General features: G+C 48.7%; 1 protein-coding gene across 6 annotated transcripts; it reads left to right on the top strand.

Annotated features, from left to right (window-relative positions):
- Positions 1–86,311: 86,311 nt before the first annotated feature.
- Positions 86,312–272,144, top strand: LOC144821594 (uncharacterized). Of its 6 annotated transcripts, XM_078678813.1 has the most exons (8): positions 86,312–86,395; positions 100,829–101,708; positions 160,214–160,348; positions 194,393–194,503; positions 202,555–202,686; positions 226,020–226,139; positions 255,023–256,849; positions 269,773–272,144. In XM_078678813.1, the coding sequence occupies exons 2-8, from the start codon at positions 101,048–101,050 to the stop codon at positions 271,293–271,295; spliced, it is 4,509 nt and encodes a 1,502-aa protein (XP_078534939.1). In that variant the 5' UTR covers positions 86,312–86,395; positions 100,829–101,047; the 3' UTR covers positions 271,296–272,144. The 6 variants fall into 6 exon arrangements, with proteins under 6 accessions (XP_078534939.1, XP_078534940.1, XP_078534941.1 ...); XM_078678814.1 differs by lacking the exon at positions 194,393–194,503; XM_078678815.1 differs by lacking the exon at positions 226,020–226,139.
- The last annotated feature ends 16,214 nt before the right edge of the window (positions 272,145–288,358 follow it).

Raw genomic sequence — 288,358 nt, 5'->3', positions numbered from 1 at the left:
GTAAAGGAAAATACACAAAGATCTAATCCAAGTGGAGACAGTGTTTTGGAGGAGGTAAGAGGAACTGTACCCAGCTGAAAAGACAAAACGTACACCATTCAATGTCTGCGGATTAATGGGAACAGTAATTTCTGTTGTAGATCAAAAGGTACAATACACACACCATAAATAGTGCATCTTGTCAACTGGTATGGGTAAACCTCAATTCCCTTTCTCAATACCCCTCCTGTCTCCTGTAGTAATGAAAGAACGAAAGAACAATGAATTCTGCTCCTCACGGGACCTCCCAGAGAAGAACAGAGATATAGCTCCTTAAGAGGTGAACACAGTGTTGAAATCACACTACGTTGCTGTATCTCTTAAATATGCCTTGCACCTGAAGGATCAAGAGTTTACTCCTTCATGGATTAGTCGTAGCGAGGCTCAGTGGTCAGTTTCAAGTGAGTCCCATCGCATCTGAATCAATTATATACAAATATATACACTTTGAGATTGCGCTTGACACTGCACGTACACAAGGTCTCCGTACCTCACAAAACCCTGCAATGCCAAGCGACGTTCAGGAACAAAGACAAAAGGTTAGGAAACTTCGGGAAACACTCAGCCGAGTGAAGTTTCCTCTCGTAAGAAATGCCGGCCGGTGTGCTGTTGGGATCGATGGAACCAACGCCTCACACCGCCAACTGCCAGACTACTCACGGTTTCGGTGGACTTGGGACAACAAGTCGTCCTACCGCTAAAGATGCTGGGCTCCAGAAACGTCCCTGCCAAAATGGAATTATCGGCGTTTCACCGCCGTCGGTTTCTCTCCTTTATTTCCTGACATGCGCGCGCAACTCGCGTTGTACGCGACGTACGCTAGGCATGCCGGGAACTGTAGTCTTTTGTTCTTTTTGTCAGCCCGAGATCCGTAAATGCCGCGGAACATGACAGGCACTCTCATGTAACTAGTCCTGTTAACAAACAGCCTATTATAAGTTTCCCAACTCCCCCTGCAGGGCATTGGATCCCTTGCCCACGCGCCTTAACATGACAGCTATGCCCAATAGCCACCATAAAGCACTGGCGCCAAGTACCATCCAAGAGTGATTAATGAATATTCAAAAGGTCCCCCTCCCTAGTAGACTTCATCACGAATCTAGAAGGGAAGCCGAACTGCAATCAGCCCAACGACAAGAACATCAGCCAATGAGAGGTCTACCTGATATAAACACGTTGCACCCCCCACCAGAAGCAACCCCCTACACAATTGTGTTGGCCAATGGCTCCACGCTGCCATGTGGAGCTAGGGAGCATTGGACATCACTAAAACACAAATCACTACACATGATAAGTGCAAGGGCAGGATTATCCACCCCGCTCTTTTCAGAATTCAAAATGGTTAGACGTGTTGGCTGGATAGGAAGATAAAAAAAGACGCTAGAGGGTGACTGTGTGGTACTGTCCTTTTGGTCACCTGATCTTGTTTAAACAATACTGGATAGGGCGGGAAACTAGTTAATAGAGCATACAGGGATTCATCTACTCCCACTGGGGTTCTTTTATAAGCCATCTGACCCCATACAGCCTCTACTAGGGGTGGGCAGAGGAGGGGAGTGGAATCAACTCAGATATAACATACCAGTGAACAACCATTATGATGTCCTTGGTTCCCTGGAGGATAACGACTGACTAGAGCCATTAATTGGAGGTTTAGTTGATAGAAGGGATTTTCCAAGGGGCAACAGAACTAACTAACATCCAATTGGTTGAACAAGAGTCTGGCGTTTCAAAGTCTCTGCACCTGTCAAATATGAGGGTTCCCCCTCAGAGTTGTGCTGAGAATAGCCTCTCGATTAACTGACGAGGCACAAGTAATTCACTGATTATGGCCCAGGCACTTCCCCCTGCTGGTAACCACACGCCCCAAGATCCAGGGCCGGTAGAGGTTGGGGAGCAAGAAGTGCAGGAGTGAGGATCACCAAGGGGCCCTTACCTTCCGCCACAAAGAAGGGTCACTGCTGCAGATGTACAGTGGCAACCAGTTGGCCAACCCAAGAAATGGACCAGCCCTCAGCTAGGAACGGCTCAAGGCCCTTAGACAAGGAGACTGGAAGTCTTAGCAAGCTGTTAAAGGACTCACCGAAGCTGCAAATACTATCTTGGAACATTGCAGGCCTCCGCTCCAAATTAGATAACCCGGAGTGGGGTGCCCTTATCCAAGAAAACGACATCTGCAGGTTTCAGGAAACTTGGACCTGGGAGGATATTCAAAGACCTGGTTCTGCAGGTTTTAACTCACCAGCCTCATTCGGGGGAAAGGGAAGACTATCAGGGGGCCTCAGTATCTGGATTGCAACACATCTAGGATGCTCAGTGAAACAGATAGCGCAAAGAATGTCACTAGAAAATGTCTCTATCGTGAGTTTCTCGGCCAGGACCAGGATAGTATTGATCAATGTCTACACACGGCCAGTAGAGTATGGCCAAGAGTCCGCCACCCTTGAATTTTTATCCTAATTTTTGCCTACTCTCATTGATAATGATCTGGTGATCTTGGCTGGTGGCTCAGTATGAACCACTGAAGGACCTGGAGGCAGGCAACCCCAATGAGGAGGACCTGCACTGGGCTATCCCAGTGGCCAACACCCGCCAACCCGGGCTTGGACACCACAGGTCGTACAGATGAACATCCTTTCACTGAATCGTTTGCTCAGGGCATGTAATGGGCATTTTACCTATAATAGACCGTGTTGTCCCTCGATCATAGGCTATATCCTGGCGAATACTAAATCCTGGCACCGTATAATTGATCTTAAGATTATGCCCAGACACGACAGCGATCATAATGCCCTGATCCTAGGACTGGCTTCGCCACATACCGGGGACGCCTCCAAGGGTCAAATTCCAAACGCCTCAGGGCTCACCTTAACTAGCTGCAGGAGGAGAGTAAGATGGGGTGCATTTTGTCAATCCCAAGATAGGCTAGCCTCCCTCTATTGCTCTATCATCCCATATCTGGTGGTTGCAAAACAACTGAGTGAGCTTGTAGATTCCAATTGTCCACTTTCTGAAATTGCAGAAAACCATCAAGGCCTAGTGGTGGCTTTGGCTGGTAACTTCTCCCATGAATCTCGATCTAAGGAAGGCAGAGCACCCAGACACCCCGGGTATGATGGCAATTGCCACAAGGCCAAGAAAACCCTCGTCTCAACCATTAAATCAAATGATAAGATGGTAATAAATGCCAATAGGTCATTTTACAAAAACACAATTAAGCTAGCTAAAAGAATCTGGGAAGAAGAAAAATGGGAGAGCTTGAGAAATGCTCTAAGTAGTAGGGACAAGAGGACTTTCTGGAATCTAATAAATACAGACTCTAAAGAGAATAAACCTGCAATCGAACCGAACCTAGGGGCTGAAGTCTGGAAGACCCACTCCCAGTCCCTTTATTCCAGGGTGGAGGGCGAGTCAGGGCAAGCCGTAATTCAATGTCCCCAGCCAGAGCTTGCCTGCTTGGACACCCCTGAAATTTCTCTAAAAAAAATAACAGCCGCTATTGGTCGAGTAATCCCGGCAAAGGCCCCGGGCCTAGATAAGATCCCTGGTGATCCCTCTCGCACTGAACCTAGCATTTGAACCCCGTACCTATGGACAGTATTCAATACTATTCTCCAGGGAATGGAGATCCCCACAACATGGTTAGGGGCAGAAACTATCCCGACTTACAAAAAGTGATCACCCCGCCATCCTGCAAATTATCGGCCCATTAGTCTTATTGATGTCACTCAGAAAATCTTCGCCCAAGTGCTCCTGGATCAATTACAGAACTGGATGGAGGAATTTTCCATTCTTAGTCCCTACCAGGCCGGTTTCAGAGCAAAAATATCCACAGTCAACCAAGCTTTCAGGTTGCAATTATTGCACTGGAAAACAGTGATCTTGGAGCGTGGCAGCCTCTACACGATCTTTGTGGACTTAAAATCGTCATTCGATTTAGTTCCCAGCGTGAAATTATGGGCTATCCTATCAGATCTGGGAGCCCCTCCGTATTTATGCCATATTCTGAAAAGACTACACAAACACAACTTTGCCCAAATTAGATACGGGGAGAATGGAGAGCTTACTGACCGCATACCTATAGAGAGAGGCGTACGGCAAGGGAGTGTTTTGGACCCGACCCTCTTTTGTATTTTCATTAATGGCCTGGTGGGGGCATTGGCAGTGGGAGGGGATATAGAGGCTCCTAAGCTGGCGGGCCGCAAAGTACCTGCCTTGATGTTTGCAGACGATAGCCTCCTGCTGTCAAGGTCCCTTATGGGTATACAGAGGGCTTTGGATATCTTCCACTCATTTTGCAAGAACAGGGGCCTGGAGATTAACACCCAGAAAACATAATGTATGGCTTTTAATGCAGGGCACTCAAAACAACCTAATCCACAATTAGATGGGGAATTTCTAGAGAAAGTCCCTGTATGTGAATACCTGGGATTGTCTCTAAATGAGGAAATGCAATGGGGTATTCAAATCAAGAAGGCTTGCTTAAAACTGGCTCAAACATCGGGGGCTAGCAAAGTTGCAGAGGAAGTGCATACATAAAAAGATGGGTCCGGTGCTGGAAATATACAAGGCAGAAGCCAGAGGAGCTGCCTTGTATGGGTCGGAAATTTGGGGCCATCTGAACAACTTGCTAAGATTGAGAATTAATTTTCCAGACACCTTCTGGGACTTCCCAAAAGCACACCACTCACCCCGCTCCGAATGAACCTTGGAGTTATCCCAATTGCATTAGAGATCGCCCTTAGACCCTTGCTATATTTGCGCTGCCTTTTTAGCACCCCAGAGCTATCTATGTGCAGAGAGGAACTGAGGGAAGTGGCAAACCTTAATGGAGCAACCAAAATACCGTGGCTCGCTCACACCAAGAATTCTCTAATATCCATGCAAATGGGAAATTTATGGGCTAGTGACGAAGACAGCTGATCGTTAATACCCAGGAAGGTTCTGATAAAGAACTATAAGGATTATAATCTACCCTACTGCTGGGGAGTTCCAGGACTGGCACATTGACAACATCTTTTTTAAAAGTTAAACTGCAATATAGTTTAGAACTTGTCATAGACGATATACAGCTGTCTCTTGCTAAAAAACGAAATTTCGAATTAAAGGCATGGTACACTTCCCTTGCACGCCTTCATACATAAGTGGGGGGCAGTTCCACAAAAGACTATGCGACATGCAATAATTGTACGGAGAACGACGTACACGTACTGTTTTTATGCTTGGCATATAAGGGAGTAAGACATCGCTGGTTACGACAGCTGTGTAGGAACCTTGAAACTTCCCACTGCTCATAGGCTTTTAGGATCTTAAAATATGATAGTAGCATGCCTATTGCGTACTCCGTGTCCCGCTATCTGTTTTCAATGTCGTGCACACGCCGAGTAATTTTAAAGAAAGGTCAAGCCCAATTAATTGACCCTATTTCCCCACTGTGACTCGAGGTTCTTTTTTTCTAAAAAAATCAGATTTTATAAATTATGATTGAGATACTTGTACTTTTTAGAATATTTATTATATTATACAATTCTTATGTAATACTAATCAAATATTTGAATGTGTATGTTTTTTTTAATGTCGGATACGTTGCACTGATTGTATTGTAGTTTATATATTTCTACCTGTTTTATGGCCTTGTTAGGCCGAAATAAAGTATCTTTTGTCTTGACTTGACAACGACAACAGGACCAGGACTCAGGCACAGAACGAATGGGTCCAGTTTATTATATAAACTGCACCACGCCTCTGTTTAGACAGAGGAGCATCTCGATGGATTGTTAACCCCTTCGGTGCTCATGACTGAGTGGTTCCGTCATGAGCGCCGTTTGAGCTGTGCTAATGACGGAACCGCTCCGTCATGGCCCCGCCCGCTCAATAGAACCTTCAGCACAGCGCGAAAATTCACGCCGCGCTCAAGGGGTTAAAGGTCACCCCATGCCTTCATTTGAGCCCAGCTGAATTCCAACATCATCCTGAAGAGGACGGCCGCCTGTACTACACCAAGGCTGGCTGCCTGATGACACTCGCCCGCAGGTAAATGGGGAGTTAGACTGCTGTACGGTATTCTGGCAGAGTCTCACAGCCTATGCTTTATAGGGTATGCAGCGCACGGCAGGATTACACTTATATATATTCATATAATCCAGTGCAAATGAACAATCATTGAACTGTTCGTTCTGTTGATCATTTATGTAATGCTGTTAACATCGTTTTGCTCCATCCTATTAATGATTCCAGCGCACGTATTTTACACAAGAGTACAATTGCTTCAATAAATGTCTGAAATGTCAATGTGTGTTCTTCTTGTGTCTGCCTATGGGCATGCCTGAGCTACCAACGAAAAGGGTAAGATCTGTTTCCACAATTTGTTTGGAGGACTTAGGGTTGTCATGTTCTGAGGTTGCAGACACCATCCGGTGCCCGGTCAGTTCAGGGGTCCGGATGGCGCGCTGTAAGCTAACCAGGAATGATGGTGAGAGTGGACTCAGTCCTACATAGTTTTGAAGCTTATGTTGCCTCAACACGCAGTCTTACTGAGAAAGTAGGCACCTACAATGCTTCACGTTCCAGTCCAGAGTGCTGATCAGTGTGGCCACTAGATACTAATGGTTGCCATGCATGTTTTTTGAACAACACCTCGGGTTTAGATTAAACAGACCAATCCACTTTGCGTGCAGGCACAACATTCAGTAGTAACAGCATATAGCGTGGGAAAATGTGCCTTGAATGGCTATGTTAGATGAGATGAATGAACACTTCTCGCCTTTCTGATGACATGGATTTACAAGATTATTTGTTAGGTCCTAGAAAGCCACATCAAAAATGCTTTTTGTATGCAATATACAACGAATTGGGGAAGGTTTCACAGCAGGAAGCGGGCAGTGTGAATTTAGAACAAACTCTAGCAGCGGTAGATAACGGTTTGACTACTTTAACTGCTAGACATTATTCTGAGATTAACATTGTGTGATCATTTATTGACATAATACAGAGTGACGTTCTTCTTACATGGACAAGCTTAGATCCATCACGGTATTGAGCTGGACTTTACAGACTCTGCGCAATGGTCGCGTGCCCTTGAAACATTTAAACACAACAGAGCTACTCTTGTCATATAATTTAACAAGATAACAGAAAATTATGGTTAAGTAGGACACAACATACACAATGCAAAATATAGAACATCTAGAGAAATGACCATTCACTGGGGTAGAAACATTGTCAGCAGATTGGATATTTCTTGGGTTTCTATCTCTGCCACTTTCAACATTCCACTTTATGAACTGCTTACAACACTATTAAGTAGGCAGGTATGAAGTGTTAGGGGAGAGATCTGTACATGAGAAATGGGCCCCATCTTTCAAGTTCAGGTGTAGGAATGGAGGAACTGGAGTTTTTCTTAGCGGTGCAGACTGCCAGAACACGTCCGGCCATTCATTAGTTTGCAGGGTAGTTACACTTCACGGTGTAATGCATCCAAGACACACACATAGCCTGTTATCTGAAGAGTTCCCCAGCTGCTGTAATTTGTCCAGCATCTTGATTACTTTCGAATGGAAGTTATTTTATGTTGAATGACCAAGGTTGCTGAAGGATGAAACCAAGAGTACCCTATGTGGTTGTTTCCACGGTCGTGACACTTCGAGAAGTGACAATGTAGCCTTCAATTTCTAACTTAAATGTACATTTTGATAGTCAGAGCAGACTGAAAGCCTTATTGTTTCATGAGGTCTTCCCTATCTGAATTGCTCCTGCTTGAGTCTACGAGGGATCAGCTTGCTCTTCCAGCGGGACGCTCAAGGAAACGCCTGGATAGTGCCCTCCCGCCGCCGTAAGACACACGTGGCCGCCGAGTGGAGGAAGCGGGAAAACTACAATTCCCAAGGGGCATAGCTGAGCCCCACATCATCGCCCGACACCGGAGGCGCTTGAAATTGCGCGCTTTCCCCGCGTCGCGGAACGCGAGCGGGACGCCCGGACAAAGGCCGCGACTTGACTGGCCCTGGATCTCTGCCTGACATTCACTCCATGACGATCTGTGTTCAAACTCTGTGAGATTATTATTTATTTAATCTTTTCTTGTTTACCATCGTGGACCTAGAGTGTTATCCACTCATATGGTACTGTAATTTGTGGTTTCTTATATCAATCTCACTCAAGTCTTGTGTACGCAGAAATTGTGTGTTTAGCTAAGGGGTAGATATTATGTCGAAGCAAAAGATCCCCTCAGTGTCAAATACCATGGACAACTATTTAGTTCAAGTCGTGAATAACATCAATAGTAAGCGAAGGATGTCGCTGGGGTTAAGTGTTTCTCCTCCCAGCAGTTCGCAGAGTCTTCCACAAGAACCCCATAATTCAGCACCCCCAACGATGGATATTAGCCCTGTTATGCTGGATATAGCCACTCCTGCTAGTGACAGTATGACCGAAAATGCATTCCCTGTTGTGCACCTAGAGAATGACTCTAAGGATGGCTCAGAAATGATAGCAGATAAATCCCCATCACCTGTGGCTGCGCCTGCGCGTAGAGTAGTGAGAGCGTGTAGACTTAGCCAGATTAAGAGGGGTGGGTTATGTTCGAGCAGGAAAAAGATAGCTTCTCCTACCAAAAGAAAGGCTATAGACGAAGGGAATGGAGCTTACGCGGGGAATATGATGTTGGAAGACGAGATTATTAATAAATTAGCTAGTATGATCGACTCCAAGATCAAGTCCATTACTAAACCACTGATAGCCAAAATAGATAGGCTAACTGCTGAGGTCAACAGACTTGGGGGGGCTCCAAATTAAAACAGTGGAGGAGGTGGGTAACATCTCAAAATTAATTGTCAATAGAGCTTCCTCAGTAGTACCCCCCCAAGGAAGTATGGGGGGGCGGTGGGACGACAGCGATTTCCCCACCATACAAGAATAGACGACCAAGTGCCTGCAATACAAAATCTCCCACTCAGACTTATAGCACCATGTCTAGAGAAAGGCCCAGTTGAATTGGTTGTAGAAGCCTCTCCCCTTGTCCTTGTCCTGACTAATGTACCCCCTGTGAAAGCTGGCCAGATAGAATCCACACCCTCGCTGATGAGCAAAGCCCTACATTGGCTGTCTAATAACATGCTGATAACCGCTAGGGGTAAACAACAACTTGCTGAGGAAATAACTATGGCAAGAAGGGTAGGCTGGGTAGGGACGGGCCCGAAACAATTTGGAGGTGACTGTGTTGTTTTGACTTTTTCATGTCCAGAAGTACTCCCAGAAGTATTGGCAAATATACTCCCCCCCCCACAACGTAGGAGTACTGATATAATTCCGCTTACACTTGACTTCTTCTACGGTAAAGGGGGTACAGGAATTAATTCTAGTGTACTAAGGACTAAATGGAATTTGGTATCGAATAAAGGGAGTAGAGGGGCCCAAGAGAGCGATTGGGGGGTTAACTTAGAAAACAGGTTTGCTGCATTGTCCAACCTAAACGAATGCGATTGACTTGGAGGAGATGTTAGTACTACGCTTATAGAAATAAGGGAGTCTGATAGGAGCTCTGTTCCCCCGATTTGGGGATCTGTACTTCCCAATAGCACCCATGCACATATAGAAAAGAGGGTGGGGGTCCCAATTATTTCAGGGTCCTTATCAGAGTTCAGTAGCCTTGAGCGGCTGACTCATGGCAAGCACCCTGCGATCCACTCCAGGCTGAGGTCAGATTTCCCCTTTTTGGCTACAGTAGATTTTACGGTTGCAAACTTAGGATTTGAATCCGGAGAGGAGGCTACAATCCAAGATCCTGTAACATCTCAAGACCTGTCATGCCCCTCTACAGTGGGTGCTAGGCTGTTCATCCTCTCATGGAATTTAGCTGGAATTTCTAATAAGATAGTCTCTCCAGAATGGTGCACATTTATTGATCAGTATGACATTATTTTATTTCAAGAAACTTGGTCATTGATTCCAGTGCATCGAGTTGGGTTCCTTAGCTTTCATGTGCTGGCTAGGAAAAACCCCAAAGGGCGCCCGTCGGGTGGGCTAATAATTTGGGTTCGCCAGTCATTACCCTGCAAAATAAGGCTCAGGAATTCTCCATTAACCGATATCCTGTCTGTAAACATTACATGGCCCAATGGACAGGAAATGGTCATTTTCAACATCTATGCTAGGGGAGTTGTGGGTGGCCAAACTTCAGAAGTAATTGCCACCCTAGACCGTGAACTTGAGCTGCTTACGACCCCGGTATCAATAATGGTAGGGGGTGATGTTAATACCATCTTTGAACCGTTGGGACAGGAGGACCAACTTTTGGCTGCAGAAGAGGACAGTAAGTGGGGTGTGCCTCAATTGGAACTACTAGGGGTTCGAAGATGGACAGCAGCGGCCATTCAACTTACAAGCTTATGTCTGGTGAGAGGTCTAAGAGCAGTGAATGGACGCACGCCTTCCGATCGTCAGGGAGCTTATACTTTCGATAATGGGAGGTCTTCGAGCAGAATTGATTATTTCCTTGTGGATATCAGGGAATGGCACAGGCTGATTGACATGAGGATAATTAACAGGTTGGAAAGTGACCACAATCCACTCTGCATAGAATTCTTAGCCTGGGAGGGCTCAAGAGAACTAAGGCAAGGGGTAGAATGACTCCCCTGGATATTGTAGCCTCGAACAACCTAAGGCACATAAATTGGGAGAGAGTGATTGAGAACCCTGAGAGTTTGGAGGCCATTAAAAAGGTGGTTGCTGAAGAAGTAGCGAACATTAATCTACTTAGTAAAAATCCCCACGTTCCAATACTTATGCTAGAGGCCCATACAAACTTTTTCATTAAACTTCAAGGGTACTTTATGAAGCCTAAAAAATCTGCAAATGCCAACAAAAATCCCCCCCGTAATGGGGTGGTATAATCAGGCCTGTAGATCAGCTCGCAGAAATCTTAGTATTCAACTCAGTCGAGGAACAACCAAGCAGTAAAAGAGGCAAGAGACAAGTACAGGAAGGCCCAGAAAGCAGCCAAGAAGCAATGGGATGAGGACTATTGGCGGGATTTAAAGTCAGCTTGTATGGCAAAGAACCAAAAACGTGTTTGGTCCCTCGTCAAGTGGGATTGAGGAGGGAGAGCAGAAACCCCAAAAAACAATGTAGCAAAAGATCAATGGATCAATTTTTTCAAACCTCAATATGCTCGTGATCAATCTGTAGGCGATAGCATAGTACCCCCAACAGTACACTACCGCCATCAGCTATTTACGGCAAGGGAGGTAAATATAGCATTGGACTGTGTGACCGGTGGTAGGGCTCCAGGTATAGATGGGATACCTGCTGATATATTCTTGAGTGATCGGGCAACTTGGGGACAGTATCTTGAATGCCTAGCAAATTCAGTGGCCATGGGGGCACCCATACCCGGTTCTTGGCTGGGCGCGGAAATAATCCCGGTGTATAAAAAGGGGGACAAAGCTCTACCAGGTAATTACAGACCTATCAGTCTTATAGATTCTGTAAAAAAAGTGATAGGACGGTTAGTGCAAAACAAACTGCAATCTTGGGCAGAGGAAAACGAAATTTTGTCGCCATACCAAGCTGGCTTTCGTCCTTGCACGAGCTCAATTGATCAAGTTTTCTTTTTTATTGCTCTTTACTGGAGGAATGTGACCCTAACCAAGGGGACTCTTTACGCTGTTTTTGTCGATTTAAAATCAGCATTCGACTTGGTTCCTCGTAACAAACTTTGGAGGGTACTTGCTGATGCGGGGGTGCGCCCCGAACTGTTAACGTTGATCGTCCGTTTGCATGAGAACAATTACGCTAGAATTAGGTGGGGGGCTCAGGGTGAGGTGACCGACTCATTCCCCGTCGAGCGTGGTGTTCGGCAGGGGTGCGTCTTGGCACCCACTCTGTTTTCTATTTACATCAATGGCATAGTAGATCACCTGAGCCAGTCCCCCACCAATGCTCCTGTCTTGGCAGGCGCACGCGTTCCAGTTCTCATGTTTGCGGACGACACGCTCATAGTTTCTCGAACTCCAATTGGGCTACAGAAGGCAGTCAACGCTTTTGGCGAGTTTTGCCAGATGCGCGGCCTTGAATTAAACACCTCCAAAACTAAGTTTATGTGCCTCAATCATCGAAATACCTTCAAAGGGAAAATCAATTTCAATGGAACACTCCTAGAACAGGTTGAGGTTTTCACATACCTTGGAATTTTACTTCAGAGCAATTTGGGATGGAAAAACCATACTGATATGGCAGGTTTGAAATGTCATCAAAATGCGGGCGCAATACTAAACAAGCACAAAGCGTCAATGTCAAAATTAATTAGTCCCGCCCTTGCAATCTATAATATGAAAGCAGTGAGTGCCTCCTTGTACGGATCTGAACTTTGGGGATTCTCAAATTTAAAGCAATTAACACTGGCGAAGAACAGGTTTCTGCGTAGCTTAATCGGGGTTCTCCAAAGTACCCCAACCATTCCAATAGCCTATGATCTGGGGAGAAAGAAAATAGAGGATTTGGCACGGCTGCAACCATTGCTATATTGGAGGAGGGTAATGACGACCCCTGAATTGTCACATTACGCCACTGCCCTACGAGATGTTATTGGGGCAGATCGTTTTCATTGTATTCCCTGGCTGAAGGAATTAAGGGGTTTGTTAACTAAGTTGGATTTAGGTCATTTATGGAATGGACCCAATGATACAGGGTTCCCGTCAAAGGTAACTTTGAAAAAAATATACTGGGACATGATCTGGTCGCTTGGTTATAGAAATGGTTCAACTACTGGGCTGACTGAACGTTTTTTAGATATCAAGCCTTTACCATCTTATGAGCCGTTTTGGGATATTATTGAACGGCCGTTTGATAGGAAATTGTATTTCCAATTTAGAATTGGGACCCTCCCTCTAAATATATTTACTAACAAATGGTCTCCAACTAAAGGTGACAAATGCCATCATTGCAAAACCATGCTCGAGAACATTTCTCATGTGATGTTTGTATGTCTGTAACCGGGACGGGTGGCCCCCGCCCCCTGTGGCCCGGAGTGAGCACGTAACTTGTGACCCCCCCCCCTCTTGTTCCCACAGGTGTCCGAGGCCCCGACATGGAACCGAGTTGAAGAGAGGTATAGCTGCGACGAGGAGGAGGCGGACCACGGACCCTTTAACTGGTCAGGAGAGTGTAACGAGGAGGTGGAGCCAGCACTCTCCATAAAGGACGCCCATCTGCAGGACCAGGTGTGTCTGTACACCGGAGGAGCGGTCAGAGTGGATTGGAGCGGAGGAGAGGCATGGAGCGGAACAGAGGTGTGGAGGAGCAGAGAGAACAGCGGAGTGGCAAGGAACGAGAGCGTAGTAGTCGGGGAGCAGGAGGAGCGAGTCGAGTGGAGAGGGACAGAGGAGGCGAGAGCAACTGCGGAGGCAGGAGTAACATCGGAGGCGGGAGCGGCTTAAGAGGCTGGTGTTACGACGGGGGCGAGACCTACAACGGAGAAGGAGGAGGCGAGAGAATCACCTACCGAGAGGAAGACACCGGGAAGCGGCCATATCGGGTACCTGCGGAGAACAGCGGGACCTACAGAGCCAGGAGGCCAACGGACACACGCTTCGCCCAGCCACTCCCCTGGAGGGGCGTGGCTAACGGAGGTGCGTAACAGGTTGGCGGGTTGGGGGCGGTATAAAAGAAGAGGGGTCCCCTAACCCTAGTGTAACCCCCTTGATACACGCCCCTCACTATCCCGGTACTTCCCCGAGCACTAAGTTGGCCCTCACCCCCTTGACCCGAAACTGGTTGTTATTTAGTCATCTGAACTGATATTCCCTCTGTTTTGTCACCCCCTTCGGTGGAGCCTGGGTCAAGACGGATACCGAGGAGAGAGGAAGGCAGAGCCCCACCCGGCGTAGAGAGGAGGGAGTGATCCGCAAGAGTCGACGTGAGAGAAGCAGGTCGCCTCGACGAATCCATATCCGAAAAACTTGTACTGACCGGTTGTTCAGCTCAATAAAACCCAGTTTGACTCCAACTAAGACTCGTCTCCTGCCTTTCCCCACCCAGCCGGTCACAATGTCCCTTGTACGCAAACCCTCGTCGTAGGTGGTTAAAACCTGCGTGTTTAAATCTGGGCACACGTAGTGGCATGGAGGCGCTAAGAATCCTTGAAACAGACTGCACACCGTGCATTGCTGTCGCAGTTGCAAAATTTTTAGGGTGGGCGTGGATAATACGTGCCCGCGACATTCATCGTTTCGCTGATGCTTAATGAATTATTGTCATTGAATTTTGTATGGGTAAATTTTATTTGAATGTTAAATTGAATTGCATTAATTGATGTTCATGAATTGTTTTAAATTGAACAAGACAGCTTAGTTTAATAAGATTTTAATATGAAGATTTTTAAACAAAAAATGTAGTATTTATTCATTGTAGGTTGTAATGTTGTGTAATGCTTTTATGACTGCTGTCGAATAAAGCGTTGAAATTTGAATTTGTTTCATGAGGAAGTCTCTTTAACATCTGTATAGGAGACGTTCGATCTTCAAGTTGCAAGGTCTTCTGAAATCTAGTCGCTACTATGCACAAACCTCACGCAACACTTCAGAGAAATTGTGAACTGCATTTTCAACACATCAAACGATGCAGGAGTAGAACATTTTTTCAAAGTGATTGTGTCTGGATTTTTTAGCACTTTCCAGACTGTCTTCAGAGTAATTCCATCCTTCATACATGGCCTGGTCTCCAGCATTTTTGGAGGCATACCACTTGTCTTGTTTCTTATTGTCGGTATCTTGGTTCTATTTTTGCTGCTTCGCAATTGTTTATCCGCCACATGGCCAAATTGGAATAGAACTGCCACACGTGCTGCTGTGTCGTGAACGCATTATGCAGTATTTTGGCACACCTTCAGGAGCTGAAAGACAACTTGTCTTTGTCCTTTCGACCTATATGGTTACCTTACGTACAGCCCGTGTTCCGCTGTCGGCAGTGCACTTTCGAGTGTGCTTTGGATATGTGCCTTGGGATGCCAATGGTTCAATCTAGGGATATTGAACTGCTGATGGGTCTGTTAGGAACCCACCTGAAAATATGTCCTTGATAAGAAATGCATATTATGAGCTGGAAGCCTCAACTTCTGGATTTTTGGGTCCTGGCTTGTCTTCTTTGGAAGCACCACTGGCTGTCGCACCTTTATCAGCTGCTGATTGGGTTCGAAACAACCACGATTGTTCTTTGGATATAGGAAGGAATTATAGGAGGACGCACCGGTGACAGGGTGGGGGGAGGGTGGAGGTGGGTAGAGTTATGTGGTTAGTTAGTTAAGTATAAGACATGTGAATTTTGATGCTAACTGTTACAATGAAGAGCCGCAATAAGAAGTAGCATATTATTGTTATATCCCGTGAAAATGGAGGGGAACTTGACCCGGTGTACTGTAATTGTATATTGGTGCGTGAGGACTATTGAATGGATGGGGGGGAGGAATAACTGATAATTGTAATGAAGATTGAGTGTTTTTTTTGTGGAAAAATCAATAAAATTGTGTTTTAAAAAAAAAAAAGATTGTTCTTTGAATTTGTGACTCGGGTCCCGATGGAAACATCCTCTGCGGGAGCTGGAATCAACGTGGTTTCGCCTGCCTCTCTGAACATTTAATTATACATGCAGTTTTTAGAAGACTTTTTGGGGGCTTTGGCTATTTTTTACAAACAAAATAGCTTTTTATATGCAGATATTGATGCAGCATTTTTATGGTTTAAATCTTTTATTGGGTTTCCAAAACAAGAAAAACAATCAGACCACAATTCCCCCTCAGGTGCAACAGCGTTGGTTTGTGCGTTAAACCCCCCAGGGCGTAAGATAACAGGGATATTGACAGCGCCGTCGATGTAGGGGTCTGGCAACGGGGAAATCCAGTCCGCAATCCCCTCCCACCCCCCCACCCTCCTTGTCCACAAAGCAAAGGATTAAAGAAAAGAAAATCACCACTTCTCTAATGGGAGGCCACAGGTCGAACATCAGCCCTTAGTCTTACGTTTGTGCGGCTGAACTTTAGGTTCCTCGAGTGGCGTGTCTGCAAGGCGAAGTAGGCGTAAATAGCGTGGGCAGCTCAATTCCCTAAACTCCCCCCCCCAAGTAGAGTCAAAAATGGTCGCCAGAGTGCCGCAAATTCCTCTCCCCTCCCTTCTTTTGCTAGTGTTAACTTCTCCATCCCCAGTATCATCCACAGCCGGTGGAGCCAGCCAGTGTGTGGGGGAGGTTGAGTGCTCCTCCAGTGTGCTACAATGTTCTGAACTGCGGCCCCCAGCGCGATCGCTATGAGTCTCCCTCTCCTGGACTTCAAGGGGTACATCAATGCATTGGGGAGTCCGAGCAGAACATAAGCTGGGAATCTGGGAAGTTGGGTGCCCAAATGGGAGTCTATTTCATCTAGGATCGAGTTCCAATAGGGCTGCAAGTGATCACAGCTCCACAGTAGGTGCACAAGCGTGCCAAGTTCCCCACATCCCCTCCAACAGCGGTCACTAATGCGAGGGTCCCATCGATAAAGGCGGTCTGGTGTGTGGTACCAGTAGGTGGCCACTTTGGTCAGGGTTTCTGTGAGACCCATGTGATAGGCCGAGTGCCTGGCTCTATGGTATATGCCGCCCCATTCCTTGTGCGTGAGTTGTCTCCCCAGGTCTCTCTCCCACCTGACCCTCCCTGCGTTGTAGGTGTGAATGTTGGTGAGGAGGAGGTGTTGGTACAGGTCGGAAATCAGTTTTTTATCTGAGGTGCGCGTCATCAGCCACTTTTCATACGGGGTGAGGAAGCGTTGTGCGCCGGGCTTGATCGTATGCTGTAAGGCCCAGTGACGGACCTGCAGGTAGGGCAGGCGGTCCGCCTCTGGTATGCCATAGTCTTCTTTCACCTTCTGAAAGGGAAGGATGCCGTTTAGGTCGAACAAGTCTCCCAGGGCTCTACAGGGTGAGTGTCTCCAGGCAGCAAACGCCTCGGGGTCCAGACCCGGGGAGAAGTCGGGGTTATCGAAAAGTGGAGTCATCGGGGAGGGGAATGAAGTGAGATCCCGTTTGACCGCTACTTTGTCCCACACGTCCATCACGGCGCCTGTGATCTGTGAAGCATAGAGATTGTGAGGCCTATGACATCGCGGCAGAAACGGAATTCCCTGAAGGGGCCTGCCCGCCACCGCTTGGTCCTGCAAGAGCCAGTGTTTGCCTGACTCTAGTTGGTGCCACTCCACGAGGGTGCGGAGCTGTGTCACTTGATAGTATAAGGTGAGGTCCGGCACTCCCACCCCGCCGTGCGCGGGGGGGAGTATTGCGATTGCATGCTTAAAGCGCGGACGGCGACCGTTCCAGACAAAGCGAGCCAGGTCCGCCTGTGTCCGCTGAAGCCAACCCGCAGGGGGGCGCAACGGGAGGGTCTGAAACACGTAGAGGATCTGTGGCAGCAGAGTCATTTTGACGGCTGCTATCCGTCCAAGCCAGGAGAGCGAGTGTTGCTTCCACCTCCTAAGTTCATCACTGAGGCGTGAATGGAGTTTGGCATAGTTGGCCCCCACGGTGTCCTGCACGGTGGGGGCCAGCAAGACACCCATATAGGGGATAGTGGTGTCGGATCATTGCAGCTCAAACTCACTTTGGGCCTCTGCGAGCGTGTCTGGTGCCAAAGATATGTTCAGGGCCTCCGATTTCTCTACATTAATTTTGAAACCTGAGGCGAGCGCAAAGGTGTGGAGCTCAATAAAGAGCGCTCGAAGGGATTGCATCGGATCCATCAGGGATAGCAAGATGTCGTCCGCATATAGGCTGATCTTATGTACGTCACCGCCAAAAGGAATGCCTCTGATGAGGTTATGGTGCCTGATCCGCTGCGCTAACGGTTCCACATAGAGTGCGAACAGGATCGGAGAAAGCAGGCACCCCTGCCTGGTGCCCCTGCCAATTGGAAAGCGCGGGGAGGTATGCCTGGTGACCCGGACCGTGGCGTTAGGCTGGCGGTAGCAGTTCATTATATGGTTACGGAGAGTCTCCTCCATCCTGACCCGCTGCAGCACCAGCTCCAGGTAAAGCCAATGCACTCTATCGAATGCTTTTTAGGCATCGATAGTGAGCAACATGTAGCCAGGCCGCGTCCGTGACCCGGCCTCAGTGAGGTGGAGGACTCGTTTTGTGTTATCGCTTGTCTGTCTTTGGGGGATGAAACCGGCTTGGTCAGGGTCCACTAACTGCTGCATGTAGGGCGCCAGCCTACACGCGAGGATGCCTGTGTAGAGCTTGAGGTCAATGTTCAACAGGGAGATTGGTCTGTAGGAGCTACGCCAGGTTTGGGTATAACCGAGATCGCCGCCTCCAACAGATCCGCGGTGATGGCACCGGGCTGGTCAAAGGTATTGAAGAGGTCCCGCAATAATGGGGCCACCTGATGACAGAAGGTTTTATAGAAGGCCGCCGAGTCGCCATCAGGGCCCGGTGATTTCCCCAGTTTGAGGCGAGATATTGTCGAGATCACCTCCTCCAGACCAATGGGTCGATCCAGGAACTCCGCCTGTGCTTCGTACAAGGATGGCAGGGATGCTCCTCCTAGGTAGGCTTGGCCTATCTGTATGTCTAGCAAGTCCGCGGCATATAGGTCGCCGTAGAAGTCCCCAAAGGTCGTGGCAATGGCGGCGGCGTCCGTCACTAGGTTACCCTGACTAGATTGGATGGATCAGACGCCCTGTCTTTGGCGTTGTTCTCGCATTTTACTCGCCAGGAGTCTCCCGCAGCGGTCTCCCCCAGAATAATACGCGTGTCGCAGGCGTAAAGTTGCGTATTCCGCCACATCCTGGTCCAGTGCTGCCAGCATCTTTCTCTCCTTACATAGCTGGCGCCACGCCCGAGCCGCCCCGGTGCGTTGATGCATCTGCTCCAGCTCCGCCACTCGCTGGGTGATTTCTGCCCGTTTCGGAGCGCGTTCTCTATTGTTAGCTGTGGCGATAGAGATGAATTCTCCACGGAGGACTGCCTTGAGCGCGGCCCACTGGGTAGCCTTGGTAGTGTCTGCGTTAGCATTATGAGTGAGGAACTGGGTGATGGTGGCTTTGATCCGCTCCGCTATAGTAGGGCTCTGGAGCAGGGCGTCCCTCAGACGCCAATGTCGCTGCGGGCCAGGTGTGGTTGGGAAGGTAAAGGAGGCCAGCACCGGAGAGTGATCCGACAGAGAGGTCGGGAGGATGTCAACATCCTGTGCACGAAGCGCCAGCTGCGAGGAGCATAGAAAATAGTCTAGTCGTGCGTAAGACTTGTGGGCGGCTGAGTAGTAAGTGTATGCTGTGGTTTGAGGGTGGAGGTGCCTCCATAGGTCAACCAGGCCTAGGTCGGAGAGGTGGGCGTGACCTGTCTCGGAAAGAGCCCCGACTTGACCATAACGTTGGTTGGATCGATCTGCCGTGTTATGGAATACTATGTTAAGATCGCCTCCTAGCAGTAAGTGCGGTTGTGTGTTTGCTGTGGTTAATTCTAGCGCTGTGTGTAGGAATTTCTCTTGTCCCTCGTCGGGTGCATAGATGGTGCCCACTAAGAGTGTGTGCCCGGCGATGAGAAAGCGGTGGATCAGCAACCTGCCCTTGATCTCTGCTTCCTTCTGTATAACCGCCCCTCAAAGGATCTAGACACTAGTATCGCCACCCCTGCTACCTTCTTGGCTGCTGATGAGAAAAATTGCAAAGGGAAGGACCGGGACTTAAGTCGATGGTGATCTTTGGGCAGTAAATGTGTCTCCTGTAGGAGGCAGATATCAGCAGCTGAGTGCTCCAGGAGGGAGAGTATCGCTCGGCGTTTGATTGGGTTATTGAGTCACCTCACATTGAGAGAGAGGATAGTCAATGGGCGTGTCATCCTAGGTAGGTAGCCGTATCGGTTCTGCGCTGCTCTTAACATGTGGTGGCCAAAGAAAATCAAAAAAGAACCCCTGTGGACAAGGAGTACCCCCCTCCTCCCTGATCCCAACTTCCCAGCCCTCCTCTCCTCTCTCATTCGTCCCTCAACCACTCCCCTGTCCCGCTCCCCAGGTCCCACACGGATCCCTCCCTAACCCCAACCAGTAACTCCCTACGAAAGTCAAACCCCAAACTAGGAATCATTGTCCCGGGCCTGTGCAGACTCTCTTCAGGCCCCTGGTGAGGAAACATGTGTCCAAGCCAACCTCGGTGGCCCCCTGTCTGACTCCCCACCGCCCCATGCTGGGAAGATGCATTCATTCAGAACCCCCCATCAGTGTGACATCATGTTCCAGCGGAAGTGTCTTTGGCGACCTCCTGGATCGCTGCCACGTGTTCTTGAGCCACGGTGGCGGGGTCCGGCTTGAGAGTGCGTTTGGGGGAGCACCGCCGCCGCACACGCTGCCAGCCGTCACCCGCCTGTCTGAGAATTCGCCGGGGAAGACCGCAGGGCTCTCCTCTCCGTCGTCGGCCCCTAGGGTGATGCCCAGCAGCGCACAAGTGTCCCGGAGGGATCGGAGTTGATGGAGGGTCCCCTTCCACTTGAAGATAAGTCTGAAGGGGTGGCCCCAAGAGTATGGAACCCCTTTGTCCCTCAAGAAAGTCGTGACCAGCCTGAACGCTTTCCTTTTCTGTAATGTGCTAGCCGACAAGTCCTGAAAGAGCGCCACCGCATAGCCCCGGAATTGAAGAGGTTGTTTCTGCCTCGACATTTTCAGAATGTGTTTTTTTAGTGGTTAGTCGGGCAGAAAGGCCAGGATGTCAGGCGGCGGAGCAGGAGCCCGGCGAGCCAGGCCCACCCTGTGTGCTCGGTCTATCCGGACCTCGAAATCTTCTGGTTCCCCCAGTATGTCTCGGAACAGCTCTTGCAGGAAGGCCGTCATGTCGCTCCCCTCTGATTTAGGCGGCACCCCTCGGACCCGTATGTTGTTGCGACGAGAGCGGTTCTCAAGGTCCTCAGCGTGCGCCTGCAGGTCTGTTTGTTGGTCCTGTAGCCTGACGATCTCCTGTTGCAAGAGATCGATCTCCCCGCTCCTCAGGGGCGGCTGGTGACATTTTACAGTGGTGAGGCGCAAACTGATTTGCGAGTGCGGGCCCCAGGCCACTCTAAGAAATGTATTCACTTTGATAAAAAAAAGAAATGTATTCACACACGCATACACACAAACACATCCATTCACAACACTCTCCACCAAACATTCATGCATACACGCACGCTCGCACCAAACACTTTAAAATAAAAGAAAAACACACACTCTTACCTTGCTGCCGGTCCCGGTCCGCGCCACCTCTGGGCTCTGCTCCCCACACGTCAGAGGCTCACAGCGCCCCTGGCCAATCCTGGCGCCAGGGGCACAGGTACCTTCTCGCCCGCAACACCCCCATTATTTATTTATTTATTTATTACATTTCTAGAGCGCTCTGTTACCCGGAGGTGTCCTGGTGCTAATAGATTAAAAACTGGTGTGTGTGGAAAGGTGATTTAATGGGTAAAGAGCCATGTCTTCAGTGCCTTTTTAAAGGATAAAAGATCGGGCAATTGTCGGATGTGGAGGGGAAGCTTATTCCAGGCCACTGCCGCTCCTAAGGAAAAGCTCCTGCCTCCCCATCTAGCTCTCTTAACTCTGGGGACTGATACTAGTGCCTGCTGACCATATCTAAGAGATCTTGCCGGTTTGTACCAGAAGAATAGTTCCTTCATGCATCTAGGGCCCAGATCATGAAGTGCTTTGAAGACCACACAGAGTGACTTAAAGGTGATTTGTTTCCTCACTGGCAACCAGTGAAGTTTTGCCAGGTCTTGTGCCACAGAAGCGAACTTGGGTGTATCTGTTATCAGGCGTGCGGCCGCATTCTGTAATGTTCATTTAGTATGCCAGCTTGGGCATTCAGCAAAAGGCTATTACAGTAGTCTAGCCGGGATAGAACTAGACCGGTGACCACTGTTTTCCTATGTTCTTGCTCCAAAAATGGTAGCACTTTCCTAATTGTTTTGAGAGCAAAATGGGTGGATGATACCAGGGCATTAATCTGAGGCTTAAAAGATAGTAGATCATCTACCAGAATGCCAAGATTTTTCACTTTAGTCACAGGGGTGGGCAGGGTTCTCATTTCTTCAGGCCACCATCTCGGGGACCAGAAGTTGTCTTTGGCGCCAAAGAGTAGCACCTCTGTCTTCGAGCAATTTAATTTAAGACAGTTTTGGACCATCCAAGCACCCACTTCGCGCATGCAGCCTTTGAACCTATCCGCAGTGCTGTCTCTGTCCCCTGGCATCAGAGACACCACTATCTGTGTGTCATCCGCATAAGCTGTGAGGTTGAAGCCAAAGGTTCGGATTATCGGGGCTAGCGTGGAAACGTAAACATTAAAAAGGGTAGGACTCAAGGACGAGCCCTGGGGTACTCCACAAGGAAGTGTGAAGGGGCATGATTCGAAGTCTCCCAGTGCCACAACCTGAGTCCTGTTGGAGAGGAAGGCCTGTAAGATCTTCAGCGCCTTACCTTGGACTCCGCCGGCCCTCAACCGTTAGGGCTCCTAATGGGCATGCGCAATGCCGCAAAAACACAAGTGCGCATGCGTGGGCACGGGTAAAAATTCACCCTCCGTCCCCACGCATGCGCACTTGTGTTGCCGCCTGTACAATCATGTCAATCAATCAACATGATGCCCGCCCGGCGGTCTAACGTCATGTTGATTCATTGACATGATTGTCACAGTCTTAACTCAAAAACGCCGAGGGGAAGGAGGAGCCTAGCTCGCGGCCGTAATAGTCGCCCTTTAGCTCGGCTCCCGCAGCCCTCCGTCCTGATTGCCTATCCTGTCTTCTATCCTGTCCGGGGACGACACATTTTTGGGGCATTGGAAACATAACAGCTTGTTTGTACTTACCATCCGACCCCGGGGTCTCGGTGTGCAGTGGCTCCGGAGTTGTGGCCTCCGAGAGATCGGGGCCTCTGCGAGACTTGGACCGGGACCTGGCCGGTGGGATCCGACGGCTCTCGGCCCCGGCCGAGAGCGAGAACCAGTGTTGGGAGCCGATGTGCGAAGATCCCGGCGATCCTGACCCGGGCCTGCCCTGGTGGCCGCGCGGCCGACGTGGGTGAGTGGCCCCGGGACCTGATTCTGTGAAGGGGTCTCTCCCCGCCGCTGCTTTGTCCGGCGGCCCTGGTCCTCGGGGCCCGGACTCCGCTTGTTTGGGGCACCGGTGCTGGTGCTGGTGGAGACCCGTCTTGGGCGGACATCCTTTTGGCATCGAGGCCGCCCTTGCTGGGACCCCCGGAGCTTGTAAAGTCCTACATTTGCGAACTGTTCTTTCCGGGTGTCTAGGTGGGCGGCGATTGGGCTGATTCACGGAATGGCGGCCGACCCTCTGGAACGAGAATCACCCTGTGGCGGCGGGCCCGTGTTGCCTAATTGTGTGGGGAGCGGATCTGGTGGACGTGAGCCGACGCTCAGAGATATCCTGGAAGCCCTGAGATCCCTGCACGCTTCCCTGGCCCTGGGCGTCTCGGTGGGTCCGCCACGATCTGCCGCCATTTTGGGCGGCCATTTCTTCATGTCGCCCTCTTGTTTCGATGACTTCATTGCCTCGCCCCCCTCGATTGACTTGAGTGTCTCCGCCACTGATCGAAGATCGTGTAGTGTGCCGGTGACTTTGGGGCGCCCCGCTTTTCAAGGTTCGGACCCCGGGGACTCGGATGCTGTACTGCGACCCTGTTCGACATTGTTGCCTGAAACTATTGGTGGACTGCCTCCTGTGCCTGCTTCGATGACTTTGCCTGTGTCTGTAATTGGGGCCACCTCGCCCGCTCCAGTGGCGCAACTGAACTCCTGTTTTTCATTGCTCGTGCTGCGATTGTTGATGCATCTGTACTTTCTGTTCGGACTATTGCTCCCTTGTGGATCTATCTACCCCCCACGTAACTATGCTAGTCACCATTCCACTCGATTATATGCTGATTCCGTACTTAGTATGTGGGTTTACATTGCCATGTGGTGGGTGGGGTTTGTCGCTCGAAAGGGTTGGGGGTGAAATGTACGACTTCTGTATGATTCCCGGTATACGATTTAGTAGCATAATTGTTTTTAATCGTAGAAAGGTGGGAGGTCCCCTTCTCCTAATGTTTCGTGGCGCGTGATGGGGTGTCGTCCTGGTCTGTTTTTTGACTGTGCTTGTCTGGTTGGGCGGAGGGCTGCGGCCGCCCGTTCGGATTATAGTTATTCTGCTCCTCCCTCCTGTCTTCTTTTCTCCGCTTTTGTTGCTTTTTTGTCTCGTTCTTCTTTCTTACTTCTCGCTATATTTCGGGTTCTGGTTTAGGGCGACAGGCACGCTGTTTGGAGGGTAGACCATAGCCTTCTACAGGGGTGCAGGGTGGGACGGGTGGGTTGGGTTCTACTTTTTGTTTGTCCTCTGGTTCTATGGCCCTTTCCTATTTCTTTTTCGTGAGGCCGCGTCTGTCCCGACCTCCTATGGTGTGTTTCGGGTGGGGGGTGTGGCGTCGTTAATCCTCCTGCTATGTTTCGGCTGTCTTTCTCCCCGATCGCCATACCCCCACTTGGGCCGCTACTCCTTTTGTCTCCTGTCTTCCCGCCACGGGGGGCCTGTGTCGGCGTGTCTTCTTCCTTTCGTTTTTCATTTTCTTTATTTCCTTTTTATTGTTTTATTTTGTCTTCCCTCCATTTTCCTTTCCCTTCCCCTTTCCCCCCTCGTCCCCCCCCCTTTTTCCTTCCTGTGTCCTAGAGGTTACTATGACGGGCTGGTTCTGGTGCATTGTCTTTCCGATCCCTCTGTTCAGGCTTGGTAGTGTCTTGGGTGGCGGGCATGTTACGAGGATAATGCTCAGGGGCTGATTGTGTCTCACATATCCTGATTTTCTTGACTGCATTGTCTTGTCCCCCCCGATATTTTGGCTCCATGCCCCCTTATTAATGTTGAGGTTGGTTACGGGATATCGGATGCCTCCGTATTGAAAGTGAGCCTGTCATACGTCTTCTCCCCATATTATAAAATTAAGCCTTATTTACTCCTGTGTTTTAGCCCTTTGGTTCCTCTATCTCTTCTCCCCCTTTTATGATTGTACGGCCTCTGCTTTGTATTGATTGATTATGTAATATTTGCCTGGTACTCCTGATTGTTTTGCACATTGCGGCCGGCCGGCTTGGTTGTAGGCCTCGACTTGTCTCTCCTTTTTGATGTCAATAAAGGTTTTTAAAAAAAAAAAAAAAAAACGCCGAGGGAGCTGCGGGCGGCTTCGGGCAGGGGGGCTACGCCCCCACGCCCCAATGGACAAACCGCGCCTGCCGCTCCTATTGTTCACCGAGTCCTTCACCGCCGCCACACGTTCCCCAAGGCCGTCGACGTCGCGCCTGAGTTCCCTGTGCTCCCCGGCCATTTCCTGCTTAAGTGTCTGGAAATCTTCTCTGAGGGAGCTGAAGAGGGTCTCCATGAAGGCCCTCGTGATGGGGATCTCCCCTTCTGGCTGTATTTTGGGATGTTCCGCCAGCTGCCCCTGTTCCGGGCTCTTCTCCCCTTTGGGGGTGCCCCTGGCCAGCATGTCGGGGATTGTGCGTCCTCCCTTGCGGTTCGCCATGTCGTGACCCCTGCGCAATATGGCCGTAGCGCCAAGGGGGCAGATTAGTGTGTCGGTGTTGGGGGGCCCGACGTGTGTGAGGGGGAGGTCAGCAGAACCCCGCCCCGGCCTCTCTCCCGGACTGCGTCTAGGCTGGGCGAGAGGCGCGCGGGCCCGTGTAGGGTGCTCGCCAACCTTGTAATCTTTCAACTCCGCGGGCTCCGTCTGGTGCGTCCCGCTGCCCCTGGACTCCGCTCCTGTAGCTGATGTGGGGGCACCTCGCCCCCTGTCGCCGACTATATCAAAGGTCTGGGCTTTCCTGATGCTGCCGGGCCGGTCTCCGCAGCGTCCCCCCGGAGGGCTCGACAATCGCCACCCAAGTCCTTTCTCCTCTCCGTCAGGCCGCGGCTTGCACCCCTGGGCGTACCGCTCGGGATCCTGTGCCCTTGTGCTGGTAATTGGCCCCTCTGACTGCTCCTGGACTCTCGCCTTAGGTGTGTGGTGGGGCTCTGGTGATCGGGGCCGAGCAGGCCTGGCTAGGCCTCGCACCGGGGGTTCGAATTCCGCCCCCCGAATCTGTGCCACCCCCTGTGGGCAGATCTCCAAACCCTGCCCCGGGGCCCCGTGGAGACCCCATGTGGCCTCGGTCCTCAAATGTCTCTGGGCCCCCCCCTTGTTGGTGCCGCTGCAGCCGCCCGTTTCCGGCTCGTTGCGCCGCTCTAGGCCTGTGGTGGTCTGAGCCGGGCAGGCCCTGCTAGGCCTCGCGCCGGGGGCTCTATTTACGCCCCCGAGTCCGAGCTACTCCCGTGGGCAGGGCTCCAAACTTTGCCCCGGTGGTTCGCGGAGACCCAGTGCGGCCTCGTCTCTCACTGCTCTGGGACCCTTCCCCTGATGATGCGGACCTCCGCTGCTGCCAGCCGCCTGTTACCGACTCGCAGTCGCTCTAGGGCTGGCGCCGGTAGGGGCTCTCTACTTCTCCCGCTGGGGGCACAATCTCCAGGCCCCCCGAGCCTGCCCTACTCCTTGCTCCTCACCTCTGTGGTGGCCCCCCCTGGGTGGTCGACCCACTGTATCGTCCGCTGCTTGCTGGAGGGCTCGTTGGTGTAGGCCCGCGCCGGGGCCTCGATTAGTGCTCCGGGGCCGCTCTCCACCACACCTCAGCTGGGTCTGTGTCGGCGGGCTCCAGCTCAGTGCACCGTCCCAGCGGTCGTCCGCGGAGCGACACCGACCGGGCGGTCCGATCGTAGGCCCAGTGGGTCCAACCGCCTCCCGGGTGATTCTCCGGCCTGCTCCGACACACGTCGCCGGCGTGGGTCTCAGGCGCCTCGTTTGCCGCAATCTGCTCACCGCAGGTGGGGCCTCGTACTTGCGGCCCCAGGAAACGCCGCTTATCAGGGCAAGTGGGGGGCTCAGCTAACTGTAAGGGGCGCTAAGGGGGTTCGTGACGAGGAGCCACTCGTTTAGACGTCCGCTCTGGCCGCCATCTTGGCCACGCCCTCGATGCCACATTTTTAAAAGAAAATTGACTTTTATATGCAGTTAGCTTTCTTTCTGCTTTTATTATTAAAGTGTGTGACACTTTTAAAAGTTTTAGGGTTTCATGTGCAAGTTAAGCTTTGTTTTAAGTAAGTTATAGGTTTAATATGTAGCTTTTTAGTCAACTTACAGACAAAGAGTGGGTGTTGTAAGGTAGCATATGCCCTGGGCACCAAAACTTCCATTTTACCTGCTCATGTTTAAAATTCGATACAAACAACCGAAATGGTCCAGATAGATTAACTCAATTAACTTAGCAACTATTTGAATGAAAATAATGTATATATAGTAATCATTTTCAATACATTTTGAATGTCATTGCATCCTGTTTGCGTTTCTTGGTGTGTGATGTACTTTCGTGTTTCCTCTTCCTTGCGCAGGAGCCAGGGTTACATGCTTTTCATTTTGTTTTGTAATTGTATTGTGGTAGGGTTAGTTAATTGAGTTAACCTATACAGATTGTTTGTTTGGCCCATTTCTGTTGTTTGTCTCACACTGTACCCAAATCCTTTAACTTTAAGGGTAAACCCATTTTGTATGTTTTGGTACATTTAAAATGTACATCTTTTCAGTCAATGACTTTTGACATGTTTGCTTGCATGGCCTCATGAGATAATGTACTTAGAAATGGTTTGCTTATAGTTACTTGCCTTTGTAGGCATATTATCTGGCCTTAGAACATTCTGTACAAGGACTTAGTTCACTGTGCAAAATGTCGTTGTTTGTTGTTGTCCATTCGGAAACAGCTTTGGACGAATAGAATCAACAATGACAGCAGGACCAGGACTCGGGCACCAATGAATGGGTCCTGTGAGAAGTTGGATTAGTGTATGGTGACCACTTATGTAAGTGGAGCACCCCGCATTAATCCAGACAAACCTTTTTTTTTTGTATTGATTTATTTATTTATTTTTAGTCCAGTCTACAGCAACATACAGGGCTTATCATGTCATATCACATATTGTACATCACAGTATACTTCACATAATACATGTACCTTCTCAGCGATATAGCTGCTACCACACACTTTACCCAGAGGGCTCTCAGTCTAGACAGTCCTGTACATTACACGTCAACACTCTGTGGTTTGTAATTATCTGACATTCTGACATTACGAATTCCGCTGTACCATCTTACGCTGTGGACAGACATCGGTATTTAGTGCCTTCGGCTTGCTCGTCATTACATATCTTATATACAGCTGTCATTTCCAAATATTCAAGAATTACTCATCCGTCTGTGCGTTTTGAAAGATATTGCAGCAATGGTTCCCAATATTCCCTAGGCCTGGAGGAAAGCGGTAGCTCCTCCGAATAAACCTCCAAGGTGTCCCTACAATATGCCATATCTTTGAGCCAGTCCTTAAATCTAGGGGGGCGTTTACTGCCCCACCGGATAGCCACGCCGCGTTTAGCCAGTAGAAGGGCCACCGCCAAGAATTTCCTCCTCCTTACTGATTTTATCTTATACATACCCAATAGGCATACTCGGGACGCATTAGGTATCATCTCTGTCAGCATAGCCGTTAGCGCCCCTGGTACGTCCTCCCAGCAGGCCCATGCTATATGCAGAAAGTCAGCCCCAGGAGACTCACACCTATAGCATTTGTCAGTCGGCCGAAGGCCATATTTGTGTAATTGGGTCGGTGTGTAGTAAAATTGATGTAGGTATTTAATATGCACTATTCGTAAATTGCAGTTAGGTGTCATCAATTGCAGTTGAGTGCAGCTATAATCCCAGTCTTGTTCTCTTATAGTGTCCCCCAGCATCAATTCCCATTTACGTAATGATTTGTTAACTTTCCCTTTTTGCTCTGATTGTGACGTGGTATATAAACGGGTGACCAATCTCCTTCGGCTGGATGCAGTCAATAGTGCTTGTAAAGCTGACAGTGTGGGTGGTTCCGCCGGGAATGAGTCATATAGGTCCTTCATTGCCATCTGTAAGCGCATATGAGCGAACTGCTTCATTTGTGTGCCATGCGCGCTGAGCGATGGATCCTCCCTCCGTATAAAACTACCGCGTGGGAATACATCTGTCATAGTGAGCAATTTCATCTCAGCAACAAGACGTAACATCCTTTTTCTTGTGTGACTGAAAGTCTTGGATGATACGCGAGTGGAAGTGCCGGAGCATAAACGAGAGATATCCCGGCTCGACTCGCCAGCACATGCCCGGCTCTCGAGGTACAGCGTACTGTTTGAATTCTGTCACTGTGTGTGAAGGGCACAGGGTCCGAGATGGAAGCCGTCAGTGGTGTTGGATATACACTGTCTCTTTCCACCGTCACATGTGGAACACAAGCATGCGGCTGCAGCCAATACTAAGCATGCTGTGCCTGCGCACAATAGTAGCATCATTTTAGATCTGGTGCCCCAAACCCTCCTTTGTGGTACGGTTGTGTCAAAATATCCCAACGTATTCTGGCTTGTTTTACCGCCCATGTGAGCTTCTGCATTTCTGTCCTCAATTTCGCAAACAGCGCTTGTGTCAGCCAAATGGGGATATTACTAAATAAATATAAAAATTTCGGCAGGACGACCATCTTTTGTAAAGCTATGCGGTCCGCCAGCGAAAGGAGCATCCGCGTCCATTTATCTACCTGATCTTCCAGCTTTGACATGGCTCTACCATAGTTTTCCCTCACTACCAGGTCCGGATCTCTGTGCACCCATATGCCCAGGTACTTTACCGGGTCCGTCTGCCACTTCAGGGGATAATCTAGGGCTGGTGCCGTTGTAGCCGGTGTGAGAGGTATTACCCCCGATGTATCCCAATTTATTTTTAGGCCAGAAAAACTATCAAATCGTATGTACTCCCTAATTAGCGCATTCAAATGTTTGTCCAGGTGTCGGGTGAGTAGCACCATGTAAATGTCGGAATTTGTAAAGCGCACAGCTACCTCCACCGGAGGTGTCCCGGCGCTGTCCGTATACCGCTTAGGAACCCTTCCTGGCTTTCCTGGGAAATGTCCACTCCTGGGCACCCCCCAGGTGCAGCCAGGCATCCCAGCGCTTTTGGGGCCGTTGTGGAGACTAAGCAAGCTATTGCCCAGAGTTGCAGCGTGGGACCCATGATCAGAACAGGTACTGAGGCGAGAATATCCAGTCTGGGGAATTAATGAGCCGGAGACCCGCCGAGGCGGGAATCGAACCCTGGTCTCCGGCCAGAGCTCTGCATCAAGGTCTGCCTGCTCTAAACCTTGAGCCACACTTCTCCACTGTCGTCTGACTAAAGAGAGATTCCCAATGGCACGGAGGTGGAATTGTAATGCTGACTCTGAATGCAATTGTCGAATCTTGCACGCCAGCGGTTCTACTATCAACGTAAAGAGGACGGGGGAAAGCAAGCATCCCTGTCTTGTTCCGCGATTTATAGTTATGGCCTCTGACGTGTGTCCGTTTATTCTAATTCGGGTACTGGGGTCTGTATACAATATCTCTATCCATTTCAAAAATTGTATAGGAAAGCCCATTCTTCATAACACCGCATGCATGTATACCCACTCAAATCCAGACAAACCTTATAGTGATTTTAGTGGTCTTAGATAACCTTAGAAAGCTTTCTAAGTGGTAGCTGTGGAGAGCAGCCTTCAGGCTTAGTCCAGACGGAGTGAAAAGCAGCTTGTTTTACATACAACTATATCTTATTGGTATAGTTTAAGTGAAAAAGAACCACACAGAGTATTTATATAAATTGGTATTCTTTTTTAAGACACTCACTAACACATAATAATATCTCCTACCCGGAGATATAACACAATGCACATAATACTTTGCAAATAAAACAAGTAACACAAATACACATTGGTCTCTGAAGGAGACCAAACCATATACTAAAAGAGTGGGATGCGAACCATGGCTCAAGTCCAGACTATACCCAGAAGGCGTAGAAGTGCTGGGGACCAAAGGAACTACCAGGGGCACTTATCCAGGAACCCCACGGAGGCCGTGTGTGGAGTGGAAACACAACTGTCTGCTCAATTCAAGTCAAAGGGAAAGTCACGGTTGCAATTTTCAAGAAGAAGGACCCTTCCAAGTGGACCCTGAAGAAACCCTGTTGAAGACAGAAGGTTGGTGAGCCACCCCTCCAGTGGATACCTTAGGAACCAGGATACCTACACCAGGGAAGCCGGGTGCATAGGTGCAAAGTGGCGTTGGAAACAGCCGTCAAACTCAATGGAGGACTTCAGGAAGATGCCGGCAGAACCCAAAGGTGGATTCAGTATGAGAGGTACCTGCAAGCAGAGGGGACAGAGTCTATGCCACTCAGGAGTGACCAGGAGGCACGGAAGACGAATGCCCACCGATGTTGGGTGATGCTGGAGAGTTGATGCAGATCTTGGAGCTGCAGCTGTGTGGACAAGGCGCCATTGTGGAAGACCAGGAGCCATCCACGAGCTGTCTCATGTCGGATGTCGAGAGTTGAGAGGTCGTTGTCCGTCCGGAGCACCAACAAGCCGTGGCATTTGCAAACAATGTGGCAAGCGAAAAGGTACAGTGTCGGGGCCAGCAAGGTCCAAGTGACTCACCACAGGCAGGGGAGTCAGAGCAAGCCCCAAGCAATTAGGGGAGCCTACTGGAGTTGACAGAAACCCTCAAGTGGACCCACAGGCCGGAGGCATAGGAGTCGTAAGAAGACCTTGAGCAGCTCACCAAAGATGCAGGCCCACGTACAAGGGATGCAGTGAGGATGATGATCTTGGCTGCAGGAGATGCTTGAAGTTGGAGCTTCTTGGAGCCTGAAGTTCTCTGAGGAGGAGAGTCAACCAGCCTTGGCAACGGCAAGTTGACACGATGTACAGGGGTTCTGTCCCAGCAGTTCCGACGAGCGATACAGGCCTCAAAGACAGGGCAGGCCTCGAGGGAGTTGAAGAACCACCACTTGTGTTGCTGAGCCTTTCGGAGTACGTGGGAGTCCAGGATCAGCAGACCGGTCAGCTTCGTTGCGGTGCCTGCAGATGCAGGGAAGTGACTCCTTCACTTCCAGGGAGATTCCTTCTGGTGTCTTGGATGTCCACAGGCCTTGTGAGGATACTCTACGGGGCACAGGCACAGACGTTGCAGCAGAATTACAGGGCGATGAGAGCAGGAGCAGCAGAAGTTTTTGAGTTGCAGGTTTTTGTCCAGAACAAAGTCCAGGGAAGTCCAGAGTGCCCAGATGGTTAATGATGAAGTGGTATCTGATTTGAATCTTGTCCCACCACAAATCTAGGGATCTACCTACAGGTAAGCCCTTAAGTACCCTTAGGAAATGGTTGGGGCAATTAAAGAGTCCCTCCCAGAGGAGGGGTGGACAGTGGGGAGGATACTCCCATGTCTTTTGTCCAGTTTCGCACAAGAGCGGGAGCCAACGGTTCCCTGAACTGGTTTGAACTGGAGCATGCAAGGAGGGCACCAAATCAAGCAGTCTCAGTGGTTCTGGCAAGCACCCCCACCCTGCCCCAATACACTAGGCTTGTCTGGCAGGTGGTCACACCTCCCTGTGGCAGGATACCTATTGTTCTGCCTACCCCTGCTCGAGCTTGGCTCAACAGTAGGAGGGCAGAAACATGTCCCTGGTTTGCAGCAGCCCTAGCCTGCTGTCTGGTTCTGGAAGACTGGTACAGGGACGACTGAGGGCCTCCCCGAGGAGCTTTATAGTACATGGAATCATACCTTGTGTGAGGGTATGATTCCAACATGTTTGATACCAAACATGACTGGGTTCGTTACAGTAAGTTTAGAGATGGTCATCGCGTCATGACGCATGGCCACTCTATATATCGTAATGGCTGATGCACTTACAACCTGGGAGAATGGAATCCGAGGGTCGTAGGGGTGTCCTGCTCATGCAGGGGCCCGTCACACTTAGGAATCAGCACCCTGCCTTCAGGATTGGAAGGCCTGCCTCAGGGGTGACTTTTAGGTTTTCATTATAGTGACCTCAGATATAGGGAAACCTATATCTGTCATAAGTGGTGCTAGAACAAGCTTATGCAGGCTGTAATGGCAGGCCCACAGTCACAATTTGAGTGGGCTCTCATGGGTGGCATAATTCATGCTCCAGCCCATGGTAGCCCCCCTCCATGGTATACCTATGCCCTGGGTACCATATACTAGGGACTTACCAGGGTACACTAGTAGCCTATCTGGAATGTACCTGAGTACTCACCATGTCCAATTTTGGGAGGAAGCACAGAGACGGGGATCTTGGTTAGCAGGATTCCAGTCAGACTAGTCAGAAAAACATAATAACACCAGCAAAAGGTGAGGGGGGGCCATGAAAGCAGATCCTACCTTCCTACACAACATCTCCCCCCCCCCAAATGCAAGGCGAGGAGACTAACCTTGCCCAGTTGTCTTCATTTTCTAAGTGGAAATATCTGGAGAGTCCATCTGCATTGCCATGGTCACTCCCAGGTCTATGTTCCACTGTATAGTCCATCCCCTGTAGGGAAATGGACCACCTGAGCAGTTTGGGATTTTCACCCTTCATCTGTTTTAGCCATAAGAGGCTTATGGTCTGTCTGAACAGTGAAGTGAGTGCCAAACAGGTATGGCCTCAGCTTCTTCAGGGCCCAGACCACAGCAAAGGTCTCCCTCTCAAAAGCCGACCAACGTTTCTCGCAGGGGGGCAACCTTCTGCTTATGTAAGCTACTGAGTGGTCCTCGCCCTCTGCATTAAGTTGTGACAGCACAGCTCCTACCCCTATCCCAGATGCATTTGTCTTGGCAATGAAGGTTTTGGAATAGTTAGGACTCTGCAGAATGGGAGCAGTGCACATGGCCTGCTTCAGGTCATTAAATGCCTTTTGAGAGCTAACTGCCCACTGAACTTTCTTTGGTATTTTCTTGGATGTGAGATCATTAAGTGGAGTCACAATTGACCCATATCCCTTAACTAACCCTCTGTACTACACAGTCAGGCCCAAGAAAGCTTTGACCTGACTCTGGGTAGTGGGAGCAACCCAGTCCACGATGGTCTGTGTGAGAAGTTGGCCATGTATATGCTGTCCACTATTCTAGTGGGCACCTTGCACCAGTCCAATCGACCCTTATTGATGGTAGGTTTAAAGACAACCTATATAGATAGCTATCCTAGTGGTAGCTGTCGAGAGCAGCCTTCAGGCTAAGTCTTGAAGGAATGTAAAGTAGCTTGTTTTACCAGTCTATAATCTCATGAATGACCAAATGAAAGGAAAACCACACCAGGTATATATATAAAATATATGTATTTATTCTAAACACAACCCTCTAGTCTCTTTATGAGGCTAGAGGCAAAAGTACATTCAGTAAACGTATTTAGCACACAGTAAATTAACACAATATACGTTGAGCCCCAGGGGCGTACCAAACCATATATTAAGAAAGTGGTATGAAAACCATGGCTGACATAGATACGAGGCCTAGAGCCTTTTAGAACTGCTGGGGCCACCAGGAACCACCCAAGGTAGTGACACAGGGGACGCGTGCAGTGCATAAACACAGCCGGGAATCACCATTAACTTCTATAGGGAAAGTCGTGGTTGGAATTTTAAAGATAAAGGACACTTAGAAGAGGACTTGGAGCAAACCCCTTTAGAACTAGGCAGTTCTAGAGTCAATACCCACGGGAGCACCAGAGTACTCGAGTTACCTCACCCAGGAAAGCTGGGTGCATAGGTGTCTTTTGGTGTCGGGTTTCGTCGTCGATTTCAATGGCGATCTGCTGCAAAGTGCTGCTGGCGACCAAGTCGAAAGTGTCCGGAGGGATCCAAGCCTGGATCAAGGATGAGAAGAACCTGAAAGCAGAGGGGACAGAGTCTGGGTCACTTGCCAGTGACCAGGAAGGCAATGAGCGGATGCCCACCGATGTCGGGTGATTTCAGGTGAAGAAGGTGAAGCTTGACTGTTCAGCCACGAGGACCAGGAGGTGTCGACGATGACCAGGTTCTGTATTCGAGCTGTCCCATGAAGGATGTCGAGTGCTGCAGTGTTGGTTTCCGGATTGGACCCAACAAGCCTTGGCAACAGCATCCCACACAGAAAGCAAAGATTGGCTTCGGTGCAGATCAGCAAGGTCGGAGGGACTCACCACTCGGTGAGGAGTCAGGGCACATCTGGAGCAACAGGGAAAGCCCAAAGAAAAGAAGAGTTACCTTCGTGGACAACCACCAGTCGACGGACCAGGGATCGCGAAGGGGGCCTCAAGCGGAAATGCTAGAAGCAGGCTCACGGAACACTCGTGGAGTGTAGGCCCAATATCTTCAGTGCAGATGGTGCTCGAGGCTTGGACTACAAGTAGCCCAAAGCACAACTTTGGGAAAACTCAGGAAGTTGATGCACTTGCAAATGTGCATCGTGTCCAAGAATTCCGGTTCCACGTCACTCGTGAGGGCTGCGGGTCTCAACTTTGCTGGGATCTCGTGTCGGCCTCTGAGAAGTCTGGAAGTCCATGTCCTGAGTCACAAATACTTTAGAGTCCAGCGGGAGTTTCAGAAATGCAGACCGGCAAGATGCTTCTTTGGTGCCTGTTTGAACAGGGGAATCCTTCCTTGACCCCAAGGGAGATTCTTCCATCTTCTAGTCATGTAGAATGCCGAAGTTCCAGGATATATGTTGCAGAGTTTGGTTACAGGTGTTATCTGAGGTCCTAAGGACTGGTGTCCCATACTTATACTAAGAAAGGGGGTTAGACACACTCTGGGGACCCACCTATGGGAGGGTCAGGGAAGAGGGGTGGTTACACCCATTCCCTTTGTCCAGATTCGTGCCAGAGCAGGGGCTGAGTGCCCCTCCAAACGGTCTGAACTGGGGTATGCACAGGGACACCAAGTGTGCCCCAGCACTGTCTGAAAAGTATTCTCTGAATGCACCCAGCCAGCCCCAATACACTAAAGGCTGTCTGGGAGGTGGTTACACCTCCCTGTGACAGGAAACCTATTGTCCAGGCCTCCCCTGCTGGAGTTTCGTCCAGCAGCAGGAGGTCAGACCCGTGTCTGTGGCATCCATTTTGTGATGCCAGGGCTCTTATAACCCGTTCCGTGCTTATGACGGAACCACTCCGTCACGAGCCACGGGCGCACTGTGCTCATGACGGAGCGGTTCCGTCATGCCGCGGCTGCTCCGCCCATGCGGCACTGATTCTCCAACTGTGCGGGTGAATTAGTGAGTGGGCGGAGCCGTGACGGAACCACTCTGTCATAAGCACAGCGCGCCCGTGGGGGAGTGGTTCCGTCACAAGCATGGCGGTGCCATGCCTCCCCCTCCCCCCCCCCGAGCGCCGCAGCGGAATTACGGCCGCGGCCAAGGGGTTAAACGATTACCGGTTAGGTTAGTGTGTACATGTCTCTCCCTGTAGAAGGGTGGAATTCTACCCCTGCCGCCAGGACTAGAGGGGGTGGTAGGATTCCAAGGTGTTTGACACCAAACACAACATGTTTCCATGCAGCCATTCCAAAGATAGCATTTACCGTGAGGTTATAATGCACTTAAGAGTATATGGTCTGGCTGCATCACAGAACAGCCTCAGAGAATAGATTCCAAAAGCTGCAGAGGGGTCCTGCACATGCATGGGCACCCTTTCACACAAAACCAAGCACTCTGCCTTCAGGATTGATAAGGCCTGCCATAGGAGTGACTTATAGGTTTACATGTGTCAGTGATTTAAGGTAGATATAGGTAACCTATATCTTAGTAAGAGGTGTATGCACCACCTTACCCAGGCTGCAGTAGCAGACCTGTGGTACCATTTTGGAAGGCTTCCCAGGGTTGGCATAATACATGCTTCAGCCCCTGGTAGGCCTCTGGGGTACCTATGCCCTTAGTACCTAAGGTACCATATACTAGGGACTCACAAGGGTACACCAGTAGCCAATCTGGAGTGTACCTAATGTACATGCAATCATTTTAGAGAGGAAGCAGCTAGGCTGGGGTCCTGGATAGCAGGGCCCCAGCCAGACTAAAGTCGAGAAACAGTGAAACACCAGCAAAAAGTGGAGGTAACCATAGTAAGCAGATCCTACTCTCCTACAGTCTGGATTTTGCTCTCCAATGGTTGAACCTGGCTTCCACCTACTAGGTGGCCCAAGTATACAACCTTGCTCTGCCCTATCTGGCACTTGGTGACCTTAATAATGAGGCCTGCCTTTTGCAGGGCCTCCACAACATGTCTGATCTGGACCAGGTGATCCTCCCAGGTGGAGCTAAAGACACCAATATCATCTAGATATGCTGTACTATAGGCTTCTAGGCCTGTAAGGACTTTGTTCACCAACCTCTGAAATGTATCAGGTGCATTTTTCATAACAAAGGGCATTACAATAAATTGATAATGCCCACTGGAAGTTGAAAATGCTGTTCTTGGCTTGGCATCCTCAGCTAGTCTGATTTGCCCATAGCCAGCACTCAGGTCAAAGGTAATCAGAAACTTGTCTGAGACCAAAGTATCTATAAGCGCATCTGCCCGTGGAAAGAGGAAGGTCATCAGCCACAGTGACTGCATTGAGGCCTCTGTAGTCCACAAAAACCTCATCTCTCTTTTTCCACCCTGGATGTGAGGTTTTGGCACAAGGACTACTGGACTAAGGGACAAAAGAAACAATAAAGTTGTGGCTGTGGTAACACAAGATGAGAAACCTTCCTCAGGATGGAGAACGCCAATCCTATTCTCTATAATCAGGATGTATAGCCTTGTGTTCCCTGTGGCAAGACAAAAGAAAAACACAATGTACAAGACTACAAGTGCGTGTATGCGTAAAGCAATTATATACTTATGTATGAGCGCTTACTTCCACATTGCCACATTCATCCTTATGCCAAAACAGAAATACAAAAATAACCAAAATAAAAAGAAACAGGCTCACAATAATATGTGGTAAGGAGATATCACTCCTTGCCGGAAACCACACAAGTCTTATTCCAAAGCTCTTTGGTAGAACATAAAAACAACAAGCATTTGCAATGCAATAGGTCTCGCATTAGGAAAGTTTGAGCTATTGGTATTGTAAATGACACAATTTTTTATTTATGTGTTGTTTTTGAAAATAGCGAAATTAATAGCTTTGTCATTTACAATGCCAATAGTTTTAACTTTCGCAAATGTGACACCTGTAACATTTGTAATGCAATATGTGTTGTATTTACGTGACTTAAATGTATTGATATTACAAATAACAATGGTTTTTATTTTTTTTAAATAATTAATACTTTAATAAAAGCTATTGTAATTTATAATGGCAATAGCTTAAACTTTTGTAAATAACTTTTGTGAAGATTATGTTCAGTGTATTTTATTGTGACGAAAATACAAGAACAGAAGTGAAATATTAACATCTTTTTGTGACATTTGTAATAAAGCTTGAAACACTGAGAGAACATATTTGAACCAGTTGTTGTTGAATGGTTGCACAGATTGATGCTGTGGTGGCGCTGAGTGATGTTGTGGTGGCAACGAGTGATGTTGTAGCGTTCAGTGATGCTGTGGTAGCGCATAGTGATGCTGTGGTGCCCCTGAGTGATGCTGTGGTGGTGCTGAGTGATGCTGTGTTGATGCGATAGATAGAGTGAGAGCGATAGATAGATAGAGGGAGGGCGATAGATAGATAGAGGGAGGTCGATAGATAGATAAAGGGAGGGCAATAGATAGATAGAGGGAGGGCGATAGATAGAGGGAGGGCGATAGACAGATAGTGTGAGGGCGATATATAGATAGATAGAGTGAAGGCGATCGATAGATAGAGTGATGGCGATAGAGTGAGTGCGATAGATAGACAGATAGAGTGAGGGTGATAGATAGACAGATAGAGTGAGGGCGATAGATAGACAGATAGATAGAGTGAGGGCGATATATAGATAGAGTGAGGGCAGTAGATAGAGTGAGGGCAATAGATAGATAGAGTGAGGGCGATAGATAGACAGAGAGAGGGCGATAGATAGACAGAGAGAGGGCGATAGATAGACAGAGTGAGGGCGATAGATAGACAGAGTGAGGGCGATAGATAGACAGAGTGAGGGCGATAGATAGATAGAGTGAGGGCGATAGATAGAGTGAGGGCGATAGATAGAGTGAGGGCGATAGATAGAGTGAGGGCGATAGATAGAGTGAGGGCGATAGATAGATAGATAGAGTGAGGGCGATAAATAGATAGAGTGAGGTGTGATAGAGTGAGGGCGATAGATAGATAGATAGATAGAGTGAGTGAGGGAGATAGAGTGAGTGAGAGCAATAAATAGATTGAGTGAGGGCGATAGATAGATTGAGTGAGGGCGATAGATAGATAGAGTGAGGGTGATAGATAGACAGATAGAGTGAGTGCGACAGATAGAGTGAGTGCGACAGATAGAGTGAGTGCGATAGATAGAGTGAGGGCGATAAATAGATAGAGTGAGGGGTGATAGAGTGAGGGCGATAGATAGATAGATAGAGTGAGTGAGGGCGATAGAGTGAGAGCAATAAATAGATTGAGTGAGGGCGATAGATAGATTGAGTGAGGGCGATAGATAGAGTGAGGGCGATAGATAGACAGATAGAGTGAGTGCGACAGATAGAGTGAGTGCGATAGATAGAGTGAGGGCGATAGATAGATAGATAGAGTGAGGGAGATAAATAGATAGAGTGAGGGGTGATAGAGTGAGGTCGATAGATAGATAGAGTGAGTGAGGGCGATAGATAGAGTGAGAGCAATAAATAGATTGAGTGAGGGCGATAGATAGATTGAGTGAGGGCGATAGATAGATAGAGTGAGGGCGATAGATAGACAGATAGAGTGAGTGCGACAGATAGAGTGAGTGCGACAGATAGAGTGAGTGCGATAGATAGAGTGAGGGCGATAGATAGATAAAGTGAGGGCGATAGAGTGAGGGCGATAGATAGAGTAAGGGCGATGGATAGAGTGAGGTGGCCTTGTGGTGGACGTGGTGGTGGTGGATGTGGTGGACGTGGTGGACCTGGTGGTGGTGGACGTGGTGGAGGACGTGGTGGTGGTGGACATGGTGGTGGTGGATGTGGTGGACATGGTGGACATGGTGGTGGTGGACGTGGTGGTGGAGGTGGTGGACGTGGAGGTGGTGGTGGTGGACGTGGTGGACGTGGTGGTGGTGGCGGACGACGTGGTGGTGGATATGGTGGTGGACGCGGTGGTGGTGCACGCGGTGGTGGTGCACGTGGTGGTGGTGGTGGTGGTGGTAGTGGTGGTGGTGGTGGTGGTGGTGGTGGACGTGGTGGTGGATGTGGTGGTGGTGGATGTGAAGGTGGACAAGGTGGTGGTGGATGTGGTGATGGTGGACGAGGTGGTGGCGGACATGGTGGTGGTGGTGGTGGACATGGTGGACGTGGTGGTGGTGGACGTGGTGGTGGTGGTGGACTTGGTGGTGGTGGACTTGGTGGTGGTGGATGTGGTGGTGGTGGATGTGGTGGTGGACTTGGTGGTGGAAGTGGTGGTGGAGGTGGTGGTGGTAGTGGATGTGGTGGTGGTGGACCTGGTAGTGGCCTCGTGGTGGACGTGGTGGTGGCCGTGGTGGTGGACGTGATGGTGGACATGGTGTTGGTGGTGGACATGGTGTTGGTGGTGGACATGGTGGTGGCGGACATGGTGGTGGATGTTGTGGACATGGTGGTGGTGGACGTGGTGGTGGTGGTTGTGGAGGTGGGTGTGGTGGTTGTGGAGGTGGGTGTGGTGGTGGTGGACATGGTGTTGGTGGACGTAGTGGTGGTGGATGTGGTGGTGGTTGATGTGGTGGGTGTGGTGGTGGTGGACGTGGTGGTGATGGATGTGGTAGTATGGAGGGCTGAATATGAGAGGCAGTGAGAGAAAACAAGTTATGGGTGAGACGGTTTGCTGCCAGTTGCTGCTGCCACTCTCTGATTTCATTTGTCAACCATCCTCCATCTTTGTTACTCCACATGTGCGCCATCTTCATGCCAATGAATTTGAGGTTATTAAACTTTCTAACATACCACAACTCTAGACCATAAAAATGTGTAATTCCCAAAACCTGCACCACAATATGAATCACACTGGAAATGCACAAAAACAAGAAGCCCGGAAACATGACAAAACCCCAAAATAGCCCACTGGACCCTGCAGGGCTTTACGGCACACGTGGGATACAGGAAAAACATATTGGTTGGGTGGGGGAGAGGTGAACAGTAGGTTGCATTTTGGATTGGGCTGTAGTCCGCAGAGAAGCCAACCAGAACAGCTGCCCCATGTGAGAGAGACTCCACTTTCTTCAAGGTATGTACAAGATTTGCTTTTGAAGCAATACATCTCTGGTGTAACTATGTAGGCTCGTGGATTATTGTAACATTTTAGAAATTAATTTAAAGAATAGCCCGTAAAAACCATAGGTGTTTTATTCATAGTTTTGGGAAATAGTGCTGTAAAATGGATCATTTGGTAGTAGTTAAACAGTCAACTAAGCACTGAAAACACGCCCTAGTCGTTGGCCTTCTTTGCAGGATAGGGCTATGGAAGAGAAAGTAGGTGGTCAGGGAATAACAGTAAGTGTCGGGTAGCAACCAACTAACTTTTCTCAAATATTCCAGACTACCAGAACACTGTAAGACTTAATTAAACTGAGAAACCCATCATTCCTGTTCAGCCAAGTCTGATGACATAATGGAGGAAATGGAAGAGTTATTAGCTATGATGGAACCATAAACTACATATACCCTAACTGGATGCAGGAGAGGGAAAAAGAAACGAAGAAAGAGGGTACGAAGGACCGAAAGAAGGAAACAACCATGAAAAAGTGCTGACAAATAGACCAAACGGAGATCAATAAAGGAAAGACAAAAAAGGAAAGATGGTAGCAAAGAAAAAGAAATCGCAATTAGAGACAGCAAAAAGGCAAAACTGAAAGGAGAAAAAGGAAAAATGGTGATAAAGGAGAAGAGAAAGAAAAAAGGAAACGAAAAAGAAACAAAAGGGAAAGGAAGAGACAAAGGATGAAGTAGGAGAGAATGGAAGAAAGAGGAGAGAAAAGAAAAATGATAGAACGAAACAAAGGAAGAAGAGAGAATAAAAGCAGGAAAGAGAAATAAAGAGGGAAGGAGAAGAAAGGAAAAAAGAAAGAAAGGAGCGAGAAAGGAATGAAACCAGGAACAGTGCAGCTTTGAAAATAACCCTCTAGGGGCCCGATGTAGGTCACCAAATACCGGTCGGTAACGGCCGAATTCGGCCGTAACCGACCGGTATTTGGTGATTGAGATGTAGGGGCCAATATTTTGCACAATCGGTAAATTTACCGATTCTGTAAATTTAACGATTCTGTAAAATACCGAATCGGTAATTTTACCGATTCGGTAAATTCCAGATGTAGGTCGCACTGTTTACAGTGCTAAAGGCCTTCAGAATTCGGTATTTTACCACCCAATCCAATTGGGTGGTGAAATACCGAATCCAGGTGTGCATGCACATGTGTGCATGCACACCTATGCCATGTGACAGACAGACATGTCTGTGTGCCACATGGCACACATGCCTGTATTTGGGGTGCTAGAGGGTGTCAAAGTGACACCCCCTGCACCCTTGCTGCAATCGGTATTTACCGAATCGGTAAATACCGATCCGGTAATGCCCATTGATTCCTATGGGCTTCAATGCCCATAGGAATCAATGGGCATTACCGAATCGGTATTTACAGAATCGGTAAATACCGAATCTCAACAATTCGTTATTTACCGATTCTGAAATACCTACATCCCCCCCTCCATTTTACCACTTCTTAAATACCGAATCGGTATGATTCGGTATTTAAGAAGTGGTAAAATTAAATTACCTACATCGGGCCCTAAGTGTTTTAACACTGATCTTAATGAAAAAGAAGTTCACGAGAGGTAAAAAATGTTAAACGTGTGCTCTCGGCATTATTGTCTGTCTCCATGCATGCGGGCAGACAGAGCGGTAAACATCTCACATGGCTTCCCATTGATGTGGCAGCAGATTCAACCCAGAGGGTGCCTGGAACCCCGAGGTGGGTTTCAAGGAGCAGATGAAGACGTAAATGAGTGGAAAGAACTTCCCAGCGGCGACCAAAAACAAGCATTTACAATGCAATAGTCTCGGCATTATTAAAGGTAGAGCTATTGGCATTGCTCATGACATTTTTTTTTTTTAAATCATAAATAAATGGCATTGTCATTTACATTGCCAATAGCTTAATCGTTTGCATATGTGAGACCTATTGCATTAGCACCCACACACAGGGGGCGGGGGCAGGAGAGCAAGCACAACGAACGAGGGGGCAGGGTAGCAAGCACAGCAAAGGGGTAGGGGAGCAGGGACAGCGAGGGGGCAGTGGCAGGAGAGCAAGCACAAGCAACGAAAGGGCAGGAGAGCAAGCACAAGCAATGAGGGGCAGGGGCAGGAGAGCAAGCACAATGAACAAGGGGGCAGGGGGCAGGAGAGCAAGCACAGCCAGGGGGCAGGAGAGCAAGCACAACCAGGGGGCAGGAGAGCAAGCACAGCGAGGGGCAGGGGAGCAAGCACAGCGAGGGGGCAGGGGAGCAAGCACAGCGAGGGGGCAGGAGAGCAAGCACAACCAATGGGCAGGAGAGCAAGCACAGCCAAGGGGTAGGAGAGCAAGCACAGCCAGGGGGCAGGAGAGCAAGCACAGCCAGGGGGCAGGAGAGCAAGCACATCCAGGGGGCAGGAGAAGAGGGGCGGGTTCAAGCCCCTTAACTAAAAAAGATTAAATCTTCAGACCGAACTGCGCAAGCACAGCCTACGGTCCTCGACCTAATAAACGACCACAGCCCCATGATCAAGGAAAAAAGATATGATATTGGGGTCTGAAACACAGACTGGCATCCTTAACCTTTACACCCTCAGCACTTTGCATTAGGACACCTGCAGTTTAGCTTTGGAGCTCAATGCGTGATTTCGAAAATTTCAGCTTGAGAAATGGAGCTGATTTAAAAGCCGGGACTGACCGATGTTGTTATTCATAGCTTGGCGTCATTCAAGACATGGAGTAACTTGGCAGGAAGAACTAGCTTTCTTGGGTACAGTAACAAAGTACATTTGAAATTCGGGACATATGTGGCTTAAAGGCCAGTACTGCCGACGTTGGAACTGGGAACCAGATTCAGTCCCGACGTACGGTCAACGTCTTGTGATTCTGGGCAAATCACAATCTCCCTGTGCTTAAAAAATGAATCTGGACTTGTGTCATATAATCGGGTGCTCGTGTAAAGTACTGAACGACCTTGGGACAAGTGCGACGTATAAAAAACCTCAAAAACAAGCCGCAAACCTGAGTGAAGAACACATTATTACTAGTAACAGCGTGCAGGGGCTTACACCCGATAGTTATTCAATGTCATTTTGACACCTTCGTGGGCTACAGGACTGTCCTTGCAGCAGACAGGACTTTATATGCTGGGGTTTTAAATCCAGTGCTTAGAATGTTTAAAAGCTGAACAGCATTACCCAGAACGAAAAGTCGAGTAAGTCAATAGGCCTGAATTTGCTTAATGTTTAACAGAGGAATTATTGGCAACCAGGATTTAGCTTCCAAAACCAAATAAAAACCAGCAGAATACGTGACAAATTACAAATAAAACCAAAGACAATGCTGTACAGTAGGTGACTATGGTTGAAAGAACAATCCCTGCAGCATGCACAGCACGACGTGACCACTAAAGTGGAACTAAAACCTATTTGACAGCAAGTGAGACGCACAAGTCATCCAAGCGCCCTCTTCCCTGACCCCTCTTCCGCCTGTCACATCACAGACAGGAGCAGATCTGCTGGCACCATCCCGCCCCTCCCACTCACACACCCTCCGCAACCGGTTAAGCCTCGCACCCCCTAAATCTCCTCCCCCTCCTCCTCACCGCATCCTCCTCCCGGATCCGGTTCCACTGCACACACAGGAAGTGGAAGCACACCTGGCAGGAAGTACCGCCTCCAGGCCTTACTGTTGCTTAGTTACGACGCCGCACAGTCCCTGTCCTCCAATCTGCTCCTTCGTGCCCTGCTCCGTCCCCGCCTCGGTTGCACTGACAGATCGGCGCTGTTGCTCCTGGACACATATTTTAACCCGCCCCAACTTCTGTGTTCATCCTGCGGTCACGTGACTCTCCCCGAGCTCCCGGACTCTAATTATATCCCTGGGTCACCAAGGAGACCCGCGGAGGGCGAGGGTTAGCTGGGATGGATGAGAAGGGGGTACTGGGCTTGATAAACTGTTACTGGGATTGTGTGAGTGACCACAGGGGTGATGGATGGGAGATAGTGATCTGTGGTCCTCAGGGAAGCCGGAAGCGCATCAGCTAACAAGGGCCTGCAGCAGAGGGCACAGCTCCCTCGGGGGAGGGATCGTGAAAGAGCCCCGTCCTTTTCAGGCTGGGGGGCGTGTTTTTTCATGATGATGTCACAGCGAGAAAGAAACGAAAAAACACAACCCCCAATCCGAAAAAGACGGAGCTTAAACGGAGTAACGCCCCTCTCCTCCAATGGCTGGCCAGCATTTACGAGGCCAGCCATTGGAGAAGAGGGGTGGGTTCAAGCCCCCAACTAAAAAACATTAAATCTTCGGACCGAACTGCGCAAGCGCAGCCTACGGTCCTCGACCTAAAAAAGCAGGAAAAGTCGCTTCCATGCAAAGAAAGAAATAACCATAAACAAGTATCACATGGGCTTATTTACAAGCCACTTGCCACCAATGTGTCAATTTTACTATGGGACAAGCAATGCAAGAGGCTTGTAAATAAGTACCACAAAGTGCCATGAAGCAGTGCAGACCTGGGTTGAGAATAGAGTTAGAGTGTCTTTGCTCTGAGCGTCTCAGTGCAGAGAAGGAGAGAAGTGAGCATCAACACCTGTGCCGTACAGTGGTTCAAATGTGAGTGAGTGCTAAATGCGAAGGTGAGTGAGAGCTAAATCCGTGTACGCTCATTCGACCCATTCATTAAATAAACCAGAAATGACACCGAATCACCGCTGCGCATGCTTCAACCTCTGGGTAATCCCGGTGTCAAAGGGTAACATTAAGGACCAATCGCACAGCGTATAATATGTGAGACAGAAAGATCTCAAGGCGCCTCCACAACGCTTCATTGCTGTCTTGATCAGTGCTGTCGAGTGTGGAGATGGCTTTCACATAAGGAGAGCAAGACACGGCAACCCGCTGTTTGAACTGTGTCCAGTCAGTGAATAGGTATTGTAAGTGATGCCTGGTTCAGCCACCCCTCCTTTTGCAGGGCGAGCGGGACCATGCCATGATTCAAGTCGGAAGTTGCAAAATGATTACAATATAAAAAAATGAAGAAGAAACAAGATATGCTTTGAAAGCACAGTTAGGTTTTTTGGAAGATGGCTAAAGGAGCCAGCTAGGGAAAGAGACGGTTAGGAAAACAAGCTCTCGGCATTGCTGTGGCGGGGGGGGGGGGCGTGGGAGCACGAGCGCATTCCTTTGAAGTCTACTGCGGGGGCAGGGGAGCGGCGGCCTTTGAAGTCTGATGCGAGGCACAGACAAATGGTTGTGTGACGTGGCTGGTTTGTACACGCGTATAGATCACATGAACTGTGTCTAATCCGCCGTTTTGGTAGACTGTTCTTTTGCCCTTACTATAATTCTCGCCGGAGCAATGCGCAAGCGAGACCTAAAAAGGTACTCTGCACCATACAAAGTACTTATCTGGGCTTGGTTCATGGGAATAAGAATGCTCTCCTGTTCTGTTCTCTTCACAGAACCAGCTCTCCTATCGTTCTTTCTTAATTTGAGACTGCAAATAAGCCTCCCTTTTGCCACATTAGTGAGCAGCAGAAATGGTGAAAAGAGCAGTGCTCCAGCGCAACCTCCTGTGATCTCCGAGGGCCCTCGGAAGAAGGAAAAGAACTGTGCTGTGGCAGGATGTCCGTGCCCCAGCAATGTGCCTCCGGTTAAGCGTGCTCCAGCGCAGTGAAAAAGAAACTCAGCAGCAGCAAAGACAGCCTTCCAACGGCTCGCTCGCTCCACACGCACCAGTGCGTGTGACCGAAAATCACTTTGAATGCAAAAAGGGCGAATGCACACTAGCATGGTCGTGTTCAAAAAGGCAGCCAATTAGGCAAGCGCCCCAGCGCGACCGACTGGCAAGTTTCACTGAAGCTGTTTGAATACAGTTTGACAAGCACCTGATCATGTGAAGGTGGAGCTTATGTAGTCTCGTGATTGGTGCTGACAGTGTTAGCGTCTCCCCAGGTATTCTGGGAAATGTAGTCCCTTATACTCATATCTTCACCTATTCAGTCATAACCTGTGCTGTTTCTGTGTATAACCTGTATTCTATGTATGGTCATGACATCTGTAACGTTTGTTCTTTACTGGCAGACTGTCACCTGTATCCACTTCATGGGTACACCAGGTGGTTTGACTAGATGTCAGAGAAAACATATGCTTCTACTGATTGTGGACCTACCTGCAATCAGCCTGCTGCTGGTCAGTGAGGCTGCCTGTCAAGGCTACTCCATCTACTGACCTATCAACAGAGTTCTGAAAGAGGAGATCAGGAAGAGGGTCACTCTCTTCTTCCTATCCCTCATCAGTTGCCATGAGCAAGCTCATGTCAGCCCTGTCCAAAAAAGGTTTTAGGCGGTTCACATGAAGTTCCCTGTGGGGACGTCTTGGAGTGCCTAGGTCCACCAGTAGGTGACCTCACCTTTATTTTCAAGAATGGTGTGGGGCCCACTCCATTTGTCTTGGATAGCTGCTGAGGCCACAGGTTCAAACACCCACACTTTCTGGCCTAGCTAGTAAACAGTCAGGACAGCCTTTTGGTCTTGACAGGCTTTCTGAGAGCTCTGGACTGGCCTCCAGGTTTTTACTTGCCTTCTTTATGTACTCAGCCATACGTGAATGCAAGCCAAGGACATTGTCCACAATGTCCTGTTTGGGAGGTTTAAGAGGTTGCTCCCTCCCCCTTAACTAGACACAATGGACCCCTAACTGAATGTCCACACAGAAGTTCAAGTGGGCTGTAGCCAACCCCCTTCTGAGGAACCTCTCTGAAGGCAAAGAGAAGGCAGGGTAGTAAGACATGCCATTTTCGCCTGAGCTTTTCTGGGAGGCCCATAATCATACCCTTAAGGGTCTTGTTGAATCTTTCATGAAGCCCAATGCACTGTGGATGGTAGAGTGTGGTAAACTTATAGTTACTCCACACTCTTTCCACATAGCAGTTATATAACTAGACATGAAGTTTGTACCTCTGTCTGTTAAGACCTCCTTAGGGAATCACACTCTGAAAAAGATTCCCAGGAGGGCCCTGGCCACTACAGAAGCTGTAGTGGCTCTAAGGAGAATTGCTTCTGGATATCTAGTGGCATAGTCCACCACCACCAGGATAAAACTGTGTCCTGATGCAGTTGAGGAGTTCAAGAGACCAACAATGTCAATTCCTACCCTTTTTATTTATTTAACCCCTTCACTGCGGCGGCTATTCCGCCGCAGTGCTAAGGGGGCGGGGCGGCCGCATGCTGGTGACCGAACCGCTCCGTCACCAGCCGCGGTTGAGCTGTGCTGATGACGGAGCGGTTCCGTCATGGCCCCGCCCGATCAATAGAACGCCCAGCGTTGTGCTGAACTCTACTTCAGACCATGCTGAAGTTTCTAGATCATTGCCCAACAGACATTCTACAGGTAGGTTTGGAGATGCCACAACTCTCTTAGGTCTAGTTATCCCTCCCCAGATGAGATTCACAACTGCCAAGGAACGACCAGTCCTGACATTGCTAGCATTGGTTACTTGGTAGATTTGTCCAAGTATGATTTGTTCAGGGGAAACCAGTTTCTCTGTCACCATTGTGACACTGGCCCGTGTCCCTGAAAGATATGGCTTCCTTTCCATTGATCATTGATTGATTGTTGTCTGTACTTGCCCAAGTTAGTGAGACTTACAAGTAAGATGGCAGATCAATGCCACAATCGCAGACTAGAACAACTTGAGCTGGAGTTCTGACTAGGCCAGAACCCACCTCAGAACCCATGGTTAACGTAACTTATCCCTTGGTTGCTGTATTATCACTTGTACTTGTGCTGGGGGAGCAGGTGCCTTGGGGGCTGTGGTAGTAGGTTCCTTGGCCTTTGGACAATCAGTATCCCTTGTCCAATGTGTCTTTACCTTAACAAAAGAACGCCAAGGTTTCTTTTTTGCAGTTCTTGGAATTTTGTGACTTTGAGAAGACTCTTTTTATCTTTCCCCTTTTCCTCACCTTTCTCTTGGGCTTTAGAAGACTTGCTTCTTCTGGTCACCTCCACCACCATGATTTTTCTGCTTAACCCTGGTGAGGACCCATTTGTTTGCCTTCTTTCCAATTTTTGGGGAGAGGTCAGATCAGAGTCCACCAGGTACTGATGCAAAAGTTGATTCTGACAATTATTAAGGATGTGGTCCCTCATTATAAAAATTGTACAATCCCTCATAGTTCTGTACCTTGCTTTCGTGAAGCCAGCCTTCCAGAGCCTTAATAGCACTATCAAAGAAGTCTACCCAGTCATGAGTCTGTGCCTTCTTGGTGTCTCTGAACTCAATCCTGTACAGTGGTTAAGCCAAACCTATCAAGAGTGCACTCTTCAGAACGGAATAATTGTCAGCATCCTCTTCTCTAACAGTGAGGAGCTTACCACTACCTTTATTAGCAAAAGGAGAGCCACAAGATGGCTGCCCACCGCCCTTGACGGACCTTCTGTACTTTACAGGCCCTCTCCTGTGCCGTTATCCGATTGGATAAGAATGAGCCTAGCCAATTAAGGACCTTGCCCTGAATTCCAATCTCCCTCAGTCTATTCAGTAGTAGGGAGTGAGAGACAGTGTCGAATGCTGCTGATAAATCCAGCAGCACCAACACCGCCCTCGATCCCTGATCCAATGTCCAGCGCACTGAATCTGCCATCTCAATGAGGGCCGACTCCGTGCTGTATCCCTTACGGAAACCATGTTGGGAATCGTGATAGAGTCCGTTATTCTCAATATAGCGTGCGATTTGCTGATGGGCTAGCCTTTCTAGTATCTTGGCCGGAGCCGGGAGGAGGGATATCGGCCTATAATTAGCCGGGTTCTCAGGATCTGCGTTGGCCTTTTTTAAAATAGGGACTAGAAACGCATGTTTCCAGGCCTCCGGGTAAACCCCCGAGCTTAAAGAGGTGTTCCAAATAGAGTTAAGGTAAGGGTTGAGAAAGGAGGCCAGCCCTTTATAGTGTTTAGCGGGCCATGGGTCCCCAGGGCTGCCTGACTTACATCTAAGTAGCTCTAGATAGGAAGTCTCAAGGGGAATTTCTGCAAATTCTGTGAGGGTGGGGCTAGCAGTGTGGGTCCCGGCCATTGCCGTGGGCAACTCAGTTTCACCACTTATCGGGAAGGATGCATGGATCTGGGCAATCTTATCCTCAAAGAACTCTGAGACACCCTCTGTGACGTCTGCACTATTCACTGGATCAGAGTTCACCAAGGTGGAGTCCTCAGACTCCTCTTGGTCATGCTCAGAATTAGGGCCACTGGGGGCTACCCCTCCTGTCTAATCTTTTGGAGCATCCCCACCCACTTTGTCCTGATCCCCCAGCCTGTCAGGCTTCTGGAGATTGTCCTAGGATAAGTAGCTCTAAGAGATGCTTAGGGGTAGGATTGCTACTGTGAGAAGTTGGCCTGATATATGATGCTCACTAGTTGTAGTGATCACCTTGTATCATGCCAAGCAACCCTTATGGTGCAGTTTGTAAAGTCAACCTTATAGACAAGCTATCCTAGGGGTAGCATGGACTAAGCAGTCTTAGGCTAAACTCTGTAAAGGCATGTGAAGCAAGCTGTTTTACCATACACAATCCCTTGAATACCAAATGAAAGGACACCACACAGATATATATTGAAAATATATATAGATTTATTACTACAAATATCCCTGATACTCTTTATGAGCACAGAAGCAAATGCGTTAAAACAAAACACAGTTTAAATACACAAAAGTTGCACAATATGGATGAGCCCTAGGGGCCACCTAAACCATATACTAAAATAGTGGCATAAGAACCACTATGGGGAAAGTGAAGAGGCCTAGGGCCTGGGGAATCGCTGGAGCTGTTCGGGACTAACAGTGAAGAAGTCGGGAAAGGCCCGCGGGACTCGGGAGCAGTGCGGAAAGTGCACGCTTTACCAATGCAATGTCAATGGTGCGTAAAAAGTACAAAGTTAGTTAGGAAGGAACCTTCCGAGTGACCTAGAAAGCTGAAACTTGAGACACAGACACTAGAGGTGTGTACCAGTGTGGGAACACCGGCGGAGCTGAGTTACCTCACCCACAGGAAGCGAGTGCATAGGGTCGAAGTAGTGTCGGGTTTCGTCACGCAGGTCGATGGTGCTTGGAGCTGAAGATGCTGCAGGCGGCTAGATGTGAAGAGTTCCGGTGGATCCAAGGGTGGATCTGAAGAGGTGAAGACCTGAAAGCAGAGGGGACAATGTTCAAAGTCACTAGCCAGTGACTACCGTGGAACCAGAGTGGAACCAGGCGATGTCGGGTGCAAACAGGCGTTGAGGTGTAGCTTCTCTCTGCAGCCACGTGGACACAAGGGGTCGAAGACGTCCAGGAGTCGGTCACGAGCTGTCCCACGCAGGCTTCTCGCTGTTGGCGGTGTCGGCGACTTGATAGAAGCAAACAGGCCTTGGCTAATGCAAGCCACGCAGGAATCAAAAAAGGCTTGTTACTCGGACCAGCAAGGTCAGAGCAGGTACTCCTTTTTACAGGAGCAAGGGCAAGTCTGGAGCAACCAGACCCGCAGTGAAAGTTGTAGGTTTCGTCGCCAAGATGGCCACTAGCCGCGTGGCAAGTGGACGGTTAGGCGCGTCGAGTGACACGATGCAAAAGGGCCCCACGCAGATCATGGAGATGCTGGGGGGCTGATCTTCGGTGCAAGGGCTGCTCGAGGTTGGGACTTCTCAAACCCCAAAGCACAGCGTCGAGGGTGCCTCTGATGCTGCGCAGTCAGCGTTTCGGGGGTCTTCCAAGATGTCCGGTCCCACGTCTCTCGGTGCCTCCACGGGTCCCTTCTTTGGAGGGACTGTGGATCGGGCTGTGAGAAGTCTGGGAGTCTGGGTCTTGTCAGGCTCTGGGCTCGGGCTCCGGTGGGAGGCGGCGGCAAAGCAGACGTCGAGTTGCTGGATGGTGCCTGTGTGAACAGGGTGGTCACTCCTTGGCCACAAGGGAGATTCTCTTCCGTCTTCTGAGCAGCAGAATGTCGAAGTCCAGTCTTCTTCTGTATTTCAAGTTGATTCAGGATGATCTGAAGTCTCAGGACACAGCTCCCACTCTTATTCGAATCTGGGGGGCCGGATCACCTACTAGGTCCCTCCTCTGGGTGGAACCAGGAAGGGGGGTGGTTACACCCCCTTTCCTTTGTCCAGTTTCACGCCAGGACTGGGGCTGGAAAGCCCCAGCACCGGTTTGAACTGGCCTATGCACAGGGACACCTTGTGTGCCCCAGGCATGTCTGATTCTTTTCAGCCCTGTCCTACCCAATACACAAAATCCTGTCTGGGGTGGTGCTAGCACCTCCCCAGGCAGGAAACCCTTTGTCCAAGCTGCCCTCGCTGGAAGGACTCCCAGCAGCAGGAGGTCAGACTTGTGTCTGTGGTGGCAGCATCCATTTTGAGATGCTAAGGCTCTGTTTAACTTTAACCGGGGTTCAGGCTAGGTACATGTCGTGTCCCTCTAGAAGGGTGGAATGCTACCCCCGTCGCCAGAACTGGCGAGGGGGTAGTATTCCAATTCGTATGACACCTTACTCGACATGTTTTGATAAAGCCAAACCTAAGATAGCATTTAACCGCGAGGTTCATAATGCACTTAAGAGTATATGGTATGGCAGTATCATGGAACAGCTTAGGGAGTGGTTCCGAAAGCTGCAGACAGGCTCAGCTCATGCCAGAGCACCATCTCACATATTTCCAAGCACTCTGCCTCCAGGATTGATGAGGCCTTCCATAGGAGTGGCTGATAGGAACATATGTGTCCATTTTAGGTTAGGTATAGGCATACTACACCTAAGTAAGGGGTGGTTACACCGACTTACCCCAGCTGAGTAATCAGCCAGTTGTGTCAAATATGGAGGCCAGGCCAGGGGTGGCACAATACATGCTGCAGCCCCTGGTAGGCCTTGGAAGCACCTATGCCCTGGGTACCTGGGTACACTGTTACAGGGGCCAATAAGGTGAACCAGTTCCAATTTCGTTATGCACCTAAAGTACATGGGTAACAATTTAGAGAGAGAACAGCAGGCTGTGGGTCTGATCAGCAGGCACACAGCCACATTAAGTCATAAACCAGTGAAGCAAAAAGCAAAAATTTGGGGTGACCATAGGATAGCAGACCCTACTCTCCTACAGCTACCTGTCTTTAACTTCCTAGAAGTACACAGGGTCCTTAGTTCCTGAAACTTAAGACACCTGTATCTAGAAGACTGGGGTGCACTAGCATCCCAAACTAAAGACATGGTAACTAGGTGTAGTGAGGTGTTGCACAAACCTAACCTACTGTAAACAAAACTCTCTAAGGTTGGAGAAAGGGTTTTGCCAGATCCTTAAGTACCCAACCTGAAGTTCAGTGAAACGTACCTATTCTAAGCTGTATTGTCTGTGCCTAATGCGGTGATGGTTTTTCAATTAATCCACACCAAGATTATCTGGCAATTAGAATCAATGTCAGTACTGGTTTTATACAAAGTTTTTAAAACATCATTTTGCAATGTACTAATGCGTTTTTATGTAAATTCTATTCAAATTGTATGATGTACATTTTATGATTACCAAGTGTTAATTGAATAAAAGTTTTTGAAATGAAATGAATTACCAATACCCCTCAGTGGGACTAAGACCCTCACCGAAGTACTTCCGACTGCTACCACATCAGCGAAGGCGCTACTTCCATTGCGGGAGGCTCTTCTGGAGTCTGTGGGAGGTCTAAGCTCACCCAGCCATACCCTGGCACTCAGTGGCACGGTAGCAAGGCGATACACGCCAGCCCCTGGGGACCAAGCATCACTTTCAGTGCACCATTCCCCACAGCGTCGAGTTGTTCAGAGTTCATCTACTACTACACGTAATCTTGGTTCCTTTCCATTCCTCCACTGTACAGGGAGTCTAAAATGTTAGAAGGAGTGGGAAAGAAGGTATTTTCAAGTGGTAGCCTTTCATTGCACTCCCTCAACGCTACCTGTCTGCTGGGATGTTATACACATGCCCTGTGAGGCATGGCTACCATGCTTGTGCCTAGCTACAGGGCACTGCATTTTCCACACCGTGAGGGCAACGGCACATCCTTACCTACTTTTCCGCCGTGAGGGCATCAGCAACAGTCCTCTCTGGATCCCACGCCGTGAGGGCAACGGCAGTAGTTGCACCACACACCGCACGCACGGGAACTACATCGGAAAAAGGGCGGGACCGTCTGTGGCCGTCAGGGGCCGGAGGAGGCCGGGCTGGGCCCCTTCTCTAACATCTGTTTTGGGGAAAGGTACTGTCCTGTTTCTTTTTTCACTTGACAAGCAACTATGGGAAAGAAGAGAACTGATGGACAAAAACTTAATGGAGGGGGAGGGGCAACCCTGGACTCATATCTAGTGAAGGTGTCTAGTTTGCTTACTGAAGAAATCGAAAGAACTGAAAGGCGACCTTCTATGGACCCAGGACGCACTGTTACTGCTTTGGTTCATGAAATTGCAGAGGGTATCAATTCTCAGCCATTAACTCTATCCCCTGGGCTGCCACGGGATCTGATAGATTTGGTCGAGCCACCCTCTACATTTATGAGTTGTAATGACCAGTCCCAAAATGTATCTCCCTCGGGTCGCTTCGAAGATGCCCCATCCTGTACCTCTCCGCCGCCGGTGCAGATCACGAGGAGATGTACTAGAGCGGGTGGTTTGGCTCCCCTTAATAAGGCGAAACAACAGAAGGTGGTAAGGCACCCTAAACCAAAGCCTAAATCGACTAAACAATCACTCCCCACTAACCAGCCTTCTTTGGTGGACATGTCCAACTCGCTCTGGGTACCATTTAAAGAGAAACTAAACTCAACCCTGGCCCCAATTATGACCAGATTAACCACCATTGAAGAAAGGGTCATAGCTTTGGAGCAAACTAGTGGCCTGATTCCCCCGCCGAATGTCTCTTCTTTAATATCAGCCCCAGCTCCACAGGGGAACGCTGGACAGCTACTTATGTCGATGGGGCAGGTTCCACAGATGCTTTTAACCAAGGGTACAACTCATCTCCCCTCTGCTTTGGATGGATTATCCGTCCAGAATCTAGCGCCTGAAAATGCTGCCCCCAAACGCAAAGGCGAGCTTGTAAATCCAGAGAAAGGAGTCCCTCTTGCTCTCCGACCAGTCGCCTCCTCAGACATATATAAACCTCCCCAAGAGAAGGAGGCCTTCCAGTTTATACCAGAGGCCCTCCCATTAGTACTTGTTCTGGCTAACGCCCCTCTTCTGGGACCAGGCCAAGTGGAATCAACAACTACATTAACCGATAAAGCATTGCACTGGCTGATTAAGAACATGAAGATATCTGAAAGGGGCAGCCAGCAATTAGCTAGGGAAATCATAATGGCTAGAAGGGTGTCATGGGTGGGACACCATAAAAAAAGATTCGGGGGGGGGGGGGGGGATTGCTTAGCCGTGAACTTCTCTAGTCCCCAGGTGTTAATTGAAGTGTTGGCAAATGTACTCCCTCCCCAACAAAGGGGCTCTGCAATAATACCTTTAACTTTAGAATTTTTTTATGATAGGACTTGGTGTCTGAGGAATACCAGGAGGTCAAGGCCAAATTGTTTGCTCGCATGCCTGCCACATGGGAGGGTGACCCCAACCCTGTTTGAAGGAATCGGCCTGAGGAATCGTTTTGGAGCCCTGACCGATATGGAGGAATGCGACTGACTACAGGCTGTCACTAGTAACCCATTGAGAAATACATAATCGAGCGCTCGAGCTAACGATCTTCGGGTGCAAGGTAATGGAGGTATCTACCTAGATAACATACCATCTGCCCGCCCGCTGGCTAGCCTCCCGACCAGTAATGGGATCACCCAAGAATCTAACCTCTCCTTAGTGGAATGTTCGAATCCCATTATAGATCTAGGAGCTTCTACAAAGTATAGACACTCTGTAAGCATACCAATCCCAAAACCTACCACGGAAGGGCAAATTGTAGAGAGGGAGAATGAAATTTTAGCAAGCACAGAGAGGCCTCTAAACATTAGTACAACCTTGCATACTAAAGAAAACTTGTCCCTGCTCTCATGGAATATTGCAGAAATTGGAGAAAAAAATTACTATCGCCGGAATGGGGTAGTTTCATAGACCAGCACGACATTTGCCTTCTTCAGGAGTCTTGGTCAGTGGTCCCCGTTTTCCGTGTAGGATTTCTTAATTTTTATATCCCCGCAACAAAAAAAACAAAAGGCTGTCCTGCAGGTGGCTTGATAATTTGGGTCCGTCAGAGTTTACGATGTAAAATTCAGCAAATCAGGTCCCCTAAAAAAGATATTTTGACGGTCAGGCTTAAATGGAGCCATGATGGCTGGGTGGCTATTTTTAATGTCTATGCTAGGGGAATAATTGGGGGGCATACCTCTGAGGTAATAGTCGCTCTTAACTTGCAGCTAGAGGCTCTTCCAGACCACATAGTCCCGATTGTGGGCGGGGATTTTAACACTACTTATGAACCACTTGGCCAAGAAGACCAGGATCTATCTGCAGACCAGGAACCTTGAAGTTCCAGCGATAAAAAGATGGTCAGCTGCCGCAATTCAATTAAAAGCTATCAGCCTGATTCATCAATCTCCCGTTTTGCGAGCCCTTAATAGCGATTCATAACGAATCGCTATTAAGGACTTGCAAAACGGGATTCATGTAGGAATTGCATAAAGAAATGCGATTCCTATACATTCCTTATTTGCGATTAGCAAATTGCTAATCGCAAATAAGGAATAACTCCCCATTCATTCCTATGGGCCAAAAGGCCCATAGGAATGAATGGGGAGTATTCCTTATTTGCGATTAGCAATTTGCTAATCGCAAATAAGATAGCGATTTAAAGGGTGCCAGGGGTGTCCAAAGGACACCCTGTAGCACCCCTTAAATGCAAATTGAAACAGGTGTTGCGCACACACATGTCCAAAGGACATGTGTGTGTGCAACATGCAACTTAGAAAAATGCTTTTAAAAGCATTTTTCTAAGTTTTCGCTATTTACCACGAGGTTTGACCTCGCGGAAATAGCGGGCCGAAATTGCGAATTCGCAATTTTTAAATGGATGATGAATTGCATTTAAGGAATCTCAAATAGAGATTCCTTAAATGTAAATCCTCGCAAAATAGCAAAATCGCTATTACCGATTTTTGCATTTGGGATGATGAATCCCAAATGCAAAAATAGCGCTCGCAAAGGGCCAGATTGTCAGAATCTGGCCCTTTGCGAGCCAATTTCGGCTTGATGAATCAGGCTGTAAGTGCCTAGAAAGAGGCCTTAGAGCAGCAAATGGGCGAACCCCTTCAGATCAGCAGGGAGCGAACACATTCGATAATGGTCGTAACAGCAGCCGCATAGATTACTTGTTGGTGGGCATAAGATTATGGCATAGCCTAGTGGACACGGTCATTAAACCCCGTTTGGAAAGTGACCATAACCCCCTTTGTTCTTCATTTCTAACCCTGAGGGGAGATAGAGTTGAGCCACCCAGGGGAGGGATTTCCACACTCGACATCATTGCCTCAAACAATATGCGCCATGTCAAATGGAATAAATGTATTGAAAACCAAGTAAAACTGGATGCTCTTAAAGCGGAAGTCATGAGCGAACTGTCCCAATTAAATACCCAAACCAGTGACTCGGATTTTCCCCAAATTATGTTAGAGGCACACAACCATCTCTTCCTTAGGCTAAAATCCTTCTTTTTCAAAGAATCAAAAACGGTTAACAGAGGTACAAACACCGATACGGCTAGGTGGTACAACGAAACCTGTAAATTAGCCCGCCATAAATTGAGTGTGGAACTAAGGTCTAAGAACGCCGCAAGAGTGAGGGAGGCAAGGGACTCCTATAGATACAGTCAGAGGGTAGCAAAAAGAGAGTGGGACCAAGATAGGTGGTAGGATCTGAAACACGCCTGTGAAGTTAAAGATTCCAAGCAATTCTGGAACATTGTTAAATGGGACAGGGGTGGACTGGCGGAACCCCCTCAAAATAATGTTGCCCAGTCCCAGTGGTTAGACTTTTTTAAGCCCCAGTATGCCTGTAGCCCGTTAGAGGAGAATCACCCCTTACCCCCTTCTATCTTTTATCAAAGAGAGCTTTTTTACTACTAAAGTTGTTAGTTTAGCAATAGATTGTGTGTCAAGGCGCAGAGCCCCAGGCATGGATGGTATTCCGGCTGATGTGTTTTTTAAGCGATAGACCGACCTGGTGCCAGTATTTTGCTTTGTTAGCTAATTCAGTGGCTAAGGGTGCTCCCATCCCATCTTCATGGAAGGGAGCAGAAATAATCCCAGTATTTAAAAAGGGAGATAAATCCATCCCCAGTAATTACAGGCCCATCAGTCTAATAGACTCAGCACAAAAACGTATGGGGCGTTTAGTTCAAAACAAAGTACAGTCGTGGGTAGAGGAATGTAACATACTATCCCCGTTTCAAGCTGGCTTTCGCGCCTGTACCAGCTCCATAGACCAAGTCTTCCGCTTTATTACAATCTATTGGAGGAATGTGGTCTTGCCTAAAGGGACACTTTACGCTGTATTTGTCGACTTGAAATCGGCTTTCGATATGGTCCCACGTTGCAAACTCTGGGGAGTCCTCGCTGAACTGGGGATGGCCCCTGAGTTAGTGACCCTCCTCGTCCGCCTACGTAAGAGCAATTTTGCTAGGATCAGATGGGGGACACAGGGTGAGGTCACCGATTCATTCCCTGTCGAACGTGGTGTTCGGCAGAGCTGTGTATTGGCCCCCCACCCTGTTTTCTTTATACATTAATGGAATAGTGGACCATCTTTCCAGATCCCCTATTGATGCCCCTGTTATAGCTGGGGTTCGTGTACCTGTCCTCATGTTCGCGGACGATACCTTGATCGTCTCCAGGACCCCGAGTGGCCTGCAGAAGGCTGTCAACGCCTTTGGGGAATTTTGCCAGTTGGGTGGGCTTCAGACCAATACCACAAAAACTAAGTTTATGTCCCTGAACCAGCATAAACCCTTCAAAGGTAGAATCCTCTTGAATGATACTCCTTTAGAGCAGGTGGATGCTTTCACCTACCTAGGTATCTTGCTCCAGAGTAACATGGGATGGAAAAGCCACACTGATATGGCCATCTTAAAATTCCACCAGCTTGTAGGTATTTTATCCTCTAAACATAAATCCTCTTTCACAAAACCAATTATTCCAGTTTTGGAGATATATAACATCAAAGTGATAAGTTCTGCCCTCTATGGAGCAAAGTTATGGGGATTTAGTAACCTGTGTCATCTTGCAAAAGCCGAGAATAAATTCCTACGTAGTCTAGTCGTAGTTGTTCCCCAAAGCACACCTATGGTTCCGCTTTTATTAGATCTAGGCAGAAAAAACTTGGTTGATATAGCCAGGCTACGCCCACTCTTGCACTGGAGGCGAATCTGGACCACCCCTGAACTCACACACTATGTCCAGGGTTTGAGGGATGTTGTTTTGGCAGATCGCTTTCATAAAATCCAGTGGCTAAAAGAGCTTAGGTCTCTTTTGATAAACCTGGACCTAAGGATACCATGGGATGAACCAGAGACAGCAACTTTCCCTTCAAAAAAACAATTGAAAGAAAAATACTGGGAAATGGTCCTGATGTCATCCTATCGGTCCGGTATGAATACTTACCTCACCGCCCGCTTTTTAGACCATAAATTTTGGCCGTCCTGTGAAGCATACTGGGACAAAATTGAGAGCCCCCCAGATTGAAAATTGTATTTTCAATTTAGGGTTGGTACCTTACCAGTTAAAGCTTTTACCTATAAATGGGTGCCCTCTCAGGATGAAAAATGTCATAATTGTTTAGACATGGTAGAGTCTATACCCCATTTATTTTTTGTATGCCCTTTATATGTTGCCCCTCGTCGCAAATGATTGAGACCTATTTGTTCCTCCCTGGGCACTTTGAGGCATTTAGAAGCTTTAAGGATACTTGGATCAGATTGCTCTCTATATATATATATATGGCTATTGCTGTAGCTAAATTTTTGAGGTGGGCCTGGATCATTCGTACACGCACTTTATTGCCATCTGCTACTAGCTAGTTACTATGCTCATTGATATTAATACTGTTTTTATCTTATGAATTCAATTTTACTGTGCTATATATGAATTTTATCTTGTTTTTCTTATTCAACAATAGACAAATGGAATTTAATACTGTTTTATCTTGTGTATTGTCTATGTAGTATTTATTGTGTATCTTGATAGTGGTTTGTATTGTATGTGCTTTTATGACTCACTGTCGAATAAAGCTTTTTGAAATTGGAATTGGCTTGTGCCTAGCCGACCTGAACGTAGTCCACGCTGGTCAGGATGCCTCCAGACACCTATTCAGAGCAGGTCTGAACAAGGGTCTTTCGCCTTCATGGCTGGCTGCGTTCTATAGGCTTTTCTGCCAATGTCACGGCCACACCTAAGGACATGCCGTCTCTTCAGAGTGTTGCTTCAATGTGAATTTACCTTGAAAATATGAAAGACAAGAGGCGTTTGGCAAAACAGGAACAGTTGGTTTAGTTAAATGCAGCGGCCGGGAGATCAGGGAATCGAGTCGGAGTCTGAAGACTGTCTCAAAGCACATTGGTTTTGGCTGCCATTTTTACATTTACATGAAGTATCATAAAACGATTTGTACATTCCGCGGACACAGACATTTTGGCTCTGCCATGGGGCAAAAAACTGGTTGTGAGCCTTGACTGTGTATGGACAAAATGCAAGGCCAGTGGGTACATGTCGAGATGTCCGGCGTGGGGAGTGCGTGATCACTGCGCATGCTGTGTTCTGATTAACTCTGTGTTCCTAACTTTCTTTCTTTCTTTTTTTCCCCTTTCAGATTATTTCTTGGGATAATTTTTTTAAAATAGTTTTTATTGAATTTTTCAAATAAGCGGCTGCAGTCACAGCAAATAAAATATGAAGCATGCTATTTAACAGGTATTGACATGCAAAACATGTATAGGACGATAGTGACTAGAAATAAAAGACAAAAACCCAACATTGAACAACGTTGCAGGTACACACTTTAACCCCTCCCATGCTCATGACGAGCTGAGCTCGTCATGAGCCACGGCGCTCCGGTGCTCCTGACGAGCTCAGCTCGTCATGGCCCGTGGAACGTTCAGGTGCGGAGAGAATTTCTCTCCTGTGCTGAACGTTCCACTGAGCCAATACACCTGTGACGAGCTGAGCTCGTCATGAGCACAGGAGCGCCGTAGCATGCGGGCGCTGTGTGCGCCCCCCAGCACAGCGGGGGAATAACCCCCGCAGTGAAGGGGTTAATGAGTCGTGGATAATGAATACGATACAATCGGCCAGCCGGCTCAGTGGTTACTTTTACCATAGAGGGCACATCAATCAGTGAGCTCAGGGTGGAGCAGCAATTAAGAACGGAGCGGCTGCCAGATGTTTTTAGGGCGGGAGGCAGAAGAGAAGCATAGATATCGCTGGTGGTGTCACAGTACATCAGGTCTCGCAACCAGGCCTTCACCAAAGGCCGCGTAGTAGCGCCCTAATGCTAGGAGACCTGCCTCTTAGCCAGTAACAAAGCCCAAAGGACCAGTAGCGGCGAGGGCACGAGCTCAGATTCAGCCATAAGTTCAGGATGTCGATCAATCAATCATAGTATTTGTAGAGCGCGCTACATACCCGTGAGGCAAATACCCCCTCCCAGAGTGCTATAACCGCCAGGCAGATCCACGCCAAATGTATAAAATCAGCATGCGCTGCCGCACATCTCTGGCAGGTATCTGGCTTTCTGCGGTCCAACACGGGAGGTTGGGAGGCCGGGGGGTCAGCGCGATCGGTGGGTCTCCTTGAGTTACGTCATCTCAGGACTCTCGCCTAGGGGTCTTGGCCGCCTCAAAGGAGAACTGGCCTTGTTTTCGGTCCCCACGACCCATGATGGGCAGTGCCTAGTCCAGCCACTCCATAATTTAAAGGCCACAGCCTCCCGCTGTAGAAAATGTAGAGTCTCCTCTGCCCCCTAATGCGAGGCACATGACAAGGCACCAATCGACTTTATACCCCAGGGGCCTCCAGTCACATCACAGATGGGCCAGGTAGTGTTTTCCTTTGCTGGATCAGGCCAGCACTGCGCAATCTTTACCCCGCACCGCCTACAGCCAGGGGAAGAAGGGGAGGTTACGATCTGCTGCCGGGCTCTGCACCACTTATATTGTCTCTGCGGGATCCCGGGGCCCCTCAGTGGACGCCTGCATTGGGAAAGGCTCGCCATCCAGCCCTCCGCATGCGGGGGAACAGTGGCCTCTTTTGTGGCAGTGTGGATGGGGGTGGCCGTGTACAAGGGGGGCTTGTGATTGCATGCAACACTCACTGTGTCCATCGCTGTCCGGCCCTACAGTACTCAGTTGCTCCAGTGATCCTCCGCTCCAGGCCGCAAACCATCAGCCTCAATTTTGCACTCATCTATACCTCCCCATGGCCGGACCCGCCCTTAGGCTCATCCGCGACCCCTAACATCACGGGGCCTCCGAGGGCCACGTCAGCCCGTCACCGCAGGAGAGCCACGATCCAAGAACGAGAGCAGCTGCGTCTATTTTGTCGCGCTCCACCAGCACCGCGGGGTCCCAAATGGGAGCGACCGCTCTAAGCGGCTCAGGTTCCCATCAAGGAAGGCAGCAAGGCAGTGCGATGAACGTGGCTGCCCGGGAGCCTCACGATCCAGTCACCATTTTGGTGCTTGATCAGGCCACGTCCCCCCTGTGTTCCTAACTTAGTGTGCCTTCTGACTGTACGGTGTCTTTGGGTACACGCGCCCCTCCGACCAAACGTGTTTTATTGGGACCAATCTCCTGAGACCATTGTGGTGTTACTGCATCTCTGTGGGATCGATCTGGAGTGCCTTGTCTGAGGGTTACATGTCTCCCCCACCTATGATCCATCAATCAGTTGCTCGAGGCCTAGGTCGCAGGGCCTCCCTGACTCAACTTTGAGGGGGAGGTTATATCGTGTGAATTCAACAATGGAGATGGGAGTTTGTTACTGTACGCACATATATCATGGTTTGCATCCACATTGTATTTATCAATATTAAAAAGCAACAAGGTGGACACGGCATTGGAATGTTTAGAAGCAGAAAGGGTGACAGTCGGGTCCCTGGGACTTAAATCCATAATAAAGGATTTTCATCGATTTAAAAAAATTTAGAAGGTTTTCAAAAGGATGTGATTACTGGCTACGCCAGCCCACCCAGACTCTGCAACAGCAGAAAAAAAACCTTTGTGAGACTCTACAGGGCAGAAGGAAGGGAAAAGGTGGCCAGTCCAGCACTCCACCTCCTCCTCCACCACGGACATCACTGTAGAAGTTCGCCCTGAATGGAGCATGTGCTGCTAGAGGAAGGGCGGGTATCCTTGTTTTACAGGCCTGGAGGGTAATGACTTCTGACCAATGGATCCTTCAGACTGTTGAAACAGGGTCTACCCAACTCCAATTATCCCTCCCCAGCAAGACCACCTTTGATACCACAGCAGGAGATAGCGGGCCGGCTGCAGAAAAGACCAGTGAAGTTGGCGTGAGAGCAGGAAATTGAGTAGAGGAGCTACTCTCTGTTCTTCCTGGTCCCAAGAAGGAATGTAGCCTTTGTCTGTTCCTAGGCTTCAGGCTCCTAAACCTTTACCTTTACAAGGAGACATTCAAGATTCTTCTCCTGGCTCAGGGTTCTTTTGCCACTGGAAGTGGAGGACCAGATACTGTCTCTTGACTTGCAGAGTGTGCATCCACATACCAATCCTGCAGTCATACAAGATCATGGGCCTCTCATTAGGGTTGATATCAGCATCTGAGTCTTCACAATGGTGATGATGTTACTTGGACCCCTCAGGTGGTTGGGAATCCCAGTGTTCCTGCACCTCGACGATTGACTGCTCAAAGCCAACTCGACGCAGATGGTGTTGCATCACCTGCAGGTAACAACATCCTTGCTGTTTGGCTGAGGCTTTTGCATCAATGTGCCCAAGTCTCGGCTAGAGCCCTCCAGCACCTCCTTTTGATTCCAATGTTTTGGGTGTGAGCTCAGTCTCCAGTCCTGACAGTCTTGTAACCCGCTGGTCACGCACGCATCTTGGCACACAAGGGCACTCCAGTGGAGCCTCTGAGGGCGGTGGTTCCAATATCAGAAACCTCTGGCACATTCTCGTATAATCTCCAGGGGCAATGCAGTGGATTTGAGCTGGGTGACAGAGGTTAACCTGTCTCAAGGGATGTTCTTCTGTCACACATCTGGCATCAGTGGTGATGGACGTGTCCACTTTCAGGTGGGGTGCGCATCTAGTGAAGCTGAAGCTTGGAGACCTTTAATCGTCAGAGAAGGTTCTACATATCTGTTGGAAATGGGATCCCCGGCTGGCCAGGGCTTTCGCCAAAGTCAGTCAGAGACCACCACACCCAAGTCAGGGCAAGGGAGTTACACGCCAAGATAACCCCTACTCACCCTCTAGGTAACGTGGCGCGAGCAGCAAGGCTAAACTTGGAGGCGATGTAGGCTAAGTATTTGCGCACGCACCCCAGCAACAACACCCAAAGGCCCACCACAAAGGAAACTCCACACAAGGTTATATAAAAATAGCCTTTGTATTACACCAAAACACATTAGATAAAACACACACTTTACAATGTGCCAGAGGCACGGGCAGAATTTACAAGGGGATATGTACAAGACAGGGCCACCTGGACCACTGTCAGGAATCAGAAGTAGCACTTTCAGAAATAGCACTTAGTACATAGAATATAGCACAAAATAGCACACAACCAGTAATCACTGGTAATCAGGATCTCACTAGCACCACCTGTACTAGGGAGAAAACAACCACCTATGTATTACAATACCTGTAGGGGTGTAAGAGGAAAACACATGATGCAATGCATAACATTCATTCAGAGGTGTAAAGAAATAACATTGCGCAAAACTTAGATCAGTCACCACCTGTGACTGTCCCTGTGTCCCAATGTCAGGGCCTAAACGTCGCAGTTGCCCACAAAGTGCTGGGCAACTGGTGCAGGGAAAGTTAGGGCAACGTTGGAGCCTCTCTGGGCTCAAGAACCACCACTGTGGCACTGCGGAGCCTCGCTGGGCTCCTGGACAAGTAAGGGGGCTGCTGAGCCTCTCTCAGGCCCTTCTTTCCAGGACCACTGGGCCCCAGAGCCTCTCAGGGCTCTCAAAACGAAAATGGGCAATGAGCCTTTCTCAGGGCTCTCACAAAACCAGCAGGCCCCCTAGAGCCTCTCTGGGCTCGGTAAACAAATAGCGCCTCGAGCCTCTCTGGCTCTAGTTGGAGTCCCCCTCTTGGGGACTCGAATTGCCCAGAAATGCCCCCTAAGAGCCTCTCTGGCTCTGAAACACAATGGTGGGGCTCACGAGCCTCTCTGGGCTCTGCAAAGCAACTGGTGCCCCCGGGGCACCTCGTGGCTCCAAGAAAAGGCTCCCACTCGTTGGAGTCGCTCCCGGGGGACTCGGGATCAAGGGAGGCCCCACGGGCCTCTCAGCACTAAGGCCTGCACGGGAGGGGCGGGGCGGGCACCGGCAATGTGCCCCGACACCCCCCCTCTCCTTTGGATGCACTCACCGGGTTCCCGCCGTCGCGCTGGGTCTCGGCGGCGTCTCTGCTCCGCCGGCGCTTCCCCTCTCCCCGGGGCTCTCCTCACTTTCCTGGAGCCTCGGGGGGGACAGGTGCCGGCTTCTTCTTCTCGCGCTGCTCCTCGCTGGGTCTCTCTCCTCCTGGGGGCCGGGGCAGGACGGGACTTCCTGTTGTCCCGCTACAGCCTGCCTGACTTCCGGTGACTGGGGGCCGCCAATGGCAGCGCGGCCCTCGGTCGGGAGGCGGGCCCTCGAGGCAAACTCCGGGCAGCGGCGGTGAACCCTCCAATTTAGATAGCAGGCGAGGTGGGCTCTCGCTATGGCCACGACAATAGCGGCACAGTCCCTGGCGAGGTGGGCACTCGCCAGGGGCTTCCAAATTGGCAAATAGAGCAGGAAAAAGCACCCAGAGCGCTCTCAAGCGCCAAATGAAATTTAAAGCGCTCCCTGCGCTCAAATGGCAATTTCAAGCGCTATTAAGCGCTGGGTCACAGCAAAGCGCCCTCAAGCGCCAAAAGTCAATAAAAAGCGCTCCCAGGCGCTAGGGGCTAATAAGCCCAGCAGAAGTCCTCCTTGGTAGGCAGGGGGGCAAGGCTGGGCCCAGAGCCAGCACACTGGGTCTCCAGGCAGGGAGACACCCCAAGTGGCGGTCCTCTGGCCCAGCAGCAGCAACAGCAGCCCCCTCAGGATCCTGGAAAAGAACAACATCTGTGGGGACACAGCCCCATTTTTATACAGTGCATTCCTTTGTCTGAAGGTGCAGAGTGGGGGCGGAACCAGTCGCAGCTGGTTCTTGAGTACTCTGTTTACCTCAACCACCCTCTCTATTCACTGGCAGGGCTTGGGTCATTAGACACACCACAGGGGGGCGGAGCCAGCATTGTGTGGGGAAAACCCAGCCCATCCAGGACACAGGTACACTCCTCCCACACATCACTCATGCTAATCTCCCACTCACCACCGGGCAGACCCATCCAGACTTCCTGGAGCCTGGCATGCCAGCCAGCTCCAGCCAATCACACGCCAGCACCCTCACAGCACACGTACAGCCATGTCTAGAAATGGCGCTTCGCTACTAGACACATACATGCTGCATACACCGTCTCGCAGCATTCACTCTCACGAGTTCACACATACCAGACTCAAGCCTGTACACCCCACGCATCAGGAACTACCAGGGACACATACATTCCCCATGCATTCCTATGGGCGGGCAGGCCTAGCTCAGCACATGCACTCAGAGTGCGCACTCACTTTCCACTGGGACACAGTGAAAGTGCGCAGAATCCAAAAATCACCATCTCCAGGTCACCATTTCAAGCAAAAAGTCTCGGGGTGAACCTGCCCTAAGGGCCAAAGTCCAACATAACCCCCTTCCAGCCAAAACGCAGGGGAGAACAATCACCACCGTGATGGACTTCCCTGCTTGGGGCGATAGAACACGGACGCGGGCCCACAACTGCAGGGACACCCTCCTGTTCTACGCCACGGTGAACCCATGGGATTCCTTCTAAACACACTGTCTGGACCAACTGGGCTACCCCACTGGTACTCCCAAGTTGTCCGCGGCCAGGACCAGGCCCTGGGCCACCCAGGTGCCACTGGTCCATGCCAATTCGCAGAGCGGGGGGTAGTAACCCCTGGCACATAGGAGCCATTTTCCACTCTTCCTGTCTGCAAGACAGGACTAGACTGCCACTGGTACTCCAGCCTAGGGCCTACAACCTCAGGCAGACCAGGAGTCTCGGGGAAGGCTCTCCTCCCCCTACCTCTTCTCCTAGGGTTCCTCCTCCCTCTGCGAGGGGTACCCCTAGAACGCCATTCCAACCCAGGACTTATCCACTCAGGTTGCACCGGGGTCAGAGGTGGGCTCTCCCACCCTCTGCACCCCCTTCCAGAGGTCTGCCCTCTCCCACCTGGAGAAGTTCCTCTGGAAGAAGAACCGGTCAGGACACTGGTTACAGTCGTCCTACCCTTCAGGTCAGGCTGATCCTGAACCTGGCCTCCCAACCTCTGGTCTAGAACCTTCGGTGGAACAATTGCCTGGCACTCCAGGACTTCTGGGGACTCACACACAATCTCCCTGAGGCTAACAAATGTCACATCTGTTGCGTGACTGTCTGTCTGGCGCAGATCTCCCGCCCTCTGTCCACCTGACAGTGCGTGACGATCCCCCAGACCAGAAGTGGTGTTACCATGGTCACTACACGGGAACCTAGCCCAACTGGGTAGTCCCTGACCCACTGGTCCTTCCACTGGGGAACTCCCCCAATCACTCCTCACTCTGGACTCCTGCACCCTCCCTACCGGAGCGGTACTGCCAGACTCTAGAACCATAGGAGCTCTGGTTACAGACGCTCCAGGTCCTCTACTCACTAGGAGATCTTCCTCAAGTGGACTAACAGGACAGCCTAGGTCCCCAACCTGGTGTTCCCTCAAGAAACCATCCAAGTCCTGAGGCAGGGCTTCGGGCGTCTGGGGAACCTCGGTCTCCCCCTCACTCCTGCTCCACTGAGCCAGGCAGTGAGCCCCTACACCCTCCTCACTATACTGGGACCTAGCTGGGCTACACTGAGCCTCTTCCACCACGCTGGGCTGGAAGATCCCTGAACCACTACTTTTGGAGTCACTCACCAATGACCCTAGAGAACCTCTGGCCCTTTCCCAGCGGTCGGCTTCCCTTGCCAGTAACTCTGTATCAGTAAATCCAACTTGCAACAGGTGTTGGCGCAACTCTGGCGAACAACCACCGAGCACCTGCTCTTTGACTATAAGATCAAACAAGACTTCAAAATCAGAGTCAGTGTGAACCTCTACCCAAGCCCACAGTGTTCCACAACAGTCATCCTCAAAGTCTACCCAAGACTGGTGAGACGGTTTCCTAAGGTTCCTAAACCTCAACCTATTCTCCTCCTCTGGGGAAACAGGAACCATACTCTGGGAACTGGGAATTTCTACACTGTGATTTAAATAGCTGCCACCACTGGACCCAACCCTCCCTGGGGGATCCAGACACTCAACACTGCGCGCAGGGGATAGTCTACCCTCCAGAGCTACTTTGCCTCTGGTGGCGGCCCTCTCAGCCTCCTCTATCCTGTCCTGCGCTAAGACCCTCTCGGTCTCCAGCTGTTGCTTCTTAACCTCCAGCTGTTGCTTTCTAATGCCCAGCTGTGCCATAGCCTGGGCATGCTCCAACCTGAGCTTCTCTAAAGCCAGCTGGTGCTCCCTTTCTCTCCTCCTATCTTCCAGCTCCTCTGGGGACAGGGAAAGGGATGAGGCGCTGCCTCCTAAACTGGACCCAGCAAGGGACTCCCTATCTATGGGGTCCTCACTCTCTGCTGGCGTCCCTGTGCTATCATCTTCTTCCTCCTCAGACTCTTCAGGGCTCCCCTCTGACCCACCACCCTCATGGTGTGAGACCCGGGCCCTCTCCGCACTGTGCTCACGCTCCCAGTCATCCTTCTGCCATTGGATCAGGTTACCTCTAAGTTGGGACTGGGTGTCTGACTCATTCACTGCAATGTCTCTCTCTTCGCAAAACTCTCTCAGTTCATGCAAAAACAGACCCCAGACATTAAAAGCAGACTCCATCTTGGCAAGATGATCACAGACACGTGCAACACAGGGGACTGAACAATCTGAAGTGAAAGTACACAATTCCAAAACTTCAACACTCTCCTTATCAAAGAGAACTCATACTCATGCGTCCAGGAAAACACACCATTCATCCACACACACCCTCCCCTCGGATCGGTAAGGCAGTTTCTACCACCCCTGACTTCTCAACCTGACCAAAAGCGACACAGGTACCAAACTCTGGAAGCAGGGCGGGGGACAAATGTACTGAACACAATCAAATGACACTCTTCAGGAGAAGAAACAATGGAATTTCAAAAACACAATCCCCTTAAAATGTTGTCATCTAAAATGCAGAGTTTTGTGGTGCAGCCAGCTGCTACTAAGGTACAACGCAAACACAAATCCTTATCCCGCCGCTTGCCGCCAATGTTGGAAATGGGATCCCCGGCTGGCCAGGGCTTTCGCCAAAGTCAGTCAGAGACCACCACACCCAAGTCAGGGCAAGGGAGTTACACGCCAAGATAACCCCTACTCACCCTCTAGGTAACGTGGCGCGAGCAGCAAGGCTAAACTTGGAGGCGATGTAGGCTAAGTATTTGCGCACGCACCCCAGCAACAACACCCAAAGGCCCACCACAAAGGAAACTCCACACAAGGTTATATAAAAATAGCCTTTGTATTACACCAAAACACATTAGATAAAACACACACTTTACAATGTGCCAGAGGCACGGGCAGAATTTACAAGGGGATATGTACAAGACAGGGCCACCTGGACCACTGTCAGGAATCAGAAGTAGCACTTTCAGAAATAGCACTTAGTACATAGAATATAGCACAAAATAGCACACAACCAGTAATCACTGGTAATCAGGATCTCACTAGCACCACCTGTACTAGGGAGAAAACAACCACCTATGTATTACAATACCTGTAGGGGTGTAAGAGGAAAACACATGATGCAATGCATAACATTCATTCAGAGGTGTAAAGAAATAACATTGCGCAAAACTTAGATCAGTCACCACCTGTGACTGTCCCTGTGTCCCAATGTCAGGGCCTAAACGTCGCAGTTGCCCACAAAGTGCTGGGCAACTGGTGCAGGGAAAGTTAGGGCAACGTTGGAGCCTCTCTGGGCTCAAGAACCACCACTGTGGCACTGCGGAGCCTCGCTGGGCTCCTGGACAAGTAAGGGGGCTGCTGAGCCTCTCTCAGGCCCTTCTTTCCAGGACCACTGGGCCCCAGAGCCTCTCAGGGCTCTCAAAACGAAAATGGGCAATGAGCCTTTCTCAGGGCTCTCACAAAACCAGCAGGCCCCCTAGAGCCTCTCTGGGCTCGGTAAACAAATAGCGCCTCGAGCCTCTCTGGCTCTAGTTGGAGTCCCCCTCTTGGGGACTCGAATTGCCCAGAAATGCCCCCTAAGAGCCTCTCTGGCTCTGAAACACAATGGTGGGGCTCACGAGCCTCTCTGGGCTCTGCAAAGCAACTGGTGCCCCCGGGGCACCTCGTGGCTCCAAGAAAAGGCTCCCACTCGTTGGAGTCGCTCCCGGGGGACTCGGGATCAAGGGAGGCCCCACGGGCCTCTCAGCACTAAGGCCTGCACGGGAGGGGCGGGGCGGGCACCGGCAATGTGCCCCGACACCCCCCCTCTCCTTTGGATGCACTCACCGGGTTCCCGCCGTCGCGCTGGGTCTCGGCGGCGTCTCTGCTCCGCCGGCGCTTCCCCTCTCCCCGGGGCTCTCCTCACTTTCCTGGAGCCTCGGGGGGGACAGGTGCCGGCTTCTTCTTCTCGCGCTGCTCCTCGCTGGGTCTCTCTCCTCCTGGGGGCCGGGGCAGGACGGGACTTCCTGTTGTCCCGCTACAGCCTGCCTGACTTCCGGTGACTGGGGGCCGCCAATGGCAGCGCGGCCCTCGGTCGGGAGGCGGGCCCTCGAGGCAAACTCCGGGCAGCGGCGGTGAACCCTCCAATTTAGATAGCAGGCGAGGTGGGCTCTCGCTATGGCCACGACAATAGCGGCACAGTCCCTGGCGAGGTGGGCACTCGCCAGGGGCTTCCAAATTGGCAAATAGAGCAGGAAAAAGCACCCAGAGCGCTCTCAAGCGCCAAATGAAATTTAAAGCGCTCCCTGCGCTCAAATGGCAATTTCAAGCGCTATTAAGCGCTGGGTCACAGCAAAGCGCCCTCAAGCGCCAAAAGTCAATAAAAAGCGCTCCCAGGCGCTAGGGGCTAATAAGCCCAGCAGAAGTCCTCCTTGGTAGGCAGGGGGGCAAGGCTGGGCCCAGAGCCAGCACACTGGGTCTCCAGGCAGGGAGACACCCCAAGTGGCGGTCCTCTGGCCCAGCAGCAGCAACAGCAGCCCCCTCAGGATCCTGGAAAAGAACAACATCTGTGGGGACACAGCCCCATTTTTATACAGTGCATTCCTTTGTCTGAAGGTGCAGAGTGGGGGCGGAACCAGTCGCAGCTGGTTCTTGAGTACTCTGTTTACCTCAACCACCCTCTCTATTCACTGGCAGGGCTTGGGTCATTAGACACACCACAGGGGGGCGGAGCCAGCATTGTGTGGGGAAAACCCAGCCCATCCAGGACACAGGTACACTCCTCCCACACATCACTCATGCTAATCTCCCACTCACCACCGGGCAGACCCATCCAGACTTCCTGGAGCCTGGCATGCCAGCCAGCTCCAGCCAATCACACGCCAGCACCCTCACAGCACACGTACAGCCATGTCTAGAAATGGCGCTTCGCTACTAGACACATACATGCTGCATACACCGTCTCGCAGCATTCACTCTCACGAGTTCACACATACCAGACTCAAGCCTGTACACCCCACGCATCAGGAACTACCAGGGACACATACATTCCCCATGCATTCCTATGGGCGGGCAGGCCTAGCTCAGCACATGCACTCAGAGTGCGCACTCACTTTCCACTGGGACACAGTGAAAGTGCGCAGAATCCAAAAATCACCATCTCCAGGTCACCATTTCAAGCAAAAAGTCTCGGGGTGAACCTGCCCTAAGGGCCAAAGTCCAACAATATCAACCTGCTCGAACAGAGGACAATTCAGTGGGCGCTCAAGGCCTTCCTCCCCAATCTGTCCATCCAGATCTTGGTGGACAATTTGACTGCAATGTGGTATGTCAACAAGCTGGGAGGGAGGTTTTCCCTGCTTAAGTAGCACTGAGGCTCCAGACCTGGGTGCACCAGCAAGGAATAGGGCTCGTCGCCTACCATCTGGCTGGCTCTCTGTCCAGCAGATCCGACCGCTTCAGTCAGCATCATCCTGCCAACCTTGAGTGGTGTTTCTATCTAGAGGTGGTTTAAGACGTCTTTGCCCTGTGGGGCGCACCTCAGGTGGATCTGCTGCTCATTAAAATGACAACTGTCCAATGCTCTAAACCCTCCAGTATATAAAGCTTTTTAGTGGAGGTGAAAGGTTACACTTCACTACACGTTTCCTTCCGTACCCTTGAATTCTTGCGCTCTAAGGGCGATTTACCAAGACTGAGACCAGGTCATTCTCATTGGCCTGGATTAGCTTCGAAGGATGTGGTAGATAGACTTCCTGCACGTCTTTCAGTGTCGGCCGCTCTATCTTTCTCTCAGGGCAGACCTTCTCTCTCAGCTGGAGGGGAAAGCACTGCATCCCAACCTCCAGAACTTACACCTTTGTGACGGGATATTGAGAGGGCACATCTGAACTCATTCCAGCTGCCACAGGTGGTTGACGTAATTCTTTCCATCTGTTACTCCTCCATAATGTTGGTGTATTCCCAGAGGTGGAACACATTCTTGCTTGGTATACTTGCTCATTGATCTGAAATCCAAAAATGTTAGTTTTGCGATCATTCCACATGTTGTACTAGGAGGGAACGTCAAGGGATACATCGCAGCCTTGTCAGATTCCCACGCCCCCAGGACTAGCCCTCTTCAAGATGACTGTAGGTGGGAGGTTCCTGAATGGACTGGCAAACATGTTTCCTCCAACTCCCTTTCTCACGCCCCAATGGGATGTGGGATGTGGTTTGGGATTTCTTGAGGAGTGCTCCACAATTTTCCAATATATTTAATATCCCTCAAAATGCAAGTTCTAGTCGTTTTTACCTTGTCAACGTGTGAATCGGTGAGTCGCAGGCACTGACTGCTTGCCCACCATGCACCTCCTTCTTTCCGGACAAGGTTGCCCTTAGAACTAAATAGGCTTTCTTGCCCAAGGTGTTGACTGCCTACCATCTGGGCCAATCTATCACTTCTCCCACCTGTTACTCTTAACTCCTTTTGACGAAAGAGGAGGAGGGCTTGCACCGGCTGGAGCCCAAACGTGTGCTTAATTATAACCTGGAACACACCAAGGAGATAATGTGATGACCAGCTCTTCTTTGGGCACACTTGCAGCGGGACAGTCCAGAGGAGAGCTTAGTCCTGCTGGACACTGTTGCATATGAAGATGTGCTATGCCCTTGTGAAGAAGGAGCGATTCGTGCAGTTTCCATTAGGTCTAAATGTTCCACTGCAGCGTTGGTCAGCAGCGTTCCTGTGGTTGAGAGCTGCAGAGCAGCGACATGGGCCTACCTTCGCCAAGCACCACTGCTTGTCTCCGGACACTCCTCCATGATTTCCTCATCGGCCCTTAACTTCAGACCTTCCACTGGATGTGGGTACTGCTTTGCAATCTTTTCAAGAGGTGAAGAATCTGCAGGTAGAAGTAAATGTAAATTGATACTTGTATAGTGCACTACTCACCCGCAAGGGTCTCAAGGCGCTTGTACGAATACCGCTGTGGAACCCTTCCTGGCTTTCCCTGTGAAGTGCCCACTCCTGGGCACCCCCAAGGTGAAGCCAGGCACCCAAGCGTTGTTGGTGCCGTTGTGCAGATTAAGCAAGCTATTGCCCAGAGTTGCAGAGTGGGACCCATGATTGGAATAGGCACCGAGGCGAGAATTATCAGGTCCGTGGAATTTTGAGCCCAAGACCCGCCGAGGCGGGGAATTGAACCCTGGTCCCGGGCTAGACCTCTGCATCAGGGTCTGTCGCTCTAACTATTGAGCCACACTTCTCCACAAGTACCCATCAGAAAAAAATTATTTGTTAACAATTGGTCTGGTAGATACTGTACTGAAGATTCCACACCAACCCCACCCTACGCCCAACCGGAAGGAAGATTCTAGGCCTTTGATAAGGTTCCAAAGTAGGCCGCTGTACTGCAATGGTCTGACTGTTGATGTCCCTTTGTCTCCGCCTCAAGAGGCTTTGTTAAAAAGAGGGAAGAAATGACATCAGGTCACTTGTGTGGCACTATGTGGCTCCAATTACATCACCACTACTCCACTTACAGTGTAGGGATGGATCCAGGGTGTAGGAATGCTACGTCCAGAGGTTTATGGAGCCAGCTGAGGGCCTGGGATAGTCAAGAAACCAGGAATCTGCAGTTAGATAGAGGAACCACTGAGAAAGGCGGATACCGAAGGTAAGTTGCTTTTCATATGGTTATTCACTTTATTATTTGGGAATCTTATTTGGTGCAAATGCTGCCTTTACAGGCACTACAGAGTGCAAGGGGAAAAGTTGAGCACTGCTTGTTAGACCTGACACCTTTTGGCGTGATTCTTCCCCCATATTTTGCCTCTGACTCATGTGTTTTGATGCTGTGCTGGATTTCGTTTTTGCTGATTTAGATGCTTTGGACACTCTGCCACTGCTGATCAGTGTCAGAGTGTAAGTGCTCCTTCTGTAAATTGTGATATTGATTGAGTATACCTAATTGGCATATTTGTATCACCACGAAGTCCCTAGTAGAGGGCACTGTGTGTGCCAGGGCTGGTGATGACAAATGCTACTAGTGGGCCTGCAGCGCAGATTGCGCCACCCACATGGGTAGCTTTAAAAGGGCGACTCAGGCCTGCCAGCGCAGGGCCTGTGTGCAGTCAGTGACTGCCATGTCAGCCTGGCCAGTGTCCCCACTGGCTAGGCCTAATCCTTCCCTGTCTGTGCACATCAGTCACCCCTATGGAAGGCTCTAGGTACCCCCCTGGGCAGGGTGCAATGTATGGATAAGGTAGAGCATGTGCTAGTGCAGGTACTATGCTCTGGTAGTGGGCTGCAGCCATTTTGTGTGCTCACCGCTGTAAGGCTATCTTGCTCCATAGAGTAACATGGAGGAGGCTGGGCCCATGTGATACCAGCCTATCTCCCCATAGGAACAAGATGGGACATAAGTGAAAGATATCCCTGGACTCAGAATTTAATGACCCATCTTTTAGTGAAGGGTGTTTTTAAATCCTGTGTTGGAGAATAGCACTTTTAGAAAGTGGCTGTTCTCTTGTCTAAACCTTTCTGTGTGCCTGGGTTTGTGGAATGCCTGCCTGGTCTGGATGTGACAGGGAGGGGCTGCAGAGCCCCAGAGGAGAGGGTCGGAGCCATCCCGGGGATGAAAGGGCACATCTGCCTGCCTGGGAGGAGGGAGGAAGGAATGCCTGATAAGTGCTGAAGCTGCGGGAGGTGCCGAAGAATTGCCGTGATCACCGCTAGGCCCGGGAAAAGGTGAGCTGACCTCGCCGAGGGATTAGAAAAGCGTCCCGTCCCCCTGGCCTGCCGTCCCACACAAGGTGAGCCTCACCTCCTCCCCCGCCACTCGTTGGATTGTCGAGAGCGGGCGGGAGGGGAAAGGGGACCGGCCGGGGCGGGGACGAGAGAGATCTGCCGGGCGAGGTGCGCCCGGAGCCTGAGAACGAGTGAGGCTGTCCCGGGGCAGAAGAGAGAGTCCCTGGGCCGCGCGGTGAGGCGCATCTGCAGCGCTTGAGGCCCAGTGCTTGAGGGGCTGATTCTCTGGCATAGTTCATACGCTGGCATTGTTTCCTTTGCTCGTTTTGAGAGCATCCCAATTATAAATCAGTGGCCATATTTTCTTACCTACTTATTAAAGAGACTAGAGACTTGAGACTGATGTGATAAAGAACTTCCTATTAATAGGTGCAACCCTTAAGAATTAAGTGTAACCTTTACCTGAAGAAGTAATAATCGTGCAACTGCTTGATTTACTTGGCTGAAACTAGATAAAGTTATATATTTTTATAAAATATACGTACCTGTGTGGTCTCAGTTTGTGGTGGATTGGGAATTACTGTTGTGTTAAGTGCAAATGTTATCCACATTGCCTCCGAGTTTAGCCTAGACTGCTTGCGCCATGCTACCTAGAGGGTGAGCAGGGGTTATCTCAGAGGGTTATTCCGTCGCCCTGACCGGAACTAGGGGTCCCTACTTGGGCCAAGGTACTTACCTTTGCCAACCAGAGACTCCCGGTTCTAACACTGCTGTTGCGCTGTGAAATACAGGCTAGTTTGAGTTCAGCGAGGTGCAGCAGATATCCAATCTGCTTCATTCACTTCACTCACCGGGGTCAGGACATCAGCAGAATGCCACAGTTCCATTTTCTAAAACATGCGTGAATTGTTTCTGTTGCCAGCTGAGATTCAAACAGCTGCAGAATGGGGCCTGAGCTGCTCAGGACTCGCATCCATGCTTCAGTCACCTGATGGATAAGGTGCAAGTTAGCTGATCTTAGGCTCTAGGCCAGTGTGTTACGGGGATCCCAGTTTTGCAGATAACTGGGGGCCATATTATCAAGAACACGCGATAAATATCGCAAATCGCGCTTAGCGCGTTTTTCATTATCGCCCTCTATTGCTGAATTACATTGCCGAGTTAGCGGCGTATTAGCAATGCTTTGCGAACAGGCGTAGTACATTCCAGCGATAGACTGCGATAATGATCATTAGCGTGTGAAATCCAGCGATGATTTCACAGCGCTAATGAAACGCTTGTTAATAGGGGAGTGTGTACTTAACCATACAATCCACCTCCCATAGGCAATAATGCCAAGTCAGGTTTTATTCAGGCATTAGATTCATGCGATAATAGGGGCTTAGCGCACCTTTTGTTATCGCTTCGCTGTTCATGGGCAGCGTTGGTAATACCGCGATGTTGGTTTTGCGATCATTTCACATGTTGTCCAGTTAGGGAATGCCTACTTTGCATCTCATTAGTGATATCTATCGCTGTAATGAGATGCTCTGCAGATTCGGCTGCTAACCTGCGCTAAGGTCAATGACATTGTTTAAGTTGAAAGATGATTTGGTTTACTTTGTATTCATCCTTTAGACCCCTGAAGAAGAGTCGTCAGGACCCGAAATGCATTGGGTTTTGGAATAATGCACTGCGTTGTGATTAAGTTATGCTGCATACATAAACAAATGAAAAAATTTAACAATTGAATGAATAAATTCATGGAATTACAATCCAACGATCAAAGATTTGGAGTTTTTGATTTTCAAATTGAGAATTGAGATAAGAAACACTTCATTTCAAATAAAGTTGCACACATCCATGGGACCGGCTGCGCCCGACCCACACAGTTTGTTATTTTCTGGTGTTTGCCTGCAGTGGTTTCTTTATTGCCAAGGAAAGGAGAAGGAACTTTTATTGAACTTTCATCATCTTGAAGAAGAATCTCCAAGGGCATGTACTGTGCGTGCCTCCTGCTGAAGTCTCACGGATACAAGACTTCACTCCCTGCTCCCCCTCCTGAATTTCCTTGCTGGGAATTCTGTCTGCAGAAGCCTGCGTGGTGTTGGGAACTGGAATCGCGACTCAACGAGAAGAAGCGTGTCGCATCCGCATCTGTTGCCGTCGCATCATCAGAGAAGTGTGTCACCACCGCAAGGGTCGCCGTTGCATCACCGGAGAAGCGTGCGTCCGTCGCAGCTGTTTGACGTTGCATCCCGGAGAAGCGTGTCGCCACGGCAAGGGTCGCCGTCGCATCACCGGAGAAGCATGTTGCAGGGCCTGTCGCGACTCAGAAGTTCCAGTCACTGCACGGCCGTTGGGAGTGCATGCATCGCCTTCACATCGTCGCATCGCATCAAAGACGCCATCTTGTCGAATCGCACCGGATCGTCGCATCGAGGTGCCATCTTGTCGATCGCAACTGGAATGCAACACGAGATCGTCACATTACCTCCTCTCTGGTAAGGAACAGAAGCATTGCCTACTTTGCGCAAGAACTGAGGAACATATGCATTGCCTCCCCCGAAGCAAGGAACCGACGCTTCGTTCTCCCTGCGAACCTTTTTGTCTATCTTGCATGTCACATCCAAAGGTACTTTGTGAGAAACGTGTCACATTTACCATCATCTTTGAACTAAGCTATTTCTACCATTTAAAAGTCATTTTCTTAATATTGTATTGTGGATTTTTGTCGTTTGGGTCTTGTGCTAAGTCTTTATAAAGAATACTTATTTTTTATAAAACCTGTGTGTTGTCCAGCTGTAGTGTTTTCACTGGGTTACTGTATGTGTTCACAAATGCTTTACACACTGCCTCTGAGATAAGCCTTCCTGCTCGTGCCACGCTACCACAGGGTTCAGCAGGGGCTATTTTAGGAGTGTAGCCGCCTTACTCTGACTAGAAGCAAGGGTCCCTATTTCGACAAAGGTGCAAAGCATTGCCAACTGGAGACCCCCAGTTCTAACAGGGATCCTCATGGAGGAGCAAATGGAAGCAACAAGGAGCAGGTGTAGGGACCTAGTGTAGGTGCAAGTGGATGTAGGAAGGAGCAAGATGAGGGACCCTCATAAAAAAGCAGGAAGGAACAGGTGTGGGACTGTCGTGTAGGTGCAAGTGAAAGCAGGAAGGAGCAGGTGTACGAACCTTGTGTAGGAGCAAGATATGGTATCCTTATGTAGGAGCAAGTGGACGCAATAAGGAGCAGTTGTGGGGTCCTCGTGTAGGTGCAAGTGGATGTAGGAAGGAGCAAGATGAGGGACCCTCGTATAAAAGGAGGAAGGAACAGGTGTGGGACTGTCACATAGGTGCAAGTGGAAGCAACAAGGAGCAGGTGTACGGACCTTGTGTAGGAGCAAGATATGGGATCCTCATGTAGGAGCAAGTGGACGCAACAAGGAGCAGGTGTGGGCCCTTATTAAAGTATATAGAGGCAGCTGCAGAATGAGCACACGGTCCCTCCACCTATAACAGGTGATAGGGGAGAGCAGTGAAGGGATTGAGGACTGGGTTATTAGTGGGAGTTGAAGGATGGGTGAGCAGTGAAGGGATTGAGGGTATTAAGAAAGGATCAGAATCAGGGATCAGTTTTAAGTATGACTAAGAGTCCAGGATGGGCATGAACTGTGGCTGGGGGCCCTGCGTGGGCATTAAAGGGCCTGGGGGTCTGAAAGCAGAGCCCCCTCATACCCTTCCCCAGGGACCCCCCGCCTTGGGGCTGCTGCTTCCGAGAGTGAATCTGAAGGGGGCTTTGAGGTCTCGCTTCTGTGGGTTGTAAAGTGATCTGATGCCTTCGGCCACGTCTGTGCTATATACAATTGCAAAAACAAAAAATAAACTCACAGGGTGGAGGGAATGCGGCGGGAGGGCCTTGGTGTGGGTGTGAAGAAAGGGCTGGACTACTGTAATTTTCTCCTTTCAGGCCTCCCCAAATCCCACCTATCGCCTCTAAAATGCATCCTGCATTCAGTGGCGTGTTTCATCTATGGGACCAAAAGAAATGACCGTATTACAACCATACAGATTTCTCTTGGCTGGCTTCCCATTGAAGATAGGTCACTATAGAAGTCTGCTTGCATCACCCATAAAGCCATACACACTTCTCCCTCTTGCTCTCTGGCCAGCAAACTCCAAATATCAATTGTCTCCAGGCGATCACGCAATGCTGAAAGTCTACGGCTCGAACGTCCAACTTTTAAAAGAGAAAGACTTGTGCTTCAATTCTTCTCAGGTAATGCGACTAGACTTTGGAACCCGCCACCTCCAAACCTTCTTCCCACCACCTCTTTCCGGATCTTCAAAACAGATCTTAAAACTCTTCTCTTACAAAGACACTTTGATGGATACTTCTCCTTCCCAAGCCCCCCAGCAGGTACAAGCCTCCTCATCCCAGGTCAGGACCCTGACTGGTACATGGCACTCAGGAGAGCTGCTGCCTCAATTTTGAAATGATGTATTTGTGTAATCCTAATTATTAAGACAAGAGTCAGCGTAATTTGAAGTAGCCTTTAATTGAAGTAATTCAGCACACCACAAGGGAGGACTTGCACTGACCACAGATGAGTCAACTCCCCAACAACTTCTCCAGAATGACAACTGCTCGGCCGAGGTTCTAGCTCAGCTGATACATAAGTTTGAAGGGGAGTGTGCGTGGGGGCACGGGTGCGGAAAGGGAAAGAAAAGATCTAGAAACAAGGGTCCATCTTAACACATCTCCTCCTGAAAAGAGGACAGTACTGGGGGGGGGTAGGGTGGAGGGGTGGAGGGACGGGAGGCAGGCAAACACAAGAGAGTGCAAAGTTATGCATTAATAGCATTCAAAATCCTTATACAAACATGGTTTAACAATAACTCTTCCTCTACTGCTAGTACTGGGTACCTCTGTGTCAAGACCCCGAGATGTCCCTTTTTGTCTGACAGTCTTATTAAGAGACCCATTGACAGGTGTAGTTACCTGTGCATTAGACTGGTTGGTCGTTACCTGTACATTAGGCTGTTTGGTTGATTCCTCCTCGAGAATGGAGGAGAGCGTTATGTTGCAATTCTGGGGTTGGGTACTCTCATAGTCTTCATCGAAATCAGATTCATCATACCACACTTCAGTACCTCTTTTACCATCTAAATTCTCTGTTGCGGCAATAATTTGTTCCTGCCTTGTACTAGTTTCATCCACCTCAATTAATTCACCATCCCTTTTCTTGCACACTGAAAGGGCAGATGCATGCCATACTTTGCCATCGCTGAGAAGGGCCGAATTGCAAAACATTCTCTTAATAATCAACGGCTGAGTATAGCGGCTTTGCCCCTTTACAATGAAACCACTATGTTTGACTCTTACATAATCACCCGCCTTAAGGGTGATCGGCTTAGATTTCTGCTTCCGGTTGTATTGATCTTTGCACCTAGTCGGTGCTTGTGACAACTTCTCTTTTACCTTTTGTGGAGTCCAATCAACGTGTTTGGCTCAAACTATCCACCCAATGTTGTCTTTCGATAAGGGGGTTCTCCCTCTCTTAAGTTCGAATGGACTGGATGTCGTGCACTCCCTAGGGGTTATTCTCTATGCCCATATTATTTTGGACAATTTGTTGACCCAATGCAACCCGTTGTTGTTGGCCAGATGTATGACACCCATGATGACACAATTAAAGCATTCCACAGCCCCATTACCTGCAGGATGGTACACCAAGGTTGTTTTGTGCGTAATACCGTTCCTGGCAAGGTACTTTTCGAAGATGTCGGAGTTGAACTGTGGACCATTATTGCTTACTAGGAACTTGGGTAACCCTTCTCTAGTGAAAACTTGGTCAAGGAACCTAATAATGTTTCCTGAGTCCGCCTTGCTGAGTATCTCTATCTCTGGCCATTTGGAGAAGTGATTGATGAGTACCACTATGTACACTTGTTCCTCCTTATTCCATAGGGGTCCCATTAAGTCAATTCCAACTCTCTCCCACAGCATACCTGGACTGGGCAAGGGATGTAATGCCGGCCTGATTGTCTGAAATCTCACACTGAATGCAGTTTCTTACTTTCCTTTCGATAGCTAAGTCACTTCCAGGCCACCAATACCAACTTTTGATTCTGCTTTTGGTTTTGTTGATACCCAAATGACCCTCGTGACAGATTTCTAGTATTTTAGGTCTCAGTGCTTCTGAGGGAACTACTTCCCTTTGTCTCAATATGAGTCCTCCTTCCAAGGACAGTTTGTGCCTCAATTCCCATTAGACTCTTATTTCATTGTGTACATTTTTTTAGGCCACCCAACCTGTACCATTCTGCTCACCTCTAGTAGAAATACATCTCTGCCACTCTTGTTTGGTAATACCTGGGAATTCTTTTGTGATACTGGCCACCCAAACCCCCCCCCCCCCCCATGGTCTTCCTCACACTCACTCATGGGAAGGGGTAACCTGCTGAGAAAGTTGGCCACGACATTCTTTACACAGGTACATATTGCAGTTCATAGTCAAAGTCCAGAAATCTTACAGACATGCGAGCTAGTCTAGGTGAAGCAGTGTACAGACCCTTGGTTGTTAACAATCTGGTGAGGGGTTTGTAATCGTTGCGTGATAACACTTTCTTCCCCCATATAAACTGGCGAAAATGCTCTAGACCCCATACACATGCCAGGGCTTCACGCTCGATTACCGAATATTTCTCTTTGGTCGGTGTTAAGGAGCGTGAGGCAAAGGCAATGGTATCCTCCTTTTCACTTCCGTTGTTTTGGCTGAAGACAGCACCAATGCCCCTCTCACTGGCATCCATAGTAAAGATGCTAGCTAAGTTAGGATTGAATCCCTGTAAGGGGGGGGCATTACAAACATCTTCTTTGAAGGAGATGAAGGCTTTCTGAACATGGGGGACCATTCAAACATGTTTTTTTGTTTAAGTTGTTACCTGATGTTGTACGTTTTTGATGAAAAATATTTTGAAAAAAATGTTGAATATAATTCCAGTAACCCTAATAAGGCACGTACTTCCTCCACATTTTTGGGAATGGGTGCATCTTTTATGGCCCTTAACAATTCTTTTTTTTTATTTTTATGCCTTTTTGAGTAATTTCATGACCCAAATATTTTACATGTGGGCTGGCGAATTTACATTTCTTGCACTCGCCGTCATACCTTTCTCTTGCAATGTGCTTAGGACTTAGAATAAGTTTTTGTCGTGTTCATCTCTCGTTTTTCCTATCACCGAGAGATTTCCCTGGAAAATTTGTAGATTTTCGAACCCTTCAAAAACCACATACATCAGTCTGTGATACATCGCGGCCACGGAGGCCAATCCAAATGGATCTCTTGTGTACCTGAAACGTCCAAAGGGAGAAATAAAGGTGGTAAATGTCCTACTCTCTGGATGTAGAGAAACCTGATGATATGCTGCGGTGAGGTCGATGGTAGAGAATGACATCATATTTTTTGTAAGACTCAGCATTTCATTGATTTTGGGTAGAGGAAACTGGTCTACCCTAATGCATTGGTTTAGGTCACGTAAGTCAATGCACAATCTTAATTTACCATTGGCCTTCTTGGCCATAACCAATGGTGCATCCCACTCAGAAGACTCAGCGTGTTAAATGACCCCAGACTTGAGTAAGCTTTCCAGTTGGGCCTTTACTTCCTCTTTCAATGAAAAAAGGATATTTCTCATTTTGTGTATTAGTGGTACCACATTCGATTTAACCTGTATTTTATGCTGGAAACCCTTTAACTTACCAATATTACCTTTAAATATTTTAGGGTATTTTTAGATATTATAGAAACCTAATTCTTCCTCATCTTGTGTTAACAAAACAGGTTCGGGACTGTTAGGATTGAGGGTAATTCCTAATTTACCCTGGTCTTTCCATCTCAATACAGAGGGATCTGAAAAGGAAATATACAGATTGCACATGGCTTTGCTGTTCTTGAAAACAAATTTCAATTTCCTGTAGCCGGCAAATTCTATAGGTTCACCTGTGAAGGTTTTTAATGAGATGTGAAGAGGAACCAACTCTTGTCTCAATGGCTGGACGAATTTACTGTCCCACACTTCCTTATTAATTATCGTGTAAGGAGAACCAGAGTCTGCAGCAATGGAAATGTTCACTCCCCCAATAGACATTTCACACTTTGGTTTCTTTCTTTTGGATTCTTCTTCTATGTCAATGCTTGGATTTTGACTATCATTCACATTAAGTAGATACATGTTGACATCTATGTTACTTGAAGAATCTGAATTGTCTACTTCTGTTTGCTCAACCCATTTAACTCTCCTCCCTGTTTTCTTTCAGCAAACCTTCTGGAAATGACCAAAGGTGCCGCATTTAGACCACCTATGATTTCGAGCAGGGCATCTTTTGTCATCGGCCAGATGTCTTGAGCTTCTGCTTCTGTAGCATTTACTTTGGGAATATCTCATGTTGCTGTACTTACAGTCATTCTCATGATGGTGTTTACTTTTATGTTGTGCAAGGGATTGTAATCTCAGCTTCACTTCATTGACCTTGGCAACAATAACAGGTTCTTCCAGTTTAGTTTTGTTGTCTGCAAGCACCGCTTTGGCGCATCTACCTGTTAATTCTGCTCTTTGAACAATTTTGATTACATCTTGTGCAGGTTTCTCCCCTTTGGCCCATAGGGAATCTTGGATAGAGGGTTTGGTCGGTCGCATGACTAGTTGATCCCTAATAAATTCATCATGTAAGTCCCCAAATTGAGACGTTGTTGCAGAATTTTTCAGAAATGCTACATATTTCTCAATACTTTCTTCTTTGCCTTGTTAGAGGTGGATAATTTGAATCTATCCACTGTGACGCGCACAGTAGGTTTAAAGTAACTGTCTAAATCTTTCAGGGCATTGGTGTATACAACACCCTCACAGATCTTTTTGTTAATGCGAGTGTACACTTTTAACCCACCAGCGCCTAAACAATGCAAGAGTATTGTCTTCTTCTTTTCAGGTGACTGTTCATCTTCTTTGTCATTGAAAGCAGAAATATAATGAGTGAAATATTCACACCAAGTGACCCCCTCCCATTCAGTCTCAGCCTCTGTTGGCAACAGTGGTTGTGGTGGGACAGGTTGTGTCCAAGTCCCGGTGCCAGGGAGGCGTGCTGTGTGAGGGGAGAAGGGGGCTTCCTATGAGTGACTCTGCCCCTCAGCCCTTGGGTCCTGGTTGCAGCTGCCAGTAGTGTTCCCCCCCCCCCCTCCCGCCCCTCTGAGGCCCTTCGCTCCACTGTTTTATTTATTTAATGCAATTTTAGACAGCGCGAACAGGGCCGGACTGGGAAACAAAACCCCCCTCCCCACTCGGGGGTGTTGGAGGTGCCGCCGAGCTCTTTGCCGGTCCGGTTTTCGGCCGATTTTGGTACAGGGCCGATTTTGCAGCTATGCTGCATAAACGGCCCTGTGACAAAAATGGCCCCCACCTGTGCGGCGCACCGGGGGATTGCCCGGTGCCCGCTATGGCCAGTCCGGGCCTGAGCGCAAACATTACTTGCAGGTGTCAGAGCGCTTTACAAAAGAACCAGTTGCGTTACATAAGGACTTTGGATTACATGAGTTAAATAAGAGATACAAACAGAAAAAAATTGCAAATGTAGAAGTTGTAAAGTCACTCAAGGAGGAGATACAAACGGAAAAACTCTAAAATCACATAGGAATGGCAGAGAACACAAAGGTCTGCTACATATACCCGTGGTTAGAGTTCTATATATACAAATAGTAAATTCACTCAGGATTACATTTTAACAGCGAATAGGCTTGGAGCATTATAGATCACATCTGTGGCTGTTTTTGTTTGTTCCATTTTTGTAACATTTCTCTCATGTAACGCAACTGGTTCTATTGTGCAGCGCTCTGAGAGCTTCGGGTAATGTTATAAAATTGCATTTAACAAATAAATAAATAAATAAAATAAACATATATCCCCCGCCGGGTCCAGAAGGATAAATGACAATAAATGAAGACTGAACAGGAAGCCCTGGAGGGGGCGGGGCTCCGAGAGGGGGCGGGACTACGGGGTGGGAGGGGCTCGCGCCTCCTTTGGACTCCTGGGGGGCGGAGCTTCGGGGTGGGAGGGGCTCGCGCCTCCTTTGGACTCCTGGGGGGCGGAGCTTCGGGGTGGGAGGGGCTCGCGCCTCCTTTGGACTCCTGGGGGGCGGAGCTCCGGGGTGGGAGGGGCTCGTGCCTCTGTAGGGGCGGGCCTTCGTACCTCCCTTGGGGGCGGGGCTTCGGGAGGGCCCTCCTCTCCCCGCCGCGCGCCGCGGCCTGGTCCGCTCCCTCTGACCCGGAAGCGGAAGTGCACCCCTCCCTCCTCCTCGTCCTGTCATCGGATCCGGCGGCGGCCGCGGGCGCAGCAGGTGAGAGGGGCCGGGGGTGCGGGAGCGGGGGCTGCGAGACCCCCCCCCCCGGGGCTGAGTGCCCTCACCGCGGGGGGGGTACGAGCTGCGGCCCATGTCACAGACACCCCCCCCCCCCCCCCCCCGCGTCCCAGGTCACAGGTCTATAAACAACCCCCCCGTGCTACAGGCCGCGGAGCCCCCACCGTCCAGAGACATCCCCAGGGGGCCGCGGGGGTCAGTACTGCGGACTGACACCCCCCCCCTGCGCTCCCAGCCCCCCCCATCCACAGGGACCCCCCCCCCCCGCACTGACCTGTCACGGTCTGTCCCCCTGCCCCCCCCATCCACAGGGACCCCCCCCCGCACTCACCTGTCACGGTCTGTCCCCCTGCCCCCCCCCATCCACAGGGACCCCCCCCGCACTCACCTGTCACGGTCTGTCCCCCTGCCCCCCCCCCGATCCACAGGGACCCCCCCCGCACTGACCTGTCACGGTCTGTCCCCGTGCCCCCCCCCATCCACAGGGACCCCCCCCGCACTCACCTGTCACGGTCTGTCCCCCTGCCCCCCCCGATCCACAGGGACCCCCCCCGCACTGACCTGTCACGGTCTGTCCCCCTGCCCCCCCCCATCCACAGGGACCCCCCCCGCACTCACCTGTCACGGTCTGTCCCCCTGCCCCCCCCCCCGATCCACAGGGACCCCCCCCGCACTGACCTGTCACGGTCTGTCCCCCTGCCCCCCCCCATCCACAGGGACCCCCCCCCCGCACTGACCTGTCACGGTCTGTCCCCCTGCCCCCCCCCATCCACAGGGACCCCCCCCGCACTGACCTGTCACGGTCTGTCCCCCTGCCCCCCCCCCCCGATCCACAGGGACCCCCCCCGCACTGACCTGTCACGGTCTGTCCCCCTGCCCCCCCCCATCCACAGGGACCCCCCCCCCGCACTGACCTGTCACGGTCTGTCCCCCTGCCCCCCCCCATCCACAGGGACCCCCCCCGCACTGACCTGTCACGGTCTGTCCCCCTGCCCCCCCCCCCCGATCCACAGGGACCCCCCCCGCACTGACCTGTCACGGTCTGTCCCCCTGCCCCGCGGAGTATCCTGCCCCCCCCTCTGCCCCGCTCATGTCAGTCTCACTGCCCCCTGGCCCCCCCCCCCGTTGCTGCCCCTGTCAGTGCCCCCAGATCAGGTCTGTGTCGCTCTCCTTTGCCCCCTCTCTGCCCCAACATCCCTCCAACATCCCCAGCCTCCACCAACCACGCTCCATGCACACAGTTGCTAGCCCCATGGCCCGCTCCTTATTTGATTTATTTCATTGTAAAGGTTTTATCTAGCGCTGGCTCCACCCGGAGGTATCAGAGCGCTTTACATGAGCATCAGACTATACATGCACCTTACAAAGGTTACACAGTTATTAGAGCACGGCAACATAGTTACATGTAAGGTCGAGACAAACAAGAAGAACATGTACGTAAGGGGGAAAGCAGGCGGGGGGAGAGATTCAGGGGACGGGGGTAGGAGCTGGGGAGGTAGACAGAGAATGACGGAGAGAAAGAGGAGGGGAGGGTGAGACACACAGCATGGAAAGTTTATTTTATTTATTTATTTTAAGGTTTTATAGAGCGCGAACATGACCCGTGAGGGTATCAGAGCGCTTTACAGATACAGTAGAGGAGTACAGAGTCATATCACACGATAAACGATTAAAACTTGGTATAAAGGAGGGCTTACGGAGATTCAAGGGGATGAAGGTGGGACAGGGTAGCAGACGGGTAACTGTACCTGGGGGATGTGAAGCTATACAGCAAGGATAAATAAAGGTCTACATACTGGATCCTTCCCCAAAAGCAGTTCCAAAGACACCTCTGAAGCCACCTCTATGCTTCTCTCCAGCCCTGAACCACCCTCACCGAAGCTATTGTTAAGCTCTGGCATTTCCCATTCATTTATAGAGCACATAATCTCCAAGAATAGCTTATAAAACACACTGAGCTTTGACTAGTACTAGGAGCAAAAGGCTACAAGGAAACACGTTCCCAACACATATTCCAAATAGCCTACCTGGTGTGTATGGCACTGCTGCAGAAGAATTCTCCACCATCAGGCCCTTGTGGATTAACTGGCCCTCGATGAATAGTGTTGCATTATCTCAACAATTTAGTTTGTGGTATTCCGAATCCCACTATTGCAGTAAAGCTTGTACATTCAAGCAAAGTATAAGATCTAGGATGTAAAGCTTGTAAATCCCGTTAAAGTATTCAGATCTAAGATGTACTGCACAATAGCAGAAATAGAATCATCTTTACATTTATGAGCTGTAGTTCAGACTACATGATGCACAAACATATCTGTTCATGTGTACAGTTTAACTACTAACAAAACACATCTTAGAGTATAATTAAAAACACCATCCCATTTCTAGACATTACAGTGAAATGAGTGAGTTATACACATGGCACTGACCAGTTTTAAGCAATAGTGGTGGGATTATACAACTAACCCTTAGACACCTTGAGTCTAAATTTATTATTGACATGGAAGCCACATCTCAATATTGGAGAATAGTTGAAAATACACATGAAAGGACAGATGTGAAAAGTTCTCTCTGATATACTGTTCTCATAAAATACTTTTCAATCGGGGTTTGCACTATGTTTTTTTAAAAAAATATGTTTTTGTCTTGTTTATGAATAACCAGCCATGTACGAAAGCAAAATGAAACTAGTTATATCCTTCAAGATAGAAGAGGTTTTGTGATGCATTTGAATACTTTGTTCCATGAAGCAATCCAATATAGAAAATGTTACAGAAACCTGATGTGCTAGGAATCCTGAGCCCACGTGGGTGTATCCTGTGATAATCCTGTGGGTGTATCCTGGGATAATCCTGTGTAATTTTGATGAGAACAGATCACTTGTAATAATGAAAAGTATAGGCTCCTATACGCAGCACAGAAAAATACATGTCCGTCTGTATATATCATAAAACGTAATTAAAGCAAATAGTGTTGTAATACATATTACTTTAGAATGATGGATTTACTTGTACATGTAAACTGTTCGTTTTATGCAGGGCGCTTTAACAAGGGGAAACATATATAAACTGTTGAATTTTTTTTGTTTTTACAAAGTATTCAATACATTTTTCTTGAGTGTTTGCAGATTTTGATGGATTTTACAACACTGATTAAAGTGAGAAATGTAAGATTATTTGTTACGGAATTAGGTTTTCTATATACAAGGAATAATTTAGTCATCTCTTCAAGTCGGGTAGGAAGGTTAAAATATTCAATATTTCATAAACACCACTCCAAGATGGTGGATGCATATATACATCATTTGAAATTCTGTCTTTTGTATTAATAGCAGTCATTTATTGGGCATGGTTGTCACCTCAGTAAAGGCTGTGTGGCAGAAATTTTATTGTTTGTGCTGCATAACTACTTTAAAAAGTTTCTAGTGTCACATACAGTAGTGCGCTTTTTAGCTCTGTAGGCATGAAATTAATTTGAGTTATGAAACATGTATGTGTGTGTATATGGATGTGGAATTTAATAAAATATCTACTTGTCCATGGGGCAGGTCGCTTCATAAACCTACTTGTCCTGTAACAAAATCCACTTGCCCCTTTGGGGCCATGTAGTGCGGTGACAAATTATGGCAGCAATCTCATTATATAAGAGCTCTGATATAGCCTCTCTGATTATGCCAGGGCTCATACCATAGTAGTATTTGAATACTTGCTATCCCTTTGTTACCACGTTTCCACAGATCCACATACTGGGACTGAAAGTAGTGGTAAGCAATAGCTCCAGGGTTAGAATTCCCTTTTGAGTCTGTTCAAACTGCTAACTTGCATGTTTTAAGGCTTTTCAACAACTCTTTAATCTTTTCCCAGCCTGAGAAATGTTGGAAATGTACTCCCGTCAATGGCAGACTTAAACCTTCTTCCAGAGTTGGGTAAAAAAGTGGTTGGAGGGAAAGTGAACTTGCAAACACCCAGATTTTTGCATGAGCAAATCTACACATGCATATTTGCTCATGCTAAAATTAAGTTAACAAATATTTTCTAGGAGTACTATTTCTTGTCCTACTTCTGTGAATTCTTTGTAATTCACGAAAGCCGTATAGCTGCACTTAATGCAAGGACATAAACCATCGGTGCACTTTTGAGACTTTTTTTAATTACTAGGTCCCTAATTTGTTCTGGCTTTGACAGTGACCTTTTGTGTTTATTAAAATTCTGTCTCTCTCTGTTTCTGTATCGACTGGCTTCACTGTGAGTGGCAGCATTCTGCTCTTTCACAAGGACAATATTTGCGCATAAAGTAGTTCTGTGGCAGTGTGTGCTTTTTGAGACCAAAAATGTGTTTTTCTTTTTGCCAATGATGGTTATAATGGCGAGGGCCCGGCGGCTCCCACACCAAGAAGTTTTTACAAAAACCATGCCAGAACAAGTCACACATTGACAAAACGAAAAAGCTGACCATCAGACCTACTGGCTTTGCCAATGCTTGTTTGTTTGTTTCCCATAATCTTATTGAAACTGGTTACACCGATTTTCCATTATGAATATTTTTGGGAGATACTAGCATGCACCAACACTTGTTACTAAATGATGCTGCTCAAACAAACATACAAACAAAGAAAGGGTACCTACATTTTTACAGTAGTTTAGCAAAATGTTTTTGTTTTTCTGCTCTAATTTTTTTTGTGAACGTTTTATTTTGAAAACAAAGAATCATTATTCTTGCTTTCAAGCTTCTGCAAATATTTGCATCAGATCGAAGAGCATTCTGGGAGTATTATACATGGCCTCATATTGCTAAACTTTGAAACGGTGTGTCCACATTTTTATACTGGAACCACTGTCAGTAGTGCAGTCAGAACTTACATTTACTTCGAGCGCTCATCCTAATAATAAAGGCTTTCAATTAATGAACCATAAATACAAGTTTGAACATCATCAACATATGGGCAAAAATATTAACTGCAGACAGTCCCCTTCCTTGATTCATAATGTGGTACTGCAAACTGGCAGCCAAAGGGTTTGTGTTGCAGGGAGTTGGGCCTACTTGTCCCTAGGACAAAATACCATGAAAACCTGTTGCCCTTGACCCCAAACAATATGTCCTGGGCGTCGGGCTATAGAAATTCCACATCCCTGAAAAAAAAGAATATATATATATATATATCTCCAGTAGGTTGTTCTAGTTTCCATAGGAAAGGCAAATACTTAGGAATTCATCGGAAATTTCTGTGTGACACAGGCGGGCAAAAACTGCATAGGTTTCTGCACTTGTTTTTTATTTTTTTTGAGCCCTCAGGTGGGCCAGGTCCCTACACAGGCCTTAAGGGTTCCCGGGACCACCACCTCCCCGGGACTTTGGAATTAATTGCCCCAGTGACCGTCACCTCCTGGGGCACAAAAGAACTGCCAGAAAAGGAGGGGGGCTGCCTGCCCCTCCTCCCAGCCATATTTATCCCCTGGGACCACCACCTTCCCTGGCCAGCTTGTGGAAACAGGAGGGGGTCCGCATAGCCCCCCTCCTGGAGTCCTTAAAGGTCATGGGCCCCCCCCCCACTTGCAGGTCTGATTCTGCTATCACCCGAGGTGCCCACACTCAGGAAATAGCTGTTTGCTTTGCTGGAGCTGTTACAGCTCCTGCAAAGCAAGGACAAACACTAACTCTGCTCCCAGCAAGCAGGGGCTGTCAAACTGCTCCCTCTTGCTGGGAGTGGAGTTTTCATCTGTTTTCCTGCCCAACATATGAAAGGATTGCTCCTGCACACAGTGGGCTGGATATTTAATAGCTCCATCCTTGCTGTAGCAATACCAAGGACTGCAGGGGAATTGAGGCTATCATGTGGTCCAGTTGAAGCTTCATTTCTGTAAGGAGCAAATGTGCCTAACTTCTTGTGCTTTGCAAGTGTATTTTTTCAGAGCGCAATCTGAAGCGACTGACAAGTGGGTTCTTTTTTGGCCTCTCCTGGTGAGAGCAGAGCCTGCGGTTCCCCCTTTAAATTACTGTGAGTATGCAAATATGCAAAATCACCTGGATGCTCCAACTGTTTGGCACCGCCCTGTCCTCCTCAGTAGTATGCAAAGGTTTTCCCGCCTTTTGCTAGGATGATGGACAGCTTATCAAAAGGCCCGAGTGAGTTTCCCAATTTCGGTGATGCATTCTTGGTGCCTAAGAATTTGAGAACATCTCTACCAACCAAAACAAGCATTGGCATGGCCAATAGGTCTAGCTTTTGAGACCTTATAAGTATTTAGTTATGCAGCACAATATCTTTGATGCAACAACTTCATCCGGTGCATGTAAGCACTCCCACACCCACCGGGTACATAAGCTTTTGGTCGAAGGACAGGAAGGGTGTAAATGCAGGCTTGGGTGTCCAAGAGTTTTCTGCAGCATACAAACAGGGTGGTAGCCACTATTACTCAGAAAATGAGCATACTTTGGCCGCATCCCTCAGCTCTGCTGTCCATTAAAACTAGAAGCAACATGGAAACATTATGAAGACTCATATGACTGTCTAACTCACTGTAGGATAAACACAGGGTATCCTGAAGATGGCAAGTGAAGGACATTGCAGCATTCCAAATAAGAAATGGGGAGAACTTTCGCCTAATAGGGGATGTGGAGATCATCAAAGCACTATACATAAAGAGAAATATGTGCCCTGTTTTTTCAAGTTAAGTAGTTGATTATGTCCCACTATCTGCCCACCTATGAAGGGCGTTCTTTGAGAAATCAACTATTCAACTGAGAAATGAGCCCTCGTTTATTAATTTGTCCATTGTGTTTTTTTGAAGGAAATGACGTTAAATGGATACGCACTGAATTGTTAATGTGATTCATTGGACAGAAGCACTGCCTACTTCCTATGAGTTCACATTTAGGTACACAGTGCATAGCCATCTTTCTTGACTGTAGCGGAAAATGAAGAGCATGACGCCCACATAGGAAGTTAATTAAGAGATCTTACGTTCTACTAGAGAACATTATTTTCCTTCTGTGGAGGTGAACACATTGTACTGCTCCAGAAGCAATCAGGACGATCCAGGACCCAATTCTTGTGTTCTAAAAAGGTATGGTCCACCACCTAGTCACTGAGGTGAAAGTAAAGAGAAATGAGTTGGACGGAATATCTTTCCTCATCATCTTCAGCGTGTAACTGTATGAGGCCCTTCAACATTGCCCTTTAGAAAGAAAGATACGGTGGGCCACACGATCGCACTTGTGTGTGTGCTCAATGACCTTACAAAAGCACATTGCGGAGGAGCAGAGATGGAAGCTTGCTTTGTTGCAGACGATGCAAAATCTGTAAATGGATTGATACTTCAGGGCTAAAAGCCAAAGGTATAGGATATTTAGATTTTTTTCCCCAACTCTTTATTCATGACTGCATCAGAGGAAAATTCACTGTACTTCAACACAATACACACATTACAGTCATTTTTTCCATTTTCTCCCCGCTTTATACATATGACAGCTTCTGTCGACGTTTCTGGTCAGGTTGGTATAGGATATTTAGATAAGCTAAAACATTATACTTGGAGGTAGCAACCGAAGTCTGAAGCAGCCAAGTGAAAAGTGGTGCACCGTGCATTTACATCAAACCCATTGTGAGGAGTAGCCACAGATGGAAGGAGAGGTATCTAAAGTGATCACACAGATTAAAAATGCAGCACTGATTAAACTGGATAACTTCAATCTGGAAAGAAAATGTGACAATATCTTGGGGGAACAAAGGATTAACTAGTGGTTAAATGGAAAAGCAGAAACACCCTAAAAGGGGGACTGGGAGATACCATTGCACATTTCACCTATGAGGCTTGAATTCAAGTATAGTGTGACATTTGGGTTATGGAGGGTGACATCTTCAGGAGAATAATGATAGTATTAAGAAGCTCTCGGAGTCCTAAGATCGAACACCTCAGAGTGCGTGTCTATAGGCATGGCTAAATTCTTAGGGTGGGCATGGATCATTAGAGCAAGGCACCCACTTGGTAATAAATGAAATTGATGAAGGTTTTTATTCCATCACCTTGCTATTTTGAATGAATTTTAAATCTTGGCTTCAGTAGCAATCTCCTCCGTGGCTCTGCTCCTCCGTGGCTCGGCCTCTCACAGCCATTCCCCTTTACTCCTGCTGCTAGATACAAGGGAGCCTTCATGCTCAAAATCCTGGGCCTCTCTGGAGAGACTCTCAGCAGGAGGGCCAATTAAGATTGTAGTTTTGTCAAAAATGACGTGGGATAGAAAGGCTAGTTTTGACAATCGAAACGCGGACCATGCAACAGCAACAGAAAACGTATCACTGCCCTGTTTTTAAAGGCATGACTGACTACGGCGGCCAGCGGAAATACTATTTCGGCAACCAGTTTTCTGCACGTGCGTGCACAAGAACTGGGAATTGCCACATTTCTTAAAATCAAACAGCAAACTACTTTAGCAAAGTAATTCTCTTTTCACTGTGCAAGTTCATGTTATGAGTTTTCGTTGTCTGTTATTGAACATGGGGCATGGGCGCCATGCTGTAACCCACTTCTCACCTCCGCAGTATCATACAGGTCATTCCTCTGGCGATGTTGCGGACACTGCATAGGTACTGAAGCAAGCTCTCTTACCGTAATATATATTTAGGGCCGGGCAGACGCATGCTGAGCCATGGAGCAGTACCGAGGCGACCGCATGAAGTGTGGCTGCGACCGGGATTTGTGTGCGCTCGAGCAAGAATAAAATAAAAAAAACACGCGAGTGGTGCTTGCGAGCGCACAGGGAAAGTGATCGTGATCAAATTCACGCGATAAAGCTAGATGGCAGCTGTGCATGTCGTGCTTGCTTGTGCGCGTAACAGCAAGCTGGTGGCTGGAAAAAGCATGTGGGTAACACTTCGAAAACCCGCTTACTAAATGTCTCACCAGAGCAGCGCATGCACTGGTTTAGGCGAGACCTAAAAATACTTATTTCATATAGTTAATAGCCTAACTATAACGTACTTGTAACCTTTGTTTTTTTGTCAGTGCATATATGTGTATATATTATCTTTGGCGCAGTTTGCTGAATCTTCACAAAAATTTCCATAAAAATGTGCACCGATGATTCTTCTTGTACATGTGAACTTGTACATGCGAAATTTCGGGTGATCCGTCAAGCGGGCACTGAAAATAGGGTGGGGGTTGCGTTTCCCATTTTAATTCCCATATGGAGTAACACAACTACATCAAAGAACATGTCCATGTGTGTCCAGAGGTTTTCGGGCAAAAATAAGAGTTGAAAGATAACTTTGACAATTAATGTTCCTGCTGGGGAGAGGTCAGAGTTTTATCTAGTGACTGTTTCCACTGATGCTAAAGTAACGCAAAGGATTAAGATATGTAAGAAAACCAGAACAGGTGAGTATATTCATAGGATTCTAAAAAATCCAAATTAGTGATGAATAATATTGCATACAATCTGGTAGTAAGATTTATTAGCAAACAATTTCCAGGGCTATTCTTTTTTTAATCTGAATCACTCAATCCAAAACAAACGGAAGTACAGCCGTCGGGCAAAGATTTTACATTTTGGCTTATGTAGAAATGAGTCTTCGTAGCGAAGTTATCACGCAAAAAATAATATATATATATATAAACTGCCAAGTGTTTGTGTGTGTATATATATTTATTTATTTCCATTTATTGGTATATTAAGCTCCATTTAAATTTGTAAGTTACTTTTGTTTTGATAAACAAGTTTTTGAGTTGAACAAAAAATACCAGCCAGTCATCAAGGTTCCATAATAACAAAGGAATGCATACAATGGTCTGGACAATCCAAAGGTCAAGTGCATACAAGTAAAAAGGATAGCATTTGGAGAATCCCCTACAAGACTAAACAAAGCCCCCCCAAACCCTACGATACGGTGCACCAGTCGACCCCGGCCCGCCACTTCTCCACAGTGGGAGGATCAGGGCTTTTCCAAACGGAGGCTATATCCCTCTTCGCCACCGCTATTGTAGTATAAAACAGTTTTTCATGTCTGGACCCGTCCAACCCATCGGTGATGCCCAAGATCACACGCTTCGGATCGTGTGGAATCAACCACCACAGCACCTCTGTGAGCTCCTCCTCAATGTCTCCCCAGAAGCGCGCCAAGCGCGGGCACGCCCACACCACATTGAAAAAGTCGACCGGCTCATGCCCACACCTCACGCAAGCGGAGGACGGCTTGAACCCCGCGCGTTGCAGACGTGCCGTGTCAAATAGGCAGCATGCAAGAAGTAGAGCTGTATCATGCGTTGTCTGGCTGAGGCCGTGACTGTCCTGGGCGCCATAAGGGTGTCGCGCCAGTCTTCCTCTTCCAGGGAGTCCACCCATTCCTCCCATTCGGTCCGCAGCCGCTCAAGGGAGGTGGGGGTATTGTTAATGAGTGTCCTTGTAAGTTACTTTTAATATAACAAAATGTATTCAATTAAATTAATTTTAACTTTAGAAAAATAAACTCCGTAGTTAATAAAATGTTCTTTACATTTTATATAAGTATTTCTGACTTACAAAATAACAAAAAATTCAATTCAATATAAAATAGATTTTAATTTGTGCCTTTAATTAAAATCATAAAATCTACCTTCTAAATAGTCATCTTAAAGAACTTACATCTTAATATCCTACCTATCCCTGAACCCTTAGCTACACAGATTATATATGCACTTAAAGCCTAAACACATATTTGTACATACATATGTAAAGTTTACTTCAATTTGCAATACCATTTAGTTCAACAGATAAAATATTGAATATCAGGATTGTGGAATTACTATAGCTCGACGCCGAGGAGATATTATTTGGGGTCAAGGACAACAAGTTTTCATGTCAAACCCTTTGGCTGCCAATTTGCACTACCACATTATTGATCAGGAAGGGGCATTGCCTGCAGTTAAGGTAATTTTTGGGACCATAAGTTAATGCTGTTCAAACTGTATTTATGGTTCATTAATACAAAGCCTTTATTATTAAGGTGAGCGTTCTAAAGAATGTCTGTAATGGCGGACTGCACTGCTGACAGTGTTTCCAGTATCAAAATATGTACATAAATACGTTTGCAAAGTTTAACAATATAAGGCGACATACAGATGCAAATATCTGCAGAAGCTTGAGGGCAAAATTGATGATCCTTTGTGTCCAAAGTAAAATGTTCACAAAAGAAATGCAACTGGGGAAAACATTTTGCTAAACTGCTGTGAAATTGTAGGTAACATTTCTTTGAAGCATCATTTAGAAAAATGTGTTCATCCATTCTAGTATTTACCAAACATATTCATAATGGAAAATCAGTGCAAACAGTTTCAACAAGATAAATGGAACCATGATAACAAAGATTGGTAAAAATGCCTCTGTGGGGGGAAAAAACTACTTTGTGTGCCCATATGATAACGGTGAATGAGTGGAAGTTAGTCGACTGATAAAGAGAGATAGATTTTTAAGTATAACAAAAAATCTTGGTTAACCTCAGACCTAATTGGGGCCCCAGTTCTTAAAGAAAGTCACACAATTGCCCCCAAGGTATATGTCCTTGCTTTAGTACAGATTTACTGCTTTCATGAATTCATAAGAATTTTACGAAAGTAGGCCAGCAAATCGTACTCAAAGGAAATATTTGTGAACTGCTTCTTAGCACACAGATATACAAGTGTAGATTTGCTAATGCGAAAATCTGTCGAGTGTTTACAAGTTCACTTTTCCTCCAGCTACTTTTTTTTCCCAAACCTGGAAGAAGTTTTACTTCTGCCATTGTCAGGAGTAAATTTCCAACCCTTTTCAGTGCAGCAAAAAGTTCAGATGAGAGCTGACAAAACCCCTTAAAACATCAAGTTTAATAGGTTTGTATAGATATAAAAGGGCATTAGAACCCTGAACTATGTTCTTACGCCACTTTCAGCCCCAGTATGTAAATCTGATGAAAGGTGGCAAAATAAGGAAATTGCTAGAATTCAAATCCTGGTTTAGTATGAGCTCTGGCATAATAAGAAAGGCTAATACCGGAGCTTTTATATAACGAGATTGCTGCCATACTTTTTCGCTGCATTACGTGGCACGAAAAGGACAAGTGGATTTATTTTACAGGACAAGTAGATTAATGAAGCAACCTATCCTGTGGACAAGTAGATATTTTGTTAAATTCCACACCCCTGCAATAGCAACTTTATTAGTACACTTGGTACTGGATTTAGTTCATGCAGCCAATCTGGATTTGTTGGAGACAGACAAGCTTGCTGTAATGTGTGGTGAGTAATCCACTGGGACGAAAACTGCAAATAAACTTACCTGCAACACTGATTTCCTTGGAGAAGGCCTTCAAACTGGTAGGCTTGTTCTTTTAAGAGTTCTTTGTGGGGAAGGGAGCCAATTCCCCGTGTGGCAATGGCCAATTATCATAATTCATCTGCCACAATAATTGTAAATGGTGCAAAATCAGGACTGACACTTACAAATGGGAACCGGGCAGGGCTTCCAGTCACCGAGCCCATTTTCTTGGACCATTTAACTATTTGCATGACGCATATATGGAATGAAGATAAACCCCCCAAAAACATTTGCCCAGATCTGCATTAACATATACTGTTTAAGAGGTTTCCCCCTTTACGTTGTATGAACCATAATAATTCCTCTTCCTTTTTAGTCAACTTCTAATACGTCAAGGCATAACAGGATATAAAATCAATATAGAGACATTAAAATGCTAAACCTTTCGTTACCTGCAGAACACATTGCACGCTTGAAGAGAATATGGCCGTTTCAGTGGGGCTCATGTTGTATTGAATGCCAGGGCAGTAAAATAATACCCAGATTAAAGGTCCTTTATAAGACCACTTCCCCCTCTATCTTATAAAATAATTTAGGACCTTCAAATGGACCCCACTTTTTATTTCCTGGCTAAGCAGGATAGATATTGTCAAAATGAAAACATTTGGCATGGTCAAGATATCGGAGCAGCTGGACGTGCTCCACTACAGCTCTCGGCCCAACTTAAAACATATACTCTGTAACCGCGAACAGGCAGTTCCTCTACTGCACAATTGGCCCCCCATCCCAGTGCTCCTTGGGGGAGTCACTGAATGTCAGAGGTGAAGGTGGAGAGCAGTGGAGGTTGCGTCTGACCTGGCCACAGAAGAGCACGCTCCAGCCCCTGAAAATGTCAGCTTCCATGGCCAAGTGGCGTATTGGCTGGCAGTGCCTCCGAACCATGAATGGACTGTGCAGGACTACAAGGCCACAAATGTGATAATATTCGGATATTAGCATCCGTCAGTAGAGAATTGAGGTCAAAGCCTTGACGAAGTCCAGAAAATGATACAGGATGAAACACTTGTTGGCTACCTTTTGTTGAAGAAGACAATAAACCGGAACTTGGAAAAGATCCGAGCAAAATCTACGTGTAATCTTTTGCTCACAAGTACTTCTGTAGTACAGTAATGTTAATCCTGAACTTTGGGGCAATAGTGTGGCCACCCTTTCCTTAGTTTGGAGTACCTGAAGAATTTCCTCAATCACAGAGTAAACGTTAGTGTTAATTGTGCCAGCATGTACTCTGGTCACTATTTGTGCACAGACTTTGTTGAGGCGGGCGGAGGAAGGAATAGTGTTACTGATGGTTAGTTTGGATCATATGTTACATTTTTATCTCGATCCATAATGTAGTCATCCCTGATAACGTAAACTATACGCCTTTCAATTTCTTGATGGCCCACATTGGGGCTGAATATTTAGCAAATGATCTGTAAAGTAAAACTGTAATGAACAATGTTTTACAGAAAAAATGACCAGGCATGAGCGTCCTGTATCCGTTACAGGTGCTCCTGTTGAAAATGGAACCAGTCTATTTGCAACCTTTATCTGTTAATATATTTCTGCCTTTATATGGGCGGGTGCTAGACCAAGGCCTGGAGTAAAACCCTGCAGTGCAGGAAATCGCACCGCGGTCAGGCGCCCAAGAGGCGTAGCTAAGGTTAATAGCAGTGGTTCAATAATGAGACATGCACAGTTTGACCACATGTAGAAAAGGCAGTGAGCACCCAGAGCGTATCTTCACTCGCTGTTAAATTCTGATACAGTGAGTCTGTAGACCCGTTCTTCTCACCTCAGTCTAGTCTTTCTTTGCTTGTTTTTGGGTTAAGCGTGAATAGATTTGTGTGTTTATGGGCTCTCGATCTTCTATAAACTAGTCAAATGACAATCTAGTGCTGAATTTTGTTATGACGATTTACCTTTGGATCATCCAGCAAGGAACGGACGGGCGGGGGCTTGTTAGGGGGATACTAGTGTGTGGGAAAGTTGTGCTTTTTAATGACCAATATTCCTTAATAAGCTTTTTCTTATGGTAAATGAATACAACAGATAAAAACACTGCTTAAAAATGAAAACTTTATTGAAACACCTCTCTTGTCATTTCAGGTTCTGGTTTCATTGTAATTGTCCCAAGAGACGCTGGAACTGGTTGACGAGTATCTGCAGCTACTTCTCTGTCCCACTGACCTTACTTACTAAATTTGCATTCTCTTTGACACCCTTTCCAGCATGGGCGGCGCTTGATCATTGGAGTGATTGTGGTAGGACAAACTATTTGAGCACCAGAGAGGATCCAGGACAAAGACCAAGCACACTTAAAGGACCATGGAGCTGCCTCAACGGCCAGTCCTGCTGCCGCCCCAGGGCTGTCAGTCGGCACCTGAAGTCCAATTGTTAGCAGCATCCCAGATGCCTGTGCAGATCATCAAGTTTGGGAAGATGAAGCCTGGGGATGACCCAGAAACCTTCCTAAGAGCCTTTGAGTTTGTGGCAGAGAGCGCCATGTGGCCTAAGGAAGAGTGGGCAGAGCACCTGGGCCCATTGCTTTCTGGAGATGCTTGTGCTGTCTACCAGGCTTTACCCCATAACACTGCTGAAGACTATGATGTCCTGAAAGAGACCATACTAGATCACTTGGGTGTGAGTGAGAGAAGTTACCAAAGGAAGTTTCGCAGCGTGGCCTTCACCGAAGGTGCAAAACCACGGGAGGTGGCCCATGAACTGCGGGACTGGGCCAGGCGATGGCTGAAGCCAGAAATCCGTAGCCCTGAAGAGATTGTGGAAATAGTTGTGGTTGAGCAGTTCATTCAGATCCTGCCACAGGGGGCAGGGGAATGGATCAGCCAGCAAATGGCCTCTCTGTCCCTCGACATCGCCATTCAACTGATCGAGAGCTACTTGGTTGGGGAAGACTTTCAAGCACTACCTAGGGAAGGTGAAACTGAGATCCAGTTGACAGCCCAGCTGGAAGAGCAGCACACCCAAGGTAAGCATTTTATGAGCGAAATACAGACAGTCCCATAAACAGTGTTGAGCTTTAAACCAATCCTAGTGTTTGTAGAAGCATATGAAAATGTGTAAATGAAAGTATGGGCCCCTTAAACTTGTTTGTCTTAACAGACCTGGTGCTTTGAGGCTCAGTTACTGTTCATTGTAATGTAACTCGTATGCATATCCCACATGCAAATATGGTCAGTTCGGCTTCGCTGTATGAGCAGCAGACAACATAATGTGTGACGGTTTCCAGTGTGCCTGAAAAATGTAATCTGATGATCAAGTGCTCTTAATAGCGTAAAGGTCAGTCTGGCCGCTCTGCTTGGTAAAAGCCAGCTTGGTCCTTACCGATCACAGCTTGCCATATACCAGACATGTACCCATTCATGATGCTGGGTGACACTGGAGGTGATGCTTTATGATCTGTAGGTAGCGAAGCTTCAGACGGAATAAAATGTGCAGGTTCTATATCAGTGTTCAGCAGTTCCTCTGTCTATGTATTTTCCAGCAGATGGCTTCTGTGTGGCAGGGTAACATCCAACTGCCACAGTTGTAGTGAGGGGTTGTGAAGTGGTTCAGAGTGAGCGTTGTTCCCTGTGGTGGTAGTCTGCACTTCAGCTTAAATCTTGTCACCTTTCAAACTCAACATTTGTGGCTGTAATATATGTCATGGGGGGCTTAGGTGTCGGCTTTTGTTGCAAGGTTCTCCTCCAATGCGGGTCTGTTAATATTGTTTAATATCTCCTGTTAACTAAGGAATACAGGTCTTGCCTGTGGGTGCATGCTAGAGTGGTCGTAGTGCAGTGGATTCAAGTGAACTATTATCTCAGCAGCTGAGGTCTTCCGTTCAAGGTGTGTTTACCTCTACGTACTACAGATAGGCGTAAGGAATATGGAAGTAAATTAGACCGGAATGCGTTGAAGCCACTTGCATGTCTGTAAATCGGTGGAGGCCCTGGCCGATGGTCTTCTGCAGCTATTTCTGGTTGTCACTTGTCAGGAGATAGTGCTGGCAGTTCAGACTGTTGGTTTGAGATGGAGGGGAAGGAGCTGGTTGCAACCAAAAGTGCACAGCAGGAGGAAGAAACAATTTATTAAGCGCTAGTGATTATGGACCAGCTTGAATGAAGAGTACGCTATTGAGCTACGCTCCAGTCATCAGTGGCACTTGTATTGAGCACCAGTGATTATGGACTGGCTTACATGAAGAGTACGCTATAGATCTACGCATCCGTCATCAACAGTGCATGTATTGAGAAATTCCATTGACTGAAGGATTTTTAGTGACTCAGGAAGCGTGGCGCTTTGCTCTGTAAACGTATAGTGTATTAGTGATATCCAGTAAGCCTTAACCGGAACAGAATACGAGACAGTCGCCGTGAGGGATTGCAGTGTACCTGCTGGAGATCGATTTCTGGAATGGTCTACCCTCCGTCCTCAGAATTCACGGCACAGACAAATACAGGATCACCATTACTGTGGAGTATCCTCAGATCCGACTGCGTCTTTACTTTTCACATAATCAACAGTTAAAGTGACTTTTCCTATCCTCCAGCCGGGTTGGAATTATCACCGGCAGAGCGGTTATAAAGATTCCTTAGCTTCGAGTTCAGCCCTGAAGAAGTCGCAGGGCTATCTCCCTTTGTGACAAAACACGTGTTGGCTGGTTTCTCTTGTTCGCTAAAACAAAAGAAAAAGAACTGATTCACTTGAGCATCTTTGACATTTCTTCGAATATACTCAAATTTAATGAACCTTTTCACTGTATAATCGCTTTAGGTGTGCCCAGGACTTTGGTTTTCAGTGCATGTATTGAGCACCAGTGATTATGGACCAGCTAGCATTAAGAGTACGCTATTGATCTTTAGGTTGCAAACTGCAATTTCCAATCCTCTGTCTCAAGTGGTAAAAAAAAAGTGTCAGCTTTGTCCCTGCTGATAGCCCTGTAATATGTCCAGGTCTTGGGGCAAAATCCAGCATACCTGGACCGCCCCATGTTAACCTGGATTTAAGAACTCTTACCTTAGAAGAAATTGCTTAGTCCCGAGCCTAAGTCTTGGTTGGAGGAGCGGGGCTTTAGTTTTAGGGTCCATGCTGCTGAATACGATCTTAAAGATATCCTTGCTGTTATTGTTGGCCTCTGTAGTACATGGGGTGTTAAAAGAGCAGTGTGATTATTTTATATTTTTGTAATATATGTTGAGAGCCAGTTTATAACATAATTGGTCTCCTTCTAGATAGTGTTGATGCCGAGCGCTGACAGGGTCATAGCGATTTGTTGGGGGAGGGGGGAGGGGGGCGGGGGTAAACGTATTGATGTCCTGCATGACTGACGGTAGTGTGCTACTATCCTGACAAGGGTTGCTGTCCTTAATTAAGCATCTAGCAAGGGGAAAGAAAAGCATAATGGAATACTGGAAGCGTTCTGCTTATTTATTTATTTTATTTATAACGTTTTATATAGCGCGAACTTGACCCACGAGGATATCGGAGCGTTTTACATTTAGGATCGTTGTGCTATGCCTGTGCGAAGGGCCCCTGAGGAACCTACTTTGGGGCAGACCCCGGTATGCACGGGACACAGGCAGTGGCCGATGACCTATATGGTCCCCCAAAGAGCAGCAGTTGAGCAACCCACAGGCATGTGTTGGATACAGACAGACTTGGTAAAGAGACTACCTGTCCTGATACCAGTCCTCCAGAGTAAATGCAGTTTAGGTTCCATCCAAGAGTAACGGGTGAACATCTCACAGGCATGCAATATATAGGAGCAGCCATAAGAGACAATCTAAAGAATCTACAGACAAGTTAAAAGTAATAAAATACTGGCACTTAAAGCAAAACATTGTGTACTGAGCTGGTGTCTTGAAAACAGAAGTCCTAGATTGAAAACAGCTTCGGGCATGCAATGTTAGAATTGTGAAAAAATAAAACTATTCTGGATATTTGGCAAAGCAAGGTGAACACTACTATAACTCTACTCTTGCCCTTCAAGATTAGCAAATTCAAAAAGAGTAGTACAAGGTCTGTAAGAGGGTAGTAATTTCTACATCTCACACTTAGCATGAAACTTAAGCTACACAGCCTATTCTCACTTGCCGCCATCTTCATACAGAAATTTCAAATCAAGGAGGAGAACAGATCAACATTTTATACAAGGTTTCAGCGCAATCTGCTGCGTACTCTCCATGAACTTAAATTGTGTACTTTATATTCCAGTTCAGACCATGTGATTGGTTTTTATTATTTATTTATCTCTGGCCTTTATTCAGTTCCTGCCCATCCAAAGTTTTAAAAAATCTATCTCCAAACTGATATACATTAAGAGGCACGTGAGCATGGAAGTCTTAGTGGCAAATAAATACAAAATGGAAAATCTGTCCATATCGCTCTTGTTTCTCCCCAGTCCTCGTGCCTCTGATAAACTGTGCACTGTCAGCGAGATATCAGAGGAAAGGAGTCTGGTAACTCAAGGCTGCCCACCCACATGCCGCATTCTAAGAACGCCACTGTATGGCACCACTAATTTCCAATTTGATTTGGATCAAAATTATAAAAGCATAATGTTTAGGAAATTCAACTAAGGGTATAAGCAGCAGGATGTTAACTATCCCGCCCAACATTAAGAAGTTTAGAATTTATATCGCTTTTATAGGTCGAGACTGGGCAGCGCATGCGCTGCTCTGCGAGAGGTATGACATACAGGCCGCACATATCCTCTTTTCAATTGGCCCCGGTTACTGTCCTTGTAAAATCGTCGCTTTTCAATTGTGAATAGGCTTAGTAGTCTCTCCTTGGTTCTGCCTCGTCTGCATTTGTAATCTCCCATAACAAATGGACTTTATACTTGTGTTCTTCCACGGCCTGCGTTATTTAGTCGGTGAGCACTATTTTCTTTAATAATCTTCCCCTATTCCACCCATGACTTCGCAGCACGCCACCACCTTTTATATTGTTTTTAGGTTTCGACCTGGTGAGGGCACGAAGTGCCCCTCCCAGATCGAAAACTTTTGTCTACAGTATGGATGTCGGCACCGCCTCTGCCTCTCATTGGCTAGCTCCATAAATGGAGGCTAGCCATTGGGAGACAGAGGCTGTCAATCGCGCTTTCTCGGGGAAAACGCGATTCGGGGGCGTTTCTCTGGCTTTTTTAAGCCCCGCCCCTTTGTCCCGGGCCGCGCTGCGATTGGCTGCCGGCCCGGGACACCCCCGTGACGTCATTCCCGGGCCGCGCTGTGATTGGCTGCCGGCCCGGGACCTGACTTGTTTTTCTCTGTGACCAACATGCTCCCAATGTCACATGCCAGCATTTTCTTTTAAAGACGCCGCTCGTTTGTGTGTTTTGATACATTTTCTCTTTATTACTAAAATCCTTTCACCCCATAATTGGACTCCGGACATTATATAATCCCCCAAACAAAGAATCCATTCATGCACTGTCCTTTTGTCAACTATGGGACTCGTAATTTATAATTGCATTTTTCCGTAAAAAAACGTAATTAACCAGTCACGTTAAGCATCAATGTACATTGTTTCCAAAGGACCCAACTTCGGGGCATAAATCTTTTCAAAGTTGCTCCCCCGACGTATGAAAAGTTATTTCTCGGGCGCTCGTGTCCCGCTTCACCGCCCCCGCCACCCCAAATTCGAGTATGTTTTACCCCCAACCTTTAAGGCAGAGCAACTCGATGACGTTGCCTCTCTCTCTCCCTTTCTCTCTAAGTTTAATTACCGTATGCTAATTTCCTTGCCTACTACGTCATTAATTAAAATCATATTTTCATAATCATTTGGCAGTGGCATTGTTTTAACATTATCCGATGCCTTGTGTGTCTGTAAATACAGCGTTGAGCGGGTGGAGGAAGCAGAGCCGAGGACCTTTTATGTGTTTGTGTGCCTGCGATTGGCAACATAACTGGCTTATTTACATTAAATACGCCACAAGGTTACAGTGCAGATGAGCGTCATTTTATTGCTGATTACTTGTGCTAAATGCCGGCGCGGGGGCTGGCGAGGCTCGGGGTGCTGCCTGTCCACCGGGACTCGGGAGACTTTCCCCCAAGAAAGAAGACTTGGAAGAGTTTCGGGAGCAGGTAAGGACCCTCTCCGGGCGGACGCCGCGCTGGGTGTGGGCTGGGGGTGCCGGAAGGGAGTCCGGGGAGCTGAGCCTGAGGCACGGAGCGCCGCCCGGGGCCGGGTGCCGCTGATTTGGGGAGCCGGGAGGGCGGATAACAAGTGCGCTCTGGGCGGCTCAAGGTCAGGCTCGCGCTGCTGGAGGAGAGGGGCTGCCCTCGGAGAGAAAAAAAAATGGACGATCTGAGCAGGTTCTTAATGTGTCGGGCTCGGCTCATCAAAGCTCGCTGCCGCGACACCTCCGGAGCTGCCATGAATTATGCCGGGATGACAATGGAAGGGCTGTCGCTCCATCCTGGGCTCGCGCAGTGCGCGGGGCTGGGGCTTTCCTCAGAAAGGGCGCTATCTGAAGGGGTGCAGGCTTCCGGGTGCCCGGTGGATTATCAGGGTGCGGTGGAAGGCGGGAGGGGGGAGCGGGTGCTTGAGTTCCCCTCAGAGGCGTCGAGGAAACGTTCAAGTCAATCACAGGCACACGCTTCATTATTCATTGCGCACCGTCCTCGCGGGCGCCGCTTCCAGCTCTCCGCGCACACTTTGGCCGTGCGGGGAGCGCTTGGGGGGCGCGCGGGCGCCCCCGGGGTGCTAGGAGGTATGTCCCGCCGCCGTGTGGGGACAGGAGAAAGCGTGTCCCGGACCAATACAACATCCCTGGGAAGCGCACCCCAGGGCTTTACGGGGACTGGGAAATGACTCGCCGAGCCGTGGAAACAAGTGGAAATGACGGTCTGGGACCGTTAAAGCGACAGGGCAAGACCGCTTCTGAGCTGTAAATAACGGAGGCTCGCAGGTCTCCGGGCCTTAAATAGAGGCGGTGGGGGCTGACCGCGTCGGGGCGTAAAACAGAAGGCAAAAGTGCGCCTCATCCTAAAAGTTGCAGAAAAGACTATTTCCGAACTTTAAATAAGAAATGCGATTGCTGATCTTTCACGAAACGGGAAATTATGCTAACGCTATCATAAATGAGAGCAACGCAAATTGAGTGCAACATAAAAACCCCGATCGTTTGATTTGAAAGAGGTCTTAAAGGTAACTGGAAAAGCTGCATCTGAGCTTTAAAGTGACAGGAACCAAGCTGTCGGTAGAGGTTAAATAGAAGGCAAATGATCACTGCCTCTCAGCCTTCAATGAAGGGCAGAGTTTGTCTCTGACCCTTATAATAACTGGAATAACCTGATCAAGCACATCTTATCGATATTCACACCTGTGAACTCAAGTGGAATTCCGCTCTGTGTAGAGTATTATTTTCCGCGTCAGTCAGGCTGTAAAATCACATCAGGCACACACAACAACTTTCGCCATCACCACCAGCAAATAGGGTGCTGGTACATGACTGGATATACCTCAGGAGGCAGGTGTGATGGGTAGAAGAGGAGAGTGAAAGGGGAGGGAGCGAAGCTTGAGAGAGGAGCTTAGTGCTAAGAGGGCAGGGCTATTTTGAAAGGGGGAAAGGGATCCCAGATTGGATAGGTGTGAGAGAGTAAAGGGGAATTGGGGAGGAGTGGGTTACTAGGAAGAGCACAGGAGTTTCAGCATAACTGTGTGTCCAGGGTAGTTAGATGTCAAGGACTAGGGTTGCATTTCAGGGAGTGGGAGTTGTTTTAGTGTAGTGGTATTTTGGGGAGAAGCTGTGTTTGTCATGTGAGCAGGACCAAAATGGGAACCCAAAGTAGCCCTGGCACATTTTGTTAGACCAGCCCCCGTACGTTGCGTCGAGAACGAGCACAATGAGGGAGCTCAACCACTACAAGGAGGGTTTGGGGGTGTTCTCCCTACATGAAAATTTGGGGGAAATAGCAAAAATGGTGCTTCCTACAACATTTTTTCATTATATAGTCGATTGTAAAAGCTTTTAAAGCATAGTAATGGATGACCTTATAATGCACCAGGATACAACAATCTTTATTGGGACCTTTTAATGGTTCCCTCACTTTCTCCTTGCAACAGTGCCTCCTATCTCTTCATAGCTCCTATCTCACAAGTCTTTAATTTGTTTTACAGTGCCTCTCATACCATATTATGGGGTTGGAGTACTTTACATCAAACTCACATAGAGACAATGAATAATGCGTGTGTAAGTCAGTGTATGTGTGTGTATTGTATTGCGATTTATATAGCGCACGTATCACCCGAAGGCATCAAGGCGCTTGCCTTGGGAACCCGTCCTGGTATTCCCCTGTGAGATAACCCCAGCAGGGTATCCACAAGGTGAAAGCCAGGCATCCCGCCACGAGGGGCCGTAGTGGAGATTAAGCAAGCTATTGCCCAGAGTCGCAGAGTGTGAACCCGTGAGTCGAGTAGGCACCGGAACGAGAGTTATCGAGTCCGTGGAATTTTTGAGCCCAAGACACGCCGAGGCGGGGAATTGAACCCTGGTCCAGGACCGATCTCAGCTTCCTGGTCTGCCGCCTCTAACCCCTGAGCCACACTTCTCCACTGTATAGGAAATGTTACATAAGACAAAGGACACTACGAAGTCTAGGCATTTTTAAGAGTGCTTTTGCTGGAGAAGCACAAACAGGATTCAACATGTAACACAGTGGTTAGGGTTACATTTACTAATACAAATTTATTTCTACCCAAACAAACCCGTTTTAGCAATATTAGGAAAATGAAAGAGTGAAAAAAACATAACTTTCTAACCTTTAGCATGTGGTTCGGCTATTGACAGTTCATAGCTTACTGTGATAGATTACTATTGTTACTTATAAACATCAGCTCTCTCCAGCAGGAAGATTAATCACCAGAGATATCTTGACGCTTTTATTATTGCCTTAAAAGTACTCAATTTATACACAATTTTGCAGAAGGAGCTTTTATAACTATACCATATTTAAAACCAGCATTTACAATGCAACGGTTTCGCCTTTGGAAAAGTTTGAGCTATTGGCATTGTAAATGACTAAATTTGTATTTATGTGTTGGTTTTGAAAACAGATAAATAAATGGCACTGTCATTTACATTGCCAATAGCTCTAACTTTTCCAAAGGCGAAACCGTTGCATTGTAAATGCTTGTTAGTAATGTATTTATTTAAACTACAGCGTGGTCCGCTTCAACTATAGCGGCCACGCTTATTTAATTTAGGGTGCGGTTCGCTTTCGCGCCCACGCTTATTTAATTATTTATCAGCGTAGGCTGCTTTCAGGTTAGCGGTTGCACTTATTTATTTATTTAATTAACAGCGCGGGCTGCCTTCACTTTGGTCGCCACGCCACAGAAGCTTTCTTAGTTTGTCTTCAGCTTTGGTTGAAAGCATCCCATACGCGCTTTCACTTTAATGTTGGCCGCGCCCCTTTCTTTAGACGCTGCTCACTGTCTTTAAAAAAAAAAAAATATTTTTATTGACAACACAAAGAAAACAAAGTAACTTTAGTAGCATATACAATCAGAGAGGTAAACAAAGTATTAACAAATCCATACAAAAAGAAGATTTTAACCATATCAGAAGAAGACAATCAATCATGAAGCAGCATTAAATTATAGAAGAAAAAGAAACTTTTAGTAATCACATTCATTAAGCCTTAATGTTCATTAGGCACATAACATGTTCAGGATAAGATTAAAGAAAGGTTCTCCAGATTCTATCCAATTTTAACATTGATCGCACTCCTCTTATTTTAGCTATTGCGGACTCCATAGTGTAAATTTCGTTAACCAAAGACCCCCATTCCATAATGTGCGGAGGTTTCGTGGATACCCATGCCCTAGCAATAGTCAGTCTAGCACACAAGAGTAAAATAATTATTAAATCTTTATGTGGGCTGGTTGATGATTGTATGCCTAATAATACAGTTGTTGCTGACAAAGGAGCAAAAGTAACTTGTTTTTGATTCAGTAGATTTTCCAGTCCAAGCCAAAACTCGGACAATGCCGGACATAAAAAAAGCATGTGTTCGAGATCTGCAGACCTTAAGTCGCATTTGGGACATTTGGAGTGTTCACTTGGTGGGCTACTTTGGGACCACTTTGATATTCTTTGCGGGGTATAATACAAAAAACATATTGTTTTATATAGTTGGAGCCTTAAGCTTGATGATTGTACTACATTATTGATGTTACCATGTGTAGTCGATATTTTACTAGCAGTTATATTAGTACCTAGTGTTATAGTCCATTTCATAGCAAGCTTCAGGCAATCATCCACCTTATAATAGTTAAGACATTTGTAGCCCTCACTGCTTAATGATTTCATCTTTTCAGAATAAAGGCAGGTCCAAATGTCCGAGTCAGAGACTTCCCTCAGCCTCATCTTGCGCAAAAAAAGTCTTGAATTTGCATATATTTAAACCGCATGGTTTCAATCCGTTTATAGAGAAGTTTGTGTTGCAAAATCCAGAAATCCATCGGCACCATAAAGATCTCCTAAAGTATTAATGCCATAGTTAGCCCATGTAATCCCTGCTCCGTCACTAAAGATTCCGGGAAGTCCCGGGTTACCCCACAGCGGTAACTTAAAATGAAAAAAGAAGGTCCTACAAATGGTCAGTATCAAATTCCATATTCTGACCGTATCCCTTGCAGTCTTAAACTTTACACTTTTAAAGTAGTTGGGATTATTTACTCTTGCTAAAAATTGATTAGAGTCTGTGCCCAGCATAAATTGATGGAAGTAGTATGGATTATTGGAATTGAGCAAGCTACGAAGGCGACCAAAGAAGTTTGAAAAAAAAATACAATCTAAAGTCGGGGAAATTAAGCCCACCATATTGAATGGAAGTTTAAGTAAGGTAATAGATCTACGAGCTTTTCTGTATCCCCAAACAAAACTGCTAAGAATCCCATCTAGTTTTAAAAAAAAAGTTATTAACGCGTAAAGGAATTGATCTAAATAAGTAAAGAAATGTTGGCAGAACCTTCATTTTTATTAAATTAATCCGACCAACAAGACTTAGGGGAACCTTATGCCATTTTTTTGCTAGAACTGACACTTCCATTAATAAAGCATCATAATTAAGTGTTATTATTTCCCTTATTTTAGATGATATTTTGCCACCCAGATATGTAGCGGCCCTATATATCCCTAGAACAAGAGCCTGACGCTTATAGTTCGCTATAACCTGTGTTTTATTTATATTTAATCTGTATCCAGATATTGCACCAAAACTGTTAGCTTCTTCAGTTATCCCTGTTAAGGCCTCTACCACGTCTGTTGAATATATGGCAATATCGTCAGCATAGGCCGTGATTTTAAGGGAATTAAGACCGAATTCAAAAGGGACAATACATGATTGAGCCTGAAGTGCATTTATGAATGGCTCCATAGAGAGTGCAAACAGCAAGGGTGACAAAGGGCACCCTTGCCGGGTGCCCCTAGATATTGTGAAATTAGAAGATATCATACCGACATAACTAATTTTCGCGGTAGGACGATCATATAAAGCCCGCACCCACCTTAAATATTGGCCCTTAAAACCATATGCCGTCATCAGGGCCCAAAGATAATCCCACCCCAGTCGATCGAAAGCTTTTTCAGCGTCCAGTAGTATCATACCGAGTGGGGTGGAATTATTCGCCGCTACATCAAAAGCAGTTATTGCCATATTTACATGGGCTCTTGTATCCCTGCCCATTACAAATCCATGTTGTTTAGAATTAACTAGTTTTGGCATAAGAGGAGCCAGTCGAGTAGCAAGAACTTTCGCTAATGCCTTACCGTCTGCGTTAATAAGTGAGTTGGGCCTGTATGACCCACACTCACTAGCAGGTTATTCTTTTTTTTTTAAAAACACTATTTCAGCTGTATTCCATGAGTTAGGGACCCTTCCACTTTCGCCAATCGAATTAATTACTAGACAGAACAAGCATTTACAATGCAATGGTTTCGCCTTTGGAAAAGTTAGAGCTCTTGCCATTGTAAATGGCATTTTGTATTTTGTGTTGGTTTTGAAAACAGATAAATAAATGGCATTGTCATTTACATTGCCATTCTCTCGCAAATGTGAGACCTATTGTACCCTACGGACGAGCTCAGCAGACAGCAATTACTACCACACACACCCACCCAGAGCCACACACCCACCCAGAGCCACACACCCACCCAGAGCCACACACCCACCCAGAGCCACACACCCACCCAGAGCCACACACCCACCCAGAGCCACACACCCACCCAGAGCCACACACCCACCCAGAGCCACACACCCACCCAGAGCCACACACCCACCCAGAGCCACCCACCCACCCAGAGCCACACACCAACCCACCCACCCAGAGCCACACACCAACCCACCCACCCAGAGCCACACACCAACCCACCCAGAGCCACACACCAACCCACCCACCCAGAGCCACACACCAACCCACCCACCCAGAGCCACACACCAACCCACCCACCCAGAGCCACACACCAACCCACCCACCCAGAGCCACACACCAACCCACCCACCCAGAGCCACACACCCACCCACCCAGAGCCACACACCCACCCACCCAGAGCCACACACCCACCCACCCAGAGCCACACACCCACCCACCCAGAGCCACACACCCACCCAGAGCCACACACCCACCCAGAGCCACACACCCACCCAGAGCCACACACCCACCCAGAGCCACACACACACACACACACACACCCACCCACCCAGAGCCACACACACCCAGAGCCACACACACCCAGAGCCACACACACACCCAAACACACAGAGCCACACACACACACACACCCAGAGCCACACACACACACACACCCAGAGCCACACACACACACACCCAGAGCCACACACACACACCCAGAGCCACACACACACACCCAGAGCCACACACACACACACACACACACCCAGAGCCACACACACACACACACACACACACCCAGAGCCACACACACACACACACACACCCAGAGCCACACACACACACCCAGAGCTACACACACACACCCAGAGCCCCACACACACACCCAGAGCCCCACACACACACCCAGAGCCCCACACACACACCCAGAGCCCCACACACACACCCAGAGCCCCACACACACACCCAGAGCCCCACACACACACCCAGAGCCCCACACACACACCCAGAGCCCCACACACACACCCAGAGCCCCACACACACACCCAGAGCCCCACACACACACCCAGAGCCACACACACACCCAGAGCCACACACACACCCAGAGCCACACACACACACCCAGAGCCACACACACACACCCAGAGCCACACACACACACCCAGAGCCACACACACACACACATCCAGAGCCACACACACACACACATCCAGAGCCACACACACACACACATCCAGAGCCACACACACACACACACATCCAGAGCCACACACACACACACATCCAGAGCCACACACACACACATCCAGAGCCACACACACACACATCCAGAGCCACACACACACACATCCAGAGCCACACACACACACAGCCACACACACACACAGCCACGCACACACACCCAGAGCCACACAGCCACGCACACACACCCAGAGCCACACGCACACACACCCAGAGCCACACGCACACACACCCAGAGCCACACGCACACACACCCAGAGCCACACGCACACACACCCAGAGCCACACGCACACACACCCAGAGCCACACGCACACACACACACACACACACCCAGAGCCACACACACCCACTTTGCTCTTCTGAAATGTTGGCATGTATGGTAGTGAGCTGTGTGTGGTGAGCTGTGTGTGGTGAGTGTGTCTCGTGAGCAGTGTGTGGTGAGCTGTGTGTGATGAGCTGTGTCTCGTGATCCATCAGTGTGTTGTGAGCTGTGTGGGGTGAACTGTATGTGGTGTGTGGGGATCAGTGTCTGTCCCCCGCGCTGCGCTGGTTTTGCCCCCCGGTCGGATCCTGCGCTGTGCGCATGCGCAGTGCCTGCTGCCGCTGCCCCTCGGAGGCTCTTTCATTGTCTCGCATCTCTCCCCGGCTCCCCCTTTCATCCACCGGACCTCAGCCCAGTCACCGGAGACAACTGGACCGTCATGGCGGGGACGACCCTGCGGAGGTGAGGTGCCCTGTGCTGCTCTGCCACCCCCCGGGGACAGCGGGGCTCCTCCTTTCACCCACGGACCCGCTCTGCCTTTCATCAGGGCCCGGGGACTGATCCTGCCCTGCAGCCTTTAAGTTGAAACACCTTCTCCCAGGCTTCTCGGTGACTTTCATGAACCAGGTGATCCATGGTGACACCTCGTGCACTGCCCAAAAACATGAACTGTGATTGGAAGTCTCTTGCTTATAATGCTTCGTGCTAAGTAACCTCAACCTCCGGGACCCTTCTAAGGTGATAGAAAAAAAGGCAAAGCTATTTGTGCTGGAAGTGTGGAAATACGGTAGTCGTGATGGGACGAGGAAGTGTTTTTTCACGTCCCTGTCTCTAAACGGGATGCACTGGTCGTTGAACAAGGCCTCTAGTTCTGCAGGGATTAGAAGTCTGGGATGAAAACAGAGATGTGCTTTTTCTGCTAGAAGCGTGACTATCATGTATGTGCTATATCGTGCATTTAACACCTTCATGACACACTTATCAACAAGGCATTTCAGCGCACTAAGAAAACTATCACCCCTCGCTCACCCTCACATACACCCATTCTTTATTTCCGGTTTAAATGTGTAGGTTGCAGAGAGAGCCTCCGCGGCACTGCAGAAGAACATCTACCGGGAAAGGTTTAGAGAGGGCTGATCTGCATAACATGGAGGCGACGCTCACTGAATAAACATAAGCTGGGATCTGGCCGGCGCTACGAGGAACAGTCGAGCTTGCACTTCCCTGGACTGCATAGTTTAGCTGCAACGCTTTGCTTCGCTCGATAGCCAAAGTACCTCGAAAATTGATCGAAAGAGAATCACAGCGGGAAGCCCTGCCCCGGTGAAAGGCCCATGGGCCTAAAGCGTGCCTGACCTGAGCACGTCTGGTGACAGGACAGGCTCGTGTTGGCATGTATGGTAGTGAGCTGTGTTTGTGGTGAGTGTGTCTCGTGAGGAGTGTGTGGTGAGCTGTGTGTGATGAGCTGTGTCTCGTGATCCATCAGTGTGTTGTGAGCTGTGTGGGGTGAGCTGTATGTGGTGTGTGGGGATCAGTGTCTGTCCTCTGCGCTGGTTTTGCCCCCCGGTCGGATCCTGCGCAGTGCCGGCTGCCCCTCGGAGGCTCTTTCATTGTCTCACATCTCTCCCCGGCTCCCCCTTTCATCCACCGGACCTCAGCCCAGTCACCGGAGACAACTGGACCGTCATGGCGGGGACGGACCTTGCGGAGATGAGGTGCCCTGTGCGGCTCTACCACCCCCTGGGGGCAGCGGGGCTCCTCCTTTCACCCACGGACCCGCTCTGCCTTTCATCAGGGCCCGGGGACGGATCCGGCCCTGCAGCCCTTCAGTTGAAACACCTTCTCCCAGGCTTCTCGGTGACTTTCATGAACCAGTTTTTGCTCACTACTCAGAACTCCTAAGGTGAACACACACACTTAAAACCGTCCCTAAAGCTGAAAGTAAGTGACGGTACTTGTGGAGTAACTCTGTAGGAACCATGTGTTGGTAGGCCAGCTGTAACTAGAAGAATGTGTGCACCTAGTGACTGCTGCTGTTCAAGGGCTTTCCGGATGCTTATTACCCTTTCCATTTACACTGCAGAATTGAATTACGTGGTGTCAGAGCCACCTTGAATTCCCGTTATATATTGGGCGATAAATGGTTAACGGTAAACACTAGTCCAGTTTTCCTGAAACTGGTACATGGAGTGGTGTGCATGTGTACATCAGGTGAAAGTGTGACTAACAGAGGGCAGGGGGGCAGTGGAGCGGGAGGGAAGTGTTTACAGTCAGGCCACAGCCGTGGGCAGGTGTCAGCGGCTCTGGTTACCTTTGTGACACAGAAAAGACACCCATGGAACTGTAACCGGCGGGCTGAGACCTGTGCGGATCAAGAGGATCGCGTGCCGTGGGCAGCCGCTGCTTTTGTCTGCGGGATGAAACGCGGCCCTTCTCCCCTTACCGGGGACTGCCCTGCAGCTAGGCGCGCGCTCCCACGCGGGTTCCCGCCTGTGACTCTGCTGCCTCGCCCCAGAGGGCCGGCGGGCAGCACTCTGATGATGACCAAATACTATCTGTCTCCTTGAAACGCCGCGCGCCGCTAACGTGCGCCACGCTGGCCTTGTTGATTATGCACACACTGGGCTGCGCGAGTGTTGTCGACCCTTGGCTGCCGTCCAGCGTCAAAGGACATATGCCGAACTCATCCCCACCCCGAAGGCTCGCTGCTGGTTCCCCTTGCTGACCACTTTTAAGGCCATCATGAATGATGCCGCCACCTGTCTGTGGCTGACAAGCTCTGCATCTTCAGTATCTCTTGTCATACGCCGTAGCCAGGACTGTGTCAGAGTAAAGGCGAAGAAGTGCAAGACAGAAAAAAAAGATATGGCTAGGGGTGCCCAGTGGGACAGCGGGGACGGGCACACTGACATCGGGAGTCACGAGGGGGGGCGAACAAAGACACGGACAGCGGGAGGGGGGACGGAGAGCGGGATACAACCATGCAGGACCAGGACGAACGAACAAATGATGAAAAACAGCCATGTAAAAAAAAAAAAAAAGTACATGCCCACAGTGGACACGTCTTCATGACGTTGCGAAAAGCCTAAAAATTGCCGGCACGCCGACGAATCTGCTCCAGCTATGACGGACAGATCTCTGTTCCAATGGCTATCCTCCATTTATGGAGCTAGCCAATGGAACAGAGAGGCGGTGACCAAGTCACAAACTGTTCTCATTAGATTTCGCCTGCGCCGAAAAGCTGCGCGGTGCGCAGCTTTCGACAGGCGAAACCTAATAAAGGGAGTAATTCACCAATGCAGATTTTGTAGAGTTCTATAGGAAGCATATACTCACCCGCAGCTTTCCCAGAAGGAAGAGAAGCAATCACGAGTCTGAGCTCTGTAGTAGTGATACTCTCAACCAGTTGCCCCATTCCTTCTATTTCTCTATTATTTATCAAATTATTATCAATGTACGTTTGTATACTATTCAGGGTAGGATAATTTTCCGGAGTGTGGAGATTTCTATAATAATTAACAAATTGTTCCATTATCTGCGCAGGTTGATTGTAAATGATGTTATTAGGTCCCTTAATTGATTTAATTAGTGTGTTGGCTTTATCATCAGCAACTTTGTATGCCAAGATTTTCCCAATTTTATCACCACTCTCATACTGAGACAGTCGGTATTAATGAAGTTTAACACTACTTTCCTCTCTGAGGGTGTTTTTCATGGCAGACCGGAGGTTTACTAATTATAATCCTTATTCAGTAGTTTTTGGTGAGCCTTTGTGAAGGGCTTCTGCCAAATTATCTTCTAGTGACAAGATATTACAGGTCATACTTTTAATCTCTTTTCTGCGCTCTAAGTTCTGTCTCAAAATGTACTGTTGGACGAATCCCCTTATAATGGCCTTACAAGCATCCCAAACAAAAATGGGTAAAAAAGAATTAAGATTAAATGTTATAAATTCTGTAATGTGTTCTTTAAGTTGAAGGATAAATACTGATTCTGATAGTAAATATCTGGTAAATGAGAACAGCCTTAGACCTTGTTTCTTTGATAAGATATTAAAAGCAATAAGGATAGGATTGTGGTCTGAAGTGACCCCGGGGCATATCTCTATAGTACTAGACTCTAAAGTCTTGTCAGATACCCAAGCCATATCTATACGTGAGCATAGTTTATGGGGTGCTGAATAGTAAGTATACCCTGCTAAGTTAGGATGAATAATTTGCCAGGCATCCTTTATATTATGTAAGCGGCTTAGTTCTAATATGGTAGTTCGTGTTTTGCGCATCCGTTAGAAGGCACCCCGCCTGGTAGTATCCAACTGATAGTTCATTACACAATTAAAATCTCCCATAATTATAAGTTCTCCTTCCCAATCCAACAACTCAATACTTAACCAATCAAAAATAAAAGGCTCATCAATATTAGGTCCATATACAACACAAAATACATATTTACAGTTTTCTATGTCTAATTGAGCGATTGCCCATCCCCCCCCCCCTTGTCCACTGCTATTTTGGTAGCTTCTAATCTCAATTGCTTTTGTTTCAAAATGGCAACCCCTCTAATAGAGGCATTTAGTGTTGAGCAGGCTATTACCTCATAACCCAGTTGTCCTAGTAACATCCTATCTTTATAGCAAATATGAGTCTCTGTTAATAACACTAGGTGGGGTTATACATTTTGAGCTCCTCCTGGACTAATCGTCTCTTATTCCTACTGTTAAGGCCTGCAACGTTCCAGGCTAAACATCTCAATCGATACATTTCTTTTTTTTTTTTTTTTTTTGAAAAACTTTTATTGAGCCACAAAAATATAAGTACAAACACGGGCCCACAACCACACGGGCCGGCCGCTAACAACAAGGCATGGTGCAATACAAGAAAATCAGTGGTCGAAACCCCAGCGGTCAGGCGAGAACAGGATACAAAGTGCCGCACAGAGTGTAGAACAGGATAAAAGACTTTTCTTAATTTAAATAAAAACGTAAAGAAAACAAACACAAAAACAAAGGCGAATAGCATAATGAACAGAGTCAGCCCTAAAGGGGGGGGAAGCTCACTAACAGGAGATACAAATTGCAAGCAATAGAATGAGTCAGGGCGGGGGGACAGAGGGGAGGTCGAGCAAATCATATGATTAATGAACGAACTGACGGGAATGCCAAGTCAGGGGGACAAGGGGACATCAGGGGTCTCTACCAGGGGAGGAGTACAGATGTTCCCACGATAGGCATTCCACTGACTCCAGATCTTCGTCCAGGCCCCTGGTCTGCCCCTAGCTGTGTACACTGTCTTTTCCCTGAACATAGACCAGTCCATATTTTCTTCCCACACAGACACTGCAGGGGGCCTTTGCGAGCCCCAAAGCTGCGCTATATCTCGTTTTGCAACCATGTACCCCAGGGTCGCCCATCTCGTCTGGGCCACAGTGTAATCATTGGGTTCCCACACGTTTAGCAGACACCTCCGGGCCTCAGGCAACAGGGCAATCCCAGTAACATCAGCCATCACCGCAAGCACCCTAGTCCAATAATCAGCCACCTCCGAACACTCCCAAAGGATATGGAGAAACGTAGCACTCATCCCGCACCCACGTTTGCACAAACCATCCGGGGAGAAACCCATTGCAACCAAACGAGGACCAGTAACGTACACACGGTGTAATATCTTGAGCTGGACAAGACGGAGCCGGGCGGGAATGGCGACCTCTTTCGGGGAAGACAGAGCCGATCGCCAGTCTTCGTCGTCCAAGTCCAGCCCGTCTCCAGTCCACACTTCTCGAAGCCGGCCGAGTAAATCCGCACGATTGTTGATCAACTTCTTGTAGATCAAAGAGATAGTGCTATCAGGGAGATGACCGTCAAGTATACGATCTTCAAGGGGGGAGGATTCAGGGATGGCGGCACCGGAAACAAGAACCGAAGTCAGAGCATGACGGACCTTCAAATATCTAAAAAACTCTGTCACTCAGTTCATATTCATTCCGGAGGGCCTCGAAAGACTTCACTGCTCCGTTCACCCAAAGGTCACCCACTCTACAGATACCAATCATGTCCCAGCGTTCAAACCCCTTCGTAGTCCAGAGACTACCCAAACGTTCAGACGCATAAAGTGGAGTCGCCAGCGTAACTCGATCATCCCAGCCGAAGCTCACATTCGCAGCCCGCCACACACTAACAGCAATCCTAGTCGGACCCGTAAGGTAGAGCCCAGCCGCCCTGGAATAAAGCACCCTATTGAAGTCTCCACCCGGCGATTGGAATTTGTCCATTTCAAAAGCCGGATTCGCGCCGGGGGAGTACATCAAATGGTTGATGGCGGACAACTGGGAGGCCCAGTAATATCTTCTGATATCAGGAAGCGCCATACCCCCGTCATACCAAGGGATGGTGAGCTTCGCAAGGGCAATGCGCGGACGCCCGTCCCAAATCAGTTGCCTCTGTAAACCCTCTACCTCCCGGAAATAACTAGTAGGGATAACATCAAAAGAATTCTGGAGTGCATAAAGAAAGCGCGGTAGGGACATCATCTTGAAGAGGGCGGCCCTGCCCAGCGGCGACAAAGGTAACTTACGCCACCGGGCCACGTCCAGCCTCAATCTACGAAGTGGGGGAAGGAGATTGCGTTCGAAGCGGAGCGACGAGTCCAGTGTAATAAATATCCCCAAATATGTAAAGCCCGTTTGAGTAACCTGAATGGGAAATCTACGTGGTAGCGGAGGCAAGCCACCAGAAATAACATACACACAGGATTTAGCCCAGTTTATAATCAAGCCAGAGTTCTTGCCGAACGAGGTAAGGACGTCAAAGAGGACATTCAGAGATTTACGTGGGGAGGTAAGATAGAGAAGAATATCATCGGCGTGAAGCGAAACGCGATCCTCAAAGTCGGGGGACCACCGTATACCTTTGATAGACGGCTCCCATCGGAGCCACGCAGCGAGCGGCTCCAACGCGAGAGCAAAAAGCAGCGGAGACAAGGGACATCCCTGCCTGGTCCCCCTACCAAGGGAAAAGGGTACCGACACCCGACCGTTAACAACGACCTGCGCCAAGGGGTTGGTATACAACAGTTTCACCCATCCGATAAACTCCGGACCGAAACCAAACTTCGCGAGGGCAGCCCAAAGGTAGGGCCACTCTATCGTGTCGAAGGCCATCGAGGCGTCCAATGAAGCCAAAATGGCCGGTTCCGTCAGAGACCCCGCCCTCGCAAGGACTCCATGAAGGCGTCGCAGGTTAAGGGCCGTGTTACGGTGCGGGATGAACCCGGATTGGTCCGGATGAATCAAGTCACCAATGACCACCAGCATACGAGTGGCAAGAACCTTGGCTAGAACCTTAGGCTCCGCGTTTAACAGGGAGATAGGCCTATATGACGCACAAAGGTCTCGGGGTTTACCTTCTTTAGGAATAACCACTATCGTGGCCAGACGCTGGTCATAGGGGAGCGTGCCTAGATCACGGGATTCCCGAAACATCGCTCGAAGATAGGGCGCAATCTTATCAGGCCGCAGTTTGTATAGCTCAATCGGCAGGCCGTTCGGGCCCATGGCCTTGCCCGAACGGAGAGATCGAATTGCCGCCGCTATTTCGTCCGTAGAGAACGGGGCCTCCATAGATACCCGCTCCACCTCCGAAAGGCAGGGCAGATCTATATCACGCAACAAGAAGTGGGAGTCATCTTCGTCCCTAGCCGACACCGGGGAATAAACCGTACGGAAATAATCCGCAAAACATTCCACTATCTCACCCGGGTCAGTCACTCTCACACCATCCAAAGTCTGAATCACAGGCACAACACGATTCGCTCTTTCCTTCTTGTCCAACCAGGCAAGCAATTTACCCGCCTTATCCCCAACATCGTATAGTCGGCCCTGTTGTTCCCTATACATCTTCTTGGCAGCATCCGTGACCAGGGACTTGTAGTCAAATTGCTTCAGACTAAGGGCATGGAGTTTGTCACACGTAACACCCGACTCCAGGTCAGCCTCCAACCCAAGTATTTCTGTTTCCAGAACCACCACCTCCCGATTCCTTGCCTTCTTAGTTTCAGCGATAAGAGATAGGGCCTGCCCACGGATCACAGTCTTAAAGGCCTCCCATAGGGACACTGCAGAGGAGACGGACCCTTCGTTGTCCAGAAAGTAGTGGTCTAAGGACTTGAGCAGTTGATCACGTGTCCCAGGAGAGCTCAAGTACCAAGGATTGATAGGTGCCACCCGCCCCACTGCTTCTATACCCATTTCAAAACAGAGCCAGAGCGGGGAGTGGTCAGAGATGCCCCGGGCCAGGTGTCTAATCTCCCGGACCGAGGAAGCCTGCGCCGCCGGCATGAGGAAATAAGGCGGGACAAACTCCCATGAGCCCCGGAGTGGAAAGTGTATTGGAGCTGGGTGGGATGCATACGTCTCCAGCAGTCCACCAAACCAAAGGTATCCAGGAAGCCACCCAGCCAAGCTTGGGCCGAAGGGGTATCCCTGGGGGGGTGACGATCAACCAAACCCGAGAGAACAGAGTTGAAATCACCAGCCAGGAAAAGAGCACCATCAGGAAGTCCCAACAGCACTCTGCCAACATCAGAAAAGGTGGAGGTCTGCAGGCCAGGGGGTACATAAACGGTAAATAGGGAAAGGGTCTTGCCCTCGTATCGTCCCACGAGGGTGGCATAGCGCCCTCTATCATCCAGGAGTAACTCGTCTATCTCAAGGGGAAGGGAAGACCGGACAAGGATGCCTACCCCTCTGGAACCCGTAGTAAACCCCGAATGTGCAACAAGACGATAGCCCCACCTATTCATCGCATGACAAGTATTACCCACTAGGTGTGTCTCTTGCAAAAACACAATATCAGGAGACAGTCGTCGCAAGTATCGCAACACCACCCCCCGTTTTATAAGATCCCCCAAACCATTGACATTCCACGAAACAAACCTCAACCCATCAACCCCCATCCCAACATGTGATGCAGGAGCCACCCCACAAAGAGCAAGACACTGAAAATAAAGTTGCAAACATTACATCACCTTGAAAAAAACAAAACACAACCACAAACACCCCACCAACCCACCCCCAACACCCAACGCAACACCCCACACCCTGCACCCCTGCAATAGACTAGAAAGCCACCCCAACATGCAGTGTGCCTGTCGCCCAAACAACCCCATTCTACAGAAAGACCCCGGAGGAGGAAAGGGCCCATGTCCCACCCGCCACCCCGAAGGAGGAAAAAGATGGGGAGACACAGAAAACAAAAACCACACAACTACGGAACCCCAGCTGAAATTGTCTTGTTACGGAGGCAGAGATATTGCTGTCCCCTTTCCACGCCACCCTCGGCCCCACCCGGGAGCTCGGCGGGATCAGTCAGGTTAGTCCGATCCGGCAAGGAATCCAGCCAATCACTGACGGTCTCAGGTCGATCAAAGAAAAATGTCCGCTCATTGTACTCAACTCGCAGCCTGGTGGGAAAAAGCATGGCATATTTCAGTCCCAAGTCTCGGAGACGCTTCTTGACTCCACGGAAGCCCATTCGCTGTCTCTGGACCAGTTGAGAAAAGTCCGGATAGAAATTCACAGTAGCATTCTCAAAAGCCACCGGGCCCTTCACTCTCGAGGCCTGCAGGATAGCGTCTCGGTCCCTGTAGTGAAAAAGCTTGGCAACGATGGGCCTCGGCGGCGCGCCTGGCTTGCCCTTCCCACCCGGAACACGATGGGCACGTTCCACCGCTCAGAATTTGCTTAACCCAGACGGAGCAAGGTAGTTCTGAACCAGGTCCTCAACAAGGAGATCAACGGAGTGAGCCTCAGGATTTTCCGGAACACCAATTACACGCACGTTACAGCGTCGTGCCCTGTTCTCAAAATCCTCCAGACGATGGGACATGAAATCGTTCGCTGTTCTAAGATTGCCAATCTCCGTCTGAAGCTCCGAGACGTCGGTCGTGAGACTAGTCGTCTTGAGGTCCAATGACGTCACCTTCTCATTGGTCTTAGACATATCAGCCCGAATCAAGTTCACATCAATAGCCACAGTGTCGATTTTGTGAGCCAAGGCTTCGTACTGTTGGCCGATAGTCTCCTTCATGTTCGAGATGGCGCCCATGACGTCCTGTAGGGATAGCTCCGCCATCGGGTCCCCCATTGCACTCGGGGTAGACATGACGGCACCCGGGGACACTTTAAACTGGGTATACCGGTCCATGATGTTAGACTGGACCGGGCCCCCACGAAGGGGAGTCTTGGCCTTCCGTCTCTCTTGGTCCCCTCTGCCAGACATGGCGGAGAATGAGCCCCCGAGGGACCCTCGCGACCTGGTGAAAATGGCCGCCAAAAAACAGGGCGCCACCGTCCAGAAATCACCAACGGGGGCAAGTCAAGGTGGGAGACGGCCCGGACAGATCCAAATCGAGCGAAAGGCTCCCTTACACTGCTTCGTTGTTGGGTCAGCCACCGGCCAGACACATCGGTAGAGAGACGTAGTCAGAGCGGGAATCGAAACCGAAAGTTAAGAGGGGGACTCATGAGTCGAATCCCACTGCCGCTGTTGTTCAACTTAGACACGGCATCAGAGCCTCGCCAGGTCCCGGGAGTGCCCCGAGGCAGGCCCCGGAAAGTTCGATTCGACGTATCTTCGGTGCCCCCGGTCCAATTCAAAATCCGAAACCAGTATTGAGATCAGCCCAGGTTCCTCTTCAATAATCCATGTAAGAATCCAGGATATTTTCAGGATATTATGCCGGGAGTGGCGGGGGTCCGGAGAGCTCCGAGCTCACGCGGCCATCACAGATGCCCGCTAAGCTCCTCCTCTCAATCGATACATTTCTTAAGTGTATTGCTCCCCTCTATTCTGATCATAAACATTAATTTCTCTCCCTGATTGTCTTCGACAGATCCCATTCTTGTGTTGTCACTTTTAACATTTTTACCCACCTCACAAAGCCAGCCACCCTACCCCCTCCATTTGTCCCTTAGGGGGATACACCCCTCTATTTCCTGCTGCTGCTGTTAGGGCAGCCTTGCAGTGAGGCAGCCTCGGAGTCCGCCCCCTACAACTCCCTACTAACTAAAAAAACAATAAAAGAAGAATAAAAGAAAATATATAGCAAAAAGAGAAAACCAAGATTTTTTTAGTGATTTCAATTATGTTTTATTCTATTAAAAAAACTGTAAGCAGAGAGGGGGATAGCAAAAAAAAGAAAAATCAATATAAAGACAAGCAGAGACCCCTGAGATAGTAATGCTATACGAGCCTCCATTAGCTAAATACTCAAAAAGAGCCAAATCTTAAACATTTTATAACCCCTTTTCATGTAAGCCACATACCTTGGTGCTGCATGTATATGCCTTAACCAAATTTAGAAAGTTCTAGCTCGGCTGCCTTAACATCTGTAAAAAAAATATGTACGGCCACCCTTAAGTACTTTAAGACGGGCCGGCTCTTGGAGGAACACCTGCACCCCCAGACATTTAAAAGGGTCGATAAGCTGGCGTAGCTTCCATCGTTTTTCCATTGTGGCCTTACTCAGATCAGATCTGACAAAAAATGTTACATTCTCTATTGTAACAGGGGAATTAGGCTTCGCTTTGAAAGATACTGCTTGCCTAAGTATAAAAATTCCCGAAATGAATCGGAAAAGGGCGGGGAAATTTGCTCTCACTTTGAATTAATGGCAATCTGTGTACTCTTTGGAGCTGTGAGTCCCAGTCCCAGTCTGACAAATCTGGAAAGGCCCTCTGAAATAATTTGACTACATAAGCTCGCGGATCTGATCCTTCTGGTATGCCAAAAAGTCTAAGATTTTGCCTCCTTTGGCCATTCTCCATGTCCTCTAGCTTATTCTGAAGACTCGTGATCTGTGTATCATGTTGATGAGTTAGAACCTCATTGCGAGCTGATGATTCTTCGACGCCCACCACCCTTTGTTGAAGTTCTTCGATTTCTTGTGTAATCCCTCCGAGCTTGTTGGTCACCTCTAACGGGGAGTATTGCATTTTGCTGTTATCCTCTCTCAGCTGTAGGAAATGCTGTTGTGCTTCCTGTCGATGGTCGGTTAAAGTCTTTAAGATCAGACTAAAGGGGGAGAGATTGGCCTCTAGGTCATCTGGAATAACTAGAGCTGGCTTTTCGATTATGTTAGTTATATTATCTACAACTGCAGCTGAAGTTGTGGGCAAAATAGCCCCCAAGACAGGACCTATTGTTGCTGTAGTTGTTATAGCACAGCCGGATTCTGAAGAAGATTTAGCCTCTGCTGGTAAAATTAATTTAAGACATGCTTGTGGGGGGCAATATTACAACCGGTCATTACAGAACAGTCTTTTCGAAATTCCCCTTCCGTAGGGCTAGTGCCTGATAGACGCAGTGCCATACTCTTGAATCCCCCCCCCCCCCCCCACCCCTTAGCCTGAATCCATTTCCGAAGAGGGCTCTCATCACTGATAGGTTTCCCTCGTGTGCTCGAGGTCAAAGTTGAAGTAGAAAGAATAGGAGCATTAGAGTTTTTCCCTTTTTTTTAAATTTATTTTTCGCTTTTGCTTTCCCCCTTTTACGCCCAGAATGCTTGGCCGTGTCTGCTGGAGAGCTAGTTAAATCTTCTTCTTCTAAAAGTTCCTCGTAATCATCATTAGAGCATTCCTCAGCCCATCAATGAAGACAGCATCGTGTCGCCCATACCATCTGGTACCTTTTCGCCACAGCACTCACTGCCAATTTAACCTTTTCAGTATCAATGTCGACTGAAGGAGTTATACTAAGGGTCTCTGAGCTTGATTTAGAATTCATAATAGTCTCATGATCGGCGCTGCTTTATCGTTCTCAGCTAATAAATCTGCATTCGCAGAAGTGCCAAGATCATTTATGGTAGCTCCGCCGATAATCTCTAAAAAAAATTCTTCGCACACAGATTAATGTCATGCTCCACATGTTCCATATGTTCAACATTACTATTGCTAGGCGGCTCATTAGAGATTAAATTGGAGCCACAACATGCCCCGCTAGGCTTGACCTGTTTGTCGGTATTAGCATTGTCCGCATTATCAGAAGTGTTGTTACAAGTTCCCCCTAGACGCTGCTCACTGTCAATCAATCAATCATAGCATTTGTAAAGTGCACTACTTACCTGTGAGGGTCTCAAGGAGCTGGGGTGTGGGAAACGCTGCTACTGCTCGAACAGCAATGTCTTGAGGAGTCTTCTGAAGGTCAGCAGGTTTTGGGTCTGCTGTAGGTGGATGGGGAGGGTGTTCCAGGTTTTGGCGGTGAGGTGGGAGAACGATCTGCCGCCCGGAGGTCTCTCTTCGGATACGGGGGACTGTGGCGAGGGCGAGGCCGGCGGGTGAGGGTGTAGAAGCTGAGCCGCTTGAGGTACGCTGGTCTGGTGTTGTGGAGTGTCTTGCGTGCATGGGTGAGGAGCTTGAAGGTTCTCCTTAGAAATAACCATGCATTTTATATATGTTGTTTTTAAAAAAACATAAATTAAAGGCATTGTCATTTACAATGCCAATTGCTTAAACGCTCGCAAATGCGAGACCTATCTCATTGCAAATGCTTGTTGAAATTCTTAGAGAAAATATGTCGATTAGAGCTGTTAAAATCTCAGATAAGAGTTTCCCACAGTGCAGTAATCAGCAGTACATTTGCAGCGCTTAATTAGGGTTGATAATTGCACTATATCCATGGCGAGGATCTCCAAACATCAGTCTTTTTGAAAGACACCAGAAGTGACAGGCAATCAAAGTGCACAGGCAGCGTTTTGTTAGTTTCACTATAAGCACTCCATTTTTTTAATATAAAAATAATAAACTGCCTATTTTCACTTTTTTCCCCCAACTACCGATGTGGTTTGAGACAAAGAAGTGACGGTAGCTTGCAGTGGTGTGCTGGGCAGCAAGGGGTGGCTATGGAAGAGATATGCCATCATTTGTGCAAAGACGCAGCAGAATTATTTAACCCTATCAACGCAGGGCCACAATACTGAAACAGCTGACCATCCACTGGGCTTGTGCAAAGTTAAAAAGCAAAATGTTCCTGGTATCACTGCTTTCATCCTCTGCCCATCCTTTCCCTATCTGACCGCTCCTATAGTGCTCCTTTCCCTGTCTGCCCGCTGCCTTATGCTCCTTTCCCTGTCCGCCTGCTGCCATCATGCTCCTTTCCCTGTCTGCCCGCTGCCATCATGCTCCTTTCCCTGTCTGCCCGCTGCCATCTTTCGCCTTTCCCTGTCTTCCCGCTGCCATCTTGCTCCTTTCCCTGTTTGCCTGCTGCCACCTTGCTCCTTTCCCTGTTTGCCTGCTGCCACCTTGCTCCTTTCCGTCTGCCCGCTGCCACCTTGCTCCTTTCCCTGTCTGCCCGCTGCCACCTTGCTCCTTTCCCTGTCTTCCCGCTGCCATCTTGCTCCTTTCCCTGTTTGCCTGCTGCCACCTTGCTCCTTTCCCTGTCTGCCCGCTGCCACCTTGCTCTTTTCCCTGTCTGCCCGCTGCCACCTTGCTCCTTTCCCTGTCTGCCCGTTGCCACCTTGCTCCTTTCCCACCTTGCTCCTTTCCCTGTCTGCTCTCTCCCATCGTGCTCCTTTCCCTGTCTGCTCGCTCCCATCGTGCTCCTTTCTCTGTCTGCCCGCTGCCTTATGCTCCTTTCCCTGTCTGCCCGCTGCCATCCTGCTTCTTTCCCTGTCTGCCCGCAACGATCATGCTCCTTTCCCTGTCTGCCCGCTCCCATCCTGCTCCTTTCCCTGTCTGCCCACTGCCTTATGCTCCTTTCCCTGTCTTCCCGCTGCCGTCATGCTCCTTTCCCTGTCTGCCCGCTCCCATCGTGCTCCTTTCCCTGTCGTCCCGCTGCCGTCATGCTCCTTTCCATGTTTTCCTGCTCCCATCATGCTCCTTTCACTGTTTCGCTGCTGCCATCTTTCTCCTTTCCCTGTCTGCCCGCTGCCATCTTGCTCCTTTCCCTGCCCGCTGCCGTCCCACTTCTTACTCTGTCTGCTCACTGCCTATGAACATCCTACCCTTGTTTGCAATATATAGAGTATTTGTGTTGCAGTTGCACCCATCACCCTAGCCTCTATCACTTTTGTTCCAGAGGTACCCTCTGGGACTACAAAAAAGGAACCCTGCGCTTTCCCTCTTTTTGTATGGTTTCAAGATGCTGTCATGCAATAAAAGAAACTCAGGAGGAACTCTGGCCTCTCACTCTCGGCTCACCGAGTCTAAGGCGCCCTAAGCCCTTCACATTTCTAGTATAGTTACTGGCTTTTTTAACTTTGTTCCCATAAGCTGCTGTAGTCTTCAGGCATTTACAAAATAAGCTGCTCCCACAAGATCTTCTTATGTGCATCCTTTGTTTATACTGGTAGATTTAAAACATTGACATCCGCGTTGCTGTTCCTCATTTTTAGGTCGACCTATTGTAGATGCTCTCTGGAGTTAAACGCCACCCCCTGGCTGCCTTCGCTTTTAATTTGTCTTTGCCACTGTCCTTTGAAAATCCTTCCTTGCTACTGATCAATTGTTCCTCTTTTCCCTCCTTTCTGTTTCCGCTTTCCAGCTACGGAGCACCAGCCGAGTACTATCTCCCTACACTGTCAGAGTTTAAGTATTCCTCCGAGGACTACTTTTTTTCTTGGGTCAAATTACATATCTGGACAATGCACCGGACTTGCCCTTTCAATTTTATTATATATGGGGGCCGCCCGCTTTTGCAAGCTTCTTCTTACATTATTTTTTAGGTCGCGCCTAGTGCAGCCCGCATGCGCTGCTCTAGGAAAACAACCTCTTGGAATCACTCTGGACTTTTCAGAAGCTCGTGTATGTTTTATTTTTTTTAAGCATTTTTAGGTCGAGCATAGCGCAGCACTCCTGCGTTGCTCTAGGAAAAAGACCTCTTGGAATCACTCTGGACTTTTCACACGCACGTGCGTTTTTTTTATAGCATTTTTTCTATTGGTCTTTGACTGCGTCGTTCTAAAAAGCCAGCACGCAATTGGGCAAAGGCGGTTCCGTGTACCACTTTTCCCAGGAAATGTATCCGCCTACGGCTTGCGGTTACAAGCAGGAGCGCCATCTGTTCGAGGCCATGTCACCATCTGTTTTTAATCCGCACGTTTGCTGCACTGCTGTGCTCACACGCCCTCGCTTCTCTCTTGCGCCATTCTTTTTAACCGACCCTCCTTTCACACGCACAACCCTGACAATGCTCTGTTTGCAATGAGAAACCTGTGCATTCGCTGTCTTGCTAGGCCCATTGCTGTTGACTTGTAGAAGGAGGAAGGCAGCAGAATCGTGTTTTGACAGTGGCGGCCGAAGCAGAGGCAGCGAGGCCTCTGCTTACACACACAGCTCCTGATTTTCTCTACTGTACTCGCTTTCTGATTTGGTACTGGCATTATATAATGCAATCTTAACTTTAAAGAAAGCACGCTATTAATCTTATGTTTGACCTCGCAACTGCAGGTTCGAACCCCAGCGCATCTGCTCAGCTTTTTATCCTACTAGAGGCAGACGGACTAATTAACATTCATTTGGTTGGCATAAACATGTGTTACTCTGCACCAAGATGCAGCATACTCCAGCCCCGCCTTCATTTGCACACTGGGATAACTCACTATCGCCTCCTTTCAATTCGGCTCCGGATTTTCTCTGCTGTGCTAGATTTCTGATTGTGCCGTCACGAGCACCACCTCGGTAGTGCTACGCACATCTGTTGGCCGACGCAGCCCCGCCCACTCAATGGTACGCCCCACAACGCGGTGGAATTTGCGCCGCGGTAAAGGGGTTAAGGCAAGCACCCTATTAATCTTATGCTTGACCTCACAACCGCAGGTTCGAACTCTAGCGTGTCTGCTCAGCCTTTCATCCTACTAGAGGCCGACTGACTAACATTCATTTGGTTGGCAATAAACCTCTGTTACTCGGCACCAAGATGCAGCATACTCCAGCCCCGCCTTCACTTGCACACCTGGATAACTCACTTTTGCCTCCTTTCAATTTGGCTCCTGATTTTCTATATTGTGCTCACTTTCTAATTTGGTAATGGCATTATATAATAGGAGCAAGCAGCGGCGGCGTGCAGGCTGCCATCTGTTTTGGGTCAGGGTTCATTTCCAGACCATGCCGCTTTCATTAGAAGGCACACCCCCTCCATCCCATCCCCACAATAGTGCCCTTTCATTTTCTCTAAAACACAAAGGAACAGAAACAAAATTAATTACAGTGACATCTTACTTTTCAGCGGTATTGTCCACACCGTCTAATGAGCGGGCCTTGGCCAACCAGCATACCCTGGAAGGCAACAAGCAGCTGCTACAGTAGTTAAAGCTCCTTAAAGACCACTCATGTTTTGGGGAGGAAGGGAACAGTCCTCGTGGGGTTTTAGTAAATAGCTACATTGTGATACTTAACTATTTGTTGACCTGATGATCATGCTTCTGTTTACACAAAACAGAAGAACGTTAGCAATCAGCATTTTACCCTACCTGTTGTGGCGAAAAACCAAACATCTACAGCAGGTAGGCCTAACGTAACTCTACAGAGTGCATCTTTTCGCTCCCCCACCTCAGAAATCTGCAAGCACTTCTCCTTTTATTCCTTTTTATTTTTTGCATTATGTGGCGCGAATGAAGGTATAAAAGCACTTTACATAAGTACTAGTTCCATTAAGGAAATCTGCTTGGTGGGTGATAATGTGCTGCATTGCTAAACACTTATAAGGTCCCATAGGCGAGACCTACTGGCTATGCCAATGCTTGTTTTTAATAGTGCTGTGGTTTTCACAAGTGCTACTGTTTAATTGTAAATTCGAGCTGTGCTTTTCACAACACTCCTTTTTGTGCCCTGCTGCCAATCTCGCCAGTCCTCATTTTAAATGGTCACAAGGAAAGGGACACGTAACCTTTTGGATTTTGATTGCGGTACTTGACCAACAGGTCGGAGACATGGCACTGTTGAACCATTAACAAGACCACATTGAACAAGCATTTGCAATGCTATAGGTTTCGCATTTACGCGAGTTCGAGCTATTGACACTGCAAATAACCCCTTTGCTGCTTCTGTCGGCCAATGGCTGTCGTGAGCACTACCCCAGTAGTGCTGCGCACGTTCGTTGGCCGACGCGGCCCGCCCACTCCGCTAAACCGCCGCACCGCGGTGGAATTGCCGCCGCGGTTAACAATGCCTTTTATTTTTGTTTTCATTTTTAAAACTTAAATAAAAGGCAAAATCATTTACAATGCCAATAGCTTAAACTTGCGTAAATGCGAGAGCTATTGCATTGCAAATAGTTATTTTTATCTACTGTCGGTGACCAGTAGGTAATTATAGTTAGGACCTAATTTCCATAGGAAATGCATGAAATGAAGCTTGACGAAATTTTAAAAACGTTTCCTTTTTTCATTTTCCCATACATTTTTCCCATAGGAATTTTGAACACAACTACAGCCCAAACTGCTGAACAGAATTACACCAAATTTGGAAGAAAGTTAGATGTTGGTCTAGAATAAATGCTTTTTGTGATTTTGTGTAAATATGTTCAGTAGTTTGCTTGTTTTAAAGCAAGGGGCTGGTTGTAGGGAATGAAACCGCTGTGTGGGTTTAACAGGGTATGTTCTTTGACCTGCCATCCACTCTGGGAAGTGATGGGGACTAGGGCCCGGGTGAGTGAGGAGAATCAGAGGGGTCTGAAAGGAGGGAGAGGTGTGGAAAGCCAAAGTCATCGAGAAGACCGTCAACAAGCAGCTGGCCGCCTTCCTCGAGACGAATGGATCCCTCGACCCCTCGCAGTCTGGCTTCCGGGCTAACCACAGCACCGAGACGGCCCTCATTGCCGCCACTGACGACATCCGAGCCCTGCTCGACAACTGGGAAACAGCGGCCCTCATCCTCCTGGACCTCTCCGCAGCATTCAACACCGTCTGCCACCGCACCCTAATACAGCGCCTCAGCAATGTCGGAATCCAAGAGAAGGCACTAGAATGGATCACCTCCTTCCTCGCAGGAAGGACACAGAGAGTCCGCCCCCCCCTGTTCAAATCAGAGGCCACCAAAGTCATCTGCGGAGTCCCCCAGGGTTCATCGCTCAGCCCCACCCTCTTCAATGCCTACATGAACCCCCTTGCGGCCATCGCACGCCAGCACAACCTCAACATCATCTCTTATGCCGACGACACCCAGCTGATCCTCTCCCTCACCAACGACCCCGACACCGCCAGAGCCAACCTACACGAAGGGATGAAAGACGTAGCCGAGTGGATGATGAACAGCCGCCTGAAACTGAACTCAGACAAGACGGAAGTCCTTATCCTGGGATCTTCGCCCTCCGCCCGGGACGACTCTTGGTGGCCCCCTGCCCTGGGCAGCGCACCCAAACCAACGGACCACGCACAAAACCTGGGCTTCATCCTGGACTCCTCCCTCTCCATGACCAGACAAGTCAACGCCGTCTCCTCGTCATGCTTCAACACCCTGCGCATGCTACGCAAGATCTACCGGTGGATCCCCACCGAGACTAGGAAGACGGTCACCCAGGCCCTCGTCACCAGCCGACTGGACTACGGCAACTCCCTCTACGCCGGAACCACTGCCAAACTCCAGAAGAGACTCCAGCGGATCCAGAACGCCTCAGCAAGACTCATCCTGGACATCCCCCAACACAGCCATATCTCCGGACACCTGAGAGACCTGCACTGGCTCCCGATCAACAAGACTCCTCACGCACGCACGCACACAAAGCCCTGCACAACCAAGGCCCAGGATACCTCAACAACCGACTCAACTTCTACACTCCGACCCGCCAGCTTCGATCGACCAACCACACCCTCGCCGCCGTCCCCCGCTTCCGAAGAGCCACCACAGGAGGAAGGTCCTTCTCCTACCTGGCCGCCAAGACATGGAACTCTCCCCCCCCCCCCAAGCGCCTTGAGACCCTCTGGGTGAGTAGCGCGCTATACAAATGCCTTGATTGATTGAGAGAAAAGCAAGGAAGGAGGCCGCAGAGGTCCGAGCGTGGAGAGGGGGGATAAATCGACACACGAGATGGAGGGGAGAGATATAAGGGAGGTACAGTTATGTGGAAATGGAAACACGAACAAGAAGGGTCGTCATTCCAATGAAAATGATGCAGAGCGATTTTGGAAAGGGAGGGAAATGCAATTAGAGATGAGAGAAAGGCAGGGATGAGCCGGAGCGGGCTGCAATGGGAGGGAAGCGATGAGGGAAGAGGCAGTCAGGAACACATGAAGCAGGGGGGCTTGCAAGGAGAGGGTGGGCTTATATGAGGCAGAGGTGAGGGGGAAATAACATGGCTGAGATTCTTCCTGAGGGAGGTGGACAGCTGACCAGTGATGGGGCAGAGGTGTGAGGTAGAATGAGCCAGAGGTGAGAGGGAGATTGAGGCAGAGGCGAGATCGGGGAGATTGAGGCTGAGATGAGAGGAAGAAAAGTGAGGCAGAGATGAGGGAGAATGAGGTAGAGGTATGAGGCTCTTATGCGAAATGTGATTAAGGTAGAAGCAAGTGAATCTACATACAAGAGAAGCAAGGCAGCCGCATTCACTTTGGTGAATGTGAAGTGCGGTGGTGAGAGGTAGGAAGGGAAGAGGCAAGGTACGTTGGGGTGAGGTAAAGATAAAGTGGCAAAAGTGAGAGGGACAGAGGGTTGGGTGAGGCAGAAATGATTGAGGACAATGTAAAGACAATGCCTTCTTCCCCGGGTCATATCTGTGAATAGTGCGGAAGGTGCAGTGGCGCCAGGATGTGAGGGGCCCACTCGACCCGAATTACTAACATTGATAATTAGGTCGAGCAGACCTACATTCAATGCGTAAGCATTGATTGTGTCTGCTTCAGACCTATTGTGAGCCGTATTTGGGAATGTGGACAAGAGTCAGACGCGTGCTTTTTCCTAGTCAGTTTTGACCGCGTGAGCGCGCCTCTGGCTGCTTGCAGTCTGCACGGTTTCGCTTTCTGTTAGAAGCACGCAGGCAGGCACGCACACACACACACACACGCGCGCATGCACACATGCAGGCACACACATGCAGGCACACAACCCCCCCCCCCCCCTTACCTCACCGGAGTCGGACTCGGGCTCGCACCATCTGCCAAGGGAGCCCCGCAGAGCACTCGAGCTCCTCTGCTACTCTACCAAGAAGCGGAGCTCTCCCCATAGGCATGGGGGCCCCGCAGTCTCCCCGCTGGTCTTCACCCGGGCCCCCTCCTGGGACCCGGGACTTCATGCGGCACTTCTCTTCTCCGGGCTCGCGCTCGTCAAAACGAAACTGAAGAGTGGCGCGCATGCGCAGGCAGCCCCCGCCCTCCCACTCCTCACAGGCCGGCAAAGAGCTGATGGCAGCGCAGGACTGGTTTCTGTCTCTTATCTGTCCCCCCGGGACACCACGTAATGTTTTCTAGTTCTCGGGCTAGTGCTGCCCACGTCACATGACCCACCTCCCTCTCCTGCTAGTATCTCCACACGCCGGCCCCCAGCGTTGCACCATTGTGTTTGGGCACCTTGACGGGACACTTCATTTCCCCCGCCGGCTATCATTCATTTACTGCCCGCGCTCTGACTGCGATCACTCCCCGTGGCTTAGCTTAGATCTTTCCCTCCCGTAGACTGCTAGTGTTCATAGCGGTTTGCTGACGCTGCGCCTCTCCGCCCGCTTCACTCTACATCGGTTTGCAAGAATTGGTTTCCCTCACGAGGATCGTTTCTCCTTTGACAACCTTGTTTGTTCTAAGTCAGGTATGTGTTATTCCTTCCTTCATTAGGTATGACGGCTCTCATTTGCCAGCCTAGTTCCTTTATTAATCAAGCCCCCTTACCTCCTTTTTCCCCACAACCAATGTTCTTCTACTTGCCTGGACATAGAGCTTAAACTTCTCATCCCGTTTTTCCACTTCTTCCTGCAAATTCGTTTTGCACTCCTAGGGAACCGTAATCAGTCTTACGTTGCCCCATAAACACATTAACAAGATAAAGTCAAACATCAGAGGCTTCTGACATGGAGTGCATAGCATGGCTTGCGCAGTACAACCACGAGGTGTGCATTTGGAACTGCATTGTGTCTAGGAAAGATTTAAGGTGGAGTATGGTGCCCCCATGCTAACATACTGCGCCATTCCATTTCCTTTTGATTATAGGAGCACGGGCAGGGGAAGGTTAGGTGTCTCAATGTAAATATTTTTTTGCATTCCAAACATTATAAATCAATTTGCAGTGGGGATCAATAATTCAGCAGCCAGTGTGCGGGATCCGGAAGGGGTGGAGGTGTCGGGCTGCTTAGGGAGCGTTCAGCCTGACAGCGGTAGATATAAAAGTTGACATATTTCTGGAGCGCAGGACTTCGGAAACCTCCCTGGGTCCGCGGGCAGCCACGGTCCTCCCCCAGCGGACGGTGCTTGAGTGCGGTTTTTAATGGGAGTGCGATGCGCAGCTCTGTGTGTGCATTTTGTGCTTGTCGGGCACAATATGCGTCTTTCCAGGGCTTGGAACGCAGGTTAATAATCTCTGAATGAAACTGCACTGCAGGTGTGTGCGAGGAGGAACAGCTGCCATTGGCTGAGAGCGGAGCAATGCCAAACATCCTGTAAATAACAGATTGTTATATATCACGCCCTTAAACCGCAGGTTTCAAGAGCTTTAGCATTTTATGTCGGTGCTGTTCAGTTAATCTTATTTTATTAACGCCCGACTCAATATCTCTGCCTTTATTCAGCTTTCACGGATGAAAGGAGGAGCTGCACCAGGTGGTCCTCGAAACTGTGACCTGCGGGTTGCAATCGTATCACGGCGGCAAATGCTTTGACATGCTTGCACCCATATTTAATTGTGCTAATTCCGTGATGAATGCCCTGAAGTGGCAATAACTGGGTACTGTATTACTACACCTGCTGTTAATTTCTAGTACTTGGGCATTCCCGGATAAGACCTTGCCTCCTCCCACACTCACCCGAGTCTATGACGGACTTACTGGAGTATTCTGCTTGTTAATGTACATGTGAATGGGTTCTTGCCCGAGCATGTACAGTGTGCAAGAATGATGGATGGCAGTGCTAATGGCATCAGTAATGAATCCTTAAGTGGGTCAGCAGAAATAGCTCTCCTTTTCCTTCATGGAGGCATGCTTGGTGATGGGCAGTAGCAGGGTGTCCGCATGCACCTGTTCGGTGGCGTTCCCATTTTCAGCTGCATACTGGCCTTACGTGGGATGATAGAAATTCAGGCAACTCCGGTGTCTTCATTCCCCTACTTCTACAATGTTGCATTTTCAAATTATTTAATTCAAATGTAACTTACCTTTCTCTAAAGTAGAGATGCTCAACATAGGTCTCGGAAGGTCAGATTCATGCTAGGTTTTCAGTCAACCACGAATACTGTAAAAGTGTAATATATATTTGTTGTGTGGAAATTTGTTTTACATGGATTTCTCAAAATTATGGCATGGGTCCGGCGCTCCTCAACCTCCGTGGATATAGCATAATCAATCAATCAATCAAGGCATTTATAGAGCGCACTACTCACCCAGAGGGTCTCAAGGCGCTGGAGGGGGGGGGGGGGTGCCGCTACTGCTCGAACAGCCAGGTCTTGAGCTTCTTCCTGAAGGAGAGGTGGTCTTGGGTCAGGCGGAGGTCGGTAGGGAGGGTGTTCCAGGTCTTGGCGGCCAGGTAGGAGAAGGACCTTCCTCCTGTTGTCGCTCTTCGGATGCGGGGGACGGCGGCGAGGGCGTGGTTGGTCGATCGGAGGTGGCGTTTGGGAGCGTAGAAGTTGAGGCGGTTGTTGAGGTAGCTCGGGCCTTGGTCGTGTAGGGCTTTGTGTGCGTGGGTGAGGAGACGGAAGGTGATTCTCTTGTTGACGGGGAGCCAGTGCAGGTCTCTCAGATGTCCGGAGATGTGGCTGCGTCGGGGGATGTCGAGGATGAGTCTGGCTGAGGCGTTCTGGATCAGTTGGAGTCTCTTCTGGAGCTTGGCGGTGGTTCCGGCGTAGAGGGCGTTGCCGTAGTCTAGTCGGCTGGTGACGAGGGCCTGGGTGACCGTCTTCCTGGTCTCGGTGGGGATCCACCGGAAGATCTTCCATAGCATGCGCAGGATGTTGAAACAGGACGCGGAGACGGCGTTGACTTGTCTGGTCATGGAGAGGGAGGAGTCCAGGATGAAGCTCAGGTTGCGTGCGTGGTCTGTCGGTTTGGATGCGGTGCCCAGGGCGGGGGGCCACCAGGAGTCGTCCCAGGCGGAGGGCGAGGAGCCCATGATGAGGACTTCCGTCTTGTCTGAGTTCAGTTTCAGGCGGCTGGTCGTCATCCACTCGGCTACGTCTTTCATCCCTTCGTGGAGGTTGGTTCTGGCGGCGGCGGGGTCGTTGGTCAGGGAGAGGATCAGCTGGGTGTCGTCGGCGTAGGAGACGATGTTGAGGTTGTGCTGGCGTGCGATGGCCGCAAGGGGGCTCATGTAGACATTGAAGAGGGTGGGGCTGAGCGAGGAGCCCTGAGGAACGCCGCAGATGACTTCCGTGGCTGCAGATCTGAACGGTGGTAGGCGGACTCTGTGTCCTTCCAGCGAGGAAGGAGATGATCCACTCCAGTGCCTTCTCCTGGATTCCGATGTTGCTGAGGCGCTGTACTAGAGTGCGGTGGCAGACAGTGTCGAACGCCGCGGAGAGGTCTAGGAGGATGAGGGCCGCTGTTTCACCGTTGTCCAGCAGGGCTCGGATGTCGTCGGTGGCAGCGATGAGGGCGGTCTCGGTGCTGTGGTTGGCTCGGAAGCCAGACTGTGAGGGGTCGAGGGATCCATTCGTCTCGAGGAAGGCGGCCAGCTGCTTGTTGACGGTCTTCTCGATGACTTTGGCTGGGAACGGGAGGAGCGAGATGGGGCGGTAATTCTTGAGTTCGTTGGGGTCCGCTGTTGGTTTCTTTAGTAGAGCGCTGAGTTCGGCGTGCTTCCAGCTCTCCGGGAAGGTGGCGGTGTCGAAGGAGGTGTTGATGATGTCCCACAGGTGGGGTGCGATGACAGCGTCGGCCTTGTTGAAGACGTGGTGGGGGCAGGGGTCGGTCGGAGATCCGGAGTGGATCGAGTTCATCGTGCAGATGGTGTCTTCTGTGTTGATCTGGGTCCAGGCGCTGAGGGTGGTGGTGGGGGGCGTTGGAGCGGTCGTGGGGAGCGTTGTTTGTGGGCTGAAGCTGTTGTGTATGTCAACGATCTTGTTGTGGAAGAAGGAGGCGAGGGAGTTGCAGAGGTCTTGCGACGGGGTGATGTTGTTGCTTCCGGCGTTGGGGTTGGAGAGCTCTTTCACGATGTTGAAGAGTTCCTTGCAGTTGTGTGCGTTGTTGTCCAGCCGGTCCTTGAATGCTGTTTTCTTGGTGGCGTGGATCAGTTGATGGTGCTTCCGGGTGGCGAGCTAGAGGGTGGTCATGTTGTCCGGTGTAGGCTCCCTTCTCCAGACTTTCTCGAGGGCTCGGCAGTTTTTCTTGGAGCTCTTGAGTTCGTCGGTGAACCATGGGGCCTTCTTGCTGCCGGGTCTGCTCGGCGGGGTCCTCAGTGGTGCGAGGTCGTCTGCGCAGTTGCTGATCCACTTCGTGAGGTTGTCGGAGGCCTGGTTGGGGTTCGCTGAGCTGGCGGGAGGGTGCTGGCTCAGGGAAGCGGCGAGCCGGTTTGCTGTGATCTTGTTCCAGTTTCTTCGAGCAACCTGTTGCTGGTGGTGGTGGGTCGTGGATCTTCTGAAGGTGAAGTGGAGGCAGCTGTGGTCCTTCCAGTGGAGTCCGGTGGCGTGGCTGAAGACGATGTCCTTGCTGGATGAGAAGACAGCGTTGAGTGTGTGTCCGGCGAGGTGGGTGGGGGTGGTCATCAGTTGCTTGAGTCCGAGGTTGGCGAGGTTGTCAAGCAGGGTGGTGGTGTTGCGGTCGTTGTTGTTCTCCAGGTGGAAGTTGATGTCCCCCAGGAGGATGTAGTCAGCGGAGGGGAGGGCGTGCGGGCAGATGAAGTCGGCGATGTCTTCGCTGAATTGTGTGCGTGGTCCCGGGGGTCGGTAGATGAGGGTGGTTTTGGGGTCCGTGTGGATCTGGAAGTGCAGGTGTTCGGCGGTTTTCAGGGTGTCGTCGGTGTTGGTCGTGATGCGGATGGTGTCCCTGTGGATGATGGCGATGCCTCCTCCAGTCTGGTTGCCGCGGTCTCTTCGGGTGATCTTGTAGCCCTCTGGGATGGCGATGGCGATGTCGGGCGCTGAGGAGTCGTTCATCCAGGTTTCCGTGAGGAAGGCGACGTCAGGAGCCGTGGTGTCGAGGAGGTTCCAGAGTTCGATGGTGTGTCTGTGGACGGAGCGGGTGTTGAGTAGGATGCACTTGAGGTGGTTGCTGCTGGTGTTCAGCTTGGCGGGCGCTGGTGCGGGGCAGGTCCGGTTGCAGGAGAACTTGCAGGCGTGGCAGCTGAAGGGTCCGTGGGTTCGTCTCGGGGTGGCTTGGTGGCATCCCGGGATTCGGCCGGTGTTGAGTGCGTTGAGGGTGGCGGCGTCGTACATCCGGCGAGTGGGCTTGCATCTTCGGGGGCCAGGGGTTCTGGCACTGGGCGCGGTCCAGGCGCGGACGGGCGCAGACGGGCTTACCTTTGGCGCGCCTTCGGCGCACAATCGGCGCGCCCGCTGCGCGTGCGCACGGTCGCCATTTATGGCGAAGTGCAGGGAGGGAGGGGCAGCTGGGAGGCGGGGAGGAAGGGGGCATGGCTACACTCCCCGGCGGCGGGAAACGGCAGCGGGGAGCGGGTGCCGGGGTCGGCTGGTGCTGGGGGGGAAACCAGGGGCAGCACGGGGAAAAAGTATCAGGGCACAGTAAAACAAAACACTACAGCAGGAACAGGCAGGCAGAGGAGAGGCAGAGGAGCATAACGCGGAGAGAGCAGCAGGCGGGGGGCGTGGCCTGAGGGCGGATCCGAGGGCGGGAAGGCTCTGTGAGGCAGGCTGATTCGGCAGGCGGGGGCACACGCAGCAGCTGGTGGCCGTGCGGCGCGGGGGTGTCCTACAAGTAGGTCACACTCACCTGTGCCGCACGGTCGCCATTTATGGCCAAGTGCAGGGAGGGAGGGGCAGCTGGGAGGCGGGAGCGGGGAGGAAGGGGGCGTGGCTACACTCCCCGGCGGCGGGAAACGGCAGCGGGGAGCGGGTGCCGGGGTCAGCTGGTGCTGGGGGGGACACCAGGGGCATAATAAAGGTAATGAATGTTTAGTAGTGTCAGGGAGGGAGGGCTTGGTTACACTAATTCAAGATTTCATCCACAAATATTTTTAGTGGTTTATGAGTTAATCCATTTCGAAATGTGACGTGACATTAAGTTTCGGTTATGCTTTTGCTCAGTCCAGTTGGGTTTAGATAACAGGAGATTTGGACTCTCGTTTTGAGGTTGTGTATTTGTATTTTGCAGAACTGGATGTATTGCAATTTAAAAATGACTTTATATTTGTTATTAATGTATTATGATGTTTTATAAACTTATATGGCTTATTGTCCACATCCATCCTTATGGACACCTGCGATATATAAAAAGAGGTGGTGGCACCCATCCGTAGCGCTGCCTTACTTGACGTCTATTGACAAGATCATGCCATCCTAGTTCTTACAGTATTCAAAATAAAATATGTGCCAGAGTGAGTAGTGTAAGCCCACACCGGAAACCATGTTTTCGAGGTGTAACCTTTTTCATGGCTTCTAGAACAAAAAAACTATGGTAGAAAGGTGGAAAAATGAGTGGCCATTCCTTGGGCTGTCTGGAATCACTGCTTTGAGCAATATATCCCTGTAGGTTGCACCATTTCCATTAATTTGAAAGTAGGCAAATTGATTTTGAGAAAGTGCTATATTCCCTACTCAAACAATAGCATGTCTTATCATTCCATGATTTCTCACACTTTGCAAAGTAGGTAAATCTGTTCATGCAATTCTTAATTTAACATAGATACAGAGTATGTTCCTCATTGGCAACATACTTTAGTAGTTTCAGGTAGGCCACCACAACATCACTCAGCGCCACCACAGCATCAATCTTTGCAACCATTTAACAACAACTAGTTCAAATATATTCTCTCAATGTTTCAAGCTTTATTACAAATGTCAGAAAAATATGTTAATATTTCACTTCTGTTCTTGGATTTTCGTCACAATAAAATACAATGAACATAATCTTCACAAAAGTTATTTACAAAAGTTAAAACTATTGCTATTATAAATTACCAAAACTTTTATTTAAGTATTAATTATTAAAAAAAATGAAAAGCCATTGTTATTTGTAATATCAATACATCTAAGTCACGTAAATACAACACATATCGCATTACAAATGCTATAGGTGTCACATTTGCGAAAGTTGAAACTATTGGCATTGTAAATAACAAAGGTATTAATTTAGCTATTTTCAAAACCAACACATAAATAAAAACATTGTCATTTACAATACCAAAAGCTCAAAATTTCCTAATGCGAGACCTATTGCATTGCAAATGCTTGTTGTTTTTACTACCAAACCAGAGAAGGGGGGTGGACAGATTCCCGAGCTTTAATTAGTGTCCCTAGGGGCTTTGCTACGCCACTTGACTCTGGTAATGGCGTAACACAGAATGATGTCCAACTCCCCTGCACAATGTGAAGAGGGGCTCCTCAGTCTCCCATATATTCTGTGGCCTTCTGCTAATAAGGGGTCCAGAAGTATTCGAGTAACAAGAGCCCCTGCAGTCCTGGGGGGTTCGTGGGGGGAGTTCCTGTCCCCCCCCACTGTGCACGAGCAAACCTTAGAGCCCCCGACACGTTCCAGGCTTGGGGGGCCCCATTGTATGTACGTACTTTGCAAAAAGGGGATTGGGGGCGGGATCAAGTTTGATTACGCCACTGCCTGAAGATGTAGGGTCCCTGGACTCAGGTGGTTACGCTAGCCAGTCTCTTTGCCCTCAGGCTTTTGTGCAGGCAGGGGCCCACACCCACCCAGCCCTCCCACCCCCACTTGTTGCCCACAGCCTTGTCATTCCTCGGACGAGTCCATGGCTTGCGGTATCTGCAGAGCAGGTACCTACGCGAGCGTCGCCTGCACACTTGAGCCCGAGCACTGGGAAGTGTGGAGGGGAGGCCCTGCACCTTTAGTGGAGGGGGAGGAGAGTTCCAACGTTCCCTCCGACTTGATTTTGGCCCGCTTCAAACTGTTGAGCTGCAGGGCCAGTGTGTGCGGCTTATACTCTGATAACTACTTGCTGCACAGGTTACACATTATGAACAACTGTTGCAAAGAGGAGTGGAGGGTTAGAAAACAACGATAGCGCAATGAAGCTGCAGTCCACGCAGCGCTTTACAAAACCGTGAACAAATACAGGTTTAAAAAGGTATGGCGATGAGCGCTTACACAGTTGTCTCACAAAAATATCAGACATATGTTTTGCATACAAGTAATGCAACGTTCCTTTCACACATATATTAGATAAATCACAAATTTCAGCAGAGCTAAATTATCACACACCAGTTGCGCACATGAACAGCTGTACAATCTTTGTGTCCAGCATGGGCGTACAATTGCAGCATACGAGGTTTACTAAATAGGTACAAAACAAAGAAACGCCTTTGATACTAGCACTCCCGGCGCTGCTAATGGCATTGTAGCCTATCTGCCCGCTGCAAGTAGTGGGGAAAAAACCAGGGCCGTGACACAATGGGAGGTATCACCAGTAGCCGCTTAAAGCCCTACAGCCAAACCCCGTTTGTTGCATACTCGCGCAACACTTTAAGAAAATAAAAATTAAAAAAAACTTGTAAAAGTAACAGACAGAGGTCTAATTTTTTACAAACCCCAGACGATCAGCGCACCTCCGGCCAGTGTGTGTGTGTGTTTGTGACCGCCAATGTAAGAAGCAGTCTGGATGGGCCGTCCCAAAAAAAAAAACACTGGGCAGTAACAAAAAAAAACACAAAATCCAATCACAAGCCAGTAAACAAGACAGCAGCATGCCATCCTACGTCACAGGAAAGAAAGATGGCGTAGGCCTAATGGGCTGTCCTAAAATTGGACAGGGCGGTAACAAAAAAAAGCCTGATTTCCAATCACGCGCCAGCGTTTAAGATAAAAGATTACACAAGCCAATTGAAAACAAGGGCGTGGCTTAGTCTCCTTCTGAAATTGTATTGATTCCAAAAAGCCCTCGCAGAGCGAGCATCTCGTGCACACTGCAACGCCAGGAGAGACCTAAAAATGCATATTAAAATTCTCTTTTAAAAAATGATTAGTGATTTAGTACAAAACATTGTTGCAATGAATTCCCCCAAAATAATTATTTCAAATATAAAGTGCATTCTCTATGAAATTAAGTATTTACCGTTCCTGTTGTGTTTTCTGAACTCTCTGCACCGTTATGGAGGCTTGAAAGGCAATCCGCTAACCTCTAAAAGATGGCCACCCGAGCTGCAAATGAACAATGACTGAAAAAACGGCTACCTCCATGAGGCCAGTGCTGAAAAAACCTCGTACACGGTGCCCTTGGTGTCAGGCTGATTGCTGACTCGAAGCCCACGATGGCTTTACTGCGGGGTACCAAGAGGTTCCTGACCGCACCCAGGGGTAAAAAACGCTTGGGATATGTTGGCAAGATAGGTATATAATTATGATGAGCTGTTTAGCTGAAGGTTGGAGGAATAGGTTACTAAATGTGTTAATTGTACAGGTTGCGTATGCTTGTTTTAAAGTTGTTTCCTGATCGTCGCCCTGTTTTTTGCAGTGACACACAGTGGGTGACCCCTGAACTTTGAGTTGCCTCGTTTTATTAGACTGTAGACTTTCTTTAACGTTGTCTCGAAATTCTGTCTGCTGCACCAATTTAAAAGGAGTATCTTTAAAGAATGTACGATGTGCCTCTTTGAAATGGAATCGTTGTAACCAATTTTAAAGAGTTACAGAATGGTGAGGTAAGAGCTGGCACAGAGGGGACCAGCTTTGCTTAGGTCGTGGCTTTCATGCTGCTTTTTAGCTGTAAAAAGCTAAATGCAACAAACCAACTGCAAAGTAACGCCGCTCACACACTAATAAAAAAAACTGTGTTTGTTTGCTACGTGTGCCGGTGTGGTAGACTTGTTCGCTGCTCCTTTTGTTCCGTGTTCATTTGTTATGGATTTCTTTTTCTGCTTTTTCCTTCTTAATCAGTAACCACCACAAATGGCTTCGGAGCACCGTGTTTGTTTGTTATGTGAAAGTTTCATGCTCCAAACTACGCAGGTTATTTGTTCATTTATCTGCTTGCCATTTGGTTTTGCTTATTTTGGGGGCCTATTTTATAGGCCTGGGTGTAGTTTGTGGAGTTTTGCTACGCAGAACTCCACGAAGTTACAAAAAAACTCTGCGAACCGCAGTTTGTACTGGTATTCCTGCCGCTCGGGTAGAAATTCTACCTGGGAGACAGCGGAGAACAAGCATTGAAAATGCAATAGGTCTCGCAATAGAAAAGTTTAAGATTTTGGTGTGGTAAATGTAAATATTTTTTAATTTTTGTTTATGTTTTACAAATTATAAAAGTATTAATTTTGTTATTTGAAATGCCAATAGCTATACATTTAGCAAATGTTACATCTATGGCATTAGTAAAGGTACATGTTTAGTTTTCCCCTGTCTTACATGTATTGATCTGACAAATCACAATCTTTTAAAAATGTTATAAATAATACGTTTGCAATGCAATAGGGCTCGCATTAGTAAAGTTAGGGGTATTAGTATTGTAAATGACAAATTTTTTATTTATGTTTTTGTTTTGAAAATAACGAAATTAATAACTTTGTCATTTACAATGCCAATAGTGTTAACTTTTGCAAACGTGACACCTATAGCATTTGTAATGCAATATGTGTTGTATTTACATGACTTAGATGTATTAATATTAAAAATAACAATGGGTTGTATTTTTTCCAATATTTAATACTTAAATAAAAGTTATTGTCATTTCTAATTGCAATAGCTTAAACTTTTGCAAATAACTTTTTGGAAGATTATGTTTAGTGTATTTTATTGTGATGAAAATACAAGAACAGAAGTGAAATATTAACATTTTTTTGTGACATTTGTAATAAAGTTTGAAACATTGAGAGAACATATTTGAATCAGTTGTTGTTGAATGGTTGCACAGATTGATGCTGTGGTGGCTCTGAATGATGTTGTGGCGGCAACGAGTGATGCTGTGGCGTTCAGTGATGCTGTGGTAGCGCATAGTGGGTGAGGGATGGAGTGTGGGCGAGGGATGCAGTGTGGGGCGGGGGAGGGAAGGAGTGTGGGGCAGGGGAGGGATGGAGTGTGGGGCGGGGGAGGGATGGAGTGTGGGGCGGGGGAGGGATGGAGTGTGGGGCGGAGGAGGGATGGGGTGTGGGGCGGGGGAGGGATGGAGTGTGGGGCGGGGGAGGGATGGAGTGTGGGGCGGGGGAGGGATGGATGGAGTCGGGGGATGGATGGATGGAGTCGGGGGATGGATGGATGGATGGAGTGGGGGTATGGATGGATGGAGTGGGGGGATGGATGGATGGATGGATGGAGTGGGGGGATGGATGGATGGATGGAGTGAGATGGATGGATGGAGTGGGGGGGATGGATGGATGGAGTGATGGATGGATGGATGGATGGAGTGGGGTGGATGGATGGATGGGGTGGGATGGATGGATGGATGGATGGATGGAGTGGGGGGATGGATGGATGGAGTGAGATGGATGGATGGAGTGGGGGGATGGATGGATGGAGTGGGGGGATGGATGGATGGAGTGGGGGGATGGATGGATGGATGGATTGGGGGGATGGATGGATGGATGGAGTGGGGTGGATAGATGGATGGATAGAGTGGGATGGATGGATGGATGGGTGGAGTGGGATGGATGGATGGAGTGGGATGGATGGATGGATGGATGGATGGATGGAGTGGGATGGATGATGGATGGTTGGAGTGGGGGGATGGATGGATGGATGGAGTGGGGGGGTGGATGGATGGATGGAGTGGGGGGGGTGGATGGATGGATGGAGTGGGGGATGGATGGATGGAGTGGGATGGATAGATGGAGTGGGGGGATGGATGGATGGAGTGGGGGGATGGATGGATGGATGGATGGATAGAGTGGGGGGATGGATGGATAGAGTGGAGTGGGGGGATGGATGGATGGAGTGGGGGGATGGATGGATGGATGGATGGATAGAGTGGGGGGATGGATGGATAGAGTGGGGGGATGGATGGATGGAGTGGGGGGATGGATGGATGATGGATGGAGTGGGGGGTGGATGGATGGAGTGGGATGGATGGGTGGAGTGGGATGGATGGAGTGGGGGGGTGGATGAAATGGGGGGGATGGATGGATGGAGTGGGGGGGATGGATGGATGGATGGAGTGGGGGAGCCGAAGGCAAGAAAAAAACGAGTGCAATCAGGGGAGCAGAAGGCAAGAAAATGAGTGCCTTCAGAGGAGCAGAAGGCACGAAAAACGAGTACAATCAGAGGAGAAGAAGGCACAAAAAATAGAAGAAATGGAGAAGCATGGGGAGTGGGCAGGAAAGAGATGGGGGTGAGAGGATAAAGAGTTGGATAGAAGGACCAGGAGAAAAGGATGGAAGGTGGTGAAAGGAGGGTGGATGAGATAAGGGCGAGGATGTAGGTGGAAGAGACAGACTCAAAAGAGATGGGAGTGGAAAGAGACTATAGAGGAAAAGGAGGCTGGAGAGGAGAGGAGCAAGAAAGAGATCAGGGGGGAGGGGGCAGGGAGGCCAGAGGAGCTGTGAAGCATCCAGACTGTCCTGAAGAAAATAAGGTGCGAGGTCGAGGTGAGGCCAGAAAGAGATGAGAAGGGCGGATGGAGAGGGGAGAGAGGAGGTGAACATATGGCGGTGGGAACGGAAACATGCTAGAAATGACGAGCAGGGAGAGAATAAAACAGATGTGGGGAAGAGAAGGGGTTTACGCAGGAAGAGGGGAAGTAGGACGCTGCAAGGCGAGGAAAGAACATCGTAAGATGAGAAAGAGGGGTGGGGAGAACAGAAGGAGATGAGGACGGATAAGCATAGGGAGAGAAAATAAAGAAAATGAGGCAAGAGTGGAGAAGATAACGAGATACAGAAGAGACGATGGCGGAGGGGACGAAAACAATGAGATAAGGATGAGAGGATGGGAAGGAGGCTGGAGAAGTGAAGGGCATGGAGGGCGGGAGAAGGGTGAGGGAGCGAGCATAGGAAGGAGGAGGGAAAAAGATTCTGAGGGAATAGTGGAGGGGAGAAGAGAAAGGAGAAGCAGAGGGAAGAGAGACAAGAATGAAATGTGGATGCGTAAGAAGGGTAGGAAAGAAAGAGTGACGGGTGAGGACTCTAGGGTGGAATATTGTAAGAAATGGGAGGCAAAGAGAAGTGATGTGAAGAAAATGGATGAGAGAACATTATAAAAGAGAGTGCTGCTCTAGAGGGTACACGAGGAGAGTGAGGACAGGGCATGCAAAGAATGCACCTGAAGATGCTTACAGATGGTGAGAGGGAGCAAAGGGAGGGCTGGGGAAATAATGATGTGGAAGAAGTGAGGCGTAGCCAGAGATTGGGGGCGGGGGGGGGGTAGAGGAGTAGGTGCAATGGAATGGTGAGGGGAAGTGGCATAGCGGAAGGAGTGAAGGAGCACGAGAGACTGCGCAGAGAGGTCAAGAGAGTGACGTGTGTGGTGGTGTGCATCCGGAGGCACTGGGACAAAGGCAGTCAGAGAACAAGTGAAAAGAGACAGGCCACGTGGAGTAAGAGACAGCAAAGTGGAGAGGGTGGTCACAGGATTAGAAGCAGCCCAGGTAGAAATGTGGGGAAAGAAGTGAGCCGCGGAAGGACTGCATGGTGCACGCGGGAAGGAGGGGAGGAACAAGGGAGGGGAAGGACACCTTCGGGTAATGTTTGCGCTATATAAAAGCGCATTAAATAAATAAGTAAATGAAGTCCGCTTTAGGAATTGTAAAATTCCTGGAGTCCAGTTTGTTTTGCTCTCTGCCGTCAAGTATTTTCAGTAGAGCAAGGAGTACGATTACAAACATGAACATTACGAACCTCCTGGAAAGTAAAGATACTTGCTTTGGCTGCAATAAATGTGCTGGTTTGTAGAGAGGATTCCTGTAAACAACAAGCTCTTGGCATTGCTGTGATTAGGGGGGGGCGGAGAAATGCGGCTCGGGAGCAAATGGGGGGAGGGGGCAGGGAGGCCAGAGGAGCTGTGAAGCATCCAGACTGTCCTGAAGAAAATAAGGTGCGAGGTGAGGCCAGAAAGAGATGAGAAGGGCGGATGGAGAGGGGGGAGAGGAGGTGAACATATGGCGGTGGGGACGGAAACATGCTAGAAATGACGAGCAGGGAGAGAATACAAGCCTTTCACCGTAACACGGCTGGCAGGGGAGGGGGCGGAGAGGGGAGAGGTGCGACACGGCAGTAGGAGGAGGAGGGGGGAGGAGAGTAGGGGAGGCACGGCCTAGCGGCAGGCAGGCAGGGGAGGAGAGGAGGAGGGGGGAGGAGAGTAGGGGAGGCACGGCCTAGCGGCCGTGCAATCAAGTAGTGAGGGGGCGGAGCTGGGGGAGGCTGTGAGAGAGAGTAGGCAAGGCAGGCGGCTGGGGGCATGTGCACGCGCTTTTAAGCTCAATGCACATGCGCATTGAGCTTAAAAGTCACGGGCACTGCAAGGAATCGCCACGATTCCTTGCAAGTTAGATAAAGTCTGGATGAGCCCCTATAGTCTCGCTTGCTCGATGCGCATGCGCATCGACAGGCGAGACCTAAAAAACTCCGCTGCACATCGCAAAGCAGTTTTCTGCACTCCGCGAACGGAGCGAATTTCACTGTCCAGGCATAGTATTTTTGTGTTTAATTCGCTTATAAGAACATGTATGTGACATGCTTTTCTTATGTGATCATATAATGTACGCTGACTGCTGCAGTGGTGTTGTGATACAGTCCTTAGACCATAAGACTTGTAGTAAGACGTTCCATAGTCCAGAACTCCAATACCTCCTCTGACATTATGTGTTGAGGTGGCCAGATTATTATTCTTTTTGTGGTCCATTTGGCACAATTCATACATTTTTTTTGTTCTTTTTTTTCCACTGAGATTGTGGGACTGTTTCCAAATCGAAAATTCCCATCCCAGGGAGTTCACCCAGCCTTTCATCCTTTTGAAGTTGATGAATGCAGTGCCACTGCTTTTTTGTATTTTGCTAAATGAACCTTCTAGTAATGGCCTTTGAGCAAAGCGTGTGTTTGCTATGTGTTCCAGTGTGGATGGCATGTTCGCTGCTCCTTTTGTTCTGTGAATTTGAATCCAGGATTTGTTTGCTGTTAAATCCGCCTTCTCTGGTCCCATCGACAATTACTCGTTCTGCCTTCTATACACACTGCTACACCTGCGTCTCTATTCCCAATAGTAATTCTAAATTCTTAATCCATTAGGCATTACCGCAGCTACATCTCTCTTCCCATTGGGAATTACTAATTCGAACTCCTATAGCCACTGCTGCTAGCTATTTCTCTAATGCCAATAATATTTCCCCATTCTTACTCCTCTAAACAATGCTGCAGCTGCTTCTCTTTTAAACCCACTTGTAATTCCTCATTCTAACTCCTCTAAGCAGTGCTACAGCTGCGTCTGTTCCCACTGGTAATTCATCATTCTTAGCCCTGTAGCCAGTGCTGCTACAGGCTTCTCTGGTGCCAATACTCAGTTATCATTCTAACTCCTCTACACAGTGCTGCAGCTGCTTCTCTGCTCTCATCTATAACTCCTCATTCTACATCCTCCCATCAATAATTCCTCATTCTCACTACTCTAACCAGTGTTCCTAACTGCTTCTCTTATGCAGTCGATAATTCCTCCTTTATCTAATTTATCATGTTTTATATAGCACTGGCTAGATCCGGAGGTATCCGAGCGCTTTACATAAGGTACCGCAAGTTGCAAGGTACGAGTTTAAATACCTTATATAATAATTACATGGAAACGACCAGTACAGTCAAGGTACAGTAAAATAAGACAGTTGAACGGAAATTAATAGGGGAAGTGGGAAAATCAAAAGGTGGTAGAGAAAGTAGAGGGGGACACAAGTAGTGTTATGTGAGAGGGCGCGGGGATACGAGGGGATGGAGAAAAGGCAAATCAGAAAGAGGGAGAAACGTTTGAGGATCGTCAGGGGGGACGGGGGAAAAGGGGAAAGGACACAGGTTCAACAAGATGGCGGGTCTGGGCCCGGAGGAATCGGCGGAGAACAGCAACAAAATGGCGGGCAGGGCAAAAGATTTAAAGTCATAAAGTCCATGAAAGTGACCCAAGGAGCGTGAATAAAAGTGCAAAAAAAAAAGTCAAGGGGGGAGGGGTACCTAGTTCCAAATACAAAGGCGGGGAGGAAGGGAGAGGAGGCATGCAGGCTCAGGTCCACTGGGGCATCGGTGTAGACAGTCTGCCGGTCGTGACTCCCACGCCCCCATACCTGGAAAAAGTTCTCTAGGGTCTCAGGAGTAGGGGATGAGGTGGAGCATATCCAGGTAGACAGCCAGCATGGGGAGGTGGCAGAGAGGACTGGCAGGCAGCTGTTGGAGACAAAGCTGCACCAATACTCGCCCCATTATCATTCAGCAGCGGCGACTCGATCCGAGGCAGTAAGCAGAGGGAGAGAACAGAAGCAAGACGAGGACTGTCTTTCCCCGATGTCCAGCTGGGTAGGAAACAGCCGCGGAATAATCCAGACCGGTCTCCTCAATAGCCGAACCAAGCGGCTTCACTGGGCATCAACCAAGACGTCATGTGAAGAGGGGAGGTCACGCCTTAGAGCAATCCAACACCATCTGGAGCCAAAGCTGCGCCGACGCTGGATAATCACCAGGACAACGGTAAGCTCCGAGTGAGGCGGAAGAGTCGGAAAGAGAGGCATCAGCAGTGCGGTAATCCATGCCCCAGTGCCCAGCGGGTAGGAGACGGCACAATTGCCGATCCAAGCGGCTCCACCGGGCATCGGCCAAGTCTTCTCCATGTCCGCTGCACGGTTACCGGAGGAAAAACAGGAAAAAAAGGGGTTAACGGTCTGGCGCGGCAAACACTGACCGGGAGCTCCTCACTGGGCGGCCATCTTGGATGTCATGGTAAATACTCTACACATTGCTGGTACCTGCTTCTCTGCCCTCAACGGTAATTCCTCATTCTAAATCCTCTACAATACTGCAGCTGATGCTGTAGCCCCAAAGGTAATTCCTTATTCTAAGTCGTCTGTACTGTGCTGCAGCTATATCTCTATTCATACATCCACTATACACTATATATAACACATAAATAAAACATTGTCATTTGCAGTGGCAATCGCTCTGACTAAAAAATGCTAGATCTATTGCATTGTAAATGCTTGTTTAAGTCAGCAAGCATAACAGGAACACATTGTTCGTCGGGTTATTCTTTTTGAGGCACATCGTGGGTTATTCTTTATCAGACACACTGTGGGGTTATTCTTTATCAAGCCTATTTTTGTGGGGTTATTCTTCATCAAGCACATTGTTTGTGTGGTTGTTCTGTGTTAGGCACATTGTTTGTGGGGTTATTCTTTATCAAGGCATTGTTCGTGTGGTTATTCTGTGTTAGGCACATTGTTTGTGGGGTTATTCTTTATCAAGGCATTGTTTGTGGGGTTATTCTTTATCAAGCACATTGTTCTTGGGGTTATTTATTAGGCACATTGTTCGTGGGGTTCTTCTTCCGGAGACTAAAATAATTTCTTTGCATAATTGCACGGACATAACCACCTTCAATCAAGAAGATGATCTTCTGACAGAAAAATGAGTAGAGGATACCCTAAAAGAGTAGTAAAAAAATTAAGATGACAGCTGTCAATACCAACCGGGACAACCTATTAGAAAAGGTGAAAAAACCCACCCGGAGCAAGCCAGTATGTTGTAACCAACTTCAATACAGCCTTGCATCATATAAAAATGGCTAATACTAAAAAAACTGGCACATATTAAACTCAAACAGACTGGATGTGGAAAAACCTCTTTTCTTGTTAAAGACGTGCAAATTTACGAGATATCATTGTCCACACTAGACCCAGTGTCATAAAACCGACTAATACACAGCGTCCAGGTGTACTACCCCAGGTCACAGGACATACAAGATGTGGCTCATGTGATGTATGTCACCTAACTGAGAACAGGAAAAGTGTAGATGTGAGCTTACATTCTCCGTGGGAACCGAGGACACATACAAACTGTAACTCAGAACACGTTACTTACCTCGTCACATGCCCCTGTCGAAAACAATATTTAGGCATGACCACGCGAAAGGTTAAAACACGCATCATGGAGCATAGAAGCACCATTAATTTGATTTGATTAATTTGATTTAGCGATTTGTATCGTGCGCGTATGCCCGAAGGCGTCTTGGCGCTGGATTTGGCAGTACTTACTAGTAGGCAGGACGGAATGATGCTCCTGTAAGATTCCAGCAAGATCAGTTGGAAAAAAGACATGTTTTTAGTAGACTTCTAAAGGACATGACTGACGTTCTGATTTTTTATCGATATTGGCAGGCTGTTCCAGATTTTCGCTGTCCCCAATAGGAAGCTTCTGCCTCCCCAGCGAACCTTCTTATACTTGGGTGTTTGTAGCAGTTTTGACTGAGATGATCTTAGATTTCTGGCTGGTACTTACCAATTCCAGTGCGATCTCAAATATAATGGTTCTTTACCCTGAAGTGCTTTATAAGCTTGACATTGTGACTTAAATTTGATTTGATTCTTTTTTCCACTGGGAGCCAGTGGAGGGCTCTCAATCTATGAGAGATTGATTCATATTTGGGGATGTTTAGTATTAATTTGGCGGCAGCATTCTGCATTCGCTGCAGTTTTAGTAGGTATCGGGATTGTATCCCCACATAGAGGGCATTGCCATAGTCCAGTCGGACAGAACCAAGGTTGTTACAAGTGTCTTTAATGCATCCTGGGGAATGAAAGAACGGATCTTCCTGATCATCTTTAAAATACCCCAGAAGGTGAACGAAAACTTGTTAATTTGATAGTCGAATGTCAGTCTGTCATCAAAGATCACACGTAGGTTCTTTGGACTGGCGTTGGGCAATCGCCCAAATTGGCCGGCCACCATCTCGGCGACCAGAAGGAAAAGTTGAAGCCCAACAGCAGGACTTTTTCGCTGTTCAATTTCAAGCTGTTGGCTGCATCCAGGTATTTACTGGAGACATGCAGTTGTTAAAACGATTGGCTTACTCCTCCACGTTATTTAAGACCGATACAACCACCTGGGTGTTGTCAGCATAGGAGACTACCGAAAAAGGTGTCAGAAGACAAATACTAAACTAACAAAACACTACTTGGAAAAACACCACACAGAAAATGACATAGCATGGACCGTATTGGATAAACCGAGATTTTATTCATACTCGGTTGACAAAAAGAGAGAACGCTTGTTAAGAGAACAGAAATGGGTATATAGACTCGAGTCATGTTAATGGGTTAAATGATGACATCCCATGGAACACCCTCAACCGATAGGAACACCTAACCTCGAAACATTGGGCCCGTAATAACTACTCTGGTGAGCTATAGAGCACTAGATCTCGGGTTATAGTGTTTAGAGTGAGGGTTTCTCCCTATAGACACTGGAAACTACTGAGTAAAAAACGTGTGTGTTTACCCTACACCCCATGGCTCCTGTACCCCATTAGACATTTCTTGCACATGAAATGCGCCGAATAGTGCAATCACGGCTATACAACCAGTATTTATTTCCATATGTTTCTTCTGGTCAATACCACGTCATTCAGTTCGTTTTTGAGATGTGACTTTCAAATACCAGCATTGTTAGAGGTCACGGTTGGGCCCCAGCGTATATACTTGCTTAATGGTAATGTATAAAGTTTCCCCCTGACCATGACCGGAAAAAAGTGCTGGGTCTCCTGCTGCTTAGCAACGTGGTGACGTGATCCAGCCACGCAACGTGGCGTACGTCACATGACCGGCAGTCCTACCGCTATGAGAGACACCTTAGACTGTCGTCCCGCTACCTTCACGGCAGTAACTGGACAACGGGTCCGGCAAAGCACCACCCTTAATGAACTAAGGAGTTGTAGGGGTGGGTACTCAGCGGGATGGAATAATGACTTGGAGCCACTCGCTCCATGAGCCAGACGGGCCCCGCAGGGATTAATCACAGATCTACGTGCAGTGCCTTTGATTGCATATTGCACTATATGTAATCCTATTTACCACATCTAGGCTATCAGATATGCTGCAGCATATCTATACTAGCGTGGGGGCGAGATGATTAGGTAACCTTATCAACTAGCAGCTCCAGCTGCTTCGGGCCATGACTTTCAGGCTGTTGTACAACATGGAGTTCCCTAGCCACAGTACAAAACCCTACAAGGTCTAGGAATCTCGGCGCACAGACTTATCGATACAGACCTCTTGGGGCCCTACAGGCCAAAACTATGTCTCATGTTACTGCTGAACCCTTCTTCTCCATATTTTTATTCTCCCCCAGAGTTTGACTACAGGGTGTCTCTCCCATTTACTCACCAGTTTTAGCATGATCACAAATAAAATCGCTGAGTTGGGCTTTTAGTTGTGCAGTATGTGTGGGCGCTACGAGAGCGTTATGGTCTTCTGTCCTACTAAGAACGAGTTTCCTGAAAATATTTAGGGGGGGAATTTCCCCCAGGTTGGATGATATGTTTTTCTAGGGACATTTGAAGGCTTGCATAACCAATTAGGTCTGCAACGATACAGAGGTGGAACATACGTGCTGCATAGTGTTTGATAGTTATGTATGGATACTTGGAGAGTTCGAGGCTGGTAACCAACGCATAGGTTATTGACTTCACTCTCTTTGTGTCTTCTCCACAGATTAAAGGATGCGAGTTACTCATGGTGACCCTCCCTCTGGAAACTACTGGTTCCAGGGATACCAAACTCCGGGCAGAGAGGGAAATAAGTTATTGGGATCAGAAAGGTCATGAGGAATGCACGTGTGACCCAACGTTGTGGGCACGTGAAACAAGGCAGAAATATGTTGACACTTTGGCAGTAAGGAGAGGTGTAGGAGCTCTTAATCCTTTCCTATCTCCACCATCCTTCAGGTTCTAAGCTCTAGTCGGTGGGTCCAGGAATAAATTGTTGAGCGGAGACACCACCGTACTAGTTTTAACCTTCACTGCACTTTTTTTTGGTGATCCCAGAAAAGAAAATACAAATACATCTGTTCATTATTTATTCCATGTTTGTATTGTCTTCCCCTCCCTTTGCTCCACCCCAGACGTTGGTCTGCGTAGGGGTGTATTGAAGCAACCCCAATGATGAAGCATGTCACAATATTGTGAGTGAGGGCAGTATTTCTTCACTGAGCATGTGCCACTTTCTTAATATCTCTCGCTACTCCTCCTTGTGTGTTGCGGTTGTGATTGGGGGGGCCGGAGTAGTGAGAATTTGCATTTCCCCCCTTCCTTTTGTGTGACAAAATACAATTCAAAACCACTTAGCATAATTACACTACACATAATACCACTCAGCACAACTTCATTCAACTCCACATAACACTCTACTCAATACCACATAAATGTAACCCACTTAAAACCAATCTATAGCACATAGCAACATCCACATAAATACACTCCACAACATGCCACATAATCCCAATCAGCATAAGTTCACTCAGCGCCACACAGTTCCACGCCACTCAAATCAGCTCTACACTTTTCCACTACACACCACATAATTCAACAAGGAAACACAATGCAAATCAACAGCAAAATTCCATAACACCCCACATACATACATACAGTCCACACCAGATAATTCCACATCACACCACAAAATTCAACAGCATTCCATAAATTAAACTCCACTACATAACACTCCACAACCCAAAATACCATACCACATAATTGCTCTCCAAGCAACACAATCCAGCTACACACAATTCCTGTACACTGAGCACCACATAATTCTAACCACATAATTCCACGGCACACCATATCACATAATTCCACTACACACCACATACACCTAATTCCACTACACACCACATACACCTACTCAGACACACAAGTACAAAACATTTACAATGCCAATAGCTCCAACTCTCGCGAATGCGAGACCTGTTGCAAATGCTTGCTTAATGTTTTTTTTGGGACTCTGCTGAGACAGTCCAAGATGGCTAGAAACACTTGCTTGATGAAGTGTTGGCAGCCAATCTGCTCTCTGCATGATATCAGGAGGATTTGCACAAGGGCCGCGTCCTTAGATATACAAATGTGTTTTTATTTAATAACTCCAGAACTACTGAAAAGATTTACACCAAATAAAAAGGGCGCTTTCTGGACCAACAGTTACCTTTCTGCCAAACTTGGTGTAATTCCATTCAGCTGTTAGGGCTTTAGTTGCCTCTAAAATCTCTATTGTAATTAATGTGGGAAATGCACTTCCCCTCCCCCCTTGGTGGATCCCCCCGAAACTTTCCATGCACAACTAGAATCACCAGCGCACCTTTTTTTAGTGCGCAAAAGTTCATTAAGATTTGTCAAATGGTGCCAAAGATCTAGGCCAGTCAAAAACCAGTTTTCTTATGGAAACGAAGTCCTGACTATACCTACCTACTTGCGACCGCTATTACTCATTTGTGAATCAGTTGTTGCTGGATTCAGTTTTTCCTTGTGAAGTTTTCGTGGAATGCTGTGTCCAACGCTTCTTTGGTCTGCAAGTTGTAGTCTTGTAGGAGGACCTCTGCTACTTGTGTGGTAACGAGTGCCGATGACATAGCCCGTGCTTGGCGGTAGTTTTAGAGGGCAGGCGCCTCGTCCGGTCGAGCTTGGTTGGCTGCTTGGTGTTTGAGAGCATGATGCCGAGCTTCGGTTCCACGCTGGTTGGGAACCCTTAAAGTTTACATTAAAGGCTGGGTTCCTGGTTTTTGTTGGACAGCTGACCTGCTGCAACTCGTCCACCGTCCAGGCTAGTTAATCAGTTCGGAGGTTAAAGAAAGGACTGTTCCTGGCTGGGTTTCTTACGGTTATGGAATGTTGAATTAGACCTTTTGAGTCTTGGTGATCTCCCCAAAAAAACCGCAAAAATACCTCTCTAGATCATCACAGTTGCTCCAGTGCTTAATTCTTGATGTTAAATCTGTTGAGAAGGACAAACTATTTGGAAACCCAAACAATTTGCAGTTATGTGAATAATCAAATATTAGAAAATCACAGTTTCTTTTGTCAGAAGAAATATTTAAAAAGCACACAATTACATAAGAAAAGCACATTAATATAACAATTGAAAACCATCTCCAGAGGAGAGCAAGTTTGAGCCAGCTTGAAAGGTCTGGTTCACCGTTCCTTAAATGTTTTGCAGTAGAACTAGGGGGTGGAACTGTCTTTAATCGTTCCCGATATCACGGTATGGGAGCCGTCTGAGGCTGAAGCCGGAATCACTGGTACCCCGGTACTTGTTCTTAAAAGAAGGGGCCTGTGTATGGCTCAAGAGGGTCTGTGTGTGTTCAGATGCTCGTCTGAATTTCTCTGTAGGTATTGAAACTAGCCTTGAGACCGTTCCAGTTGTGCAACCAGCCTCATGAAATACAACCAATCCTACAGATGTACATACATACATAGGCTTTGGGTCCGCCCTCTTGATCCACTGGCCTGTTCAGTTGTCATTCACATTTTACTTCTGCCCACCTCATGATACAGATGGGGTCATGGGTCAGTATATTTCATTCATTGCATGTCTTGCATTTTCACAGATCTCATTTGCACTAAGGCACTAACGTTGCATGGTGTGGTAGGCCAATAGTTTATTTTGCCTATTAATTTTTCTTTCCGTTATTTTCTTTCTTTTTAAATTTGAATTTAGTTATTTATCAGGTCTTCGGATTACAGTAACTGAAAACCTATAGCTCTTTTTATTTATGCAACAGAAATTACTATGCCTATTCTAAGTACACATGCCTGCTAGGGAGGACCCAGGCTGTTCACAGTAAAACAAAATACAATGTGATTTTTTAAATAAAACAATATATATATATCGCAAGAATATGTTGGCATGTTTTTCTTTTTGTGGCGTATACTTTCAATGAAAAAGGTACAAATTTGTCCATTGCACCCGTTTGACAAGGCCAAAGCTGTTGGTTTTCCAGCTCTTGTTTGTTTTTACTTATAGGGGGCATTGTTTGCTCCAGGGGAAGGTGTTGGATGGAAGTAGACTGGTTGGTGCAATGGATGTGCCTGGAACAGTTCTGGCTTTCTGATAAATTGATGGATTTGGTGGTAGTTGGCAGATGGTCTTCTGCAGGACCGGCCCCTGAGTATTTTCACGTCCTATAATGTGCTCTGTTCTGTGATATTTGGTAGCAGGAAATAGGCATCTTTGAGGACAAGGTTTCAAGGTCCTCGATGGACAGTAGTTTATAATTGTTGAGTGGCACTTGGAGAAGGTTATTTTGAGATGTGTGATGCTGCCTCTAGCCCTGGCTGTATGGCTGTACACCGGATTGTTGAACTATCTAAGGATACATTTACTGAATATCGTTTGGGTTTCTTTCCAGTTCTCAGTTACATTTTAACAGTTTTCTACAGAAATCCTGTGTTTCTCTGGTTTAAATGGAAGACCACGAGGTAAATTGAGCTAGGTGGCAGCAGCACTACTGACCTTAAATGTGACCCTGATTTCTAAGGCAATCAGGAGCTGGGCCTTTGATGGATGGCCGGTTCGCACAGGTAGACGTTGCATGTTGTGACAACTCTTGTACTCTACTTAGGGACGTTTCTTCTTCCTGTAAGACTTGTTTCTGTATTTAATACACATGTGTGGTCTGACAATTTGTAAACTCGCCCACATTCCTAATTTTTCATAGATCAAAACACAGGACCAGTCAGCGATGATGGAGATGATGGTGATGGTGGAGGCTACTACAACCTGGATTTGGAGGTTGCTGAAGATGACTATGACCACACATCGGAGCCGGCCAGCAATCCGCTGGAAGATCCAGGTGAGTGCTCAGGGCCTATAAGCCTGCTTGCTGGACTGTTGACGGGTGCACGCCTCCTGGTCGCTCCATTGCACCATGAGTTTCTTCTCACACTGATTGTATACAAAGGGGCATTATTCATTGCCCAGCTGTCCCGTGATCCTGTTTTATATGAAATGACATGAGCAGGTAATCCTATTTTGCGTATTTGTTTTTCTTTGATTTAGTTCTGCTTCTTTTTTTTAACCATATTTTAGGTTTTGAAATGCACAGGTGATGACACTACCGTACATATTGCTTGAGTATCTTGTCAAAGCATAAAAAGGATAGGAAAGCATAAAACAGAAGTCATTTTCATGGACAATATTGTATATTTGATCGACCTCAAGAAAGCAACTATCTGCATCAACAACAGATTGAGTAACAGCTGGTGGCGCATAGTCTGGCATGGTGTCTATTCTTGGGGATCTGAAGCACTAACGTCATCTTTTTTTAGGGAAGGACATATCACAGAATCCAAAATGACGGAGGGTCGCAGGGAGAATTGCGGGATTTCCTTTTAGCATCTGGTATGTTTTCACATGAGTACCAGGCGATAGACAAAACCTTCATAGATTATTAACTCGGTTGTGGCTGACCGCTCAGAGCTCTGCCGTTATATGGTCTAAACCTTTCCCCACCACATGTTAATCTGAGGGGCTGTTGGCAATTTCACATTTGGGCTATCGATAGCCTTGCCAAAAGCAGTAGGTGGGAATTTAGTTTCCTGTTGGACCGCTCAAAGGGGTTCATGGTATTCTCGCCTGTTCGTTCTATTTGTTCTAAGGTATTTTCCAAGATTTCAGTTTTCATTGCAACAGTGTACAAGAGGGCACTCTTGGATGCAACCATCTGCTCTGCCTTCCCATTTGAGACATTGCAAATTGATTTTGATGTAGCTGATGGACTGTTAGCTGTGAAACCTGTGTATACCTCTCTTCTGACAGCGTGTTTCTCTGTGAAACCTTTGTATACCTGTCTTCCGAAGACGTGTTGGCTATGAAACCTTTGTATACCTCTCCTCTGAAGACGTGTTGGCTGTGAAGCCTTTGTATACCTGTCTTCTGAAGACGTGTATACCTCTCCTCTGAAGACGTGTTAGCTGTGAAACCTTTGTATACCTCTCCTCTGAAGACGTGTTAGCTGTGAAACCTTTGTATACCTCTCCTCTGAAGACGTGTTGGCTGTGAAGCCTTTGTATACCTGTCTTCTGAAGACGTGTATACCTCTCCTCTGAAGACGTGTTAGCTGTGAAACCTTTGTATACCTCTCCTCTGAAGACGTGTTCGCTGTGAAACCTTTGTAGACCTGTCTTCTGAACACATGTTGGCTGTGAAACCTTTGCATACCTGTCTCCTGAACACGTGTTCGCTACAGAATGTGGTAGTCAGACTGTTCCATCTTCTCATTACACTTTGCAGCAGCTGGCCAGAGACTCTCAGCCATGCAGGCCCTCTTCTGATTTGTTGATGAGTCCTAAAGTTTAAACAGCCTTTCACTAGTGCTTATCTAGACAGCTTCTTCACAGCAGTGGTAAAAGATTTCACATATATATATATATATATATATATATATATATATATATATATATATATATATATATATATATTTTTTTTTTTCTCTTTCCAGCATGGTGGCTCTCTAAAACCACCTTACTGATGGATGGACACCAGTCAGACTAGTGATATGCTTATTAGTAATGATCCAAATACAGTACTATGTTCCATGAAGAGTTGCCTCATTGAGATGTGTGGGAGTAGTATTTTAGGCAAAATTACATCCCCACACACCTTTCTTGCCTCTTCTTGTAGCCTCTAGAAAATAACCACCTCTGCATGGGGATGCAGGTGCCTCCGAAGGGTCATCAGAACATGGTTTGTGACTCACGTTGACTATTCCTGCCTTTGAGCCTTGCGAGGACCTTAGATAAGGTATTTCTATTGAGCAAACCTAATCAGAAGGCAGTGGAGCGCTGTACATGGCAAAGAACAGCATAAAGTCAACAAGTAAGGGGAGAAGGAGTTTAGTTAATGCCATTTAGTGATTGTGATGTAGTGTTCTCTAAAGAGGTGAGTCTTCGACTCTTCCTAAATTGGAGAAGCATGGGGATGGTACTGATTAATACAGGGGTTTTGTTTCAGGTCCTGGTGCATAGATTGAAAAAGGCTTGCTGTCTTGTTTTTTATTTTACAGTTCTAAGTCTGCAGTCTGATGGTGTGCTGACTGCTGGTGTGCTGAGATCCACCATTGATGGTGAGTTTCTGTGCAGGACGAGCGAGGGTGCAGTTAGCGATCGCTTTGTAAATGTTGCAGCTGGTTTTGAAGATGCTCTAGTCCGGCAAGGAGAGCCAGTGGACTTCCTTCTAGATGGGGAGTGGTGTGATCTCGTTTCTTCAGGCCCTAGATGAGACGTGCGGAGGTTCGTAATGTGCCCTAGAAGGGCGCTATTATTGATTCTGGGATGCCAGAGAGCAATGCATTACCATGATTGAAATTTGAGTGTATGAGGGCTTGAGCAGCAGTTCTATAGACAGGTTCTGGGAGAAATGGGTTGTCTTACTTCTGGAGAGACTGCTGGTACCAGGCATTCTTAGTTTCTTTGGCAACGGGTTCCTTGAAGGTGAGGCTGGTGTCCAGGGTGAATCCAAGTTACTTGGCAGTCAGTAAAAGTTGTGTTCGAAGCCGCCAAGATTCATGTCATTGAGCCAGATTTGAACTGCAACTTGTTTATTTTACCTGCAAATAACAGGAATCTGTTGCGGTTGGAATGAGCTTCAGGCTGTGGATCCAGGTCTGGATGATGCGCCAGCAGGGTTTGAGGACTCTGATTTCTGAAATGGAGGAGACTTTCAAGTAGAGTTGTGTATCATTGGCATGTTCTAGATCTTGATGCTGTTATCTATGAGTAGAGCACTCAGTGACTGTGACAGGAGATGGCGTGGAGCCCAAGAAAACTCCACAGGCGATGGGGATCTTTTGTGACCTGGAGGTGCCATTTAAAGACACTGGAGCTGCTTGGAAATGTGGGGCATTGCCAATGAATCCCATTCGAGACTCCCGGTTGCACATAAGGGTGGGATGGTCAGCCATGTTGATAGCAGCTGCGAGGTCCATCAATATCAAAAGGCTCATGTCCTCATCTGTGGTCCAGAGGGCATTGTATATGATGTATAAAGTGGCGGCTTCTACGCTGCAGCAGGATCTGAAGCCAGCCTGGTAGCCGTGCAGGAAATGTTCGCATTGATGTGGTCTTAAAGTTGAAAATACACTGCTTTTTTCACGAAATTGCTGATTAACGGCAGGTGAGTGATGGGCCAGTAGTTGGTGTGAAAATCACTCCAGTGCAGGTTTCTTTAGGGCAGACAGGATCGGGTCTATCTTGAGAGTTTCTGGTAAGATTCTTTGAGTGAGGGAGGCATTGACAATGGTGAGTATCGTTGAGAGAGCGCCCTCGAAGAGAACTTTGATGAAGGACAATGGTAAGACATCATCATCATCATAAGATATGACTTTGAGGGAGTCAGTGTATCGGGAAATCTGGGAGAGATATGGCTTTGAAGCTGACTTTTGTTAGATTCTACGGGAAGTAAGGGTGTGAGAATGGAAGCAGGATGGTGTTGTCAATGTGCTGTTGGATTTACTGTATTTTGTTTCTTACTGAAAAAGAGGTGATGGCATTGCACTTTTCTGAGGATTGAACAATAGGTGGGTGTGGCAGGAGTTGATGCAGTGCTGGACTGTCTTGAACAACGCTCTGCTTCTGTTGGTGGCTTCATTGATGGTGTTGGTGTAATGCTTTGCTTTGACTGATGTAATGAGCGGTGAGTGCGCCGAGCAGAGGGACCTTAGTATCGGGAGTTCTATTTTTCTTCTTTCCTGTCTGCGGATGAATTGTTTGTCTGCAAGGCTGACAAGCTGAATGCTTGACTTGCACTTGTGTGTTGCAGTTGCGACATGGATGTTCACAAAGATTTCCCAAAAATTGTTGAATGCATTTTGAAGGGTGTTTGCATCTGAGGTGGAGTTAATGGGGTGAGAGATGAGTTCAGGTATTAGGTTGTTTGATCCTAAGGTCTTTGAAAACTCTGAAGGTTTGGTCTTCTCTTTAGTATTGACCTTAGTATGTTATTCGTTGCAGCCCAGGGATGTGGGTGGTTTGCATTGTATTATTTGTGATGTTGTGAAGACCATGTCGGGTATGTAGCCTTTGGACTGTGTGGTTGCATAACATGCTGTACCATATTGCATGCATCAGTGAGGTTGTATTATTTGTTTTAGCTTGTGCTTTCTTGGAGGCTGAAGCCACCAAAGAGTGTTGTGTAGGCATGTTGGATGGACGAAGTGGTGAGATCTCAAAATAAATCAAGTAAGTGCTTGTTCTGCCCGGGAGGCTTGTACATGAGATGGAAGGTGTATACTGAGTTGCAGAGAATGGGAAATGGCCAGTCAGCAGCTCCAATTTTGAACATTTTCCTAGAAGTGGCTTAATGACTTCTAAGCGTACTTATTTTACGTTGTCTAGTACACGGACATCACCCTAAACTCCAGAGAGACTCTATAGTTCATTCATTAAAGCTATCCAGTTAAAACAAAGCTTCTGGTACAGGAATGTCCTCTATGTCGTAACACGATTGAGTAACCACTGCCATGAGTAACAAGCTACATGATATCTGGTATCCTGACATCTTACTGTTGGTCTTACATTCTCGACAATCATGCCTGCTGTGGCCTTAGCCATTCCGCAGGTTGTGAGACCCAGAGTCTGGCTTTGTGATCTGGAGGGGTGCACCAAGTACTCTTGAGCTGATACAAAACTGTCAGAGTCCCCGGACATATACATTAAGCAGTGATGGCAGATTACCTCATGTTTTCGAATAGATAGTCGTAAACAGGCCTTTTTCCTGTTTAGCGAGGGTGCTAGCACCAAACAAGTAAAGTTCTGCTTGAGGGGGTATCCAGACACTGTGCTGGTGTCAAGAGTGAATATGCGCCTGAATTGAGTGTGGGAGGTTCTCTTAGCAGGGCTCCATGTTAAATGCGAGTCTGTGATTGACCAGGCCACTGGGATCTATTTGAATGGCTCCTGATGGAACACAGCACACAATGGAGGTTGTAGCTTAGCATCCCCAAGTAAGAAGATGATGTTACTGAGCTGAAGAGAACTGTTACAGCCCACTGAGGTGTGGGACGATGAAGACCAGTTTGCCTTAGTAATGCAGCAGTGACCAATTGCTGGAGGTCCTGCAGATTGTCACAAGAGCACTGCCGTCTGAGGCGATACCTGGCAGAGGGTGTTGAGTCTGCAGATCTTCAAATGCAAAGGAGTTCTTTCAATCAGGGCCTGCTCTTTCGTCAACACCCCCTCCGCCACAGTGCAGCTTCTTAAAAGGCTGTTGACAGCCTGGTGCAGATTCTTTCTTTCTTTATGCTGCTGTGGTGGTGCTTTAGTTGGAGACTCCCATAATCACTGCCTAGTGAGGAGTACCTCAAAAGCGTCAAACAATGTCTATTCTACAGATGTGGGCTGCTAACATTCATATCTTATGCATAGATCGCCGCCTAGTGTTGGGTCCGGATGATTGCACATTGTTGTCCTGGAAGAGTCTTCGAAGTATCACGAGATAGGTGGCTCCTCCCCTGGACTACAGTGCGCATGGGCATCGACTCCATCCCCAGATTGTTTTTTTCCGCCATTGGGTTCGGATGTGGTTTCGACGTCTCCGTGTCGGAACCGATAAACTTTCATCTTAAGGCCAAAAGGCCTTCGTTACCTGCGTCGGTATTGTTTGCGTACGGTCTCGAGCGTCGTCCAACTCTCTGAGCCGGACATCTACGGAGTCCAGTAACTCCTCGGCCATCGAGGCCTTCTCGTCGCAGCAAGACCCGACCACCTTATTCATGGAGCGGAGCCCGTTCAAGTTCTGCCCCGTCTGTGGATCCAAATATCCACACATCGGGTCTGCAATAAATGCCTTTCGCCGGACCACAACGAGGAAAACTGCATGGCCTGCTCCAAGTTCAGGTCCAAGAAGACGCTCAAGCTTCGGCGCGCGGTGCGCCTTGAGGCCCAGCGAGCGACCCCGGCACCCGACAACATATTCGACGACCCCGAGGAGGAAGGCGATAGCCATCATCTCCAGATTTCGCCACCGTCGACGGAGGTCCAGGCCGATCCAGAGGACTACATCGAAGGACAGGCCCAGGACCTTGAATACGTCGAGGAGGTAGGGGACGACGAAGAAGTTTATGGGGCCGTGGAAGATAGCTCAGAGGAGGAGCTATGCCCCGAGGTCTACGTTATTGAGGCTCAGGTCACAGGATCGCCACTCGGCCTTACCCACGACCAAACACCGCTATCCCCGGCCCCGCCTTCGGGCCCGGCCACGGACACTCAAGCGGAGCCGCCATTGCCCGTATCAAAACCGAAAGCGAAACCTTCGGCACCTACGGGACACAAGATGGCCGACGTACAGTCGAAAACGAAACAGAAAACTACAGACTCGACCAAACCTAAAATGGCCGAAGTCCTGTCGAAACCGAAACTGAAACCAACGGACTCGACCAAACCTAAGATGGCCGACGTCCTCCAACAACATTCTAAGCCTGCTCCGTCATCGACTCCGTCAACCTCCGGCCCACAAAAGTCGAAGAAGGCTGTTGAATCGACCGCGCCGCAAAAGGTGCTCAAGGAACCCTCCTCCAAGAAGGCCGTCCATCAAGCGCCGACTGCGGTTGCGCCTTCGGATGCGGTTACGGCGCCGTCCGGTAAACGCACGGCTGACACAAAGTCGACTAAAGCCCACGACACTAAGGCCGCTGGCTCAACGCATCGGCACAAGGATGCGGGATCTGCTGCATCGGCGACTAAGCCCTCCTCGGAGCCCCGACGCATTGCGGCCGAAGATTCGTCGACGCCAATACCGTCGACGCCAAGCAAACACGACGCCTCCGAAGATCGGCCGTCGGTTCCAAAACCCGCTGCCTCCTTTACACAGCAGCTTACTGACTCCCTTAAACGTATAAAGGATAAGACTTTGTCGTCCACGGCTTCCACGCCATCGGTTCCGAAATCGGTGGACGCACCTCAAAAGTCCTCAAGCAAGCTCCTTTACACCCTGCCACCAAAGGTGGCCCCGAAGGCCTTCGCAACCACGTCGGTGCCAAAACCGTCGGTTACGTCAACGCTACAGAGCCTATCGGACCCGTCTTTTGCCTCTGAGGAGCAATCTGAGCATTGCATCGATGCCCACACAGGGATACTGACACTTTATAAAAGGAAAATCACTTCCCAACCACTGGAATCATATGTTATTCCACTAAAAAAGAAGAGGCCAGCACAAGACATTCCTTCCCTTGTTGAGCCTATTCTGCCACCACCGAGACGGAGTCCATCACCTTCACCCAACCAATCAGGAGGGGATGATGATGACCAACAGGACCAATACAATTTCCCAGTTGGCAATGACCCTGATGTTCAGCAGGACTCATATGGCGACACTGGGGACCAGAGTGGACATCAGGTGGTACAGGATCCCCAAGGCTTTGGGACACGTACATCTCCGACGGAGGATTCTGCTGCATTTAATGCTTTACTCGAACGGGCAGCAGCAAATCATAATGTGGACATGCATGCTGACCCGGTAGAGGAAGACTTTTTATTTGACACTTTCTCAGTCTCAGAGAGAACAGTTAAAATTCTTCCAATGCTTAAAGGTGTCCTTAAACATGCCCCAGAGATCTTTAAGGAGCCTACCAGGGCAAGGGTGGTGAACCCACGTATCGAAAAAAAATACAGGCCAGCACCTGGAGATCCTGCATATATTCGAGGACAGTTGCCCCTGGACTCGTTGGTGGTCGCCAATGCCCGCAAGAGGGCAAACTCCCAAACAACGGGTGAAGCTCCTCCCCCAGACAAGGAGTCGAAAGTGCTTGAGGCAAAAGGGTGGCAGCACAGGCTGCCAATGTATGGCGTATCGCAAACACGCAGGCACTATTGGCACGATACGATAGGGCGCATTACGACACCCTAGAACAGCTCCTTCAACACCTACCTGATGAGTTTAAAGAAGCAGGCGAAATGCTCATACAAGAGGGAAAGCTTATCTCCAACGCTGCCATAAAGTGTGCACTTGATGTGGCAGATACAGCGGCTAGGGGGATTAACACTAGCGTTATGTTGAGGCGACAAGCTTGGCTTCGCATATCTGGATTTAAGCCTGACATCCAATCTACAATCCTCAACCAGCCCGTCAATCCTGACACCCTGTTTGGCCCAGATGTGGACACCACCCTTGAAAAAATTAAAAAAGACAACGAGACTGCTAAGTCCATGGGGGCGCTTCAGTCTCAACAATTCAGGGGACACACTTTTCGTCGCTCAGGAGCACGTGGTGTTACCAGAGGACAATTGGGTCAACAAACACAATACGCGAAGGGTGGTGCACAATCCTCGTACCCCAGGCAGGGTAGAGGGGGTTACAGAGGTAACAGTGCCAAGGGCAGAGGAAACAACAACTCCCGTTCCTCTGCCGCCAACAAACAGTGACTCTCTGTCACTGCCCCCCGACCATACAACACCGGTCGGGGGGAGACTCCAGCAGTTCCTGCCAGTCTGGACGTCCATCACCACGGACAGGTGGGTGAGAAAAATTATCCAGTACGGTTACTGTTTGGAGTTGACATCCACTCCTCCCAACATTCCCCCAAGACACCGTCCTATGTCGGCAGAGCACTTGCACTTATTGCAGCAGGAAGTACTGGTGATGCTGCAAAAAGGCGCAATCGAGCTCGTGCCAGTGGAAGAGGAAGGCACGGGGGTCTATTCCCTGTACTTCCTCATCCCAAAGAAGGACGGATCCCTCAGACCTATTCTGGATCTACGCCCCCTCAACATGTACATACTGTCAGAACACTTTCACATGCTGACACTGCAACAAATCCTTCCCCTGCTCAATCAAGGGGACTTCCTAGCAACCTTGGACCTCAAGGATGCTTATTTCCACATATCACTCCACCCATCCCACAGAAAATACCTCAGGTTTACCATTCTAAACAGACACTATCAGTTCAAAGTCCTACCCTTCGGGGTGACTACTGCCCCCAGAGTGTTTACAAAGTGTCTGGCGACAGTAGCGGCGCACCTCAGGAGACAGAACATACATGTCTACCCGTACCTAGACGACTGGCTTGTTCAAGCAAAGTCGGAACAACAGTGCGCCGCGGACATGTCCCACACTATTCAACTGCTTCACAGTCTGGGGTTCTCGCTAAACTACCCGAAGTCGCACCTTCAACCAGCCCATGTGCGGCAGTATCTGGGCGCGACAATAAACACCCTGACTGCTATGGCTCAGCCAAACCCAGTCAGAATAGACAGCATTCAGTCGCTGATCCAAAAGTTCAGACCGCAACACTCCCTACCAGCAAGAGTGTTCATGCAGTTGATAGGCATGATGGCCTCCTGCATCTTCATAGTCCCGCACGCGAGGTTGCACATGCGCCCGCTCCAAGAATGCTTGGCAAATCAGTGGACACAGGCTCGGGGACAGCTAACAGACCTAGTGTTGGTGACCGGTCGGGCATACAACTCTCTGCATTGGTGGAATCCACACAACCTTTGCAAGGGCCGACCGTTCCAAGAACCAGTGCCACAGATAATCCTAACGGCGGACGCATCTCTCCAAGGATGGGGAGCTCATGTGCTCCACTACACGGTGCAGGGACTGTGGTCAACCCAGCAACAGATGTTGCACATCAACTACCTAGAATTGATGGCAATCTTCATGGCGCTCAAGTCCTTCAAAGTACATCTGTGCAACAAGGTTGTGTTGATCCGGACGGACAACATGACAGCCATGTACTACATCCAGAAACCGGGAGGTACTCACTCGCCACAGCTGTCTCATCTGGCTCAGAGCATGTGGAAGTGGGCCATTCAGAGAAATATCTTCCTCATGGCGGAACACCTCCCCGGCAAGGACAATCAGATGGCGGATCTGCTCAGCAGGTACAGCCATCAAATGCACGAGTGGGAGATACATCCATCAGTACTCCAACCGTACTTCCAGCAGTGGGGTCATCCACAGATAGACCTCTTTGCCACAAGGGAAAACGCAAAATGCCAAAGCTTTGCCGCCAGGTTCCCTCACCCGGAATCGCAGGGGAATGCGATATGGATGAACTGGTCAGGCAACTTTGCGTACGCTTTTCCCCCAGCGCCTCTCATTCCGCTGGTGGCAAGAAAGCTAAAGCAACACTCGATGACTCTCATCCTAGTTGCTCCAACATGGGCACGCCAACCATGGTACACCACGTTTCTAGAACTTTCCGTGGTACCGCATCAAAGGCTGCATCTCACATCCCGGCTCTTGACGCAGAACCATGGCGACATTCAGCATCCAGATCCGCAACAGCTCAATCTGGCGATCTGGCTCCTGAAGTCTTAGAATTTGGCTACCTCAACCTGCCCCCGGAATGCATGGACATCATCCGGGAGGCACGTAAGCCCACTACCCGGGCTTGCTATGCAGCTAAATTGAAGCGGTTTGTCATGTACTGTGCAGACAACAAGATCAACCCGCTAGATGCATCCATTCCTAACATCATCTGCTATTTGTTACATCTTTACAAATGCAATCTAGCGTACGCTTCCATTCGGATACATTTATCCGCCATAGCGGCTTATCTCCAGAATAGGCAACACCTCTCTGTTTTCAGGGTGCCTGCCATTAAAGCCTTCCTAGAAGGACTGAAGCGAGTCATTCCTCCAAGAACACCACCAGCACCAGTGTGGAACCTCAATGTGGTCCTCACGAGGCTGATGGGCCCACCTTTTGAGCCACTGCACTCCTGTGAAATTCAGTTTCTCACATGGAAAGTGGCTTTTCTCATTGCTATCACATCGCTCAGACGTGTAAGTGAGCTGCAGGCGCTCACAATCCAAGAGCCATTCATCCAGATACATTCCAACAGGGTAGTGCTCCGCACTAACCCCAAATTCCTTCCTAAAGTGGTGTCACAGTTTCATATCAACCAAACTATTGACCTGCCCGCATTCTTCCAAAACCCACAAACGGTAGCGGAAAGAATGCTTCATACATTAGACGTTAGGAGGGCGCTAATGTACTACATTGACAGAACACAACACTTTAGAAAGACACAACAACTTTTTGTTGCCTTCTCAGCACAGCACAAAGGCAACCCCATTTCCAAAGCAGGAATAGCCAGATGGATTGTTAAGTGCATTCAAATCTGTTATCAAAAGGCTAAACGTACTTTAACAATACCCCCAAGGGCGCACTCCACACGCAAATTGGGGGCCTCCATGGCTTTCCTAGGGAACATTCCCTTAGAAGACATTTGTAGAGCAGCCACATGGTCTACACCACACACATTTACCAAACATTACTGTGTGGATGTGCATTCAAAACAGCAAGCAGCTGTAGGACAGGCTGTTCTCAAGACACTTTTTCAAGCTTCTGCAGCTGGCACGGGCAACCCCCGTTAATGGAGGGACTGCTATGTATTCTATGCATAAGATATGAATTTAGCAGCCCACATGCCTCGAACTGAATATGCTACTTACCAGTATGCATCTGTTCTTGGCATGTAGGGCTGCTAACATTCATATCGTCCGCCCTCCTCCCCGGTGCCCGTAGCGGCTTCAGATACTCTCTCTATATTCATCATTAGCATGGACATCCTTTACACTGTTTCACTCCATCTCTGCCACAATGGCTAAAAACAATCTGGGGATGGAGTCGATGCCCATGCGCTCTGTAGTCCAGGGGAGGAGCCACCTATCTCGTGATACTTCGAAGACTCTTCCAGGACAACAATGTGCAATCATCCGGACCCAACACTAGGCGGCGATCTAACAGATGCATACTGGTAAGTAGCATATTCAAACTCTCCTATGCCAGTTCCAGGCCTTTGAAAGCGGGATAGCCACCCCTGTCTGGAGAATGTCTATAAAATTGGGACCCAAACGTTCCCATGTGGTTCCAATATCTTCTTTGACCAAGGGAAGGCCATACTTCGCATAGAAATTAAAGAAATCCTTAGGTCCAGGGCTGATGTCTTGCACAGCCATTCTCCTAGAGGTGATGAGACAGAACCTGAAGCTTGCTAGATTGCGGAGACAAGCAGAGAGTGTGCCTGTGGCCTTGGAGCTGATAGCCTGCTATGTGCTTCTTGCCCCTGCAGGGAAACAGCTACCAAGGATCGTAATCGCAGCTGCTGTGTCCCTGAATGTTGGAGCAGTACTCTGACTTTGCAAACTGCCATGGGGGATGTAACTGTTGCCAAACTGAGTTTAGAGTAGGTCTTATGGACCCCTCTGCCTAACCTTGTCACCTTTCATCATGCAAGAGATGCTATTGCTGTGGCAGTCTGAAAGGCTGCCAGCTACTGCTTGGCGGGATCTATGCCCCCAGCTCAGCAGGTAGCGTTCTGGCATAGCTTAACTGGGGTGCTCTCGCACTGGGATGGCCTCCCACGGGTGATCAGTGATTTTAACAGTGTCTGGATAGGTCCATCCCACCCCTCACCTGCATGACTCCCGTCCCCCATCGCTCCTCCTTCCGCTCATGGCGCCTTTAAACCTCAGTGCTTAAGGATTTGCCTTCAGCGGTTCAATTAATGACTGTATCAAGGAATACTGTAATACTAACACTGCCTCCTCTTGCCTCATTGAATGGGACGCCTTTAATGTAACGATGAGGGGTCACTAACTGGGGAATGCTCTAAATTTGAGAAGGCAGTTAAACAAAGAGATCCCAGAAATAGAACAGAAGTTGCTCCATCTCGAGGGGCATGATCAGCTGACCTTGACTGGGAGAGAACAAGTGGGGCGGGCACGTAACGTGATCGCAGACCTCTTCGAAAGACTGTGCTGTCTCAATTACGAGGCACACACTACCAAAACGAATTCTGACTCCGACAAGGATGGAGCTTCACTCGCCGGGCTGATACGACAAGAACAACCGTGCCTTCCCATACTCGCCATATGCCTGGAGTCAGACATCCGCATACACACCGAGAGGGACATTCACAAGGCATTGACTCATTCGCACGTAGTCTTTCCTGGCCCCAGTAGCACTCCCTAGCGTCATATCAGAACAACAGGAAGAACTTAACAGGGAAATTACAACACACAAGATCGAAGAGTCGTCCGTGTACTTGCTTAGAGTAAATCCCTCGGCCCTGATGGATTGCCACCTGATTTTTTCATAACTTATGCTACACAAATAGTAAAGAACAGAGGTTACATACGGCTGAATCACTATTCAAGATATATTCCAAACAATGACTGTGTAAATAGACGAGCCGAGTTTTCAGGTGTAGTGCTGTGCAATAGCATTAAGTGCATGTGGTGTGTCGAAAAGATTGGATAATTTTAATGACCAGTGGCTTTGCCGTTGGTGGGGGGTGCGAGGGGCAGGTATTGAACGACAGCAGGACAGCAAATGGTCTGAGATAACTGCCCGTTACAACTGCCGTGAGAGCCTTATAGTATATTGCCATTTATGTAGTAGTGCCCATTAATCTACCCTCGATTACAGCAAGGTAAATACTTCCCGTCAGAGGGATTAGGTGTGACCGAGCGATTTGGCATGGTCCTGTGGAAAATCTCAAGTTCGCTACAAAGATGCTGCGCAAGTCAGTGAGCCACGAGTTTATGGAAGGGGCAGCTTGTGACTCCCAGCACCTGGCTATCCTTTGTTTAGCTCCCACAAGTGACAAATCTAAGAATTTGTTAAGTCTTGCATGTTGCCGTGCCTTAAGTGATCCCCAAAAGAAAATGTGAGCCATCTATCAGTATAATGTGACCCACAGCTTCTGAAAATACCTCGGCTATAGGGGTCCAGTAGGCCAACAAACGTGGACAAGTCCACACCATATGGGTAAAGGTAGCCCATGTATCATGACAGCGGGGGAATAAGCCTGGAGAACCAAGATACATCCGTGCAAGTCTCTGAGGAGCCAGGTATGTGGGGTGTAGATAATTAAATTGAGTGTATTTAATCCTGGCATTCATAGAAATGCATTTTTGGCATCCCCACAAATTGCGTCCATTATCAGTAAGCGTTGTCAAGAGTTCACACTCCCAATATGTCGTAAGTGTAGTGCTGGGGATCGCCCTATCTTGGCAGATAGAATTATATAGTACCGTGATAGCACGTCGGCCAGTACCATGTGCGACCCATTTGGTAAAGCGGTAATTCAGTCCAAAAAGCTAGAGAGGACTTGGCCATCGCCTTGCCCAGGTTCCCATTCAAAAAAACTTCAGGTGAATGGTACACCTGGATCCCCAGATATTTGAAAGAGTCCTAGGACCATGGGAGTGGCATAGTTGGAAGTGCACTGTTTTGTTTTGGAGTTAGTGAGGTCTTACAGAATACGAGGGATTTTTTTCCAGTTCTTTTTTAGGCCTTATACGCGCCCGAACCGCTCCAGTAGTTCATAAGTTCCGGGTGAATTGCTGCGTCTCCGTGTAAATATATCGGCGCATCATCCGTATACTATGATATGCCACTGATTTATATGCCCTTACCTCCCAACTCGTGGTCCACTGTTGAAGTGCGCAAGCTAGTGGTGTCATTGCCAACGCGAAAATGATTGGGGACAGGGATTTCCTTGTTGAGTGCCCCTTTCAATAACAAAGGGATCGGAAATTATAGACCCAGTTTTCATCTGTGCCACAGGTGAGTTGTGCAATAAGGAGATCCATTTAAGGAACTTAAGGCCACCCAAAGGGTGGAGTAAGTGTCTCCCATTTTATCTGCGACCGTCTTCCCGCCCAGGCCAATCATATCAGTTGTGTTCTAAGTATTTTAAAGAAATGCTGCCCTGGTGAGTAAGGGATATTAACCCGTTGGCTGCTTCCGCTTTTTTGCGGCAGTGTGGCCGTTTTAAAAAAACGGGCGCGGTCGCGTCGGCCATTGGCCGACGGCAGCCCCAGCGAGGTAGTGCCGCCGACGGCAGCAGCAAACGGGTTAAAGAGCAGATACAAGAACCGTGGTAATTTGACCATTTTCGTTAGGAAGTCTCAATCCGCACGGGATAGAGGTAGTGCTATCCAGCGAGTAATACGATCTGTCACAGTAGCAAGAACCTTACCATAATTTACCCATATAAATTTATCTCAGTCTTTTGATATCTCTACGCTCAGATATTTACAATTATCGTTGCACCACACTAGTAGGAAATCCAGCTGGAAATTTGAGTTGAATCTGTTAGGGGAAAGGTATTTGATTTTGCCCAGTTAATGTGGGTACCGAACAAACCCCCCAAAGTGAATAAATTCACGGAGTACAGTGTTCAGGCTATCCTGAGGGTCGCAGAGGTATAGTGTGATATTATCCACGTACAGTGAATCTAAGATACGTCTAGTGGGCTATCTGATGGCATATTGGCTGGGATGTCAGTGGCTCCACTGCCAACGCAAATAACAGTGGCAACAGGGGGCAGGCCTGTAGCGCGCCACGAGTGATAGAGAGCTTCTGAGCAGGACCCATTTATCTGGACCTTGTCAGTTGACTGGGAGTAGAGGAGAGCATTCCAGGTCAGAAAAGTTGGGGGGAATCCCATGCAACTCAGCACAGCTAGTAGATAATACCTTTCCCCCGCATCAAACACATTGGTGGCGTCAAGGAACACTGCGACTGCAGACAAATCTGGGTCAATATCCTGCATCAGTGCGAACCAGGTGGGCAAATTATGGGAGGTGGACCGTCCCAGTAGGAATCCAGATTGGTCCGATCGGACCTAGAGTGTCACGAGAAGACAGAGGTGATTAGCAAGGACCTTGGCCAGTATCTTTGCATCGCAGTTGATGAGCGACAGGGGCTTGTAGGTGCCACATACAGTAGCATTCTTGCCTGGCTTAAGTTAGACCGTTATCATAGCTTCTCTCATAGACGGTGGAAGCAAACCAGCCTCTTTCACCTGATAGTAAACTGCCCTCAACAGCGGAGTAAGTGTGCCGGCATATGTTTTTATAAAATTCAGTGGGAAAGTAGTCAGTTCCAGGGGCCCTCCCGGCCTGTATTTGCATTATGGCCTCTGGTATTTCATCCTCTTCAACATCTGCCGCCAGGAATTCTCTATGCGTGTCACTCAACCACCCCGGCGCAACATCTTCTAAATAAGTATCTACATCTGCCTCCCGATTCCCAGTCGAGGTGTATAGAGTACTATATTTAGGAGGCGAACATGCGCAATATGTGCGAAGTATCCCAAACCAAGGCTCCCGTCTGTGATCTCAAGCACAGTATTTGCAGACCGGGGCCGACAAGTCATAGAGGCCAGCGCATGGCCCGGATGCTGCTCCTCGCCATATATCCTTGCCCGCGCGTATCTGCCTTGGTATAAATATTTGCATTCAGCAGTTTCTTGAAAGTCTCATTGGGCTACCCTAATTTTGCTGGTCACCTCAGATGCTCCAGGCTTGCCTAACTGAGACTCTAGGTTCTTAATGTCCGCTTCAGTGCTGTTAAGTGTGGCTCTAAGGGCTCGCAAAACACCTCCACTCTTAGCTCTGCAGGGTCCCCGAATTGTAAGTTTAAAGGATTCCTAAATAGTGCTCAGTTTGGGTACTGATTCCTCGTTTCTCTCAAAAATGTTTGATTTCTTGTCCTAGCTCCACTCTGAATGGGGTTTCCATGACTATCTGCGGAGAAAGGTGCCACAGCAAGTATGGCATGAGAGATTTTGGGAGCCCAGTTTCAGTAGGACAGGGGAATGTTCTGAGTTGGAGCACGCCAAATGGGTAGTATCCCTGATCCAGGACCTCATCCTCGCAATAAGAGCCAGTAGTTCAGCCTGGACCAACTAGAAGGCACGTTTGAGTAAAAGGTTCCCTCTCTCCCTCCTCAAATTGAAGGCCCCCTTGCACCCCCTCCCCCCCGATTCAATGTGTAGAAGCCCTGGGGATCATTACGCACTCCTTGTGGAACAAATAGTGTCCCCTTACGTACCAATGCTGCCATTCCCCGAGAATACGAAGAATATGTAGCAAATTGTAGGATGCCCAACATGCGGCAAGTATAATGTGAGCAGTGTCAACAAAATGTGTTTCCTATAATAGGGCAATGTGTATTTTGTGCCTATCTAAATATGCAAGTACATGCCTACGCTTACGTGGCTCTCCCAATCCCCGAATGTTTCATGTGAGAGTGTTTATACAGGAGCGAGTATTATCACTTATAGATCGGCAGTCAGCCAAGCCTAGAGACATATCAAAGATTGAGCGGGGCAGGGCAATCCAGGCAGCACCGTATCGGTGTCATCTCTTCGTGTCAACCATTGTACAGGTAGAAGTGCACAAGATAATAAATATAGTCCCTGTCCCACACCCCACCCAAACTGGCAGCCCAATCCCGCTGGGAATATCAGCCCTAACCCCCAACCCCCCGACCCCCTTCCCCCAGACCCTAACAATGTATATGTAGAAGAGTAGTCTGGCACCATTCAAATGTGATGTAGAAACGTGACACGTGATTACGTGTTACTAGTGGTAGCTCAGAATATGAGATAATAGCACTGGGGAGAAAGGGAGAAGAGAAAAGGAATACTGAAGAGAGCTCGACTAGTTCGGAGAGTGATGATTAGATGGTGACGAGTCAGAGATAAAGGAGGTTCTCAGATGGGAAGGGAACAGAAGAGGCAGAGATTGCTCGGGTGTCCTGTAGGGATGTCAACCAAAGAACCGGGCGGGTTCCTCTCGCCGTGATGAGGGTGTTCCTGACTGACCATCATATGCCCCATGCCCCTCACATGATGTCAGTAGAACTAAAAATAATGTGTTGTATGAGAACAGCCACTACATGTATAGTCCTCGCCAGGGCAGTGGCATAACAGAAAGACAAGTTACTTCAGAACAACAGGGTCTTATGTTTTCCGCATGCTGATTTAGCCGGAATGGGCAGCTAATTCCAAGGTACCCCCAAGTTGGTTGACTGTTAGCAGTGAGCATCAACTCAGTCTTGCTCCTATAGTGGAGAGCAGGTTCCGGGAGAGGGCGCTTCCCGGCCTAGTGTTGAGGACTGTTTCCATGAAGCTTCCTGCTTGCTCGGGGGTGAAAATGTGATCTTCTCCCAAACGCGAGATACAAAGTCTTGCTGGATACAGCATTCATACAGGAGATTGACATGCCTCAATTTTTGCTTGAGTGGGAGAATTTTGCTGCAGGCTTCTTGTACTGCCAGCGTGAAGTCGGGATAGATTGCCACTGTGTTGCCCTAAGAATGTAGTGTACATTTTCTAGTGGTGAAAGGGCCGGGCGTCGCCCGGAGGAGACCTGGTCATCAGCATTCTGTGGACCCTCTCCACTATTAGGAGCTTGGAAAATACCTCTGTACCAAATATTGTGGTGAGATGTTCCACAAATTCTTTTTTTGTATTCTTTTTTTTTAATACTGTTTATTTTAAAATTCTCCGCTTACAACACTGCGTCATGCAGGATATGAGCATGGTAATGCAAAGTACGAAGCAAGGAAATATGCATTCGAGAACAGTAACCCCCCCTTCCCCCCTTCCCTCCCGACCCTCCCGACCAGTACCTCTAGGGAGACCCCTCCATCCCTTATGGAGAACGACCGAAACGAGTGCTAGTCCAACCGAAGCGTCCATTGTTCAGTGCAGATGACATAGTCCAGGATTGTGCACATCAGGCCATGTATCGTCTCTGGGGCAAGAGCTCAGGACCACTATGGAACCGAAAACACCCATCCCACTCTCCCTCAGCCCACGTAATCCTAGTCATCCCCACGATCCACGCACCGCACTCCCATCCATCGTCGCAACCCAGGCTCACTCCTCATCCACAGCCTCATCCCCATTGTTAACAGTCACTAGCAGCTTGCTGAGCCCATAGGTATGCCCTCAGGGGTCCCCATAAGTCCCGGGGCCGTGATTTCAGTGGCAGCTGCTCTGCATACGCTTGCAGATGTTCCTGCCATGTCGTCATATCCTGTATCCAAGCCTTAAATTTGGGTGCCCTGCCCCTCCCCCATCTGCATGCCACCTGTCGCCGGGCCAGGAGTATACCCATCGCTAGAAATTTATGGTGTGGTGTAACAATATCAGTAACTAAACCAAGTAGGGCTCTGACCGGGGTCAGTTCAACGGGGACATTCAGCATGGCCGCTAATCCTTCAAAGACCTCCCCCCAGTAAGTGGCCACCTGGGGACACGCCCACGCCAAGTGTATAAAGTCAGCTGGACCCTGGCCACATAGAGAACATCTGTCATCATCCCTAAGGCGAAGCCTGTGTAACCTAGCCGGTGTATGATATAGTCGATGCAGGAATTTAAAGTGCATCAAGCGTAGCCTGCTGCTACCCGTCACCACCGCTGTCTGGAGGCACGCTATCTCCCACTGGTCGTCAGTAAGTGGTGTGTCAAGGTCCGCATCCCACTCCCTCCTGGCCCGCACTATGGTGCGCGGAGGGGCTGTACTTGTGTATATAACCTGGATATTACGTGTGTGGGGGCATCCTCCTGCAGCATTAAATGGAGGGACGTGAACGTGTCAGGCTCCATTGGAAAGTCTTGAGTCTTGGCACGGATGCTTTGTTTAAGCCTGGTGTATAAAAAGAAAAAGTCCATAAATGAGTATGCTTCACTCCCAAAGAATTGCTCCGTCGTACGGAACTCGCCCCCTATGTACAAGTCGCCCCAAGTCGTGTATTTCAGTCTCTCCAGCATTTTTTGGCATATTTTTTCATTCGTGATAGGAAGCAAGGGACAGTCGTGCAGGGATAGTTTAGGGGAATACATCTGGGTCACTCCTCCGGCCCGGGCCAACCAGGTCCACGCCCTGACCGTGCAGTCCACAGTAGACGGGTCTGCTCCTCTCTCATTATGTGGCGCAAACACGTATCCCGACGTGGGGACAGGGGCCATGTAGCCATCCTCCACTGCTAAATGGGCCATGTATGGGGGAGGGTGGAACCAGTACACTGCAACGTGAGCCTGTTCACTGTAGTAATATTGCTCAAAGTCGGGTACGTCGAACCCCCCGAAGCGGTATGGTAGTGTAAGAGTATCTAATTTCAACCGCGCCGGTTTGCCCCCCCACCCCCATATTAAGCGCACCAATTGTGTTTTCAGTGTTTTAACCCCTTCGACGCTCATGACGAGCTGGGCTCGTCATGAGGTAGCCTCGCACGCTCATGACGAGCCCAGCTCGTCATGAATAATGGGTTTTTGTAAAGCACAGCGCAGGAGCAGAATATCGACCGCACGCATGCGGTTAAAGAAGAATGCTCCTGGATGATAGGGGATGTTTATGTACAGATATAAAAATTTGGGCAGTATGACCATCTTAATTAAAGATACCCTTCCTGCCATCGAAAGGGGCAGCCAAAGCCAGTTAGTGATATTGTCCGTTACTTTGGTCATGGCGCGCCCATAGTTTGTTCTCATCAGCGCCTCTTTATTTCTGGTCACATATATGCCTAAATATTTAAAGTTATCTGTCACCCATTGTAGCGGGTAGTCTAGTGAGTGAGAGGGCATGTGCTCCGTTAGGGGAAACACGGGCGACTTTCCCCAGTTGATTTGCACTCCTTCAATAGCCCCAAATTTAGTAATCTCACGTAGGATTGGGTTGAGATTATATGCGGCTTGTGTATGTACAGCGTGATGTCGTATGCGTAGAGGGACACCAGTACCTGCCTAGAGGGGTATATAAGTCGATGTCTTGTATTATCGCCAGGAGAGTACAGAGATTATGTGCCGTAGCTCGGTTCGGCACAACCCCCGCCTGGTCTGGTAGGACCAACTTTTCCAGAAGGACATTTAACCTTGTGGCCAACACTTTGGCCAGTATCTTAGTATCGCTATTAAGCAATGAGAGGGGCCGATAGGAATCGCAAACATCAGGGGGTTTGCCCGGTTTAAGCAGGGACATGATATTAGCCTCCCTCATAGTGGTGGGTAGACTGCCTTCCTCAAGGGCTTCATAGAACACGGCCTTCAGGATGGGTGCCAGGATAGGGACATAGGCTTTGTAAAAGTCAATGGGTATCCCGTCAGACCCTGGGGCCTTCCTGGACCACATGGACATAATCGCTTCTGTGATCTCATCCACTTCTAACTCCAGGGCCAGAAACCGGCGCTGGGTGTCTCCTAGCCAGGCCAGGGCTACATCCTCAAGGTATTCCCCAAGTTGCAACGTGGTCTGTCGCTGCGACGTATAGAGGTTTTTAGAATAGCCCGTCAATATAGCCAGCTGATCCATGAGGGTACTACGGGGCGTGCCCTGCTCATCCTGCTTATGTTACTATATAATTACTGAAACTGGGGGGTCGCACCGTGCCAGCAAGTGCCTTCCCTGGCCTGTCACCCTCCCCATACTTCCGGGCTGTAATATGCTTCCCTCTGAACTTACATTCCCTCTCCGCCATATCCATATATTCCGTCAGTTTCTCACGTTGCTGAGCCTTGAGCCCATCCGACCCCTCACCTCGGAGTACCTTTCGTTCTAGGTCCCGCAATTCGGTCTCCAGTTTAAGGTCGCGGTGAAGATCTCTCAATATACCCCCCCCCCCCCCTTTAGAAATACACAACCCTCGCACGGTTACTTTAAATGATCCCATACCGTTGTTAAGCTAGCCACGGAGCCCGTGTTTCTGGGGAAGAAATCCCTAATATCCTGCTCCATCTCTTCTCTAAAAACCGCGTCTTGCAGGTGCAAGGGGTTCAGTCTCCAGTTTAGGTAGGGGGAAAGATCCAGTGGTGGCCTTGTCTCAACGAATACGGGGGAGTGGTCGGAAAGTGTTCTGGCTAGATGAGTCGCCTTGGTGATCCAATGTGCCGCACTTCTCGCTACAAAAACATAATCTAGCCCGGCCCAGGTATCATGTACCGCCGAGTGGTGTGTCCCCTCCCTCCCAGCAGGGTGGAAATGACGCCATGTATCCCACAAGTTATCTGATGTCACAGTGTCGCGCAGTGTTCATTGGGTGGTGGTGTAATGTGCTGCAGCAGCATGGGAGCGGTCCAGTACAGGGTCAGCTGCAGTGTTGAAGTCCCCCCACCCCCCAAAAGACATATCCATTTTCAAGCATGTGTAGTTTACCTCGGAAAGTTAGTAAAGGGTGAGCATCATCTGCGTTAGGCCCATAGTAATTTGCAAACACTACATCATACGAATTGAGTCTGCCCCATAGCACACAATACCTGCCATCCGGATCTAGCTCCTTCCCTCCCTCTTTGAACCTGACTCCTCGTTTAATAAGAATAGCGACCCCCCTAAAATAACTTGAGTAGGACTCATAGCAGCTATGGAAGGCCCAGCGGGATGCAAATCGGGGTGTGGCTCCTTGTGAAAGGTGCGTTTCCTGTAGCATAACCACCTGAGCGTGGTGGCGCTCCAGATAGCCTAGCACCTGTCTACATTTCCTGGGGTCATTCAATCCCCGAACATTCCAGGATACAAGTCGAAGTACATTGCCAGTAGTGTTGCCCTCAGTCATAACTATCGTGTAGCACAATCAGTGTGGATTTTCGGTTGCACTCAATCGGTCTCACATCATCCAGCATTCTGTCTCTTCTAAGAAGCTGCTCGCCCATCCCTCCCAACCCTCCCACACCGGCTTCCCCAACTCGCCAGGAACAGACTCCCCACCCCTAATTGCCCCGACAACCATCATGTGAACTTTCCAAGAGCTCAACATGCAAACAAAAACGTAAGAGGAATGCCCTCAATTGGAGATCGCCAGGGGGCCACCGACATGCCCACTCCACCTCCTTATCTCAGCCATCACCAACCTCCTGAGCTCCAGGGGCGGCTCGATGGGACGGAGGCGAGTGCCCAGGCGGCCAGGTAGATACACATAATACAAACTGTGGTTATACATCACCATTCCGCAAAGCGTCTATTAAGCCCCGAGCTACAGCAGAGTCCGATGTCTGGAGTCACGCGGTATGTCATCATCAGCCCGGCTCTGACAGCGGCGAGTGGGACCATGACCTCCTCCTCTCTGCTTCTTCTCACGAAGTCGAGCGGCGATCCCGCTTAAGGAACTCCTCCGCCTGCTGTGGGGTGCCGAAGACATGTTGTTTCCCACGATGATGGATCCTCAGCCTAGCGGGGACAGCATGGCGTATTGAATACCAAGTGTTGGCAATTTCTTTTTCCCTGCTGCGAACTTGCGGCGGGCCTCATGGACATTATGGGTGAAGTCAGGATAAAATGACAGGACCGTATTTTCGTACTTCACTTCACCTTTCTCGTGTGCCAGGTGCAAAACTGTGTCACGGTCGCGGTAGTTCAAAAACCGCATGATTATCGGCCGTGGTGGGGCTCCAGGAGGGGGACGGACCACTAACGACATATGCGCCCGCTCAATAACCATGTGGGCCGAGAAGGATATTCTTTCCCAAACAGTTCAGCCAGTAGGCGCTCCATGAAGTCTACCAGCTGCCCAGTGTTGGTGGATTCTGCCAGCATACGTACATTATTTCTTCGAGAGCGGGCTTCCAACTCCTCGTTCTTGTTGGCTATAACTTTCAATAATTTATCCATTTTCTGTAGGTGTTGTTGTCTGTTCCATGGCCCATCTTCCAAGTCCGATACTCTATGCTCCACCTCCTTCAGACGTTCATCATGTTTGTCTAACTTCGCCACAACAGCCTCCAGTCTGGTACTCATGGCATCCATCTTCGAATCCATGGAAGTCAGGTCTGCTGCATCCCAACCAGCAGCGCTTTCCATCCCTCGTCTCTGGTCTCTGGCGGATCTTCATCTCAGCGCGTGGTCGTGCATCGGCGGGCAGCGCTCTTCAAAGGCCCCTCAGCAGCTCCTCTCAGTTCGGGCCTCGCAAGCAGGCCTGGTCAGCCGCGGCCTCTCGTGACTCTTCACGCCGACCCGGCAACCCGGGCCAAATACGTCTTGCTCAGCCTCTGGGTTTCGCCGCTCGTCGCTCAGCCGCCGTGCATCCCCCGGGCCCCAAACCCGAGCCGCTGCCTCAGGAGACCGTCATCTACGCGGTGGTGATGACAAAGCAGCGTTTTTGAAAACAAGGATGGGGTTGAAGTATAATAACCCGCCCATGGCTACGGGAGCCTCACGACAGTGCGGCCATTGCAGTCTGGCACCACCTAGTGCCCCCATGTTCCACAAATTCTTCCTTTCAACTACTGTTTGTAGATTCAGGAATCCCAGTACTATGAAGATTTTCTACATAATCTTGCCTCAGTTTAAGTGTTTGCTCCATGTTGAGTTGTTGCTGCCCCTGACTTGATATGGTATCTTCCACTTCAAAGAGTGTGTGACTCCCTCAGTTATGCAACTAAGATTTTTAAATTTTTTAATGATAGCATCCATTCTGGTGCACATACTGTCAATGGACGTGAGGCTTTGTTGCATTGCCTCTAGTAAGGATCTCATATCTGCTGGTTTTGTGGGTGGTTAAGTGGGGTAATCTTCTGGCCCCATGTGGTCAGTGTTTCCACTCATCATCCAGGCAGGCTTACGGGCATCAAACTGGAGTTTGGTCTGGCAGCCGTCTGTCTTTCCCATCATTGTGAACCTAGAGTACTTTCAGCCCTAGAACACCCAGACGTAGAGTGTTTTTCCTCCAGGCCTCTGAGAGACTGGTTCACTGCATTTGTGCCCCGCTGCCTCCCAAAACCTCCAGTGGCCCAGGAGTCCGCGCCATCACGGGCGTAGCCGCAGGGCTCTGCCACCTTTGTTGTGACACAAGCAGAGAGGTGTAATCTAATCTTGGCAACGTCCTGCGGTGGCACAGGGCTTGCAGCAATCTGAACTGTGAAGCAACAACCCTGCGGTCTGTGCATGGTATGAGCAGGTGGCAGATAGGTGTGTGCAATTCGCCAGGCAATGGCGCACAATAAAGGAGAAAGGGGCGGCAAGGTTATAGTGGGATTTTGTGAGGCTGGAAGGGGCAGTGTCTCAATAAACAAAGAGCAGCACATTATCTCTGGCCTTACTTCCTAGCGTCTGTGTGTGCTCACTGTTCAGCTCTGGTATGCGGGGGCCCAAGCAGCGGCCCGCACTACGTCAAAGTGTGTACTCGCTGCCTCCGCCCCTCCCCAAGTGTCGAGGCTGCCGAGTCCATTCCAAAGGTGCCACGATCCCTCTCCGGCCCGGAAGCCCCCTCATGCAACTCTGATAAGCCATGACCTATGGTCGTCCAGCCCGGTGGCCTCACATGCGGCCATTCGCTCCAAGATAGTAGAACAGGGATCAGACAGAGGAGGAGGAGCAACACAACAGGTCTACGCTGCACCAACCTACCATCCCTGGAATAGCCTGAAGCAGGACGCCGCCGGCAGTGCACTCCTTCGTTGAATATTGGCACCTCTGGGTCGCACAAACACGGGTATCTGCTCAGGCTGTTTTGTCGCTGCGTAGAGTTTTCTCACCAGCTCTCGCCAGATGCCAGCAGTCAGTCCACCATCACTTACCGCGGTAGGCGAAGAAGACCGCTCTTGTAACTCCATATGTTAATCTGCATAATTTCTACCTGCGAGTCGGACAATGTATCTTCTACAGTGTTGAGCATTTATTTTAAGAAGTTGTTAGGGCTGATGCGGGCTCACAGTGTTGAATATTGACGGATATAGGCCCTGACGTGCAGAAGCCTCATAGACATGCGGCCATCTTGCATGCCGGCTCTCTACCGCCGCCCATTTTCTTAGTTTGAAGAGAAACCTGTCCATTTTCTCCTTGGGACTTTTATCTCTATGTAATCCAATCTAAAGAAGTGCATCTTACTATGCTTGGGTTTTCACTGCTGAAGCTCAAAGTTTAATTCCAAGGCTATATTCATACCCATTCTTAGCAAACAAGTGACCAAGGAGCATTCAGCTCTGCGGCACTTAGTACTGGTTTTCCTAAAATATATCATTCTCCCTATAAAGTAGCACACAAAGACTTGCATACTCAGGACCATTCCAAATTCCTGCTGAAAAATCCTTCAGAAGAGTAAATTAGGCCACCGGATCCACCGGCCTTTTGATATTTTACTAGTCTCTAAATAGTTAGTTTGAATAAAAGTGCTTTCTCAGAATGTTTTTTAGAGGAGCTTATAGGAGCTTCTGCGTACAAATGTTCAAATCAAGGAATATGTCGGATGTGTGTGTGCAAACATTTGATCACTTAACTAGGGCTCGGGAATTTTTTTAGAGAATTGGACATTGACAGGGTCTCAGAAGAAGCTATGAAATGACTTGACTATGTCAAGAGGTTGCAAAAGGAATCTACTTCAACAACGACTTGGAAAATATTACTAAATTATTTGAAAAGAGATTAGAAAATGTGATCTGAATACCCAAGGTTAATAAAAAAAATCACACAAACCTGCAGAGGCCTCAGAATTATGCTTTGCTTAAGAACCCAAATCCAAGAAGCGCTTTGAAAACGTTACCAAAGAAGCAAATCTCGACAAAGGAAAAGGTACTAGAAAATCCGACCCTCCTAGAGCTTTGATATTAAAACTGTATCATCAAGGTCCTGAAAAATATGCCGAGAAAGCTAGACCTTCAAAGCAGATGATAAAGCAGTATTAAACTGTCTGACGTTGGTAAGAGTTGAGACGATGACCCCTCGTTAGCGGACCTCCACAAGGTCCTGGACAATAAGACCTGAAAACCCAGCCTTGACAATAACTTAAACAAGCATTTGCAATGCAATAGGTCTCGCATTTGTGAGTTTATATGATTTGAAAATTAACACATAAATAAAAGGCATTTTCATGTACAATGCCAATGGCGCATACTCTTGTAAATGCAAGACGTATGCATAGAAGGACTGCCATTGTCCCGGGCTGCTTAGAAAGAGAAAGCGCACACGGTGAGTTGAATGTTGCAGGAACGCATTTCGTTCCTGCTGTAGAAGAAACTACTTAAAGAAAAGTGCTTACAGACTAAACTAGACGCAAAGCGAGATTAAATGAGGGCAATAAAGAAAAAGCACCTACTCTTTGCAATGAATGATATTGGAATGGCAGATACTCTGCTTTGCGCTTAACAGCCTCGTTGTAACCTAGTTCCAGAAATGTTTATAACACAAACCATTCTGTACATCAAGAGGGGGTGAGGGAGATCAAAGAGATAAACATAGATAAAAGCAAATAAAGAGCCCAGAGATCAAAGCAAAAAGAGCCCAGTCGAACATCAGCACTGGTTCATTGGGACAAAATGGAATGTCCACTATTATGCATTCACCTCAACTCCCGATAAATAATACGAAGGCTCCTTCGGTCCTGTGGGGGTTTGATAAGTCTGCTTTATTTTTTACCTGACCTCCTAAATATTGTTAATCTAGCGTCTGCTCTCATCGTCTTGGACCTTCGCAGCACTGTTTTTATCTCCCAAACAGGGTGCGAGGCTGAGTTGTCCATCCCCTCATTCAAACGTGTGATCTTGAGGTTGCCCGAGATAGCTACTGCAGTTACCTTAACACACCGAGCTGCCTTCCTACAAGGTGATGCTCCTTTCTTGCAGTGCAGGCTCTCTGTGTAAATTTCTGCAGCACCTTTCAGCCTCGCCATCTTCCTGATAAAGTGGAGAAGGAGGGAAAGGAACCAGGATGTTTTCGCTGCCACCACAGGAGGATCCGACCAACGTCTACCACGGAAGGAGATTGAGCTGGGTGCCAGAATGGATCCTTGGCTTCAAAAACCAATGAATGGGCAGGCAAGGACATGTGAGGCTATCTCGTGAGATAAGAAACCAGAGTGCGGCTATTAGTGCGGCCATCTTTAAGTAGGCAAATCACTGTCAATAGCAACAAACTTAAAATGCATTAGTTAAAATAGGTATTATTTAAATAAATGAGTGTTCCTAATTAAAGTAAAACCACCAAAGCAGTGCACACTCCTCTGTGCAGTATCAACACGCCAGTGATTCGCACATTCAAAACACTCGATAGTGGTCTGCATTCACTAGCGAGTTAGTGCCCAAACAAGCTACAAACTGTTCATATTATTGTTGTAGTGCACATGGGCGTGCATAGATACTGAGGCTATTGTGTGCACAATGCAGTGTTACATGCAGCGCTTACCCCAGTGATGAGCAAGTAGGTAGGGCATGGCCACCAGCATGGTAACCATAACCGATAAAACAAGCACTTTTATGACAACAGGCGAGTGGCGCTGGGGAGGGGCAACAGCACTGACACAAGCATGAGGCAATTCAATTAACAAAGAAGAGTTCTCCAAATGACAGATAAGCTGTGTGAGCGTAACAACACTGTACTTGGTCGGTGCCGTCTTAAAAAAAACGAAGTGACGTTGGCTGCCTAAACCGGTTGCAAGGCAGCAAACAGGACCGACTGCCAAACAAATGGCGAGCAGCAGGCAGGAGATACCTCCTTTCCTGAATACCATAGGTCTTGCAGACAGGGCACGCGCGCTGCCCAGGCACGCCCTGAAATAGGGTTGATCTTGTTGCATCAAGGTCTTCACTGCATTTAGTGTGATGTTTTATGTAAGATATGGCCACTAGCAGAAAAAACAAAGATCTTTCATAGGGTCACTGTCAGAGATAGATGGGGAAAAATAGAGCCACGAGTTACAATCAATGGAGTAATAAGCCAAAAGATGCTTAGCATTCAGTGTAAAAAAGTCCAATTTTAGGGGCTCATAAGTATGGGCATCAGAGGGGCATTTTATGGATTGCCAGACTGGAGAGGGATATTGGTATGAGTACATCAGATGCGTTTAGACTGACATTGAGACAAAATTGTAAAGAATGTCAGAAGGTTCGGAGTGCGACCTGCAGTACTGCAAAAGGCAGGTATGATTAAAAACCGGATTAGAGCCCCTACAAAGTTCAAATGCACTGCGCTTTTATGAGAGAGCGCGCTCAATAGTGACTCGTCTTTGCATAGTTTCACATTGCAATGTATCTTTCGACATCAAGAGAATTTGCTTGAGTAGATTAAGGAAATACTCTGATTACACACTCGCCTGTGATTCCAGTCCAGGTGGAGCAGCATGCTATGCACTGTCCCTTCATTTTACAGTGTTCTAGTAAATCACTGATGCAAGACCCAACTCAAAAATAATTTCTAAATACTTGTGATTCCTAACATTTTCTAACTTCATATTAAAAGTAGTGAAGGGAACTGCAGTAGTCTGGTAAATCACTCTGGTAAGAAGTAAACAGAAACATGTATGAACTGTTTAAAAGAAAAAAATATACCTACACAAGAAAGCCACTTTAGAAAGGGCTACAAAGGCGTTTGTTCCACTCATGACCTAGAATGCTATGATCTCATGGGAGACATGCCTCCTCATGCATGTCATGACTGCGATGCGGAAGACCAGAATTCGGAGTAATGTTTCTGGTAAATAATCTGGACATGTCTAGTTCTCTACTTACCCTAAACTAGCAGATTGCAAAGTTCATAATTGATCTGCACTGAATCCATCATTCTCTTATCTGGGGGAAGGAAAGGTGCGGTAAAGAAGTTCGCCCTCTTAAAAAACAAGCCCACCGGAAGTTGGTAAAGAAAGGTGGAGGATTTAAATTGGTTAACGAGCATGAACTGGAACGGGAATGAACTGGTAATGCAGCGAGAAAGGAACTCGCCCAGGATTACAAAAAACATGATTTTTGTTATAAAAAGGAAAACTTCTTGACACAATAACTGAAGTTCAAATGGCAAGCTCTTTCCATATCTGCCATCTTCATCAAGAGAATCTGTTGCGAGGGCTTTAATTTTATCTCGGCTCGATTATGCCAACTCTCTTTTTAGCGGAACTCCTGCCTTCCTAGTCGCTAGACTACAGATTATCCAAAATGCGACGGCACGACTGCTGTGCAATGTGCCTAGTAGAGAAAGCGTGCGTATACACATGAAGGAACTACACTGGCTGCCGGTTGCTCAAAGGATCACTTTTAAAATTTTAACATTAGCGTTTAAAGCAGTCAATGAGCTTGGACCTTCCTATTTGAGGAAAAGATTTAGTCGTTATACCCCATTTCGGTCATTACGCTCAGCTGATTGTAATTTTTTGAGAGTGCCCCGCTTCCACCGAGTGCGTCTAGGAGGCCAGTCAATTGCTGTTCTCGCAGCATCGACCTGGAACACTCTGCCTCTACCCTTGAGATTGATTGAAAATGTTGTTCTTTTTAAGAAAGCACTCAAGACGCATCTTTTCAGATCTGCTTACTAGACTTTTTAAATCTTTTTCGTCTGTTTTCTTTGGCCACCTGCTTGTTTTTCCTTTTCGCGCCAGGATACTCTGGTAGTAATAGAGCGCGTTATAAAACAGCTAAAATAAATAAATAAATAAAAAATAAAAGAAGTTGACAAATCAGAAACAATGTAAATGGATTATAAATAAGATTCCGAATATAAACAGATCTTGTGAGCCACTAGTAAGTGTTGCTTTTAAGTGTTGTGTAAGTCGCGGTGCAGTAAGCTTTTAAATCTATTATCACCTATTCCCTGCGGAGTGCTCCATTAGAAACGGGTGCTGTCACAGTCAATTAGAAAGGAAGAGAAGGCTCCTTGGCATTTTGTTTAGACAAAGGAAACCACTGCAATCCTTGGCCTTTTTGATTTTTACAGGTGGTCGTGCTGGAAGATGTACTTATTTCATTTGTGTAATAGCATGAATATAGCGCTGACCTGCCACGTTGCTGCGGAGCACTTTACACACTCGCCAAGACTGAAGAATTTATCCTCCAGGACGGTCCTCGAATAAACAACCGACAGGCAGAAGTCTGCCGCTTTTCCTGGCATGCGGCGGATTAAGCGATGAGGACATTCTTCGCCTCTTCTGAAAACACAGATTTTTCTTTTCCCTTCTGTGTGTTTACAGTTTCGACAGTTGTTTTAAATGTTTCCATGCTTTTACTGCACCCTTGGGACATGCTTCTATGCACTTCATATTTGAATTTTCATACCTTAAAGCGGAACTATTATACTCTTGGAAGAGTGTTTGATGAAAAAAGAGACGTTGGTGCTCCCCCTCGCTGTTAATGTTTGCTACAAACCTTGCACGTTAACCTAAGCTCGTAAGAGAACTCTTTAAAGGGACACTCCATCACAACAAGCATTTGCAATGCAATCGGACTCGCATTTACGTGAGACCTATTGCATTGTAAACGGGAGTGCTGGAGGGCAAGAAGGCACGAACGGGGCGGGCTGGGAGGGGGCAGGGGGAGACAGGGAAGAAAATAGTGTTTGGAGTAAAGGGGCCAGTAGCCATGGAAGGATACAAATGAGGACATGGCTGTCATGAGGAGGGACTAACAAGGCTAAAACTAATTGGAAGGCAGCATTTAGGACCTAAGCCATTGAAAAAGATGGGTGGAGAGTGGGCGGAGCTTCCACACTATACTGAATATTGCATGCCTCGCAAAGCGAGCCTGGCATGCGCTGCAATGCTAGTCTCGACCTCAAAATGTTGCAAGATACTGCAGACCTTGAAAAAGGTTATTTAAAAAATCATTCTCGCTGAGGCCTTAGAATACTCAAAAACCTGGACCTTGACGAGTGCTTGGAAACTGTTACTTCATGAACTGACTTTGATAAACATGTGGTAGCTTTTCCAAGAAATCCGACTTCATCAAGTCCAGGACACTAGAACGACCCGATAACCCGCAGGGAGCCTGGTATGAGCCTGACGTAGTGAATCATGTCGGCTCTCAAAATGACATCTGTGCAGCTATTCAGTTAATAAAGAGCTCTAAATGGACTGTATTACTTCCTAGTTAATTTATCCCAGAATGATTTCAGAGATGTGAGCATTTACATAGTAAATAATGTTGGCAGATTGTGAGACTACTCAGTGCAGAGTATATATATATATATATATATATCAAAATGACAGTTCTATCTGTACATCTGTACACGTCAAAGATTGAGAGTCAAAAGAATCAGCCAGGTTTTTAAGTTTGTGGATGTTTCAACCTCAAATGTTGCAAATTAGACAAGGTCTACAATTGGATGTTTGTTTGAGGAATGTTCAAAAAGTTGCCACCATAGGGTTACCAGCAAGGTCCTCAAAGGAACAAGGTAAATAGAGACCAGAGAGGCATTTTAGTTTGACGTAACGTGGAGTGCTCTTTTCACATATCTTATCTCAAGTTTGTCATAAATTGATAGTTTTGTTTTATGTGAGGAGCGTGTTGTGCTGGCAGCCAGAAATGATAAGAACTTCCCCTCACAGAATATTGTTTTTTCTGGTATGAGCGCAAGGCCATCAAATATTTCCTAGTGAACCATCATGTAACAGTTTTTGGACATTATTACCAGAACGCTGCATAATGACATGCTATATAGAATAGCTTGGAAAATGTTTCCAAAAGAGCGGACTTTAAAGAATCCTTGATTTTTCCAAGCCTTCGGTGAGCATGTCTCTTTAACGAAAATATAGGCACTACATTGACAAAGGCTCATAAACACTTTTATTTAAAAAATTTATAATCTGTTTGAAAATATTGGTGCCTGAAAGTTCTTAAGAGATACGCTTATCATTTAACCACAACGTGGCGATGAAAAATATGTTTGGGAATTCTGACTTGTATGAAAGTAACAGTAGGTTCATAAAATTGACCTTGAAAAGATAGAATTGACAGAACCATCTGACGCCTCATTTGAAAGGGGGCAGAGACGAAGTCCAACTTAGATGAAACCTGAAACAGAAGTTGGATGGACACCAGTTCACGGATGCAAAAAAAAAAAAATTAAAAAAGGACTCAAACTTGGGCGCCAAAAACGCATCACTGTAAGTTGAAACAAAAAATTGACCCAGTGGTCTCACCATCAAGAGCAGATGTACCAAGCTTAGCACCAGGTAAGTAACCCTCCTTTACTTGTTCCTCAGGTCATTGCAGTAGTTGAGAGTATCTGTCCCCAGCATTCAAAGACACTCATTACCAGATTAAATGGTTACAGAGCCAGGCTGCCAGATTGTGGTTTAACCCTCCGTTGTGTGCCATTATCAGTCCCTTTCACTCGCTACCTCTTGAGATTATTTTTTCTTCCTCAGATAAGTCAGTAAAGCTTCCTGTGGAAACTGCTCCTTACTGGAGAGTATGTGCTGATCCTGGCCCCTCATCACCACCCAGCAGAAACCTCCACTCTGTACCACGCATCTGATCAATCAATTAACCCTCAAGCGGGTGAGGCATGCTGAGGAGATTTGAAGGAATTCAGGGCTCAGGAAGGGGGAGGGGGGTTGGCCCTCAGTCAAAGCCTGAGATCTGAACCCAGGCCGGGTGATTCAGGGAGCTTTTGAAATCTGAAAGATTTCGTCTTGCCTTCAGTGGAAAACGACAAAACTTTAGGAACATTGCATGTTCATCTCGCCAAACTGCCGCCCATGGAGTAGGCCCCCAATCTACTCTCCTGTTTCCTTGTACTTCTCTGTGCCCGTGGACCCAAGGGGACGAGTCCAAAGGCAGGCAGTCTTTTCACAAAGGACCTAACTTCCTGTTTACGACCTACTCCAGTCCAACACGTTTGTGCAGAGGTGAGACTGTTGTGATTTGTGTTTGATGCCAGTGGATGGGCTAATAACACAACCATCTTCTAAACGCACATTCCATATGTGAAGACCTTTCGTCACAGTTACAAAAACAGCTCACGACCACGAGATTGAAAAATGTAGCACGACCGGTATCGCCACACCAGAGAAGTCTTTAAAATGTGGTCTATATGTATGCAACTTTGTGTTTTAACCCATGCACAATTCGCATGGTGCCCTTTTCAGTTGTCATTCTGACTCCTCTCATTTCCCTAAAAGGTTAATAAAACACTGATCACTTCACCTTCGAGAATTTAAACTTGTTGATTATCAGCAAGCCCTACAAGCGCATAGCCCTCTAGCAGGTAACCCATTTTCATCGCAGCACACACTTCTGCTGTGCATATCCAACATACATTCAACGTGTAGGCCAGTGTCTCAGCTGCTTGATCACCTTGTAGAAAGTATTCGTGTACTTGCATGTTTCTGATTATTTCCCCAGTCTGCTCTCAATGGATTTGCTTAGTGTTTGTTATAAACTAACACCATTTCTGATTGACCACAGAGAAACCGGTTGATGAAGCCACGGTTGAAGTAGAAAGCTACTACACCCTGGAGGATTTGGGGGCAAATGAGGAGACAGTGGAGGAAGTCGGAGAGCCGCTTGGGGGGACCGGTAAGTGCTGACAGGATGCTAAAGGTGACAACTACATACAGGCACGGTCTAAATCAGCATCTGGCACTCTTGGGTCCCGGGGTAAATGAATCCTAGCAAAAGCCATTTTAGCAATTTTATTTTAGGGTTTTGTACGGCACCACAGGTCGCCTTTTGGTCGTTTGAGTGCCAATGAATGGTAGCGAACGCAAAGGTAATATCTCGATCAACAAGCTCGGGTGGGATGGTTGCAAGGCGAGACCTACTGCCCAGTATCCCTTAGTCACCCTTCGTAGTGTGATGAAAGATTAGTTAAATGCCGATTAAAGCTCGGTTTTCTAGTGGTTGATCGGGTGGGTGGATGGTGTTGGTGTCCTGGTAACTTGTATCAAATGTTAATTATGTAGTGGAAGTCATGCACTGTGACAGGTTGTAATTCAACTCGAGCAAAATATGTGCAGTCATTTCTTTTATTATTTAATATTTAAGAGTTTTATATAGCACTGGCCAGACCCGAAGGTATCAGAGCGCTTTACAACATTTATCATGAGTCAACCAAACACACAAAAAAAATAACCATAATAACAATTTGATTCATGACGAATCCAGTTCAGGGAGGGGGGGACAAAGGAGCGAGACATGAGGGCGGAGATGTAGACGCCTTCTTATCAAAGTGACTATATACTGCAGTGGGCAAGGTTCTCCGTTAAGCGGCAAAGTCGGAAAAGTTTGGTTGTGGAAGCGGTCGTTGAGTTGGCTTTTGAATTTTTATAAAGGTGGGGTTAGTCCTGATGTGGACTGGTATGGAGTTCCAAATTTTGGGCGCATTACCAGAGAAGGAGCGTGATGAGGCTTTTTGTTTGTGCGTTTTCGTAGGAATTAGAAGTAGAGTGTTAGTGCTCCTGAGGTTACTTATCTGACTGGCTTTATTGAGTTTGGCGGCCAGGTAGGCAGGTTTACCAGTGTGTAGAGCTTTGTGTGCGAGACCAGCAGTTCTGAAGCTGGCACGCATTTCGATTGGGAACCGTTTTAGCTCTCTGAGAGCGGGGGAGAGGTGTTTGTATTTCTTCACTCTAGCGACCATCCTGGCTGCTGTATTTAGAGTTGGTCCGAGGGGAGCTAAGTGAGATGTTGCTGTGCCTGTGAGGGCTGCGTTCCTGTAATCCAATCTGGGATTGAGTGGCCGTCTGAGGCCATTGGGAGGGATGAACGGTTTTATTTTGTTGAGTAGTTTTAGGTTGACGAAGGCGCTCTTTGCGGTGTTCTTCATATGTTTGACCATGTCTAAGTTCAGGTCCAGAGTTATTCCCATTGATTTTATGGAGTCGGCCGGGGTGAGACTGCAGTTGAGAGCATCAATGGTTTTTAGCCATTCTGTGACTTGGGGGGGCTGCTCTGTGACTTGGGGGGGCTGCTCTGTGACTTGGGTGGGCTGCTCTGTGACTTGGGGGGCTGCTCTGTGACTTGGGTGGGCTGCTCTGTGACTTGGGGGGCTGCTCTGTGACTTGGGGGGCTGCTCTGTGACTTGGGGGGCTGCTCTGTGACTTGGGGTGCTGCTCTGTGACTTGGGGGGCTGCTCTGTGACTTGGGGGGCTGCTCTGTGACTTGGGGGGCTGCTCTGTGACTTGGGGGGCTGCTCTGTGACTTGGGGGGCTGCTCTGTGACTTGGGGGGCTGCTCTGTGACTTGGGTGGCTGCTCTGTGACTTGGGGGGCTGCTCTGTGACTTGGGTGGCTGCTCTGTGACTTGGGGGGCTGCTCTGTGACTTGGGGGGCTGCTCTGTGACTTGGGGGGCTGCTCTGTGACTTGGGTGGCTGCTCTGTGACTTGGGGGGCTGCTCTGTGACTTGGGGGGCTGCTCTGTGACTTGGGTGGCCGCTCTGTGACTTGGGGGGCTGCTCTGTGACTTGGGTGGCCGCTCTGTGACTTGGGGGGCTGCTCTGTGACTTGGGGGGCTGCTCTGTGACTTGGGGGGGCTGCTCTGTGACTTGGGGGGCTGCTCTGTGACTTGGGGGGCTGCTCTGTGACTTGGGTGGCTGCTCTGTGACTTGGGGGGCTGCTCTGTGACTTGGGGGGCTGCTCTGTGACTTGGGGGGCTGCTCTGTGACTTGGGGGGCTGCTCTGTGACTTGGGGGGCTGCTCTGTGACTTGGGGGGCTGCTCTTTGTTGGATATGAGAAGGATTTCCGTCTTATCTTGGTTGAGTTGCAGGTGGTTGAGGGAAAAAGCCAGTGTTGTATTTCTCTTGGAATGATGTTTAGTCTCCGAGTGTCCGCAATGGAGGAACTTTCTAGGTAGATCTGGGTATCGTCTGCATATAGGTGGAAGGGGATGTTGGCTTTTTTGAGTATGGCCGTGTGGGGCTCGATGTAGATGTTGAACAGTGATGGGGAAGAGGACTGATCCTTGAGGGACACCCCTGCTTATGGGGAGTAGCTCCGACGTGAAGTTTTACATTTTTATTCTTTGGGTGCGGTTCTGAAGGAAGAAGGTAAACCACTTTAAGACCGCCTCTTCTTCTCTGACCCTTTCTCGAAGAACACTGATGAGCAGTTTGTGGTCTCTCTGTGCTGCAATCTTTTCTGAAGCCCGATTGGTGAGTGTCTAGAAGGTTGTTACTGTCAATGTGTTGGGTAAGTTGCAGGAGAACACATCGTTCCAGGATTTCAGTCCCAATCAGAGGCGCAATTAGAGGCAAATTTTGGGGGGGGCTAATAAAAGTTTTTTTTGGGGGGTTAAATTCTTCCAGCAATAGAGTAGGATGCAGGGGCTCTAAAAAGGGTTAAAAAAAACAACAAAGCCTTGTTAACAGGTAAATGGTCTTTTTAAGACCTGTGAAGTACTTGTGTGCGGCTGCAATAAGACAAACGCCAGACCAGCCAGACCAGAGCAGCTGAAGACTTGTCTGAGTCAGTGCCCGGGAAGGTGTCTCAGCCCGGGCTGACACGACGGGGGGGCTGAAGCCCTTCCAGCCCTATGGGTGTTCCGTGCCTCAAAGTGGGCTGCTCCCAGGCCTCCTGTTCAGGAGCAGGCAGCATACTATAGCAGTAGTCGGTGGGAAGCCTCAAGAGAGAAATAGTGGCATGATGTAAATGTCAACCAGTTCCAAGGCTTGTAACATTATCAACATAATGGTGGGTTCTGTGTGGCCTCGTGTAAGGTAACGTCACAGGAAAGAAGGAAAGCAGCAGTGCTTCTAAAATGATCAGGACAATACTGTCCCTAGAAGCATAGCGTGATCAACTCCAGGCTTTGTTTTTTTTTTACTTCAGTGCTTTTTGATGCTATAACTTCGACTATTGAAGTAACTTTTCTTTAGAAGTTATCACTGTGAAAGGATATCTAATAGCAGCATGCTTTCCTGCGTTGTCCAAGGAATGCTTCAGGTGCATCTTTTAAAATCACACAGCAATATTGTTCACCATAAAATTCACTGCCGTGTCCCAGTGCCAAAATAGGTCTTGATTTAAAAGCGTGGTCCTGGGGATAAGGCCCCCAGGGCTTAACAAGGCTTGGGGAGGGGGGTACATGGCGCTCCTTCCCTTTATTTAAAGAATTGGCCCCAAGATATGTGATCCCTTGGGTCAATAATGGCTCATGGATGGGGGCTTCCCTCCCCTTATAAAAATACATGGCCCGGGGGGATGGTGTTCCCAGAGCCTGAAGAGGCTTGGGCGGGGGGCTGCGCACCCCACCATCCCTCCTTTTTTAGACATTGCCTTGGGGGTGGGGTCCCTAGGGCATACCAAGGCTCTGGGAGGGAATCCATGCGGCTCCACTCCCCTTTAATTAAAAAAAAAACAGCTTGGGAGGGTGGGTTCCCCAGGCCCTATGGCCTGCCCCGCAGTGCCTCTGACCATGTGCAGCATGGTATTGGCTGTATGGAATGGGGGGTGGCTGACGGCCAGGCCATTGCGCCAATCCCCTGCCACGCACGGCCAGAGGCCCTGCATGGGCGGGGTGTTGCATTCACGTATGGTAATTACATATTACTTTATGTAAAACTCTAGAAATTCACTGAGAAAACAATGTTTTGAACTAAAAAACTGAAATTTTCTAGTTCGCATTGCCTATATCACATGGCATCACTCATGACATGTTCTATGACATCATTTATGATGTCACTCATGACATCATCGATGATATCACTGATGACATCCTCCAATGAGTGCAAACCTTCTCCGTGCAGGGACCCTTTCTTCCAGTCCATGAGTCCTTCTTGAATGCCTGGTAGAAACAGTTCGCGGCCAGTCAGACGGTATAGCTCTGCTTCAGGTGACCCTCCACTGTTTTGTCCTCTCGTCCATCACGAAAAAGCCTGGTTTTCCAAACTTCCTCCGTGAAGCAAAACCGAAAGCGTTCCCCACAGTACCTCCTGAGAGAGAATTAGCAATGGGGCCTCGACAGGTTTTATTTCTGGTGGTTTCTGCCTCTGTAATGCTAATAATGTTCAGGCGTGTGAGCTTCGGCGAAACGTCCACCGATCAGCTTACAAGACCATGTGAAAAATACATTTACAGAGCTGGTCAGTGACTAATTGGCTACATCTATACAGCTCGTCAAGGGCATCCGGGGCTCTATGCGGTTTTCGGTCCATGGGCATAGTTGTTACACTTCGATTTCTTCCGCTGACTTCTCCAGAAATGTCCGAGTCACTCTTATGGACATGCTCTGTAATAACTGTTCAGAGAGCAAGCCACGACTCCCTGGAGCTCTTTAAAAAAGAGTCAATTTCACCAATGATATAGAAAGTTTTGTGGTTATTCTAGGGCAATAGAATCACAGCAGAGACAACCACAGCCTGTCCAGCTACCCAAGCAACTATACGGCTCCTTTCGGAGAGCGGGTCGAGGGGACGCCATCTCCAGCTACAGATCAAGTCTTCACCATCTGCTGCCTCAAAGCTCTGACTCCCCACCTCAATACCATCATCTTCCAGTGAGGAGAAAGATCTCTCGTTTCTCCAGGTGGAACCTTACTGAGCGCTGTGCTGCTCGGCTGCAAGGGCTTTGCCTTATATCTGTGTCCCATCTTCAGGACATGCCTAATATTTTGAGACAAATTCCTTGCTTTGCAGATCAAAAGGGCCAATAGAGGTGGTGCCTCTAGGGGAAGGAACAAGGCAAACTAGTCTCTTTACGTCTTTGGTCCTAGAAAAAGATGTCCTTGAGCCAAGGCTTAGTGGCTTTGAAAGCAAGAGATTGGTTGGCCTCTCTGTATTCAGGATGCTTGTTTCTATCGTCTACTCGTTCAGAGTGGCACCCTAGCAGTATTGGTTCATGGTTTACCGGTCAGACTGACCACTGCTCCATGTGTTTATGATAGTGATGGCAGTTGTGCCTGCTTCACTAAGACTGTCCAGTATCCATATATTTCCATACTGGGCCGACCGGCTAGTGAAAGTGGAGTACCCAGGATTGGTCTGGGAACACCTACCGTTGATGACGATTCTCCTTCACAACTTGGGCTTTACCATCAACACCCAAACGTCTAACAGCCCTCCTAACTCGGAAACTAACCTTCATAAGAGCTACACTGGAGGGTGCAAAATTGAAAGAGAATTATTCTTGACTTTGACTCCAATCCGGGTTTTTCTACCTCTTGTTCACATCATGGCCTCGGCATTCCAGTTGATCTCACACCAGCGAGCTGATGCAAGCCCTTCTGTGGCCCCTGTTAATGTGGCTGCATCATCAGCAGAGCTTCATGGCTTTGGTACAGAGATTTATTTTTTTCTATAACCCCCGGTACAGACCTTTCTTTCTGTTCTGTTTCTATAACCCCCTCACCCTACCACAAGCTTTTTATGGGTCGCCCTATCAGCCCTCTGCATGCTCATGATCTTATGGTGGCAGATGCCTTCTCTCTGAGCGGGAGTACCCATCTGGGCCGCATCAGAGCTGCCCTGCACGTACATGTGCAGCCCTTGCACATAGAGTTGTCCTTGCACTTAAATATCAATGGCCTGCGGGTGGTTCAACTGACAGTGGAGGCATTTTGCCCTTTGATCTCTGAGCGCAACATATAGATTCTGTCAGATAACACCACTGTTGGCCATTATATCAACGAAAGTGGTGTGGGGTTATGGCCCATATGTTTGGAGGTAATGCACCAGGTGCAGTGGGTGCAGCGACTGGAACTTTGCCCAGTCGTGGCTCATCTGACAGCTCCCTCAGTGGGATGGAGGAATCTCTCCGTCATCTCTCACTGGTGAACCGTGAGTGGGCTCTGAACCCTGAAGTGATGGCCGTGGTCTTCATCAGATTGGGGTTTTCGTTCGTGGACTTTTTGCCACAGCTCAGACTTGGAAATGTTCTTGGTTTTGTGCCATCCTCTAAACGGTTCCTGGGGAACTCTTTGAAGTTCAGCTGGTCCCAGGCCTTGCTCTACGCGTTTCCATGTTTCCACCAATCCTGCTTCTGCCACAAGAACTGCAGACGGTGCTGGAGGAATCGAGCACAGCGGATCACCCCGTGGTGGACATGGAGGTTCTTGTAGGGCAATGTGGTAACACTTGGCATATGGGCACCTTCTTCTAGAGGGGACTTGTGTTTGCAGCAGGCTGGTCAGGCATAATATATGATTCATTTCATGTTTGTTTCCTTTTTTGATCAGCCACTTTTCTGACTGCTGGGGGCCTCCAAAAATAGTTTTAAGTTTATTTTTCAGCTGTTATTCAAAAATAAGAAATATAGATGAAAGAATGATTAAATAATTTTTTTAGTTTCCATAATTAGCTACTAAAATTGATTGGCATCATTTAATTTTGTTGTTTTGACTTTCACTGTATTTGAAGAGATGGCACAGCTCATTAAAAATCTACAATAAACAGTTTGCTTGCTGATGTTGATTTTTTTTTTCTTATACTTTCAGGGTATATAATTTTTTTAGAAATGTTGATTTAGGCTACGCAAACATTAGCCAATTAAAATGTGTGTCACTTACTGTTTTGCAGACTTTGAATAAGGTCTCTCAAGACATAATTACAAATAACTAATCGTTTATTTGCAAAATAAGTCAGATAGTCGGAAGTTTGAGATGTTTACCTAGACTTCTAATTGTTTTGAAGCAATGTGTGTTGAATGTATTGGTTTGCAGTTGTTAAACCTTCTTGTTGGGCATCTGTTTGAGGGACGGGATGACCACAGGTGTCCTGAAGTCCACTTTGCAAGAGATTACTGGGTGCATTAGTCCAGGCAGTACGTTGTAGAGCACAACTTGGCTGTTGGGCTGGTAGTCTTTATAAATGAAGAGTTGTCCTCTCTAAAAAATCCAAACCCTCCAGCTTGTAATTTACGTTGAATTAACCGCAAAGAAAAGGGAGCACTGAGAGAATGCATTGGTTTGTGCTCATCAGACGCCATGGGCCACGGGGCCGCTGCCACGTCTGTGGGGATCCTAACACTAATGCATTGAGCTGCTGCTGCATTTTAATTTCTCTTCGTCCAAAAAAGCACAGTACAGCCTGGAGTGTCAGTTTTGGACTGGGCCTGCACCTTTCTTTGCAGTCAGGTTAGGCTGCACAGGTTAGCCTTGTGAGGGATTATCATACATTCATACTTTTCAATTCAGCACAATAAAGAGTGTGTTTACCTCTGAAGGGTACTGCCAGGCGGAGGGCTTCAGGCTGAGTACTAGGAGGATTCTGTACATCACACAGGGGGTGCCGAAGGCATTGACAGGCTGCTGACATGGGGGTAACAGTGGAGCAAGAGTGTAATTACAAACCGGTGAGGACCACTGTGTTAGAGTAGGTTATCTGCAACAAATCAATTCATCATTTCAGATCCACCAGGCGCTTGAGCGGGACTTTCATTTCCGCATCATGGGCTATAGAGGAAAGCAGCTCCAAGCACTACTTGTTGGTCCATCCCCATCGCTCGCTCCTGCTGCGTTGGTCATGCTAAACGTCGCCCTCAACTCATTCCTGCACCCATTGGGTAGGAGTTCTAGCTGCACGGTTAACATGCTGGAGTTGTAGAACACTATTGCGTCTCAGTTTGGTTTGTGCTGTGTAAATACTTCTACAATCTGTTCATTACAATAAGGATATTTTAACCGTGCATTATTCACAGTTTCAGAAGAAGCCCCCCCTGTTGGTGACTGCAGCGGCTGCCCCAAACCAGAACCGCCCATCCAGAACGAACCGCCTGACCAATCGAACCCTTCATGCGGCCCTGGAGTCGAAATACCAGCCTCCATTAAAGGTACACCCTCAACATGTATGACCGTATCCCCGGGTGACAAGAGTCCTCCTCGTGCTCTCCCGGGTTCTGAATACTGGAAATCTGCACAGCTCGGCGTCCAATATTTTTTGCAAATTTCGCATTTGAATTATCCTTCGGCCCATGCAAAAAACTGGATACAAGATACATTTTGCTAGTATTTGGAAAAAATACAAGCGTAGTAACTTTTTGGATTGCGTCCTCAAGGTTTTTGCTCTTAGAAAGAACAGATAACATGTATTTAAAGTATATAGGCGGACTTGTTTAAATAAATGTGCGTAATTGCAGAAGAGCACAATGAGGAATCTGATCACCTGTGGGTTTTATATCTGGGTGTTCTCAAGGGTTCGGTTTCAGTTTCTGGGATTCCTTAACTATTCTTCTTGACAGCTGGGTTACAGTTTGCATCTGAAAGGGTACAGGAGGTTAAATATCCCAGTCTGGCTGTTGAGTAGTCTGAATTAAATGATGTACATTCCCTTGTTTTTCTTTTAATCAGCACACATTGTGCCGTCCATCTCTAAAGGTGGTGGTAGTAGCAGCCTGTAAATAATTGAAGAAACTCTGAAAATGACAGTTGATGAAGTAGTGGTCATGTTATGGATCTCTGGGGGCTGGATAATGGCAGGTTATCTATCCGCACTAGGAATCGGGTCCCCGATACACTCTACCTTCAGAAGTCCTATCTCTTGAGTTCTGTACTCCCTGATCTAGTCCTGGGGCTTTTTGTAATCTTTGTTTTGATTACATCCTTATTTTAAAACATCCGCTGCCTTAGACACTACTGCACTGTCAAATTCAAACATCATCGTCTTGGCTTCAAACGACTCCATACCTCACACCCGTGTTTCTGTTTTTTAAGGGATGAAAACCAACAATCTATATCTGATCAAATAACTAATGGCAACATTTTTAATTGTTTACACTTTCTTTGCCTGCTTTGTGCTCAAATTAAGCAGTCTACCTAGGGTACCTTATGCTGTAGCATTTGTGGACAGTTAATTGTTTGTCTTTGTCAAACAGTTCCGAGATGCATGTTCATATTTGTTCCTTGTTTTCATTGAAAATGTCTACTTTCTTTTTTTCTGTTAAACAGATTTTCTTGTTTGCGTTATTGATTATCGCTTTACTGACTTAAATGTCCACTTAAGTACTGTTTCTCTTCTTCTACAATGAAGCTATGCTCGCGTGTCACCTAAACTTGGCATGTTATACAGATAAGACTGTAGAAAGGTACTCTGGTGCCTAAACATACTTGTCAGTCCTTATGTTAAATTTGTCTGTTTGATCTTGAGCTCTGGGGCTGTTCCTTGAACCGATTTTAGGCTTCTTGTGCTGCGGAGGCCTGGTTTTGACATTGTACCATCATGTATGTTAGGATCGGCGCTACAGTTTGCCATTCGTCCGTCATGTATGTAAGGATCAGCACTGCAGTGTGCCATTCGTCCGTCATGTATGTAAGGATCAGCACTGCAGTGTGCCATTCGTCCGTCACGTATGTAAGGATCAGCACTGCAGTGTGCCATTTGTCCGTCATGTATGTAAGGATCAGCGCTGCAGTATGCCATTAGTCTGTCATGTATGTAAGGATCAGCGCTGCAGTTTGCCATTTGTCCGTCATGTATGTAAGGATCAGCGATGCAGTATGCCATTCATCCGTTGTGTATTTAAGGATCAGCACTGCAGTATGCCATTTAGTCTGTCGTATGTAAGGGTCAGCACTGCAGTATGCCATTCGTCTGTCCTGTATGTAAGGATCAGCACTGCAGTATGCCATTCGTCCGTCATGTATGTAAGGATCAGCGCTGCAGTATGCCATTCGTTCTTCGTGTATGTATGGATCAGCGCTGCAGTTTGCCATTCGTTCTTCGTGTATGTATGGATCAGCGCTGCAGTTTGCCATTCGTCCGTCATGTATGTATGAATCAGCGCTGCAGTATGCCATTCGTCCTTCATGTATGTAAGAATCAGCGCTGCAGTTTGCCATTCGTTCTTCGTGTATGTATGGATCAGAGCTGCAGTATGCCATTCATCCGTCATGTATGTATGGATCAGCACTGCAGCATGCCATTCGTCCGTCATGTATGTAAGGATCAGCGCTGCAGTATGCCATTCGTTCTTCGTGTATGTATGGATCAGCGCTGCAGTTTGCCATTCGTCCGTCATGTATGTAAGGATCAGCACTGCAGTATGCCATTTGTCCGTCATGTATGTAAGGATCAGCACTGCAGTTTGCCATTCGTCCGTCATGTATGTAAGGATCAGCACTGCAGTATGCCATTCATCCGTCATGTATGTATGGATCAGCACTGCAGCATGCCATTCGTCCGTCATGTATGTAAGGATCAGCACTGCAGCATGCCATTCGTCCGAATTGTATGCAAGGATCAGCACTGCAGCATGCCATTCGTCCGTCATGTATGTAAGGATCAGCACTGCAGTATGCCATTCGTCCATCATGTATGTAAGGATCAGCACTGCAGTATGCCATTCGTCTGTCCTGTATGTAAGGATCAGCACTGCAGTATGCCATTCGTCCGTCATGTATGTAAGGATCAGCGCTGCAGTATGCCATTCGTCCGTGATGTATGTAAGGATCAGCACTGCAGTTTGCCATTCGTTCTTCGTGTATGTATGGATCAGCGCTGCAGTTTGCCATTCGTTCTTCGTGTATGTATGGATCAGCGCTGCAGTTTGCCATTCGTCCGTCATGTATGTAAGGATCAGCACTGCAGTATGCCATTTGTCCGTCATGTATGTAAGGATCAGCGCTGCAGTTTGCCATTTGTCCTTCGTGTATGTAAGAATCCGCGCTGCAGTTTGCCATTCGTCCTTCGTGTATGTATGGATCAGAGCTGCAGTATGCCATTCGTCCGTCATGTATGTAAGGATCAGCACTGCAGTATGCCATTCGTCCGTCATGTATGTAATGTAAATTAAATGGAAATGAAAAATTATATTTATATAGCGCCAGACTACCCGGAAGCCTCGCAGCGCTTACACTGATTGCTAAGGCGGGCTACCAGAAGAAATTAACATGTTTTTGCGTACAGGTGTGTTTTCAGCGCTTTCCTGAAAGCCATCCTATTTGGGTTCCCTCTCGGGGCGAGGGGAAGGGAATTCCAGAGCCTTGCAGCCGTATGGGAGAAAGAGCGACCACCCCACCGTGCTTTGTTAATTTTTGTTGTGGTCGCTAGATGCAATGATCCGGAGCGAAGGGCTCTGGAGGGGACATAAGGCACAACTAAGGGGAACAGGATGGCAGGGCCAGTTCGATGGAAAATTTGTGCACAATGCACATGGCCTTAAACTGTACTTTTGCAGCCACTGGAAGCCAGTGCAGATCTTTTAAGGCATACTTGACTGACTGCCAACGAGGAATGTTGTACAGTAGTCGAGCGGCACAGTTTTGTGTAACCTGAAGCCTGTTGGTCACTGCTGCCGGGGCTCCCAGATATAAAGCATTTCCATAATCCAGGCGAGAGAGGATCAAGGCCTGAACCATGACCCTCCTCGCCTGGAGAGGAAGCAGAGGGAGCACTTTGCGGAGCATCTTCATAAGCCCTACACAGGTAGCAGCTGTTTTGGTGGCTTGAACCGAGAAGTCGAGCACTTTATCGAGCCAGATGCCCAGGCTCTTTATCTGAGGTTTAGAGGGAGGCGGGACACCGAGGCAGGTGGGCCAAATGGAGGCTAAAGGGGTAGGCGGGGAGTTGCCCAGAAGCATAATCTCCGTCTTCTCTCCGTTAAGTTTGAGACAGGAGAGTTGCATCCACTTAGCAACAGCCTCCAGACAAGGACCTAAGGTGTTGGACGATCCTTCCGTGTGGTCAAGAGAGACCGCCAGTTGGGTGTCGTCCGCGTAGGTGACAATACGCACACCAAAGGGTTGGACTATCCCTGCTAGAGGTTGCATGTAAACGTTAAAAAGAGTGGGGCTCAGGGAGGAGCCCTGAGGCACCCCACAGCTAAGAGGATGTTTGGGGGAGACTACCTCATCCTCAAACACCTGGAAGAAACGCTCATCCAGGAAGGAGGACAGCCACTCCAGTGCCGCGCCCGACACACCCAAACCCATTAGACGATGTAATAAAGTGGTATGGTTAACTGTGTCGAACGCGGCACTGAGATCGAGTAAGATGATGGCTGCCTTTCCTCCCCGGTCCAGCACGGCTCGGGTTTCCTCCGTCACCGCTATAAGGGCAGTTTCGGTCCCGTGCTGGGGGCGGAACCCTGTCTGAGAGGCACATAGCAGACCCCCTGATTCCAAGTAGTCTACTAAGATGGTATTGACATGCCTCTCAAGCAGTTTACTCATCCAGGGGAGTAAGGAGATTGGGCGGAAGTTGGCCAAGTTGTTCTGGTCCAGAGAGAGCTTTTTTAATAGGGCCTTGACCATCGCACACTTCCAAGGGGCAGGGACAGAATTAGTGGTGATGGACGCATTGAGAACATCCAGGATGACCGGACGGATAGCATCCAGGGCCTTGATAAGAATCCGCGGAGGTGCTGGGTCATTAGGGGATCCCGAAGTAACTTTGGAGATCATTTTATCTAGTATAAAGGAGTCTAAGGGAGGAAATTTGTCCAACATGCAAAGGGCAGTGGGGACAGGCTCAGTGGTGTTGGTAGATGCCCCAACGTCATTGCCACAAGTGAATGAGGAGTAGATGGTCTGGATCTTCTGAAAGAAGTAGGTGGCCAGGTTATTGCAACGGGATTGAGCGCCCACTGATGACAAACGCTCAGGAGCAGGAGAAATTAAAGATTTTGCTATTTTAAAAATTTCTTTGGGAGAGTTTACGGCTGAATTAATTTTAGAGTCATAGAATAAAGCTTGTGCAGATTTCATTTCATGTTTATAGAGCTTTATTGCGGCTCTATAGTCAGCTTTTCTTGAGAGCGAACGATCACTTCTCCATACTCTCTCCAGTTTGCGACAGGATTGCTTCATGAGCCTGAGAGCAGGGGAGTACCAGGGGGCGACCTTAGATCTTGTTATCAAGTCCAAGGATTTCTTTGGGAGGACTTGGTCAAGAGTACAAGTAATCCAGTTGTCAAAATTGGCACTGGCTGTGTTGGGATTGGTCACCTTCACAGGTGGATGTTCATTGAGAGCCAGTATCCACTTAGGAGACGGGAGCGAAACCCATTTCCTGCCCCAGCGTTTATCATGGCTCTGTAAGATGGGGCGAGTGCTTAGGGACCATACAAAGGGTATTAAAAAATGATCGGTCCAGGGTAAGGGAATGGGTGCCTCGACCGTAAGGTTATCTGGTTACTAAAAATATGATCAAGAAGATGTCCCTTGATGTGCGTCGGGAGGAACCCTTTCTGTCGCAGGTCAATAGCCAGGAGGTTCGAGCGAAGGCTGTTTGCTACTGAGTCAGAGGGATCATCTAAATGTAAATTTAGATCGCCCAGCACGGTAAAATTTGCCGAGGTAAGTACTAAATTGGCGGCTGTGTCTGTAATATTGGTGATGAAATTACCAAGGGTCCCAGGTGGTCGGTAGGCTAGCACCCCAGAAAATGTGGTGGTAGGGGAGAAATCGAGAGTGAAGTGTAAGCTCTCGCAGCCTGATGTTGTGGAAGGGGTGGTGCGACATCCATAATTATCTCTATAGATGATAGCCAGCCCCCCACCTCTCCCTATCTGGCGATCCAGTCGCTTGATGGTATAACCTGGGGGAGAGGCCCATACTGATGCAGGGTCGGTCTCAAGCTGAAGCCATGTCTCAGTTAAGAAGAGGGCATCAGGTTTGTGCTCCTCCATGAGCATAGCCAACTCGGTGTAGTGCTTCGGCAAGGACCGGCAATTGAGAAGGAACATCCTCCATTTATGCACGGGGGGGTTTCCTTAGCACAGGGGGGTGCATACCCCAATCACAAGTTGTACATCAGGCCACTTTATTTGTAGGAACAATCGAGTGTGAGCAGCGTGGATTGAAGGTAGGGCGCAGGGCGTACAAAGAGGGGGCGCTATAAGTAATGCGGTTTCCTACCATTGCGATGTAAGGATCATCACTGCAGTTTGCCATTCGTCCGTCATGTATGTAAGGATCAGCGCTGCAGTATGCCATTCGTTCTTCGTGTATGTATGGATCAGAGCTGCAGTATGGCATTCGTCCGTCATGTATGTAAGGATCAGCGCTGCAGTATGCCATTCGTTCTTCGTGTATGTATGGATCAGCGCTGCAGTTTGCCATTCGTTCTTCGTGTATGTATGGATCAGCGCTGCAGTTTGCCATTCGTCCGTCATGTATGTAAGGATCAGCACTGCAGTATGCCATTTGTCCGTCATGTATGTAAGGATCAGCACTGCAGTTTGCCATTCGTCCGTCATGTATGTAAAGATCAGCACTGCAGTTTGCCATTCGTCCTTCGTGTATGTAAGAATCCGCGCTGCAGTTTGCCATTCGTCCTTCGTGTATGTATGGATCAGAGCTGCAGTATGGCATTCGTCCGTCATGTATGTAAGGATCAGCACTGCAGTATGCCATTTGTCCGTCATGTATGTAATGAAAATGAAATGAAAATGAAAAATTATATTTATATAGCGCCAGACTACCCGGAGGCCTCGCAGCGCTTACACTGATTGCTAAGGCGGGCTACCAGAAGAAATTAACATGTTTTTGCGTACAGGTGTGTTTTCAGCGCTTTCCTGAAAGCCATCCTATTTGGGTTCCCTCTCGGGGCGAGGGTAAGGGAATTCCAGAGCCTTGCAGCCGTATGGGAGAAAGAGCGACCACCCCACCGTGCTTTGTTATTTTTATTGTGGTCGCTAGATGCAATGATCCGGAGCGAAGGGCTCTGGAGGGGACATAAGGCACAACTAAGGGGAACAGGATGGCAGGGCCAGTTCGATGGAAAGATTTGTGCACAATGCACATGGCCTTAAACTGTACTCTTGCAGCCACTGGAAGCCAGTGCAGATCTTTTAAGGCATACTTGACTGACTGCCAACAAGGAATGTTGTACAGTAGTCGAGCGGCACAGTTTTGTGTAACCTGAAGCCTGTTGGTCACTGCTGCCGGGGCTCCCAGATATAAAGCATTTCCATAATCCAGGCGAGAGAGGATCAAGGCCTGAACCATGACCCTCCTCGCCTGGAGAGGAAGCAGAGGGAGCACTTTGCGGAGCATCTTCATAAGCCCTACACAGGTAGCAGCTGTTTTGGTGGCTTGAACCGAGAAGTCGAGCACTTTATCGAGCCAGATGCCCAGGCTCTTTATCTGAGGTTTAGAGGGAGGGGGGACACCGAGGCAGGTGGGCCAAATGGAGGCTAAAGGGGTAGGCGGGGAGTTGCCCAGAAGCATAATCTCCGTCTTCTCTCCGTTAAGTTTGAGACAGGAGAGTTGCATCCACTTAGCAACAGCCTCCAGACAGGGACCTAAGGTGTTGGACGATCCTTCCGTGTGGTCAAGAGAGACCGCCAGTTGGGTGTCGTCCGCGTAGGTGACAATACGCACACCAAAGGGTTGGACTATCCCTGCTAGAGGTTGCATGTAAACGTTAAAAAGCGTGGGGCTCAGGGAGGAGCCCTGAGGCACCCCACAGCTAAGAGGATGTTTGGGGGAGACTACCTCATCCTCAAACACCTGGAAGAAACGCTCATCCAGGAAGGAGGACAGCCACTCCAGTGCCGCGCCCGACACACCCAAACCCATTAGACGATGTAATAAAGTGGTATGGTTAACTGTGTCGAACGCGGCACTGAGATCGAGTAAGATGATGGCTGCCTTTCCTCCCCGGTCCAGCACGGCTCGGGTTTCCTCCGTCACCGCTATAAGGGCAGTTTCGGTTCCGTGCTGGGGGCGGAACCCTGTCTGAGAGGCACATAGCATACCCCCTGATTCCAAGTAGTCTACTAAGATGGTATTGACATGCCTCTCAAGCAGTTTACTCATCCAGGGGAGTAAGGAGATTGGGCGGAAGTTGGCCAAGTTGTTCTGGTCCAGAGAGAGCTTTTTTAATAGGGCCTTGACCATCGCACACTTCCAAGGGGCAGGGACAGAATTAGTGGTGATGGATGCATTGAGAACATCCAGGATGACCGGACGGATAGCATCCAGGGCCTTGATAAGAATCCGCGGAGGTGCTGGGTCATTAGGGGATCCCGAAGTAACTTTGGAGATCATTTTATAAAGTATAAAGGAGTCTAAGGGAGGAAATTTGTCCAACGTGCAAAGGGCAGTGGGGACAGGCTCAGTGGTGTTGGTAGATGCCCCAACGTCATTGCCACAAGTGAATGAGGAGTAGATGGTCTGGATCTTCTGAAAGAAGTAGGTGGCCAGGTTATTGCAACGGGATTGAGCGCCCACTGATGACAAACGCTCAGGAGCAGGAGAAATTAAAGATTTTGCTATTTTAAAAATTTCTTTGGGAGAGTTTACGGCTGAATTAATTTTAGAGTCATAGAATAAAGCTTGTGCAGATTTCATTTCATGTTTTTTTTTTTTTTTTTTTTTTTGGTGCAAAACATTTATTGAGCACTGTCAGGAGTACACAGCGTCTCGCCAACAACCCGGAGGCCGGCTGCTATCAATGCACATATAAAGAGCAAGGACTGACAATGGTACATGGATGGGTGTGAATATAATCGCGACATTCAATAGCATCCAAATGACAAGTGCAGCTTCTATACAGTAAAATCAATGTGTCTTGCTTTTTTAGAAACCAAGTGTCAACATTAACATGTGCAGGGTCTAGGTGAACCCAGGGGGGGGGGGGGGGGCGCATACCGTGTGTGCGAGCGGGTATATCAGGCCGTGGGAGGAACGCAGCTGGCAAAGCCAAAAGCCCATAATTAAAATTAATGGCGGGCGTCAGTGTCATAGGTGGTAGGTCGGTAATCACCTGAGTGGCAATGTGGGAGTGAGAGCGACCAGTGAGAACCTAGAAATGGGGAGGCAGGGGAGAGAGAGGGGGGGGGGGGAAGAGAGAGGGGGGGGGATGAGAGAGAGGGGGGGGGAAGCAGGGGGGGGAAGGGGGGAGCGGGGGGGGGAGGGGGGGAGCAGGGGGGGGGGGGCCAGGACATCCAGCCCGACATGCAGGCCTAGGACTGTAAATGCAGGGCCATAAAGCGGCACTGTAGTGTTACACTATCCCAACATCAAGCGCTGTCATCTTCCAGTGGGTCAGTTATCAAATAACATTGCAATGGGGCCCAAATATCAGTAGGCCTGGAAGTGGGTGGCAACAGCTCGGAGTAAGTATGCAATTGTTCCTGGCAGTACACCATGTTGCTCATCCAATCCTTAAACTTGGGCGCTCTCCCTCTCCCCCATCTACAGGCCACCCTGCGTTTAGCCAGAAGCATAGCCAGTGCCACAAATTTGCGGTGAGCCGCCTGGAGTGGAGCAACATACCCCAGAAGGGCCAGCAATGGGGACGGACTTATCGTCTCATGTATCATTGTAGACAGTGCTTGAAATACCTGGGTCCAGTATCTGCTCACCTCGGCACACCCCCATGCAAGGTGAAGGAAGTCAGCCCCAGGATCCCCACACCTGTCACACGTGTCTGTAGGCCGTAGCTGAAATCTGTGTAAGCGCGCTGGAGTATAGTACAGTCTGTGTAGGAATTTATAGTGAATTATCCTAGAACGGCTATTGGAGGATATGCGCTCGGTCTGTTGCGTGCAAAAGTCCCATTGTGCATCCGTAAGAGTCAAGGCTAAGTCTTGATCCCATTTGTGCCTAGCCGGTAGAGCAGTGTAGGTCGTGTTATCGCGGACAGATTTATAGAGTGTGGACACCAGTTTATTGGGATTGTCGCGAAGCAGCATGTTTTGTAGAGGAAGAAGCACCGGCGGCTCACAGGGGAAGTCAGGTGTGATGGCTTGCAGTCCGTGTCTGAGCCTTATATAATAAAACAGGTCTAGGGGTGTCGGCTGAATGCTCTCGTATAATTGGTCCTTAGTACGGAAGGTGCCATCACGATACAAGTCTCCCCATGTAGTGACATGTATGCTTTTCAGCAGTTTTTGAAAACCAACTTCCTGCAGGAGCGGGAGCTGTGGGTGGTAGGTCAGTGGTAATAGCGGAGCATACAGGAATTGTGACTTAAGCCGCACAGTAATGGATTTCCAGGCCGTGACCGTGCTAGACACCGTGGTGGGAGTCTTGTCTCTGCCTTCAATTTGGGAATGGAGCGCGCCTTCAATGGGAGTCGGGTGGGCCAACCAGTGTTCAGCCGCCAATTGAGGCATATATCTCTGCTGATGCACCCAAAAGTATGCGTAGTGGGCTTGAGCAGCTTGATAATAAAGCTCAAAATCAGGAATACCGAAGCCTCCCTGCGAGAATGGTCGAACTAGGATCTCCCATTTGAGTCTAGGTGTCTTCCCACCCCACACCAGTCGGAGCAACTCCGAGCGGAGTAGTCGGAAGAAATGGGGCCCGGGGTGATACGGAATGTTCATAAAGAGGTACAAAAGTTGAGGGAGTATTACCATCTTAACTAATGAGGCCCGCCCGGCCATGGAAAGGGGGAGTGATATCCATCTGGATATACTGTCACGGATCTTGTCCATCACCGTGCCATAATTAGCACGGATCAGCTCTTCTCTACCCTTCTCCACATGTATACCCAGGTATTCAAAGTCCCCTGTACACCAGGCAAGCGGGAATTCTAGCGGAAATTGACTTGTGGAGGCTGTAAGGGGAAAGACACACGACTTACTCCAGTTAATTTGGATTCCCGAAAAGGCACCAAACCGTATAAATTCCCGGAGTACGGGATGAAGGTTATGGCTGGGATGGCGGACATAAAGGGTGATATCATCGGCATACATAGAGACGAGTATTTGTCTCTGAAAACAGCGTAGAGCACTGTCCCGATGATGTTGCCGCAGTTTAGCAGCTAGGGGTTCAGTGGCTATAGCAAATAAGAGTGGGGACAGGGGGCAACCCTGCCTTGTCCCCCTGGAGATCGGGAATTCCGAAGACAATTTCCCATTGATGAGGACTCTGGCCACAGGACGCGTATACAACAGTCTAATCCAAGAAATAAAGATAAGCGGGAATCCCATTCGCTCCAGAACTTTGAACACATAGTCCCATTCGAGCGAGTCGAAGCCTTGGTGGCGTCTAAAAAAACGGCAGCCATTGGCAGATCTTCGTGGATGGAGTCATAGACCGAAAAAAAGGTACGAAGATTATGTGACGTCGCCCTGCCAGGGACAAAACCGGCTTGGTCCGGTAGTATCAGGTCAGGGAGGAGGAGGCTGATGCGTGTTGCAACCAATTTCGCAAGAATTTTCACGTCACAATTCAATAGGGACAACGGTCTATAGGAGTCGCAGCTAGCAGCAGATTTACCTGGCTTGAGCAGGGATGTAATGAGGGCAATTCTCATGGAGGCAGGGAGATGACCCACCTCTAGCGCATCCTCATAAACCTCCTGCAGCACTGGCGCCATGAATTCAATAAATGTTTTGTAAAATTCAATAGGGATGCCATCCAGCCCGGTGGCCTTGCCCGATTTCATACTCATGATAGCCTCTCTGACCTCATCCAATTCAAACGGAGCGCTCAAAAAGGCTCTCTGCGCATCACTCAGCCATCCTAAAGAGACATCCGCTAAATAGTCGTCTAGTGTGATTTTGCCAGTCCCGGTAGAGGAGTATAGCGCACCATAGTGTCTCACAAATTCGTTCAGGATTTGTGTGGTGTCCCTGAGCACCAGCCCCTCAGCTGTGTCTAGTTCCAGTATAACAGTTGGTGAACGCATTAGCCTAACCGTCGCCGCCAGGGCCTTCCCAGGTCTCTCACCCTCTCCATAGCGCCTGGCCACCCAGTATTTGTTCCTGAATTTTACCTCGCGAGCAGCCTCCTCAGAGTACTCCGACAATTTGTCACGTATGGTAGCGAGGGTTGCATTGTCAGGGCCAGCCCTGAGGCGGTCTTCTGCGCTACGTAGGTCAGCTTCTAGACCGCGTAATCTATTCAGTATGCTCTTGAGCACCCCGGAGCCCTTTGAAATACATAAGCCCCGGAGTGTGGCCTTAAAGGCGTCCCATATGGTTTCAACGTCCTGGACCGAGTCCTTATTGCGTTTAAAGAAATCCAGACATTAATCCCGGAGTTCTTCCTGAAAGGCCGAGTCTAATAACATAGAGGGCTGCATACGCCATGCCGTCACTGGGGGGCCCAGCTCAGAGCCGGACAATGCAATAAGAACGGGGGAGTGGTCGGAATATGTTCTGGGGAGGTGCGACGCGTGAACCAGTGAAGTGTACAGATGGGAGGTCAGGAGGAAATAGTCGAGTCGCGCCCACGATTTAGCTTGCGCTGTAAAATGTGTACCTTCCCTGCTAGACCCGCAGTATGAACGCCAAGCGTCTATGAGATTGTTACCGGTCATGGTAGCTCGAAGGACTTCTCGCCCGTTGGTGTAATGGTGGGGGGCGGGGTGTGACCTATCCAGAGGTGGGTGCAGGGTTGTATTGAAATCCCCCCCCCATATGAGGTGTTGTGGTCCCGTCTCTACTATTGCAGCCCATAAAGCAGTGAAGAACTGTGGGTCATCCACGTTAGGTCCATAACAACATGCTAGCGTCACCGTCATGTGCCCCAGTCTGCCCCATAATAAACAATACCGCCCCTGGGGGTCAGCCATGGATCCAGCAAGCCGAAACGGTGCAGACTTCTTAACCAGAATGGCCGTACCTCGTGCATATGAGGAGTAATTAGCGAAGACCCTGTGGGAGGCCCATCTACTTCCAAAGGAGTGTGACCTGTGGGGTGCAAAGTGCGTTTCCTGCAGGAAAGCAATGTGGACGTTATGGCGATCAAGGTAACTTAATACTTGTCGTCTCTTCCTATGGTCTCCCAGCCCCCTCACATTCCAAGTAATCACATTCAAACGTGTGTCCCCCATGTAGAAGTGCGAAACAATGAATACAGGATTAAGGCAAGTAAAACGGTCAGGTCTCCATGAACAATAAACAGGCCATCACCCAGGCGAATCGGCCCAGTGACATGCAGAAGGATCAGGGAGCGGAGCACTGAAGGAGCGCCCCCACCACCTGTGACATGTCTTAACCACAGACAACGCTCAACACAACCATCCCGCCCCCATGTCTCCCAGCCCCCAATAAGGAGCCCTCCACAGGGCAGAGAGGTGAGTTCAAACCCCAACATGCACATGTTATAACCAAAACCCCAACAGAAATCTAGACATACCCCCCTACCCACCGCCCCTCCAAGAGCCCCAACAAAAGGACCCAACCCAAAGAAAGAAAAACATTGCACAGTAGTCAACCAGATACAGCAAAACATTCCGGCTCTTCTAAAGGGAGCCATATCACGCTCAGTACACATCCACACCATCAGATAAACCATCCACCACCCCCCACCCACTGAAGCATCCCCAACTCACCAGTGCCCCAGGCCCACCCCCCACCCACGTAGCAAAACGATGCTAGGAAACAATAAACAAGTAAGAACCAAAGTCAATGTCATTGGGGAACACCCAGTAGGGGTCATCCGAGGCGCACGTTACACCACCCCCAGTCCTCCCACTCCGTACAAGTCCACCCGTGGGGCCTCCATCCGGAGCAGAGAGGAAGTAAGGGGGGCGGGTGCCCGGCATACATTACCACCTGCAGTCCATCACCCGTCCATGGCACCCCGGGGGCATCCGCCGCCACCGCAGAGCAGGATGAGACCCCCCTTGCGAAGAGGGGAGCGAGGATGACCCAGTTGTGCACAGGATCAAGCACCATAGGGAGCCGGCCAGTGATTATTCGGGATCAGATGCATGCAAGTCCTCAGCATCCGCAGGTTTCCTGTGTCGTTTAGGCAAAGTCTTAAGGTAGTCCTCGACTTGTTGTGGGTTGAGAAAGAATTGCTGTGTACCTTGGTGGGTGACCTGCAGCTTGGCCGGGTATAAGAGAGCATAGTCGATGTTCAGGTCCCGAAGTTTCCTCTTGACCGCAAGGAATTTCCGCCGTTGCTCCTGAACCACCGGGGTAAAGTCAGGGTAAATGGAGAAAGGCACACCATCATATGTTAGATTCTGGTTCGCTCGGGCTTCCCGGAGGGCCGCATCACGATCCCGGTAGTTGAGCAGGCGTGCTATTATGGGTCGCGGCGGGGCACCAGGTTTGGGCTGGGGTCCAAGAGAGCGATGGGCACGTTCCACTATAAATTGATTAGAAAGAGCTTCTGCCCCCACTGCCGCCGTAAGCAGTCTCTCTATATACAACTCCATCCTCCCCGTGTTGGTCGACTCCAGAATGCCCGTGACGCGAATGTTGTTCCGCCGACTTCTAGCCTCCAACTCCTCATTCTTGGCGGCAATCACTCTCAACACATTGTCCATTCTAGCAAGGCGGAAGTCATGTGCCGCGGTGGTGTCATCATTGTCTGAAATTCTGCGCTCCACCTCAGTGATGCGTTCCTCATGCACATCCATCTTTTGGACTATCCCGTCCATTCGAGATGAGAGACCATCCACTTTGTCAACCACCGTTGCAAAGCCCTGGCGCATCTCCTGCAGTATGGTGGCTATATCTGGGGTCGGTGGGCCGATGTCGAGGCCTCCGTGACCGGGCTCCGGGGCTGTATCGCGTCTCCTGTGTGTCGCGACGTCTTCTTCTGCGACGCAGGCTCAAACTGCAGCCTGGGTTGGCGACTGTCCGGCTTCCCCATGTTGACAACGTGGAATATGAAGCTTCTGCGTCTAGGCGCTACTCGCACCGCAGACTGAGAGACGTGAGTGAAGGAGTTAGTATCTCCACACCACTAATTGTCGTGTAGTGGCGTATCCGCAGCAAGCGAGGCGTCAGGCAGCGGGGGAAGCGCAGGGGAGGTATGGAGAGAGGCCCTCTGTGAAAGAGCGGATAGATCAGCAAAGGATCGGTCCCCAAGGGACAGGTGCGAGAAGACCAGCTAAAGTCGCAGCGCCTCGAGGTCCCAGCCAGGAGTACTAAGTTGTAGGGGTCTCCAGCTCAGCAGTATCACAGCAGGAATCAGGGCCACAGGCTGTGAAGGGCACCGTCTATGGCCAGGTCGCCAGAAGCCCCAGGCTCTCCGTAGGCGGGCGCCGCCAGTCCAATATGGCGCCAGTAGATTTCTCCTATCACCGCAGCGGTGGGGCTCTCAGTGTAGCGAAACCGGCGGGGGCACCGCACCTCCTTCGCCCCCGTTGCGCAAGTAATGCGCTCTGCACGTACCTCCAAAGTGGGCACCAGAGCCCGGCCCCACCTCTGGTACAGGCCGCGCCTCTCGCTGTGCTCTAGAGGCCCACTCGCCTCGTGGCGAGCCTCGGGTCCGCGTAGATCCTGGAGCAGTCTGTTAGCTCCGCCGCGTCTAGTCACTTGTCAGCCGGGGGGGCTCCGCAGGCTGTAACTCCGGACTCCGAGGAGGTAGAGTCACCAAAGTTGCACCGAGTGTGCAGTGGCTTCAGCCGTGCCCCCGTGGGGATTTTCGGGCGGGTGGGAGCAGGGAAAGGAGGATAAATGACCGGATAGGTATGCCAGGCTGCTGGAGCCTCACGCAGGTGCGGCCATTCAGCAGTGCGCCCTCTAGCGCCCCCCATTTCATTTCATGTTTATAGAGCTTAGTCAGCTTTTCTTGAGAGTGAACGATCACTTCTCCATACTCTCTCCAGTTTGCGACAGGATTGCTTCGTGAGCCTGAGAACAGGGGAGTACCAGGGGGCGACCTTAGATCTTTTTATCAAGTCCAAGGATTTCTTTGGGAGGACTTGGTCAAGAGTACAAGTAATCCAGTTGTCAAAATTGGCACTGGCTGTGTTGGGATTGGTCACCTTCACAGGTGGATGTTCATTGAGAGCCAGTATCCACTTAGGAGACGGGAGCGAAGCCCATTTCCTGCCCCAGCGTTTATCATGGCTCTGTAAGATGGGGCGAGTGCTTAGGGACCATACAAAGGGTATTAAAAAATGATCGGTCCAGGGTAAGGGAATGGGTGCCTCGACCGTAAGGTTATCTGGTTACTAAAAATATGATCAAGAAGATGTCCCTTGATGTGCGTCGGGAGGAACCCTTTCTGTCGCAGGTCAATAGCCAGGAGGTTCGAGCGAAGGCTGTTTGCTACTGAGTCAGAGGGATCATCTAAATGTAAATTTAGATCGCCCAGCACGGTAAAATTTGCCGAGGTAAGTACTAAATTGGCGGCTGTGTCTGTAATATTGGTGATGAAATTACCAAGGGTCCCAGGTGGTCGGTAGGCTAGCACCCCAGAAAATGTGGTGGTAGGGGAGAAATCGAGAGTGAAGTGTAAGCTCTCGCAGCCTGATGTTGTGGAAGGGGTGGTGCGACATCCATAATTATCTCTATAGATGATAGCCAGCCCTCCACCTCTCCCTATCTGGCGATCCAGTCGCTTGATGGTATAACCTGGGGGAGAGGCCCATACTGATGCAGGGTCGGTCTCAAGCTGAAGCCATGTCTCAGTTAAGAAGAGGGCATCAGGTTTGTGCTCCTCCATGAGCATAGCCAACTCGGTGTAGTGCTTCGGCAAGGACCGGCAATTGAGAAGGAACATCCTCCATTTATGCACGGGGGGGTTTCCTTAGCACAGGGGGGTGCATACCCCAATCACAAGTTGTACATCAGGCCACTTTATTTGTAGGAACAATCGAGTGTGAGCAGCGTGGATTGAAGGTAGGGCGCAGGGCGTACAAAGAGGGGGCGCTATAAGTAATGCGGTTTCCTACCATTGCGATGTAAGGATCATCACTGCAGTTTGCCATTCGTCCGTCATGTATGTAAGGATCAGCGCTGCAGTATGCCATTCGTTCTTCGTGTATGTATGGATCAGCGCTGCAGTTTGCCATTCGTCCTTCGTGTATGTAAGAATCAGCACTGCAGTATGCCATTTGTCCGTCATGTATGTAAGGATCAGCCCTGCAGTTTGCCATTCGTCCTTCGTGTATGTAAGAATCAGCGCTGCAGTTTGCCATTCGTCCGTCATGTATGTAAGGATCAGCGCTGCAGTTTGCCATTCGTCCGTCATGTATGTAAGGAACAGCACTGCAGTATGCCATTTGTCCGTCATGTATGTAAGGATCAGCACTGCAGTTTGCCATTCGTCCTTCGTGTATGTAAGGATCAGCGCTGCAGTGTGCCATTCGTCCGTCATGTATGAAAGGATCAGCACTGCAGTTTGCCATTCGTCCGTCATGTATGTAAGGATCAGCGCTGCAGTATGCCATTCGTCCGTCTATGTAAGGATCACCACTGCAGTATGCCATTTGTCCGTCATGTATGTAAGGATCAGCGCTGCAGTTTGCCATTCGTCCTTCGTGTATGTAAGAATCAGCACTGCAGTATGCCATTCGTCCGTCATGTATGTAAGGATCAGCACTGCAGTTTGCCATTCGTCCGTCATGTATGTATGGATCAGAGCTGCAGTTTGCCATTCGTCCGTCATGTATGTATGGATCAGAGCTGCAGTATGCCATTTGTCCGTCATGTATGTAAGGATCAGCACTGCAGTTTGCCATTCGTGTATGTAAGGATCAGCGCTGCAGTGTGCCATTCGTCCGTCATGTATGAAAGGATCAGCACTGCAGTTTGCCATTTGTCCGTCATGTATGTAAGGATCAGCACTGCAGTTTGCCATTCGTCCTTTGTGTATGTAAGAATCAGCACTGCAGTATGCCATTCGTCCGTCATGTATGTAAGGATCAGCACTGCAGTGTGCCATTCGTCCGTCATATATGTGAGGATCAGCACTGCAGTGTGCCATTCGTCCGTCATGTATGTAAGGATCAGCACTGCAGTTTGCCATTCGTCCTTTGTGTATGTAAGAATCAGCACTGCAGTATGCCATTCGTCCGTCATGTATGTATGGATCAGCACTGCAGTTTGCCATTCGTCCGTCATGTATGTATGGATCAGCACTGCAGTTTGCCATTCATTAGCTGCTGAAATGCTTTTTCATGACTATTAAGACGTAAACAGTCCACGCCTCCAGTATTTTACTTTTGTTTTTCATAATTTCTCTTGTGTGACAATCCAGCAATGGGCAGACGGCGTATGTACATTAGCTCACTCGCCTTCACTGTATTTTCTATTAAATGTATAAAATGTTTACAATTGTCACCTTTAATCTATTAATTAGTGACGCACAGAAAAACAAAAAAGTACCACTTCTTCCACCCTTTATGCATTTTAAATCCTCATCCAGTTTAGTCTGTAATTTATGCCCGCGTTCTCCTTCCTGCTGCGTGGTCAGCCACTATCATGGGATGATTCTTTCCTCTTTCCTCCTGTGCCAAGCATTCTACAGGGTGGCGAAGAGCTGGACTTGGCCCTTTCAGTTTCTGCTACATAGTTGTAAAATAGCTAGCCTTTTAATGTAAGGCGCCAGATTTCACCTTGGAAGTTATAGAATGTTTTTTAAAATTGACTCTACCTGAAAAAGCCAATGACGCCTTCTCAGTTTTTAGGATTTCTGTTTGTTTATAATTATTTCAAGACCAGTTCCGCAAAAACAAACCTTGTGTTGGCCTTCATTTTGCAGCGATTGCAGTCAGAACTGCTATGCTATATTTAAGTATTTTTCCCAGATTGGTGTATATAGGTCTTAGTTTATAAGTAATCCTTAGAATATGCTGCCATTTTCTTTCCCAAGTATCTATCCTTTTACCTCACATTTCACTCGTCCAATCACGCTAAGAGGCATGCCAGGTGGAAATTTGAGAATTTCCACATCTACGGAATCTAAAGTCATTTTAATCCCGTCACCTCCCAAAGGGAAAGATAACGTTTAAATGCCCCTCGTACCCAGTTATCAATAGATTTCTAGTCTAATAGACGTGTTATGGGGCAGCGTCGCTTATTGTGCCTAGTTCTTGCTAAAATTCAAGATCCACTGTTATATGAATGTAATATATATGTTAATTGATCAGGTTGTGTTAAGTTTCTTAGTGGCGAGTTTCCTAAATGTGATTAGATGTTTCTAGTATTCCATCTTAATTACTTTTTTTTATAGTTTAAAACAGTTTTCTTCCTTTATAGTAATTGTTACCTTAATAGGCAGTTTCCTTCTTGTTGATTACTCCTCATTAAACACTTGCTCTGTCGGTAGCCGGTCTCCCATTGTCGCACTGCACAGTGCAGTAATTCCAGTATCTAGACTTGGGACTTAAATCATGAAACTGTAAACTATATGATATCGCAAGAAAAATCGCTGCCCCCAGGTCCACTATTAAGAATGGTCTTGGGAACCAGCAAAGGTATTCCTTCACCTCACAAAGCCATGCCTAGGAGAGTTATTTCTGCCACAGGCTCCATCTCTAGTTTGATGGAAGGCTGCTTTGTTTTCTATTGACTTGATCCTTTTTGATGAGCTTCATGGTTTTCCTGAATATAATGCAACAATTGCTTCATTTCTTTTGCAATTCCCAGGTTGTCTTATCATGGGATGGCAATCCAAACTTTATCAGCACCATAGCCTGCCTTTAATAGAATCCGACCGTTGACGTCCACATTCTCATTGAAGGGCTCTAACCTTCTTAATTTTTTGGCGTAGCACTCTTCATTGGGTCGGACTATCTCGGTGCCCAAGCACCCTTTGTTTCAATGTAATTGTCTTTGTACTCATTTAGAAGCTCTCTAAATTAAAAATCCATGACCTGTCTTTCTTCTAAGGCTCTTCCTCATTCTTTCAATAGATGTTTTTTTTGGCTGCAGATAATTGTATGTTTGTGGCATTCCGCCATCTAGAGTGGGCTCGAACATATATAGCTTGTTTTTCTTTGAACGATGTCTAAAACATAGATCATAACCGTACAAAACAAGTTAAAAAATAGAATACAAGTCTTTTTAAGTCCTGGGATCTAGGAACTATACCAATCAGTGGTATTGCTCATGGGCATCTGCTCCACTGTTAAATTTTTTCCGCCACCTAGTTCAGACGTGTTTTCGTGAGCTCTGGTTTGACACTGTGCAGTGTTCCCGCCAGTCCCTCTGATCCATTCCTTCTTTGGTTCTAAAAAACAATAGTGCGTTTGCCGGTTGTCAATAGTTGTGTTCCGTTCGACTACATGTTGATTGCATACCTCTCGACTCCCACCGTCCAGGTCAAGAAGGTCTTTGTGATGGAAAGTTCTCCATTTCGATTCTGTCCTACTTGTTACACCAATTACCTAAAGTCCAACCTTCACGAAGTTTACAATCTCTTCTTGCCTCCTGATCACCGAGAACACCCCTGTTCAGTGTGTCTTGTGTTCTGTAACAAGCAGACCGTACGCAACTGACACGTTCGTCCTCTCAGCTCAGCCACCATGGCACACAGACGAGAAGCAGAAGACACTCCGGACATATTTGGAGAGCGTAAGGTGTCTGATATAGAACAATCAAGTGTTCTATGTGTTGAAATTTCTGACTGAGGTGGATATCGAACAAGGCTGAGCAGCCTCTGCCTGTCTAGCAGCAACAAGAGACTATAGTGAGTATTGATGCTCCCCATACTCGCCAACCAGAGGCGTCTGCCTTAAGTTCCCGTGCCCATGAGGCATCTGGTGTGCAACTACTTTCCACCCATGGTAGACACCTGCATTCCAAGAGGGACCTGACGCCCGCTCCACATTCAATGCCGAAATCCTCCGTGTAGCATAGAGCCTTGTTCAGCGCCCTGGTGCTGGATCTGAAGGTGCATCATCGAACACCCTCTAGGCTGAAAGGCATGGATTCAAGTATTTCAGACCCGAGACATCTTACATCGAAACATTCTGAGCCAAAGTTGAGTTTGGTGATGAGACCTGTCAAACATAACCATTCGGCATCGAGCTCGGCGCCCTCCGGTGGAAGATCATCTATCCCTACGAGGCCCTCTTCCACTGCTGCCTTCTCTGCTTCTTCCGAAGACTTTGAGCAGCCGATCCTACAGCGGCTTGAAGAACATCTGGATGCTCCGCAACATAGGATCTTGGCAAAGCCTCCACAGGTGCTGAAGGACCCTGCTCCTCATAAGAGGAAATTGACATGAGGAGGCCATCAACCCACCGACGCCTGTCCCTCCCAAGGGGCCTTAAAAGCACGACAGGGCGACCTCTCCTCTAATTCCTGTACATCCTGTATTACATTTAGTCACCACCGCACTCACTTAGGGGTTCTTCCCACTGCGGGGTGTGGTCAGTCCTAGACTCTTATTACTCGTATAACCCAAGTCATGACCTGCAAGGCTCAGACCCTTGGGATGATTACAATATTGAACCCTCTGCAGCCACAGGCAGATTTGCAACTTGCCAAGTTTTCCCCACCAGATGGCATTGCATATCATGAGGTTTGGCACAGGGCTGCCGCATTTCACAATGTTAAGCTCCATGTGCAGCAAGAAGAAAATGATTTCCTTGTGGAAGCGTTCTCCTCCATTCACAGCTCCCTCCAGTATCTCCCGATGCTAAAAGGGGTCCTCGAACCGACCACCTAGATTTGAGGAGCCTGTCAAGGCAAGGATTATCACTCTAGGGTAAGTAGGAAATATAAAGCCTCCCCTAGTGACGCTCCATATGTTTGTGGCCAGTTAATCTCTGGGCAATGCGCTATGAAGGAGTTGATCCCGCATATTTGCTTACTGTTCCACCTGTCCCACCATTTGTGGTAAGGAGGGTAAGGTGCTACGATGGTTAGTCAAGTGTTTCCATTGCCTTCTTAGGTAATCTACTATTAGCTGACATCTTCAAGGCAGCTACTTGGTCCACCCTTCATGCCTTTACTCGTCACTCCTGTGTTGACGTCCTGGTAGACAACAAGCTAGAGTTGGCCAGGCTGTCTTGTGCACTCTCTTTTGGTCTTCTGCAACATCCGCAGGCTAAGTCAACACTTTTGGGAGGACTGCTTTACAGTCTATGCACAGTATTTATATCTACAGACACACACGTGACAAATGGAAAATGGTACTTGTAGGCATCTTTTTGTGTCTTGTAGTGCTGTAGATTCACATGCGCCCAGTCTCCTCCCCTTTTGCCATAGGTTGTTGCAGAAATGTTCTCCTTTCCTTAAGTTAGCTTTAGTTTGACACTTGGCATGGTTATACTTTCCTTTTTTTTCTATGCTCTATTTCTAATCTTGCCTAACGTACAGGAATAAACATTCAAACAATCCAATTCCAATGTGCAATACCAATGACAGGTGGAGTCACTGGGTCCACATGTCTGAATTAATTAGAAACAAAACTAGTTGTACACGTCCGAGCCCAACACTAGATGGCGGAAGAATGCACAGCATTTGAATCTACAGCCACAAACAGATGCTCCCAGAGGCTCAGCATCCACTGGAGTACTTGACCAGTGTGTTTTATCGACTTCGATCAGTTACATCGATCATAAACACTCGCGATTTTCTCAGCCCCTGCTTGGTATTCATCAGTTGTGACTCTGCCAGATGTTCCAAAGATGTACAACTTGTCCTGGCACTGTTCATGCAATGCTCACTTTGACTCTGTGTTGCATGCAGCACAGATGTTCCTTGATGCTCCCACAAGTAGTGTGGTTTAGCCAATGGTTGGGCCTGTCCCTCTGTTGGATGTACTCTTGGCACTTTGTAAACACCTCACGAGGACTCCAGTGTTTTTGCTTGTGCCCCATGGATGCCTCGTCAAATTGCCAGTTCGGCTCTCAGAGCCTCCAAGTCTACCATACATCGCGAGATTTGAACGCCATTCCTAAGATCTCTTCTTCAGTACATATGCGAGTTACGGTTTGCAGCCATATCCGTTCTGAATGTGACGCAGGGTACCATTACTAGAGTCCTCTGATTTTCCCCTTGTAAACATCTGTGCCTCTACTACATGGATCTGTTTGTTCATATTTTTACCACTATTGTGTGACCTGCTTTAAATGCCCACTTCCGTGCTTGACTGTATCTGCTGCAGGGCTATGTTTGGCCTGTATCTGATTCTCACAATTACATTTAACTGTCTGTTCTTACCTCTTCTGTCAATGGTGGTCTTTTTTTCTTGGGAAAACCTTACTTTAGTGTGTTTTTGGTTTAGTGACTGGTGTGATGGGGAGTGGTCGTCGAGGTAATGACCGGATCACTGACTGACTGCTGGAAATCCTAGGTGCTCTAGTTATCTGTTGCCCCCACCCTTCCTTGAGGTTGGAAACCTTCACCTGGTACTGCTTTGGCCCATGCAACAGAACACCGAGACATGGCTCAGTGCTAATAAACGACATGAAAAGAGGTGTGCTACTTTAAAGGAGAAGGCTACACATCGATTCCTGAAGTAGTGTCTGAGACATATCAGAGATTACCAGCCCATCAGTAAGTGGTCTAGTCATAAACGCAAATGACTTTTCTTTAATCAGGCTTTTTATCTCTTTCATCAGATGACACATGTCAGAGATTGCAAGTGGCCGCAGGCAAGGAGGGACTCTTTCTTCCTCCGAGACAGATTAAGCTCGAAGGTGCCTGGACTGCATGGCGGGAGCCAAGTGCTGCAACAGCAGGTCAGTAGTAGCAGTCCTCCATTTAAACCTCCCTTCCGTCACGCCATATGAAGCAGTTACCTCACCAGTCTTCCTTTAGAACCAGCAGCGAGGAGTCGAGGTAAATAAACCTGTATCTTAGTTGCATCGGTTTCCTGCTTTCCTTTGATGTATTCCAGCTGGGGTTTAGCAGTAGAAGTTCCCACCCCCAGGGTGGGCTTGTTGCGCCATGCTACATGCAGTAGTATACCTGATGTTTAAATATTCTTCTAGTCCCTTTTCCCTTCTCCAATCACAGTGCATTCATTGTGGTCCCACAAGTTATGAATCCAGGCTCTCCTGAACTTTTGGATTGTTTTTGTTTGTTTTTGGAACACTGGTATGGCTTCAGACTGCCAAATGCCAGTACCTTATTAGTCTCTTGCAAGGACCTTTTAGCACGTTGCCGAGTGGCATTTATTGGTGTGGTGTCGTCTCAGCGAGAAGTGTGTTCATGATGTTACTGCTCTTGGTGACACACTAAAGTATACAATTTGATAGATGAATGCTTGAATTAATCTACGCCACGGATGATTCCTCTGGCTGCATCTCAATCCATTGTTTATTTTGCACACAGTGACACCTCATTTTGACCCAACCGATCGAAACCAGCCCTAGGTGCTTGTGTTCTGGTTCAGGGAGGACCTGGCCTGGCTTTTCCCATAAGGAGTGGGGTCAAGACTGATTTTCATATGGCTGGGTCTAAACTGAGGTGGCATGGTGGCAAAAGAACAATGCATTGGGATGCAGCCCGCTGATTGCCAGTTTCAGATTGATTCAGGCATTCCATTCAGCACATTGTCGTTTTTGCTTTTGCCGCCCTAATTGCACCAGGTATGCCCAGACATGGGCCCGAGCTCACGGTGCCTCTGGAACCAATCTATCTATACCTGACTGAAGAGCCCGAAGTAGGGCGAAACTGGTCCTGGTTGCTTGTGTTCCAGTTCAGGGAGGATCTGGCCGGACACTTCAGGCTGGACTGTTCCACGAGGAGCAGGGTCAAGACAGATTTGTGTATGGCTGGGTCCTAACTGAGATGGCATGGTGGGCAGAACAAAGATGGATTGGATGCGGCCCGAGCGATTGCCAGTGGCTGAGATTAATATAAGCATTCCATCCATCACCTTGTTGTTTTTGCATTTGCCTCCCTAAGTGTGCCAGGCATACCCAAACGTGGGCCCTGGGCTCACTGTGCCACTGGAATCAAGCTATACCTGGCTGAAGAGCCAGGGGGGACCAATGTTCCCCTAACTCTACGACTGGCTGTGAAAGGTGGGCTCACTCGAGGCGATCCTCTCCCACCTGCAGACTACAGTGGACCTCCTGCATTAGCTGGGGTTCACTATAACCATGCTGAAGTCACACCTGACTCCCACTCAGATATTCCCTGTGATCAGAGCTGTTCTGAGCACGGTGCAGTTTTGGGCCCATCCCCTCCCGAACGCCGAGTCCAGGATATTCAGACTATGATACTGATGTTTCTGCCTCTGTCCTGGATTTAGGTGAGACTAACTCAGAGGCTGCTGGGATTCATTGCCTCGTGAGTCCTGCTTGTGACTCATGCCTGCTGGCAAATGCGGGCACTGCAGTGGGATCTGAAGTTCCTGTGGGCACAGCATGAGGGGAATAGCTCCGAAATGATCCAGATCTCATGAAGAACTGCAAAAGATCTGCAGTGGTGGTTAACGGACCATAATTGGGTCAGCAGCATATCCCCCTTCCCTTCCCCAACTAGATCCCCTCGATACATCACTCCTGGGAGGGGGGTGGCCATCTGGGAGAGGTGGAGATCAGAGGCCTTTGGTCTCCAGCGGAATCCGGACTACACATCAAGCTTCTGGAGCTTTTGGTGATCTGGCTTGCATTGCAAGCTTTTCTACCCTCTATCAAGGGAAGGCTTTTACAGATGTTCACAGACAAAAGCACCACCATGTAGTACTGCAACACAAAATGCGGGATTTTGTGCCCTTTGTCAAGAGGCCCTGCATCTCTGGACATGGCTGGAACATCAGGGAATATCCCTGGTTCAACACCTGACAGCTCTCTTAGTTTTAGGGCGGACGAACTGAGCCGAAGATGCCTAGAGGAACACAAGTGGCGTTTCTATCTGGAGGTGATACAAGGTCTCGTTCAGCAGTGGAAAGAGCTTTGGTTAGATCTATTCACCACTGCTGAGAACGCAGTGTTAGCAGTTCTGCTCACGGGAGCTTCCAAGGTGGCTCTCGCTAGGAGATGCTTTTCTTCTCGAGTGGAGCTCAGGCCTCCTGTATTTATTTATTTATGCAATTTATAAAGTGCACAAATACCCATGGGTGTCTCTGCGCTGAGGACTGGAGCCAAGGGGGGTAAACACGAAGCTTTATTAATAAAAAAAAGCCAGGTCTTTAGTTGCTTCCTGAAGGTGAGCAGGGTTGGGCTGGTCTTGATGTGGGGGGAAGCTTGTTCCAGAGTTTAGTGGTGGCGAACAGAAAGGATCTGTCGCCCCAGGATGCTTTTTTTGTACGGGGGACAATGGGAAGATTAGCTGTGGAGGAACGTAGTTGTCTGGGGGGTTGTATGGGCAGAGGGATTGCGTGAGGAAGTCGGGTCCGATGGAATTAATAGCCTTGTATGTGATTCAAAGAGCCTTGAACTTGAATCTGCTTCTGACAGGCAGCCAGTGGAGTTGACTAAGCACATTAGAGATAGGTTTAAATGTGGGAGTGCCTGTCAGAAGCCTGGCCGCTGCATTTTGTACTAGTTGGAGTTTAAGAACTCTTTCTTGAGCATTAATGAATAGGCTATTACAATAATCTACTTTGGACATGACAAGTGTGCTGATTAGGGTCTTAGCGTCTGTAGATGGAAGGTATGGGAGAAGTTTCTTTATGATTTTGATGGTGTAGAAGGCTGAGGAAACTACTGCATTTGCGTGGTGCATAATGACAACCTGGAGTCGAAGATGACTCCAAGATTTCTCACTTTTGAGACTAGTGATGGAGGTGGTCCTAAGTCTGCTGGACACCAGAGAGGGGACCAGGCGGGTGAAAGATTGCCAAAGATCATCACCTCCGTCTTGCTGGAATTCAGTTTGAGGCAGTTGTTTGCCATCCAAGTGCTTATAGCAAGCATTCCCTGCTGAAAGTTGGCTGCCACCATAGCTCTGTCGTTGTGTAACGCCAACACTAGTTGGGTATCGTCGGCGTAAGATGTAAGGCCCAGTTTATAGGTTATAATGACCCTCGCCAGGTCCGACACATAAATATTAAACAAGGTCGGGCTTAGCAAGGATCCCTGAGGCACACTGCAAGGGAGGGTGAATGGGGGGGAGGTGAAATTGCCAAGCGTGACAGATTGATCGGTCGATTGAGAATGACGCAAGGAGGGCCCTAGCAATGTGGGAAATACCCAAGGCAGTGACACGGTCGATCAAGGTGGCATGGTCGACCTTGTCGAATGCAGCAGAAAGATCGAGCAGGCCGAGAACCGCAGCTCCTCCTGCATCAAGAATCGTTTTAATTTCGTCAGATGCTTTAATGAGAGCGGTTTCCGTGCTGTGTCCCTTTCTGAAGCCAAACTGGGTGTCATCTAGTGAGTGGTTTTCCTCAATGAAATGTGCCAATTGGGCGTTCATAACTTTCTCTGCGATTTTTGCTGGTAGGGGCAGACATGCGATAGGTCTGTAGCTAGTTCGATCAGCTGGATCAAGGTTGATCTTTTTGATAAGGGGCTTAATGACAGCCTTTTTTCCAAATGAGGGGTGTATGCCAGTTTTGAACATAGAGTTAAATATGTTGGCTAAATTGGATCCTATGATGTCAGGGGTAAGTTTAAGGGTGGCCAGAGGACATTTAATTGAGGAGATGTGATCAGGGGAGATTTGATTAAATTCCTCAAAGGAGGAGGGGAGGTGTGTGCTAATGGGGATAGCTTCCTGAGGAACGGGAGGCCTGTTGATTCGCTGTATGCCTTTCTGGCCATACCACTCCTGCCCAGAGTTCTCAAAAAGATCAGGAACGACTGGGTCCAAGTCATCCTTGTGGCTCCGGACTGGGCTTGGAGAGTTTGGTATCCTGAGCTATTGAGCATTGCCGTCATCCTCCGATCAGTCTATCCCTTCGGCAGGATCTTCTGTCGCAGGGGAGGGTTCTCCATCTGAACCTGTCCACACTCGCGTGAAGTTTGAGCAACAACAGGTGACCGCTTTTGACCTTCCGCCCTAAGTTTTCAATGTTATCTTGGCAGCCGAGCGTTCCTCCACCGAAACGGTACATGCCTGCCGCAGGGGCAAGCTTGTGGCATGGTGTTCAGAAAAAAAGTTTACCCTATTTCTGCTCCCCTCTCTCAGGTCCTTCTGTTTATCCTTTCCCTTGCCCGGCCTGGCTCTCCTGTGTGCACCTTAAAGTGCTATCTTTCTGCTATCTCAGCATTTCTGCAGTTGCCGGACCAGCAATCTCTCCTCAAATCCCCTATTGTTCATAGGTTCTTGAAAAGGTTTGTAACACGTTTCATCCTTCCCCGTTGATCGTGCCTCAGTGGGACCTTAATCTAGTCTTAACATTTTGGATGTTGGCTCCCTTTGACCGCCTGCACAGGCTCCTTACAATCAACTGCCTTACTGGTGGCAGTAACATCTGTCCGAAGAGTCCGTGAGCTTCAGGCTGTCATTCAAGCCTCTGCTCCTGAACATCTACCCAGACCAGCTGGTTCTTCGCTATAGAGCTTCCTTTCTGATGAAAGTTGTTACTCCTTCACCCTGCCTACTTTTTATGCTCTGCCACATCCCTCTAAAGAAGAGAGAGGTGGCTGACTGGTCCCAACAAGAGCATTGTTGTTCTGCCTTTACTGCACGAGAGACCTTTGAGTGAACGACCAACTCTTCGTGGGGTACGTTGGAGCGAAGAAGAGAGGCTGCGCAGAAGTTAACCATCTCCCATTAGATGGTGCTCTAAATTAAGGTCTGCTGTGCATTGGTCAAGAAACAACTCCCTGAGGGTTTGCATGCTCACTCCATCAAAGCTAAGGCTGCGACCACTGTGGTAGCACGTGGAGTTTCGGTCCTGGATATCTGGCAGGCAGCAACTTGGGCTTCTCTACACACATTCACAGAGCATTACTGTCTGAACACTCAGGTCTGTCAGGACGGGCACTTTGCTTGTTTGGTCCTGCAGCACTTTCCAGTGTGAAACAGTTTCGCAGACCTACCTTCGGGGTGGTATTGCTTGGGTATCTGTTATAAGGTAAGGGATTTGCAGCTAGTAGTCTGTATTGGATAAACGAGTTACTTACTTTTGATCATACCTTAACTTGCAGAGACTCTAGCTGCAGATTCCTTACCGACCCACCCATTTGCCTCGCTCTGCAGACGTATTACTAGGGACAGGGCTGTTTACATTTTAGGGTCTTAGTTTTCCATAGCAGTGGTCCGTGTTCTTCGTGGGTTCGTGCTCTTCACGTGGAATTTCGCAAAGAGAAACTGACGTCAGTGTGCCCTAGGGTAGCGCCTATATATGTACCGCGCATGTCACTTGCGGCAAGGACGACTTCATGTGGAGCCGAACAACGCCACCTACCGGCGTGCAGGGGTACTGTTCGCAAAAAATGTCTGGATCCAGTCTGACGCCAGGGGATAATTCGAAGGTAAGGAATCTGTGGCTAGATAGTCTCTACCAGATAAGGCTTCACGGACGGTAAGTAACCTCTTCTATTTATGGATGCGTAGAGAATACTGTGGCGCATTGGCATTTTTATGAGAAGCATGATACGACTCGTGTGTTTATTAGAGCTCCTTTATAAATTGAGGAATGGGTTTGAATAATAGGAATGATTTTAATTGTTTCATATACACAAACCAAATGTAGCTACTTTCCCAGCATTACCTCAGTTTGTTTTGGAATCAATAACTTGACTGAAAACCTATGGAAGTAAATTGACAAATTTCTACTCCCCATGTTGAGAATTCAACATGTTTTGTTTATGATTATAATGAGTTTTTGACAAAAGTATAAAAAAGTGATCGGGAACGAAATTATTCAATGGTAAGTAGGGAAGTTTCAAATACTTCTATTGCCCATCCTGTTGCTTAACTAGGTCGTCTTCTTTTACAGAATATCTTTAAGATAAAGCATTAATAAAGCATTTGAGCATGATTGGATTTGTCTCGTACTATAGTTCCTTTGTACTTAGTGTGGCATTTCGTGCTGCAGTCCTGCAGTGGGCTGCCGCCTTGCTTTGTCGTAGGCGTTCCTAAATGCCAAACACAGACTCCAGGCCACATGGATCCAAAGTAGCTAGGATGGTGAAGGAAGCACCTCACTTTTCTCATGCTACACTTTTCTCATTAACCTCAAGACCGGGTTACCTGTAATCCAAGGCTTTGCTCTGATTTTAAACGGAAGTTGATATTGTTCTACAGCCCCCAGTCAGTGACTCAGATCTGCTTTGGTGATCTTGTCACTCTGCAGCTTTCTCAGAGACGTTGCAGTGCTCACCATTTCTCATTACTAGTTTTGGAAAGCCCTTCTATTGCACTTAGAGCTGTCCCATCTATTGCTGCAGTTTGTGTGGCTCTAAAGACCCATCTGTTTAATCGACGGGTTGGTGAGCTACCCTGTTAGAGCCCTGACCAGTCTACTTCTGAATACAGCTAGTGGCAAGAAACAGTTTTGCTATGTTCTGTTTTGCTACCACTGCGGCTAACATGAGCCAGATTTTGGTATGTGTGGGCCATCTGACCTCTCCCGAGACTCCCAACGGGTACCACCATGCGTCGAGTTGCATATGCAGGCCTGTTACCTCTGACATCACCCTGACTATTTCTGCCCAGTATTGTTGAATTTACGGCCATGCCCAAATGATATGAAAAAAAGTGCACCCCCCCCCACGACGCAGTGATCAGTTTCACATCTACCTAGCTTATCCTGGAGTGTTCTGGGAGCATATGACCTATGCAGAACTCGAAGTTGGATTAATCTGAACCTCACCCGTATGTCCACCTCCCTAGGACTCTGAATTGCTTCTAGCCAATTAACTCCCCTTCTGGTTTGTCGCAGCACACAGCATGTCTCCGCTGCAAATAGCTAAATCGTTCTCCGACCGTCATTTGGTATTCTGTCTGAAGTTCTTAAAAGGCAAGCATGGCCCCCCTTCTCCAGATATCCCAGAGGTTCTCTATGCCGATACGGAAGCCCTGCAAATGTCCGACTTCACCCAGAGCGGGGTTTGTTGAGTCCGTTTCCACTTCCATCCCAGTAGCTTTGTGGCAGAATGCTATGCTCGCACCACAGTCTGAGTGTGCGCAGGCAGGGACCCTTCCCGACTCTTTTGATACAGGGTTGCAACGTAGCATCCCTCCCCCATTTACTGTCGATCCACCTGATATGCTGGCTCAGAGAGGGGTGCCAACACCCACCCATTGATATTAATTAACTGGGCTGCCAAATAATAGTTCAGAATGTCCAGGATTGCTAGACCGCCCTCAAAAACGCCTCATTGCAGCATGCGCAATGCTATGCAGGGAGTGCCACACTCCCACAATAGGTTGTGTTGCTCCTCTACAATGGCCTTAAAAAAATTCTCCGGTTTCCTGCAGGGGTGTGCTGTAGTGCATACATCAGTCTGGGGAGGGCCATCATTTTAAATAACACAGCTCTACCCATGAGAGATATTGGTAGTCTTCTTCAATGTGTTTCATCTTCACGCAATCTCGCTAATTGAACCTGTATATTTTTTTTAAAATTCTTTGTCTGATTTTGTGATCCAATGCTGAGGTATTTAAAGTTGTTGCACTGTATTAGAGCTCTACATTCAGTTGAGTGGTGGGATATCGCCAATTAAGCTAAGAATTTGAGATTCATCCCAGTTTATCTGGTATCCAGAATAAGTACCAAAGAGGCAGAGTATGTTAATAATTCTGTGAATCGTCTGCCTGGATCTGCTCACGTATAATAATACATCTTCAGCATATAATAAGAAATGTTCCTCCCACTCACCCCCAACATCAATACCTCAAATCAATGGGTCCTTCCTGATCCAGACAGCGAGTTGTTCAACCATCTTTGCAAAGATCGGGGATAGGGGACACCCCTGTTGTGTGCCCCTGCATTGTGAATGATCTGGAGACCGAGCAGTTTACTTGAACTTAAGCCATTGGGTCGCGGTATAAAAGGCAGACGCACGCACAGAATTAGGGGTCGAAGCCCAGCCTAGTCAGGATTGCTTGTAAGTAGGGCCATTCAGTGTTGTCAAATGCCATGCTGGTGTCAAAAGACAGTACCGCCACAGGTTCTGTTGGATGCATCATCATCCCGTGCATTAGACCATAGAGGAGCCTGAGGTTCAGCCTGGTGCTTCTCTGTGCCATGAATCCCGTCTGGTCTGGGTGGATTATTGTGGAGATAATGGGATTGAGTCGATTGGATACTACCTTTGTAAGGACCTTTGTTTCGAAGTTAAGTAAGGAAATGGGTCAATAGGAGCAACACTGCACCAGTGGTGTCTTTCTTTGGAATGACCACAATTTTGGCCTTTGGTAAATCTTCAGGTAAGCTCTCTTCCTGTAGCGCAATGTGGAACATATCTAACATCGGTTGTGTGACCACCTATGTGTCAGGTTTATATAACTGCTGGAAACCCCTTCGGGCCCGCAGCCTTTCCCGACTGGAGGTTTCAGATGGCCCCTTCTATTTCCTTCTTCAGGTCTTGTTCAATGTCCTCTCTGTCTTCCTGTGAGTGTGTCAGCAGGGAGAGATCTCCGAGCAGGTTAGCACTCTCCTAGTTGATGCCGATTGATAGTGTTTCATAATAAGCCGCAAAGGCTTCAGGTGTATCCTTGCCTGAGCTTCGTACCTTACCATCTGCCTCTCGAATCTCCGCGACCCAATTCTGTTCCCTGTCTCTCCTTTCCAGCCATGCAGTAAGCCTGTTAGCCTTGTCCCCCAAGTCATGTAGCTGCCTCTGGGTGGCCACTGCGTGCTTGCACGCCACGTCTTCCTCTAGGTCTCTCAGCTCCTTTTGTTTAAGGTGTATCTCATGTCTCACTTTGGGACCGTATGCCCCGTTGCATAGTAACGCTCCCTCTAGGCCGTCTGTCTCTTTCCAGTTTCTCGCCAATGGCTCTCATCTTTTTCTTCTGTCCTCCCATCTCTGCCTGTACATAACCCAGGGCCACTGCTTTATATGCTTCCCAAAGGGTACTGCCTGATGTCACTGACCCGCATTTTCCCTAAAGTACAGTTGCGTTTGCTCTCTGAACTTGTCTTGAGAGTCTTTGTCTTTGAAATACCAGGGAGCTAGGCATGGTGGTAGGGAGTAATCTCTAATGGGACCCTGAAATCGGACCTCTACCGGAGAATGGTCAGGTTTGCCCCTTGCATTATGTTGTGCCCCGCGGTAACGTCCCACGTTCATGGATTGTGTAAAGAGGTAATCTAGCTGCGCCCATCTACTGTGTGCTGTCGAGACATGCGTATACTGTCCATTGGTCGGATTGTGAAGCCTCCAGAGGTCCGAGAGACCCAGCGCTTCCGCAAACGACCATAAGGGGGCTGGCCTCCCTGCACCGGCTGTCCCCACAGTCCAGTCTAGATCGGGGGATCATCATTGCATTCATGTCCCCTGCCAGTATAAGTATACTTGATGGCATATCTACTAGTGTTTTGCTAAACTCAGGGAGGGTCTCTGCATGTAGCTTTGGTGGAATGTATATGGAGCATATGTTCAGGTTCCACCCCTCCCACGTCCAAGGTAGTGCCACAAACCGACCCAGTGGGTCCTGCCAAATACGATCTGTCAAGAGAGGTACTGCATTTTTTATCCGTAGTGTCACTCCCCTGGATCCCGATGTAAAACCCACGTGGGCTAGAAGGGTGTACCCAAACCTGCTGAGTGCTATGTGTTGGTTGTCTAGTAGGTGCGTCTCCTGTAGGAAGACTAGGTCAGAGGAGTGCCTACGGAGGTACTGTAAAACAAGGTCCTCTTAATTTTGTCCCCCAAACCATTAACATCCCATGTCATGATTTTCAATCTAACTGTGGATCGTGGTGCCATGTCGGAGATCGGACAGTTGGCGGCCCTTCTCCTATGTACTGTTGTAATTATCCTTCAGGATGCTTTTGGAGTAGTTTCTCGAGTGGATCACATGAACCATAAAATAACCATAACTTTAAACATTGTTTATCAGCCCCATTCCTAAAGACCCCCCTCCCTGCTACCCTGCACCATAGGCTTGAAACTGCCCATGTCCCCAATTTGCAGAGCGCCTGTCTCCCAAATGAAACCATTAGTCTATAAAGTGGAATTGGCTAGCGCTGCCACCCGTAGATCGAGGTCAGCCCTCCCACTCAACCTACTTTATCAGTTTTGAAGATTGTAAATTTTCAAGCCGAAGTCGAAGATTCTACATCTGTACCCCCTGCATGTGTGGAGGACATCGGTGTGCCTGCCAGGGCTCTCAGTGTTTCCCTAATTCCTTTTGTCTCGTACCGTATCCATTCTTGCAGATACCCTCCAGATCTGCCCAGCCATACCATTTTATTCACAATGGTTCGGGCACCCAGTCTCTGTTAGAGAGCTTCTCCCAGTGTTTTCAGTGTGCGAATCCAGCAGCGTAGTCTCTTTTGGGTCCCTATGTCGTCAACTGTTTCCTTGTTGCGGCTGTCCATTGGTTGTTCTCCCTTCTCAAGCCAGCCCCATACCTCGTCCGGGCGATGTAAAATACCAAAACTTGCTGTTTTCTAGCACTCGAAGTTTGGCTGGAAAGAGCATCATATATTTGAGGTTCTCAGTCCGCAGTGCTCTCTTGACCTATAGGAATGTGCGTCTTTGGTGTTGAACCATAAGGGTGAAGTCCGGGAAGAAACAGATGATTGTGTTTTCATATGGCAAATCGCCCTTGGTTCGAGCGCGTGTAAAATGGCTTTGCGATCTCTGTAGTTAAGAATCTGTGCAATAATAGTCCTTGGTGGGGCCTCCGGCTTTGGCAGTGGTATCAGTGCCCTGTGTGCCCGTTCCACTGAGGAAAAAGGTTGAGTCTTTTGGGTTGTAGATGTTTAACTATGAGTTCCTCCAAGACCAAGTCTATACTGGGGCCCTCTGCCCCCTCCGGGACTCCCACCACCCTAATGTTATTTCTGCGTGCCCTCCATTCCTGATCTTCCAACTTCGCCGCCATTATCTTGTGATGATGTGTGAGTTGTTGTATCCATTCTTCCATTTTCTTTGTGACGTATTGCAGTTCCATAATGTTTGTTTCAGCCACTGCAACCTTCTCTGAAGTCTTGTTCATGTCTGCCTCACCTCCAGTCAGGTTCTTTCTTCCACTGGAAGACTGGCGTCCACTGGAAGGCTGGCTTCTGCGACCTCCTGCCGGGTCGTTCACAGGTTTGCCGCCCCCCTCCAACGGACCTCCAGGAACGCCTTTTTGTGCTCTGCTTCGGCTCGAGGTGTGAACCGCTTCTTGCCTAGGCACTCCGCTGGCCCCTACCGTGCAGGGTCAGGCGGATGATAGCCGCATTATTGTGATAATGGGAGGGCCACCTCAGAGCTCTTCTGTTACGCGTCCATATTGGCTAATGCCAAGCCACAACCCCAGATCTAGTATTGTTGAAGTCTAGCAGAGTTTCAAATGGTGGAACAACTGAAATGTGACACCTGGAAGGCCATGTCTGGCCCTCCGCAGCAGAAGACCATTACTACAGATGCTTCGCTCGTGGGGTGGGTACACATCTCAACTACTAGAACAAAGATAATGTTACCTGGAGCTGACCGCAATTCTGTTGATTTTCAGAGCATTTATGTGCTAATTCTAGAGAATAAACATCCGTGGTAAAGGACAACATAGATGCCTCTACATTCAGAAATGGGGGGGCTGACTCTCCTCAGCTGCCAGACCTGGTTCAAACGATCTGATGTTGGGCCATTCGCAGTCATATCCAGCAGGACACATACTCTGATACACAAGTGGGAAATGAATACCTAAGTAAATAATAATTGCTTAAAAAAATAAATAACACCCATGATCGATCGATTTGCTACCCCAAACGCATATAACGCCTAAGCTTCACCTCAAGGTATCCACACTCTTCGGGCAATGTGCTATGGATGGTCTGATGAGGAATATATGCTTATACTTTTTCTCCACTGCTTCCATATGTTGTGAGGAAGAGGAGTCAGATATCCACGACTCTCATTCTTGTTGCCTCAACATAGGAGGAGACAGCCATAGTTTTCAATGGTCCTGGGTATGTCTGTCCATACCTGACCTGCCTCATAACCAGGGTCAGCAGAGACATCCAATCCTCAGGGAAATAAACCTTGTGATTTGACATCTGAGGTCTGAAGAGTTTGGTAACTAAAAACTACCTCAGGAGTGTATGCAAATCTGTTTGAGGCATGCAAGCTGACCATGAGAGGATTGCTCATTGCTTTAGAAGCGCATAGGTAGAACTGAAGGCATGAGTGCAGGTCACCTTTTGATATTAAACCTCAAAAAGGTTGGATTAGCGTACAATTCCATTTGATTACATCTAGCTGCCATAGCAACTTCCACACAAAACGGAGAACACGTTCTTGTTTAAAATCCCTGTGGTTAAAGCTTTTATTGGGGAAGAGGTTGAGAAAATTATTGCGCCTAGAACTCCTGCAGGGTCTCAGTGTTGTGCTTACTAGGCTTATGTGACCTCCGTTTGAACCACTAGGCTCATGTGATGCTTAAGCACTAAATTTGTTGTTCGAACAAATCCTACATTTTACGTTGGAGTATTGAGTTGTCGTTTTTTTTCTTTCTACACCCTGACATAGTGGCAGAAATGTCTTTCTACACATTAGATGTTAGGCGGGTACTAATGTACTGCATCAATGGGACCCGTTTGTTGCCTTTTCAAGGCAAAACCTCACCTTGGAAATCTTATCTCTATGTGTGGTCTAGGGACACAAATAATCTGATGCACATAAACATGCTAAGGTGATGCAAAACACACATTGCATTCTGTGCCTAGGGCACATCCCACTAGAAAGAAGGGAGCAACTCTGTCCTCCTTAGGGACCATCCAGCAGCAGAGATCTGTGAAGCTGCTACATGGTCAGCACCACACTCATTCTCTGAGCACTATTGTGAGGATATTCAGGATTATCCAAATGCTATTAATATTTTATTTCCAACTGCCACACTATCCGCTTCCTTGTCCTCGCTCCATGGGGTGTACTGTTTTAGAGTCTCTGCAGATCATGTGATCTCCCACAGCACATGCTGCAAATGTAGGATGTTACCCTGTAACCACCTGTAGCTTGTAGTACTAGAAATTAACTTGCACCCTCGCACCTCCCCAGATCCATGTCCTCATCCAAGCAAGGTATTGGTCACAGTGTACTGTCAACGTTTGTTGCCCTGCTGTGCTACACTCCACTTGCATCTAGTGCATTGTAGAGTTATCTTGAGACCGAAGATTTTGTTAAAGAAAAATACCTTGCAAATGTGCCCAACAGTAGATGGCAGGACTTTGCATAACATGTGAATCAACAGGATAAGACGCTACAAATACCCTCACTGGGTAACATTTTCTTTCTTGTTTGTCAGCTACACTAGTTTATTCTTTCCTAAATCCACAGTTTCATGTTGTGCTTCCAGCTATTGATGGATTTTAGAAGCTGTAATGCTGATCCAGCTCCGGCTAAGGCCACTATTGGCAGGCAGGTCCTCTTAGATTTCCCTCGGCTAAACATGGACCAACCTTGTGATCCTGTGTTGAGCACAGTCCACCATAGCGGAGGAGGCGCGGGAGCATTCTCAACACACATTAGACAAATAGGTCAGCGAGGTGGGCTATCCCAAACCTATCATGCCAGCGTTACACGTGTTAGGCCTCATCAGATGGTGACACAATGCGGTCAAGAGTTCTAGAAAGCCTCTTTTCTAAGCGTAAGTGTCAGAAGCTGCCTTATCGTCCCTTTACTCGGTTCTCTGCTGTGGAATCTGGTGACAGATTAGAAACAGAAATGAGCTAGAACGCGGGAGTAGGATCTAGTTGCCTTCATGATGACCCAGTTACTTTTAATTCATAGGCCCTTTGCGTTTATCGAGGCTGCCCTCTCAGCTGCATAGCTGTGAGATGGAAGAAAATGTTGATTAGCTCATTGTTTAACGACCTTCCAAAGATTAGGAGTATTGGATGGCGGGTTCCTTCTATCTGACAGCTGATCCAATACTTGTCAGGCAAGATGGGTTCTTGGTCTCTCACTGAGAGTGAGGTCCTACAGAGGGTTTGGGGCGGCAGTGACCTGACAGGAGGTCTGCAGATGTACAGGAGCAAAGGTCCTGCCTTGCAAGGAACATCCCCAAGATGATGACTTTGTAGTAGGTACTGGCGCAAGACAGACCTCTGTAACTCAAAGGCATCTGCAGGCCCTTCACCACTGCATTGAGAACAGAGGAACAGTGGTCTGGAAAGTGTTGAAGGGCTGTCTGCTGAGCTGGTGCTGATTGCCAGGCCTTGTGTGTTTACGAAGTGTAGGTCTCGGGAGGTTTTTCCTGTGGAGTGTGGGTGCAGGAGGCCGAGAGAGGTGCTGTAGTGGAGGAGTTTGATGTGGTGGTGGTTTGGCACAGGGTGAACCAGGCTTGATAGAGTTAAATCAAAGTTTGGGTGAATATCTGAAATTAGGCTTGTGGCACTTAAAGGGCACCACAAACTAATAGACAGCGATCCAGAAACAAGTATACATCAAGCATATGCAAACAAAAAAAAGGACAATATTCAAACTTTAAATGAGAAAGTTGGAGCTTTTCAAAATGTTTTTATTTCTGAGACGTTGTGATATTCCACACTTTACCACTTCACTTTCTTTTTTCAACCTCCTTTTATTTTTGTTGCAATATTTATGTATTCGTTTATCACAATTGAACCCAAACTTTCAGATGCACAATTGTTCAGTCATGGGGACTGTCCTGTAATGGCATTTGAAAAACACAAGGAAGAAAAGCAAAGGAATCCGCCCCTTCAGTTTGCCATCTCAGGAATTACCAGTATACTGGGGGATAATGCACCTCTCATTAAGTTGAGTCTTCGACCCTGAGGACAGAACACAACAACAGACAAGTGGCAATCGTGGAGCCCACTAATGCATGTATCTTAGGAGAAAAAAGAAAAGCAGGGGATAGGATAGAACTGGGAAGGAAGAAAAAGGGGGAGGGAAGACTGTAAAATGGAATAGTCTGTTGCAAGAAGCTCTGCAGTACACACAACAACCACAACAGCCATCGGCCAACATTCTTCAAAAAGGGCCTCTCAGTGAAACACCATCCCCTCTAGTGATGTCTGGAGACGAGGCTTCAGTAGAAAGAGTAACACACCAAACCCTCCGCTCTCCCATATGAGCATGCGACAGGATCCTATCCCAAAGGACACGAAGGGGGAACACAGTGACAACACCCCATCCATGTACAGTACCCTCGGCAGAACGTCTTAGTCATGGTGCGCACACAGGTCTACCAACCCAGCTCAGAGGAGGGAGGAGGTGGTCTGAACTGCCTACCAGATAGCCCACACCACAATCCACATGTCAGGAAGGATGACTCTTAAACAAAAGTGGAGTCATACGGACAGCAGAATGTGTTCCCAACCACTCCCAGGGACCATGAGCTGTAGTATAAAGAAGAGGTGTAGATCAAGGGGAATCTGAGTCTAAAGCCAGGAAAGATTTCAAGACCCTCTCCAAAATCTCAAACTTCTTGTTCAATTTATACATGTTCTGTTCCTGAAGTGGTATCCTATGCAATTCGATGAGCCACTCGTTCACTGTGGGACTAGACACCTGCTGCCAGAGATGGGATAGACATCTTGGCTGCCGCTAGCGAGGTGGCAAGCCATCGATGGCTATGAGGATCCAAGTCCGAAACATTCACAGGATTGTGAAGGACCGCCAAAGAGCAGATGGATGAATGGAAAGAGAGCTGTTGCTCTGGATGTGAAGCCACACCCCTGAATAGCACTGCAGGGCTGAGGCAGACCAGAGAATGTAATATAGGTTGCAGGTGTCTTCTTCACGTCCAACACCGGCCATGGAGTAGTAAATGTGCACGCCTTAACTTCCATACCTTCTCGAACCAATCATCAGGGATCTAGAAAAATGGAAGCTTCAGTGTAGATCCCCTAGGAACTCACTCGGGGTCATTGAGTAAAGCTGCCCAGTCTGCAGGAGTCTTCCCTTCCCAAGGTACCTGCCACGTCAGTCTGGTCACCGCAAGGAGGGAGCCAGGGTACAGGGATTTAGTAAAGAACTTCATAGAAGCTGCAGGCCATCCCTCTGAAGCGGCTCCAGGTCTGTTGATGATGATGAAGAATGGTGGAGGTGGGCTGCACTGTGGGTGGGTCTGAGTGCCGTTCGAAGGCACTGAGTCACCTGGCGGTATCTCCACTGATCTGTAGGGAGGAGACGGAATTCTTCCTGGAGGTTCTGGAGCGGTTTATACAGGCCATTGTGAAACGACTACTCGGTGCGGATCACCCCTTAGCACTCCAGGAAGTCCAGTAAAATGGGGCATTTGCAATGCACATGCCCCATGCTATGGCACAGCATGCAATGTTGTGCCATAGAGGTTCCTTATCGTGGCGAAGCAGAGACATTCCCCATAGTTTGTGCCTGGTACGCAACACCTGGGCAATTACATTAAGAATCGGGTTTCCCGCTGTGGCATATGTGCTGTAATAGAAAAGAAAAGGAGAGACACGTTGGATCAATTTGAGAACGGTCTATAGCCAAGTGAAAAAAAGCCAAAAATACAAAACTGTGTATGAACAAAATATTAACAAAAATGATAATAAAAACACCCAATAGTACAGAGACTGACAACCCAATGTTATAAATCAGTTATTCATTTTATTAATTATAAATAGTGTAGCTATTATATATCTTTTTTGTATAAACTGTCTTTTCCTATTTTCTGTTTTTATAAAGATAATGTGCAATTCATATACAAAAATTCTTAAAATCACATAGTAAATAATCAATAGGCATAAGACAAGGCACATGATGGAGGCAATGCGGTAGGGTCAGTACTACGCGCGTTTCGGCTAGGCAGCCTTCCTCAGGTGACCGTCTATTGCAAGGAAAAAAGTCCAGGCCATATCAGAGAAAATGAACGTCTTCAGTTATGAAAACACTCACTGTGCTGGTTGAGCAAATAATGGAAGAGCATGAATATACTAGGCACAACCCCAACGTAGGGTACTGGAGATGATGAAGCCTCAGAGGAAACTTGTATATAGAAGATATATAGCCACATGCAATTTTGAAGGACACGTTGGATCATCCCATGAGGAAGTGTTGAATGTTAACCCACTGCAGGCAGTGTTGGGGTTTCTGCTGTAAGACCACTGTGGGAGATGAAAGGCCAAGCTATATGAAGTTATACGCGGTAGACTGAGGCCTCCAGAGGTAGTATCCGTTCATAATTGAGAGGCCTGAAGTTGTGGTTTGCGGTTGCTACAGATGTGGGATCTAACATCCACCTCTATCCCCAGGAGAAATGTATAAGGTACTCGCAAGGGTAGCTGTTGGACAGGCCACATGAAGGGCTCGCTCCCTCCCCGCAGGACAGGGCCCGGGCCACCGCCAGCACCATTGCCCGGCCCAGCCGCCATCTTGGACACGGCACCACGCGGCCGTGCGGCCTCAGCCCGACCCCAACCCTGGGCCTGACCAGGCCCGACATCCCGGCACCACCCTCCACCCAGGAGGTGAACGGCCCACTTGGCAGGTCAACGGGAGTACGAAGTGTCGATGGCTCTCCCCCGCCAGGTGCCGAGCACCCCCAGCCTCCTCGGGCGCTGGCTCCACCCCCCTGCTGGGTGTCTGGACTCCCTCATCCCAGACCTCCCGACCTCCAAGAGCGAGGGTCCGGACATCAAAGAGTGCCAGACCTATAACTGAGGCAGCCCCAGGACAGGAAGGCAGTTGTATCCTGGAGTCGAGAGACCCAAGAAGAACTCATCCGTAACTGGCCTGCTGGCGCTGCCGCGGCCCTCTGCCTCGTGAAACCATCGTCTTGGCCTGCTGGCGCTGCCGCGGCCCTCTGCCTCGTGAAACCATCGTCTTGGCCTGCTGGCGCTGCCGCGGCCCTCTGCCTCGTGAAACCATCGTCTTGGCCTGCTGGCGCTGCCGCGGCCCCTCTGCCTCGTGAAACCATCGTCTTGGCCTGCTGGCGCTGCCGCGGCCCTCTGCCTCGTGAACCCTTCGTCTTGGCCTGCTGGCGCTGCCGCGGCCCTCTGCCTCGTGAATCCATCGACTTGGCCGGCTGGCGCTGCCGCGGCCCTCTGCTTTGTGAGACTATCATCTTGGCCTGCTGGCGCCGCCGCGGCCCGATCCACAGACACTCCAGCTCGAGGATTGTGAGCTCGCCTCGTAACGCCACCTGTACCGACCCGGTACCAAGACTGTCCCGCTACCCCCTTTTCCCTACAGAGACTAGAAGTGAGAGGACCCCCGGGTCCGAGATATCCTGTATCGCTGATATCCTTACCTTAAGAACCTTACATAAAGCATTGAACTCGACTTGGTGTGGTGCCTGTTTGTGGGGAGGGAGGTAACTTGACTGTACGATCGCCGGAGACGGTCCCACTCGGGGATCTCTCCCCCAGTATCCGGCCGACCCTCAGGGTCCCCGTCTAACATTGGTGGCCAGCGACGGGATCCGAACCTACGCATAATCGTACAGAAAGTCACCCGACCCACGACACACGACCACCATGACAACAGAAAGCGGAACAACGGAGAAATTCCAGATGGAAAAATTGGAAGACTACAACCACCGAGAACTGAAGCAATATTGCATGGAACTTGGTCTCCCAACCACGGGTCTGAGTACGAAGGAAGACTTCAAACGAGCCCTAGAAGCCTGGGCGGAAACGGGTACGGCCGTACCCCGAACACAAACAACCGAAACGAGCCCCGCACCAACTAAAGAAAGAACGGGTCTCTCCCTGGAAGAGATCCGAGAAAGAGAAAAAACCAGACTCCACGAATTAGAACTAGCCCGACTTCGCTTGGATGGAGAACTCAAGCTGGCAGAACAAAAAATAACCCTGGAACACTTACGGCTCAGGGAAGAGCGAGAAGACAAGCAAAGACAGAGGGAGCTAGAGGAAAAGAAACTAGAGTACGAACATGAGCGCAATCTCAAAGCACTGGAGATCCAGAAACAGGATAAAGACCTCGGGCTCCCCGAACGACCGACCCCGTCTGCCTCGACCGAACCCAAGGTTCACATCCCCAAAGATGTCATCCGGGAATACCACAAGAACGATGATATACAGCAGTGGTTTAAAGCCTATGAGGTGGCAATGACCTCCCACCGGATTCCCCAAAGCGATTGGGGAGCCGGATTATGGGGGAGGTTTGTCAACGAAGGGCGGGACGCCCTGCTGCAACTCCCGGACCAGCTGATGACCTCCTACGACCACATGAAGGCCGCCCTCCTCACTCGATACGGGCTCACACCTGAGATGTACCGCCAACGGTTCCGCGACTGCAAACGGATTCCGGGTACAACTTGGGTGGAGTACGTGAACTTTTTTAGCCGAGCCTTCGAGGGGTGGATCAAGGGCAACAAGGTAACCACCTACGAACAACTCTTTGACCTTATCGTATGGGAACACCTGTCGAACAACTGCTTCGTGGAGCTCCGGCAACACCTCCTGGACAGTAAGCTAACCGACCCTCGACAACTCGCCGTCGAAGCCGACCGGTGGGAAAGCACCCGAGTTGGCCGGAACGCACCCAGCGAATTATCCAGATCGTATCGCCCCCGAGGGGGAGGAGGGAGTCAGGGTCGGGGGAGAGACCCCGGCCCCTCGTCACCCCCCAGAAACCCCTCGACCCCGGTTGGCCGAGGAAGCCCTGCCGTCCGGGCCAGTTTCCGGGCCAACATTACGTGCCACAGGTGCCAGCGACCCGGCCACTACGCCAGTGATCCCAACTGCCCAAAGAATCCGAACACTACCCCACGCCAAGTTGCAGCGGCGGCCCTAGGGGAAGAACTAATCCCGGAGGACCAAGAAGAGTACGAGGCCGATCCCTCTGAATGGGCACCCGCCGCCATGGCACTGGTCTGCTTAGGGGAGAGAGACATGGTTCCGCGGGCCCCCCTTCCCGCCAACACACAGAAGTACGGTCAATGGGTCAACATTAATGGCCGCCGGGCGGAAGCCCTCCGCGACACCGGGGCCAGTGTAACGGCGGTCCGACGCCACCTCGTCACTCAAGACCAAATCTTGCCGAACATTCTTTGCCCTGTCCGATCAGCCGACAACTCTGAAAGCCTATGCCACATGGCCTGCGTCCCCTTCGAGTGGGAGGGAGTAACAGGGATGTTAAAAGTAACTGTCCGCGATGATGCCCCCGTGGACTGCCTCCTAGGAAACGATCTTGAAAGCTCTCCCAGGGCAGCTGTCGAGCGGAGGGAGCACCTGGGGATGCTTGGCCTCCCCGAATGGGTCTGCGTCACGACCCGGTCCATGACCGCCCGCGCGGTCCCCAGCCCGGAAGAGCCCGAGTGGCCAGAACCTCCTCCCGCGCTCATCCCAGAGGAGGCCGCCCCAGAAGCCAGTCCCTTGACCCAAACAGAAGAAGGATCCGACCAGCTTCGGGACGTCCCTGACCTGGCACACTGGCGGCAGGAGGGAGGCCCCACGCAGGAACAATTCCGGGCCGAACAGAAAACTTGTCCCTCTCTCGAAGGACTCCGGCAGCAAGCCCTGGCCCAGAGCACCGGGGATACCTCGGGGGCCCACTGGATCTACTGGGACCAAGACCTGCTCTACAGCGAGCAGAAAGTTGCAGAACTAGGGGCCGGTCGGGTGCTGGTGGTGCCCCTTCGCTTCCGAGACTTCCTCCTGAACTTAGCCCACGATGTCCCCCTTGCCGGACACCTGGGGCAGGATAAAACCTACGACCGCCTGGTGACCCATTTTTTCTGGCCCCACATGCGGAAGGATGTCACCAACCACTGCAAGGCCTGCCCCACCTGCCAGGCCAGCGGAAAAAGTGGCCGAAAAATCAAAGCACCGTTACAACCCTTTCCTGTCGTCACCACCCCGTTTGAACGAGTGGGAATAGACATTGTGGGGCCCCTCGACCCGCGAACAGCCCAAGGACATCGGTTCATCCTGGTCCTTGTAGACCACGCCACCCGCTATCCCGAGGCCATCCCTCTTCGGACTGTGACGGCCCCCGTGGTGGGCCGGGCCCTGATGGGGATCTTCTCCCGGGTGGGGTTCCCCCGGGAGGTCGTCAGTGACAGGGGCACGAACTTTATCTCCAGATATATGAAGTCCCTCTGGCAGCAATGCGGGGTCACCTACAAGTTCACGACCCCCTATCACCCGCAAGGAAACGGACTGGTCGAGAGATTCAACCGCACCCTCAAGGGGATGATTAGGGGTCTAGAAGAACCCCTTCGACGCCAGTGGGACGTGCTACTTCCATGCCTCCTGTTTGCCTATCGGGAGGTCCCGCAGAAGTCCCTCGGCTTCAGCCCATTTGAACTCCTGTACGGGCACCCCGTCCGGGGCCCCCTCAGCCTAGTCAAGGAAGGTTGGGAGCAGCCTCCCCAGAAAACTCCCCCGGACATCTACAGGTATCTCCTGGCTCTCCGCAACCAGACCCGGCGGTTCCGAGACGCCGCCAAAGCCAACCTCGAGGCCAGTCAGGAGGACATGAAGAGGTGGTACGATCAGCACACGTCCTCCATTGAGTTCGAACCTGGACAACAGGTCTGGGTGATGTCCCCGGTTGAGCCCTGTGCACTCCAAGACAGGTGGTCCGGGCCCTTCAAGGTAATCAAACGCAAGGGGCCCGTCACCTATTTAATCGACATGGAGACTGCCCGGAACCCCCTACGGGTCCTCCATGCCAACAGGCTCAAACCCCATTTTGTGCGATCCGAACTCAGCCTCCTGATGGCTACCGATACTGGGACAGAAGAAGACTCCGAACCCCTTCCGGACTTACTGAGGGCCCTCGAGCAGGATGGCTCAGTGGAAGGGGTCCAGCTCTCCGAGGCCCTGTCCCCGGAGCAACGCCAAGATTGCCAAACGCTCCTGAGGCAGTTCGCCTCCCTGTTCTCCCTCACCCCCGGAGTCACCCCCTGGTGCCTCCACGATGTGGACACCGGGGACAGCCCTCCTATTCGACACCGAGCGTACCGCGTACCAGACCGGGTACGAGCCTGCATCCAGACAGAGGTGTCCAAAATGCTGACCCTAGGAGTGATCGAACCCTCAGACAGTCCCTGGGCGAGCCCAGTCGTCCTGGTTCCCAAGGCAGCTGCCCCGGGCGTTGCCCCTGAGCTCCGGTTCTGCGTGGACTATCGGGGGCTGAATGCAGTTACCCGGACCGACGCTCATCCCATCCCCCGGGCAGACGAGCTAATTGACCGGATGGGGGCCGCCCGCTACCTGAGCATCTTCGACCTAACAGCGGGCTACTGGCAGATCGGCCTCACCCCTAGGGCCCAAGAACGATCCGCCTTCTCTACCCCAGACGGGCACTACCACTTTAAAGTCATGCCCTTCGGCATGAAAAACGCCCCGGCAACGTTCCAACGGCTGGTAAACCAGGTACTGGCGGGCCTGGAAGACTTCAGCGCCGCCTACCTGGACGACATTGCTGTGTACAGCCACCAGTGGACCGACCACCTCCGCCACCTGCGGGAAGTTCTACACGCCCTCCAGCAAGCCGGGCTCACCATCAAAGCCAGCAAGTGCCAGGTTGGCCAAGGGTCCGTGACCTACCTAGGACACCAAGTGGGAAGCGGGCTGGTGGCCCCTCTCCAACTCAAGATCGCTGCCATCCAGGCCTGGCAACCCCCTACGATCCAAACGGAGGTCCGAGCCTTCCTGGGGCTCACCGGATACTACCGGCGGTTCGTGAAGGACTATGGCAGCATCGTGGGGCCCCTCACGGAGCTCACCTCCAAAAAGAGCCCCAAAACCGTCAACTGGACCCCGGCCTGCCAATCGGCCTTCGAAAAGCTAAAGACCGCCATGTGCACGGCCCCCGTGCTCCAGGCTCCCGACTACAGCCGGGAGTTCATTGTGCAGACGGACGCCTCCGATCATGGTGTGGGGGCCGTCCTCTCCCAACTCAACGCCGAAGGGGTCGACCATCCGGTGGTCTTCATCAGCCGACGCCTCTTGCCCCGAGAACAGCGCTGGAGCACCATTGAGAGAGAGGCCTTCGCCGTTGTCTGGGCACTCAAGAAGCTCCGGCCCTACCTCTTCGGCACCCACTTCCGGGTGCAAACAGACCACCGACCCCTGCAATGGCTGATGCAAATGCGGGGGGAGAACCCGAAGCTGCTACGTTGGTCCATCTCCCTGCAGGGGATGGACTTCACTGTGGAACATCGACCCGGCCAAGACCACGCCAACGCGGATGGCCTGTCCCGCTTTTTCCGCCTCGACGAGGAAAGTCCCCAAGAAGATGGGTGACTCTCCCCGTCTTCAGCTGGGGGGGACGCATGTTGGACAGGCCACATGAAGGGCTCGCTCCCTCCCCGCAGGACAGGGCCCGGGCCACCGCCAGCACCATTGCCCGGCCCAGCCGCCATCTTGGACACGGCACCACGCGGCCGTGCGGCCTCAGCCCGACCCCAACCCTGGGCCTGACCAGGCCCCGACATCCCGGCACCACCCTCCACCCAGGAGGTGAACGGCCCACTTGGCAGGTCAACGGGAGTACGAAGTGTCGATGGCTCTCCCCCGCCAGGTGCCGAGCACCCCCAGCCTCCTCGGGCGCTGGCTCCACCCCCCTGCTGGGTGTCTGGACTCCCTCATCCCAGACCTCCCGACCTCCAAGAGCGAGGGTCCGGACATCAAAGAGTGCCAGACCTATAACTGAGGCAGCCCCAGGACAGGAAGGCAGTTGTATCCTGGAGTCGAGAGACCCAAGAAGAACTCATCCGTAACTGGCCTGCTGGCGCTGCCGCGGCCCTCTGCCTCGTGAAACCATCGTCTTGGCCTGCTGGCGCTGCCGCGGCCCTCTGCCTCGTGAAACCATCGTCTTGGCCTGCTGGCGCTGCCGCGGCCCTCTGCCTCGTGAAACCATCGTCTTGGCCTGCTGGCGCTGCCGCGGCCCCTCTGCCTCGTGAAACCATCGTCTTGGCCTGCTGGCGCTGCCGCGGCCCTCTGCCTCGTGAACCCTTCGTCTTGGCCTGCTGGCGCTGCCGCGGCCCTCTGCCTCGTGAATCCATCGACTTGGCCGGCTGGCGCTGCCGCGGCCCTCTGCTTTGTGAGACTATCATCTTGGCCTGCTGGCGCCGCCGCGGCCCGATCCACAGACACTCCAGCTCGAGGATTGTGAGCTCGCCTCGTAACGCCACCTGTACCGACCCGGTACCAAGACTGTCCCGCTACCCCCTTTTCCCTACAGAGACTAGAAGTGAGAGGACCCCCGGGTCCGAGATATCCTGTATCGCTGATATCCTTACCTTAAGAACCTTACATAAAGCATTGAACTCGACTTGGTGTGGTGCCTGTTTGTGGGGAGGGAGGTAACTTGACTGTACGATCGCCGGAGACGGTCCCACTCGGGGATCTCTCCCCCAGTATCCGGCCGACCCTCAGGGTCCCCGTCTAACAGTAGCATACCCAAGACGTAACTAAACCGAGGGCTGCTGTCATTTTGACTGCCTGCACTTTCCCTTGGGTCGAGAGCTTTAAGTGGTATCTTTTAATGAAATGCTGTCATGTTTGCTCAGTCAAAGGAAGCGGGTATCTTCCACCATGTGTGTAAGTCCACTATTGACATGGATACCCAAGTATCTCAGCCCCTTGGGTACCCTTGACCTGTTATAGTCCCATAAACAGGCATTGGTGGTCACTGACATTTTGGTTTACGTTTCTTTCAGGTAATGTTATAGCTAGAGAGAGGGGGAGATCTTATTGATGGGCATTACTGCCACAACGGAGGAGGTTGGTTGTGACAGCAAGTCCACATATACGCATTTGCGGCACTTCCTCCGTGCCCCCATCTGGATAACCTTAACAGTTGGCAAGAGGCAGAGAGCATTGAATAGAGGTTCCAGGGACAGTAAGAAAACAAGTGGGGGCTTCCCTGCCGGGTACCCTGTTGAATATCAAACGAGTCGGACTGGAAGCCCACACAGTTGACTTAGGCCATGTGGGAATCCTACAGAAGGCATATCTTGCTTATAAAATCATCACCCAGATCCATTTTCTCCAATATTCGGAAAAGGTAAGGCCACTTAACACAGCTGAACACCTTACTGGCTTCTAGGGAAAGGGCTAGTATCTCCTGGGTCATATTTTGCTTGCCAGAATGCATGTTCCAATGTTTGTAAATGGTTGTAGCAGCATCAGCCCAGTACGAAGCCCTCCAGTGTAGGATGAACCAGCTAGGGGATCACCTTGCTTAATCTGGAAGCCAGATTTTTGCCAGTTAATTTGAGGTCGACATTAAGTAGCGAAAGAGTGCGGTGACTGGCGCATTCCAAAGGTCGTTGTCTTTACGGAGAAGGGTAATGTTGAACATGTTTACGAGGGAGCCTTTCTCTGTCGCTTCTTGGTAGACCTGCGTCACGCGAGGAACCAAGACTGGTATATCAGTTTTGTAAACTCACCAGGATACCCTTCTTCACCAGGTGATTTATATACGAGTAACGCCGAAATGGCCTCTGCCACCTTGTCCTCCGTGTAGGCTCCCTCAAAAAGCACCCTACCCTCCACATTCAGAGTGGGTATGTTTCATAGCCATTAAAAGCATCAACTTACTTTAACATGGCTGAACTTTCTGCAGTTTAGAGAGAGTCGCAGTACAAAGCAAAGCAGCTCGCGATATCACGGGGATGTTTTAGGAGATTACCAGACTTGTGTCTGGCTGCGGATAGTGAAGAGGGATTCCTGCTGTCCCTGTTGTGTGGCCAAAATTCGCCCTGAATTCTCACCTTGGTTGTACCGGTGTCATTGCAATTGAACCAGAGATTTTTTTGTAGCGTGCTTGAAAACTGTATTGAGGTGCATCTTTTGTCAATTCTGATTCTTTCAAGAGGCCAGGGATCGACGATGCTATGTATCGATCTCTGATACCATTCACCTTTGATTCCAATAGCTGCAAGTCCCTTCTGGCCTTATGTTTCACAACAGCCAAGTGTCTCATCAGTAACCCTCGCAGAGCTGCCTTCGCTTCTACCAGAGCATCGTATGATAACCCACCGAACCTTTGAAACCTTTGCTATCCGCAAGGTAAAAGCAGATCTGATACCAGAGCTGTTCCTTCTGCTCTTGGGGTTTTTGTAAGTGAATGCTTTCATGCGCCATCAAGGCAGTGGAGGTGCCAGTAATCCATGTCTCAATCTAAGTGGACCAAGCTATGATCGAGAGGCGGCCTCTGCGTATGACACAGTGGGTTACATTCCTTAGCAGGAGAAAATAATCAATGTAAGACTGGGTGCCACGAGGACACTAGAGGAAAGTGTAATCTTTGAACGTGGGGTGTAGCAGCCACCACATAATCCCATAAGGCATGGTCTGATGTCCGATCTCGAAGTAAAGCACTCGGTGCCGTTGGAATGGTCTAGCAGTCCCATATTGTCTAACGCCGGATCTGATGCCAAGTTAGTCTCCCCCAGAACAGGTGTGCACTCCAAGGTAGTAAGAATCCTAGATAGACGTGCCAGAAAGTGAGTCTTGTCCGCATTGTGTGCATAATTTGAACCTACCACAAAGGCCCTCCCAGAATACGCAGTTTAGCAAAAACCCATAGGCCCCATCAGCTTTCCAAATTTTTATGATTTTATAGGGAAGCCTCCTTCCTCTCAGTTTAGCAACACTGCACCTCTTGGATGCATTCCAGGAGGGGACATTGTACCACCAGTGGTGCCTGTGAGCATACTACTAGTAACGACCGCACCCTGCCCAGTCCCTTTTGAGCTTGAGCAATCCCTCTGGGGATAAGTGCGTCTCCTGAAGAAGCGCAGTGTCTGTATGTAGCTAGAGGTTGGACTATTACTGTGAGGGGCAGGGCAGCCAAGAAGGGCTGGCTGTAAAATCTGCAGGAGGAAAGGAATGGGTTGGCTCTGGACCAGCAGTAATCGGACGAGAGTAGCAGGAAAGGTGCAAGTCCCCGATACACAGCAAAAAAGAAGGATAACTAACCCAGAAATGCTGGAGGAGGACGCTTTTGCAACAGGCTCGAAGAACCCTTTTTTGCTCCCAATGCCTACTCTCGTTTGTCAGCCCATACTAGTCATTCCATTTGCAGCCACCAGTTGTCATGACTAGATTTTATTTGCTGTACTTGTGCTGCTCCCACTAATCAAGGTAAGGGAACCAACGCAAGGTTTAGACATTAGTTTCAATTTATTTCACATTCACAGAGCAATTTACATTTTAGCTTTTTTCATGTATATATTTGTTATTAATCTACTAATATTAAATTTTCTAAACAATAGCTGGCCTCCTGAGTAGGGATCCACTAAATGTTGGTATATTGTATGACTGGAGGTTACTCCTGCTATTCAGTGCGTTTCTCTTCTTTGATGTTGCTAGGCTCCTGCACCATTTTGCATCCGATTTAAGGAATGTGTGGCGAAATACTTTAAGAAGATTACAAATTGTTGATTTGAGGTAGTTGTACAAACTTAAGGGAATTTGTTTTTTGTGGGGACTGTTGTTGGAGTACACCGAGGCCTAGACATGGGGACAAAGGGCACTGCTAGGGGATGGGGGTGCTGTGAGTGTACAAAATAGGAGCTTTGTTTGTGCACACCCAAAAGGGAGACTGTGTAGGACTTTTGTGTAGGTATGAATGCACTATTTGTATAGAACTCACCTCGCCAATAGGTAGGCTTAATGTCAACTTGTGACAGGAGAGGGAGCTGGGTTTTGGGAGCAGAGGTACACTCTTACAGCATCTTATTGAAAACAGTGCGTCTTCAACTCTAGCCTAAATCGGGCCCTTGTTAGTTGGTCCTAATGGATACTAGATTTTTGTTTCCAAACCGTAAGAGCACAGTTGGAAAAGACCACAGAGTTGTTTAAGAAAGAAAAAAAAACGTGCCCATTTTTTTTCTTTACTTAAATTCCAGATCGATGAATGCCTTGACGCAGGTGTTGTTCGAGTCCTAGAGATGGTGTGCTTGGCTGCGAAGTAAGCAGGGATGCTGGTCGGGATGACTTCTTAAATAATCTAGTTTCTTTTAAGCTTTGTTTTAGGCTACTTTGAAAACCAGCTGCAAAGGACTTACAATTGATGCACCACTGTTTTCATGATCTCGGACAGGCCTAGAAATAGCAGTAACTCCCCTCCACTAAGGTGTCACTGTTGTCTTCGGAGAGTGTCTACACACTTCATTTATGGGTGACCACAAAGGTAAATTAATGCTCGCTATGCTCACTCTAAACACGCGCATACACAAGAGGGTGAAAAATCTCACTCTGTAGAGGGGGTTGACATATTAGAGGTTCATTAGGAAAGGTTTTTCCAAAACGTTGGCGTTTTACGACTAACTGGATAGCAGACTTTAGAACTTTAGAACTATTCAAACTATGAGCTGTTGACACAGGTAGGTAACCATTTTGTTTCAGCCGCCCCCAGGATCTGAAACATTTGGCATGCTGCAAAACCAGTGTGCAGGTAAATGCTTTCTTTTCTGCTTCAGTTACTAGAGGACGTAATGTTTTTTCTGATGCTAAGAAGGAACATGAAATTGTATTCACTGTAAATCCAATGTTTACAGGGCAAGCTGCTCTGAGTATCAAATCTATGCTACCACAGCACAGTCCCCTTACAGAGTGACTAAATCTTGATCAAATGATGTTATTTCACTGAACCACTTGAGTTTTGTTAACAGTATTTAAACTCTCCTTTTATTTCAGTGGATGATTCCCCTTCTAATGACCAGAGTGTCTGCCCCCAAGAAGAGTTGCCTAACCAGGATCAGTTGCCTGAGCAAGAGACGTCGTCTGATAACCATGTCGAGAGTACACTGGCCTTCGAACTGAAACTTAATGAAGAAACTTCGTCTTGTGACAATGGAATGAATGCACCAGCACTTAACGCAGAACTAAATAAACAAACCAAGCCATCATATGAAAGTGGTGGTAAGACCCCAGCCTTCCTGATAGAATGCCTGCAACAAGACATGTCATCATGTGGCAGTAAGAGGAATTCACCAACCTCAAAACTAGAACCCAGAAACCAAGACAAGTCATCGAGTGAGAGCGGAGTGAAGACACTCGCCTTCATAATAGACTCGTCATCAGGCGACAGTCTTGTGAATTCACCAGGCGTCCAACTAGATCTGAACAAACTTGAAAAGGCCTCAATTGACAGTGGGGTAAAGACGCCAAGCTTCAAATTGGAAATCCCTAACCAAGATAGATCGTCACGTGACGGTGGAGTGAAGGTGTCAACCACACTTAAGCTGGACCTTCCAAACCTAGAGAGGTTGTCGCGTGACAGTGGAGTGAAGGTCTCAATCTTCAAGGTAGAGCTTCCCAACCAGGACAGGCCCTCATGGGAAAGTGGAGTCAAGGTGTCTAAATTCAATTTGGACCTTCCTAACCAAGAGAAGTTGTTGCGTGATAGTGGGTTGAGTTCACCGGCCTTCAAATTTGATTTTAAAAACCAAAGCAAGCCTTTGTGTGAGAGTAGGATAAAAACACAAGCCTTTGAACTAACACTTCCAAGTGAAGAGAAGCAGTCCCTTGAGTGTGGAGGACCTGCCCCAGCCTTCAAACTACAGTTTAAAAACCCACAGAAACAATTGAGTGATCATGGACTCAGTACTCCCCCTTTTAAAGTATTGTATCCTAACCAAGGGATGGCGTCCTGTGACAGTGGAGCTAAACTTCCTGGTCTAAAGGAGATGTCCTCTGACAGTAAGGCATCGGAAACAACATTTGAAATCAAACTTCCAAATCAAGAGAGTTCATTGTGTGACAATGGAGTGAAGACTGCAGTCTATAGTATAGACATTCTTAACCAAGAGATGTCAGCATGTGACAGTGATGTGAACTTGCAATCCTTTGTAGTAGAACTTCCACACCAAGAAATGCCTTCAAGTGACGGTGGTGTGCAGCCACCAGCATTGGAAGTTGAAGTTTGTAGTGAAAAGGCGCCATCTTCTATCAGTGGAGGGAGTTCATGTCGTGGGGGTGTGAAGACAGCAGCTTTTGGAGCAGGACGACCTATCAAAAAAAGGTCATCAAATCAATGTAAAGTCAAGGATCCTGAATTCACAATCCGACATCTAAGCCAAAAAAAGTTGTCATCTGTCGGCAGTATGAAAGCACCACATGTTAACACTAAAACCCAGCAGAAGCCTTGTGGTGTTGGCATGCGGGCACCGGCTCTTACAGTTAAAACCCACCCTCAGTCATGTGGTATTGGTGTTAAGACTCAAGATCCCAAAGTTGAGGACAAACTGCAGTCATGCAAGAAAGTCGACAGTGAACCTACTCTGAAAGTTGAAAACCAAGAGCTGTCGTGTGACAGTGGCGTAAACTCGTCACTTCAGGTTCTAGAAACCAATATCCTAGACAAGACCTCCTGTGATGCTGCCACTGTAAAAATTGAACCAGAGTACCAAGAAATAGTAGAGTTTGATAATGAGGTGATGATATTAGCCTTTGAGATAGAAGTTCCTTACCAAGAGACATCCTCATGTGGCGGTGGAGTAAAAAGAACAGCATCCTGTCAAGGTGCAGTATTAAGTTAAATTTGAACTGTCTATCAGGACTGCTTTCTTTGTATTTTAACAGCATGCTATGTGTTGAGTGGTTTGATGCTTATATAGTATGCATACTAACAAGCAATCGTTTCTTAGTACAGAGACTGCATATAGCATTGATCGTAGTGTGTAAAGTTTGGCTAGAGGGGCTAATATCTGGCATGGCGTTGCCTTTTTATTCAGAAGAGGAGGCAAAGGTGGGAGAAACTTGAAAAGTGGATAAAGACAGCAATTCGCTTCTAATTATTGAAGCGGAACGGAACATCAAGTTCGAACTTCTGTGGTTAGTTTAATGTCATTGCTGCTATCCCCTACCTCCACAACTTTAACAGACGTCCAGTGAAGATTGTTGAGAGATTTTTGCACTAGCGTCGCTGCATGTCTGTGAAATATTAACATGTTTGCGGAAGTGTTAGAAATCGGATGATTATTATGGGGATCAGGTACAACTCACCGCAAAGAATCATCACAGCCTTTGTCGGGGTCAGTCCTCAAAGTCACTAAATTCATCTGAGCTCAGCCCCCGGTGGAAATGGCCCTGAACTTGGAAGCAATGTGTAAAGTGCTTTTGCTGTACCAAAACGGTAAGAAAGGTGAAATGCGAAAAAATAAAATGTAATAAAGAAAATGACACCCAATAATATAAAGTCCAATAAGAAAAACTGGAGCTATGAATTTTTAGTTTAAAATAAGAATTGCGGCAAGAAGCTAGTCCATGGTCAACTTGGACTGGAACCTATGCTCAGTTTGAGGCTGGCTGTGATGGAGTGCGTGTCCAACACTTACAAGATCTGGCCGGGTCAAAGATTTGGACATCAGGAAAGGCACTTGGAGACTGAGTGTCAGGCAGAGCCCAAGAGCAGGGTCCAGTCCAGGTCCAGTTGCCACTGATCATCTGGGTATGTGCAGAAAAAGAGCTTTAAAAGGAGGTCAGTCTCATCAACTTTGGAGGCCTTTGCTTTGTCCTAAGTACCAAAGGGAGAGACGGTCTAGTCCTCCAGGGCTTTTCTCCGGTCTCAGAAGGCATGTTCAGTCATCTTCTGATCTTCCCCATTTCCAGAAGTGTTCTCGAGTGGGTGCCTGGAGGTGCCAGATTCATGCCCGATACAACCACTTGTTTGGGAATGACTCCTAGGCATGCTCTAACCAATGGGGTAAAAGGTCTCGGGGCCAACCCCACCCACTTTGGGCTTTTTCAAGATGGCGGAAGCCTGTGACCTCACTAAGCTTGGGCTCTGAGGGCTGGGTAGGTGTGGGGAGTGTCCTATGGTACTCCTTGTGTTCTCTGATATCTAACACTAAAATCTAGCTTGAGGCAGTCACTGCCCCCCCCCCCCCCTAATACACCTTGAAACAGAAGTCTGGTAAAACAAAGTAGGATTTTCCAGAACCAGACAGTGGATACTGTTATATGTAAATACCCAGCAGATCTGTCGAACAGGATTTGATCCTCCAGCAGATTTCCTCCCTTTAATGGAGCCCTCACTGATTTCCTTCTCAATTACTATCCACTGCCGCTCTGAAATGTTCCACCAAGGGCGCACATCTTATAGGCGTGGCCCACCAGGACCTACAGTGCTGTAGAATGCGTGCTTTGATTTTCTGTTGTTTGTCCTACATATATAAGACCACAGGGACCCAAAATTCCGTAAATCACATTGCTAGTATTGCAATTCATGAAGGATTTCAAGTCAATTACATGGTTTTTGTACACAAACTGTTTAGTTTGTATAGTTGTTTGGCATGCCTTGCACTCCCCGCACTTGAAGTGGCCAACTGTCGGTGATAGACTCCACAAAGATTGAATAGAGGGCACCGCAGGTGGTTCTAGGAAAGAACGCACAATGTGGTCCTTCACTATCTTGGCTTTTTTGTATGAGTGCATCGGTGGATTGTCTTGTTCTTTATCATCCGAAATCAAACCCCAGCGTCTGTTCATCACCTTCTTGATAGAGTTGCTCTGCGTAGAGAAAGTGGTGACACACATCATCCTTTGAAGGGATCCATCTCCCTTCTCTTTAGGCATCATGGCACATGGAGGGAAAGCATAGGGTGCCAGACTCCTTAAGCCCTGAAGGAAGGCATTACCCCCAAGCCTGAGGGTCCAGCCTCCAGCCAAACAATCTAGTTCGCTGCATGTTTAGACTGTCTGCTAAGAGGTCTGCCCCAACGGCCCCCATCTCACTCGAATATTCAAGAACATGTCCCTCTCCAACCTCCAATTGCTGGAATCCTTGAAGTTCCATGAAGTCCAGTCCGCCCCACCATTACTTCATCCAGGAATATGTTCCATCACAACAGAAATTCCTTTGCTCAAGCAGAACCCCAAAAACCTTATCTAAACCCGCAAGCCCCTTGTAATGAGGACCTCTCATCTTGTTGATGTACCTCACCGACAACACATTGTCCATACGCTGCATCACACAACATATCATCATGGGGAAAGCAGCGAATTGCAAACTAATCTGCCAACAATTCCAAGCAGTTGATGTGTAATCCCTTCTCTTGATCTGACCAATGTCTCCCAGTTGATAAGTTACCACTCACTCCCCATCCTTCTAAACTTGCATTCGATTCTATTACTACGTCTGGCTCCTACCCAAAAATTGCTCTGCCATTCTGCATTTCTGGGTAAATCTTGCGCCACGACCCAGGAATGGTCTGGATGAAGACCTCCTCGACACCACCGCCCCTGACGTTGCCTTCCTCACCGAGACCTGGATGAACGCCTCCTCAGCCCCCGACATCGCCATCGCCATCCCAGAGGGCTACAAGATCATCCGGAGGGACCGCACCGCCAACCTGACGGGAGGAGGCATTGCCATCATCCACAGAGACACCATCCGCATCACGACCAACACCGACGACACCCTGACAACCGCTGAACACCTGCACTTCCAGATCCACACCGACCCGAAGACCACCCTCAGAGGCACCCTGATCTACCGACCCCCGGGACCACGCACACGCTTCAGCGAGGACATCACCGACTTCGTCAGCCCGCATGCCCTCCCCTCCGCCGACTACATCCTCCTGGGGGACCTCAACTTCCACCTGGAGAACAACAGCGACCGCAACACCATCAGCCTGCTCGACAACCTCGCCAACCTCGGACTCAAGCAACTGGTGACCTCCCCCACCCACCTCGCCGGACACACACTCGACGCCGTCTTCTCATCCAGCAAAGACGTCACCTTCAGCCACGCGACAGGACTCCACTGGACGGACCACAGCTGTATCCACTTCACCTTCAAAAGAACGACGATCCACCACCACCAGCAACAGGTTGCCCGAAGAAGCTGGAACAAGATCACAGCCGACCAGCTCACCGCCTCCCTGAGCCAGCACCCTCCCGCCAGCTCAGCGAACCCCAGCCAGGCCGCAGACAACCTCACGATGTGGATCAACAACTGCGCAGACGAACTCGCCCCTCTGAGAACCCCACCCCGCGGACCCTGCAGCAGAAAAACACCATGGTTCACCGACGAACTCAAGAGCTCCAAGAAGAACTGTCGAGCCCTCGAGAAAGTCTGGAGGAGGGATCCAACTACGAACAACATGACCACCCTCAAGCACGCCACCCGGAAACACCACCAACTGATCCGCGCCACCAAGAAAAATACTTACAAGGACCGGCTGGACAACAACGCACACAACTGCAAGGAACTCTTCGACATCGTGAAAGAGCTCTCCAACCCCAACGCCGCTAACAACGACATCACCCCGTCGCAAGACCTCTGCAACTCCCTCGCGTCCTACTTCCACAACAAGATCGCGGACATACACAACAGCTTCAGCAACCAACCAACGGAAGCCACAACCGCAACAACGCCACCCACCACCACCCTCCGCACCTGGACGCCGATCAGCACCGAAGACACCATCCGCACAATGAACTCCATCCACTCCGGATCTCCGACCGACCCCTGCCCTCACCACGTCTTCAACAAGGCCGACGCTGTCATCGCACCCCACCTGCGGGACATCATCAACACCTCCTTCGACACCGCCACCTTCCCTGAGAGCTGGAAGCACGCCGAACTCAGCGCCCTTCTCAAGAAACCCACAGCAGACCCCACCGACCTCAAGAACTACCGTCCCATCTCGCTCCTCCCGTTCCCGGCCAAAGTCATCGAGAAGACCGTCAACAAACAACTGGCCGCCTTCCTCGAGACGAATGGATCCCTCGACCCCTCACAGTCTGGCTTCAGAGCGAACCACAGCACCGAGACCGCCCTCATCGCTGCCACCGATGACATACGAACTCTGATGGACAACGGAGAAACAGCGGCCCTCATCCTCCTGGACCTCTCCGCGGCCTTCGACACTGTCTGCCACCGCACCCTTGTACAGCGCCTCAGCAACATCGGAATCCAGGAGAAGGCACTGGAATGGATCACCTCCTTCCTCGACGGCAGAACGCAGAGAGTCCGTCTACCACCGTACAAGTCAGAGGCCACCGAAGTCATCTGCGGCGTACCCCAAGGATCCTCGCTGAGCCCCACCCTCTTCAACGTCTACATGAGCCCCCTCGCGACCATCGCACGCCAACACAACCTGAACATCATCTCCTACGCCGATGACACCCAGCTGATCCTCTCCCTGACCAACGACCCCGACGCCGCCAGAGCCAACCTGCACGAAGGGATGAGAGAGGTAGCCGAATGGATGTCGACCAGCCGCCTGAAACTGAACTCAGACAAGACGGAGGTCCTCATCCTGGGATCCTCGCCCTCCGCCTGGGACGACTCCTGGTGGCCCCCCGCCCTGGGCACCGCACCTAAACCGACGGACCACGCACGCAACCTGGGCTTCATCCTGGACTCCTCCCTCTCCATGACCAGACAAGTCAACGCCGTCTCCTCGTCATGCTTCAACATCCTGCGCATGCTACGGAAGATCTTCCGGTGGATCCCCACCGAGACGAGGAAGACGGTCACCCAGGCCCTCGTCACCAGCCGACTGGACTACGGCAACGCCCTCTACGCCGGAACCACCGCCAAGCTCCAGAAAAGACTCCAGCGGATCCAGAACGCCTCAGCAAGACTCATCCTCGACATCCCCCGACACAGCCACATCTCCGGACACTTGAGAGACCTGCACTGGCTCCCGGTCAACAAGAGAATCACCTTCCGCCTCCTCACCCACGCGCACAAAGCCCTACACGACCAAGGCCCGAGCTACCTCAACAACCGGATCAACTTCTACACTCCCACGCGCCTCCTCAGATCAACCAGCCACGCCCTCGCCGCCGTCCCCCGCATCCGAAGAGCGACAACAGGAGGAAGGTCCTTCTCCTACCTGGCTGCCAAGACCTGGAACTCACTCCCGTCCGACCTGCGCATGACCCAAGACCACCTCTCCTTCAGGAAGAAGCTCAAGACCTGGCTGTTCGAGCAGTAACGGCACCCCCCCCCCCCTCCCAGCGCCTTGAGACCCTACGGGTGAGTAGTGCGCTCTATAAATGTCTTGATTGATTGATTGATTGAGCCTGACCTTGGCCAAGGAACCCCTCGTTCTCCCGGCCTTGCCAAAAACTCTATCCTGGAAAACCCTCTTGATGTCCATTTGGGACATATGGCCCTGATGAATTAGTCTCAGAAGAGGTGCCCCTGGATTGTAGAACCCCCTTCCTTGGTGGCCAATTCGAGGAGGACACTCTTGTTTGTTTTCATTGGAGAGCGCAGTATTTACGTTCCCCAGAAGACAGCTGGCCCTTTGAGCCTATTGGTGCAGTTCCTTGGGGTCAACTCGAATATTTGGTCAGGGGGGTCGGTGATGTCAAGCAGACGATTCTGGCAGGGCATAAAGCCCTTATCAAGCCCTTTCCTAGAGTCTTTACTGCCCTTGCCAATAAAGGGCACCACTTGGGCATCCAGATCCGGAGTCATTGCAACCCTCCAGGATCGTTCTTCTAACCCAAGTGGGAAGGTAATCAGCAACGTGCTGAGAAGGTGATCTCTCTGGTGATAAGGGTTGTTCAATAAGGAGCAGGTCAAATATATCTTCCCCAAATAGGTCAACAATGCCCATCTTGGGACCTAAGAAGGGTAACTGAAAATTTATTTTTTTTAAACAGGCTGTCCGGAAAAAAATGGCGGAAAATAAGGGCAGGTGGAATGAATATCTTGGAGGACTATGTGTTTATTCCTTGCAGGGTTCTGCAGCCTGACCCTGCCGTTGTGTGTCCATTTCCACTCTTAAGATTGCGGTGGGTGGGAAAATGATGGAAGCTCGTCAGATATGCAATATCACTGTAGAAATACTGATGTACAATAATGCCATAATGTGGTTAATTCATTATTTTTTGGTTTCAATAAAAATAATTTAAAAACAATTTAAAGAAAAGCAATGCCCATCTTGGATCCTGAGGCCTTTGAGGCCTGATCAGATGTTCCCGTTCTCCCGACCTCCACTTCGTCATGGTCAGTATCTAAGTCAGAGGAGCAGGAGACATCAGTCTCAGGCTCAAAAGTCTTGTCATTGTCAATACAAATGGGAACATCTGGGCCTCATTCTTGCCAATCTGTAGTGCCCAGGACACTGCTCTTGTTGCCGAAACATTGCGTGATAAATCGTCCCTGGCGGATTTAGACCTCTTTGCCCCTTTACGAAGGCTACCACCTGAAGCCCTCTTTCTTTAGCCCTTAACTGCCCCATCCAGGCCTTCAGGCTGCTCTGCACCTTCAATAAACCTATCCTTCGTAGAGAAGGCTGCTATTTCTTATTCATGGTTTCGTCCACGGACCCCATCAAGTTCTCGAGAGTACTGCTGACTAAACCCTCTAATCTATGCTCCATCCTGTCCCCCAAGGGCTCCTCAGACATGCTTGTGGTGTGAAACAAACAGGGAAGCCAAAACAGGCAAAGTGGTAACAAGCAGGGTGTCCGCTTTCCCAATTAAGGCAAAATAAACAGGTAGCTCAGGAGTCAGTAATGTCTCACACAAGAAACGGACTACAACTGCCAAAAGTGACCTATGAGACCACCAACGACTTAAAATGGCCACTTCATGCAATCTAATGAAGTTTTCCCAACCTCCTAAAATGGCGGTCGACGCGCACACAGCTTTTGTGGTTGGCCTCCGAGGTACTTTCTTCTGACAGGTGCAGAGGATGCCTTTCGTCTAGGTTTGCTTCTTAAATTAAAAAAAAGAGTAAGCATGGAGGCTCGTGGGACAAGCGCACCCCAATGTGTTGTCACAGGCCCCCCATGAGGAGGTAAGAGACGCTCGACCATCCGCTGAAGTAAGCACGCGACACGCGCAGCAGGGCTAGCAGCACCTCCGTTACCCGGCAACAGCAGACAAAGCCGAGCCTGGAGAAAACTCATGCAGGACCTCACAAGATTGCGATGGGGTCCGATATCATGTTATTGTTATTTTGATTTTGTAAGGCGCATAGCTACCCTAGGGTTTCCTGTTGCCGCCTGAAAAGAGCCAAGAGCAAGAGGGAAGGAAATCTACATGTTAAATAGCCAGGTTTTTATGCCCCTATGGAATTTCTCATAAAGTTCACCTCGTAGACCTACAGGAAGGGAGTTCCATAAAGAAGGACCCAGATGTGAAAAGGAGCGAATGCCCATACGCACTAGTCTCATCCTAGGAACAATAAACTTAGCTTGAGTGGCTGAGCAGAGTGCACGGGATGGTACGTGAACAAGAGTCTTCAGGTAAGGAGGTGCCTTTCCAAATTTTATCTTAAACATAAGACCCAATGCCTTTAACTTAATGCAGCACTCAATCCTGAGCCAATGGAGATCCTCAAGTGATCTCCATTGAAGCAGTTTTAGGAATCTTATACAGCAGCCTCGAAGCAGCATTCTGTGCTAATTGAAGCTTGCGTAACACATCCTTGGTGGAACCCAAATACAAAATGTTACTGTAGTCTAGAGGTGAAGAGCGCCTGGACCACAGTACATTGGGTAGAAGGAGGAAACATCTGTAAGATTTTTTTTTCAGCCATCTAAGGATTGTGAAGCAAGTAGAGGCTACTCTCACTACTTGCTGCTTCATGAACAGTTGGTCGTCAATTAGGGTTGGTGTGAATCTAACCTGCAATATTCCTCAAGCCGGCCTGAAGTAGGGAGGGTTTAAATGCCCCATCAGCAGAGAGGGAGAATACAATTTGGGTGTCATCTGCGTATGAAAAAAGGGACAACCCAGCTTACTCCGCAATCCTTGCCATAGGCCTAACATAGATGTTAAATAGTAGAGGACTGAGGATAGAGCCTTGGGGAACCCCATAAGGTGAGTTGTGAAGCTCAGAGCACGCTGTCGGCGAGAAAACCTGAAACGTGCGATTCGTCAGGTAGTCTGCAAGCCACTTGAGTGCCCTGTCTGTCACCCCCAGTAATTGCAGAGCCTGCAGTAACGGTATGGTAAACAGTGTCAAAAGCGGCACCCAGGTCTAAAAGTATACGTGCCACAGTGCCGCCCGCGTCAACTTGCTGACGCACCATATCTGTGACCCCAAGCAAGCAGCTTCACTAGAAAAGCCTGCTCTGAAGCCTGATTGGGAGCCATGAAGGAAATTTTGAGAATTCACAAAATATGTCAATTGGAGATTGACGTGCTTTTCCAAAATTTTGATAAATGCAGGAACGGAAATGGGCCTAAAATTAGATAATTGTGTGGGGTCAGCGGTGGCCTTCTTTAACAATGGGAGAACCATTGCGTGCTTCCAGATCGATGGAAAAATAGCCTCTTTTAAAGAGGCATTAAGCAGCTCCATGATCCACAGCAGGGAGGATTGTGCACGTTTCTGAAGCACAGTGACGGGAGTGGGATCTCTGGGGGAGACAGATTTCAGGCTCCCCAATATCCGCCTGAAGGAATTAATTTCTACGGGTGCCCAAAAGTCAAGTTTGTCAGTATGTGTAACAGACCGGTCTGCCTGTAAGGGCCCCTCGTTAGCAAAATAATGGGAATTCCCAGATTGCTGTGAGGCACATTCGTCGTAGATTCCTGAAATGAGCCATAGATTCTTTTCAACTTTACTCGAAAAAAAATGTGGCAAGCTCCTCACATTGTGAAGCACTCAAATCACGAGAAGCAGGTTGGCAATTGGTCCTTGACAGATTTTTTACAAGCTTGAATAGTTGCATGGGATTATTCTGTGCTCTGGACACAACTGATGTCACATAATCTGTGTGTGCAGTCTTGCAAAGTGTGTGATGATCCCTTAGAGCCTTTCTTTTAAGTCAGTTTAGCCTCTGGTGAATACATCTTTCTCCAATGCCTCTCCAATATTTTACATTTTCATTTTTCCATTTTTAGTTTCTCTGTAAACCAAGGGGCAGGCGGACGGTGGTTATTTGTCTTAGTCGCAGATAAAGGGAGGCAGACCTCAACAGAGTTAGAAATCCAACTTTTTACGGCAACCATATCATCTGCAAATGAAAGGCCGACTATAGGGGCATTTTTGGATAACATATTATTGAGCACGTAATTGTTCAATTTTCCCCACTTCCTAGATTTAGCTGTAAGGCCAGAGACCGTAGGGGACGGAGCAAGTAAGTCATCTAAGAATAGAAAGCCAACTAGGAAGTGATCGGACCATAATACAGGCAAAGTTGGGGAGCAGCAAATATTGTGCATATTAGAAAAGATGGGCTCAAGTAGATGGCCAGCCACATGAGTAGACCCCGAATTGCAGAGCAACATATTCACCGCAGCAAAATCTGAGATAAGTGCAGCACTGGTTATACAGGTTGCCTCTTCAAAATGTAGATTTAAATCGCCCAATATAGTAAAATTGGTAGCGTCTACGAGGTATGGTATAACTTGATCCGTTAAAGACGCGGTCCAGGACCTTGCAGGCCCAGGTGGCCGATAAAGCAAGATTCCCGAAAATGTAAATTGGGGGGTTAAAATAAGTCTAAAAAGAGCAGCCTCACAACCTTGAAAGTGTAGAATATCACATTTACAGGTAAGAGAATTTTTAAAAATAATGGCTACAACACCGCCAATTTTGATTCCCCTGTCTCTTCTAACAATAGCATAGTTAGGGGGCAGAGCAACTGCTATGTCAGGGCCTGAGCTTCCATGAAGCCAAGTTTCGGTAAGGAAAATGGCATCTGGTTACTCGTTAATCAAAAGATCCAGAATATCTAACTTATGCTTTGCAAGTGAACGACAATTTATGTTGAAAAAGGAGTACTTTTCCTCCACTCCCTTGCGGTAGATAACGGAAAGATTCCCCTGAGGTTTGTCAATTGCTAGACAATGGCCTTCACTAGGCTTAAGTGCAAACCCGCAGTAGGGGCAAAGTGTGGCCATGGATTCAGGATAGTAGACCGGGCGCGGCACAGTCTTAAGTTCCTTCAACTGCAAAGGAGAGTAGCTATAAGTACCCCCGTTCCTTACAGGCACCCAGAGATGTCAGATCAGCAACCAGAAGATAGAGAGTGCAGGTTCATCTGAGCAAGCCTTTCAGGTAATCTGTAACACGGAGCTGGCCTTCAAAAGAAAGCGGGCCCGCCGGGGAATGTTTTTCCAGTTTTCCCGACCTAAAACAAGCTGATGGGGGCCTTAACAAGATACACCTGAAGGGGGAGATCAAACCTGAAATGGAAAGATCAAACTGGGAGCCCAATGTTAACAAGAGGCTGTGGCCTAATGGCTAGAGCTGTCGACCTTGAAGCTGGATAACCGGGTTTGAGTCTCTGCAGGGAAACTCACCATCCTCCAATTCTGGGCAAATCACTTAATCTCCCCGTGCCTACCACAAATGAATGTGTCCGTCTGTAACATAACTAGGGCTCATGTAAAGCACTCGGAAACCTCCAGGTCGAGTTAGCGCTATATAAAACTCTTTAAAAAAAATCAAAGAAACCTTGCAGAAATACCCTGGGGGCATTAAAAACCTAACAAAAGGAATTAAAGGTCAGGACAAGAAACAAAGTAATGTCCCCTATAGTGGAGGAGGGGGGGGGGGAGAAAAGCGACAAATGGCTAACCAAGAATTTCTGAGTGCTGACAACACACAATTCATACTCTCCCTCTCGAACAAGATCTCCAACACAAGAAACAAGTTCCCCGCCTGTATGACCGATGTCACTAACTGGATGAAAACCAATAGTCTCTAGCTCGACAACGACAAGACAGAAGTCGCGATCTTTTTCAAGAACACTTTACCTTGGGACTCCAACTGGTGGCTGGCAAGCTCAAACCCCCATCTGGCACCCATGCCAAAAACCTTGAGATGATCAGCAATAGCAAATGAGACATAACTGCACAATTCAACGCAGTCATTGCATCCTGCTTCCGCACCCTGAAGATGCTGAAAAATACCTTCAAATGACTCCCAAGCAGCACTGGAAAAACTGTCACATCCTAGCCACCAGCATGATGGACTATGGGAACACCCTGTATGCCGGGATCACCAAGCAGCTCAGTAGAAAACAGCAAACCATCCAGCACTTGACAATCTAACTCATCCTCAGCTTCCCACACAGAATCCACATCACACCACTCCCCAGAGCGCTCAACCGGCTCCCGATACACAGACACTCATTTAAAACTCCCCACACACACATTCAAGACACTAAACAACTTAAGTCCTACCTACCTGAACAGTTGCATCTCTTTCCACCAACCACCCAGACACTCTTCTACTCACTCGCATCTCATTCATTCACAGAACCAGATCAGGATGGGTGTTCTCTTATATCGCTCTTAAAGCATGGAATGGCCTCCCACTCCTCATCAGATCCTCCTTTCTGCATGAATTCCGCTAAAGACTTAACTTTTCAATTAACCAACCTACCCTAGGCAGGGCTAGGTACACACACCTGCAAATATATATAACAATCAAACACACGTAGTCTGCCCGATTCTGGAGTATGGTGTAAGACAAGTGAGTGTGTTCCTTGTGGGATTGGTCAGGACACAACAAGCCCGAGAGAGTCCTGAACTCCACCATTGAATCTGTCTGGCCTTTTGAGATTTATGAGTGAGAAGGTTTGTTTGCTTGTAATTCGGTAGCCTCTCACATGCCAGTTTTTTGTGCAATCTTTTTTACCTCCCGATGATAGATATTTAAACAAAATGATCTGTGATCCTTGGTTCTTTGCTCGCTGCATTAGAAAGATAGTAACTTACAAGTGCTCGCTAACTGACAGGCAACATAACATTGTGCATATTAAACACGGACATGGGTGTTTAGTTTAGTGGTGCATTTCCAGAGAGAAGCAAGATATACAGTTGTTTTCTTCTGTTCTATCCCACTTATATGTTTGTCATAGACTTGACACTAAGGTGCTCCTGAGTTGTTAACTTGCATCGCCTCTTTCAAATCTCCAGAGTTGGAATACCTTCTCTGGACTCTGTTGCATAGACGGCTTATTTACAAAACCTGAGTTCCATTGAGTGGAAAGTTGTTCAAAATAGGTGTTGCTGCTGCCGAGGTACACGACCCCCACATGGATCAGCCATGGTTCATGTCCTCCGTAGAAGCTCACAAAAATAATTATAGATTTAATTAGGGCATTCGCTTTCTGGAAGAGCAGTAAAGAGAGCTGTATTATTATTTTAGAAACTGTGTTGTGATGCAGGTTTGAATGTAGGAATACACAGACAATGCTGGTAGATTAGGAGAGGGTTTATTGTAACTTGAATGGATACATAAATAACCCCACCAGGGTCAGATGTAGTTAGATGCTCAGCGCTGATCTGTCTGGATCAACCGCCCTTCAGAGAACCCTCATAACCTTGACACAGTGACATCATTGTATAACCTGACAAGAAAGATGCCACACACTGGTTCAAGGCAGCAAAATAAGAAACGATTGCTTGTTTGCAAACTGCTTAAGCTGGTTAATGCTAATGTTGCGCTTGTAATATGTTCTTTTTCTATTGTAACATAACTTCTTGTTTCTCTTTAAAACCAACAGGAAGCAGCCCAAGTAATAAATACATGAAACGTAATAATGAACATTTTCCTGGAGATGTGGAATCATACGTACCTGTGCCCGGAAATGCTACAAATGAACGTTATTATTCCAAGCTAGCAGCAGCAATAAAACAAGAGCCAAAAACACCCCGGAAGCAGAGAACCCCAATCATGAGAAAGAAACGCCGTCAATCCACTGCATTTGAAAGGGAGATCAAGAAGTTGGCATCATCCACCAGAACCTCCAGGGATCACACAGGAGAGAGGCCATATGAATGCAGCGATTGTGGCCAAGGCTTCCGCCGAAGCTCTGCCCTTCGCATGCACCAGAGAAGTCACAAAAGGGAGAAGCCATATGAATGCAGTGAGTGCGGGAAAAGGTTCCGGAAGCAAGCAAGTCTTAATGTTCATAAGAAAAGCCACCAAAGCACTGGCTCGCGTGTGTGTAGTGTGTGTGGGATGAGCTTCCGTCGTTTAGGAAACCTCTATAAACATGAGAAGAGGCATGCAGCTGACCAGCTATGTACGGCTACAGACAGAGGACAAGGTTTCAGCGGTGTTCAGTCCTCATTTGCTCCTGAATGTGCTTCCAGTGTGAGTGAAACTCCGTTGTCAACATGTCCTGAAAGTGGACAGAGCTCCAGTGGAGAGCCATTATGTACAGAACCAGAGAGTGGTCTGAGTGTCAATGGAGCTCAGTCATCCATGGATCTTGAAAATGGACTAGGTGTCAGTGTCGCCCAGTCTTCTATAGACCCAGAAGGTGACCCTCCATTGCCTACAGGTGTGGAAAGTGGAACAGGTGCTAGTGATGCTCCGTCACCTGCAGATGAGGAGAGCGGGCCGGGTTTCAGTGGAGAAACAGACATAGAAAGTGAAGAGAGTTCCAGCGACTCATCAGACTTCTTTGCGACCCACAAATATGAATGTGACGAGTGTGGGAAAGGGTTTTCACGGAAAATACTCCTGACGACGCACAAACTTATACACACCGACGAGAAACCATATCCCTGTACTGAATGCAAAAAGGCTTTTGTTAGCATGTCTTCATTGACCAAGCATATGCGTGCGCACACAAGAGTAATGCATTCCTGTGAGGAATGTGGACAGGAGTTCACTCACAAAGTGCAGCTATACAGACACCAGCAAAGCCATGTGATCGAAAAAGTGTTCACTTGTGATGAATGTGGGAAGACTTTCAACTTGCGCTCACAGTTGGTTAAGCATCAGCAGATGGAGAAGTTGTTCAAGTGCAATGAGTGCGGCAAAGGGTTCAGCCAGTACTCGCAGCTGTCCGCGCACGAGTTGACACATGCAGGAGAAAACCCTTTTGTGTGTTGTGAATGTGGTGAGAGTTTCCCAGATCCTTCTTCCTTTATTAAACATCACAAACTGCACCCGGTGCCAAAGCCATATGGATGTCCTCAGTGCGGTAGGCGTTTCAGCAAACAAAAAAATTTGATTGACCATCTGAAAAAAAATAAAGAACACAATTTGAATACGACTGATTCTAAAGATAAGTGACACAGCAGTCTCCCGAACACCAATGTGAGATCAAGTAAATTATGAAGCCAACTGCTTCATATACCCACAACAAAATGGTGTCAAAAGCCAACCTTGGCACCAGGGTTGATTTGTGTTAACAAGAACACCTTTAATGCATAAACACAGCCTTGTGTGGCTGCTCAATGCTGCTTTGGGGTAGTCCATGGTACCACCAATGGCAGTTTGGCCACAGTCCTCGACACACTCACAAATGAGCCTGGGTTGAACAGTTATGTTTGCCCAAGTAATGTCGTGCAAGCAGCCAGCGGAAGAAATCTTGATGCTATATACGCCGAGAAAGGAAAGGTCATCTTGTTCTGCTACTTGCAACAAAAACGAGTGTAGCAGCATTGCCTGCCCCAAGAGTTGGGTTTGCATCAGATAACACTTGTGTCTAGTGGGCAAGCAACACTTGGACTTTCTACCCAAAGAGGAATCGCATACGTATGTTGATAATTGTAAAGCTCTCCCTCTATGTTGGCGATGCACAGTGGTGGGTGTACAGCGATACTGGTCAATGTCAACAGAAAGGTTTGTGACAAATAACAGAACGAAGGACACTGAAGTTCACTCAGAATTATTCTAGACCCCTGTTTTTGTTGTAGAAATGTTTTTTTGTTCTCTTGGATAAGGAGAACACAGTTCAGTTAACAGTTCAAAGGTTCAAGGTCAATGTACGTGAGCTACAGAATTGACTCTTTGTAAAATAGGCATTGGTTGACTTGGGAAGCAATGGACCACATACAATTATGCTAAGCAGAAGTGGATTGGTCTGGCCATCTGCATGCGTCTCCAGAAAGGAATTAATAAAATGTCCTGTTGTCATTACTTTTCCACCACATTGATCCTTTTTAATGGGCAGCCAGGGGTCTCATGTTAGGGAACGCAGTCTGATTTGTTAGAGAAAGAACTCTTGTTCATGCAGAATTAATACATTTACAGTACATTTTATTGTTTCTGTTTAGTACACTGTGTAGCAGGTGTTCCACAGGTGTCGGTCGGTTGACTTTGCACCAGATAAGATCCATAGTGCGATGGGTAATGTGATTGTTATGAAGCCATTAGCTATTCAAGGTCCACGTGTAGATTTCCTCCGGTAAATCTTCAGAACTTTTTTTAAAATCTGTCTCTTTAAGACCCTTCAATACTCCTTGTTCCTTTAACAAACGTGTCTTTATTGATGTCACTAATTTGGAATTGTGTTTTGAGGGAGGTGGAATCTGATCAAGGGCAAGGGTTCAGTCATTTTAGGGTTAGTATGGAAGCTGGGGAACTATCCTTAGGTGGAAGGGGTTAGTATGCAGGCCGGTGAACACTCCTGAAGTGAAGGAGGTTAGCATGAAAGCCGGTGAGCTATCGTGAGGTGGAAGGGGTTAGTATGCAAGCCAGTAAACAATCTTGAGGTGGAAAGAACTAGTATGCAAGCCAGTCAACAATCCTAAAGTGGAAGGGGTTAGTATGCAGCCTGGTGAACACTCCTGAAATGGAAGGAGTTAGTATGCAGTCTCTGAACAATTGTGAGGTGGAAGTGGTTAGTATGCAGGCCGGTGAACACTCCCGAAGTAGAACGGGTTAGTATGCAGACCGGTGAACAGTCCTGAGGTGGAAGTAGTATGCAGTCCGGTGAACAATCCTCAGGTGTAAATGGTTAGTATGCAGGCCGATGAACACTCCTGAAGTGGAAGAGGTTAGCATGCAGGCCGATAAACAATCCTGAGGTAGAAGGAGTCGGTATGTAAGCCGGTAAACACTTCGGAAGGAGTTGAGGGAATCGGGTTTTTGGATCAGTGTGCATGATTGAGTAAGAAGGTTTCAGAGATGATCTTTAGTCTCCTTCCTTGATCTGTTTTTTCAGAGGAGGATACTGCAGGAATCCAAGATAGGATCTTGCATGTCATGACGGATTCAGTAAACCAGATTTCTGTATCGGCAAGGAGGGTGAAAAGTGCAGTTTTGGAGGCATACGTAGTAGCTGATTGGGCATTAGGAGTCTCTCTGAAAGTGTAAGATGAGAATTGCAATATAGATCAAGTCAGTGAGTAGAGTATTGTAAGGGTCAGGAGTGGGCTATTGGTTCGTGGGGTTAGCAGGGCAATGTTAGATTGACAGCAAATGGTGGTCTGAGAGCACAGGAGTGCCGTCAGTGCTCCGACAGGACAGGAGGGCCACCAGTGTTCCGACAGCACAGGATGGCCGCCAGTGCTCCAACAGCACAGGAGGGCTGCCAGTGCTCCGACAGCACAGGAGGGCAGCCAGTGCTCCGACAGCACAGGAGGGGCCGCCAGTGCCCAACAGCGCATGAGGGCCACCAGTGCCCCGACAGCACAGGAGGGCCGCCAGTGCCCCGACAGCAAAGGAGAGCCGACAGCACAGGAGGGCCTCCAGGTCTAGTTACTGTGACCAGCATATGTGGTGGAGGGTGTGGGCCCGTCTGCAATGAGACTAGAGAAGCAATAGGCGGGTGGTCTTCAGTGTGTCCCAGGGAAGTGTATTGGGCTTTGCACTGGTCTATTGTATGAGGACTGATTGGATTCTATATTGTGCGGTATTATGTCGTTATCCCTCAATCAAGAGTGCCTGTCCTTTGTATTGGCCACTGTGTGGTTGGGTTCAAATGCTGGAAGCAGTGGAATAACTATTTTGTAGTCAATCCACCTGCCTCACCCCAACATAGACCATGCACTGGAAAGTGGCCACTGCCATCCAACACCAGACTGGCAACACACTAACACTACACCGCACTATTATGCCACTGAGTCGCTGTACTACCACCTCATACTTCCCACCCTGCACATAGCAGCAATGTTTATCATCCCATGCATTACCCTTTCCAGCTACAGCCCTACCCCAGTTGACTGTCTCCACAAACCTATGCCTAAGACACATCTTCGTTGACTGTCCTGACTTATTGAGTTTTATTTGTTTTCATTTGCCTCTATGGAGAGTGTCAGTGTTCGGTCTGAAAACGCAGTCGGCCCTGGGTAACGCATGCACTCTTTTGAATACTGTTCAAAACACTTTCAATGGGAGTTACTGCAAAAAATACCCGAAATTGTTTCTAATGTTAGGGACTTGCAAATGAATGTCTGCTGAGGATCCTGAATGTTACCAACCGCTACATCCTCCAAATGTGAAACATAATTATAATTCCAAGGAATGATTTTTGCTGATGTCTAGTTAGTCTACAGCCTCCTTCCAAATGTTTTGAAATTCAGGAAAACATGGTTTAATGTTAAGGTATATACTGGCTTAAGTGGGATATCTGAACATGGAGTGAGGTGTTGCTGTAAAGCTTTGGGGAAAGATTTGCTTTGGCTTCAAACAGTTTAAGCATCCCTCCGCAGAGCTCCTGGGTGGCCTTTGTTCATGATGCAGTGCTTCTGGGGGCTGTAAGTGAACACCACCCTCTTTTCTTGCCATGGTCTGTGATCGCGAATAGAGATCACATCAGTCATAAAGTTTGACAAGGAATAGTGGAATGAATAACACAAGTGCGTTGGTTCTTATCCGTGTGCCCGTGTCTCTGTGCAGTGCAGGCTGCTTGGAATGCATGTGAGTTTGCAAAGTTTGTCTGAACGAGGCAGATATTCTCCTCGCTGCAGCGATCAACACTCGCTTGGATCTGCTCTTCACCTTTCTGTGCCCTGCACCTGCCAGTGCAGAGGCCTTGCCTACTCGATGTCTTCTACCAGGTCTTCGTCAACTAGCTTATAGGTCAAATGAGAAACAAGTGTGAAGATTAATATTTTTGTCATATTTAATAATTATATTGTTCTATGCATAGAGGTTTACTTTTCCTTCCATTTTTTTTTTATATCAGATGTATGAAGTATCCCCTTTCCACAACTGGTGGTTTCTTGCAGACATCTAGGTATATAAATATGTCGGTGTCCGACTTGCAAACTGTTCACATATAAATAAGGAACCTTTGTGGTCTTAAAAGCCGATGTGTGATAACATCTTTGTAATTCTTGTGACAGTAAATTAAAGATGTCCCTTTCTAAAAAGTCTGGATTTTATCCAAGCTCTGCGTGAACTAGTTACTGGGTACCGACTTCTGCTTATGAATGTAGTTCACAATAGGCTTAGGTTGAGGTGGGTGACTGCTGCCTCTCACTTAAAATGTTATTTGTACTAGTGTGACAGACAGTTCCTAACATACTGACTCCGAAAAGCAGCCAGTTTTAAGAGGGCTTACAAGTAAATGGATTCCAATACATCGAGCTTGGGAACGTGTAACAAGTAACTGGTCCTTACTATTCGGAGCATGTGTTGGCCATGGTTACATATGCTAAGCATTATCCTGCCATCTAGTGTTGGGCTCACACAATTACAAATTTGGGTTACAAGGTATAGTGACTCCCCCAGTGTGTATTGCGCATGTTGCTCGGCTCCTTTGTTACATAGTTTTCTTTCCTCCATCGGATTCGGGTGTCAATATCGCAGCTCTGGGACTGAAGCTTGATTCCTTACCGAGGCCTTTCCGGTGCTTGTTTTTTCTCTACAATGAAAAGGATTCCTATCCGAACAACATCCGCTTGGGTATTGGTCATTTATCAGCACCGCCCAGGCCTGACCTTCCAAAGCTTCTTCGCTTCCATGTTGCAGGACACAATCCAAGAAAGATGAAAAACATGCCTTACAGCATTTACCCCAATTGCCTTGCAAAGTACACCCGGCAAGACCAACACAAAGTGTGCAATCTGTCACCAGAGCACGAAGAGACCCCATGTGAGGCGTGCCTGGCGACCGGTCAAAGGAAAACACTTCGGCAGCGAAGGTAGTATCATTGGGCCCACACCACCATGCAGCGACGCACAGAAGACACACCAGACATCTTCGTGGAGCAGTCGCCAGACCCTGGACAGGAAACAGAGGACAATGAGCTGCAAATTGTGCCACCAGATGTGCAGATACTGCTGGCTAGCAGTGGGGACAGCTCGGACTCTGACCTCGATTCCACACAGGAGCACGCGAGTACCTCTGCAAAAGCCGTCAAGCCCCTATCAAACCAGCTATTGGAGCCCCAATGCTCTCGGGTCATGGAGGTCTTCACCAACAGACTCACAACACAAGTCCACTCCGCCTGGAAAGCCTTCAATTTGTCGAAAAATATAGAACATTAAATTTTGTTTCGAAACGCACCACATCGGTACACTCAGTCAGATAAAGACTCTGCGCCGAAGCAACACACATAGGATCCGAAAATAGCCTCGGAACTGAAAAAGGGTTCCTCTTCAAAGTCCTCAGCATTGGAACTGGTACCTAAGCTGTTACGATCTAAAGCTCATACCCAAAAGACTGCAACTGGCACAAAATACTTTTTATTGTCTTCCACGTCAAAAAACACCAAAGGTGGTACAGAGCCATGGCAAGAACAATTGCAGTCCATTCTTGAGCGCTTGCAAGACAAATTAGACAAGGGACAAAAGAGTCTTTTTATACACCCGGTCACTGGGAAACTAGGCACTAAACCACCACCACCACCACCGCTTTCCCAAAAGGAAAAAACACATTTCAGGAGGACATTGTGAGTTTGAACCAGCCCATCAACAAAAAAAGGAGGACAGAGGCACAAGTCCTATTAGTTTCCCCCCTCCTCTTCCATCTTCACCTATCCTACCCACCACCAGCAAGGCCAGTGTGGACACCCTCTCCGGAACACTTGCCGTCTGAAGAACCACATATTTCACCAGATCAGTCACCTACTGGTGATGGCCATCCTGAGGAATTCAATATCTCTTATTTCACCAATACACAGGGGGATCCCAATACTGCCCCTCACCCATGGGATATTTATGAAACTGATCCACTGGAAGATCCCTATTCTAACATCTACCCCTCTGCACCCTCTCCACCAGATGATCCAACCTTGTGCCATGATCTTATCAGTAGGGCTGTTAAATATCACAAAGTAACCCTACACATTATCCCATAACAAGATGATTTTCTAGTTGAGACACTTAATAGATTCCAAAAAACAGCACCCCATGCGTAATGGTATTCGGTCTTCCACACATGACCTAATTAAGCAGCCAGTTAAGTCCAGGGTAATCGCCCCTAGAATTGGAAAAAATATATATAAAGCATGCCCATTGGACCCTAGCGTTTTTAAGGGCCAAATCACACCAGATTAGTTAGTGGTACACGCAGCCAGGAAAAGACCAAATTCACACTGTACAGGGGATGCGCCTCCTACAGATAAAAGAAAGTAGGAAATATGATGCCGCTGGTAAGCGCGTTGCAGCCCAAGCAGCCAACCACATGCGTATTGAACATTCTGTGGGGCATCAGATGCCACACATGGCTGAGTATCCGGTTTTAAACTGGATGTACAATACCACCAGCTCAATTTACCATTTGATGGGCAACATCTTTTTGGGCCATAAGTGGATGAAATGCTAAGAAAGCTTAAAAAATAAATAAATACACAAAGTGATGAAGCAATGGGGGCCCTACAAATGATTGTGATGCCTTTCGTAGGGGTCGGTACTGGGGTGCAGCCAGGGGGGGTTCCTCCACTGACATCGGCACTGATCTTAAACAACAGGGCTCCTATAAGAGGCAATTTAACAGAGGATCTTTCTATAAAACAAATTATATCGATAGAGGCAGTGCAACCACTACCAAAACTCCCAACCCCCCCCCCAACAGTGACCGCCTACACCTCCTCCATCCACATACAACAACAGTAGTGAGAAAGGTTAGAACTTTCTATCCACACTGACAGAACATCACCACGGACCAATAGGTACTATCCATAATCAAAGACTGATATTGTTTAGAACTCAGACATCATCCACTATTCCACCAAGAACACAAAACTTGCCACAGGACCATCTTACCTTTTACAAAAGATGTTCTATCTGTTCAACAAGGGGCAATAGAAATTATACCTGTACAACATCCGGGACATGGAGAATACTCCTTGTCTTTTCTCATTCCCTAAAAGGACAAAACCTTAAGGCCTACACTAGATCTCAGGCCACTCAATGAGTTCCTTTAATCAGAACACTTTCACATGGTCACACTGCAAGAGGTCATACCCCTGCTACAGCAAGGTGATTTAATGACCGCATTAGACCTCAAGGATGCATACTTCCATATTCCATTTCATCCTAAACACACCGATGCTATCTCTGTTTTTAAACCCACTGGCAGCACTATCACTTCAAAGTGCTACCCTTTGGGGTTACTACGGCTCCAAGGGTTTTCACCAAGTGCTTTGCAATAGTGGCAGCCCATCTCCGACGGGAAGTAATACATATTTTCCTCTAACTAGACAATTGGCTTATCAAAAGCTCATTTTTCCAACTGTGTCTTCGAGGCACAGCAAGTTATTAACCTGCTGCACGAATTGGGGTTTACTGTCAATATACAAAAATCTCACCTGTACCCATTGCAAATTCAGCCTTTCCTAGAGCAACTCTCAATGCAGTTACAGCCAAAGCATGTCCCAGTCTGGAAAGAGTGCAGAAGTTCACAAAACCATTACCTCTTTCAACCACAAGCTCAACTCACAGTTAAGGTAATGATGGGGCTTTTAGGCATGATGTAGTCCCTCATAGCCATAGTACCACACGCTCGTCTGCGTCCCCTTCAACGCACTCTGCAATCTCATGGTTTCGAGCACAGGGGCACCTACAAGATCTAGTGTTCATGGGGTCAGTAACCTATCGCTTTCAATGGTCTCAAGCGGAGGCACTTCTACAAGATCTAGTGTTGGTGGGGCCAGCAACCCATCGCTCTTCGTAGTCTCAAGCAGAGGGGCATCTACAGGATCTAGTGTTGGTGGAGCCAGCGACACATCTCTTGCTCTCCTCAGTGGTCTCAAGCGGAGGGGCATCTACAACATCTAGTGTTTGTAGGGACAGAGACTCATCGCTCTTAATGGTCTCAAGTGGAGCGGCATCTATAAGATCTAGTGTTGATGGGGCCAGCGACGCATCGCTCTCAATGGTCTCAAGTGGAGGGGCATCTACAAGATCTAGTGTTGGTGGGGCCAGCGACGCATCGCTCTCAATGGTCTCAAGTGGAAGGGCTTTATAAACAACAGTGGTCCCAAGGAGTATGTAGATATAGATTTAACAGATAAGATACAGTCCACGATAGGAGCTATATTGGCCACTGTCCAGCCGGACAGGGTATTTTTTATTTTTCAATGAAATATATAGTGGAGTAGGCAAAGGCACAATCCTGTACCGTTTTGTGAACAAACAAAAAGGGTTTTTAGGCAAGAGAGAGCATAGTTGGCCACTTGTAATTCAGTAGGGTTTTTAAGTAGTGCCAAACAAGTGCTAGACACAGCATAAATCAAACAAAATAGTTAGGCTGTGAAAACACTTTAAACAAGTCGACGTTTCGATCCCTTATGCTCAATATTACGGGATCATCATCAGGACTAACAATCCATACATTTGCTTGCCTGGTATAAACATTTTAACACACAACCGCCCAGTGGGGGTCGGAGGGGTTCAGGGATAGGATTACAAAGGTGGACACTGCTTTTAAAATGTAACCTGGTAAATACCGGTTAGCATGTGCACTCTGCCTCGTCTTCAATTAAATAAGAAATGTCTTGAAGTTACTGTTGGCCCGTGTGGTCAATTGCTTGCTCGAAATCGAGTCTTGGGAGGAGAGAGCCTCCTCGGTGTCCGTAACCCTGGGTGTTCTGTAGAATCACAGTCACTCAAGTGGAAGGGCATCTACAAGATCTAGTGTTGGTGGGGCCAGCGATGCGTCGCTCTCTGCAGTGGTCTCAAGCAGAGGGGCATCTACAAGATCTAGTGTTGGTGGGGCGAGCGACTCATCGCTCTCAATAGTCTCAAGCGGATGGGCATCTACAAGATCTAGTGTTGGTGGGGCCAGCGACTCATCGCTCTCAATAGTCTCAAGCGGATGGGCATCTACAAGATCTAGTGTTGGTGGGGCCAGCGACGCATCTCTCTCTGCAGTGGTCTCAAGCGGAGGGGCATCTACAAGATCTAGGGTTGGTGCACTAGTGACCCATCGCTCTCAATGATCTCAAGCGGGGGGCATCTAAAGGATCTAGTGTTGGTACGTGAGTGACCCATCGGTCTCAAGCGGAGGGGCATCTAAAGGATCTAGTGTTGATGGGGCCAGCAACCCATCACTCCCAGTAGTCTCAAGCGGAGCGGCATCTCCAAGATCTAGTGTTGGTGGGGCCAGCGATGCCTCGCTCTCAATGGTCTCAAGTGGAGGGGCATCTACAAGATCTAGTGTTGGTGGGGCCAGCGACCCATCGCTCTCAGCACTGGTCTCAAACGGAGGGGCATCTACAGGATCTAGTGTTGGTGGGGCCAGCGACCCATCGCTCTCAGCACTGGTCTCAAACGGAGGGGCATCTACAGGATCTAGTGTTTGTGGGGCCAGCGACCCATCGCTCTCAGCACTGGTCTCAAACGGAGGGGCATCTACAGGATCTAGTGTTGGTGGGGCCAGCGACGCCTCGCTCTCAATGGTCTCAAGTGGAGGGGCATCTCCAAGATCTAGTGTTGGTGGGGCCCGCGACGCCTCGCTCTTAAAATGGTCTCAAGTGGAGGGGCATCTCCAAGATCTAGTGTTGGTGGGCAGTGACCCATCGCTCTCAGCACTGGTCTCAAACGGAGGGGCATCTACAAGATCTAGTGTTGGTGGGGCCAGCGACCCATCGCTCTCAGCACTGGTCTCAAACGGAGGGGCATCTACAGGATCTAGTGTTGGTGGGGCCAGCGACGCCTCGCTCTCAATGGTCTCAAGTGGAGTGGCATCTCCAAGATCTAGTGTTGGTGGGGCCAGCGACGCCTCGCTCTCAATAGTATCAAGTGGAGGGGCATCTCCAAGATCTAGTGTTGGTGGGGCCAGCGACGCCTCGCTCTCAATGGTCTCAAGTGGAGGGGCATCTACAGGATCTAGTGTTGGTGGAGCCAGTGACACATCTCTTGCTCTCCTCAGTGGTCTCAAGCGGAGCGGCATCTACAGGATCTAGTGTTGGTGGGGCCAGTGACACATCGCTCTTAGTGGTCTCAAGCGGAGGGGTATCTATAAGATCTAGTGTTGATGGGGCCAGCGACGCATCGCTCTCAATGGTCTCAAGTGGAGGGGCATCTCCAAGATCTAGTGTTGGTGGGGCCCGCGACGCCTCGCTCTTAAAATGGTCTCAAGTGGAGGGGCATCTCCAAGATCTAGTGTTGGTGGGGCAGTGACCCATCGCTCAGCACTGGTCTCAAACGGAGGGGCATCTACAAGATCTAGTGTTGGTGGGGCCAGCGACCCATCGCTCTCAGCACTGGTCTCAAACGGAGGGGCATCTACAGGATCTAGTGTTGGTGGGGCCAGCGACGCCTCGCTCTCAATGGTCTCAAGTGGAGTGGCATCTCCAAGATCTAGTGTTGGGGGGGCCAGCGACGCCTCGCTCTCAATAGTATCAAGTGGAGGGGCATCTCCAAGATCTAGTGTTGGTGGGGCCAGCGACGCCTCGCTCTCAATGGTCTCAAGCACAGGGGCACCTACAAGATCTAGTGTTCATGGGGTCAGTAACCTATCGCTTTCAATGGTCTCAAGCGGAGGGGCATCTACAGGATCTAGTGTTGGTGGAGCCAGTGACACATCTCTTGCTCTCCTCAGTGGTCTCAAGCGGAGGGGCATCTACAACATCTAGTGTTTGTAGGGACAGAGACTCATCGCTCTCAATGGTCTCAAGTGGAGCGGCATCTACAGGATCTAGTGTTGGTGGGGCCAGTGACACATCGCTCTTAGTGGTCTCAAGCGGAGGGGTATCTATAAGATCTAGTGTTGATGGGGCCGGCGACGCATCGCTCTCAATGGTCTCAAGTGGAGGGGCATCTACAAGATCTACTGTTGGTGGGGCCAGCGATGCGTCGCTCTCTGCAGTGGTCTTAAGCAGAGGGGCATCTACAAGATCTAGTGTTTGTAGGGACAGCGACTCATCACTCTCAATAGTCTCAAGCGGAGGGGCATCTACAAGATCTAGTGTTGGTGGGGCCAGCGACGCATCGCTCTCTGCAGTGGTCTCAAGCGGAGGGGCATCTACACGATCTAGGGTTGGTGCACTAGTGACCCATCGCTCTCAATGATCTCAAGCGGAGGGGCATCTAAAGGATCTAGTGTTGATGGGGCCAGCGACCCATCGCTCCCAGTAGTCTCAAGCGGAGCGGCATCTCCAAGATCTAGTGTTGGTGGGGCCAGCGATGCCTCGCTCTCAATGGTCTCAAGTGGAGGGGCATCTACAAGATCTAGTGTTGGTGGGGCCAGCGACGCCTCGCTCTCAATGGTCTCAAGTGGAGGGGCATCTCCAAGATCTAGTGTTGGTGGGGCCAGCGACGCCTCGCTCTCAATGGTCTCAAGTGGAGGGGCATCTACAAGATCTAGTGTTGGTGGGGCCAGCGACCCATCGCTCTCAGCACTGGTCTCAAACGGAGGGGGATCTACAGGATCTAGTGTTGGTGGGGCCAGCGACACCTCGCTCTCAATGGTCTCAAGTGGAGGGGCATCTCCAAGATCTAGTGTTGGTGGGGCCAGTGACGCCTCGCTCTCAATGGTCTCAAGTGGAGGGGCATATCCAAGATCTAGTGTTGGAGGGGCCAGCGACGCCTCGCTCTCAAAGGTCTCAAGTAGAGGGGCATCTCCAAGATCTAGTGTTGGTGGGGCCAGCGACGCCTCGCTCTCAATGGTCTCAAGCGGAGGGGCATCTCCAAGATCTAGTGTTGGTGGGGCCAGCGACGCCTCGCTCTCAATGATCTCAAGTGGAGGGGCATCTACAAGATCTAGTGTTGGTGCGGCCAGCAACCCATCGTTCTCTGCAGTAGTCTCAAGCGAAGGGGCATCTACAAGATCTAGTGTTGGTGGGGCCAGTGACGCATCGCTCTGTGATCTCAAGTGGAGGGGCATCTCCAAGATCTAGGGTTGGTGCGCCAGTGACCCATCGCTCTCAATGATCTCAAGCGGGGGGCATCTAATGGATCTAGTGTTGGTGTGTCAGTGACCCATCGGTCTCAAGCTGAGGGGCATCTACAGGATCTCGTTTTGGTGGGGCCAGCGGCTCATCGCTCTCTGCAGTGATCTCATGCGGAGGAGCATCTATAACATCTAGTGTTGGTGGGGCCAGCGTCCCATCGCTCTCTGCAGTGCTGTCAAGCGGAGGGGCATTTACAGGTTCCTGAGTTGGTGCGCCAGCGTCCCATAGCTCTCAGCAGTGGTCTGAAGCGGAGGGGAAGCTACATGATCTAGTGTTGGTGGGGCCAGCAACCCATCGCTCTCAATGGTCTCAAGCGGAGGGGCATCTACAAGATCTAGTGTTGGAAGGGCCAGCAACCCATCGCTCTCAATGGTCTCAAGTGTACGGGCTTCTACAGGTTCTAGTGTTGGTGGGGCCAGCGACTCATCACTCTCAATGCTCTCAAGCGGAGGGGCATCTACAAGATCTAGTGTTGGTGCGGCCAGCGGCCCATCGTTCTCAGCAGTGATGTCAAGCGGAGGGGCATCTACAAGATCTAGAGTTGATGCGGTCAGCGGCCCATCGCTCTCAGCAGTGGTCTTAAGCGGAGGGGCATCTACAAGACCCTGTGTTGGTAGGGCCAGCGTCCCTTCGCTCTCTGCAGTGCTGTCAAGCGGAGGGGCATCTACAGGTTCCTGAGTTGGTGCGGCTAGCGTACCATCGCTCTCAGCAGTGGTCTGAAGCAGAGGGGCAGCTACATGATCTAGTGTTGGTGGGGCCAGCAGCACATTGCTCTCTTCAGTGGTCTCAAGCGGAGGGGCATCAACAAGATGTAGTGTTGCTGCAGCCAGCGACCCATCACTCTCAATGGTCCCAAGCGGAGGGGCATCTACAAGATCTAGTGTTGCTAGGGCCAGCGTCCCTTCGCTCTCAGCAGTGGTCTCAAACGGAGGGGCAGCTACATGATCTACTGTTGGTGGGGCCAGCAGCTCATTCTTCTGTTCAATGGTCTCAAGCGGATGGTATCTACAAGATCTAGTGTTGGTAGGGCCGGCGACCCATCGCTCTCAGTAGCCTCAAGCGGAGGGGCATCTACAGGATCTAGTGTTAGTTGGGCCAGCGACAATTGCTTTCTGCAGTGGTCTCAAGATGAGCGGCATCTGCAAGATCTTGTGTTGGTGGGGCCAGCGTCCCATTGCTCTCAGCAGTGGTCTCAAGCGGCAGGCATCTACAGGATCTAGTGTTAGTTGGGCCAGAGACCCATCGCTCTCAATGGTCTCAAGTGGAGGGGCATCTACAGGATCTAGTGTCGATTGGGCCAGCGCTCTATGCAGTGAAGAAGTGATTGCCACTATAAAGGTGACTTTCCAAGTTAGAAATCACACTTAACATGAATGAAGTGGTTTGAATAGTGCACCCTTAAGGCTGGAAAGGTCAATGTTCAGGTTCCACTTGGGCTGATGAAGTGATAGCTAGAATAACTAGAGTCCACCAGGAATGCTTTGATTACTGGTATTTTGAAGAGGGACATATATTGCCCGTTTTGCTTGTAGGTAGACAGTGCTGTTAAGTGTGATAGGAGAGATGTGTAAGCAAGCCCTGTTTGTTGAAGATGGAAGAGATAGCCTATAATGTCTTGTAATGTAAGTGCTAAAGGCTGAATCTCCTTATTTGTACAGTAATGTACAAACCTTTTCCAGTTTGCTGTGTAACACACTCTAGTTGTAGGCCTGCAAGCTTGTTTAAGGATGTCCATACAATCTTGTGGCAATTTCAAATGCCCAAATGCTAAGACTTCAAGAGCCAAACTGCTAGCTTGGGATTGGGATGCATCACTCTCCCTCGATGCTGAGCTAGTAGATAAGGCCAAAGAGCAGCGTGTGTGGCACTAAAGATAGATGCAGTAGGGTTGTGAACCATGCCTGTCGTGCCCATGTTGGCGCTATTAATGATAGTGAACTTTGTGTTCACTTCTGAATAAGGGTGGGTGCAGTGCTCTGCTCCATCCACGGAGTGTGCGTAGTGTTGCCTACTTCGCGATTCGCAAAGTAGGCGTAGTAGTAGGCAACACTAGGCACACTCCATGGCGGACCGAAGTTGCCTGCCACCCGCCTCCCTCCCGCACTCTTCTAAATGCCCTAAATAATGTTAAACATTGTAAAACTAATTAAAAAGGACTTCTCTGAGATGCGGCATCCCGGGGTGCCTTCTTCCTTGTGTCGCACCGACTTCTTCCAGACAAATGCGCATGTGCGGGCACCCGCACTTGCGCATTTCTTGCAAGAAAAGTAGTAGTGGCTCATTGATCTCCCACTTGTGTACCTGCTGAGCAAATCTGCAAAGTCGTTGTTCACCCGAGGTAGGTGTTCTGCTAGTAGGTGGATTTTGTGAACACTTTCCCAGTGCCAGATGTGCTCCAATAGGAGGGATAGCAGTGAGGAGTGTGTCCCCTCGTTTTTTAATATAATGCATTGCAGTCGTATTGTCTGTGCGTATTAGTATTACCTTCTGGGATAGGTGACTGCAAAAAGCTTTGAGGCCTAGCTAAATTGCTGGAAGGGTGATGTGGAGATGTCTGCGCTACTGTTTATCGACAGTGAACTGTGAGATAATGCAACTGCTTCCCATCCCTGAAGAAAAGCAGAATTGGGGCTGTGAGGGGCCAGCCTCGCAACAAGTTGTTGCTGTTCCACCACTGCAGAGAGCGATGGGTCGCTGGCCCCCCAACACCAGATTTTGGAAATGCCCCTCCGCTTGAGACCACTGCTGAGAGCGATGGGTCACTGCCCCACCAACACTAGATCCTGTAGATGCCCCTCCGCTTAAGACCATTGAGAGCGATGGGTCAGTGGCCCCACCAACACTAGATCCTGTAGATGCCCCTCCGCTTGAGACCACTCCAGAGAGCGATGGGTCAGTGGCCCCACCAACACTAGATCTTGTAGATGCCCCTCCGATTGAGACAATTGAGAGCGATGGGTCACTGGCCCCACCAACACTAGATCTTGTAGATGCCCCTCCGCTTGAGACCACTGCAGAGAGTGATGGGTCACCAGCCCTACCAACACTAGATCCTGTAGATGCCCCTCCGCTTGAGACCACTGCTGAGAGCGATGGATCGCTGGTCCCACCAACACCAGATCTTGCAGATGCCGCTCCGCTTGAGACCACTGCAGAGAGGGATGACGCGCAGGCCCTACGAACACTAGATCTTGTAGATGCCCCTCCGCGCTTGAGACCACTGCAGAGAGTGAGGGGTCACTGCCCCACCAACACTAGATCCTGTAGATGCCCCTCCACTTGAGACCACTCCAGAGAGCGATGGGTCACTGCCCCACCAACACTAGATCCTGTAGATGCCCCTCCGCTTGAGACCACTGCTGAGAGCGATGGATCGCTGGTCCCACCAACACCAGATTTGGCAGATGCCGCTCCGCTTGAGACCACTGCAGAGAGCGATGACGCGCAGGCCCTACGAACACTAGATCCTGTAGATGCCCCTCCGCTTGAGACCACTCCAGAGAGCGATGGGTCACTGCCCCACCAACACTAGATCCTGTAGATGCCCCTCCGCTTGAGACCACTGCTGAGAGCGATGGATCGCTGGTCCCACCAACACCAGATTTGGCAGATGCCGCTCCGCTTGAGACCACTGCAGAGAGCGATGACGCGCAGGCCCTACGAACACTAGATCCTGTAGATGTCCCTCCGCTTGAAACCACTACAGAGAGCACTTCTCGCTAGCCCAACCACCACTAGATCCTGTAGAAGCCCATCTGCTTGAGACCACTGCTGGGAGCGATGGGTCGCTGGCCGCACCAACACTAGATCTTGTAGATGCCCCTCCGCTTGAGACCATTGAGAACAATGAGTCGTTGTCTTTACCAACACTAGATCTTGTAGATGCCCCTCCGCTTGAGACTGCTGCAGACAAAGATGGGTCGCTGGCTGCACCAACACTAGATCCTGTAGATGCCCCTCCGCTTGAGACCAATGGGTCACTGAGGCACCAACACAAGATCCTTTAGATGCCCCCCGCTAGAGACCATTGAGAGCGATGGGTCGCTGGCCCTACCAACACAATATCTTGTAGATGCCCCTCCGCTTAAGACCATTGAGAGCGATGGGATGCTGGCCGCACCAACACTAGACTTTGTAGATGCCCCTCCACTTGAGACCACTGCAGAGAGCGATGGGTCACTGCCCCACCAACACTAGATCCTGTAGATTCCCCTCCGCTTGGGACCATTGAGAGCGATGGATCGCTGGTCCCACCAACACCAGATCTTGCAGATGCCGCTCATCTTGAGACCACTGCAGAGAGCGATGACCCGCAGGCCCTACGAACACTAGATCCTGTAGATGTCCCTCCGCTTGAGACCACTACAGAGACCACTGCTGAGAGCGATTCTCGCAAGCCCAACCACCACTAGATCCTGTAGAAGCCCCTCTGCTTGAGACCACTGCAGAGAGTGATGCGTCACTGGCCCTACCAACACTAGATCTTGTAGCTGCCCCTCCGCTTGACACCATTGAGAGCGATGGATCGCTGGCCCCATCAACACTAGATCTTGCAGATGCCCCTCTTGAGACAACTCCAGAGAGCGATTGTCGCTGGCCCAACCAACACTAGATCAAGTAGATGCCCCTCCGCTTGAGACCACTGAGAGCGATAGGTTGCTGGCCCAACTCACACTGGATCCTGTAGATGCCCCTCCGCTTGAGACCACTGCTGAGAGCGATGGGTCGCTGGCCCCACCAACACTAGATCCTGTAGATGCCCCTCCACTTGAGACCATTGAGAGCGATGGGTCACTGGCCCTACCAACACTAGATCTTGTAGATGCCCCTCCGCTTGAGACCACTGCTGAGAGCGATGGATCGCTGGTCCCACCAACACCAGATCTTGCAGATGCCGCTCCGCTTGAGACCATTGAGAGCGATGGATCGCTGGTCCCACTGTAGTGTAGTTCCTATTATCCCAATAGGCTCTGCGCATTGGAATAATACCTTCAATAGTATAGGCCTAGACCAGACGTTAACTAGGTCTTCTATTGTCGATATTAGACTTAAAGTTTTGGGTTTG

The sequence above is a fragment of the Lissotriton helveticus genome, chromosome 2_2 (genome assembly GCF_964261635.1).
Source record: "Lissotriton helveticus chromosome 2_2, aLisHel1.1, whole genome shotgun sequence".
Lineage (NCBI taxonomy): Eukaryota > Metazoa > Chordata > Amphibia > Caudata > Salamandridae > Lissotriton > Lissotriton helveticus.
This window is presented reverse-complemented; position numbering and strand designations above follow the sequence as displayed.

Bases quoted from the DNA above. Each gene is read 5' to 3' on its own strand.
- LOC144821594 (XM_078678813.1), top strand. From the start codon at position 101,048: ATGGAGCTGCCTCAACGGCCAGTCCTGCTGCCGCCCCAGGGCTGTCAG. The intron at 194,504-202,554 runs GTAAGTGCTGAC...CATTATTCACAG, and splicing joins AGAGCCGCTTGGGGGGACCG to TTTCAGAAGAAGCCCCCCCT. The intron at 226,140-255,022 runs GTCAGTAGTAGC...CTTTTATTTCAG, and splicing joins GCCAAGTGCTGCAACAGCAG to TGGATGATTCCCCTTCTAAT.